At 38.1% G+C, this 288,358-nt stretch overlaps 1 protein-coding gene and 2 long non-coding RNA genes across 6 annotated transcripts; 1 reads left to right on the forward strand and 2 right to left on the reverse strand.

Annotated features, from left to right (window-relative positions):
* Positions 1–1,436: 1,436 nt before the first annotated feature.
* LOC123867299 lies at positions 1,437–35,195 on the reverse strand. Its single transcript, XR_006796379.1, has 4 exons — positions 35,186–35,195; positions 30,826–30,830; positions 16,480–16,548; positions 1,437–1,447 (listed from the first exon to the last, which is right to left on the reverse strand). It is a non-coding gene; the product is annotated as an uncharacterized LOC123867299 (long non-coding RNA).
* Positions 35,196–86,065: 50,870 nt separating this feature from the next.
* Positions 86,066–183,527, forward strand: LOC123867319. Of its 4 annotated transcripts, none has more exons than XM_045909304.1 (11): positions 86,066–86,162; positions 102,189–102,269; positions 137,014–137,091; positions 137,636–137,788; positions 161,141–161,221; positions 178,254–178,339; positions 178,722–178,988; positions 179,550–179,702; positions 180,034–180,181; positions 180,784–180,951; positions 181,541–183,527. In XM_045909304.1, the coding sequence occupies exons 1-11, from the start codon at positions 86,139–86,141 to the stop codon at positions 181,748–181,750; spliced, it is 1,449 nt and encodes a 482-aa protein (XP_045765260.1). In that variant the 5' UTR covers positions 86,066–86,138; the 3' UTR covers positions 181,751–183,527. The 4 variants fall into 4 exon arrangements, with proteins under 4 accessions (XP_045765260.1, XP_045765259.1, XP_045765262.1 ...); XM_045909303.1 differs by having other exon boundaries at positions 86,072–86,162; positions 102,170–102,269; positions 137,017–137,091; XM_045909306.1 differs by lacking the exons at positions 86,066–86,162; positions 102,189–102,269 and adding an exon at positions 118,558–118,631 and having other exon boundaries at positions 137,017–137,103.
* On the reverse strand, positions 160,234–175,496 carry LOC123867320. Its single transcript, XR_006796386.1, has 3 exons — positions 175,402–175,496; positions 162,716–162,728; positions 160,234–160,244 (listed from the first exon to the last, which is right to left on the reverse strand). It is a non-coding gene; the product is annotated as an uncharacterized LOC123867320 (long non-coding RNA).
* Positions 183,528–288,358: the final 104,831 nt, after the last annotated feature.

A 288,358-nucleotide genomic window follows, 5' to 3' on the forward strand; every position in this document is an offset into this window, starting at 1 on the left:
ACAAAATTTTCACAATAATTCTGCGAACATTTAGATATTGAGGCTAATTCTGTTTGCAAACTGTGAACTAAACCTAATTAGTCAATTTAGCTCGGCTTAGAGATTGTGTGTAGTAAACAAAATTAGCCATTGACTTTGTGTCGTGTGAGTTAATTAGGCCGGTACAATAATTATTATCTAGGACTATAATATTCCTTATTTCAACACACGTTGTCTAGATGTAACAACACTGAAATTGAAACTATAATCTAACTCAATTTGTAATGTAACCGGCGCGGCGTACAATTCACCGTTTGCACTAAACACGTTTGTCTACACTGGAACCTATTGTTACTGCGTTTTTGTTTCTACAAAAGATGTCTACGATTTTTCAATAAAAACTAGACTGCTTTATAAACGGCTAAACGGTTAACACTCACGTGAATTATTGGAGTATGCCTATTGAGTGATTTATGAGAGACACTATAATAGTCTCTAATAGTCTATAATAGTCTTGTATTATCTAAATCTGATGTTTTTTTTAATTCTGAGTAATTCAGTCTATCTAGGTACTATAATACCTGTGGCCGTAACTCCCCGAAATCCCAGTCATAAAGTGAAATTATTTTTAAAATATACCTATTATATTAATATTAGGTATTTTTTTTGCATATTTTGCAAATATACTAAAAAAAACAATTACCTAATTTACATATTCTAACTGAAATGGATGCAAGATTTTGAAGAAACACTAGAAATGAAAAACGGAGAATTGTTTAGAACTATCGCAAAGAATAATGATATAGGCATCTCCAGACCACTGCACGGCGCCCACGGAATGAAATGTTCGTGTAAATAAACGATATGCGGCGCGCAGCCGGCGCGGCGGCGGCGGTCCTAGGTGAGCTGGAATGTGCTGGAATGTGCTGGAATGTGCTGGAATGTGCTGGAATGTGCTGGAATGTGCTGGAATGTGCTGGAATGTGCTGGAATGTGCTGGAATGTGCTGGAATGTGCTGGAATGTGCTGGAATGGCTGACATGATAAGAAGCATCGCCGCACGGGCGCTGGCTTCTGCGTTTTTCACAAAAATCGAACTTACCTAGATTTCAATTCATTTCAAAAGATGTACAGCAAACTAATGTGCTCCATTTTTCTTTACGAGAACTATAGAGTTAGTTTCCAATTCTAATTTTTACGTGATTGAAATAAACTTTGATTAGGAACATGTAGTGAAGCGGTGATAGCCTAGTGAGTAAGACGTCGGCCTGCAGTCGGGGGTCCGGGGTTCCATTCCGGGCACGCACCTCTAACTTGTTGGAGTTATCATACTAGCAATGTGCGTTTTATACGATTAACTGGCGATTGAGTAAACTATGATGATACAAATAGAAATTATCCCGAGAGTCTAATAGGTAGTGTACCTACGAACTATAGATGTGTAATGAGTATAATAATTATGCTTGTACTATTATCTGCTGAACACTATAATTAGTGATTAATATATGAAATGGCTGCAATAAAGCATTACTTGAACGATAAATCGGTGGAATTCGTGTGTCACTGAGTGCTCATGATGGCGGCGGAATGAAACATTACACATTTGGCCCAATATTGCGTTTGCATGTCGGTGATACGCGGAGGCGCGCGGTTCGCGTTATATTGCTTTTGGAGTGGAACCCGCGGCATTTGGTGGAATCATCAGCTCAGAACGTTGTTAACATTTCAATGGTGACAGAACTAAATACAATACGTTTAGATGTTCTGTATCTGTAATATTTTAGATGACCACCTTTGGCACAGTGGTGAGCGCTGAAGTGTTATAAGTGGGAAGTGTCGGATTCAATTCCAGGGACAATTTGGGCATTTTGTCTGGTCTGGGTGGCAGTTATGACCGCGCCTTTGGGCCTGAAAACTTCATGTGTGTCTTTTCTAAAACGTACCTACACTACTCTCCACTAAGAAATGTTTTCAGAAATTTCCGATTTCTATCCGAACAAAGAGGGAGGGGCCAATTAGTTTTTATACATTGGTGCTTTTAGTTTTTTAAAAACTTAATTATAAAAACTACTTGGTACCTTTCTAAAATCTTTAACTTTTTAAAATACAAACTCTAGTAAGACATATTTATGTCCAAACTTTACTAAGTAATAAAATACGTAATTACAATTTATTATGCTTAATTTGAATTTCACCCACAAACCTGCTTCAAATATAAATTCTCTGGCGACATTAAGTCTTTACGCTCATTATTCAAGTTAACTCCGCGACAGGCAACGCTGCGCTGTTATATTGTTTGTGACTACTTATTATAACGGACGAGTAAGCGATGGCTACTGTTGGAAGTCAGTCAGTCTGTCACTCGTTCCATACAAACGTAGTTTGGTTCTTGATTGTATATTAACCGATCAAACTCGATATAATTTTGCAGATATGTTGTAAAAACATAATATCCATGTCAGTGGCTTGTCGAACCGAAATTTTTTTAAAGGTAGGTACTTGGGCTTAAAAATTTGTGTGTAAATTCTTGAGACCTCGTAACTTCTAAACTGAACATTTTTTTTTCCAAAAATTAGCGAGCAGGCTTGTAACCTGATTTTAAGTGATTAAGTAAGGGAAATCTGAAAAACAACAGACATAGATACCATTTTCTAAAACGTATCTAATCTACATTTGATCGAGTTTAATTGGTTAGTGTTCAAATGAAAGCCAAACTATGTTTGTATGGAGCGCACTACGAATAAATCCGTCTTACAGGCACGTGCGGGGGATGACATACGAGTAGGTTAGCAGCGTACGAGTATTCATCGCAGCTTATCGCCGAAAGAGTTAGCGATGAAAATTAAACGATGCTTCGTTGGGTCTTACCTCACATATTATTACATCCCTCGCTGTGCATTTTCGCAAACATCCGGTGGAAATGCAGCCTTATGGCAGCTAGAGATACTTTTATGAGTTTACATTAATCGCGCTGGTTGCAGCATGCAGTTAGCAAGATCACGTTGTTTGAGTTGCTTGTTCGCCATTTCGCTCCAGGTTTGCGTTTGTTTTGCGAACAAACCTCCATAAATTACGTGCATACTTAAGACAAACTATTTTTCCTTCGCTGATTAAAAAGGTAAACTAGTGACTCGTACACGAAGAATTTCGTGCCATCGTACAAGATTATGAACTTTTGTTTTTTCATAAATAACATAATGAAATTTTCATTTTTTGTAGCGGCAAAAGAAATACACACTCTGTGGGAATTTGAACTTTCTGCCTTTTACCATGAACCATGAGATACAGCCCACTGACAGACAGACAGACAGGTAGACACACAGGCTGAGGGACGAACAGCGGAGTTTTGGTAATAACATCCCGTTGGCACCCTTCGGGTATGGACCCCTAGAAAAGATTATATACAACGCCGCCCGCCGCCGCGCCGTGTATACAACGCCGCCCGCCGCCACGCAGCGCCGCGCCACGCCGTGCCGGAATTGTAGAATTTACCAAAGATATTTTAATTATTTTCGGAAGCATGTAAATTTTTTTTTGCCCATTCAAAACTAAGCTTCTGAGTTAAGTCAGCTTTTAATTGAGTCTTTTGAAATTGTACTGTTTTTTCCTTTCTCGTAAAGTACGTAATAATTGAATACGTGGGAGTATTATTATTACGCCATAATTCGCTTCCGCAGTGGGTACTCGGTGGAGGTAGCTCTCAATAGATTTATAGTGCGGGTTCACGAGATGTCGGCATTACGGCAAAGCTAAGGGAAATAGATGGCGTCGTTTAGTCTCTCGTAGTTATTTCACGGGCGGAAGAAAGAGATTTTGAAATACCACTTTACGGAGCAATTACATATTCAATATACGTTCTTTAAAAGGCGGTGATAGCCGAGTGGTTGTGACTCGGGCTTCTCAGTCGGGAGATCCGGGGTTCGATTCCCGGCACGCATCTTAAAACTTTATTTAACGGTGAAGGAAAACATCGCGAGAAAAGCTGCATGCCTGAGAGTTCTTCTAAATGTTCTCATAGGTGTGTAATCTGCCGATACGAATATGACTCGCGTGGTAGAATGCGACCAAATCCTTCTCATTCTGAGATCTCTGATGGCTCTCAGGCATGCAAGGTTCCTCACGATATTTTCTTTCACAGATATATCGAGTGCTTAATTTCTTAAAACGCACATACCTTTGATTAGATGTGCGCGTCCGGAATCAAACCCCTGACTCTCCGAACAGGAGGCCAACTACTTGACTACTGTAGCCTATCACAAGCGCTTACTACTTTAGTCAAACTGTTTTTTATTTGAGCGTCCCATTAGAAGGCGCCATAAGTTTGCTCGCGTATAGTGCAATAGTTTGGCTCTAGTCCGAGATCAAAGATTCCTCTGTGAAAACTAACAAGTTAGTAAGTTTATTGTCCAATCTCACAAGTGGCTGCACTCCGTAGGTAGGTGGGTAGCTGTGAGAGCAGTAACTTGTTCGATCTTTAATTCCAACAAGCTGCAACTGTGTCGAGTATTTTTAATTAAATATCGAGAGCAATAAAATATTTAGGTCGTGAGTTTTATTAACTTCGGACTGTCTTAGTATCTAGCTCAAGGCGGCGACTTGGTCCGCGTGGGTTTACATTTTCAAAAATTCCTTAGGAACACTTTGATTTCATAAAAATCGGTTTAACGGATGGGCCGAGAAAAACTAGAAACATACCTAAGGAGGAATTTCCAGTGAGGACTGAACGAAGCTGGGTCGGGTCAGTTAATTACCACTATCCATAATAATTATTATTTAATGTGGAAGCGTGTGTTTGTTTGCTGGCTTGTCCTCTAATCACTTCACTAGTGTTATAGATAAAGGCCTCGAGAGTGACATGGGCTACTTTTAATCTCGGAAAATCAAAGAGTTCCCACGGGACTTTAAAAATCCTAAATCCATGCGGACGAAGTCGCGGGCATCAGCTAGGAACAATATAATGTAATATATCAATTATTACGTAAGCTGTGAGCAATCCGTACAAAAATATATTACGAGCTTTTAGCAATTTAAGCAGCTTTTATCATAATGCACTTTTTAGTTTAATCCGATATAGAAGAGATTAATCCTATAGTGCCTATTTGAAACGATGCCAAAATAATTTCACAAATTTCAAAAACAATAAACGTATCGCACTTAGCTGTTGTATCGCCGTTCGATTAATTGGTTTATATAATACTAGCTGATGCCCGCAGCTTCGCCCGCGTGGATTTAGGGTCTGAAATCCCGTGGGAAAGTTGTCACAAAGTTCCTCTATCGATTAAAAAAAAAATTACGCAAATCGGTTCAGAAATCTCGGAGATTTCGGTGTACATAGGAAGAAAAACACAACTTCCTTTTTGAAAGTCGGTTAAAAAAGTAGCCTATTTTACTCCCTGATCAATCCTCTACTTGTCTGTGAAAACCCCGTCAAAATCGGTCCAGCCGTTCCGAAGATTAGCCTTTTCAAACAGACAGACAGACAGACAGACAGACAGACAGACAGACAGACAGACAAAAATTTTAAAAACGTGTGATTCAGTGTTGGTATCGTTCAAATAACCATTTGAGCTTAATATGAGGTAGTTATTTCGAAATTACAGACAGACACTCCAATTTTATTTATTAGTATAGATTATGGATGCTACTATTTAGTGGTTATATCCTTTCTATCTACGATATCTCGTATAAATAAAAAAAAACTGACTGACATCAATGTCTAATTGCTGGCTCTGAAAACTTGAGATTTTAATGAGTATAGTTAGGTTTTCTCTGTAACATAGACTCTCATTATGGTATCAAAAATTCCAACCGAATGAAGGCAGAACGGGCCAGCTGGCCTCCACTGTGTGTGTGTGTGTGTGTGTGTGTGCTCCACTGTGCGTGGTGGAGGAGGGGCATAACGTTTCACTGACGTCATCGTTTTTCATCGGGGTATTTGTCGGGCAGACGCACAAACGGATTATCGCACTCACCGCCTCGCTCTGTTCACATCCACTGAATTAAATTGCAAATTATTATGGTTGATATAAATAGCTTTGATTAGACCTCCCTCTTTAGACCTTTGGTGCTCGAAAGCAACCAGAAAAAGAAACAATAAAAAGATGTAGACATTTTTTAAATATCGGTTATTTAGTCTGTAAATATTGATGTACAAATAGTTCTTAATTCTTCGTTCTTAGTTCTTAGTTAATGTTCTTAGTTATCCCAACAAAACGCCTCAAGTGGCATTAATCTGCCCCGGCTCAACAGAGGGTCAAATATTTTCATATAACGTTTAATTGAGTGCTCTGCAAGTGGTTCTGTATAACTGGTCCCTGAAGTAGCGGGGAGCGCCCTCGAGACTTTGTAACTATGTTTGTTTGTAAACAATTTCACTCCGCCGGAGTTCGCGCAACTATGAGCCGAGCGAATGCTTCTAAAACCTAAACACGGGTTAACTTATTCTAGATTTTAGTGAATTAAGTTTATTGTATCCTAAATAATTTAGCTCCCGACTTCACCCGCGGTAAATAACCTTATATTTGTCTTTATAATACCAGCTCATACATATAAAGATAGAAATATATAAGGTTCAATTTAGCGGTTTAGTTGTGAAATGGTAATAAAACAGTAGGCAAGTCAGTCTCGGAGCGGTCAGTTTGGAAAAACTATAATACAGTGTATAGTATATAATATAATATATAATATAATATATAATATAGTGGACAGTTATAACCTTTCGTGGCACTATGCAAACGCTGTCATGTTAGATTAGGTAGTAGAAAAAGTTAGCGCAATAATATCTTGTAGACCTATATCGTCATATCATAGACAAACACGCCTATAGACATCCAATGAATAATACACTAGTGTTGTCGCTTTGACAGCTGCAGCGTCACCAGACATTTACTTATTTGCGATACAGAGGAGCTGTGCAGTATTGCGTTATGATGCAACCTTGTTATGTATAGTGAGTCCTCTTTATTGCTGCTCGCACGGCTTTTTGCATCCTATTTGCGCCGTAATTGTGAAATAATGCTATTATTAAAACAGTCTTTAAAACTGGGACCGTGATTCCAGCCCTGCGCTCCGGGGAAATCAGACGAGCCGCCGCCGGGGCAAAGCGAGCCGGGGCAAAATGGGTCGGGGCGACTTGACAGCTTAACTTGTAAGCTGCTTAGAGGGCCTCCCTTCACTTTTACGAGTCTTAGTTTCATTAACTTGATTGTAATGAGCGGCCTTAGTTATTGTTTAAATATTTTGATTTACTCCCAAGCAAAATATTATTATAATTATTAAAGACTGTAATATTTACGATCGAGATTGAGAAAAATGGCCATCACTACCCATATTATAAAAGTGTGTTTGTTTGTTTGTTGCTGTTATTGTTTCATGCCGCACCGGAGTTACCTTTTATTAGGTAAAATCATAGAGTTCCCACGGGATTCCTAAAAACCTAAATAATAAAATAGTCACTCGGTGAGCTACTATTTTTTTTTATTTTGTTAGGAGTTTTCCTGAGAGAAGGGATCCGTAGGAGAACCAAGGTCTGCACTGACATAGCCCAAACTAACTAGTAGCCAAAAGATAAATTGTTTAGAGAATGGTCAGATATGCGAAGATCCTTGCTTGAAATCCCACCTGTTGAATTATTGTAGTGCCTGATGTCCTGAATATGCTTTACCCTTATTCAAAGGAGAATTATATGTAATTATTTGAGTTGAAATGAAATGAAATTTATTTATTTGCTGAATATCAGTTGTTGAGTTCAAAATTATAACTATATAGCGACCTCCATATTCTACTTCATAAGCATGCAAATATTTAATACTCATCAGGAATAATCCGCACAAATAATCCTGATTAGACCAAGAAGTGAATTAATGTCTATTGTAACAGGTCTCTTAATTAAATGTCAATATTAATATTATTTATTCTTATAACTGAAAAAGTCGGAAATTGAATAAAATGAGTTGTCACACAGCCAACGAAAGAGATTTTTTTAAAGCCCCCTGTTGGTTGTTATGCTTACATCGAGTTAGTTATATATTTTTATGCACATAGCGTGTGGAGATTTACATGTTTGTTTTAGTTTATATTTTATGGTGCATAGTCGATTCTCTCGTCTCTTGGTCTTATGCTATACTGACTGACGTCCAAATGAGTTATTTAAAGATTGTCAATTTTTTTAAACATAACATTATTTATGCTCATAGATATAAAACAATTTAAACCACTGGACCTGAACCACACCTGAACTTAGGAATTTGAGATTTTGTATGGTCTTTCAAACGTAGAACCTCACTAAGAAAAGATTTTTGAAAATTCCATCTGAGCAAAGCCAAGGCGGGGCAGCTAGCCCCTATAGCTATACATATAAATAGCTCCCGAGTAGGTCAACATTTTCTGGTCTCATTCTCTGAAGCAACTGTAATTAGAAACATGTTCTTTAGATTCCAACATGTTTTACATTTCCTTACATGCCTTTTCAAACGCTCCCTTTTTAATTTTCATCGCTCACCTTTATAAGTTGTTGACCCATATTCCTGGCCTTCATTAATGTTTATGTAATTATATAATAAGTAGACCTACTTACAATATTTACATTATATGTATTTTTTTATAGAAATTCAGCGATGTATATATGACAGTTTGAAAATATTAAAAACTTACGGTCCAATACATTTATTATGCGAGTCATTGTCGTCACCCGATAGACGGCTATAGCTGGGCATAGATCTCTCGTAAGGAATTCCACAGGCCCATGTATAAATAAATAAAAGCTATGAATGTGTGAAGTAAGTTTTCTAGACTCATCTAAAGTTCAGCAGCGCCTAACGACTGATGGCCGCGTTGTATAGTAGTAAAGTAGTCGTGATTTGTCACAGCGGCGCGGCGATGTCGGCGAGAACGCGGCGATATGCCTATAACGTTTACGACGATAATAAACCGCACATTTGTCGCTCGTTACATCCTGTGCCGGATTGTTATAGCCACTTATATCCGTTACCGTCGCTCAGGGCGTCACTTGACGCGATTTGACTTGCCGACTTAAATTAACCAAACGGATTTTAACTATGAATAGCTAACTTAGAAGGCACATAGTTCGCAAAAAAACGATTAAATGGAAACGTTGGGGTCCAGAGGTGCTAGAATGGCAACCTCGCAGCTGAAAATAGAAGACTACTCGGTGGACAGACTTTTTTATTCAAATACATGTTAGCCCTTCATTGCAATCTCACCTGGTGGTAAGTCATGATGCAGTCTAAGATGGAAGCGGGCTAACCTGGAAGGGTTGATAGTTTTATTAAACCCATACCCCTTTGGTTTCTACAAGGCATCGTGCCGGAACGCTAAATTGCTTGGTGGCTATGCCGGTTGGGTGGTTAACTAACCACGGTCGAAGTCTCCCACCAAATCTCTACTGGGAATCGAACCCGGGACCTCTCTGTGATGAGTCTACAGCGCCTAGCACTGCGCCAGGGAGACGTCAAACGAGTCGTAGAGAATCACTGGATGACGGCGGCGCAAAGCCGTGTGTGAGGTAGAAGCTGCAACAGACCAACATATATGTCGAGCAGGAGCAAAGTGGCTAAAAGTAAGGCAACTTCAAAGTCTTAAATGTTGATTAATAATTTAACTTAATGTTTAATTTGCGATGCATTAGAGATCGCAGCTCCGGGTCCACTTCTGAATTTTATTAATAACTGGTGCCGCGGAAGTTTTAATGAAATTCTAACTTGCTTCGTTATGAAGCAGCGCTTCTGTAGTGAGTGTCGTGCAACCTTTGTCGCGGCGGCACTCATTATGTTATGAGAATATACCTACTTACGTACTGAGTTTACACAGAATTTATGAAAAAAAAAACAATTAAGGCTACACATTGCGTCGGCATAATTAATGTACGAAAGAAAGAACATAATTAATTGTAATATATTTTTATAACTTCTAAATTTCTGATCTGGTCTGGTGGGAGGCTTCGGCCGTGGTTAGTTACCACCCTATTTGCAAAGTCATACCGCCAAGCGATTTAGCGTTTCGGTACGATGCCGTGTAGAAACCAAAGGAGTATGGGTTTAATGAAAACTGCCATACCTCTTCTAAGTTAACCCCTTTCCATCTTAGACTGCATTATCGCTTACCACCAGGTGAGATTGCAGTCAAGGGCGTACTCGTATTTGAATAAAAAAATGGCAACTTTTACAAAAGAGTAGGAAAGGAACAAAGGTGTAGAAAAAAAATATAAATAGTCAAGGTACAATTACCTTCATTATTCGAAAATTCACGCCAGTTTCATTACAAAAAAGCTCCGCGTATTTTATAATAAGAAAAAAATATAACAAACGGTTTTCGTGCTATTAATGTCATTCTTGGTACGAAAAATCAAGATTTGTGTCTGGTTTTAATCAGCGGACGTTTCACTTATTGTGAGTTGTATTATTTGCGAAGGACGGGACCAAAACAATAAATAATATGAGGTATTTGAGCTGACGCTGCGTGGGCCGGCCCCGCGACCCGTGGCTGGGGCATACCGGGGGATACCGGGGGACACCGGGGGACACACCGGGGGACACACCGGGGCACACACCGGGGCACACACCGGGGGACACACCGGGGGACATACCGGAGCACACACCGGGGGACACGTGGGGGACACGCTGAGGGCCGTTAGCGAGCGTAATAGAATTTGATGGGTATCGCCGCTCGGGGCCCGCTCTACAACAGACAACAACATTTATCGTCGTTGTATACCCTCCATATGTGAAGGGTCGCCGATGAGCTGCTTCCTGGGATTTAATAAGGTTCTCTGAATACACAGATTTTTCGATTGCATGCTCGATAGCAAAATTATTTTATGTGAAATATGTGAAAAGTCAATAAAAAGTATATTAATGTGGTATTATCCTTAAAAAGTTTATCCTTAAAAGTAAATCCTTGCTAACTTCGCACGGTTCGTTTCCATGTTGTAAGACGGACCTTAAGAGGGCTCTCTCCGTCACTCGTTTCATACAATCGTAGTTCCAATTTCATTTGAATATTAAGCAACCAAAGTCCATGAAATTTTGCAGACATATTCTAGACACTAATATCTATGTCTGTGGTTTTCCAGATTTGTTAAAATATTCGGTTTCAAAGTCACGCGGTCTTAAAAATTTTCATACAAACCTTTGACCCCCTGTAATTTTAAAACTACATATTTTTAGAAAAATCTAAAACACCATAGACACAGATATTAGTTTCTAGAATATGTCTGCATGGACTTTGGTTGCTTAATATTCAAATGAAATTGGAACTACGATTATATGAAACGAGTGACGGAGAGAGCCCTGTTAACATCTCTCAGTACAATTTGTGGTAGATAGGTAGAGCTGCTCCATTTACTGAGATACGCGCTTTTAAATAGTCATACAGTAGGTGCCATAATAAAAGAAGCTACCACGTCGTATTTAATTACAGGGTTCCCCATAAAAAGTTTAATATTTTTAAAAACCAGTTTTTTTTCTTTTATAAGTATTAAGTATTGTAGTTATGCAGTTCAGTATGTCAACGCGATCGGGATTCAAAAGTATGTTGATGCGTTTACAATGTGCACTAGCAATCGCTAATGCGCTTACTTTTCAAATATATTTTATGACGTCATCAAGTCACAAAAGTATTTTGGCAAAATCCTCGGTCGTAATAAAATACGGATTCTGTTTTTATGAAGTTACAGCCTGAAAAGCGGAAACACACAAAAAGTTAGTTCACGCGTTAAATTAAAACATTGTTTAAACAAAAACACCGAACTCTACCGCTGGGTTCATTTAGATGTTTGACATTATATTGCGCGTGGCGCTGAGCGGCTGATTTCCCACGAGGCTTTGATAAAATACCCGCCAACATTTAACTATATTTTAACAATATCGAAAAATATGTGATATAGTAGGTATATATTAAAAACAAAAGAATATTAGCTATGTTAGCTATGTTAACTAAGGAGAGTCATTATTAATAATGACTCTCCTTTCCCTAAGCGTAAAGCTTGTGCTAAAAATACTTAGGTGAGACAATAGTGCAACTGGTGAGGTTTGAATCGACGACCTTTCGGATTTCAGTCCGCTTTTAAGCATTGAGCAATTGAGGATATAAACTGTGAGAGATATTATTATTATTATTACACAAGTTTGTGCTCAGATGAACTTTCTATTTTCTCACTCTTATAGTACGATGGGCCAGCAATGCGACGTGACCGGAAAGAGATCAGGCGCACGACTGATGGCCTTATGTGTTTCTATACGGCACGGGGGTGTAATACCGCCGACCTTTCAACTCCAGTTTTACAAAAACCTCAATTATTTTTTGACCTCAGGTCCTTATTATCTAGTAACCGATTATTGCATATCTGTATAAACTACTATGCGAATTTTACATAGTTTTACAGAGTGTACGCTACGCACTACGAGCTACGCTTCATGTTACGTCACAGACTTGTCCCATTTTACATGCCATTTTTTCAAAATTGTTTTTAGTCATTACTCATAACGGATACAGCCTGTTAGATATTTAATTAACTAAATAATTTACCTGAACTAAATAAAAACTGTCAAAAATGAAAAAGTTGTAATATTCTCCAGATTATAAAATATTACGGCGGTTGAAAAATGTATAAAAGCAAACCAGATTTAGAACAAAGTATCAATATGAACAATTACAATTATTCTGTCAGCTAAGTTGCGGACGGTGACACTCCGAGTGATTATTATGATTTATTCCAATTTGCCAAGTTTGGGCGCGCGCCGCTGCACCACGCTGCACTGCAGCGTAGCTGGAGAGCCGGCGGCTATGCTGAGTGGGAACTTGACAGTTTATTATGATTATAATGTACAGTCAAAGGCCGTAAGTCATTTAGCACCTTAATAATCATATTCGCGTGGCACGGTTATGCGCTCACTGTGTGGGCGCTGTTTCAACGCACACAATGTGTGAGGCGTGTTTATAGAAAGAGGCCATAAGTGCGACTGGTTTTTGCTGCAATAGTTACGCGGAATTGCTACTGGAATCCTGAGACCGACTGTACATCAACCTGTGTGAGTATTAAAGTAACCTCATAGTAGGTTCTTCCTTACTTTTTTATTTGATATTAATCGATCATATACCTTAAACTAGCTTACGCCCGCGACTTCTCATGGAGTACATAATATTTCAAATCCCTATTATACCTTTTTAGGGGTTGAATTTTAAATAATCCTTTCTTAGTGGATGTCTACGTTATAAAAGCTATCTACATGCATGTTAGCCCGATCCGTCTTGTAGTTTGAGCTGTGCGTTGATAGGTCAGTCTGTCAGTCAGTCAGTCAGCTTAGCCTTTTATGTATTTAGATATATTTTTTCTTAACATACTATGAAATGGATGCTTTAACTTTTATTAAATATGTTTTGTAGCACGTATTTATCCACTTGCTTAGACAGCTAGCTAGAAAGTGGAGTTTTGTATACTCAAGTAATGTAACAGCTTGGCTCTGAGCGCCGGCTCTGGGTGCACGCGCGGCTGCGTACTGGAACGCCGCTGGAGCCCGACACAAATTATACGGCTCGCTGAACGAACTCAACCTAATATTCGCGTCGCTCCCAACGAATTATTGCGCTTTTGAGTTATTTATGTTGCGGGAATTCAGTTAAAAACAGCGTTCAAAAGGATTATTTGTTGAATGAAAAGAATAATTTTAATTTAATAACGCGTTTTATGTTGAATGAAAGTGTGAAAACTATAAAAAGCCTAAAAAATGTCTGAAATGTGTGTTCGGAATACCTATTCTATCAGCAGTGTGCTCTTTGCCTGTATACATCTCAATACCCCACTACAAAGAATTCTTAAAGAGAAGCAAATAGTAACAGCTAGAAGTGGGATTATAGGATGTGTGTGTAAATGGTGTGTAATGTACCGCGTGGTGCCGCGCGAAACGAATCACACGACTGTGTTCACTCTGTGAATGCGCCAATATTCGCCTCGTGTTCACACTGATTGCTCCTTTGACGCGTCCACGCGCGTCGCTGCGTCACTCTACACGCTTAGCTTTGATTGCATCCCTAGCTCACGACAAAACGCGCTCACGAAACACCAACTAATTCATTTGAACTTCATGACGCAACCATCATCATCATGATCAACCCTTTGCCGGCCCACTACTGAGCATGGACCTCTCGGAATGAGAAGGGTTTGGCTATAGCCACGCTGCTGGTCTCACACACCTTTGAGAACGTCGTGGAGAACTCTCAGGCATGCAGATTTCCTCACAATGTTTTTCTTCACGGTTAAAGTAAATGATATTCAATTGACGATATATTTTGCATAAAACGCAAATAGCTCCGAAAAGTTAGAACTGCATGCCTGCGATCAAACCCCCGATCTCTCGAACAGGAGGCCGACGTTTAACGACGTTTAACCACTAGGCTGTGATAGGCTTTTTCATGACACAACACTGTGTGAAAATAATTATTACAATGTTGATTTTTGAAACAAAAAAATAAAACCGACTTCAAAAACCAAAAACACTAAAAAGTAGAAAATAATTTTTGTTTAGCTACACATGTAATGTACCTAGGTATGAAGTCGAGCGAGCATATTAAAACAAAATTAGAAATCCAAGAGTGAAGCTCGCCCGACTTCATACCTAGGTACATTACATGTGTAGCTAAACAAAAATTATTTTCTACTTTTTAGTGTTTTTGGTTTTTGAAGTCGGTTTTATTTTTCTTTTGAAAATTTTTTATTTCACAATTTTTAGTGGCCCCACTGTACTATAATATGCTATGCCCAGTTAAAACCCTACTGTTTACTAAGCTATTACACTGATCGCGAGCAATTTGCTCTTATCCATTGAGGAGTTCTGTTCTCCATCTCCGAAGATATTCATCAGATCTTCACCAAATTTATATGGGACCACCTGCACAGTATACCCTTTCAAACAAAAAAAAAATTTTTCCAAATCGGTCCAGGGGTCTTTGAGTAATCGGGGAACATACATAAAAAAAAAAAAAAAAAAAAAAAAAGATCCCGACGAATTGAGAACCTCCTCCTTTTTTGGAAGTCGGTCAAAAAGCGGTCACACAAGTTTGTTACATTATTTGGCATTTGATGACCTCCCCCGGCACAGTCGTGAGCGCTGTGATGTTATAAGACCAAGATTCTAATCCCAGCAGAAGCAATTTGAAAATTTATAATTTCTAAATTGTCTGTGTTTTGATCGTGTGGGAGGGTACCGACTGAGGCTACGCTGCACTATCACTCACCACCAGGTGAGATAAAAATGCAGACCTAACTTTTTATCGAATAAAAAAAGTTGCAAGTTCCTATTCGTTACTTTTTTTTTAGCCAGCAAAAAATGTTGGAAAAGCTCTTGTTAGGTTTCTACAACAAAACATCTTATCTTCAAGGGTCGGGATAGCTGACACAGAGACCCCTACTAACACTATCCCTTTATAGGAATGAACCAAATACACAAGATTATATTCAAGTGAAGGTACAATTGGATAGTGTTGAAAACAAGTGAGGCGTGCGAAGGGCAGGTCGGAGGCGCTGACGAGGGTGCCACGTGGGACAGAAGAATTTAATCACATCCCTTACTACGAGTACCATCCCTCTGCCCACACCGCTCGCGCTCTACGATTATGCCTGCTCTACATTATTCTAGTCATTGGATCCACCAAGTTTTGACTGTCTATATTTATCCATACTATATTTATCCAAATATAATATGAAAGGAAAAGACGACTAACTGAGTGACAGATTTATCAACGCACAGCTCAAACTACTTGATCGAATTTCCAAAAAATAAAATCCAATTAGATTTACGTGAGTAATTTCAAACCCACCTGGAGTCCATTTTGAACCAATTTTAGTCATATTTTTCAAAATTAGATAGCTACTTTATCCAAAAGTAACATAGGCTATGTAAAATTCCACGCGAGCGACGCTGTTATAAGTGCACATAACAGAAATAATAATAATTGTAATACAGAGAAACCAGTGCAATCAAAAACAAAACTATCAGTAAAACTGTATAAGTGCAACACTGCACTGTTGTATGCTCATCTGTTGAGCAAAGTACGGTATTTATCTTTTACTACTGATTATATTGATGAGTTGTCCAACTACTGCATGCAAGAAATCAATTCGATTCATTGTTCCGTTGCGGCGTGAGTCCAGCACTGGACTAGATCATTGCCCAATCCTGCCCCTGGAGCAATGAGAACCGGCCTTTTTATTGTATTGCACTGCAATGCATAATATTATGTCCACTCATTGATATAGCTACGTGTAAGTGAAAGTATTCTTCTATGACAATAAGTGAATTCGGATTGTTGCAAGATTAAATGTATAAAATTTCTGTCTTAAATTTCGTTACTAAGGGCATCAGTTGCAGAGGTCGGCGATGATGTCTCCTCTACTCACGTATTTGTCCAGCAGGCGCAGTTCTACTAACTCTTCTTATTACACGACTGCCCAAAAAAGGAGTGTAATGTTTTCAGAGCGCGTGCAACATATTATGTGAGTTTCTTTAGTCCACCATAACTACTGAACGCCTGTACAGATTTGGATCCATGAGGTATCTTTAAAATCCTCACATCATCCCAACAGACACTGGCTGTCGTTTTTAATTTTTTTTAATTACTATTTACCGCCTTTACACCGTCTTCTGTAGGTAATGCTGTTGTGTGCGATTTCTGATAATAATAATTAGTGAATGTATAGGTACTTGAATGTAAAGAATCGATTGTGCGGGGTGTCGTGTAAGGGTGTATCAGGATCGCAGTACATCGCGGCGGGCGGCGGCGGCGCCGATATGCCACGCGTGCAGATGCTGCTCGCTACAGATAAACTTGTTGCCTAACTACACTCTTAACCGACACTGCACGTCCTTTGTGAGAGTCTCCGTTAGCTATATTGATTGTATCACGGAATATTGCCTCTACTAGCTCTGAGCACGTGCATATTTCTTGTATTTAAATTCTTTCTCTGAACGTCTAGTCACACCCGCTTTTAGCGTTGAAATTTTAGTTCGAGGAAAGAGGTGAATTAGTCACGTTTAAACACAAAGCCCAACAAAACTGTATAGTAATGTAAAGTATTTATTTGAAAGAAAATGAAATTGAGATAATGGTGATGGTGGTATAGTTATGGTGAACTATGTCAGGTGGAAACTAAAGCTAATGCGGTCTGAGAAGAGTCGTCAACAAACCAATACGTAGTTTTTTTAAGTATAAAGCTTGAAATAAAACGTTTTTCTCCTCTGCTTGTCGGGTAGAGATAACATCATCATTGCATTAAACAGTACATTGAACAAAGGATAGCACTTGAACCGGTATCTAACAGAATATTAGCGAGACTTTTGTCTCTTTTCTAATAGCAGCTAAAATGATCTTGCGCCTGCTGTTCCGCGCAGCCCGGGGGAAATCACCGCCGCGCGATGTAGGCCGGGTACAGCTGCTGTAAGCCGCTTACAACATTCACTTTGCCGCCGCTTTGTGACATTATCATAATTGTTGGGAATTAAGAAGGCTCGGGAAAATGTTTCATTCAACAGTTTCAACTAAACTTTCACTTGTGTTTTGACTCTTTTTAATTAAAAATAGCGATCAAACAAGCAGGTGGATCACCTGATGTCAAGTGATTACTGCCGCTCATAATCATTTGCAACATTAGAGAAACTGTTGCCGTTCTTTAAGGAATTTGTGGATCCGCCCTTTAAATAGCCATAAGTTGAAACTCGAAATCTAGTGGGAACACCGCCGAAGGGAGTTTGTAAATACATACAAGGTACATATATCAAAAATTGCTAAAACGATGGGATTCGGACTATACTCTCTCCGGCTAACGCGCCCTGAATACATCGGCTTTCAAATTTAAATACTTAAACTACTAACTAACTATATTATAATATACCATAAATATGTAAAAACGTGTTTGAACTACGTGTAGGTTGTGTCAAGTTAGGAAATATTTTACTTGAATTCGGTTCGTCTACTACAACAATATATTATATCATTTAGCCCCGTGTAGTCATCTCGTCTCACACGTACTTGTACTACACTGTACACTGTACGTACCTACATATCTATTTGTAGTTTAAAAGTTAATCGATTTATGTAGAACTTGACTTCATTATAGATTTATTACAAAGTCAACAAGCAGTATATCTTTCGATCCATTCCTGATAAAAATCAGAAAGCCCGGACAAAAACCTGTCAGTCGTGAGGCGAAGTGATGTCAGTTAAGTGCGGGATCAAAGGCTCCTCCCGAAGTCGACGCGTCAGGCGAGAGGAATGAGCCCTCTCGACGGGACTCGCTACTTTTTGCGCTAAACAGACTTTCTAGAGAACTCAGGCATAATTTAAATTTCAAATATACATAATATATTATGATTCGAGCATCACTTCAGGGTTATAGTTAAGCTGGCCGTAAACTAAAACTACCAAAAAATATTAAAACCTTTTCAACCTAACGTGGGCACGCACTTATAACTTTATGGAGTTATGTGCATTTTAAGCAATTTCCAAACATTTACTTGCTTTAATGGTGATGAAACACATCGCGAGGGAACCTGCATGCGACAATTTTTAATATTATAATGTTGTCAGTGGTGCGCGAAGTTAGCCAATCCGCACTTAGGCTGCGTGGTAGACACACTCTTCTCATTCTGAAAGGAGGCCCGTGCTCAGTAGTAAGCAAGCGACAGGTTGATGATGATGATGAGCGAGCATAGCAGGAGCGTCGCGCGGCACGTAGCAGGAGCTACGCGCGGCACGTAGCAGGAGCTACGCGCGGCACGTAGCAGGAGCTACGCGCGGCACGTAGCGGTCGCTACGGCGTTCCAAGTATCCGACGAGCGATAAATATACGACGTAATAACATAAATCCCCGACGCGCTTTGAATATGTAACGCGGATCGCTCACGTTGTACCTGCTGCTGTTCCGGCGCTATTGTTGCAGTAATTAATAGCTACGTACTGCGATGCGCATAACTAATGCTGCTCACGACAAATCAGTGCCAAAACCATCATCGTGATCAACCCATCGCCGCCCCACTACTGAGCACAAGTCTCTCAGAATGGGAAAGGTCGAGGACATAGTCCGCCACGCTGGGCGTGCGGAGGCAGACAATCACACATCATTGAGAATATTATAGGGAATTTCAGGCATCAGCTATTTCTGCACAGTTCAGACCCATTTGGTAGTTTGTCACAGATTGCAATGATACAAGTACAACTGACTTATCTATCTATACTAACATTATAAAGAGGTAAAGTTTGTAAGTTGGTTTGTAGCGGGTAATCTCTAGAACTATGGAACCGACTTCGAAAATTCTTTCACTAGTAGTAAGCCCCATTATCCCTGAGCGACAAAGGCTATATTTTATTCAAAAAAATTAGAGATTCTTACGAAAATTGTACGCGTGCGAAGCCGGGGCGAGTCGCTAGTCTTTCTTCTTTTCTTTAAATCTGGCTTTACTCTGATTAGCCAATGTCAAGTTTGTGATATTTTCAAGTTATTGAATTTATACAAGTATGGACTCCGTCTGCGTCGGCGCCCGCCGACATACGCGCGGCGCCCCTTTAGAGCGCTTCCCAGTCAGTTCCACCACCAAAAAATACCAACTAACACAAAAACCAGCCACTCTTAACAAAAAAAAAACACTCCAAACAAGCACAGCACGCGCGCCAGCAAACGCCATCACAGACGAAGTCCAGTCTTAACTAAACTTGAAAAAAAAAAAAAAAAAAAAAAAAAAACAGTACTTTGCACACTAAACGCCATGCGTACGTACCACACTTCAATTCATGCAATCAACTATAATTAATGTACAAGTAAAATTTTTGCGACATTCTCTAAAGCCTATAAGTAGAAGTTTTTTATGAGTAAATAGATGAAAGTTTTCCTAAATTTGTCATTTAAATTGAGAAAATCGCGGTGTTACAGCGTATCCTGCACAACATTTATGTTGTGGTGCAACTTCGACGCAAGTTTAATTAAAACTTGTGGGCGCAACAGCGCTCCCCGGCGAGGGCGCGGCGCGGAGTGCAGTGCGGAGTGCGGTGCGGACGGTATCTATTCAGTCTTTAATTCACACAGAGCTCCTAATGCCTCTTTTGAGGAAAATTAGTTTAATATGCGCCTTTGCTTATTCATCTGCCAAGTGTCACAACTCCATATTAGCCTGATCATCATCACGATTAGCTCATTGCCGACCCACTACTGCTGAACCAAGTCTCCTCTCAGAATAAGAAGCGTGTAGGCCATAGACCGCTACGCTGGCCAAGTAAGGATTGGCCAACTGTGAACATTTTTGAGAACATTAAAAAGAACTCACTTAAGCATGCTGATTTCCAAACGATGTTTTCCTTCACCGTTAAAACTAGAGATATTTGATTACTTAATAAAACGTTAACAAACGTAAAAACATAAATCCGAAAAGTTAGAGATGCGTACCCGGGACCGAACCCCGGGAGAAGGTGACGTTCTAACCACTAGACTATCTCCGCATTTGTATGCGCACTTGAATATATTGTGCGGTAGTTATCAGGAAGGCGTGCGTAAAGCGGCCTACTCGCTCCGGAGCGGAGTTTATCGGGATTTAGCCGTCGCATCTATCCTACTTCGGAGGATATTCCCGGAATGTCGAGCATTTTTAATGCTTTCCTCTCTACTATGTTGCTTGTTTTCAAATATAATATATTCGCACACAACAATTCAGCCCGGGAGAATTTAGGCAGAACCGCGCAAGCTTGGCATATTTACCAAGACTGAGTAGTGCCAGAGACATGCTGGGAAAAAATACACGCATTGTATGACACGTGAAATTTGAAAAAGAACTCGCTTTTCTCTGTGTCAACTGTTATGTCAAAAGTTCGATTTTAGTCGTCACTCGAAGGGTCCTGATGGTTTACTTTACTCACCGATTCAAGTAAAGTGATTATAATGTAACAAATTGTATATGCGACTATTTCGCAAACTTTCTCTATTGAGCAAAAAGAAGTATTTCTGATTGGTTCAGTAATCGCGGAGAAATCAGTGTGCATATCACAAGTATTGGTGACGCATGCCTACAATTACTCGTATTAAGCTTCCTGGAAGGATGTAAATTACGAAGTGAAAACTTATAAAAATCGGTTCATTGATCTTTGAGATAATCGCGGACATATAATATGCATACATATGGATCGAACACATCCTTTTAAGTCGGTTAAAAAGGCCGCAAACTTGGCACTACGTGGCCACTTCACCGAGTAGAGAGTCGTATGACCTTTCAATAGGTTAGCAGGAGCAGTGACATGATGTAAACACACAAAGAGGGTCCCGGCGGTCGCGTCGCGCCGCGCGGGGCTGCTCTGTGCGCTCGTCGCTCAGAGCTCTACAGAGAGATTGCGCTTTGTATGTCGGATTCAACCGTACGAGCACTTTACTATGATATCTTTTATGAAACTAGTAGATGATACTCGTGATAACATCCGTGTAGGTTTATAAAAATCCCATGGAAATTCTGTATATTCCCGGGATAAAAGTGACTTATGTCCGTCTCCAGAATGCAAGCTATTTTTGTATCAAATATCAAAATCCTCCATTCGGACCGCGCGTTGTACCTACATTATTGTACATTCTGTGTTCTGATGAGCGATTCTTATAGTTGATATTAGATTACATGTCGATGATAGTAATTATTGACTAACTAAATTCAATTTAGTCTATATTTTATTTGAAAGACTGCTAAAATCATAATCCTCCCATTCGGCTTTGCCGTAGTCGGTTTTTTTTTTTTTTTTAAAAAGAATATTAGCCATGTTAAATGACTAATATTCCCCTTTCCTCTCCAACTAAGCGTCAGGCTTGTGCTAGGAGTAGGTACGACAATAGTGCAACGGGCGGGGTTTGAACCGTCGACCTTTCGGTTTTCAGTCCACTTCTTTACCGGTTGAGCTATTGAGGCTCTTTGAGGATGAATGGCTCAGTCGGGATGCTCAGGATCTTTTTATTCGGTTTTTTGTGGATACCTCGATTTAAAACCAATTTCCGAACAGTGTGCGGTGTGACTTTACAGCGGTATTACAAAAGAAATCATATTAGGTAATAATATGTGAAATTACATATTTTTAGGGTTCCTTACCCAAAGGTTGCCAACGGGACTCTATTACCTACTAAGCCTTCGCTGTCCGTCTGTCTGTCTGTATAGTAATATATAAAATAAATCATTTACTGCCTCAAAACGAATACATCCTAAAATAAGGTTGAGCCACTAATGCAGATAATAAGACAGTAATGACAATACCTGTCTGCTAATTCGAACTTGGCCAGGAAGCCGGCGAAGGGCTGATATATAACAAAAAATTTCAAAATAGGCGCGATAAATTAAAAGTACCTACATAATCTTGTACAATGGTACAGATGTGTTCGTGTGCGAGTGCAACTCGCACTTGACCGGTTTGTATTCAAGCGGCGCGGCGGCGAGTTGAACGCGCGCTTGTCTCAGTAATATATTTTTCTGTAAAAAAAAGTAGCGAGTACATTCTGAATTCCAACGCTTGCGGTATGTCGCTTGAATATGAATAAAACAGAAAGTGTGCGGAGATTGTGCAACTATTTCGCGGTTTCCGCGGGCTTCGTGCGCGGCCGCCAGCGGGCGCTGCTGACTTCAGCTTTATTTTACGAGTATAAACGTAATCCTTTGCGAGCGTAGGTACTAACGTTTTTATATCCACTTGCATATTTTTAGTAACTTTCATACCTATAATATTTTTTAACTTTTTGATTCGCCTCAAATTTCGTAGTTAGCGTTTCAATATAATTATACAAAAGTATATTTATTTACTAGTGAAGTTAGCTACTCGCGATTTCATCAACGATTTCATTAAAAATATTCAAAAAAATAATTCTGACTGCCAATTATCCTAGTTGACTTTTCTAATTTTTTTAACTAACCTCTTCTAGTATTAGGCTACGTAAATTTTTAACTTAAGAACCTGTGAGCGTTGTTTGCAAAGTATCTTTACCTACATACGAGTACATTACCTATGTGTGTAAATTTTTCATGTAAGCTCTCTTTATCTTAGATCTTCACTGAGAAAGGATTTTCAGAATTTCCCCATCAGCTTGTTGGTATACGAGTTCCCGCTCTTCATACTTCAAGTAAAATGTTTAGTTCAGTAACAAGTTCCAAACTCTATCTAATCACAATTTTAATGGCTATCCGTCGTTGAGCTGCACTCCACAGTTGCGCAGCGCGGCGCAGATATCACAAGTCTAGTTTAAAAGTTCCAACGTTGGTTTAAAAGTTAGCGAAGCTGGTTACTGAGTGCGCGGAGCTAAGAACGGCATCATAGTCGGAAAAAACCTGTAAGTTAAAATACAGTAACGCAATATATTATAACTAGCTGATGCCCGCGACTTCGTAGCCGTGGATTTAGGTTTTTCGATATCCCGTGGGAACTCTTTGATTTTCCGGGATAAAAAGTAGCCTTTGTGCTAACCTATCTTACCTATATCTATTTCAAATTTCAGCCAAATCCGTATAGCAGTTTTTGCGTAAAGGAGTAACAAACATACACACACACATACACACAAACTTTCGCCTTTATAATATTAGTGTGAAGTGTGATAATTTTATAGTTTATAGTTAGCTATGAAAATACAACTTGTAAGATTTAAAACAAAAAACGGGTGCACGCAATATATAAAAATTTATAGATTTATGATTGACCTAAGCCACAAACAATTTTATTCCTCTCCAAATGATTATGGTTGTGAGAGTTTTCACAACGACAGCTGTACACTCCACCGTTTATTGCATGGGCCCCACGATTTTTAATCCCTGTCTCAAAAAGAGGGGTGTCATAAGACGTTTGACGTGTGTATCTGTGTATCTGTCTGTGGCATCGAAGGGCCTAAACTAATGAACCGATTTTAATTTAGTTATTTTGTTTGAAAGGTGGCTTGATTGAGAGTGTTCTTAGCTATAATCCAAGAAAATCGGTTCAACCGTTAGAAAGTTATCAGCTCTTTTCTAGTTACTGTAACCTTCACTTGTCGGGGGTGTTATAAAATTTCAATTTACACTTGTTGTTTTAAATCTTAAGGTGAGAAACTTTACTCTCACACATCTTACTCTCTTACCTAACTATAATTATTTCATACTTTTTAATCCGTTTAAAAAAGTAAGTTAATACTTTCCGTATTTAAAAAAAAAAAAAAATTTCTTTATTCCTTTTTTTATTTATTAGCTATGTCTAAAACTTCAAGTGTCTAGCTACTCGGGAAATTAGGGTAAAATTGATTTTAAAATTGGCACTTGGATCTAGAAAGCTGAAATTTTGCGCAGAGGTTCACCATGTAGACATTTTCTCGAAATTCTCAGGAGCGAGACCGCGAGCGGTCGCGAATTTAGAATAAACAAGACACACCCCAAGTAAGTAAGTCTAAGTATATTTTTAAATCATTAATTCATCAGTTTAAACTACTATGAGGGAGCACTTTTCTAAAACACTAAGAACATAGTATTCTTCCAAAATGCGAAGAAGCTTAACAGTAGGGGTTTTATCCCGACACGGTCGGATGCGTTCACACAAATCCCACTGGATAATACTGAACATGTAACACACAACAACATAAATGTTAACAACACAAAGGATAAGCTTTAGTATTAAACACGTTAACGTCGTCTGCGGGCCGGTTGCACGTCAGGCGGTTAACATTAACTTACTGTTAAACTTATCTAGCGAAAAACCACGGTTAAGGCTGCAGGTCAAATTTTGGCAAAAACTTAAAGAATGCTGATTTTTGAAACGCAAAGTGGCTTTGGCTTGCCCGGCAAAAAAGTGAATAAACATAATAATACATACTCACAGGTCAGTATTCGCAGGTGCCTCCACGGTTAAGACTAGAGGTCTAGTAAAAAGTTAAAAAAGTAGTTTTTGGGGATTAAAAACTTTACCAATGTACTGCTAGTCCATACACGGTTTGACCTTGTAACTGAATGTCATCATTATCATCATCAATTATTCTTTTCCGATACGCTACTGAGCATGGATCTCCACTTAGAATGAGAAGGGCTTAGGCCGTAGTCTGGCACGCTGGCCTCGTGCAGATTGGCAGACTTTACACACCTTTGAGACCATTATAGAAAACTCTCAGGTATGCAGGTTTCCTCACGATGTTTTCCTTCACTGTTAAAGCAGGCTATATTCGATTGCTTAAAATGCACGTAACTCCGAAAAGTTAGAGGTATATGGCCAGGATCGGAACCCCGAGCTGCCGAACAGGAGGCGGACGTCTCTGGGCTACTGGGAACCTACAGTCAAAGGAGTAAATAGTTAATCCCACTGAATCGCAGCAAGTCGTTATAATTTAACGACATCTTATAAAAGCTTAATTAAATGTTAAACATCACATCGGTACAGACAGACAGTCGGGGTAAAGTTCAGACGGCTCGTTAGGAGTTGTCGCGGTGAAGGACAAGGTCGCGCGGGACGTTGACATGATCGATTTTAGAAACTTTTGTTTCATTGGTATTCTTCTGTTATTCCATAGTCTTTATATTTATCGTTTTCTTCTTTACAAAGCAAATACTTTGAATAATATAGAAACAATGATTAATATTAATATTTTTTGATACATAATAAAGCAAAGGTTTTTTAAGTATGAATTTTTTTTTTTTATCCTTGCGATTGGTTCTGAGGCACGAGCTCTGAACAATCTCTTAAGTGCATCAGTCTGCGTCTTTCTTTATTATGAGAGAGGAATGTCAGAAAACACACTTTGGCTTTAAAAATAATACTTAAAGGAGATACAGATTATTTTGTATTAACTATTATTCGCATTGACTTCGTCCGCGTTTTCATTGTTTCTTTTGAGAGCCGGCAACGCATTGGCGGTTCTTCTGGTGTTGACAATGTTCTTGGGCGACGGTAACCACTTAACATCAGGTGACCCGCCAGCTTGTTTGCTCGCTATTTTTATTTTAAAAAGACGCTTTTTGTCTTAAACCGATTTTATCCCAAAAAGATGGTGGGAATACTTGCAGGTGTCTGATTTTACGCTGACTCAACGCATTCTGCCGGATTTTCGGCTTACCTATATTTGTTTTCACAACAGAATCTATGTTTGTACCAAACAATGTTCACGACGCTGCTGCTACGGAAAGTTAACAAACAGTTTTTGCTAATAATAATAATTTGTACTTTGAAGAACGGATGCAAAATAAAGAATCATTTCATTTCATTTCAAGTGTCTTGGTTATAAAGGTGATAAAGATTATTTTGATATAATATTTTTGCGAAGGCTTTAATCAAGACGAATGATAGTAGGTCTGTAACATAATATGTATGGGGCCTCTTTCATTCTTTAATTTAATATTTATAGAAGATGTAATCCCAAGTCTCACTTATATATTCATGACGATATCAATCTTATGTACGGGATTATTACCCTGGTTGCTGGAGTGGGAATGTGAACAAGTGCTCGGCTCGTAGCTCGCTCCCCGGAGGCTTCGAGCAGTGAAACGAAGTGCGGGGCCACGTGCTCGACTACAGTGCGCGACAGTTCGAGATGGCAACCGGGGTGCGGACGCCCCGCACACCCGCACAGCCCCCGCGGTAACCCGCTGCGGGTAAGCGCAGGTGACGTGCGGGTATGCGGGGCGTCCCCTCGCCTCATACCCCGATTGCCATAATATGAACCTGTCCTTCTTTTTCTTTCTTTATACTTAGTCGTATTCCCCCATTCTTAGACCCCTTCCCGATAATCACATAATGGCAGGAGTTCTCTTGGAATAATAATGCAGTGGGTTCCCAGATCCTTCCGCGTGCAACTTGACTGATCGAGATTTCGACTCTTAGGTTAATTTACAGTTATCATCAGATGTTAGTGGTAAGAACTGGGTGCGACGGCTCCGAAAACGCCAAATTCAGGCCTCCAAAGTCAGTTACTCATCCAGTTACCGGCTTGGGTCAACGTTGCTTAGCAATCGCAATCGATTGATATGCGCTGTCACAAATAAGTCACACGTCCCTCTATGTATACACGGACGAAACAAAATGTACATTTTGTTTCGTCCGTGTATACATAGGGGGAATAGTACTATTGAGAGAATAGGTATGAATATAATATTTAGTATAGGGCTTATTAGAACATAAAAGTTTTTATAAAAATCGCTCCTCGACATCGCTCAGGTGGAATTTCGGAAAATCGTTATAAATAAAATCTCGATACAACAATCCCACTGGACCCAGCGCAGCGTGTTGAACTTTAGCAGTCAGTCAGGTTTCCCCTTCCCATACTCGTAATAGATCGCTCGTTCGCTAGTGTAAGTAAATCAACTCAAACAAAGAGCTATACTATGTACTTATACAATCAATGCAATCATTAAATAACTGAACGCAAAAACATTCGACTTCACTCATGAAGATAATTATTTCAAATACATAATTATTATGGAAAGTATGTTCGTTGGAGATGAAACTACGTGTAGGTGAAACTGGTTCGAATGATCCTTTTACCGTTTGATAGTGAATAAATTAATGAACTTGCATAATAATCTCAAATAATATTGATAACAATCTTTAATTTACTTTTCCAGAATTTTTCTTTCATTTTCATTTTTCGTTCATATAACCTCCCTGACGCTGAGTGCTGTGGCTTTACAAGTGAAAGGTCTCGGATTCGATTCCCGGCAGGGGCAATTTGGGGATTCTTGATTTCTAAAAATATGTCTGGTCTGGTCGGGCTGTGGCTAGTTAAGTACCACCCTGCCGGCAAAGCCGTGCCGTACGATACCTTGAGTAACTGATAAGGGGTATAACAGATTAATAAAACTGCCATACCTTTTCCAAGTTAGCACGCTGTCATCTTCGACTTCACCATCACGTACCACCTGGTGAGATCGCAGCCAAGGGCTAACTTGTAAAGGAATGTATAAAGTCAAACAGCACGAGAACCCGACTACTACCCGCGAACTGCCGATACATAGCGATAGATATAGTCAAATTGATTTTCTGTCACTCGGTGTATTTAAACAATGTACTTATAATATTTATATTTTTATGAAATCAGAATAGCAAAAAAAAATTTTGGAGACCCCACTTTTTTGGATGTAACATCCGTCAGGTCAACTGTATTGGTATAAAATGTCGTCTATGTCACCCGGACCATAATAACGAATCGATCGACACCGCGCATTCATCAAAATCGGCTCAGTAGTTAAGGCGCTATGGTGGTGGAGCACACATAAATACAAACCTACATACATGCATATTACATACATACATAGACTGCTAAAACTTTGCCGCAATCGGGTAAAATAAAATTTTAGTGTTTTCCCTGGAACCATGACTGTTCAGTGTGGTTAGTCGCTCGCTAGGTTTAGGTGCGGCTGATTGCAGTTGGATAAGTTTTGTATTATCTAGCGAGCTGGCTCACGAGCGAGCGGGCAATGCAGCAGGTTTCATCAGGACAAATCTCCGAGATGCATCGTGGCTACAATGCCACAAGTATTGAGGAAAATGACGTGCTTTTACAACAGAATATTTTCTTGCTGAAATTGGAAGATTCTGCTCTGTGGCATGGAATATCTCATCTTAATCAGCATACTTCTTTTTGCTGTTTTGCAGCAGACGACGTGAAGCTTCAAATTGATTAAGTTCGCTGGAATGCTGAGTTTTTTGCCGAGTTTTCTCAGTACAATCTATTTTTCGAATTTGCAAGAGTCCGTGGGTGGATATAAACATATGTGAATTAGAGTTTTGTTCGACTTTGGACGCGGTTCACATTACTTTGAAACTAAACGCGTCCCGTCATTTTAATGATACGGTGTGGCTTGAGCTTTAGCGGAAGTCTGTCCGTCGCTCGCTCCATACAAATGAAGTTTGCTCATTTGAATAGTAACCAATCTAACTCGATGTAATTTTGTAGATAGATTCGTTTTAGAAACTAATATTGGTGTGTCGTTTGCCAGGCGTTCCTTAAAATAACCGTTTTAATGTAACATGGGTTTAAAGATTAGGGGATCGTGTAACTTTGAAACTGAATATTTTAAACATAAACCTGGAAAACCACTGACTTAGATATTAGTTCCTAGATCGTATCTACATAATTTCATTGAGTTTGATTAGATTATTCTAATGAGATTAAACTTTATTTGTATGGAGCGTACTACGAACAAACCCCTCTTAAATAGATAAATAAATAAAGTAAACAAATAGGTAGTGAACAAAAGAAAACAGGAATGCAATTTCCCGTCAGTTGAAATGTTCAACGGAGCGAATGCAATAAATGCCAGCACAGAGAAGCTCCACCCTATGTACGGATAGCTTCATGACACAAACAATAGTAGGTAGTGTTTTTTGACACAAAGCGTTTTGAATGGGGTTGATTCCTGGCTCCTCCTCTGGTGGGAGGTCTCGGTTGCGGTTAGTTAAATAGCGGTAAGTAGCGTTGAAACCAAGTTTTAAGCTCCGAGTAAGCTTTGCTCCAAACTCAAACTTAAAATCATTTATTCAAAGTTGGTACATGCCTACGTAAAAACGATAAGTAGGTAGGTAAGGTAGTACACCTTTTTATGGTCTGAATTGTTTGATTTGTAAGATGATAATATAGTAGTGATAAACTAAAGCTACGAGGGGGTTCCAATCGATCTTAGACTGTCACAGGTGACAATTTCATTCGGGTGAAATGGGATCGACACTTTCAGTTGATCAGCCCATTTGCGTCCACTGCTGGACGTAGGGCTATCCGAGAGCGCGTCACCACCTATTTCCCGCTACGTTCTTAAAGACGTCAATCCAGCGGAGTGGAAGTCGTCCACCACTGTGCTTGCCGGCGCGCGGTCTCCACTCCGTCACACGTCTGCCCCAGCGGCCAATGCTTTTGCGAAAGACATGGCCTGCCCAAGCCACTTCAGCTTACTTATTCACTGGTCTATATTTCATCAATTAATAAAAGATAGAAAGAAGAGAAAGAAGGTTTTTGTTGAAGGTGGTGCCGGGGTTTACGAGTGGGCAGGCTTGGGTTCGATTTCGGCAGGCTCGCCGGAACAATACCGCGTAGAAACCGCTTTGAGGCATCGGTAAAAGCTTTACTTCTTTTAAACTAGCCCGTTTTCATTTGAGATTGCTTTGTCACTTACAACCAGGTGAGGTTGCAGTCAAAGGCGTTTGTCTTGTTTTCACAAATGGCCGACCCCCGGGCTCTGGGCGATAAGATCTGCCATCTGTTGTCTTCGCTTGTGGAGTTACTGCTAATAGGCCTGTGATTACATCGCGTCTGCGGGGAAACAAATATTGAGGGTTCCGTACAATTAATGTAACTTTTCCTGCTTTGTAATGTTAAACAAAATAAAATGTTCCAAATGAAACAAAAATATTTTAAGAAATAAATAAGCCTCAGATGTAAAACCTTTTAATTATATGCCCACGTGAATAGGGGTTTTTAAAGATTCTGTTCTGAGTGTCTAAAATATGAAAAAACATACAGTCTCAAGTTTCTAGATCATTATTAGTTCAGTATTTATTTTATTATTAAAGATGTTTGAGCAGGTGTGCCTACTGTAATGGAGGCCACGAAGACGTATCGCCGGCGCGGCCATCGCTCAGCGCGGTTCGATCTCGAATATTTCACATCTATATCTATACTAATAAATAAAATTGGAGTGTCTGTCTGTAATTTCGAAATAACTACCACATATTAAAGTCATATGGTTATTTGAACGATACCATAACTGAATCACACGTTTTTAAAATTTTTGTCTGTCTGTCTGTCTGTCTGTTTGAAAAGGCTAATCTTCGGAACGGCTGAACTGATTTTAACGGGATTTTTACATACAAGTAGAGGATTGACCAGGGTGTAACATAGGCTACTTTTTTAACCGACTTTCAAGAAGGGAGTTGTGTTTTTCTACCTATGTACACCGAAATCTCCGAGATTTCTGAACCGATTTGCGTCATTTCTTATTTAATCGATAGAGGAACTTTGCGACATTGTTTCATAAAAAATTTGGATTCCAACTCCTCAATCCTGATGCTGCAGGGGATCTGACCAATCCACGCGGGCGAAGCTGCGGGCATCAGCTAGTTCAAAATATATATGACGCACGTGTTTGTGTACTTTATTTCTGTTCGCGAGTAATGTTCAGAACATGATTTAATTGGAACGTTTAAGTGCCCGTCCGGAACACGCCAAACAAAGCTCTTTGAGAAAACATAATTTATTTTATCATTTGCGACCGCATAATTTCGCCATTCGACGTTTATTTAGGAACAAGTAAAACTGTATCTGGACTATTTTTGTACATTAAATATATTTTGAAAATTTTAATTAGAGGAATCATGATTATCGATATAGACCACAAAACAATTTTTTTTTGGAATTTTTGTCTGTCTGTCTGTATGTGCGCGCATCGCGCAAAATCTACGGAACTGATTTAAATAAAATTTGGTACAGTGGTTGCTGACACTCCAGGTAAACATATAGGGTAGTTTTTATCCCGAAAAAATTAGGGATTCTTCGGGATACGGGATAAAATTTTTTGTCGATTTTACTCCATAATTCCGTCAAATTTGAACTGATTTTCACAATTCTTTTTTCGTCATAAAGGTCAAAATAAATAGATCTTCATAAATATCAAATTTGTAACATGTAAATTTGGTGAAGATTTGATGAACAGTTTTGGAAATAGAAGATGGAACTCCTCAACGGGTAACAGCAAATCGATCGCGATCAGTATAATAGCTTAGTAGAGAGTGGACCTTTAGCCATAATACATAGCATACAATACATTTTCATTTTTTCCCCGCGCGAAGCCGGGGCGGGCCAACTAGTTTAAGAATAAAGTCGGTCCATGATTTAGAAAAAATTTAAAAGAATAAAAATCTCATTTGCAATCTCATTGCAATAAAAAATTAAGTGTCATCATCAATTGTATTCTTATTTTGAAAATCTGTGGAAATAAGCCAAGGCCCGATCAGCAATACCTACTAGTGTAAATCTGTACAGTACATTTTTATCATACTGTTTTTATGTTTACTGTTTACTGTTCTATGTATCTAGTGCACAATTCAATAACATACATGTCGTATTTTGTCAGTTGTTCTCAATTAGTATTAGCCTCTGTTATTTATAAACTAAGTACAATTCAAAGTAGACTGTGTTAATAATTTCGTAAAATTGCAAATCGAAAATATTATAGTGGAGCGCAGAGCATGATTGATATAATTATAATTATAATGATATAAAATGATGGAAATTTTCATTCCAACGGAAATTTAATTGATCCAATTAATAAAATTGATGCATACGAAGATAATGTGAAATAGTAATTCATGCATTTGTAATACTTACTGATTCAATTACAATATAAATGAATGTGGAAGATAAATTCAATTATTTTTTGAATAATGTTTTCCCTCCAGGACTCTTTGCATAGGCAGAGTAGTCGTCTTGTCAGGTGTCAACTTTGCATACACTAATGTTTCATAAGAAAAGTTCTTCATCAAACCATGGCCGGCTCACTACTGAGCACGGGTCTCCTCTCAGAATGAGAAAGGTTTGGCCATAGTCTAGCACGCTAGGCCAAGTGCAGATTGGCAGACTGCACATACCTTTGAGAACATTTTTAAACAACTGTTAAGTGTGCACAATAATAATATGTTCCTTTCGCGTTAAAGCAAGGTGATATGTAACTGGTTACAACGCACACGCTCCGAAAAGTTAGAGGTGCGTGCCCGGAATCGAACCCAGGAGCTCCTCTTAGAAGTCGAATACCGCTTACAAGAGAAGTCATCTATATTTATTTAGTTATAACACATTAATTAGAGCATTTTTTACCGTAAACGAATATATTGTATTTAAACCAAAGGAAACCTAATTCAAAGCAATTTAGGAATGAACGTTCCAACGATTCAGTCTATATTTTACGGTGTGAGCACTTCATGCGGTCGAGGAAGTAGTTCGGCGCCTTTTAGTCGCTCATATTATTATCTCTATTCTAGCTATAATATCTTTGGCTATTCTATCTATAATATTTGATATCTCTAGCTTTCGGCTACGGGGACGCTAATCTAAAAGTTGTTATGACAAATATATTGGGCATAACTCATAACTCATGTCGTAGCGTCAATATAGGAGGGCATTTTAGGTGTGAATTTATGTGGTAGGCATAAAGGGAACAAATCCAATGGAACCTGCCTCAACTTCAGGCACTATAAAGTACAAACAAAATAACTTCAGTTCGTCTCTAAGGTAGTTCTTCCGTCATCTATCCTGACATCTGATCCGTGTTCAGTCTCAATCGCAAAAACAAAACAATCTATCCGAAGTTGTAAGGTCTTCTTTGACAAATTAACGTTGCTAAGTAACTAATCGAAAGATTACAGAAAGATTGATATTATTAGGTAATTAATCTATATATATCTACATATTTGCCTGTTCTGTATAATGTGTTTTAAATTTAAATTTAATTTTATTTTATTATTATAAGTGGTTATATTATATTGTGCTGTACACTGTATTATGGGAAGACACTGCCTCCTGAAACACAGTTTTCACTTCATCAGGAGGCAGGGCCTCACACCAAAGTCTGTAAATAATGTTCTGCCATTCATGTTCATGTCTGTAAATAATGGTAATAAAGATTTATTATTATTATTATTATATACAATCCGCATAATTTTAGGAAGCAGTTCAGCAATACTCGCACAATAGTTTGGTTTATATTGTAAGTATTATCAAGGTAGCTGGAAGTTGGAACCTCAGCGGACGAAACTTGGAACTCAATAATATTTACATAAACTGTAGCGAGCTCCCAGCGGAGATGTGTGCTTAGTGCGAGATTTTACATCACACTGACGTCGATACAATTCCAGCTTTGAAACACTTCACGTTAAATGTGTAGATGAACTTGAGCCTCATCTACACATTTACAGCCAAATTCTATTCTCTTCGGTACAATAGGCTTGGCATAAGATTTTACATCTCACAAACATTGACAGAATTTGGGCATTTGAACATATTTTGAGCGTAGATGTTCTTAACCGCCTTGTTTTAAGGCTCAAGTTTGTTCATGCACCTACAGCCCAGCGCTCCAAGCAGAAACCTTGCAGAGTTCAAATCGGTGATATTGAATTTTCGACTTTAAGCTAAGATTGTTAAGGATTAAATCAAAATTGTTGATTTCAGTCTGATATTATTGTGTTTTCACGTTCGAATTCTACCAACGTCGGTAAGATGTAGAATCTCATACTAAGCATTCTGCTTGCGGACTATGTTACCGCACTCAAGTTATATACTCGTATGACGTCTATTGCGTCCAACATCAACTTGCTAAATTCTATTTACAGTTTTCAATCGTGATAACTTTCACCTAGTATATTTTGTTGGAATTTAAAATATGTTGTAAAAATAAGCATTTTTGAAAAATGCAAGATCTTTTAGAATGAGAAGGGTCCAAAAAGCGAGCATTTAAAGATTTTAATATCACTTAAATATGCTTCTGTTTATTTCCGCGTTATAACTTAATTAACCTAATTATTATGTTAAGCAAAGAATTGCGCCTCTCCCGAGATTAGCGCCAGCAGCTTCCTCTACGCTAATTATTTAAGTAGCTGGCTGCGGATTGAGGCCGCGACATAAAAAGAAGGCGAAACCCTTTCTAAATGCCATTAATAACATTAGAGTCCTGAGCCTTGAGTACGTTAGGTAAACAAACGAGAAATGACGTTGCCGTAACATTCCTATTTTGTAAGGAAGACCAAAGGCCGTGATTTTCAGTTCCATTATACTAATTTGTCTAAGTAATTAACACAACTCCGGTTTCATATCGCATCAGATCAGATTTCAACACAAAAACCTTGCCCTTTGCCCTTTGATACAAGTAGTTTCATTTGGTTAGTTTTTAGTTAGTTTAGTAAATAGATATATTATAATTTGTTAGTGCGTTACTGGGATGGATCACAACTAATGACTCAGTCAGTTAGAGTCATACAGAAAGAGAGATCGTGACGGTATTACTACTGAATATCTATCAAAGTCAAAGTCAAATCATTTATTCAAAATAGATAACAACTTACTCTTATTGATGGTCGCAATTGTTAGATTTGTAAGATGATATGGTGGTGATAATTAACTACGTAAACTTAAAACTACAGCTACGAGGGTTCCAAACGCGCCCAGGTCTGAGAAGAGCTCACAACAGACTCAGCATCAGTATAATACTTAGCATTAGCTAAAATATAACAATCTCTCTCTGTATGCTACTCTCAACTCTACTGAGAAAAGTTCATATTCATGGAATGATAAGACAAATCAACGTAAGAGGTCATTGTAGGTACACCATGAGAATAAAATTTCAACTTTACAGGAGAGCGAAAAAATTTGCTTTTTCCTGTTAGTGATTTCTGTAGGAACTTATCTTGTTTTTAACCCCCGTTTGACGTGTGTATCTGTCTGTGGCATCGTAGATCCTAAACTAATGAACTGATTTTAATTTAGTTTTTTTGTTTGAAAGGTGGCTTGATCGACAGTGTTCTTAGCTATAATTCAAGAAAATCGGTTGAGCCGTTTCAAAGTTATCAGCTCTTTTCTAGTTACTGTAACCTTCACTTGTCGGGGGTGTTTTATATTTTTAATTTACACTTGTTGACTGACTGAAAGGATGTACTTAGTAGTAAATAGCTTCGAAATGTTAAAATCGCCAAAAAGTGATGTACGCGGTGTTCGAACTTAAGCGACGTTATCTCAATACAAGTAGCTGTAAGAAGTAGTTAATAGGAATAAAAAGCGAAGATTGCCCACTCGACTGCTGAAAAGGAATAATGCTGCAATTAGCCGCGCGGCGGCGCTGGGTGCTGCTCGGCGAATGGCGGCCGCTGCAGTGCCTTTACTGCTGCTTGCGTTCATTTAATGGTACACTTATCAAAGAAAAATCACTAAAAATACTCTTGCATTATAGATGCATCTTTAAACTTTTTTATATTTACTTTTAAGTATTCTTTTGCTGAGCGGTTATAGCGTAGTGGTGAACACGTCGGCCTTCCAGTCGGGGTCCAAGGTTCACCACTATCTTTTCGAAGTCATGTGTGTTTTAAGCAATTAAATATCACTTGCTTTAACGGTAAAGAAAAACATCGAAAGGAAACCTACATGCCTGAGAGCTCTACATAATGTTCTCAAAGGTGTTTGAAGTCTGCTAATTCCGCACTTGTTCAGCTTGGTAGAGTATGGTCAAACCCTCATTCTGACAGGAGACCCGTACTCAGTAGTGACCCGGCGATGAGTTGATCATGATGATTATGATGACTCTTTTAATGGACTGTTTTAATGTAAATAGTGTACAACTCATTAAATAAAGTACTTCATTCATTAATCATACCAAGTCGTAATCAAGATTTTTATCTGTGGCGCCTACCTGTGGTGTGGTGACTGGTGGCGCTCCTAATTTCTAAGCGGTTTTCAATGCGGGTTTACCTTCATTTAGAACATTTCGCGAGGCAGTTTCATGCGTATAAATAAGTAACACATTCACATTAAATTCAACTGGGACAAAATTGTGGACAACAGACTAGGGAAACTGATAAAATAAGTTTAACAAAAAATGCACGAATTTAACACAAGTAAGTTATAATACAACAGTACAATTTGACGATCACTTTCAGGCAGTCAAAAATGATTTGGTGGATTGTATTTTTAACTAACAAATTGTGTACGTCAATAATAAAATAAGTGAATATTTCTTTTAAATTGCTTTAAGTAGTGGTTAAATAATAGAGTTAAGTATTTCATGTAACAGCTTTAACAACATCAAAGTTTATGACACGAGCGGGTTTCGATGAGAGTTCAGCCAACATCAAGAATAACGCTTTTGTGCTATCTCCGGCCAATCCAATTTGTCTGGTGTTGTGTTGTATTGTATTGGCAGAGTGTTGCGCCGTATCTTTGTTCCGGGAATCCAAAAATGTTTGCATTCTGAAGTGACATGTTCCAATTTATTTCCGAATTCGATATCGGAATTGCAATACAATTTATTGATATACTAGCTGTGAGGATCGGCTTTCCATGAAAAGGATTAGAACGATTAAATCACAGAAACAGACACACTTTCACATTTATAATACAAAAGTAGTGATAGTCCAAGGACTAATCGCAAACAAAAGAAGGAAGAAAGCAAAGAGGAAGTGCGGTAGTTTTGAACAATACTAGTACAATACTCGTAAATGATGGAAAGGGATGTAGGGCATCTCTATCGATGCAGGAGATGGATGCCGGAAGGACATTCCACACATTAGCGGCGCGGAAGGAGCGGGGACGCGAAGGGCTTGCCGCGGCCGGGGAACGTCATTATGTGAGAGGGTAGAATAAAGGCTGGGACACACACGCGACGGCGACGCGGCGCGGAAACTGCGCGGTCGGACGTCTCACCCCGCGTGTATATGCGTCATAATCATCATCATCAACATTGATGTAGAAGGAATCTAGTGATCACCCTTTGACGGTCCACTACTAAACATACTAGGTCGCTTCACACAATGACAAGGGCTTAGGCCATTATAGTCAACCTTAAAATAGCTTATCTGCGTCGAATTTAGAGGATATTTTTTTTAATTGGTTATCACCATTATTATCATCAACGATCATCGTTGCACTACTGAGTATGTCTTCTCCCATAATGTGAAGGGTTCGGCCAAAGTCCGTCTACTGCGCAAGTGCGGGTTGGCAGACTTTACACACCTTTGAGAGCATTATAGAGAACTCTTAGCTATGCAGATTTCTTCACGATGTTTTCCTTTACCGTTAAAGCGAGTGATATTTAATCGCCTAGAACGCACATAGCCCGAAAAGTTAGAGATGCGTGCTCAGGATCGAACCCCAGATCTTTCGAAAGCAGGCGGGTCTCTACGTACGGTATCGTATCGAAACGTTAAGTGACGTGCCTGTAGCTACGACAGTGTTAACATGAACACTTTCAGTCATTGCATTTGCGTAAAGCTTGTGCCAGGAGTAGATACGATAATAATAATGCAACAGGTGGGGTTTGAACCGCCGACTTTTCGGAATTCAGTCCGCTCCTCAACTTGTTGAGCTATCGAGGCTATAGTGTGAACTATTTGTGCTGAAATTTGCAGCATGAATAACAAACACTAGTGGCTTAGCACGCGCTACTCACTGAGAGGTTCTCGTTTATATACAGTGAGACGTGTTAAGCTTATAAAGCAGTACAGCGAGGGCGCTGCTGTCAGCGGCACGGACTCTGCCTGTCGCCGCGTCGCCCGTCACGGGCAGCTTTGCCTTGTAATTAGTTCATTACTTACAAGTTACAACACTTTAAAGACTTGTTGTTTACTTGCATAGTGTTAAGCTGAAGAATAAAGCTCTATTACAGTATACAGATATTACATAGAGAGGCTCAACGAAGCCGTTTACACAGAGCGTGTAGGAAGTGCGGGACATATGTATTAGGTTAATATTGGGGTCTCTCCACGGAATCAAAAATCAGACTATAGTCTAAATAATCTATACTTACTAATACTATGTAAAGACGTAAAGTTTGTTTGTAAAGAGCAATCTCTGGAACTATTGAACAGATTTTGAAAATTCTTTCTCCAATATAAAGTTATATTCTTCCCGAGTGGCATAGGCTGTAATTTAATTTCAAGCACCCGTGCGAAGCCGGGGCAGGTTGCTAGTATATTATAAAAGGAAAAGTGACTGACTGACAGATCTTTCAACGCACAGTTTAACCTAGGACGGATCGGGATTTGGCATGCAGATAACTATTATGACGTAGACATCCGTTAAGAAAGTATTTTTGAAAATTCAACCCCTAAGAGGGGAAAGTAGGGGAAGAAAGTGTAGTCCACGCGGATAAAGTCGCGGGTATAGTGCTAGTCATCTAGTGGCTAGTGATGATTAAGTAATTGCTATACGAAAGCGGCATTCATTTGCGCTGTACTGATATAATGGGGTGAGTGGCACTGCGAGGTCCCGTGACGCTGATGTATACGGGGTCGCGATTGTTTGCGGACGGCTGTTGGCCTACTGGCTAGTTGTCGTTCAGCCCATTTGCCGCAATCTGTTTCATTTCACACCGTCGCCGCTTTAATTACAATGTTCAGAGCAGTGTGAATGGGGGAAAACCTTGACCATACTCGTGTTCGTATGAACCGTGACATCCTGGTGGTTAAAACGTCTGCCTCGTATTCGGGAGATCTGAGGTTCGATTACGGGCACGCGGCTCTAATTTTTCGGAGTTACATGCGTTTTAAGTAACTAAGTGCAATTTACTTTAACGGTGAAGGAAAACATCAAAGGTGTGTGAATCTGCCAATCCACGCTTGGCCAGCGCGGTAGACTATAGACAAATCCTTCTCATGTTCGGAGGATACTCGTGCTCAGTAGTGAACCGGTGATGGGTAGATGATGATGATGACGGATGGTGATGATGATGACCAATTTTCGAAGATTGCACTGAAGGGGATTTGAGTTGGATCAGCTAGTATGTAATATGAGTTTTCTCGAACTGCCATTGTAAAATAGCATCGAGAGGGTAATACAATCTGTTGAGCTCACACAGATTGAATGACAACGAACTGTCCCGAATTGCTCCCGTGTTGCGAATAATCAAAATCGAAGCGCGTTTTATATTTTGTGAAAGCCATTTCCTGTGGTCAGAAAAACTATAACTGTGAGAGCCTCAATAGCTCAACGGTTAAGGAGCGGACCGAAATTCCCAAAGGTTCAAATCCCATTTGTTGCACTACAGACATTCCTATTTCTAGCACAAGCTAAACGCTTAGATGGGGGGGTAAAGGGAATATTAGTCATCATAATGTATTGAAGTTTTGATGGATGGATGAATGCTACCTATAGGAATCGGAAATGAAAATCGATTTGTCTACTTAGATCTATCTAGAATCTACTTAGATTAGATCAGTTAACCTGCTGTCAAAAGGAGGTACCCCAAAAGTTAAGATTATGCGATTGTCAGTCAGTCAGTCAAGATAAGTCTATGATGTGTAGATGTATAGAGGGAGGCTCTGGGTATGACTTCCGGCAGCAAAGAAGGAGTTTATGATGTCTAAATTGTTTCTCGTCTGGCTTGGAGGGAGGTTGCAGACAAAGTCGTGTCTTCTCAGCGATTTAGCGTTCCGATACGATGCCGCATAGAAACCTCTTCCAAGTCAATCCGCTTTCATTTCAGAGTGCACTATCACTCACCACCAGGTGAGACCACAGTTCAGGACTCACTTATTATTCAAACAAATTGAAATTAAAAAACAAGTCAGCCCTGCAAAACAACGAGCGCATTTTAGTTACATACATTTATTTAATCATAAAAAAATTGTCAGTGCTAATAAAAACCTATATGATAGTAAAGTAGTGCAATAAAAAGTTTTCCCGTAGAAAGGTGTTCATAACATCTGACATCTCTCAGCGAGTCGCATCTGAGGCTGCAGCATGCCTCGCTTTGGGAATTTGCAAAAACTCGCACAAGCTCGTTTGCGCTGCGCTTTGATGTCGCCGCTAGAATTCTACATTGAATTTTTTATGTGTGACGTGATCTCGAATGTCACTGGTGTTTCTCTGATGGGAAATACTAAAATCTCTTACAATCTTTTAATAGAACAGCTACACTGATAGTATAAAAACATAACTAACCCTTTCAATTCAACGTCCACAGTTCCTGATTGCTGTACCGTGCAGCGTTAGCATTTAGGAGTTGGGAGTTCAATTATAGCACCGGATGTTCACTTGGTCACCAAACCCCTATACATGAATTTGATTCAAAAGGAAACCATCCAAAGTTCCTGAATCCCTACAGTACCCCTGCAGTACCTTTCAGGACTAGAAGTTTGAATCAGAAATTTTTATGGAACCATCTTGCATATATCAATTTAGTTACAATATTTTATTTAAATCGATCAAGATGTCTCAGAGAAATCGGTGTAATTTTTTACTGAACTCGAACCTGGGATATCCCAATAATAATTCTAAAACTACAGCGCTACTATTGCACCATAGCAGAAAGGCCTTCAAGGGTCATTTAAGGATATTTTTATTTTAGTCATGAGATAAAATATTTTATACATCTTCGAGTAAGTCGTATTCCTACATCAGGATTTTTATCAGGCACATAAAAAGGGTGAAGTCACCCAGTGTGATAGATCCCGCGTCGGCCGCGCTATTAACTTTTCTCGAGATAAGGGGCTCTCGGTGTCACTTGATTATGTGGAATTTATCTCGTGAATAAGGACCTCTTTTTTATCGTCCGATTGTTTTCTATTGCCTTTTGACTTGTCCCCAATCTATTAGATTTTTAATACTGATTTTTATTAACCTTTCAACTCAAATCCAAAAGCATTTTTACAAGTGTTTTTTAACTGTCACGTCCCGAGCTAAAGGGTGGGTGAGCGAGAACGCTCGCATCGCTGCATGAAAGAAAAAAACGTCTAGTTCAATTAATGTAACAAAGAATCGTTTGGTACGTTTCACGAAAAGCGCATTTTCCTACAAATCATATACACAAAATAAACTTTCCATGAAAACCAAAGAAATCAAATAGGGTACTTTCCATTCCATTCATCATGAAGCAATATCTTAAAGCACAAGTCAGAAAAAATTCGAAAACCGCGAATTTGTTGTTTCATTACAAAAAAAAAAGTTAGTGTACGGGGTCCAACTCGCACTTGACCGGTTTTTTCCCGGTAATGGTTTTAAAATATCAGAACCGGAAGACGTCCGCCCGCCCCCGCCCGCAGCCCTGGGGAAATTAAAGCGAGACGATCCGGGGCGGGCGGCGTAACCGATACTTACAAATTGATTCATGCCACGCTTCATTGCCTATCTATGAAGTTTTCTTAGTAATACTTAATAGCAAGTCTATGAGTGTCCATTATTTAACTCAAACATTTGAGTTCAGTTTTTTTTTTTAATTAAGTTTATTTTATAGAATCGTCAATTATTATTATACCTAATTCTGTATATTGATACTAAAATAAATTAAATGTTACCTATAATTATAGGTATTCATTAGTTTTAAAAGGGTTTGCATTACATTACTATATTATTAACTCTAACTATTAACGGATCTTACAACTTTGGACCAACGACTGTTCAATGACGCCTTCTCTTATTAAGAAAACACCAGTATTTTAGTGTTTAATATACATTACAAGTTACATGTACATAATGAAACCCTAGAACAGGCTGACGGACAACACACAGCCACCAGTAAGTTCCTCATACAATTTATAATGTAAGTGAGCACTAAGTGAGGATTTTAAGATCCTTGAACCGCGATGTTGAACCGTAAATTCATGCGAATGAAGCCACAGGTATCAGTTAGATTAGTAATAAAATACGAGTAGTTTGGTACGTCAATTGGAAAGTCAAAAGAGAGCAGCACTACAAAGCGAATAAATAAAAAGTGATCGACGTCGGAGTACAGCGCTTGTGGTTGACGTCGTCTTAACGCGGCCGCGCTTTATTAGCTTATCACAAGTTCTCATCACCGTCCACTCCACTCCGCCCCACTCCGCTTCACTCCGCCCCGGGCGCCGACACTTGCAAACAAGCTCTACGTTTATCTTGCAGTTTTTAGCAGAGTTATAAAGCTAATTTTCTGCGCGATACTAGTCTCTCAGTAGAATAGAAAATTACTGCGATGACAAGATCACACTTTTGTTAAAAGCAGCGATCTCTCGTTATGGTAAGGCATCATCATCATCATGACTAACCTATCGCATCACCGGCTCACTACTGAGCACGAGTACCCTCTCTGAGTATGAAAAGGTTTGGCCATATAGTCCACCAGCTGGTCAAAGGCGAAATAGCAGACTTCACTCACATTTGAAAACATTATGGAGAACACTCAGGTATAAATGTCATGATGTTTTCCTTCACTCATAAAGAATTAATATTTCCTAGCTCCGAAAAGTTAGAGATGCGTGTTGGGATTGATCCCTCGACCTTCCGAACAGAAAGCCAATGTTTTAATCACTAGGTTGTCATTTAGAAATTATTATTACATCGATCTATAATTACTATAGACCAATGAATTAGACATTAATTCCAAATTGACATAACCAGGATTCGATACGGATCCTGCCATTCAAACGTTAAAGTTGACTCCCTATTTAAATACCCGATTGAAATAGTAAATAACATTAGATATCGAACAAATTAGAAGGCATGGCATCAGTGGGAACATGGTGGGAACAGACCATTAACTGAATAGTTCCCGCGTCGATAACAATCCGAATCATAATGCATGATTATAGCACAATGAAACTGAGTGCACATTCTACTGTCTACACAATAGCTACCTACATTCAATAAAAATTGTGCTATACAACCAAAATAGTTTCGATGCATGAATTTTGATTTGTGTATAATTCGGGGATAGATTTTGGGGTCCCAAGTTGGAAAGTGCAGCGTTGGAAAGCCCCCACTAAGTGGACAAACGACATTACATGAGTTGCAGGGAGCCGCTGGATGGCGGCGGCGCAACACCGTGGCGAGTCCCTACAAAAGACATATGTCCACAAGTGGACGTCCATCGGTTGATAATGATGATGATAAAGGTTTTATGTTTGTTTTTTAATAAAAATAGCGAGCAACGAACATGTCCCCTGAATATTAAATGATTACCGCCCAAGATCATTTGCAGCACCAAAGGACCATCTTTTCAGAAATTTGTTGATCCGCCCCTTGAATAATCACATTTTAAAATCTAGAGGAAACACTTCTGAGGGGAGTTAGTTGTAAGGTAGGACGTATTGAACGAGTCGGTCAACTTTATAGTGCTCTTTCTAATGAGAGTACCTACCTACTTGTAATTCCTAGCCTCTCACTAGATAGAAGGTAAAGTTCGCTACATTGCATTTCTTTGCCACCAGCCTCTGGGAGTGTTTAAAGTTAAAACTAGATACCAACTTGGGTTTTATCTAGTTTGCGTGTCGAAGTTGTGTAGTTTTGGTTGAGTTTTTGCAACTTACAAGCAAATGTGTAGTTCCTTATAGAATCGTAACTTTTACTTAACTTTACACCATCTTAGAACAATATAATAAGCATATGATGTGAGCTTGACATACATCCTAAAGAGGGTCTAGACTCTAGACTCTCAAGTGACCTCTTTACGTATCAATCTGTATTTATTATGCAGATTAATTTACAGTACAACTTATCAGTTTTGTATATATATATAATTTTAAGAGGTAGTTAGTTTGTGGGATTAGGTGCATGCAGGGAGTAACCTTCAGAACAATGGTCTGATTTTGAACATTTTTTTTCTGTTATATAGCTACATTATCTTCGAGTGCCATTTATATAAATTGACGGAAAAGATGCACAGTTCTTGTAGCTAGCCGTGGGCAAAAGCTCGTTTACTGTAACCATGATTTTAACATCTCCATACTTAACGGTTGAATAATATACCTTAGGTTTCACATTTTTTATTTAAAATCTTACATTCAGATACTAGCTTGGATTGTATTTCAGCTCGGAAAACTTTTACTTACTAATTCGTCAGTTTTAATTACAAACTTCAGAAGAATTTCAACGGTAAGAAAATATTTAGCAACGTTGTTCCTGTATTGTACGTGGTGAATTATGTGTTTAACCGGATATTGTTATGTTCTCAACGTTCCGGCGCCCGCTCATAATAGCGTGACGTCACTGTTCCCGACACACAACTGCTCCGAACAGCTAAATTTTATTTGTTATTTTTAACTTCTTCAACTATTCATACTTAACTTGTTGACTTCCCATAAGTGACCTTAGGGGTCCGAGGGACGCACCTCTAACTTTGCGAAGTTATGTGCCTTCTGAAACAATAAAATATTACTTGTTTTAACGGTGAAGGAAAATATCGTGAGGAAACCTGCGTACCGGAGAGTTCTCCATAATGTTCTCAATTTGGTGTATGAAGTCTGCCAAACTGCATTTGGCCAAACCTTTCTTAGTCTGAAAGTAGACCCGTGCTCTGAAGTGAGCCGGTGATGATTTCATGATGATGATCGTAAAATATTTTAAGGTGTTGTTTACACAGAGGTGTAGCTAGCACCTCTATGTAGGCAACACCTTAAATCACGGCTAGGCAATCTTGAAGCGGCTTGCGGCTTTTATTGCGCCTTCAAACCAACTGACGAGATCACAGTTTACGTCTGAAGCGATGGCGTAAGGTAAAGGTGCTTTCTCACGGTGCGTGGTATCGTACTACTGTTTTTATAAAACTTGATATCTTCTAGTATAGACACTGTCGAGTTTGACGTTACGAATTGCAAAACAGACACCAGTATAATAGAGTTGAGTAGCCACAGTGATCACTCAACCAAAATGGTCAAGATAAATGGTTAAAAGGTAGAATCGACCACCCGCCATCTATTACCGTGTATGAACAAATCAGTATATTAGAACATGTACGCTAACCAACAAAGAACTTTTCAACCACACTGAATGATGGTTCACTTTGCGATTGTGGTAAGTTCAAAGATTTTTTATTCACATAAACTTCTACAAGTACTTCTGAATCGTCAAATGCACCTACAATGTCAGGTGAACCTGTGCACTTCTCGTGCTTAATACGACTCGTGTAATAGAGCGCCGTGAGAAGGTGCCTTATCAGTCTTAACCGAGCGCGTGATATGAGCGTGAAATAAGTGAGATTCATTGTCGTCCTAAGTATTATAAAGCCGAAAAAGTTGCCCTCTTCCCGTCCACCGCGCAAACAACTCATCATATTACAGACGAAATTACGCCGAAAGGTCCCCGGGGAAGTTTCATGATAAACGTCGTAAACTTTATATTATAAAGAGCTTGTTTTTGTACTACGCAATGTTGTTAATACGTGGCGTAGATTGGGTGGCCACAAAAAACCTCAACAACGAAAACAACAAAATTAAGCAAAAATCATTTTTTTTGTAAATAGATAGGTAAGTACTTATCTTCAATTTGAAACGAAATTGCTGAGACAGCCTCATGAATAAAAATAGGCCAAAAAGTAAAGGGTTAGTCAAAGTTAAAAAATAAAAATTGTACTAAAATAAGTTTGAAATGTAGAGACAAAACTTATCCCACCCACAAGTCCTTCAGGCGTCAACTATTCAAAAAATATCCCATTTCCACGGCTTCATATTTCGTCCGAAGGTCAAGTAACATATTATAGTGGAAATAAAAAATGGGACGCGACAAAGGACAAAAGTCTACTAGTCCAATTCCCATCGGCCCTCGACCGCCATCAATACGAGTCATGGGAGGCGAGAACAACGCGCTTATTTTAATATCGAGCCTTCCATATTGTCTCACATTATTTACGACAATTCACCATCCGACGCATACGTTTAAACTCCATAAACCACCCTTTCTTACCACAGCTAAAATGACCCCTACGTGTTAACGGATAGAACACAATTTACTTTGCGGATGATTGAAACATATTTTGATAACTCATGTTTTTTCTAGTGTCCCAAAGCGATACTCGTTGAGAGAAAAATTTTGCTTTCTCAGAGTGATAGCCTGCGCAAAAGATACTTTTTTTCTTCTTTAAAGATTTAGAGATTTCGTACTTATAGATATTTTCTTTTCCTATTACAAAAAATTACTACACCTACTTACCTATTTATCATTTAAGTAATGGTATTTTTTTTTGATGAGTAGTAATAGCCTAGTGATTAAAATATTACCCCTAACTTTTCGGGGATATGTGCGTTCAATTAAATATCACTCCCTTTAGCGACGAAATCAATTTTCATATAAACAAAGATTCGTTTTTAAGTATTCAACTTTATGGACTTACTTCTAAACATAAAATTCGCTTGGTAATAACCACAGCTTTACGAAAAACTCTAATATAACTAAGTATAGTATAATAGTTCACGGTTCGGAAGGAAGATTATACCGAGATGATCCCGAAGAACCCAGTAGCAATCGAAAAAGGTAAGAACTAATTGAAAATAATTTTAAACAAGATCGCCTAAGACTTTACTGCAGTAATTTGATCGTGTTAGTGTTGCTGAATAAAAGCAATATTACGGTCGTTTGGCGCGTAGCTCGTCCGGAACGTTACGACTATGGCGGATACGCCAATATGGCGGCCCATCCAACTGCGCGATGAACAATAATTATATTAAAGGTACTACCTAAGAAAGGGAGCTACCCAAATATTGATCCTAATTAGTCTAATAAGATTCAAGCTGAAACTTAATGAAAAAATATTGTCTTATAGATAGTCGTGGTAGTAAACTTTCCTACCTACATACAAACATCTTATAGACAGCTTAGTGCTTATCTTCTGCCTCTGATATTTCGGAGTTAAGTTGTAAGTAATTAAATATCACTTGCTTTAACAGGGCTCTCTCCGTCACTCGTTTCCACTAGTTTCATACAATCGTAGTTCCAATTTCATTTGAATATTAAGCAAGAAAAGTCCATGAAATTTTGCAGTCATATTCTAGAAACTAATATCTGTGTCTGTGGTGTTTTAGATTTTTTTTAAAATATGTAGTTTTAAAATTACAGAGGCTCCAAGATTTGTATGAAAATTTTAAGACCGCGTAACTTTGAAACCGAATATTTTAACAGAAATCTGGAAAACCACAGACATAGATATTAGTTTCTAGAATATGTCTGCAAAATTTCATGGACTTAGGTTGCTTAATATTCAAATGAAATTGGAACTACGATTGTATGAAACGAGTGGAAACGAGTGACGGAGAGAGCCCTCTTAACAGTTAAAAAACTTGCCTGCTTGAGAACCGTTTGTTCCCAGCGGCGGAAGTCTGCCTCCTCACTTGGTCAGTGTGGTAGACTATGGCCTAAACCCTAAGAGGAGATTCGTTCCCAGTACGATAGGTCGAGACGATGACGAGATGCGTTTTAAATTTTCATTGAAAATATTCACGATTTTGGAACCTAACATTATGTACTAGAGGTAAATTCTACTTACGGTATCTACGCGCGGTTTTAGAAACTAAGTCAAATCTACAAAGTTACAAATGAACCACTGTCCATTTAGAATAATTAGCCAGCTCACATATAAGCAACAATAGGTAGGTACTATCTGTAATATACTAAAACAAATAATTTTGAGAAAGTTTTAAAAACAGTTTATTTGCCAACTACGTGAAATAGGAAGCTACTTTTTAAAGTAGCTTCCTACTACTAACGGCGATAAAAAGCATTCTCGCTATCAGCTGAAACACAATTAGCTAGAATATTGCACAATTCATTACAATTACGCTAATTAACCAACAACTTTACAAATGAGACTTGTTCCGTGAAACAAAACAGTAATTTTCTAGTCAACAGTCTACTCTTGTTTTGCATCGATGTTGTTTTGTGTTAATGAAGCTATCTAACAACAAGCTGTTTTCCGTCACTTCATAAAACTCTGAACACAATATTTCTAGAAAGTAAACTGTTATGAATGTTTACAAAGATGTCTAGTTATACTGAATTTCCGTTTAAAAGGCAACAGACAGACCGATTGATACACTGACACAAGCTAAGTACTACGCGACATGCAAAAAGCCACAAGCTAAAGCTGATTTTGTAAAATAAAAAATATATAATAAATTGAAGACAGTTTGACGTCATCTTCATTTATAATTATGGTCAACCCACTTCAGCTCACTGCTAAGTACGGGTCACCGCAGAAGAAGAAGAATCTAAGCCTCTAATCTAATCTAATCTATAAAAATCTAACCTCCCACTAATAACACCACAGTGCTTACCACTGCGCCATTGAAGTGGAACATTAAAGGCCTCCCACCCCTTAATGGGTTCGATTTTGGCGCGAGATATATGCCGATAAAAATACGGCTTTCAGTTAAATCTGTTTGCTGTTACCCGTGCATTGTTCGCACGTGACCAATGCACGTTGGGTATTATAGATGTACGATTCTTTTTGTGCATTTTCAGCTTTGCTACGCCGCTTATGCTACGACGTAGACGCTACGAGTCGCAACCAAAGAGTTAAATTTTTTATTCCAATTTCTTTCTGGTTCTTCTCGGTGGGAAATTCATTCCGATCCAGTGGTAGATGCATTTGACAATTCAAAAATACTTGTAAAAGTCTAATTGAATAAGAAATATGTTTATTTTATTTATTTATCATTCAAAAGATTTAAACAACGATAAATATGATTTTATGTTAAACACAAGAAATGTACTTACATTTTATAAAATTATTATTAAAAATGTGAAAGTGTATCTGTCAATTTGTCTATGTGCTAGCTTTTCACAGTCCATCTGTTTAACAGGGCTCTCTCCGTCACTAACTCCATACAATCGTAGTTCCAATTTCATTTGAATATTAAGCAAGCAAAGTCCATGAAATTTTGCAGACATAATATTCTAGAAACTAATATTTGTGTCTGTGGTGTTTTAGATTTTTCTAAAAATATGTAGTTTTAAAATTACAGGGGCTCAAAGATTTGTATGAAAATTTATAAAACCGCGTAACTTTGAAACCGAATATTTTAACAGAAATCTGGAAAACCACAGACATAGATATTAGTTTCTAGAATATGTCTGCAAAATTTCATGAACTTTGGTTGCTTAGTATTCAAATGAAATTGGAACTCCGATTGTATGAAACGAGCGACGGAGAGAGCCCTCTTAACCGATTTTGACAAAATTTAGTGCAGAGCCGAGGACGAACATAGGCTACTTTAGTCCCGAATAATAATAATAATAATCGGAGAATTCCCACGAGCTTTTTAAAAATCTAAATTCACGCGAATGAAGTCGCAGGAATCATTTATCTATACTAATAAATAAAATTGGAGTGTCTGTCTGTAATTTCGAAATAACTACCTCATATTAAGCTCATATGGTTATTTGAACGATACCATAATTGAATCACACGTTTTTAAAATTTTTGTCTGTCTGTCTGTCTGTTTGAAAAGGCTAATCTTTGGAACGGCTGAACCGATTTTGACGGGACTTTCACAGGCAAGTAGAGGATTGACCAGGGCGTAACATAGGCTTCTTTTTAAACCGACTTTCAAAAAGGGAGTTGTGTTTTTCTACCTATGTACACCGAAATCTCCGAGATTTCTGAACCGATTTGCGTCATTTCTTTTTTAATCGATAGAGGAACTTTGCGACATTGTTTCATAAAAAATTTGGAGTCCAACTCCTCAATCCTGATGCTGCAGGGGATCTGACCAATCTACGCGGGTGAAGCTGCGGGCATCAGCTAGTTATGAATATAATCTAATTATTCTTCTTTTTAGATGTTTCAGCAAGTTTAAGTTATTTTCTGATTTGCATTCAATCTTCAAGAAGTTATTCTCACTATGTCACATCGCATCAAGATATATTATTCAAATGGTTGGAACAGAGTGAAGTAGACGCAAGAGTTGCGCAAAGTGAATAAACTACGGAATTCAGAATTGGTATAGAACTAGTCGCTACTCGCCGTGCAATGTCACTGACCTTGACCTACAGACTCGATTATGAAACAACTTGATTATCGTCATTTTGGTGCTGATAGCAGTAGTGAGCGTCATGAGAACGTCATCATCACCCGTCACCGGCTCACTACTAAGTACGGGTCTCCTCTCAGAATGAGAAGGGCCATAGTCTGCCACGCTGACCCAGTTTTACATTGACAGATTTCACACAGCTTTAAGAACATTATGGGGAACTCTCAGGCATGCAGGTTACCTCACGGTGTTTTCCTTCACCGTTAAAACAAGTGATATTTAATTCATTTTGCACACTTTTTTTTGCTTAAACGTGTATTTGCGTAGCGTTTCAGTTTAATATACCTTATTTTGCATACAAGGTATAGATTTGTGTGTTAATAGAATTTTTGCATATAATATGCTTGATTAGCCATAAATAGGCGATACCTGGTCCCGGTATAAATAGTGGATAGTATTTCTGTTACCTTGTTTGGGATTCTGTGAGACAAACATAGAACTGACGAGCTGTGCTGCGTCGCGCATCGGGAAACTCGTCTCATAATATAAAGTGAGCCCGAGTTCGTGACTGCAAATATCTGCGAGCTACTTGATTTGTAGAGTTTGCTCTATAATATATAGTAATATAGTTTCTTTATTATATTTCTATGGTCTGTGATATACATACATACATAGTGAGCTGGTGATGGGTTGATCTTGATGCTGTTATATTTGTTAGCTGGTTGGCGTGGATTTAAATTTTTCAAAACTCGAAGGAACTCTTTAATTTCCTGGGATACAAAGTAGCTTATATGTCACTCTCCAGGTCTTTAACTATATCCATGCAAAGATAATATGATTCGTTGCTGCATTGCGCCGTGATTGGTGATGAGTGATGACATTATGGGTTGTGACTCTTGACCGTGGTTTTTCCGTATCTTTTGACCGTATTTTGGATGTTTTTCACACAAGACCAGTTTCATTTATTTACCTGCAAGTCGTAAAATACTTCCTCTATCTGCAACGTCACTGCGAACGTAGAAAGTTATAAATTACCTACGATAATAACATGAATTTCATGTAAAAATACAAAATGTCCGGTCGAACGAACACCGTTAAACGTAGTATCGCGAGTCGTGAGCTCAGTGATACGATATGAGTAATGTGCGGGATGACTGCGGGGACGCATCGCTGCAAGCACTTTATGTGGAGATTAATCACCGCCAGCTATTGCAAGGCAGAGGATATTGCTCGTTATTTCAGAAATTACGACGACCTCCCGGGCGCAAGGGTGAACGCTATGGTCTTATGAGTGAGAGGTCCCGGGTTGATTCCCGGCGGGGACAACTTGGAAATTTATAATCTGGCCTGTTGGGAAGCTTCGGCCATACCTAGTTACCTACCACCTTACTAGCAAAGCCGTGCCGCCGAGTCAATACCTATTCATCATCGTCATTGCAGTCGACTGTACCTAGCTGTCAAGCAGCTCCACAACTAATAGTTTAATAATTAATTTGACACGAAATAATTAGCCGTATCTAACTGCTTACTCGATATAATGCTCCAAAACTTAATTATTAGGAAACAATCAACTACCTATATACGGCATAGCTTAATTTAGGAACTTACTAATTATATACGCACAGTAATTATGTACTCTAATTGTCGTGTTGAATCGCTATTAGTTTAATTAAGACTCGTCTCCTAAACAGGTTGTTAATGGCTAAAATTATCAATTATTCTATTTGTATTCTGCCGATAATCCGAAATTGCATGGTCTGTTTTGACAAATAACAACGTTGCTACTTATAACTTAACGCTCCGGCTACACGCTCCGTCTTGCCTGCGCAGTTAAACTGCACAGGCAACTGCAGACCAATAACTGCGCAGTCGAGTTTGACTGGTTAATATTCAAATGAGAGCCAAACTATACGTTTGTATGGAGCGAATGACGGATAGACCGCCGTTAAAAAGATGCCAGTTACAGAGATGAACAAAATTTTGTTAATTAAAGTGAAACGGATTTTACCGATAATTGGAATTCCTCGCTCGACCCACGTCCTTACTGCCCTAACCCTTACTGCCTTACTGCGCATTCCGCAAACTTACTGTAAGGTTATTGGTTCCACGATATAATCCTAATGAAATTCCTTTAACCTGAAGCCAGGGTTCTGCGAAGGAATAGTGTAGCCAAAGTCTAAAGGTCCCGATATTAAAATAGTTCGTGGTTAAATTTATGTTAAAAAGAAGGGAAGTTTGTGCTCTAGCGTCCTTTCTGAAGCAGCGACGTGGACGCTAGTATGCAAACCACTGAAATACGATAGCATGACAGCGACGCGCGCTTCGATTCCACGTCGAAGATTTATTGAAATGATTCTTTCTATTCGGCGACAGGTTAGCCAGTGACTGCGATCTCGAGACCTATAGGGTGCTCTTTGACTTTGCACAGACGTGAGATACTGTTCAAATCAGTCAGCATTATATTGGCATAAATCTATCTCGTTTTAACTGAAACTTAACTCAGAGTAAAGTCAAAGTACCTACGCTGTATAGATTTCAACCTAAGATGGTAGCAGGCAGGGCATGGTGTAGCAGTAGTACGCTAGTTTTGATTAACACCATACTAACACCGTATTGTATATATACCAGCGTGGAAAGACGTGCTTCAATCTGAAATTGCAGAAGTGCCCATAACGTTAGGTAAAGAATGTATAAGTAGGGAATAAAATAAAATATTGTTTACCGTTTAAACTGTATTGTTATCTGTGCGTGCGTGCGCGGAGTGCGTAGTCAACACACGAGTTTATCGCTCTCTTACCCCATTTGCGTTCGCTCGCGGGGGATTCTGGCTCAATGTGAGATTTTGTATTTTCATATTATGGCATCTCTATCATTGTGCCTTACTTTTTGTTGGTATGCTTTTAATAATTTTGACTATATTATGTGTATTATAGGGCGTCCCAGTTATAAAACATAACATATCAAATTTTTAAGTAATGCTTTACTTCAAGTCAAGATAGAATAAGCATCTTCTAGGCAATCGCGCTCCATCTTAGGCTAAATCATCACTTGCTAGCTGTCTAATTGCAGCCAAGCGCTAATCTATAAATTAAAAAACTTTTAATGACACTTTAAAAAAGAGAAACTTAATAGTACGTAAAAATATTTTATAATTTTTACAAATTTGTCATAAATGATATTATTTCATAATGGTTCCATTTACATTACCACTAGCCGACGTGTCAGAGAGTAATGAACACGAATAAGCCTCCACAACGTATTCTCTGGCACATGGGTACATGGTAGTGAGTGCCAGACGCATGTTGGCGGCTCGGCGGGCGACCGCAGCGCCGAACAACGCTCCTCGAGATGTTAATATCTCATAAATTAAGTACTATTATAGCGAACTAGAGGGTGCCCGCGACTTGGTCCGCGTGGATTTAGGTTGTTTAAGATCCCGTGGGAACTGTTTGATTTCCGGGATAAAAGTTGCCTATGGCAATTACAGGGACGCAAGCTACCTTGGTACCTTTCATACAAATCGGTTGAGCGGATGGGTTTTTGGGAATCCCGTGGGAACTCTTTGATTTTCCGGGATAAAAAGTAGTCCGTATTGTTATGTCCGTCCCCGGGATACAAGCTAACCATGTACCAAATTTCGTCAGAATTGATTTAACTTTTAGGCCGTGAAAAGGTAGCAGGCAGACAGACAGACAGACACACTTTCGCATTTATAATATTAGTATGGATAACATTTTTGTAATCACCATCATCAATCACCAGTAGCACACTACTGAGTAGGGGGTGTCCTCTCAGAATGAGAGTCATGATTTTATTTTTATCTTTAATGTTTCTCCAGAATATACAAAAGTGACAGTAAAAAGATGTTTGCGTTAAACAGATAAACACCTAAGTATTTTTAAAATATCAAGTATTAAGTTATTTAAACAGGTTTGAATAAATAATGATAGTCATGTTTTTTGCTACGATGTGGCATGGTCAAGGGACCCTACTTTACACACGTTCTGACCTCCGACCTGCATTTAACCAGTTTTTCATTGTAAAGTCTATAAAAGAGCTTTTGTGTATCAGAAATACAAATTAAAACTGAAAACTTGTGCAACTTTGACTCAAATCAATGGAGTGTCGGGCTCGTAAATTAAGATTATGACTTAATCCCGAGCTCCAGGAGTTCCAGGACAGCTGTAAGCGATGGTGGGTGTAACTGACAGTGACGCGTATGATTTACGAGGCGCGAGCGGCGCCGGCCGGCTACCGGTACACTTTGATTAATTTGTGGTGCCCATTCAATGTCGCTTCACCTGGCTGCTCTACTGACATTCATTTAACGGTTCCGTAGGAAAACAAGGAACTCTACAGTTTCCTCCAGCCTATTTGTCAATCCAACTTCCTGTGCCTCAGTTATTTTAAAAATTATAAGAGCTGTAAGATTAAAATTAAGTACAGGTATAGAAGTTATTATCGCTAGATCAATACCCATATTATAAACACGAAAGTGTGATTGTTTGTTTGTTGGTTTGTTGATTTATTGATTTGTCTTTTAGTCACGTAGCAACGGAGCAATAAATCGACAATTTTCTTCCACGGACATAGCTTAAGACCTGGAGAGTGACTCAGGCTACTTTTAATCCTAGGAAATGTAAGAATTCTCGCGGGATTTTTAAGAACTAAAATCTACATCACGGATGTAAACAAAGTAGAGGCATATTTTAATTTTGGAAAAAATAAATTCATCATTCGTCATCATTTTAGCCTGCAGACGTCCACTGCTCGACATAAGCCAGAAAATAGGTAACATGTAATAATTTATCTCAAATTATTAGGGTCAGACTGAAATTGGAATCGTTCTGAAGATCATCCGTCGATCGATACCCGCACATTAGTAATTAGATTTTATAAAAAGCTGGGGGTAACCATACTTGTTTTTCGTAGAAATTTTATAGCTATAAAATTTGATTCATATGGCTTAAAATGAAGCTGCTATAAACAAGTCAGACTTCGAGAGCATCTGTGTAAAATTTATAAGCTTTAAAGTTTCGCAAAGACAAGCAAACATTTTAATATAAGGTAGTATTTCACGATGCCGTCACAAACAATATGTTATTATTTGTTTGCTCGGCGTCTCGCGGGGCGGGCGGACAGGCCGGGGGGCGGGCAGTGTAATAATATCTGACTCGGGGACATGTTCGTTCTGCAGGAACAATAAGGCTTTTAGATACGTTTCAATTTTGAAGTAGGGTTCACCTCTATGTAGGACCCCCATTTATTTACATAGCTCTCTAAAAATGACATTTTCTCTGGTTTGGTGGGAGGCTACGGCCGTGGCTAGATACCACCCTACCGGTAAAGCTGTGCCGTCAAGCGATTTAGTATTTCGATACGATGTAGAAACCAAAGGAGTATGGGTTTAATAAAAACTACCATACCCCTTCTAGGTTAGTCCGCTTCCATCTTAGACTGCATCATCACTTACCACCAGGTGAGAGTACAACTAACTTCACCACGCGTTGAGCTGACAAGTTGAGCACAGCAACTGACAACTTGAGGACCTGAGCTACCCACAGCCGTGCCACAGTATAAACAGAGACACAGAAGTCCGACGTCTTTGATTTCATGGTAAATGACTACCCTTCAACATATGGCCCAAATTACATAGGCTCAGTTCGGGTCACTTGTTCGTCCCGTACTGACCCGTACGACTGCTCCATCTAGCTGGCTTTGTCGAACCTCTGTTAGTAATGTCATATCCTTACACTGTGAGCCGGCTGAAGGGCGGAGGCATTACCGCCAGCCGGCGCGATCGGCTCCCATCCTATCATCGTACAACATATTATATTGTATTATAGGATAATACTCGTGCGTCTTATATTAAACTTGGGAACAAGATGCTGCTTATTGCTTCACAGCAAACTTGCCCCTCAAAAAACTGCCAATTCAAGTTATTAATAGCTGATTGCTACGACGACTTTAAAAATCTAGCAAAAACTCACTGATTTTCCGGGATAAAAGTAGCCTTTGTTACTCTCCGTCCTTTTAACTGTCTCTATGCCAAAAATCAAATCGATTGGTTGCTTGGTTAGGACGTGAAGGAAGGACAAACGAACAAACACACTTTCGAAATTATAACATTATTATAAATTTTTATTAGTCAAAAGATATTATCTGGCTTTATTAAGTACAAAAACAAATTTATAAGGCCATATATATACTCGGTTCTTTTGCTTTTAATAAAAAACTTTATTTTACTTTAAGTTACTATGTATTATTATTGCGTTAAAACGAAAGGACATAGACAAGGACAACTTCTCTTCAAGAGATTTCTACCAGAAACCCTTCATATAATGTACCTATTTACTTTATTGCACATCACAAAAAACGGAAAAATACTTAAAACTGTGTTGCTTGACTCTGACCTCCCGTGAAGTCCTCATAGGTGCGAAGCGCGTCATACCACAGAGCAACTAAGCACGGCCGAAGTTGCAACAATGCCTCCTGAGTAACTTAACTAAATAGGCATAAACCAGGTATAGGCACAGAGTGGCTAAAATCAATAAACTTTAGTCTGCTAAGACATAAAAGATATTATAGCTAAAAAGTGTGTGTACTATTTTAAATATTTTTTATGTATTGGAAAATGAATGACTTTGTAGCACAATGTTTATCGACTCAAAGAAAATGAGTACCTATGTAAAACTCTGTAGGTAATGGCAATACGAGCAATACCGTGAATATTTGTAAGTAGGAACATTGTTTGTTTCCCGACTCCGCTCTGCCGAGGAGGAAAGTGAGGCGGTAAAGTACACAGTTTCGTAATTATGTGTTTCAGGCGGTTTGTTTCATTCTACTCCCGCTTTACTTCCAGAAACACACTAGCGACATTTTACTCCACAAAAACTTATTTATCAGTTACTGAAACCATGAAGTTATAAATACTCGGTTACTTTTAAAATAGACTAAACATGTTGACTTTTATAAAATAGACATTTTTAACCAAGCTCCGTCCGTACACAGAGCAACTCAGTGTTCGACTGGCTAACACTGAGTTAGCAAATCACCAAAATTATATGACTAATGGACGGTCAGCTGTTCAACTTATCTTTTTTAAAATATCTGTTTTTGTATTATTTAGACGATGATGCGCAGAAAGACACGATGAAAAGTCGGTAGTGTGAAGTGTCGTTTACTTTTCCAGACAATTTAGAAAGCTGTATAGATTAAAAAGTTAAGGAAAGCCAATGAGCTCCGTACGTTTGTTCAGTTTCCGTTGTTATTACTTTGTTTCTGTATCCACCGGCTTACAAACTTGCTTATACTTTTATTTACACTATTAAGCAACAGAAAAGCAAGTAGTGGGTCTGTATATCCTATGCTATTGGTTTATAAATAAGTTAATGCTTGCAGACCAATTAATAGTGTAATCTGTAAGTTGCATACGCATCGACGGAAGAAACGCGAATGGAACCAACATTTTCTACCAACCTACAAGAAATAATATTTCAATAGCACGACCGAAATAAACATAACATCACTCACAACCAACCGACCGAGGAAAATAATGCATCATCCAAAAATCATCTGCCAAAACTTAGTTTGTTATTTTAACTGGAATACGATACTGGGAAGAGGGGAGTTCATTTGATGAAATTATATTACGTTAACGACCGTGTAGCACGCGGGAGTGTATATAACTGCATAGTATCATGCGATCTCTCCGCTAGAGCTTCCAAATACTGAGTTACTGATTTTTGTCATTTTATCAATCATGTTAACAGCTCGTTCACACAGGCTACGTAAGCGTAAACGTAGCGCGTACCATTGCGTTGTAATGTATGGAACTGTATGAGACGTACGTAGGCATACCGCTTGCATGGCGTGCATGTTCGCGTAGAAGTACTCGTAATGCGTGCAGTTATGTCTACGGATTCACGCGCGTCACTACGCACGTGTCATGTATACGTGCTGCATACGCAATTGGTGTGAATCGGCCTTAAAACGGTCCCTTTTCATTTCAATATTTGCAACTTTGTCATACACAAACGACACCCGATTGAAAACGGAAAGAAAATAAAGTACAGGAAGCCGTAAAAGTGAAAACGGCGACTCAATCAAAACCGTTTCAAATCTCACGCGTGAAACGTAATTTGAATATCATTTCGAACGAGCGATGACTTCCGCCGAGACGTCCCATAGCCCCACTGGTCCGCCCCATCACCCCGCTGGTCCGCCCCAATCGAATTACACGCTACATTAAACACTCCTCTAAACACGATCGCACACTAGACGCGAGCCGACACAACCGCACGCGTCGAACTCAGTGTACTCTGGAACCTTATTTTCTAAAACTCGTATCTTAGATGTCCTTAAGCGACAGATTTTGCGGTAATTTTTGCCATAGGCAAATGCAAAACCCATCCTGTTAGGCGTACATTACAGATGACTACTTTAATACCACTATCTACCAATTTCCGCGCGAGTAAAATAACATCTCACCACTGCAAATCTGGTTATTAAATTCTATTCTATTCGAGTTGAATTTTGTAGGTTATCTGCTTTTGTTATTCCTTCTTGGATGAAAAGATGTTATTATTACCAATTATATAAGCAGTTGGTACGTCGAGTATAATAACCTATTAATTATTAGTTTATTACCTAATTGCTAGAGAATACATATACAATGTTACGTAATTATTTAAAAGCGTACAAATTATAATCAGCTTTGTAGCGAGAAAAAATTACAATACTATTAATTTACAACAAACGCAAGTGTCTTGCATTTAATCAATTATAACTTCGGACATTCCTTCAAGATTAACCCGCTTCCCTCTTAGACTGCATCATCACTTACCACCACGTGAGATTGCAGTCAAGGGCTAACTTGTATCTGAACAATTTAAAACAACATGCCAAAGACATGCAAGTGGTATTCTATAGCTCCCATTTTAATTTGCAGCGTAACAATAAATGCGTATTTTGCGGTTACCGCATACTACGCGATCAGTCTATACATACTGGAAGTACGTACAGCGAAGCGAGATCACGTTTTCCTCGTTCCCCGCTTTCAGCTGAAACTTGTCGGCAATTGAATACAGCAGTTTGGCAGTTTCGGTGTAAACGCAAACAACCCCAACTTTACTGTGCACTGTGCTAGCGAGTACTACTAGCGAGTAGCGACAATATCACGGTTGTGGCGGCGGTTATGGCTAGCTGGTTATTGACGTGACAACGTCTTGGTCTTATAATTCGATAGAGCCGGCTGCACGCACGAAAAAACATGACTCATGCGGCGTTACCTCGCTCTGAGGCGTTCCATGTAAGGCTTGAAGTGCAAGCGAGAGCGCGGAACGAGCGACAAAGAAGCACAATCGGCCTTTGTTGTCACGTTCAACTATCGTCAGTAAACCGACTTTACAGACAACCAATTTTTTGTTTAACCAGCAAAGCATACTTGCAAGTATGAACCTACTCGTACCTACCTATGAATTTAAACTCTAATACGATATTGTCGATACTTCTTAGGACGAGTAGTAATAACATAGTTTTAATCTTCTTAATTCTCGACTAGCTGTTACCCGCGACATCGTTCGCGTGGATTTCGGTTTTCCTGGAAAAATCACGTGTGAACTCTGAATTTTTCGTATAAAATATGGCCTATATCACTCTCCAGGTGTTGAAAGACAAAACAACAAACTAACCCAATAAATCAACAAACCAAGAAACAACACACTTTCACATTTGTAACATGGGAAGTGATTATATTTTGAACTTTTATTTTATCATTGTGGTACCTACTTGTTCTGCAACATTATGGATTTAGGTTTTTTAAGGACCCCACTAAACTTCAGCTTAATTCTTTCTTTTCAACAAGGTCCACCACCGCCAGCGTGAATGAACATTCACATGAAGTGTACTAATAAAAAGACAAAACATAACACTCCTTTTTCGGCTTCATCAGAGTCGGGTAATTAGAAGCTTGTTAAGTTTGGTAACAACGGCGCGTGCTCTAACCGCCGACACAGAATTGCACTTCGTCGAACTTACACTCTACACCTGCAAATACTTTGACACACTTGCGTCTTTGTCTACTTGATCTACGTAGCTATGCTGTGGTATAAACTTGTTTACCAACTCCTAGATGCTACTTCTATGCTCTGTTGTTGATCAATTTAATTTTTTCACGACGACTGGCCAAAAAAGGAATGTAATGTTTTCAGGGTCAATGTGTGTATGCCACAATTGTCGTCCGTCGCTGAACTTTATGGCATATTTTTATAGCTGTTATCATTTCGTACAAAATCATATCGTAATAAAACACCAACAACAAATAAATGCATTTTCTTTCTAATTCTGAACGAGATGGATTCTTGTGCGCTCTTCGTAAATATTAAAAATTAGTTTAAAGCTGAAGGAAACAAAGAACTCTGTGCGGTGATGTAGTCACGCGAGAGCAGGTACTTAGTAGGTAATATTATGTTTTCCAATCTCGCGGTAACGAGGTGCTTTGTCTCGCGTCGCCTCGGAGCACGAGATTAGCCGGGAAATTGACCTGCGGCCCAAGAACAATCGCCGCGACAACTCTACACTCGTGACGTTGTCATCCACAGATCGTTGTGAAAGCCGCGAAAGAAATGTATCACGCTAGTTGTGCTCGGGCTGCTGCGATGAGACAACTTACTTAATATTATAAAGGATACATTAACAATTTTTGAAAAAGTCATTTTCAATGCTAAGTAAGTAAAGTACCTATTACAATTTTTTTAATGCTTTTATATATTTTTGAAGTTATCGTGGTCAAATTACCTATCTACAGTGTTATGTCAAACAACGATGTACCTAACTTCCTACCTCCTTCACAAATGGGGCTGGAAGCCCTCTCCCTATGTGTGGGTGTGGTGAGGACGAGCAGACAATGGGGCACATCTTCCAGCGCTGCCCCATTCATGCCTACCAGGGTTCAAGGGTCCATCGACCTCCCTGCCCTGGCTGTCTCATGGTTAGGGAAACTTGACAAAACATTACAATATTAGAGACCAGCTGTGATGCAAGGAATGCCGAAATATCAGAAAACTTCAACAGTTTTCTGATATTCCGGCAACATTAACGGCCAACGACGCGATTTTCAACGGCGATTCCCGTTAAACGTATAGATGTAGCCACGATCAACGTGCACTGGCATTCACAATGCTGTTTGGCGTTGACGATTTTAATCCCAATACAATTGGCATTGGACGTTAACCGTTCAAGTGTGGCCGCTCTGTTTAACGTGTTGATTATCGCGATAATTATGGCATTGTTGGGCATTGACGTTAACCCCGCAACATGAAACGCGCGGCGACCATATTATGTAAAATGTATGGCTATTAAGATGCGCGATTTGAAACCGCGCGTTAGATTTATGTCATCTGAAGATAGTCTTAGTGGTTTTATATTTGCTATTGGCATAAGTATATACATTATACAATGAACTTATTTGAAATGAAAAAAAAAAACTATAGGTAGCTAAGTATATTATATTATAATTCCCGAAATAAGCTAAAGGGTAGTTTATTAATTGGGAGCCTCGACACAGCTCTCGGGTTCCGCCGCGCGGAGGTGCGCGAAATAGGCTCCGCTAATTCCGCGCTCATTTTCCGCGCCACCTCACTAATTACTGGCAGAGTATAACTAGGAAACGGTTTAACAAGTTATAAAAAATAGTCAGAAATTCTTTGGTGACACGTTGATCATCATACTAATATTATAAATGCGAAAGTGTATTTTGTTTTTTGTTTGTACTTAAATCGCGCCGCAACGGGTTGACGATTTTGTATGGATATAAGTAGTTAAAGATTTGAAAATAGACATAAGCTGTTTTTATCCCGGAAAATCAAAGAGTTCCCACGTCATTGTTAAAACCTCAATCCGCACGAACGAAGTCGCGGGCATCAGCTAGTAGACCAATAAAGTTTTCTTATTGAGTTCATTATAATGTTGACTAGTTTCTGATTTAAATATGAATCTTGTATCCCTCTTATAGTGAGTAATAAAAAATATTGTATCCTCCAACAGTAAGTAATTGAATTCACAGCGCGTCTTCCCAGTCGGATGATCCGGCGACGAGCTTCAAATATAATTAAAGCCGTTCATTACTCACTGTAGCACGCTAAATGATTATTACAATGCTGCTCGCACTGAATAAAGATTGGATTATTATCCAAAAACAACGAAAAATATTGAAGGGATACTCACATCTTAGGCTTATTTCTCTCTCTCAGCAATCACACAGGCAACTATAAATATAAAATCTATAAAATATATTAAGTAGCTTATGCATACGCAAATTTCGATTCCCTATTTGACACCTACCCCTATTTTATTGAGACCTGGGGTTTTAAACAATTAAATATCACTTGCGTTAACGGTGAATTAAAATATTGTGAGGAAAAGAAAGTGTTCTATAAAGTTCTCAAAGAAAAGAAAAAAGAATCCTGCTAACAAGCCTCCATACCTGCACTTGTGGAGACGTCAGTTGTCATCAGTTCACGCAACCACGACAACTGATCAATTTATCGTATCAAAAATCGGCAGGAAGTACTTATTCGTTTCTGACTCTTATTTTGCAATTGGATTTTTAATTTATTCCAGTCATTTTATCAGAAGGCATTGAAATGATAAGTAAAAGTTTGAATGCAGCATCCGTTACTTTGGGGATTCGCAAATACCGCCGAGCGCCGCTTGATCTCAGCTTTGATGTTCTATTTGAATTTCAAATTGGGGGTTTTTCCGTGACCCCCGGGTCTACAGATCTTTCTCCTGGTTATTTATTAATACATTTTTTGTGGAGGTTCCCAGATAGCGGGTTTGATCGTAAATGAAAGTAAACATTGCTGAGACGGTTTTGATTTTCGGAATAAAATAAAACAAGACTGATTATAATATTTATGAATCAAGATATTTGTATCCATCATTTATTCCGTATCATAAGCGAACTAACACCTCAGGGCTAGGGCACAGTACAGCTGAGTCTTACTGATTACTAGTTAAACTCTGTTTTAGTTATTCTGTCACAACTGAAAGTAAAACTTGAGACACAAAGGGCGCGTTAGATTGGTATCATTAAATAACTTTGAGTCTTTAGTCCACATTGTCTGTGTTCTACATAGAAATAAATGAATACCTATAAGAAGGCAATTTCAAACAAACACCGTGTTCTAAGTAGCTGTCATAGTAGCTATAGTAAGGACGTAGTAAGTCGTAAGTAAAAACGGAGCTCACAATTGTTTTGTTGGGATCATCATACGTAGAGGCCGTATCACGCACGAAGAGGTCGTTAGTATTCTATTCATTTATTACGATGGCGTGAGTCAGGGAGGGTCCGCAATTCATTGCCATCGATAGATATCGAAACTACATCAAAACTGTGAAAATGTAGTTCTAATTATTATTTTCAAATAGGTATACTTAACGTCGAATAGCCTACCGTAGCAATGGAAACTGTAAACAATCAATCGATGCCACGACCAACTATATCGAAACCAATTTTCTCTGGCGTGGCTTCGTGAAAAGCTATCAATTTTAATAGTTGCTCTATTTAATATTGCATTTAAGTATTTCTAAACAATTTCTTTATGAAGTTACTTTGTTAGATGAGTTATTAAAAACAGGGCTCTCTTCGTCACTCGTTTCCACTCGTTTCATACAATCGTAGTTCCAATTTCATTTGAATATTAAGCAACCAAAGTCCATGAAATTTTGCAGACATAGTCTAGAAACTAATATCTGTGCCTGCGGTGTTTTAGATTTTTCTAAAAATATGTAGTTTTAAAATTACAGGGGCTCAAAGATTTATATGTAAATTTTTAAGACCGCGTAACTTTGAAACCGAATATTTCAACAGAAATCTGGAAAACTACAGACATAGATATTAGTTTCTAAAATTTCATTGATTTTTGTTGCTTAATATTCAAATGAAATTGGAACTACGATTGTATGAAACGAGTGACGGAGAGAGCCCTCTTAAATGCTTTATCCAATGCCTACTAGTGTCAACCTTCCAATGCAAAACAGCTTTCCAGGTCCAAAGGTTTAGGCTGGGATGAGTCAGTCTCTGAGTCACATTTCTTAAAAATATTTAGATAAAAGATGCGAGAATAAATAACAACTAAGAGATACTTAGGTTATAAGCAGAAGTATTGTTAACTCAAATATCCAGTCAACAAAAGGATTTTGGTCAATGGACATTAGGATTTACTTCATACATTGTAGAAACAAACTCTATTTTTAACCCCCGACCAAAAAAGAGGGGTGTTATAAGTTTGACGTGTGTATCTGTGTATCTGTCTGTGGCATCATAGCGCCTAAACGAATGAACCGATTTTAATTTAGTTTTTTTTGTTTGAAAGGTGGCTTGATCGAGAGTGTTCTTAGCTATCATCCAAGAAAATCAGTTCAGCCGTTTGAAAGTTATCAGCTTTTTTCTAGTTGCTGTAACCTTCACTTGTCGGGAGTGTTATAAATTTGTGTAAAAAAATAAAATGCTATTTAAAATATAATACCTATAGAGTTTTATAAAAATAGTTTAACAATGAACAATATTATTGAGTTTCTCTTTTTGATTCCGACGGGTTTCGCCGAAATAATGCCGGTATTCTGTTCTAACAGAACAGCACCTATCTCCAGTAGCGGCTATGAGCACTCGCCATGCAATCGGACTCGAGTACCGAGCTGACAACTTCGCAACTTGCAAGTTGAGCTTGCAATAATGTTGTAACAAGCGCATCCACTCTACTTTTTTACTTATTTATCGCTAGTTTGTATTGTCTTCTTTGTTGAATTGGAAACTTTAATCATCATTGAAAGTTTTTCCCTCTACGAGTGTGCTACGAGAGGTGATACACGCTTTAATTAAAGTACTGACTTGCATTACTAGCTTATTTCTTCAGCTTTTCTTGGATGGATTGGATATTCAAGTCAAACTGTTTCAATCATGCGCAAAACAGACTAACGATAAGTTCCAGATTGGAGCGTGCTTGCCTACAAAATGCGTTAGAATGGAAGTACTTAATGGTTATCACATTACTACAATCACAGTTTTTGATTTTTCACAGCAATGATTGGTTCATGGATTTTTAAATTAATTTTAATAACAAATAAATTTATAATTTTCAAATTAAAGCCTTAGTTACGAGCAAGTTTGTCCCTCATTAGGTACATCTATTGGCACTCCGAGCACTTTGGCCGAGCACATGTCGGTGGCGCGAAAACCACCCAACGTCCCTAAAAAAGTTTTCATTTCAATAAAGTTTTCACTAAATGAAAATGATTTAAAAGTAGCAATAACGCTCACATCTGATATCGTGTGAGGCCACCAATCATGGACTAACAAATAATGTAAATAATAAGCATTATTTTAGCATATTAACTTGTTATCTGCAACGCGCGTGCTAATAGTGGAAGGGGCTAACGTTGTATCTGGCAGTTGCGCACCCCCATTACACGAGCGGCTGGCAATTTGTCGGCCGCCGCCGGAAACAGTTTCAAATGCCAGAATAATGCCAGATAATCCCGCCCGTTGGCCCGTTCCGTTCCCCGCGACCGAATTATCTGCTGTGTTACAAATAAACGGCCTAAAGTTTTGCGACCATTCAACTTAATTAGTACCTATAGCCGTGATAGCGCAGTGGTTGAGACGGCCGCCTACTATTCGGAAGATTGGGTGTTCGATTCTGGATATGCACCTCTAACTTTTCAGAGTTGTGTGCGTTTCAAGCAATTAAATATTGGTACGGCCTTGACACAGTATTACTTCCATACGAACCAAAAGTCAGCCTACATGTAATCTAATCTAAATTAGCCTGTACTGTCCCACGATTGGGCAAAGTCATTTCCACAATTCCCGCTTCTGTGCCTCTTCAGGCCAGCTACTAACCAGAAGTTGACCCAAATGAGATAGATTTACCTTTGAATTTGAATTTAATTTTCTTGTTGTAATTTAGTCAGTTTGTAATATAAAAAGTTCACCGTAGGTTTCTTTTGCGCATCTCGGTGAACGCGAATATAAAGGGCGCAGGACAAAGGGTTCCGGCGACTCCTTTGAGGAAAATCTTTACTTGTCTTGCCTTTGTCTCTGCTAGTTGCTGGGCTTTTTGGTAAGTACCTTCAAATGTACTACTTAAGCTTGCTTGAATATTTTTTTAATGAGATGTCAATATGATACCATTATTTTAGAGCACCCAACTAAATATTGTAACAATAGGAAACTGAAGAAATTGTAATCTGTGAAGTTAGGTTGAAGATACTACTTAGATACACCGTAAGCCACCGAGCAGTTTCCCCCTCATCATCAACATCGACTCATCGCCAGCTCACTACTGAGCACAGGTCTTCTTTCAGAATAAGAACGATTTTGCCACAGCCCATCAACATCAATGTAGTCCATCGTGCTGACCAAGTGCGGCCCCTTAATGGTAAAGGGGAAACATAGTGAAGAAACCTGTATGCCTGACAGTTCTCCATAATATTCTCAAAAGTGTTTAAAGTCCGCCACTTGGCAAGCGTGGTGGACTATGACCACGGTGGACATTCTGAGAGGAGACTCTTGTTCGGTAGTGTCCATGAGCTTGGGAATTACTGAAGAATGACCTACACTAGGTGAGTTAGACCAACATTTTACCATTCTGTGACGTGAAAGCGGAATTCCACAGCCACGTGCCCTCCATTCCCTCACTCCCACCTCTCGAGCCGAAACAAAGGCAGCGCGTAAATCCGCCAGAGCTTCTTATTGCAGCCAACTTTTAATTAAACTTACATCATTCGGGCATTACAATGCAAGCTCCGAGCTGAGAAATTGCTCTTAAAAGTATTCGTATGCAAGTACATAGTTCTTGTAGCACGTCGGCGTTCTGTCTACAAACTTGGATCTCATCTGTCTGGAGCCGTTCGATATTCTGTGACGCGCTGACGTGGCAGTAGTTGCATCCGTAACCAAAGTAGAAGAAATGAAAGAAGTAGAAGTAGAGTAGCATTCCTAACCTATCTATTGTAAATAGTAGAAATTGTACAGTCAGCAACAAAGCTAGGTTTGCACCCGCCATGCCAGTACAAGCGACTATGGACTTTGTTGCTGATTGTACAATTTTCTTACTGACCCGTCTCATATCAAGAATTATTATAGGTAGGTAGCGGTGATAACCTAGTGGATGAGAGACGTTGGCCTTCGGTAGGCCGATCCCGGGACATTCAAATTTTATGTGTTATATGCATTTTTAGGGTTCCATACCGTACATTTTAGTGTACATGATACAATAGCAAAAAAAATTTTGGAGACCCCCACTTTTTTGGATGTAACACCCGTCAGCTCAATTTTTTCGTAGAAAATGTAGTCTATGTCACCCGGACCATAACAACATTGATTGACATCTCATTCATCAAAATCGGCCCAGTAATTTAAGCGCTACATACATAGACTGTTAAAATCATAATCCTTCCCTTTGGCTTTGCCGTAGTCGGGTAATAAAGTACATCACGGACCCTAATTTCCATTAGTGCAAGCTCCTGACGTCACAGTCACACATTGCTGTGTAGTGTAATTCTCGGTAGTACTGCGACGCTCGTAGTACGTGTAATTAATTTAAGATCCAGATTTGTGATGACGTCACCGAGTCACGTACTGAGGTAATTATAGCGGAATAAACTAAATATTCCACATTGTAATACAGTCTACGTTTATTACAACCATATTACAAAAGCGAGTAGAAACCACAAATACATAAAGGTACCTATATGTTATGGAAACATTGTTTACCACGACTTTATTTGTTTTTCCAAGGTGATTTTGGTGCCCAGACGTTGGCATCAAAATCAGTTCAACGGTTTAACGGTTCAACGGATATCAAAATGGAATGGATTACGGTTAACATTATTGTATTAAATAATCCATACTATAAATGTAAAAGTGTGTCTGTCTGTCTGCTAGCTTTTCACGGCCCAACAGCTTAAACAATTTTGATGGGTACAGAGTTAGTTTACATCCCGGGGAAGGACACAGGCTACTTTTTATCCCGGAAAATCAAAGAATTCCCACGGTATTCTAAACAGGCCATCCGTTAAGCCGATTGATATGAAATTTGGTACAGAGATAGCCTGCGTCCCGAAAATTAATATACTTAGGTAACTTTTTATTCCGCAAAATCAAGAGTTCCCACGGGATTTTTAAAAAACCAAAACGTGGGCATCCTCTAGTAATAAATAAAATACGATTTAAATATCCAGGCCATCAGCTTACGAGTCGGGATACTGCCGTAAAGCTGTTGAGACCCATGACATTGTTGTCTAACAGGTGTGATTGTGAGAACTTGGGCTTACGAATTGTACCGAAAAAACTAATCCTTTTCCCTCCCAGTACGTAACAACAAAACGTGCCTCGGATTAGTTCGGAATCCTCTCGCTGAAGTGAATCAAATAGAAACTATTTTATACGGAAATCCAACGCGATCGTATTTTTAGCGGAAAATCCACTAACGACTATATATTGTTCGACAAAACTTGAAAATGGACACATTCCTGCTTTCTCTCTTTGGGCCGTATTCCTCATAGTTGAGGGTCGTGACCCGTTTCGACGTTTTTTCCTCGTTCCTTCTAATAAAATACTTTCATTACACTCCACTGTTCTCCATGAATGAAGAGAGTGAGCTCTGTATATCATTCTTCCAATTCAAGAAAAAGTTTTAATTGTTTGAGAGCATATTTTGTCTTTAAAAACTACAATTCGCACTTGGCCAGCGTGGTAGACTATGCTGAGAGAACACCCGTGCTCAGTAGTGGGCCGGAATGATAAGAGCATTGTATCAACTTCACTGGTCTACTCTCCTGTCCAACTCTTTATACTCTATTCCACTTCACTTCAATCTATGCTCGCTATACCTAGTTTTTTTTGTGTAGTCCATACTACTATTGTATTTAATTGCGTAAGTGTGTCTGTCTGTCCGACTTCTAGTTTTTAATGTATTTTAATGTTTGACGGATATTGGCTATTTTTAGTTCATCGGAAAATCAAAGCAGCCCCAGGGATTTTAAGAAACTTAGGTAATCCCAATTGGACGAAGTCGCGGCTATCATCCTTAGGTTGCTATACTTATACTATTTAATTAATTGGCACTGGTTAGTTAATTACTTAAATGTATTACAATTTACAACGCGTCGAAAATATGGCTCAGGAAGTTAGGAGTAAGTCTTCAAAGCGTGGAAGATTTTTCCTTTTAAGTTAATTATTATCTTTTTTAACCTTTGCTGAAAGCAATCGTTATGGATTAACTTTATCGTGAAACATAACCGTTGTCGATCGTCGAGGAAAATTAATTTTTAACTGGAGCGAAGCTGTTAAAAGTGCCGTTCGTTGAATTTTTACCGTTTTACGAGGCACCAAGAAGCGTAGCTTTATCGTCTGTAATAACATCTTTATGAGCCTTTATCATAATGCCGGCATCTCGTAGCACGCAGGAAGGACTTAAGTAATACTTCTCTACTAGTAAAAAGTTATTCTAATAGTTTATATGCGCGCACTTTATGCAAAAACTATAATATAATCTTTCAGGCTGGTTCACACAGGTTTAGGGCTTGGTTTATGAGGCTGCTACATTTTTTACAGAATATTTTACAATTAGTTTGATCAGACAATTCTGGCGTATTTTTCTGGTATTGTAATTAATTTGTTTACAATAACGAGGATCCGATCGAAGCTCAGCGAGCCGCGCTGAGTTGCAGCAGCTTTCAGTTTTGTACAAAATAATATTCGTGGCTGAGGGCTAGTTGCACAGCAGGTGGTTAAAGTAAGGTTAAAGTTAAATATGACAAACAAAAAATAATACACAAGTCAGGGTTCGCACACCTAAGACCAAAAGACTCTTAACCTTAACCATGGAGGTACTAATTACTGTAGTGCTCTCTAGTAGTTAGCTTATTTAGCTTCATATCATAAGATTCAAGTGTCGGATTTTAGGATGGATCAAAAAAGCTATTTGGATTTTCTTCAAGAAATTAGCAGCCCGGAATTGGTAATTGGCTGTGATGCATCCCAGCCAAACCAAATGTGATTGTTCCTGTGCCTGATCTCTTCTTTAGAGGATTGCCATCCGTACTATGTGAAGAGTGGAGAATAGAGCGTCCACATATTTGTGATTGCCCACTCTCTTCTTCACTGTAATATTATTTCCTGCGTAGTTAGCTAAGTAGCTAGTAGCTGGGATATAATAATATAATTATCTCCTGCGTAGTCTCAGTTGAGATTGGTTCTGTTGGGATAACGTACAATTTTCGCAGTCAAATTTAACTTTGACAGTAACCTTACTTTAACCGCCCGATGCGCAACTGGTCCATAAAGTACACTTATCGTCTCTCACAGCGACCTGTGTTTGTTGACCTCGATATCAATACTCGTACATAGTTATAAATCAAAAGTGGGCAAAATATTTTGTCATTTTTTAACTTCAATAGTTTATTCGACAAATAAGTACACGATTATTATCATGGTGGACACTTTCTGCTACAGTTCTGAAATGGAAAAATAAAATAATTCTTCACGAAAGAAATCTTTTTCACAACTATCTCGGAGAAAACGTCCCACTTATTTGTCCAACAATTCGTATGCTCATGATTCATGAAGTGCCTAGTAGGATTCACAGCCTATAGGCACGTCCTTGGCGTGATCACGACTTGCCTTTACATTGACCGATACGATATTAGGTGTGTCCATACGATATTGGTCGCTCGCGCGAGTTAGTATGGCATTATACATGTCGCCAACGTTGATAGACTTTGAGCATCGAAACACTTAAATTGCCTTATTTTAAAGCTCAAGTTCGTTCATTAGGCTAAATGTGAATAGTTAGAGTATTGAGCGCAAGGCTAGTTATTGTCTTCATCTTGGGCGCCCTGACACCCCGCGCTTCACTCAGGATTCTAAATGCAACACTCTCGCTAAGCTCGGGAGATACGTTACAATATTTCGTAAAGTTGATTTCAAACTACGGAATTTATATTATATTTCTGTAGTTTGAAGGCAACTTTACGGTTGGGATTTATCCAGACACGTATCAATGTACTATTACATATTATAGGCCATTTGCACAAAATAATATGAAATAGTAATAAATGATTGCATCAGTTCATAGCTAAATTACAGAACTGCAGTGTTTAGTTACTTTAGTTAGGTACTTAAAAAATACCATTGTATTTCTACTCATTTTTATGCGTAACAAATATCGGAGTAGCATTCGATCCGATATCGGATCGGACATGGAAGAGGCGCAGTAAAGTCGCACATAACTCATATAGCACGCCACTCATACAACATTCACGCGAGATTGACGCGGCATTACGCGCGGCGCTGAATTATTCATGCCCATAACCTTCGCTGATCGAGGGGATCTGATTATTTCACACATACGGGCCCACTTTGCCTCACCGCTGGGTTCGTAATGCAAGGTCTCAGGTTCGAGTCCCGGTTGAATCACACTCAGGCCCTTACTTTTGACGGTCACTCTGGCGCACTGGTGAGTGGTGAGTCAAAGTCAAGTCAAATCATTTTATTCAAAGTAGGTACAGTCAGCGACAAAGCTAAGTTTGCACCTGCCAGTACAAACAACTATGGACGGATGCAAAGCTAGCTTTGTTGCTGACTGCACTATTCTACTCTTTTTGATGTTCAAAATTGTTAGATTTGTAAGATTTTTTTATTTTAATTTCATCTAGAATCTAGATAAACGTGATAATACTAATATGAATTTTGTAACGACATAACGTAATGCAGTAATATCTACTCTTGCGTCTCGCCGAATGTAATGGAAAATGGAATGGAAGGAATATTTTAGCGCGCGCTCATTCACAAAGGATTTGTTATCTTCTTCAATATCAGCTCGCATTCTCTGGCGTCATTCTGCTATCTCTAATATAAATTCAATTTCCGTTAAAAATACAGGCTGAGGTGGATCAAAAGATCTCATTTATAATCTTTACATAGAATAAAACACAATCGCTTCCCTGTCACACTGTACGCTTAGATCTTTTAAACTTCGCAATGAATTTTAATGCGGCTTTCATCAATAGATATGTAGAGTGATTTAAGAGGAAGGTTTATTACTTATAATTTAATATTGTTTCATGTTAATTTGTTGAAATATAATGAGAGCTTTCATTGAAAATGCTGTTTTATTCTTTTGAAATACCTATAACAAAATAATAATATTAGTAATATTATTAATCATAGTGACACTGAGATAGTCATACCTATTCATCATAGATTTTTTTTATGGCCGTTACTTTAAGTCTTGCTCTTAGAAAGGAAACGGCTTGTAAAATTAAAATAAATCACTCTAAAAGGTCCAAAGAATGGTAGAACAAAAAAAAATAAAAATGAAATAAATTAAATACTGAGAAATACGTCTTGGAACTAAGTTTCTTTGAGTCCACCCATAAACAAACAAATAAATTAGTTTAAGTTCCTAAGTATTTAAAAAGAAATTGCTCTAAAGCTAAATTGCGTTAGGGTCGGTCATAAATTTGATAAAGCCGTCAATTTTAACTTAGAAATCTTTGTAAGTGTAATAAACAAAGCTATATTATTGCGACCAGATTGCGCGAAAGTAAAAAAAAAAGCATGGGAACAAAATAACGAGTGTGGAGCCAAAAATCGGACCATTCAGGGAAATCGAGGTGTGTCAAATGGCCGTCAATCCTTCTTTCAGCCAATAGGGAAATTCTGTGCGCAAGAGTGAACCAATCAGAAACCGAAATTTCGCTGGGTTTTTTTTTTGCATTTCAGATCATGGGCGTGGACAAACATATCCGTGTGGACGTTTTAAGTCTACACTGGGGGACGGAGAGGAACATTCGATTGAGGTCTGGCTCAACGTGCAGTAGAGCCTAACAGTGAATATTAAGTGTAGAAATATATTGAAATTGTGTAGTTTAATGATAGTAAATTATAAATAGAATAAAATAGTGTGTATCCGGACCAGCAGAAGCTGATATATGGTGATGTACTAATTTACATTTAATTTTAAACTAGATTATTTGAAAATCAGTTCCAAAAATCTTGAGTAAAGAATTATTTTACAAACTAAATTAGAGATGATATTATTATTTGGATATTAGGAGGTGTTACAATATTGTGTATAACTATTAGATTTGCATCCAAAATTATAGAAATGGGACATTTCTCTTTGTGGAACTAGGATTCAAATATATCTAGAATAAATAATGAATATATTATAATTTACGCATAATGTGTGTCCTTAAAATTTACTTTATTATAGAAGTAAGAATTATAGATAATATCTCTATTGATTATGTGGGCATGTGTGTATTTTAGATAAAATGATGTACATAATATTATATAAAGCCGAAAGGGTTTTTTTGTTTGAATATTTGCTTTTCCCTTTCAATAATTAGTATGGCTTAGGAAGCAAATATTCGGCCGGGAATTAATTAATGTAATAAAGTTACTTAATTTCCAGTCTAAATAATAAATTCAGTTTCTCTTCTATATTTGTTTTTAAACTGAGTGAGTAGTAGAAAATCTATTCACCAGTAATAAATTATATGAATATTATTTTCCTCTTTTATTGCTATATTTAATTATACCTATATGAAGTAGTGAATATTGAAAGGAGATTCAAGTTAAAGATTTATTAGTTATGGTTCATTTGATTTTTTGATATAGCTCAAACTTAAGTCACATGTGTGCATATTTAATTTGATAACCTTCAATATTGACTTTCTCTCTCTAATACCTACCTAAATAAAAGTACTTACTATGGAACTAAGAAATACAAATTTCTTCCATCTTACATTGAAATTAGTATTGAAATTGAGTAAATAAAATAACGTCCTTTAGTGGAAGTTGATCACAAAAGTTAGGACGAAGCATCATTATCATCATCATGATCAATCTTTTATATGGTTATGAATGAACTAGAACATTTGAGAGAACTCTAGGGATGTGAAATTCTCACGATGGTTTTCCCTTATACTTCTATTTTCACAAAACGATTAGTACCTAATTTACCAAGAATGCTCTACACTACTAAAGATAATAGAGTTGGCTGGGTTCGAATCTCAGGCTAAAGACAAAGGGACCTTTTTACTTTCGAGTCATAGCTAAATTTCATCTACTTACCCCGAACGAGACAATGGAGTACACGCTGCCTCCAGAGGGCAGATGGCGAGGCAGGTAGGTACCTTTTTTTTTATTGTGTACCGATCTTTCCCAAACAGCATTTTAGGTAACATTATCTGTTAAAACCGACGCCAGCTGAATTTGTGAATCACCGAGTTTTTGAATAGATAAAAATACTAGTTTTGCTGTACTTTGTAATTCCTTTGCTTGATATTATATGGTACATGGTTGATTGGTGACGTACCAGCAGCGAGATTCCGGCACAAAGCAAACACGTCATGTCTTTATACAGCTGGACTCTCCGAACTAATAAATTGGCCAATTTATTGACAATCAATCAAACAAATATATAAATATACAAAAATACCATGGTTTTGGGGCGAGCCCAGAGCTCATTGAAAAGAACCTAGGTTTCCGTACCTAGGCAAATTGAAAACGCTTCGCAGCGAAATAGGAGAGTCCAAGTGCTGTGCCCCGATAACAATGCTAAAAGACTGAGATTTCAGTGTAGGGCTCCCCCCGTGCTTAAGGAATGCCGGTTGGTCTCAAACCGATGGCCTAAATTAAGGCAAATACACGTATCAACTGATTTTCCACACTAACAGGACGTTCTAAATTAACAAATCCTTCCCCTCACTATATCTATTTTGAGGAGTTGAAATTTTACATTAATTTTTCATAATTCAATCCATGTAAACCTGTTAGCTGGTCGAGAAGTCTACGTGTTCACCCAACGTACTGTACCAATTAATTACTTGTAAATAACTCATGACTTAAATACCTAGGTGTCTCTAAAATTCAGCTGAGTTTATTTCTTATTTTATCTCTTCATAATGCCTAATCTTAACCACTAGTATAGACGATCACAGCGTACCATCACAGAAATATGATGCCGAGTGACCAGGGATCTATGTACGTATTCGAAATAACGATATGACTAGATTTACATTAACATAAAAATAACACAACGTAGAAATTGTGATTGGGTATTTGAGAGAGAAAAATTTATAAACTTACATTACTATTTATAAATTATAAGTTTTAAGGACACACTGCATGTTGTTTTATATATATATGTTGTACATTTACATTTATTTATGTATAGGGGGAGCAGGAGCAGAAATAAGCTATGTGTCTTATAAATGTACAATTTACAGGTTTTCAGAGAGGATATTACAAAGACCGAGTTATTTATCCCGTGCTTATTTCTTAGACTTAACAAATTTTGCTTAAAGTCTGGGAATTCATATAATCAAAGCACTTCGCGCATGTGGTTGCAAATTATAGCAGTATTGCACTATTATACTAATTACAACTTTGCATATTACTAAATTTTACACGAAAAGTAAAAAATTAAAAATATTTAAGATAGTACCAAAGTAGGTAAAAGGAATAGGGTAAAATTAAAAAAAAAAGGGATGTCTTCAGGTAGGAAAGGACGTAGAACAAAGCAAGTAGGTGCGGGGCAAAGCGATGTTAGTACCGTAGAATCGAGCGAGCAAACAACGACCTTAGGGAATGCTACATTAGAGTTGATTTTGAAAAAAATCACCGAATTCGAAGCAAAATTACATCAGTTAAATTCAAATACCGGTTCAAATGAAATCGCGAGCATTTCTTCACACGAGTCGAACGGGATTAATGAAAATGAAAAATCTGATAGGCAGGGGTCGAATCTTGAAACCGCGAGCACAAGTACATTATCTGAGACCCGGAATTTATATGTTGTACAGCCGTCAGTAACTAAACCAAATTTCGACGGAAAACCATTCACTAACCCCATCGTTTTTCTAAAACGATTAAAGAAATATATAAGGGCGGTAAATGGATTAGATCGCGAAATAGATATAGCGTTAGGTTGCATCTCGGGGCATGCTCGGAAGGTTATGGACTTGTATTCGAAGGGCTGGACTACGTTCGCTGACTTCGAGATTGATTTTAGACGAAATTATTGGACCGAACAAATTCAGGAATCTATAAGATATAAATTGATTAATGCGGTATATTCAAGCGATTCGGGAATGTCGATGTCCGAACATTTTGCTGAGCAAGCAGAATCAATGCAGTCATTAACTATTGCGTTTAGTGAGAGAGATTTGGTCAATTCTATTATGCGACATTATGCTATAGATATACAGCGATTATGGTTTACTAGAACAGAGGAAGTTAACATCATGAACGGAGCGAAATTTCTTCGAAACATAGAGCAAAATATTGTTGAAAAACCTAGGCAATTTACGAGAGGTACTGTTAGTAATAATTACAGAGGTAGACGATACAATGAGTCATCATCGAGACGACCTATTGTAGCAACAATGTCAACAAGAAGTTGGAGAGCTAGGGGAAATTCGACGAGGGGACGCGGCTATCGTGGTCGGTTAGGTTCTAGGGTTAACTTTAACAGGCCTACGGTATCCGAATCTAAACAAATTAGGCCGGCTATCACGTTCGTGAAAGAGGGCGAGAATCTTACTGTGTCTAAGAATGTGGGGGAGGGATCATCAAAAAAACTAGAATGCCCAACACAAACGAGGTCAAATCAGTTAGTCTTGTGTGGCACGGGCGTCAGAAAGACCTCAGATCACGAAAGGACAGGTGTAGTCTATAGGATCTTAATTAATAGTGGATGGAAGCCAGGACAGAGTTTGGGGACCGGAGATAAGGGACTTAAACGGTTATTAAGAGGCGGCGTTGATTATAACGAGTATAGTAGTCAATTTGAAATTAGGAGTATAGGAATCTTATTGGAAAACCAGTTTGAAAATGTAACAGAGTGTAATGAGTTAGGCGTGACTTGTGAAACTTGTATGAGGAGAGGTTTGAATGTGTACACAATGTATCATGAATTAGATGAACAAACCGATGTGAGTGTTGATTATTCTTTACCTAGGTTACCTGAAGTATGTGTTAGACTGTATGGAAGAAGTATGAGTGCACTCATAGATACGGGAAGTCAGATTAGTGGAATAACTAGGGAATTGTACGACTCTATTCTAAGAGAACATGGGACATTGCCAGAGATCGCTATTCCAGCAATTCAAATACAAGGCGCGTTTGGATCGCGAAGTGAAAGCACAAATCGGTTAGTGCTAATAGAGTTTCAGTTAGGTAGTACTTTAGTTGAAGCACCTGTACTAGTTATGCGACGTCTTCCTAGGTCATTGATTCTAGGATACGATTGGTTAGAGCGGGTAAAAGGAATAGTGAACTGTAATGGTGAACACACTTTGACTATTGAACATATGGGCGTTAGGTCTTGTGTTAGGCTGAATTCGGACTGCAAAATCGAAAGGTTAGGGGGAGAGACGAACGCAGCCACGATTAATTTAATATTAAATCAAAACTCTAGGCCAGTGGAACAAAGTGTATCAGACATGAATTTAGATAATGAGAAATTTAAGGGATTAAAATTAGATGACGCGAACTTAAGTAATGAACAAAAGGAATTATTACTACCTGTGTTAAACAAACACTGTAAGGTATTTACGGAAGGTTTAGGTTTGACAAACAAGTACGAACACGTTATTGAGCTATTAGACGAAACACCTTTTGTAAAACACAGTTATCCGGTACCTTTGGCGTATAGAGAACAGGTAAAAACCGAATTAGAAGAGTTAGAAAAACTAGGCGTGATCAGACAGGAAGCGACTCCTTACTGTAGTCCTCTCACTTTCACTAAGAAGCGAGATGGGTCAATAAGACTCTTATTGGACGCACGAGAGTTGAATAAGAAAATGGTAGGTGACGCGGGCGCGCCTCCACTCACATCTGAGATTTTACAATCCTTTCATGGAGTAAATTATATCAGTTTAATTGATTTGAATAATGCCTATTTTCAAATACCTTTGCATAAAGATTCTAGGAAGTATACTGGGTTCTCGTTCATGGGGAAGACGTATACTTATAATGTTTTACCTCAAGGTTTAAAAACTTCTGTAGCAGGGTTCTCGAGAGCAATGGATTATATCCTAGTAGGAGTACGAGAGTTTTGCGTAAACTATTTAGACGACATAGTCATATTCACTACGGGGGACATAAAGTTACACTTAGAACATTTAGATCGAGTGTTAGATAAATTAGAAACCGCAGGCTTAACTGGAAGATTAGAGAAGTGTCGGTTCTTATGTGTAGAGGTAAAGTTGTTAGGACACATAGTAAATACTAACGGGGTACGTATGGATCCTGAACGGGTTAAAGCTATATTAGACTTCCCTATACCTCGGACTATAAAACAATTACGAGGATTTCTGGGATTAATAAATTATTTCAGAAGATTTATCTCAAAATACAGCGAAGAGGTTAAACCACTGTGCGACCTATTAAAACAAAATACGAAATGGTCATGGACAGAGGAAATTAATGATTGTTTTGAAAGGGTCAAGAAATTGTTTATAGATACGATACTTCTTGTACACCCAGATCCTAAGGGAACTTATTATTTACAAACCGATAGCAGTAATTTGGGGGTTTCGGGTTATGTCTATCAATTGAATGAAGCAGGTGAAGAACAAATATTAGGGTTCTGTAGTAAAGCATTGACAGAGACAGAACGCAAATGGACAGTTACTGAACAAGAACTATGGGCCATCATTTTCAGTTTGTCAAAGTTTGAAACATATTTGAGAGGAGCGAGTTTAGTCATTAGGACTGATCATAAAAGCCTGATATTCTTGCAGACGTGCAAATTATTGAGCGCTAGGATGATACGTTGGGTACATTATATAGGGCGATTTAATTACACAGTCGAACATGTGAAAGGTAAACTAAACATTGTAGCAGACGTATTGTCTCGACATTTAAAGGGGACCACTGATGTATTAACTAACAAGGTCACGGGGCCTGAAATGAATCTATTTAAAACATCATTAGGACGATTAGTGCGGGAGCGATGGAGAGAGATAGGTAGTTATCAAAGTCGCGACAAGACTGCTAGTGAGATAATTAGACGCGTGCAAACAGCAGACGCTTCTGAATCAAAGTACTACGTGCTTAAAGAAGGGATTCTTTATAGAAGAGACATAAAAGGGGATATCTTAAGGTTATATGTTCCCGAGAACATACTAAGGGATTTGATAGTTAGCATACATGAAGAAGTAGGTCATTTCGGGCGATACAAGGTTTATGCTCTGATGAAACGTCAATATTATTTCCCAAATATGTCTCGTATAATAGGTCGTGTTGTAAGAGCTTGCGAGGCATGTCAAAAGTCAAAACATGCTTTGGAGACGCACACGGGGCCAATAAAAACTGTAATAGCGAAGGAAATAGGAGAGAGAGTTTTTTGCGATATTTTTGGACCTTTACCGGCAGGACGATTTGGGTTTAAATACATATTCGTAATGCAAGATGCTTATAGTAAGTTAATCAGACTATACCCACTACGCCAGGCTAGTGGGAAGGCTACTTTAACTTGTGTAAAAAAGTTTCATAAGCAGGTCACAATTAAGACATTATGTTCAGACAGAGGCGCGAACTTTACTTCAAAAGTTTTCGAGTTAGGTATTCGCCAACTAGGTATCGAATTAACGCACACATCTGTTAGAAATCCGCGGCCAAATTCGACAGAGAGGGTTAATAAAGAGTTAGGTAGATTATTCAGGACGTATTGCGACAAATCACATCGATCATGGGTAGATCTATTATCGGATATAGAAGATTGTTACAATCAGGTAATACATACTACAACTGGATATTCGCCAAACGAGATTATATATGGAAAACGTACTCTGCTATCGACTGATTTCAACACTGACTCATCGGTGAGGGCAGACTTACAAGGTGAACCGTTAGAACAGATTCGACAACAGGCACGACAAAACATAGATAAGGCGGCCGAAAGTAGGCAATTACATTATAACAAAAATCATAAGTTAATACAATTCGAAATTGGAGATTTAGTGAAACTTAAGACTTTTACGAAGTCAGATGCGGATAAAAAGTTGACAAAAAAATTCATGCGCTTATATGAAGGACCGTACATAATAGGGGCAGTTCCATATAATAATGTATATACATTAATAGACGTTCATACTGGTAAAGTTAAGGGTAACTACAATGCCATTCATTTGTTTAGGTACTATGTAGATAACTAGAAAGATAGGTAAAACTAGAGGATTGAAAGAAATAGAAAAACAGGTAGTTTGGGGTACACTAAACAAAGAGATACCTTATTTAAGTAGTTATGGTCATGCCCGAGGGTAAAATAGATAGGCGTGGGAGGTTTAATACTAGCGTTCTAATACAGATAAGGGGAAAAATAGATTTTGAAACGACTAGCACAGCTGCAGGGACAAAAGGAGCTACGTGTATTAAAAATCTATTTTGGGGGAGTGTGAGATAGTCATACCTATTCATCATAGATTTTTTTTATGGCCGTTACTTTAAGTCTTGCTCTTAGAAAGGAAACGGCTTGTAAAATTAAAATAAATCACTCTAAAAGGTCCAAAGAATGGTAGAACAAAAAAAAATAAAAATGAAATAAATTAAATACTGAGAAATACGTCTTGGAACTAAGTTTCTTTGAGTCCACCCATAAACAAACAAATAAATTAGTTTAAGTTCCTAAGTATTTAAAAAGAAATTGCTCTAAAGCTAAATTGCGTTAGGGTCGGTCATAAATTTGATAAAGCCGTCAATTTTAACTTAGAAATCTTTGTAAGTGTAATAAACAAAGCTATATTATTGCGACCAGATTGCGCGAAAGTAAAAAAAAAAGCATGGGAACAAAATAACGAGTGTGGAGCCAAAAATCGGACCATTCAGGGAAATCGAGGTGTGTCAAATGGCCGTCAATCCTTCTTTCAGCCAATAGGGAAATTCTGTGCGCAAGAGTGAACCAATCAGAAACCGAAATTTCGCTGGGTTTTTTTTTTGCATTTCAGATCATGGGCGTGGACAAACATATCCGTGTGGACGTTTTAAGTCTACACTGGGGGACGGAGAGGAACATTCGATTGAGGTCTGGCTCAACGTGCAGTAGAGCCTAACAGTGAATATTAAGTGTAGAAATATATTGAAATTGTGTAGTTTAATGATAGTAAATTATAAATAGAATAAAATAGTGTGTATCCGGACCAGCAGAAGCTGATATATGGTGATGTACTAATTTACATTTAATTTTAAACTAGATTATTTGAAAATCAGTTCCAAAAATCTTGAGTAAAGAATTATTTTACAAACTAAATTAGAGATGATATTATTATTTGGATATTAGGAGGTGTTACAATATTGTGTATAACTATTAGATTTGCATCCAAAATTATAGAAATGGGACATTTCTCTTTGTGGAACTAGGATTCAAATATATCTAGAATAAATAATGAATATATTATAATTTACGCATAATGTGTGTCCTTAAAATTTACTTTATTATAGAAGTAAGAATTATAGATAATATCTCTATTGATTATGTGGGCATGTGTGTATTTTAGATAAAATGATGTACATAATATTATATAAAGCCGAAAGGGTTTTTTTGTTTGAATATTTGCTTTTCCCTTTCAATAATTAGTATGGCTTAGGAAGCAAATATTCGGCCGGGAATTAATTAATGTAATAAAGTTACTTAATTTCCAGTCTAAATAATAAATTCAGTTTCTCTTCTATATTTGTTTTTAAACTGAGTGAGTAGTAGAAAATCTATTCACCAGTAATAAATTATATGAATATTATTTTCCTCTTTTATTGCTATATTTAATTATACCTATATGAAGTAGTGAATATTGAAAGGAGATTCAAGTTAAAGATTTATTAGTTATGGTTCATTTGATTTTTTGATATAGCTCAAACTTAAGTCACATGTGTGCATATTTAATTTGATAACCTTCAATATTGACTTTCTCTCTCTAATACCTACCTAAATAAAAGTACTTACTATGGAACTAAGAAATACAAATTTCTTCCATCTTACATTGAAATTAGTATTGAAATTGAGTAAATAAAATAACGTCCTTTAGTGGAAGTTGATCACAAAAGTTAGGACGAAGCATCATTATCATCATCATGATCAATCTTTTATATGGTTATGAATGAACTAGAACATTTGAGAGAACTCTAGGGATGTGAAATTCTCACGATGGTTTTCCCTTATACTTCTATTTTCACAAAACGATTAGTACCTAATTTACCAAGAATGCTCTACACTACTAAAGATAATAGAGTTGGCTGGGTTCGAATCTCAGGCTAAAGACAAAGGGACCTTTTTACTTTCGAGTCATAGCTAAATTTCATCTACTTACCCCGAACGAGACAATGGAGTACACGCTGCCTCCAGAGGGCAGATGGCGAGGCAGGTAGGTACCTTTTTTTTTATTGTGTACCGATCTTTCCCAAACAGCATTTTAGGTAACATTATCTGTTAAAACCGACGCCAGCTGAATTTGTGAATCACCGAGTTTTTGAATAGATAAAAATACTAGTTTTGCTGTACTTTGTAATTCCTTTGCTTGATATTATATGGTACATGGTTGATTGGTGACGTACCAGCAGCGAGATTCCGGCACAAAGCAAACACGTCATGTCTTTATACAGCTGGACTCTCCGAACTAATAAATTGGCCAATTTATTGACAATCAATCAAACAAATATATAAATATACAAAAATACCATGGTTTTGGGGCGAGCCCAGAGCTCATTGAAAAGAACCTAGGTTTCCGTACCTAGGCAAATTGAAAACGCTTCGCAGCGAAATAGGAGAGTCCAAGTGCTGTGCCCCGATAACAATGCTAAAAGACTGAGATTTCAGTGTAGGGCTCCCCCCGTGCTTAAGGAATGCCGGTTGGTCTCAAACCGATGGCCTAAATTAAGGCAAATACACGTATCAACTGATTTTCCACACTAACAGGACGTTCTAAATTAACAAATCCTTCCCCTCACTATATCTATTTTGAGGAGTTGAAATTTTACATTAATTTTTCATAATTCAATCCATGTAAACCTGTTAGCTGGTCGAGAAGTCTACGTGTTCACCCAACGTACTGTACCAATTAATTACTTGTAAATAACTCATGACTTAAATACCTAGGTGTCTCTAAAATTCAGCTGAGTTTATTTCTTATTTTATCTCTTCATAATGCCTAATCTTAACCACTAGTATAGACGATCACAGCGTACCATCACAACACCGCATTGTTATTGACATTGCACCCGTGCGAAGCCGGGATGGATCGCGAGTTCATGGATAAGTTTAAAGGGCTGTTTTAAAATATCCGGATAAACTTTATCTAACTCAACGTTATGACAGTTTTTGGAATCTGTCAAAATGACTTTATCCGTTAGACAAAGTTTGTCCGGCGGTGGTGAAACTGGCCCTTAGTTAATGTAATATTACCTGTTAGCTTTACTCGTAGGCCTAAGGCTAGATTGTAATGTTAATAGAGTGCCTACCATTGATATAAAAAATGAAGATAACAGTTTCATAGTCGTCTTCGTGAATTACCATTAGTATTTTGTGAAGTGGTCTTCCTAATTAGCAGTGGCGAAGTGCAAAGCCTATATAGTTGTGTAGGTACGCGCGGGTCGCTGAACCGAATTAATTGTGAAGGTGCAACAGCGTGGGTGTGGACTCGGCGCCGGAGAGATTCCTCGCGTCGGTAGAGCAGCTGTTGAGATTATTGTCTTACTAACATTTTAAACTCAGTTAAGTAAACTTTCATTTTTACAGGAGAAAATCCAGTAGTTTATGTTTGCAATGCAATATGAAATTGAACATTGAATCACTCATCCCATTTGCCATTTCTAATTAACGAACTACACAAATTCAAATATTTTTCCGAGTGTTTTTCAAATTATAGTCACAAAGGTGCTGTACGGCAAAGCATAAATGTAATAAAAGAGAGACGTTTTTGTTTGCCAAGTATTAATATAAGAACCAGACAAGGATTCCAACTCACGAACTTTGGTTTTCCACACGCTCTATAGACTAGGCTATCATAACGTAACCTACCACCACTAACTACTGAATTTCCAAAAACGATACAAATTTTTTTTATCGCTGTGGAATGCGTTGAGAAAAGTACTCATTGATAGTGTTCAAATCAGAAAAAAAGCAGCCAAATGGCTCCTTTTTTATCTTAAAACTTTCACCGCCTTGTCCTATCTGTAGGTGGTTTGAAGTGTAAATATCGTCGGGGACACAATTCGGGCACAGCGCGGCCCGTCCGACCGGTCGAGCCGCGGACCAGTTCTGCGACTTGCAAAAACCATCACTGGAATGGTGTTGCTACATTGGGGGTTATTCCTACACACTCGGCTAAATTTTTAGTATGGGTTTTGAGATAATACTATCCCAAGTGTCAGTAAGCTGTAAATTTAAAAAAAAAAACAATATGGTGGCTGTGTGGCACCATTTTCAAATGTGTTTTTTTTTTTATTTCTTCAATTATTATTTTTTCATCTGTAAAATGTATAATACGACAGACAGGAGACTGTAAATGCAAACAGCAGTTGGATTTTAAAGTACTTGCTGTCGTATTTTATGTGGACCAGTTCTTGGTAAAACATTTTCACATACCCATTTAATTTATGATAGTTTTAAGAGCTTTAACGGGAGGTGTACGTGAGTTTACTGATATCCACTCCGCCTTTAAACGTTGGGATTAGGCCGTTCCTAAAACAATTGTAAGTCCCATTAGAATGGAAGGACGGTAAAACGAACTGAAATTTAATTAGTGAATTTGAAACTGGCTGTAGGTACATTGAAAAGTTATCAAGCTCTTACAATAAAATAAGCAGATAGTCTGCTGACATATTTATAAAATATTTTGATACTGATTTTAAACAGCTCTTACAAACTACTAAGCAATCCGTGTAGATAATTTATCATCATCATCATCGCCAACCGATGGACGTCCACTGCAGGTAGGTTTTCTTTTTCACGCATATAAGAATAGAATAGAATATATTTTTATTCAAGTAAACTTCATTCATACTTTTGAATCGTCAAAATAATTTACCACGGGTTCGGAATACCGTTCCCACCGAGAAGAACCAGCAAGAAACTCGGCGGTTACTGTTTTCAAGTGTTCAATTTACAATAGGTAATATGCCATGCTATACAAGCAATTATTGCAGCCACGCGTATTGCTGTTTTAATCGATTAAATCGCTAATTAAATAAATTTATTTAGCGATTTAAATCCATGCTTTACATATACATATTGTACATAATACATTATAATCTTATAATTTACATATAATCTTATGCTTTTTCCAGGAGCATACTATTAATAAATTTTTTAAACTTGTGTAAAGGCAAGTCTAAAATTGACTGTGGAATTTTACTATAAAATATTACACTCATTCCCACAAATGACTTTTCAACTTTCCTGAGTTTCCTGGTTTGCGAGCCTTTTACGGTTTCTAGTTTGCTTATCGTGGAAAACACCGTAAGCAAAACCGGGACGGGTCTGCTAGCTTAAATATACTTTTTGAGTACAAAATAGTGTTCGGTGTGGCAACATCGCGGTGACACTGGCACTCGCCACTGCGGCGCAGCCAGCATAGTGCTGCTGAAGACGGGTCGAGCGTCGCGAGTGTGTCCGGTGTGTGTGTGTGTGCGGTGACAGTGTGTGTGCGGGGATGCGCCGGCGCCGGCCACCATGCTGGCCCTCCGCCACGCCAAGGTACCACCAGCCTACAGAATCCTCTGTCTTGGGAAAGAACTTGCGGAAAAGCGCCCGCGGAATTCCGCTCAAGTTTGTCGTTTAGGGGTGTTGTGGGTTGCCCTTAAATTAAACACTGGATACACGACAAATAGACAAACTGTATAATCAAAATATAATAATATAAAAAGTGACTGACTGACTGACCTATCAACGTGCAGCTCAAACTACTGGACGGATTCTGGCTGTTTAGCATGCAGATAGCCTATAATTATGATGTAGACAAGACATCCGCTAAAAAGGATTTGTGAAAATTCAAACCCTAAGGGTATAGAATAGGGGTACGAAATTTGTTTATTTCACGCCGATGAAGACACGGGCATAAGCTAGTCATTTGACTAAAGGTAGAGGAGTTAGACATAGGGACACAGTATAATTAATTATCATAGTTACAATGTGATGCGATGGAGTCGTACAGAGGTAGGTATATCCTGTGGAATATCGGAAACGGTCACAGCATGGAAGGCAACTGCGCTATGCAAACAAACTAAATACCACATCGTGAGGAAACCCGCATACCTGCGTGTCCTCCAATATAATATATTCTCAAAGGCGTGTGAAGTTTGCCAATCCGCACTAAACAGCGTGGTGGATTATGGCCTAAGCCCTTCTCAATTCTCAATCTGAAAGGAGACCCGTGCTCAGTAGTTGGCCGGCGATGGGTTGATCATAATGATGATGAGTGTCAAATAAAAAGAACATAACTTTTACGACTCTAGCAATATGTTTACTCTGATTCTATAGACACTTTAGAAGTAGTGTGAACTCGAGCGCGCCTGCTGTTAATGTGGATATCGTTCGAGTTTTCCAGTTTTCCTATTTTCCAGCCTCTAAGCCAATATGTGCGCCGTAAATCGTGCGACGTGACTCCGCGTACTTGCTTAACTGATGCAATCAGGGGGCGATTTTATATATCATGTGGACTCGGGTGAATTTAAAGCTTTTCATATCATTTGTGAAAATTTTACAAATTAGATGTACCTACGAAAATGCTTCACTAGTGTGTCACGCCCCATCCCTGATTTTAATGAAATTGATGATGGAACATAGGCTACTTTTTGTGTCGAAAAATCAAAGAGTGGGTATCGCGAATACGTAGGCAATACAATCATGTATTGCCTACGTATTGAAAAGCAGAAGCCGGCGAACAGTGGGCATCCGGCATCAGCCCACTCTTCACCCGCTACCGACTTCATCCTTTTTTTTACTACCCGACTGCGGCAAAGTCAAAAGGAAGGGTTACAATTTTAGCAGTCTATAATATATGTATGTATGTTCATATCACAATTCTGTGTGTTCCGCCGTAGTGCCTAAACTACTGGACCGATTTTGATGAATGAGGTGTTAATTGATTTATTGTAAAAATCCAGGTGACATAGGCTATGTTTCATACGAAAAAAAATACCTAACGCATGTTACATGAAAAAATGTGAAGGTATCTATCCAGTTTTTTTTTTGCTATTGTATCGAGTGGGATGTCAAATGAAAGAGGAGAAAATTCTGAGCTCATGAATAAATGTACAACAACATTAAAATATACCAAGCGACAGAATGACAATTTTTCGTTAATATTTCAGCGTTCATTAAGAGGATCGCAGTCGGGTTTTAGTTTTCAACTTTGTCTTGTTTAAACATGATTATCGTCAAGCGCAAGCAAATCACACAATAATAATATGTATGTAAGTATTTTTCACGTCACTACTGCATCTGTGCAAGGAGCTAGGTCCGCCTCGGAGGCCGACGCGCGGCCGCGGCTCGGGTGTCGGGTGTCGGGTGTCGGGTTACAAACTGGATTGAGCGTGAACAACTAACTATACAGGTGCCATCCTGTTCGCCTTCTAACCCTTCTATACCAACTTTGATATTTTAATTTCAAATATAGCAAGATTGTTATTTTTTTTTGACGTGACAACGTCTTATAATTCGATAAAGCCGGCTGCACGCACGAAAAAACATGACTCATGCGGCGTTACCTCGCTCTGAGGCGTTCCATGTAAGGCTTGAAGTGCAAGCGAGAGCGCGGAACGAGCGACAAAGAAGCACAATCGGCCTTTGTTGTCACGTTCAACTATCGTCAGTAAACCGACTTTACAGACAACCAATTTTTTTTATAATTTATTGCTCTGCGCTGCGACATTATATTTTAGGTAAGTATGTGGTATATTTTGATTTTTTTCTGTTTTCCAATTAGATAAAATATGAATGGCGAAAAGGCATGATTTTATTTAATCAAATATTTTTTTAAATTTTTAATCGTTTCTATCGTTTGGTGCAAAATGAACACGACGTCTTCTCCTATTTACCTGGAATAAAAAAAAAAATTTTTTGAGAGCTACTTACAATTTCACAAATTAAGATAGTCGTCTATTTCCAGCTTCAGCCTTCAAGCATGCTATATAGGATGTCAATGGTATACCTACTTGAATACACCAGAATCCTCATTGTGAAACGCAATTACATTGGGACAAGGCCGCATCCCCGCAAAAAGACAAAAATATCTTAACCACATTGATATTAAAACCAAAGATACGCATCTACCTAATTTCTTGAGACTTGAAAAATGTGTTGGAAGCAAAAGAAGATGAGAGATGACAAGCTCTGTGAACTCCGCTACAACAAACATTTTACTGAAAGCTGTGTTTAATTCATGCAAGACTGAAAGTGATGAACAGGCATGGCCACAATCTCTGTTTCCGTCAATTATTACTGGTTCGTCAGTGAATATTTCATTTTTCGCGCACTAAAAAAGTACACACAATATACAGGTCCATTATAGTCCAGAGCTCTTTTTATCTGACGTCAGTTATACGCGTGTAGGGTATGTGATAGAAAAAAAGAAAATTACTCGACCAATTTTCGTTTTTCTGGACGAAGGGCTCGCTAATATCGTACAAGAAATCACACTTTTTAATTATTTTCAAACTTCATGGCAACCATTTTTCAATTTTTATTGCTTGTTGTTATAGCGGCAATAGAAATACGCACTACTTAGGTGAAAATTTCGACTCTCTACCTATTATGGTTCACGAGATACAGCCAGCTAACGGACAGATGGACAGCGGAAGCTTAGCAATGGACCCTATTGGCATCTTTCGAGAAGCATGAAAACGACAAACGACAATAGAGCGACAATTTCACCGAGGTATATGTCCACGTCACCTGTGTACATCTGTGAGCGTGGTGTGTCAGTGGGCTAAGCACAACAAATGGCGACGCGCGACGGCGAGTAATGAGGCTGTGTAGAGTTTTTCTACTTCCAGCTGCGGTGCGTTAACATTATCATTTTTAATCATAATGCTATAATTTATACTAATTTCTTTATATAAATTCTGAAACTTTGGTAGATTTGGGGTTCAAAGTCAGACATAGGAGACCTTATGGTTTGTATGGGAGTCTGTATATATTTGGTTACGATTATCATATTCTGTAATCTCTTAATGGTATTACAGAGGGTATTACAATAGTGTTATAAAATTTATTGTAAAAAAGTTACTGCTGAGTTTCTTGCTGGCTCTTCTCAGTAGAATTTTCTTTTTGAATCAAAGGTAGAGTCGTTACGTTTCATAAGCGCCATGGGTTGCCCTACATGAAATAAATCTCTCATCTAAATTTTTCGTTTAATTTATAATATTGACTTCCAACAATCTCGGTAAATACTTCATATTTTACAGAAGAATCAAAGTCAAAGCCTTTTATTCAAATTAGGTATAATTTTTCACTTTGTGACTGACTCACACTAAGTTATTTTGGCTTAGCTTGTCCTCATTTCGTTAGTTAGGTTGCTCTCATATAACATTTAGGTTATTTACATTGTGTCGCTCTAGTTCTTTTGATTACATATTTACCAATTTTGTTTAATAGATTTAAGTATATATAATTGCTTATTGCCTCTAATAAATACAAATTATTTATTTCTAAAACACCCTCTTTGTAAAAAGGTACGTTACATTCTGACACCGGAGCATCCTAAGGAGATGTAAGACTACAATGCACGAATTGCGAAATTGTTCCGTACGGCCCCAGCGCCGTTCCCCAGGCGATGAACGTTCCTTACAATTCTGATTAGAATCTTGCTCATAAAATACTCGCTTTTTAAAAAGGCTCGTCCACTTAAAACTGTATTGGAACCCGCGACCGGCGCGCGGCCATCACGAGAGCAATGCAACAATGCACATAAATAAGCGCGCTGCAAGGCACAGCAGTTAAAGCTCGCCCTACACTTTAAACTCATAACTTTGGTTTATTTTTATTTTTTAAATGTTCAGGCGAGGTGAGGCCGTGACCCGTGGAAGTCCCTACGAGAGTCCTTTGCCCAGCCGTGGACGTCCGACGGTTGATAATGATCCTAATGACGATGACGGTGATGACCAATTATTCTTCTGAGTTCATCAGTTTGACGTGTCTGTCCATATTGCAAAAAGCGTATTATATTTTTTTTTTTTTCTGAAACTACATATAACTTTTTTTGTTCTTTAGCTAGTTTAATTTAACAACCACACATCCAGTTTCAAACCTGTCGTTTGGACATGCCTGTTGTTTTCTGCTTGAAATTTATTACCAGCAAAGCCGCGCCGCCAAGCGATTTAACGATCTGGTACGATGCCGTGTAAAACCAAAGGAGTATGGGTTGAATGAAAACTACCATCCCCTTTCCAGGTTAGCCCGCTTCCATCTTAGTCTGCATTATCACTTACCACCAGGTGAGATTGCAGTCAAGGGCTAACTCGTACTTTTCTGAATTTAAAAAAAAACAGCTTTGGTCACAGGGAATTGGCTCCCTGCAGTATGGGCTCAGCCTTACTTGTAGCATTATGTCGGTCGGGTGGAGGGCGGGGGGCGGGGGGCGGGGCACGTCCTGAAGTAATTAATGGCGGCCAAATTATGCCGATCGCATCTCGGAGGTGTCCCGCGCCGCAGCATCGTGCGCACGGGCCGGGGTCAACGACCTGCGGCACTCCAACCACAGCCACCTCCAACCTTCCAAATTGTGAATCGATAATCTGAACTAACGGTTACATTTGGAACAGCTGGTACAGCTCAGAAAACTTTATTCGTAAATTGTACGCCACGACTAAAAATGCGGTCAAGTGCGAGTCGCACTCGCACACGAAGGGTTCTGTATCACTTTCACTTTGCTCAGTCTTAAGACTGTTAAAACGAGACGGCGCTATACCGCTGGATAAGTCTGTCTTGTTTCAATTGGAACTTAAGTCTAAGCAAAGTCAAAGTAAATCTATAAATCTTACCCTTAGATCCATTGATATTGGAACCACCCCTTCTATGGTGAGAACAATCTTGGAACACCCTATACTCTATGGTTATCCGAGATTCATGCGGGGCAAACCTTGAATTTCATAAAAGTAAAATAAACCTCAGTGGCACTTTAAACTATAAAGCCATAAAACTTTGATTTAACTCAGAAAATGTCGCCTTATTTGAAAGCCATTACCACAGAGTAGCCGAGTGCAGACACGTTGATGCATTCAGAGAGTTCCACAGTTTCAAATCGCTTCCACTGTCATCATGGAGGCGAAGTGAGATTTTATTGTAAGTTATTGCTCAGTTGCGTGAAGAATGCGCCGATTACATTAGAGATATCGCCCGTGCCGGTTACAAATGTAATATCAGGTTACATAGCCCGGAATAAAATATTTTTGACTCAAAAACTTGTCACTTTCGTTGCAAGTCGTCCTTGTTGTCGAGTCCTGTTTCATTTTTTTTTAATTATTTAACAATTTTCCTCATTAATAGTTAAGCCTTCGCTGCGATCTCACCTGGTAGTGAGTGATGATTCATCTGTAGGTACCCATGACACAGGATTACCTAGTGTGGGTACCAATGGATAAAGAAAAAATTGCATATTTGGTTAATAAATATTTTTTCATGTTTTATTTTTATTTAAGATGGAAGCGGGCTAACTTGGAAGGGGTATGGCAGTTTTATCCCTTTTTGTTTCCACATAGCATTGTACTATCATCCATGTGATATCCAACCCGGGACCTTCCAGTTATAAGACCACAGCGCACACCACTGCAACAGGAGGCCGTCATACTGACGATGCAGTCTTAGTCAAAGTCTTATGTTCTACTTTAGCCGATTTTGTCGGACCAATTAATATCGTTCAGGCAAAGCTAGCGACATCTCATTAATTATCAAAATGTAGCGATAGTGGCATCCATTACCAGTAGGTACTTTATAGCCATTTATAGCTCGCCAGTAAAGTACGGTCGCGGAGTGCAAACAATGGATTCGGTAATTAAAACGGATAAGTGGCTGAATCGCTCTGTTCCCAACAAAGAAGCGCTTTATTGTAATGTATAGTAGTTTATTTCGTACTACTAACAGATTCCAGATACAGCTTGATAAATAGGCAAGATAAATTAGGTGATTCCAGGAAATAATGATTTTGAAATTGTTTATTGGGAACATTTTCCAAAGCAACAAAACTTAAAAAGCTAGGTACTAATATATACTACTCGTACCAATACTATTTGTACGCTCGCTCTAAACGATTATTTTTTTGCGAGCTGCAACTCGCTTTTGCTTATGACTTGATGCCAGTGTTATACATACTAATATATTTTTATAGTTTCATATAGTATGTTTTTATTGCGAAAGGCCCATCTCGTGCATATGAGTACATACATACACATCGCTGCTCAACGGTTAAGCCTGGATGCCGGTCGGTTATAATATACATAATACTTACTTACTTATATCAACGAACATCTTCTAAACTTGCATTATTCCTCAGTAAATTCCTACCACTTAAGAAAGGACTTTGATACCGCAGGACTGATGATATCGCCTAAAACCTAGTCATTGAAGACAATACATAAGTTAGGTCGCGCAACGTCACTACATTCCAAGTATTTCCGCATTTTCCTTGAGATAGATTGCAAAGTTGCAAGTGGAGCGAAGCGAACTCACCGACTGAATGCAACATTGTAGGTATACCAAGAGAAGGGCATTAGTGCTATTTTTGAAATGATTACTTTTCTATAGAGTGACTTCACAGGTAATTTTTCAAGGAAATTGATTTTTCAATATTCGCGGAAACACGAAATTTATTTTCACATGAAAGTAACTAGAAAAAATTGTCAAAAATTTGGCAAAAGAATATTTGCTACATTCATTTAACATTTCATATAAATATGCAATTGTTCTCGCTCACGCGCTGTTTGTTCGTGTCGATGACTTTTAAAAGCTACTTAGGTAAGGTAACAAGTGTTATATGAAAAGGCTTTTCACATGATTTTTCTCCTGCTACCTGTGAAATGGTCCACCTCTACTGAAGATACCGCGATGTTGACGGAAACACGAAAACTTGCCGACTCGCTGTTTTCACAACACAATGAATCAACTGGAGAACTATTTGAATAGCATTACTTATATAATAAAAGTTTCAGTTTTCGAAGTAGAAATTGTAGTTTTCTAACCGATTTCAAAAGACGGGGTGAAATTTCAATTCCACGTGGACTACACCGATTTCAAACCCCTATTTTACTCCTCTAGGGGTTGTAGTTTCAAAAATCCTTTCTTAGCGGATGTCTCGTTATGCCAAAGTTCAGCCCAAACCATCCAGTAGTTTTGCTGTGCGTTGATAGAATTGTCAGTCAGTCACCTTTTTTTTTATATATGTATTTATACTTATTTTTTTTTATATATGTATTTGACCAAAAATATTTGCAGACTGAAGAGACTACCTACTAACAGAAAATACACTAATTTAATATTCATTTTAGTATGTACTTGAAACACACATTGTACATAAGTACATTGTACCTACAGTGAAAGTTTTGAATAAATGAAGCCTAGTATCAGTGCTAGTATGTACTTATAGTAAAAGTTTGAAATAAATAAAGCCTATTCTGTTGAGTTGTCAAATTATTATTAAAAGTTACATTGAACGTCTTAAAACCATCAACTGAAACTCATTCAATATCACAAACAGCCTCCACAGAAAGCTCCCACAACGAAGCTCGTCAAACTCCTCGCAACTATTTAATACAATTGAAAGGAACCCGAAACTCTTGCAGATAAACTTTACGACACGAGTGCCGAAAACATTTGAACAATTGCACTCATTGGAGGCTCTTCACAAAATAGTTCGAGAGCTCGTGGAAAAATCGTGCCTTAAAACCGGACAAATGCGAGTTAAACTCGCACACGATAGGCTGTTACACATAATTTGTAAAAGATAATAATATAACACTACGATTTATATATTTCTTAAATTTGCATGGCAGCCATTTTAAAATCACCATCTGGGTTTTTTATTATTTATTGTTATAGTAGCAATAGAAATACACACTCTGTGATAATTTCAACTCTACCTATTATGGTTCACGAGATAGATATAGCCCGCTGATAGACGGAAGACGGACGGACAGACGGGCAGCGGACGCTCAATTAGTAATAGAGTCCCGGTGGCAGTCGAGTGTGGTACGCTAAAATAGTTCAAAAAACTCATTTTTTGTTTAAAACAAGCTTAAAGCATGTTTAAAACTGTAAAAAAAAATAAAAAACATGTTTAAAACACGTGTTAAATATTACTTTATCCTGGAATAATTATAATCCTGGAAGGCGGGGCTACGTTTGCATGCAATGCACGTTACAGGTAACAGGGCGCGTAGAAAGACCAAACTACAAACGTTGAACTTTTACCAGCAACTCCTTCACTTTTGCCACCAGCTCTCGCGCCAAAACGATAAGAGCGTCAAACTTCAATTAAACTTCCCGAATGAACAATCGAACAATCATCCACATCCGAACTAACTTTTAACAGAAAATAGTTCTTATTGTGGTCACTGAAGTCACAAAATAGAATGGAGTACTTAATTTGTAATGTTAAGTTGCTGAGGTACGCGAGTCTCCGAGAGACATCCTCGAGAGTTGTTTGATTAAAACTTATGCAGACGACTGTAGTCGCCTTCCTCTCTTAGCGTGATGAGATTAAAAACTACTCGGATAGTAGACGCTAGAGAAACACTTGAAAATAATAGTTATTTAGACTTATTAAAGTCAGCTAGTCCGTAGGTAAGCTTTTATCTCAAGAAGTTTTTAAAATTTAATTCAAGTTTTCAGCATTTATAATTCAGCAGTTTGGAGAAAGAATAGCTGGTTCATAGGATACACACGTGTTAAGTAAGGATTTAACTAAAATATCACCTCCCCGGTTTAAATCCTTCCTCCATACTTTAATTAAAATAGTATTACTTTGCCAAAGTATGTCTGCCAATTTGTATTTTGGCTCTACCGTTGAACCATTCTTTCAAAAAAAAAAAAAACCCGACCACCCAGTTATATTGAGTTTTTTTTTTAATTACAGCCAGTCATTCAGGATAGTATAAGGATTCTACATCCAAATCTGTTCAGGCATTTTGAAGTTATAGTGGAACTCCTTTTTTTGGGCAGTCGTTTCATGGAATCAGGAAGTACTAATTCTTATTGCAATCTTTGCAATCTTCTTATCTGCAAAACACATACGCGTAGCTTGCATCCTGAAGAAAGTAAACAAGATACTTTTTATTCCGGGACAATAAACTCGTTAAATTTTTTCAAAAACTTTATTTACGTGGACAAAGTTAAGATTACAGAGCCTAGTATTACATAAATTGTACGTCGTATCTAAAAATAAATTATCAATTAACGGCGGAAATCCAAGAACATTTATTTTACGTAGTAGATTATGAGAAAGCTTAGTAAAGGCCTTTATCTTTCCTAATTGGATTTATTTATATAATTAAGGCAACTTTACATTTCGGTTTACCTTATACTATTGTACCTACTTCCAAAAATACTGTTCACCCTCTGGGAGTTCTTCCAACGCTGCGCTTACCGGCGCTACTCGTAGGTCACCATTCCATCACCTTGGGACCCCGATGTCAATTGGTTTTTCGAACTATGTTATATGTCTAAAATTTTACTACCATATCCTCTTCAAAAGCTCTCAATTATTTTGAGATTAAAAAAACCGGCTTTAAATGTAATAATGAAACTTCACGTATTGATACAATAATTATATTTGCCAAGTCACAACATCCCTCGCAACTTTCATAATAATGTAATTTCGGAGTCGCAGCAGCGCGAGTCAATAAAATAAAATAAAATACCAATAAGAGAATTACCATCAGATCGGGAATTGACGATATTATTTCGGGATGTGCTGGATGGCTTATTTTTGGCATGGATTCGGAAACAATGACTGCGGCGGCCATTTTGGCAAAATAACAAGAATAACCTGCACGCTGCCGCTTTATTTCATTATTTACTGAATATTTTATTGGGCATGTGGAATTGAGGAAGTAAAATGTTGGGCTATTTTTACCCTGCGTTGATAAGATTCTGCGGTCAAGCTAGTAGTTTATCACCATGATTAGTATCAAGTTATCAACCAATTGACGTCCACCGCTGGACGTAGATCTCTTATAAGGACTTCCAACGGTCTTACGCCGCCTGAAGCCAGCGGCTCCCTGTGACTCGTTTGGCGTCGCCTGTCCACCTAGTGGGAGTCTTCTAACTCATACGCACGCCATTCTTCCCGATGTTGGGTGAACTTCCTCCAAGTTTCTCTGCAAATTAGCTGATGTCATCGGGCAACGAAATGGTTGTCTTTCAATTTTAGTATCTTATAATTTTTATAAGTGCTTTCGAATGATCAGAATAATTTATCTGCCAATCTGCACTTTGTCAGCGTGGTAGACTATGACCAAGACCTTCTCATTCTGAGATGAAAGTTAAAGCACTTTCTCCCGGGTTGATGATAATGACTTTTATGAACTTATGAAGTATCGAATAGTCCTAAAATAGTAAACGCAGAATCACGCCATTGCTGCGTGTTAATTAGAAGCAGAGCTTTAATTAAGCAAGCCTGCGGTTCGTGGCTGCGGTCACATGAACACACGAACACACGGCCACACGGACACATGGACATACAGACACACAAGTCTAACAATTCACATTCAGTGTTTAGATACAAATCCAACGCCAATCGAGCGCTGTTAGTTTAAGTGGTTAGGTACGCTTGTTTCGGACGTTTGGTGGAAACGTTTTTGATCAAAACTATTTCTGTTTTTTCGTCAATAAAATTCTATTCGTACATTGTGATATTTTTTTCGTTATTTTTACCACTGATCTGAACCAAACCGTATGATAAAAATCTTTTTTATACTTTTAGAGCAGATTACAATTTTTTATTGCGGAATAGGCTTGCACTTGACGACAATCATGCTTAATGGAATAGAATCAGTCAAGTGCGAGTCAGACCCGCAAACGAAGGGTTCCGTGCCATCATACAAGAAGTAAGTGGGCGGCCCAGGTGGGAGCGGGTACCTACTACCTACATCCTTCAGGGCGGGCAGCGGGCGCAATGCCACACTCTCCAATCTCCATGCCGCTTGATACCCGCTCTCGATGAGGGCAACGTGCTCGCGTCTTCCTTCCAATTTCTTGTAAATAGTAAAAGTTTTTTCTGAACGCTGCCCGCCCCGTAGGACGCACCCGCTCCCACTTGGACCGCTGACTAACACTTTTTTTATAATTTTCATGGCGGTAATTTAGATTTTTTTTTATTTGTTGTTCTAGCGGCAATAGAAATACAAACTCAGTGACAACTCTCTACCTATTACGGTTCAGGAGATACAGCCCGCTGACAGACAGACGGACGGACAGACAGCGGAGGTTTTTGTATTAAAATAGTCATTTGGTGCGTTACGTAATATTTGTGCTGAGTTTAAACTCTGTATGCGTTGTTAGCAGTAACATCGCTGTAACAAACTTTGAGCAGTCGTTTTACTGTCAAACTTCGTGGTCCTTTCAACTTCCTACATCGAAATTCAGGACTCGTATAAAGTTATGTAGGTCACAAATAAAGTTTCTATAGTGTTGGTAGGTGCCTATTGTGTTCTTTTCGTGAAAATTGAAAATGTGCACTGTGTTTTCGTGGAAATCAAAAAAAAATAAAAAGCACGGTATCCTGCCAAATACGAAACCCCACTCACATTCTTACGATAAACAGGTACATAGTCTACATAGAGATCTATGGAGGCATTTAGAAGCTATGATGGATTATGAAACTCACATTACACGCACAATGCACGCACAGCATTTACCCACTGAAAGTTACAATTAGTCATGAAATTAGAAAGTACCTACCGATTCCCATGTCCTTCTTCGATACCCAATGTAGAGGAGCTCAAGAAAAAATTCATTCGTTATTTGACATTTCCCTCTCAACATTAATATCTTTTGACAGATTTACATTTACGAAGAACACGAATAACAAAATTTTTTTTCGCGCTGTAAAAAAATGTTCTTCGTGAATGTGAAACAGTGCCATCTATGAAGTAAGACGAAAACTATGACAGTTTTCATGTTTACGAAGGGTTGTTTCGAGCCGTGGGGGCGGAACTCGACATCATGAACGCGTGTTACTTGCCAGTACTAGCACCACCCGATAGGTGGCGCTACTTTAAGGTTTTTTGAAATTATAGTACGGTCTAAGGTTTGTTTACCACCTTGTTCTTGCCCGTAGATTATTATAATAAAAATGCATGCCGGTTTGCATCAAACATTCTCAGTGCATTGTAATTGTTGATTAAATCTTAAAAATATAGGTAAATTACTAAAATAAAATATACCCATCGCCGACCCAATACTGAGCACGGATCTCGTCTTAGAAGAGAAGAGCTTAGGCCATAGTCTGCCACGCTGGCGCAGCTCGCAGTGTGGAATGGTTGACTTCACACACCATTGTAGAAAACTCTCAGACATGGAGGTTTTATCACCATGTTTCCCTTCGCCGTTAAAGCAAGTGATATCGCACAGGTCTTCGAAAAGTTAGAGGTGTGTGCCCGGAATCGAACCCCTGACCTCCGGCGTCTTATTCACTAGACTATCACCGTTTTAATACTATTAAACACACACACATAAATACTATAATTTGTATCTTCTTGCTACCCAAAGCTCTCTGTCTCGTTTCACAAATATCATTACTCGTAAACACAATGTTATTAGTTATTGTATTACTTAGTCTGTACAAAAATGCAACAGTAACCCGAGCCTGCGGTCAACTAGTACGTCTTCTATTGCAGTAGGTAGGTCTGTCTGTTCGCCGCACCCCTGCAGCCTGTGAGCTTTGATATTCTAACTCGCCATTTATAGGTTTTCGCAGTCTTGTGTAAGAGGCTTTCTTGAGGATTACGTCGAACAAATCACTGGCGGTTTCAAAATAACTACAGTTTACAACCAAAGGCTGTAGCCTACTGACTTCAAATATTTTTTTCATGGAAAACACCTATTTTCATTTTGAAGAAAATACTTAGGTGTTCCCGTAAAAAACTAATAATATTATACTATCCATTATTCATACGCTCGGTTTCACTGTATGCAGGTTAATTAAACCGTACAGTAAAATGTTAGCAATATCTCACTGCAAAGATAATTGAATAAACATAAGCTGGGTTCACACTGCCTTAAATATAGTAATTTACAATACACAAATTATTCTTTTTGCCCTTTGTTCACGTGATATTCACTCTATGTGATATGTTTCTCTGTAATCAACCTAATTTGGCCAAACTTAGTGCGTTATGTAATTTGAACTAAGTTTCGCAGATTATATTCCTAGTCAAGTTCATATAATTATGCGATAATATTGTGCAAACAAGGTGCGAACAAAGTTAGATCATGAAAGGAAAGTATGTATTACCTGACACCATGCTAACTTTCCTATACAATAAAACCTGGTCGGTTCACGCCTTTAGTCCAGAGAACTAACAACCAAAATGAAAATGGACAATCCTAATAATATATCTATTGATAACAACATAACCACTCCTTTGCGTTGCGCAGTAGAGTAAAATCACAAATCTGTTACACTAATCTAACACAGTGTACTCCAGCTGTAAGGAAGTGATCGTGGCTGCGCTACATCGCTGCACCACATGAGTAGCTGTACGATATGAGCTTGGACCAGGAATGCATGGGGTACAAGAGCGCGCCGGTTACTTACTTCAACGGTTTAATAACATCATAGTTAGGAGTTAGATTCTGAATAGCTTTCCATGTTTTGATACATAAAGTTTTGAGAACGATTTCTATGTAAGATTGAAATGTTTGAGGAATTTGAGTTGCTGACTTCTAAAAAGAAAAGATTGGAGGAGACTTTCACCGCTATAAACGGCCCTTTCAACAACACTTAGTATTTAAGTACTTTTTGCAGATTATTAATTAGTGATAAAGTAAGATAACATTTATGTAAAAAAAAAATTAGGATAAATATGTACTTATACTATAACTGGAAAGGGAAATAAAGCTATTTTATTTTTATTTTATTCTATTATTTTATTTAAGTAAAGTATGGTCACAGTTTTACGATATAATACATCGTAATAATAAATAAATAAATAAAATAAATAAAAATATTTTATTTCAGACAGTATAAATTGTCCATAATTTTATACAAATTAAAACTGTGGTATGGTATGAGCTAGTCCTGTGATATCACTGAGGAGTGCTCCTAGTCTACAAGCTACGGTGCATGCGGCATGCAGGATAGGAGCATGTGACGTGATCAGGAATTAATTGAACATCGCCTCCCACCACCAGCCACCAGGCACTGCCTACTGCAGGCTAGCCGATAAACGAAATACTTACATATTAAACCTACGTTACCTTACACCACAGAATTCACAAAAAAAAAGTAATAGAAATAGTATCTGTTGGTGCCTGGTACTGTCTTTATTACCGGGAGAGTTATTGCCGATAGAGTTTAGTCAAATAAAACAAAATATACAAAGATACCTTGGAAACTGATATTGGCTACTTTTATCCTGAAAAGTTAAAGAACGGTCAGGGGATTTTAAGAATCTAAATCCGCGCCGATGACGTCGCGGGACCATCGTCTAATCTCAGAATTAATTTGACGATTCAAAAGCACTTGTAAAACTTTAATAAAATAAAAATCTATTCTATTCTTTTCTATTCTAGAAAAAAATTTAAAGCAAATCCTACCTATATCTAGTTTTAAAGAAACGTAGGGAAATTAAAATAATGTAGATCCACGTTTCTGCACTATAACATGTCATACCGAGTTATTTGACCTGACCTAATTAAATTTTGCAAAGCTTTTACTTTTTGGCAAATACATAATCCCGTTGCTAAAAAGTGTCTTTATGCAACTGGTTTGAACAAAGTCAAAGTACTTTGTACATATTATATATCTCACTTAGACTTACACTTGTAGAACCATTTGTCCATTGATGCTGTTGGAACCCCAGCTATTGAATGTGCGCCGCAAATGTTCCGCAATCATCTCGTAATAGCTTCAATTACATTTCCCCCACACTCAGCATTGTGTAGCGTTGTGCTCACTCACCCAGCTGTGCTAATTGATGCGAAACGCTCACCCCCGGCTCGGCCCTCCACCCCGGTGTTGGCGTGACCGCAGACCTACAATACCAACCAATAATGAGTTTACAATACACATTTAGATTTCTTTTATCTGGGATTTAGAAATAGAAATAGAAAGATTTTTCTTTAAATAAACATTTACAAGTGATTTTGAATCGTCAAAAGATCTGCCACGGTTCGGAATGCCATTCGTACCGAGTAAACCCGGCAAGAAATTCGGTGGTTGCTCTTTTCAAATTAAGTAAATTACCCAAAACCAAAAGAAAACTTCGATCCCACGCTAAGCTAAGAATAGGTATAAGATAAATTTAGAAACGAACAAATAATTGCCAAAATCAAAGTAAGGCTGCTTTTCCAACAGATATGTGCTATGCTAAGTACCTACGTTGCTATGGATGTGTGTGATATCCACCAATCATTTTCATTGCTCCACATACCTCAGCATTGGTGGAAATGGTCACATAGTTTCGTCACAATGGACAGCACATCTCTGAAAAGCAGCCTAATAATAAAACTGCAATACTGCATTATTTATAAGATAACCAATAAGTAAGTGCTCTTCCTTGTCGACAGTACCTGGGTTCGTTCCCGGCGGGCGGCGGCGAGCACGAGGCGCGCGCCGAAACCGTCTCGAGGCGGCTGCACCTCATGAAGGTAAGTGTTATAACATTATACCCCGTTACAATGTTACCCTGACTGAGCTTCAGCCACGGCAGCTGATCTCGGCGCAGTTTAGTCCACTCCAACCAGCTTTGTACCTAGGGGACACCTGTGTGCGTAGACACTGCCGCATGCTGCACTCGTATAGTTCTATGGATCCAAAGCTACTCTAAATAAAATAGAATGTCCAAAGATCCATTAGCTTAGCAGGGAACCCGAGAGTGCCAAGTTTCTTACAATGGGCTATGCCAGAAAACTCGCTCATCGCCTCTTCATTCAGCTCATCTACTCGATCCTCCACCTTCTGAAGATCGCCGGCTCGCTTCGCTCGCCACCTCCTCAGCGTAAACCAGCTCCCTCCATTCAGGACCTCCTTCGTGAGCCTCTTAGCTTCGCATTTTACAAAAACACTCTAGGGATAGGGACAGACAGTACATTTAAAGGAAAGTTTAGTATGCATAAAAAGAAATGCAAGGTCTAGATAATGTTTGGCAACAAGCTAGGTCAAGTGGAGGAGTGGGTCGAGAGATGGCTCTCCGCTGCTGGCTCGGCCTAATGAGTGCATGTAGAGTCAGGGGGCTTCAAACTGTTACAGTGTAGATTATTTTGACTAATAAAACTTTGTCACGTATTTTTGGCTAATAAATTATGTATTATAGTTACGTAATATATCACTACCCCTAATATTATCGAAAGATCTGTCTGAGATATTTATATTCTTAGGGGTGGCTCTTTCAATGATATTCTTCGACTAAGTAATAATTATTTACTTAAGTAATATTTTTCTAACACTAATATGGATCTATCTAACATATTAAATACCTAACATACCTAAACCAGAAGTGAAGCCATCCAGTTTTCCATACTTTTAAAAGCTCCGAGATAGAATAATAAAGTTTATCATCTGCTATGAGATAGGTTATCTAACATCTCAGGCTTGAAACTCAGTATCTTTTTCGGAAACATAATTCACTAGAAAAACAGATTTCAGCTTGAAAGGAATGCCTCTGAATACGCTCACTCCAGCGAACGATGACAAATTGCCAAAGAAATTTCAACTCTGTCGTCTGTGACTTAAAAATTGGTTTCATACTTTGAAAAATATTCCATAGTAGGTGTCGTTCGTTGCATACTCTTCATGATTTGAAGGCCTGCAATATTGATCGTCAAATTGAATATGGACCGTGTAGCGATAAGATTTAGGTTTATTTTCGTTCGTCAATAGGCTAGTGCTTTAGATATGCCTAAAAATGAGACCAAACCCTCCAAGAGGAAACGGGGACGCGGTCAAGGGGCATGTGTCAATGGCTTTGAGAGAGGAATGACAAACAGCAAACTGTGACCTTTTGAATTGTGATCTAGACTATTATACAGAGCTCATGTTTTACACTTCTCAAATTCCAAAATGGAACGGAAGTGGTCCCTAGGTCGCCTTCGTTTACGGCCGACATGCAAAATTATTCGACGTTTGGAAACTTTTTTTGAAAACTGTAACTTCGAAATATGTCAATAATGAAGTGATAGGCATAGGTACGATTGAATACAATTTCATCAATAAAACAAAATTATGAAACTTCTCTAAATATCTAGATTTTTAAGACTTTTTTCGCTTTAATCGGAAATGACACTTAATTTTTCTGTAGTTTTTTTAAATTATGGATGATCACAATTACAGTCAAGTCAGATTTATGTTTTTGCTTCGCACCATAGTTTATTATACCGAGGCGGCCAACATTTTCGCTCTGTTCTGGCCAATTTAGGAAAGAATTTTTGTCCCTAAAATTTATAACAAAGTCAAATACAGTGCTGCGTCACATAAAACAATTTATCTTGTTTTAACAATTCAGTGTTTTATGGACAAGTATTATGAAGTCTTGTATTCAAGAGCTTTTAAACTCTTAACAAACTTCAGCGTTAAAATATTTTCCATTCCATCAAATCATTAAAATTGCTGAGCGTAATAAAATAATTTCTAAGACGTTTACTACTTACCTACTGGCAGCTTAAAATGTTTTCCACTTATAATGGGAACTCCTCCATGATATTATGAGTTAACTTTTGATTTTAAATTAACGATTTCAAATAGTAACTATTCCAAATGTTGTAGAGGCAGACGTTAGGTACTTTGTGGAAGTCCATGATATAGGAAACCACAAGAACAATTTGCTACAATCCGCTGAAACAGACAAATCTGTATGGTGCATGCAGCATGCGATATGCACCGCCCGCCCTCCCACTGCTAAACATGCAGTAAAAGCAAGCCACCAAGCAAGCAATATGCACCACCATTATCACGCAACACCACATAGATCCTTCAAAACACACTCGACGCATGTTTCACACTATACACGATCGTCACTTTGCAATAATTGTTCTTTGTAATGTAAAAAAATCTATTTAAACCTCAAGTCTACGGAATTAAAAGTTCTTTTGAAACATATTTTCACCATTTAGACGAAATTTAAAAGTGCCATTTCCGGGAGAGCTTTTAAAAGTTGTCTCCGCTAACACCCGCATCTTGCATCTTCGTCGCAATCTTATTGTTCGTCGGAAACTGGCTGCAAGTTTTACATTTAGACAAGTTTTACAGTTCTATTGGACAGTGCGGTGCCGGGAACAGCTGGACGTAGTCTACGGTGGTCTAGGCTTTATTCAATATACACTAAAACAGTCACATGTTCTATTTGATTGAATTTATTTAGGTATATATCCTTTTGTGGAACATGTAAAAAATCTCAAATATTCATCATTAATTATCATTATGATCATCCCATGACCGGGTCACTACTGAGGATAGGTACTACCGGAAAAAGCGTGCCGCCAAGTGATTCAGCGTTCCAGTACGATGCTGTATAGCTCCCAAAAGTTAAAGATGCGTGCCCGGGATCGAACCCAGACCCCCGACCAGAAGGCCGATATACAATCTTTCACACAGTGAATAGTTCATACATAGTTGTTACTAGCTGACGCCCGCGACTTCGTTCGCGTGGATTTAGGTTTTTCGAAATCCCGGGAGAACTCTTTGGTTTTCCGGGATAAAAAGTAGCCTATGTGCTAATCCAGGATATTATCTATCTCCATTCTGAATTTCAGCCAAATCCGTCCAGTGGTTTTTGCGTGAAGGAGTAACAAACATACACACATACACACACACACACACACACACACACACACACACACACACATACAAACTTTCGCCTTTATAATATTAGTGTGAAGTGTGATAGTGTGATTAGTGTGATTATTACCTATGCTATGTAGGTACAGCGTCCCTCGTCCAGGTATAGATCCAACTTAAGAAGACATAATTTCTCTGATAAATAACCTAATTTTATCAAAAAAGAGACAAAATGTAGCTCAATGACTTGATTGTAAAATGTAAGTATCTACTTAAAATATTTAATGGAAACATGAATTTCAAACATTTGAAACTTCAAAGCGTAACTTACTTACATTGAAAACATGAAACTTATAGCTTGTTGTACAGTTTGTGCAAGTACTCTGAGGAAGCACTCGTAGGTACCTAGGTACTAGGCAGCGATATAAAATGTCCCGTTAGATGCGGCGCTTCATAGTAACGACATGTTCCAACGAACATCGGTGTCCACACTCCTGCCAATCGTTATCTGCTTTGCAGTTTAATTTTTACAAACGGACTAGGTCTAAAGATAGTGTGGACGCAGAATAATATTATGTTCGTTGGAAACTTGTAAAGCCCGCCTCAAGCCTAAATAAAGTTAGCAATATATATTTATTCAAGAAACCAAAAGCTTAATTTGCTATAATCCGCCAAACCAACGAAATCCAAGGAAAAGCCAGCCACCAAGCAAGCCTCCACCACCACGCAGCACCACACAAATCCCAACACCACTCGACGCGGGCCCGTTTCGCCCCGACACCGGAGCATCCTCAGGAGATGTAGATTGTAGACCTTATAATGCCTAATTGCAAAGCAAAGTCAATTTTTGGTGTCCAATTTGAATAAATTATTTTGACTTTGACTTGGGCTTTGGAACATGTTGTTACTGTGAAACACTGCATCTAGTAGAACATTTTTATCGCCGGTGTGTACTAGGTAGGTAGTTATGTATGTAGGTAGGTAGGTAGGTAGGTAGGTGGGTAGGTAGGTAGGTAGGTAGGTAGGCGTGCAAGTTATGAGCAAGTGCGAGTACAAAGACAAACAAAGCCACAAAGGGAGGGATTTGTCTGCATACACGCTCGCCCTGCACTTATTGTGCCCTAGCATTTAATATTAGGGTTTCCACCGTTGATATGGGGACTCAAAGATTCCTATTAACTATAGATAATACTCTATGATTTAACTATAAAAATTGCCGCTCTTTTTTTACACTACTGCCTAAAAAAAGGAGTGTGTCTATAACTGATTTCAGGGTTTATATTTGTATCTATGTGAGTTTCTTTATTCCACCATAACTTCTAAATTCCTAATACAAATACAAATTTTGACGTATGGCGAATCGTTAAAATCCTCACATCGTCATCCCAAGTGACAATGGTTATAATTTTTTTGAAAAAACTTAATATGGTCGCTGTATAGCGCCATTTTCGAATGTGATGTATTTATTTTAGTAGATTTTTGGCAGGATAGTGGTGTATTTGTTATTACAACTTGTTGATAAAGTGATGCAATATTATCCTCATGTCACTCTAAATATGTAGCGGCTCGCTGTTGAGTCTTCTCTCAGAATGAAAGAGTAGAGGCTAAAGTTAGCATATGACGGAAAATAACATATGTTTATCAACGACTATTTGGAATCTTAGTGCTAAAGCCATAGTAGCTTCGTGCGGTTTCATACAAATTTTCGTTTTGCGAGCAAGGGGTAGAAGACCTTTCCACAATCTCTTATCTTAGTTCTTAGTTATAGAATCTTAGTTATAAAATATGTATGTGTAATCAACATTTTTTAAGTTAAATAGATGCTAGGCTTTAAAAACTGTGCTATTAATTTTTAATTTGTAACGAGTACAAGTAGAGTTCTTGAATTTAGTATATCAATGATTTCATCTCTAAAAACTGGCTAGCTTTGTTCAATATGAAAGTGGTAGGTACCTTCTCATTGCAGAGAAGATAAAAATGAACAGCGTGGCGGCCTCCACGCCAGCGGCAGCGGGACTATTGTAACATTGTTATTGCGACGCAATGAGCCGACAACTACTTGAATAGACCCTCTATTTATTTGTTTGTCAATTTATACCGAGCAAGACTGTTAGTTTTCTGAAACTTTCAGATTTCACATTATTTTATTACGACTTAGTCACCTGAAAATTCTGATTCTAAGGATTTTCCTACCTTGCGCAAATTAATGTTCCATACCCAAAGAGTTCCGACTCTATTACTAAGCCTCCGCAGTCCGTCCATCCCACAGGTCCATCCGTCCATCTGTCAGTGGGCTGAATTTTGTAGATGTTTGTGGAAGTGAGAAGAATGTGTAAGTAATTGTATTGCCGCTATAACAACAAATAATAAAAAACTAAAAAGCACTAGTTTTTGTACGATATTACAAATTTTTTGACCAATTTTTCATTTCATACTAGGACTTCCCAGTCTTCTTAAAAGGGTACTAATATAACATAGGTAATGCTGGAGGTTCCTATATCAGGGGCAGTTTCTTTCTGTTCAAATTTTTCGGTTAAGACGTCTGAAAATTCTGATTCTGAGGATTTTATACTCAGCAAATTTTTATAGCTACCTAATATAAGTTTACATAGATTTCTACTAAAGGCTGGAGCATTTCGTTAGATATACAAATTTTCGTAGTGCAATAGACTAAACACACACAGTAGGCATCGCAGCAACAGCCGCAATCTCCGGTGTGCGGTTGTGTCTCAATTCGCAGGCAGTAGCGACGTTGCGGCGGCCGCCAGCCCGCGATCCAATCTGCGTGATGTGCGCCGCCAGCACTCCCGGGAGACCACTGCCTTAGAACATCACTAGTGATGCGACATTGTTTATCAGTATCGATAACAGCGTAGGCGTCGGCATCAACAGCCGCAATCTCCGGCGGCGAAAGCATAGATTTGCAAAGTCTATTTGTTTGTTGGTTTATTGGTTTGTCTTTCAATCACGTCGCAAGTTGCAACAGCAATGTTCCCTGGCAGCAACCGGCTGAGCTTTATTGATGGCCCACAAGATGGTGTGTGAAGCAACTGCTTAGTTCTCGCTGGCTCTTCTCAGTAGAATCTACATTCGAACCGGTAAAAAGTAAAATGAAATAAAAGAGTCATAGACACAGCAATAGATAAGTTGTCCTACATGAAATAACTTTGAATTTAATTTGTCAATTCACAAACATACTTAGAATAAGTGTGAGTCTTCAACTACTACTCTGTGGGTCCTACTTTCCAACGTGTACTTTACCTAACTCCATCGATATCGAAGTCTTAATCGGAGCACCTTGTTTATTTGACCAAAGTTTATTTGAATAAAAATCTATTCTATTCTATTCTTGTGTAGTGGCGCCTTCTTGGGAAGGCCTATGTGAAAAAGTAGACGCACGTAGAGTGCTTCATTAATGTTCATCTATCGATATCGGTATCAGAGTGTTGCCAAGTCTACGGCTCGGGCACGCAAATTGCGAACGAGCGTTCCACGGCCGCATCTAGTCGCTCCCTGATGGCGCGCGGAATTAGGCTCCCGATGTACGTCGAAGGCGCGTACCGACCGACCAGGCTACAGATTAGATTAGGCATTGCTGAAGTTAGATAACAAAATGTTTAGGGAAACAACTGTTTGAAAATCTTTTGAAAATTACCCACTCTTACAGGCTGTTTTTCTTGGAATTGAGATCAAGTTTGTATTCAGTGACCGAGATCACGAATTTTGGGCTATATTTCAGCGCGGTTTTAGACCATATTGAGTGACAAACAAGTGAGTTAAGCCGGTCATACAGTACAAATTATAAGGATTATAAGTATATGTTTATAAAGTACGAAATAATTGATAAATATAAATTTTAGAAAAGTTATAGTCATTTCTCTGACCTAATAATGTTAGCTTGCAACCCAATAAGTTGTACGTTTGGATGAATTCCTATTATAAGTTTTCTTACCGTAGATGTTTTAATAACGTAGGCCGTAGTTCAATATACGATTCTTAGCAAATAAATCACCATACAATTTAGAATAATTAGATCAATTACAATGTACAAATTATAAATTCCTAAAATATCCTTGCCGGGAATCTACCCTGAGATGTCCCACTTGTAAGACCACAGCATCCACCTATCTTCTAATCATTTAGTGTACGCCGATAGTCTGCAGGAAAGATACGCGGGTAATCTCTTAGCTGCTACGGTATTCTATTTGGCGGAGTGTCGGCTCCGATACAGGTGTGTGATAGCGCCGGAGTCACTTCACCTAAATTGTTGGCTTGTTTAAACTAGTAGCTATTATAAATAGAATCAGGCATCCTTTGAAGTCTTTTGAAAAAGATTTTGCTGAAAACTTTTTAGCACTAAGGAAACGCTACCTACCAGACCTATATCCGGCTTTAGATGTATGGACGTCCACGACATATTAAGTCTCTTGTAAGGGCTACGTATACGCCACGGTCTTACTCTCTGGAACCCGGAGGGTCAACTCATTTGATATCGTCTGTCCACCTAGGGGGTCTTCCAGTGCTGCGTTTTGCAGTGCGAGGTCGCCATTCTAGCTAGCACTTTGGGCCCCCAACGTCTATCGGTTTTATGAACTATGCACCCTACCTATTGCCAAAAAGGTTTTGTCTGTTAAATTGTTTGCATTCTAAAATATGGGAAGGATTAAAGTAGAATGTTGTATAGCAGCTCATTATGTCCCAAACTCAATAAACTGCGATCTCCAATACAGCAAACTAATCAAACGTGACAGCGACACAACATAATATTACCCCATAACGGCTGTTCGCCGCCGCCCGTGAGCCTAGACACGTCGTTACCCCTCACCGACATCATTGAGTGTGTGTTTGCGGTGACGACGTTACTCCTAAACGAGGGTTTGATAGTAGATTAGCTGTAGGTATCATAGCCGTAGTGGCCTAGTGGTCACGGGCGTGCGGATTCTTCTCAATATATCTAGGGATCCCGGCATATGTTTTTAGTGCAAACCTAGTTTTGTTGATGACGTACTACTGCAGTATTATATTTGCATGCCAGAAATGGTTGAATACATTGGACTCATTTGAATGCTATTTGTACCACCTTTTGTACCTATACTCAGCAAATAAAGAATATGATTATGATTATGATTAATAATTTGCCTAAACCTACCATCCTATTATAAAAGTAAGAGTCGGTAGATTTGGCCACACAAGTCAGCCTAATTACCGCACGCTACGCTATGATTAATAATTCCTCTTTACAACGAGGGAAATTTTCACGCACCTCCGAGGAGGCTCCCTCTCGCCTAAAATGTTGATAAGGCCATGCATAAAACCTGCCACACACGATGAAAGTTTGATTACTTTTTTACGACCGCCCCCCCTCCCTCCCCCTCCAATGTTCCCCGCTCCCTGCGGCGGAGGAATTAATTATGACTGTCAACGCGGTAATCCCTTACACATACATAATACATGCTGCACTGTACGCTTCATGTTACATATGAACTATTTACGAAATTTAATCATTTTCAATGTCATGTGCTGGTGGTAGCTCTATTGAAACTTGACAAAATTAAAAGTGCATTTTTCTTTGCTTTACAGGCTGTATTTATGTGATGTACTAATGTAAGAATTTGACAGCTAGCATAATATGAAAAAAAATTAAAGAATAGTGTATCAGAAAACGCATTAAGGGTTCCGTAGCCAGCGAGCGTAGTTCCCAAAAACTTTGGCGGTCTTATTTCTTGAAAGGTAATTTTATTATTCAAAAACTGTCCACGAAAAATCATAATGTTTTAAAATATCTATTTAATGAGGTACCACTCGAGGGGCTTCCCCTTCACAAATACAAACATAATATACCTAAAAATATAAATATATAAACCAAAAATTTTTTTTTTGACTGTTCATATTTAGGAGGTAACGGTCTGAGTTTTTTTTCTAAAAAATGCTTGTATGTACTTTATACTGTTCTTATATCGTTTATTTTTAAAATCACAACCATTATAATACCTACTAAAAAGAAATCTCTGAGAAAATCAAAACTTCTTATCCCTTGAGACACCAAGAATAACTTCCTCGCCATTAAAACTAAGTTAATGTTAATCATAATTAGCGCAGTAAAAGCTGGTTGATTACCAAACTTAGCTGTTCGCCCGCCGGCGCCGGCGTCCTCACCCGTCGGCACTAATACTCGTTTTCATAACGCCACTTCCCTAATAGTTCTTGAAATGACTTCATCAAGCGGCCTACTTTGAATACACCTTGAGTTTCTGTCACAAGTGTGCGAGTCTGACTCGCACTTGACCGATATTTTTCTAGTGACGTTTTGCATTTGTAGGGTTCCATTTCTCAAAAGGAAAAACGGAACCCTTATTAGGATCACTGTGTTGTCCATCTGCCTGTCTGTCCGTCTGTCCATCTGTCGTGTCTGTCAAGAAAACTTCTAGGGTACTTCCCGTTGACCTAGAATCATAAAATTTGGTAGGTAGGTAGATCTTATAACACAAGTAAGGTGAAAAATTAGAAAACCGTGATATTGTGGTTACATCACAAAAAAAAATTAAAATGTGTTTCAATTTTTAAATTAAGATAACTATACCAAGTGGGGTATCATATGAAATTACATTCTAAAACAGTTTTTTATTTATTTTTAATGCAAAATGCAATTGCGTGCAAAATGTCGGAAAAATACCCGTGTACGGAACCCTCGGTGCGCGAGACTGGCCAACTAGCACTTGGCCGGTTTTTATCACAATGTTTGCTAATGTGTGTACGCGCTTTGCTGTCGCCGGTAAAGAAGTTGGCTTCAAAAAGACAACTTAAATTATATTTTATCATTAAATGTAAGTGCAACGTAATAATTTTTTAGTAGGTAGTTGTCGCGGTGAGTGTTGGTGGAGTGAGCGAAGTGGTCGCCAAAGTAAGTTCATTACGCGCGAGTGTCGGCGGACTGCTCACACGAGCGCAGGTACCGCCTCATTACGGGATAAGTAGGCGGAACTACTGCAACTTTGACGACCCTCCTGGCGCAGTGCTGAGCGCTGTGCTCTTACTGGGAGGCCCCAGGTTCGATCTCGATCAAATGAGATCGTTAGCTGATGCCACGTGGTCCGTAAGGATTTACTGTTTCAAAATCCCGCGGGAACTCTTTGATTTTCCAAAATAAAAAGTATGGTATGCACTTGATTGCAATCACCACTAATAATAGATGATAACGCCTAAGATGGAGCACGCTCGCCTAAAAGATGCTTATTCACTCTTCGTTTTAAGGTTTTATAGCTGGCAAGGAAAATAGAAGCCGGAAGGGAATTCCATATTCTAGCAGTGCGTATTGGAAATGAGGAAGCAAATCGCTTCGTACCCATTATTACGAACTAGAGGATGCCTGCGACTTCGTCCGCGTGGATTTAGGTTTTTTAAGATCCCGTGGGAACTGTTTGATTTCCGGGAAAAAATGCGTATGTCAATTACAGAGACGCAAGCTACCTCGGTACCAAGTTTCACACAAATTGGTTAAGCGGATGGGATTCCGTGGGAACTCTTTGATTTTCCGGGATAAAAAGTAGCCTATGTCTGTCCCCGGGATATAAGCTAACCCTGTACCAAATTTTGTCAGAATCGGTTAAACTGTTGGGCCGTGAAAAGGTAGCAGACAGACAGACAGACCGACGGACAGACACACTTTCGCATTTATAATATTAGTATGGATTAATCCGTATGCCAGTGCCTCTACGATATGTGAAAAGAACCACTTAGGAAGTTTCTTGGTTACCCATTCATTTTCCTCATTCGAGCCTGCGTCGTTTTACTAATGCAATACACGCCCTAAAACTAGACCACACGACGCTTTTAGGTACCTGATCTATTGTAAGTAATTATCTGTCCAGTTAACTTTCACGGCCAAACTTTCCCAAAGATTTTCATCGTTCCTACAAAACTCTACCTAATATTTTTTTATCAAAGAAATAATGACCTTAACCTCGTGAGGAATGATTTTTTTCCTTATACTGGAAGTTTCCTAATAAGTTAGCAAAGAACCGTATTTTATTAAAGCCTTTTCTGCTGGAAACTTTTAATAAGACGAAAATCTACGGCAAAAGATTTCGGTGCTTGGAAACAATAAAGAGGAACGTTGCCAACTAATCAAATCAGCAACTCTGGAGCAAACGTCAAAAGTCAAAACGTCGATGGAAGCTTGTATGAAATACTAGAATGTGACGTCATAAACATTTGAAGTACTTTTTGAAATGGTTATTAAACTTCTTAGAGGACGTGGATTAAACGTAGGTGCTTTGAAGACCCTCTATTTGATAATCACTTCTTCTTTATAGTCGTTTTCCTCATTGCTGAAGGTCATGACCCACTTCCATTAATCACATAATCGCACGCACGTCTAACTTTTCATAATTAGGTCTGTTTTAAGCAATTAAATATCACTTGCTTTTGCGGTGAAGATAAACATCGTGAGGAAAACTGTATGCCTGAGAGTTCTTCATAAAGTTCTCAAAGGAGTGTGAAGTTTGCCATTCCACACTGGGACAGCGTGGTGGACTATAGCATAACTCTTTTCATTCCAAGAGGAGACCTGTTCTGAATAGGGGGCCGGTAATTCAAATTCAAATTCAAAATATTTTAATTCAATTAGACTTTTACAAGTTCTTTTGAATAATGACTTCTTCGAATCTTAATGGATAATAATTAATGATGATCATACAAAAGCCTCAATAATGACACGTTTTGTTTATTACTTTAAAAAAAATCAAAAGCGATCGAAACTCAGGGCTACGTAGGTATTGGTGGATAAAGCAAATTGCCTAGGTATTCAATTACTCTAGGATAGACTCAGAGGCGCGATAAGATTGCGGACTTACCCCAAAGAGGACGCCGCCCTTCCTTATCGCCGGATACATAACGTTTATCTGCTCTACAACGCCGTTGATTCACAAAACCTAGATAGTCTTGCGTGAAAGAGTTTTTAGAAAACTTTCCTGCACTAAACTACTGTTTTGTTACCTATATTCTACTTTAATTTTAAGATAAAATCAAATAAATAATCGATATTATCTGTTGGGTTTCCTACGGAAATAAATTTTTGTAATATCAGCGTCAGCACCCGTAAGATTACGTTTTGTAAACGTTTACAGTTTAATGAAATGAAAATGAAATGTCAGCAAAAAATGTTAAAGTATTGAAAATTCAAGAAAGCTACTTATTATTATGTTGGCACAATTGAGGTGTACGCCGTTGAATTTTATAAAAACAGTCAATCCTTAGTCTTTGACCTGTTCAAACCACACTGTAGCAACTTCAGATTACACCAGTTGTTTTGCGTGCCATCTCTAAAGTACTAAGAGCATTTTTAAACACTACACTTCCAAACGAAACCTGTATCTTTGGCTCTTCATATCAACGTAGGCATACCTAAGGCAAACGTCGTTTTCCTTCAATAGGCGAAACTTGGCGCGCGCTCAGAAATTCAGGAAAATGGAGGCAAATTCAGGCACATCTCGTGAAACTGTGACGAACTTGTAGATAAAACGTCCCAGTACTTTGCCGTAAGAGCTTTAGATGGAGGCTGGAGCTCTGATTGCTGCTCCTTGTCGTTTTGAATTATTCAGATTTTAACAGACTTTTCTGTTAGTAATTTTTTCGTAGTTTTTGAATAACTTTGAAATGTGGCGTTAGGTTAGTATAATTGTTTCGTTATCTAAAAAAAATCTAGTAAACAAAATCTATTACTTACAAGCCGTGCCGCCGCCATTTAGCGTTCCAGTACTATGCCGTGTGGAATCTGGAGTATGGAAACTACCAACCTCTTTCAAGTTAGCCCATCTTTATGAATGCATCGTCACTTACCACCAGGCGAGATCGCAGTCAAGGGCTAACTTGTATCGAAATAAAAATATAACTTTCACAACTTGAAGTTATCAAAAAAATGATACTCGTATTTGAAGTAACGCTCTTTCCTTTTGTTGGTTAGCTTGAATCGTTATTGCACTTTGAAGTCGTGTCGCATCATTCAAATCATTTCCAAAAAAGAAAAATAATAATTAAATAACGTCGAGTGCAGGCCGTGCACCGTGCAATCAGGAAATAAAATCAACTCCCAACTGAATTTAACATACATAATTTATTAAAATCTTTTGTGCCATATCACATTGGATGGATGGCCAAAAGTAATTATACATATCGATTTTGGAGCGCCACATTTCTATGTATATACATTATACATATTATGCCCGCTTCTTCATGCGGCGTGAATTTCATCATCATCATCATCATCAGCCTGTGGACGTCCACTGTTGGACATAGGCCTTCACTATAGATCGCCACCACACCCGGTCCTCAGCCTTCCTCATCCAGCCACTTCCCGCCAGCCGCTTTATATCGTCGGTCCATCGTGCTGGAGGGCGTCCCACACTACGTTTGCTTAAACGCGGTCTCCACTCAAGGACTTTCCGGCTCCCGGCGTGAATTTAGGTACTTTAAAAATCGTATGTAAAAATATTATAATTATATACACTTCTTTTACGTTTTTGAAATTAAAATATTATTAGTTGAAGCTAAATTTTTCCTACCGATAAATAAAGACACGTTTTAAACCCAAGACGTTCTCTACGTGGTGTGAATTTTTGTGGAAAAATTTTCATGAAATTTTCGTGAGTTCGTGCAAGAATTATTATTGCATTGCACATGTCCCACTAACTGAAACTTATGTCGCCACGAAGATAACTAGACATTTGCTTACATACTTTTTAGCTAGTTTTTTGAAGTAATTTTTAACATTCCTATCTACTTATTGTACTTTTATAAATGCAAAATTAGTATAAGTGACCGTTTGTTTTCAGAAAACCTTTTAATCTGGGAAACTTAAATTCGAACAAATTTGATTTAGGGGTCTAGCAGTGAAAAAGCAGTTTCGATAAGATAATTTTGTACCTACTGACAATATTAGAAGTAACTAGTAAGGCATACTAAGGAAGGGTTAAGACCACTTAAAAATCTTTTAGTACCTTTATGTTTTTCATTGTTGTTTAATTAAAGCCATCGATTGTTTGCCACCCGGGGGTGAGGGGAGGGGGGCTGAATTATGCATGCGCCCCTCTGAGCCGTTATTCAGACCCTGAGGATAACTGCCAGCTTCCGACAAACATTCTAATATAATATGTTAATGTACCTACTAATTTACATTTGAAATTGTTTGAAACTTTTTTGTAGCTATTTACGATCTTAGAAACGGAACAAAATTGCTATTATCATCGTCATCCTGTCGCCAGCCCACTACTGAACACGGATCTCTTCTTAGAATAAGAAGAGGTTTGGCTATAAGTCTACCACGCTAGTCAAGTGCGGGTTAGCAGACTTCAGGCTTTGAGAATATTATGTAGAACTCTCAGGCACGCAAGTTTCCTCCCGATGTTTTTTTACCGTTAAAACAAATGATGTAAGTATTTAACGCACATAAGATTACCGTTTTTTAACTCGCGGTCTGTTTGTCGGTTTGTTTGTTTGTCTGTCCGGCACTAATTTTGTAATAGATTTTAAACTAACTTCCCAATGAGCTAGCTAGAGGCATAGGCAGGTGCAAAATTTATTTCCTACTTGCTTTTCATACTTATATGTTCATGTTTCTATGTAAGGTGAAAATGCCCAATGGCATTCTTCTCCAGGATATCGGTAAATACATTGCGGGTTGATTGTGTTTCCCTGGTTGGGGTTTCGGCAACGCACTGCGCTACGGCCTGCGAGCGGAGGCTGGAGGATTGGAGATGTTATGCGGATCACGTCGCTCGGACTCGATGCGATCGGTGCCAGCTGTTTGTACAATAAATATCTGTGCTATTCATACCCCGTTCACGGTTAACGAACTATTTCATAAATGTTATTTTTAGGGTTCCGTTAAACCAACAAAACCTAATAGTTTCATCCAGTCTCTCTATCCGTCTGTCTGTGTGTTACAGACATCTCAAAATAAACTATACTGAGTTGAATAGCACAGCTTACAGAAACTTGTTAAAGCTACCCAGACGCATTGGTATTAAAGTTTTGAAAAAAAAAAAACTATTCAAGGTAAGTTTTTAGCAACTAGCATTGCTATGTGATATTACCTTAATTGCTTATTCTAAATTTCTAACACGTAAGCACTTACTCGACGAGTTCTTTATTTTGTTGTGAGATTCATCTCAGTGAACGTTTGAAACTTTAAATCAGCGCAAACGTTGACCACTACCAGAGTGCCATTACCACAACAATAGATCCGCTAGGGTCTTTAGATGAATTTTTGAAATTCAAAGAATAATTTAAATATGAATCTCTAATATGAACATAACTTATGAATGACTTTGTACAAATTTTGCGTGCCTGATTATGTAAGGTGAAACATTTCTACTGGACAATATGTACTTAATAACATCTCACTGTGACAAATGTTTCTGCAAATAAAAATCTTGAATCTTTAATCTTGAATCTTTAATCTTGAATCTTTATTACTGACTGACGACTTACCTATACAGTACATAAAAACGTTGTTTGGTTTTGAATTCGTAATCCCTGCAGTAAAGCGGTTATGGTCTAGTGGTTAAGACTCGGTTCTAAGGTTCGCCTTCTATTCGAGAGATCGAGGGTTCGATTTCAGGAGTTCACCTCTAACTCTTTTGGAATTATGTGCGTTTTAAACAATTAAGTTCATATCACTTGCTCTATCGGTGGCGGAAAACGTCCTGAGAAAACCTGCATGCCTGACAGTTCACTATAATATTTTCAAAGGTGTGTGAAGTCTGCCAATCCGCACTAGGCCAGCATAGCATACTATGGCCTAATTCTAGTCTTCTGATTCTAAGAGAAGATCTATGCCCAGTAGTTGACCGGCGACGGGTTGATCAACATGATGATGAAAAGTTAACACCAAAAATTTCTTGGGGAAAATTAAGAAATTCATGAGAAAATTGTCGAAACTGGTAGAGATCTCTTATAGAGATAAGTGTTTCCCTGACCACTTTCTCTTTCTTTTTCTCTTTATTGTTACAACTTTCTGGTACAAAAAAATGGAAAAAAGAAGACTGAAGATAGAAGCATCATTCCCAAACATAACCCTACTTGCTGCTTGACAAAACCAACCCTAAGCCAAGGGGTGCAATCCACCCCGGGCGGCCGGCCGGCTGGCAGTCCTGTGTCGCGGCGTGGCGGTGGTGGCCGCGCGTGGCATTGCCTAGTGATAAGTTGTTACGTGACACGTGGATTTTGTCGCCTTCGCTGAGGTTAGTTGAATGTAATTAAGTTTTCTTATTGACTGATAAATGGACTTATACTTATACAGTTTTTAAGGTAAGATAAAAATATTCAAAACAGGTTTGGATGTTGTTGTTTTTTTTCTCTCTTTTAATCATGGACGTAAATCGCATAAAAGTTGAGTAAAATAAGTACAAAGACATACTGAGTGTAAGACATAATAATAGCATTTTTACTAATGTTTTTTTTTATAAATAAATTAATTGTTGCATACATTAATTTATTTTCTGTGCAATAGTATTAGAATTGCGAAGAAAACAAAAAAAAATAGACTATAATTTGACGTAAGATTTTTTACACCTTTGTTGTGTTTGGGTTATCTCCCAAAGCCACAATGATCCAAACTTCATAGTCGATGATCGTAATTCTACCTATGTTGTTGTAGTCCATACGCAGAGAAACTTTGAGCTTTTATAAAATAACGAAGGTCTGGCCCTCGCTGGCTCTCTCTATAAACACCCTACTGGTAAACTAATCGAATTCATGTGTTTAAGTCAGTAAATAGGTACATAAAAATGACTAAAAAACTGCTAAATTAGAAACTCTTTCGGTCAACCAACTAACGCAAACTAAAATAAGTACCTAAGTAAACATTTTGTTAAACGTTCGGCTTTAACGTAGTTATATGGTGTGCCAAAGCCTCACACTGTATAAATCGAATCAAAAAATACATAACTATGAGGTGTCATAGAAAAAATATCAAATTGTATTCAGCATTATCATTATCCTAATCATAATCAACCATCGCCAGCTCACTACTGAGCACGGGTCACCTCTCAGAATGGGAAAGGTTTGGGCATAGTCTACCACACTTGTCAAGTGCGGATGGGCAGTTTTCACACACCTTTGAGAACATTATGCAGAATCTTAGTCAAGCAGGTACCCTCACGATATTCGCCTTAACTATTAAAGCAAGTATACCATTATCGTATAAGGTTTTTTTTTAATATTCATGGTGCTCATTTTTTAATTTTATTTATTGTTATGGCGGTATTTCATAATTTGTGACAATTCCAACTCTCTACCTATCACGGTTCACGAGATATAGCCCGCAGATAGACAGACGGACGGATGGATGGACAGCGGTTGCTTGGTAATGGATTCCGTTGACATCCTTGGGGTACGAAATCCTGAAAATTGGGCCTTTAACTTTAATTTTGCACCTTATGAGGTCAAAAGGGTTAAGCCCTATTTCCTAAACAGTTCGTCGACGTGTTACGTAAGGACCTCGCGTGTCCAGGTCTTGGAGGAGGAAGTAATGAACCCTGCAGGGCGCGGCATAACTCACAGGCACTTACTTTTTGTAATTTATGTGAAACAAATTTTCCTACTTATTTCGAGCGACTGTTGCTTGACACAGAGGGGAAAGCGGAAAATTCCGTGAATTATGTGAAACGATTTTTCTTTCATGTTCACTTTTTTAGGGTTCCGTGTTATATTAAGGAATCAATTTTAGTTTTGTTCGGACCGTGTGTGTGTCACAAATTCACGAAACACACAAAGTTAACATTAGGTTAGTTGTACAAACTTGTTAATACTAAATTATTATCATCAACCTGTGGACATCCACCGTTGCACATAGGCCTTGAACTGTACTCAATACCCAGCTGTAACAATACCCAGTTAAGTTTGTTATGGGCTTTTCTGAGACCACGGCGTGTTTGGAACCCTCGTAGTTTAAAGTTTATCTAATTAACTACCACCATAGTATAATATGTATGTATGTATTATAATAATAATTATCTTATACATTTTACAATTGACATTCCAAAAGTGTACAATGCTACCTATATTCAATAAATGGCTTAGACTAAGAAATAATTCCCCAAAGTTTGTAGCAACTACCATGGTCACGGAACCCTACGTTACGTGTGTTCTCACACGCACTTGGTCTATAATCGCGCAGAATATTGAGTCTGTCTTCGTTGCCAGTTTTGTGGCAATTTAGAGATAGGTAAAAGATGTTGCGATTTTGGATGTTTCCCTTTGGTTGAGCTTATGACTTTGACTTCCTTCAGAGTCTTGTGAACCTTTGTGTCTTTCTAAATATTCTAAGGCAACTGGAAGTCCCCAATCATACTCATGACGGCGTCGCTCGTTGGTAATGTTCGATATAACTAGAAGGTTTCTAATAAATTGTGGCTATATTGTGGCATCAAAAGCTAGGAAGTTGCTTTAATATTACATTATATGGTTTCTATGAAGGCATAGATTTTTTAAATGCACAGGTTTGGACAAGAAATTAAATGCATTAAAAGCTTTTTACAAAAGCACCTTTTGAAGTACCTACTAAATACCGGTCAGGTGCGAATCGGACTCTCACAGCAAGGGTTCCTACCATCGTGCAAGGTGGATCACTATATACTTTTGCATGGTGGCCCTTTTGAAGTTCGCCATCTTGGTTTTTGTTAAATATTGTGTAAAAATTTCCAATAAAGGTTCATAAGATTCAAGCCGCTGACAGACAAACGAATGGACAGCGAGCCTTAGTAATAGGGTTCATTTGGCACCCTTCGGGTATATACGGATCCCTAAAAAGAATTGAAACTTACTCAAAGTGCTGAGGTTCTTGCTAGCTCTTCTCAGTAGAATCTACTTTAACCGATGGCAGAATCATACTCATAACATAATTATGTTTATGTGGCATATGATATTGTCCTGTATAAAATAAATACATTTAATTTAATTTCGAATATAACAGTCCATTTAAAGACCTGCCATCTTGATGCGTTGCAGGGAAATTGTTGCGAGAGAAGTGCACTCGAAAATCTCTACAAAAGTATTGAGTAACGTGTAAATAGAGGCTGTTATTGCGTGCAGCGATCAACACTTTTAATGGCAAAGTAAACACGATCGTATTGAGTTAACTGATTTTGCAAATACTCGCAATCTGCGTCGACACTTGAATTATTTCAGAGATCAATTTTATACATTAAAAGTGATGCCAGCAAAAAGCAAAAGAGCAATTGGATCGAAGCTTATTTCTACCTTCTTTACAATACAAATTATAAATTTTATTAAATAAGTTGAGGGCAAACAAATTAAAATAAAAAAGTTAAAATTTAAAATGTTTTAAAAGGATTGAAACTCAAAAGTCAAAGTTCTGAAATCTTAAATGTTGTAAAATGTTGTAGCATACAGAAAGAAAAACCATAGGCTAATAAATTACTTACTCTTTTCACATGAAATACATTTTACTTATTTTTAATTAGTATATTTAGGTACTGGTTAAGTAAATGCATCCTACATTTACGTCTACCCGGGTTGTATAATATAATTACATGCTATTATAATAAAATTACAAAACGTAATCCAATTTCCAGGTATATATCCTTCGTAATTAAAATCCTAATGTATGTAGAGCAGGAACATCCGGTGAAAACCCTAGGATTTCGAGGGTCTTGCGCTAGGTTCTTAATTAAGATGAATGTGGAAAGTTTCAAGGTGTCTCGCTGATGTAATGTTTTGTTTCGGCGGAATTAAAATAAATTAGAAATAGCGTTATAATTAAGAACCTAGGACTGAGGTTCTAATTTCAAAATATTTATTTCGTATTATTTGTTATTATTTGGTATTTTTGACTATCCCGGCTTTTTATAGGGTTCCGTGCCTCAAAAGGAAAAATGGAACCCTTATAGGATCACTTTGTTGTCTGTCTGGCTGTCCGTCTGTCGTGTCTGTCAAGTAAACCTATAGGGTACTTTCATTTGACCTAGAATCATGAAAGGCAGGTAGGTAGATCTTATTGCACAAGTAAAGGATAAATTACGAAAACCGTGAATTTGTGCTTACATCACAAAAAAATTAAAATTGCAATTTTCAATGTACGATAATCATACCAAGTGGGTAATCTTATGAAAGGGCTTTACCTGTACATTAAAACAGATTTTCATTTATTTTTATGCGTAACAGTTTTTGATTTATCGTGCAAAATGTCGGAAAAAATATCAGTGTGGCATGTACTGAACCCTCGGTGCGCGAGTCTGACTCACACTTGTTCGGTTTTCTTTGTAACGGAAACGGACGGTTGTGTACGGAAAGTTTGTAGTTACTAACAAACATTCCCAACTGCTAAACTGGCTGAAACCATAAGCTCTTTATGTGGTACAATACCTTTGTCCAGTGCAAGTGCAGTACAGTGGCCCATATAGCTGCAGTGCTGAACACACTCCCGCGCAACATTAGCAATACGCACTTGAACTAAATAGTGCCTTCACCCCCGACTCGAGCCGCGTACTAATGGACCCGCGCCTGTGCTGCAAGTCACAGCAGCAAGCGATCGAAGCACTATACTACCATCAACTCAGAGTAAGCACTATAGTATTTACTCTGAGATCTCCACTGATATATATAATGCACTTACGCACCATATTACACGTCCTGACCATTCACTATGTTCAACTTAAAAGTTCTGATTCAAGATATTTTGCGCTGCAGCGTACTTAAGCTTGATGTCAACCTTATAGAGCTTATAGTTTTATTTTAGAACTAGCTGAGAGCCCGCGACTTCGTTGGCATTGATATAGGTTTTTTAAAACCCATAGGAACTCTTTAAATTTCCGAGACAAAAAGTAGCGTATTTGTTAATCCATGGTATTATCTATCTCCATTCTAAATTTCAGCCAAATCCGTTCAGTAGTTTTTGCGAGAAAGCGTAACAAACATACACACAAATTTTCGCCTTTATATTATACTAGTGTGATGGCCGTGGCACCCAGGCAGATAGACAGACAGACAGACTGGTTGAAACTATGAGGGTTCTTTGTTTTACTACGCAACCCTAAAAATGAATTCAATAAAACAAAATTTAGCATCGCCCGCTCTAACTTAAGGCACAGTGTGACCCTGCTCTCCGCTCTCCGGTCGTGAAGGCAGGCGCGTCCCGGGGGAGCACACTCGCGCTGAAGCGCGCCCGGAGTGTCACTCCACTCTACCTCAGCTTCCGAAACGTGGAGTTATTCTGCCGAAAACATGCTTCCTGGGGCTTTTCTACATTTTATTTAGCTGCACCTAGTTCATGTTCTCCTGGTAGGTAGGTATATTATCATTACTAGCTACTTAAGTCCACCCTGACTTTGCTCGAGTGGAATTTTTGAAAATCAGTGAAGGGAATGAATTTCCGAAATTTCTAAAAATCGTAGGTACTTCTTTATTTTTGTCCCGATAGCCCAAATACTAATTTTCATTGATATAATTCAAAAAAATTACAATTTTTCATACAAACTTTCAACCCCCTAAAATTTCTTGAATTCCCGAAAGATATAACTTAAAAATTACGGATGTAAGACGTTCATACAGACTTTCATCGCCTATTTAACACCCTTAGGGTAAAATTTTCAATGGCTCACTGTTTAAGCGGGATAAGATCGAGTTTTGCTCGTTTTTATGGAAGAGTTTGTGAGTAACAACTAACAAAAAAACACCGATACGTGTGTTCAACTTGATGGTTTAATTGTCACTAAATGAGTAGCAGATACAAAAGTACCTACATAGAATTATATTTAGACATTCCGCCCGCCAAAGGACGCAGTCCTTTCACAATACAACACTAAATATAATATATCAATAACTCAGTAAACAACTTGAAACAAGAAGTAAGTATCTATGTGGACTGTATCAATGGTTTTTAAGGTAAGTAATATGGTAAGTACTAGATACCTATAAATTTTTACAATTTTCATTAGATTTAAGCTTTCTACAGTATTTAAGTTAAACAAACACTTTAAACTTAAGTATAAGTACCTACCTACACACATTGTTAGTTAGAAGTATACATAATTACACTGTATTAAGCAAATAATCAATTAGGCCATAATATAGTTTGTAAGTAGTACCTAAGTGATCATTTTACCTTCAAGATTATTTAGATATCAAATAGGCTTAAAGTTTAGTTCATAAGTACTCAAATGTATGTGATTCAGCTCTTAAGCATAATTGATACCTAGTATTTAGAGTAAATTAATTTAGCATAAGTTTTTAATCCTAAGAATTATAACACAGTGAAATAACCTTTATAGCCTTGTTTGGCAACAAGTTTGACTGATCACCATACCAATTATGTAAAAATCATGGTTGAATAACTGAAGTTTATACAGAATTAATAATTAATTAGTGTTAAGTTTTATAAGAAACATTGGTGTGCTGATCAAAGTTAGTCGAAGACAGTACTCATATGCTTAGCCTATGATTGCATCAATAATGTACAAAGTTATATAGTCTAGTTATAGAATCAATTCTTATAATGTAAAATAATCTCTGTTAAATATGTTTTTTAATAATAAAGAAGTTAAGAATCACCGTCTTGTTTAGTTATTCTACAAATTCTGTTGACAGGTCTTTTATAAACACCATTTTTACATTTAACTGTAACTACACGAGTAATATTGTCTGGCCCAACATGTTTTTGTATTATTCTACCTAGTAACCACTTGCAAGGTGGCATGTGATCCTCCTTTAAAATAACTATGTCATCGATTTCTGGATCAGGAGTTTTTGTATTCCATTTGTATCTGAGATTGAGATTGACAAGATATTCCTTATACCATCTGTTCCAGAAATCAGCAACCATCTTTTGTGTTAGTCTCCATCTGTCTAAATTTGATATTTTACATTGAGTATAATTTTCATCAGGTATATTTATCAGAGGTTCACCTATCAGAAAGTGGCCAGGTGTCAGCGGGAGGGGATCCTCTGGGTCATCACTTAACAAAGTTATGGGTCGTGAATTTAAACAGGCTTCTACTTGTGCTAATACAGTAGAAAGTTCTTCATACGTTAGTGTAGTGTCTCCTATTACTTTTAAAAGATGAGTTTTTGTGCTACGCACCCCCGCTTCCCAAAGTCCGCCAAAAATTTTTGCATACGGGGGATTGAAATGCCATGTAGTACGCTCTTGGGCTAACAACTCTGCTATCTCCCTTGGAAAAGTCGATTTAGCGTTATTGAACATTTCCTTGAGCTGTCTGCTAGCTCCCACCAGATTCGTCCCGTTGTCACTATGGAGATCCTGGCAATGACCTTTTCTGGCTGTAAAACGACGGAATGCCTGGAGGAAACCTTGTGTAGTCATATCTGTGACTGCTTCCAGGTGTATTGCTCGGGTAACGAAACAGACAAACAGACATATATACCCTTTATATGATTTCGAGCCTCTGCCTGGTGAAAATCTGATATTAATTGGCCCGGCATAGTCTACACCAGCTGACTTAAATGGTTTGCTGGGTTTTAATCTTGCTTCTGGTAACTGGCCCATTAATGGTGTGACGTTCCTTTTCGAATGTCTGATGCAGGTAACACACTCTCGGTAGGTTTTTTTTGCTTGAACCTTCGCACGTAGGATCCAGTATTTTGATCTCAAATAACTCATTATTAACTGAGGACCTCCATGCATAGTTCTCTGATGTGCATCTACAATTATCAACCTGCTAAGATGGCTCTTAGCTGGCAAAATTATAAGATGCCGTACATCATAATCCACTTGAGATTTTTGGATACGGCCACCAACTCTTAAAATTCCATTTTGATCCAAAATGGGACAAAGCTTGCGCAGCTGACTCCTCTTAGGCACGTACCCTTGAGATGTTAATTGCTTTATTTCTTCATTAAATGCAATAGCTTGAACTTGTTTGATACAATTATTTAAAGTCTCATTCATTTCCTTCGGTGTAACAACTGTACTAAAAGTTTTACGTTTATCTTTAGGTAATTTTAAATTTAGAAATCTTCTGCAGTATGACATTATCCTCAACATTCTTGATAGAGATGAATATTTATTCCAAATTAGATCTTCCTCAGTATGTGATAAAGCAATTAACAAACTCACCTTCTCCTCTTCATGTGTATCTTCAATTTCAGAAATGTTTCTGTTTGTATCCAGTGTAAGTAGCCAAGTTGGCCCGTTCCACCATAACTCATGACTCGACAAATCCATAGCATTGTATCCTCGTGAGGCGCAATCAGCTGGGTTGGTGTCTGTACTGACATGACCCCACTGTTCATAGTCTAGTATGTTTAATATATCTGAAACTCTGTTACTAACAAATGTATTCCATCTACTCGGACCAGCTTTCAACCAAGCTAGAACTATCATTGAATCTGACCATGCGTATAAGTTTTCTTTCGGTATCTTCATTACTTGAGATGTCTCTGAGATAAGTTTAGTTGCCAGCACTGCTCCACAAAGTTCAAGTCTTGGTATTGAAACTTCCTTCTCTATGGGAGCCACTTTTGTCTTCGCTGTCACTAAAGTTGTGTAGACTTGATCTTCATTAATGACTCGAACGTATATAGCTGCTCCATATGCAACTTTAGAAGCATCAGCGAAGGCATGTAGTTCAATTTTGGCTTTATGAACGTAGTGCAGCCATCTCGGTACAGAAATATTTTTGATATTATTTAGTTTTTCTCGATACTGCAACCATTCTGCTAACAATTCTCCAGTAATAAGTTCATCCCATTGTAGCCCTGTTTTCCACAACTTCTGTATCAAGATCTTTGCTAAAACTACAACTGGAGCCAACCAACCAAGCGGGTCGTAGAGCTTAGCTACTTCAGAAAGAATTTGTCTTTTGGTTACAGGTTGTGTAATGTCTGGTAAATTCAATGTGTACTCAAATGTATCTGTTGTTCGATTCCAATTCACTCCCAATATCTTGACTAGACTGTTGTTAGCCTTGATTGTGATCAAATCATCATCTCTTTTATTTTGTCCAATGTAGCTTAGTAGTGTGTCATCATTGCTGCACCATTTCTGTAGTTGGAATCCACCCAAAGTCATTAATTTATTCATTTCTTCATAAATTTGGAAAGCTTCTTCAACACTATCACAGCCGGTCAGTAGGTCGTCCATATAATAATCTCGTTTAGTAATCTCAGATGCGATAGGAAACTTTGTTTTTTCACCCTCAGCTAACCTTTGTAGAGTTTTTACTGCCAGATATGGCGCGCATGCAGTTCCAAATGTTAATCTCAATAGTCTAAAATGGGTTACAGGTTTATCAGGTGAGCATCTCCACAGCAATCTCTGAAAGTTTGTGTCTTCCTCAGCTACACGTATCATTCGATACATTTTGACAATGTCTGCAGCAAGACATACCTTATGTGTCCTCCATCTCATTAGTATGTGTCGCAAGTCCTGTTGCAGCTTAGGTCCCACAAGTAGGCAGTCATTCAGAGAGACACCATTGATGCCGTCCTTACACGAGGCATCATAAACCACCCGTACCTTAGACGTAGTCTTGTCTTCTCTCAAGACAGCGTGGTGAGGAAGGTAAACAGCCTTAGGATTACCTACCTCCTTAGCGTCAACTTCTGTCATATGATTTAAATTTATGTACTCATCCATCACCTTTGTATTTTCTTCTTTAAGTTTCTCATTCTTCTTTAACTTTCTTTCTAAAATCTCTAATCTCTTACTTGCTATTTCTCTTGAATTTCCATATTGACACTCTGGCTCTTCATTTTTAAATGGCAATTTCACAATGTATCTTCCGTCTTCATCTCTAACGGTTGTGGAATTGTAGTATTCTTCACATCTTTCTTCTTCCTTTGATAGGTTCTTCACTATACTATTTGGCTCATTTTCCATCTCCCAAAATTGTTTTAGTATCTCATCCTCCTTGACATTGATATGTAAACTTGTAATGTTTCTCCTCGCTGAAGTTGATTCCCGTGACATCTTCCCTGATAGTACCCAGCCAAGAATTGTTTTCTGAGCTAATAAGTTTTCTTGCGGGTGTTTTAAGATGCCATCTAGCAATATATCACTATATACTTCAGCTCCAAGAAGAATATCTATTCTTCCTGGTGTTGTGTATCCTGGGTCTGCTAACTCTAGATTCTCTAAGTCTGACCACTCAGGAGCGCTAAGGTTAGTAGTGGGTAACAGTGTTGTTAGTGAACGCAATACATATGCATTTACACGGACTGAAGCTCTGGGATTGTGGCGTGATTCCACGATGAGTGAAACCATGTGTTTGATTCTCATTTGCCCTTCTCCCACACCTGACACCCAACCACTCACTGGTTTACGCGTTAAATTAAGAAACTGTACAGTTGATTCAGATATGAAACTCGCTTGTGAACCTTGATCTAGCAAAACTCTCACTACTCGCTTACAACCATTTTTAGTTCTAACAAATACATTCGCAGTCGCTAATAATACATTGTTTGGTATATGCTTACTAGAAAAGTTACTCACTATATGTGAGTCGTTTAAGTTTGACAAAGCATTAGTCTTACCTTTTTGCACCTCGCTCATAGTACCTGTCGAAGTTGTTTCATCTTCTTTTGAATTCTCATCCTTCTGCTCTTTATCTTCTTTCTCGAAATGGATCAGCGAGTGGTGCCGTTTAAAGCACCGTCTACAGTTTGCTGTACTTTTGCACCTAGAGACAGAATGAGAGGAAGAAAGGCAGTTGAAACATAAACGACTCTTCTGTACAAAGTCCTGCCTCTCCTTGGTTGGCATTTCACAAAATCTCTTGCACTTAAAAATGTAGTGATCATTTATGTTACAGAATGCACACTTCACTTCACTTTTTACACCTTCTTTGTCAACACTAGTATGGAACGCTTTTGGTTTCGCAGGAGGTGTAAACCGTTTCGCTGCCTTGCTGCTTTCTATCATCTCCAAAGACCGGAACCTCGCCTCCAAGAAGTCCTTTAATTGCAACCAGGTTGGTAATTGGTCGTCCTCTTTGCTGAGATTTTGCTCCCATTGCTTGACACTTTCTGTGTCTAACTTTGAAACAACTACATAGTTTATGAAAAGATCCCAGCTCTCAGTCATTACTCCTGTGTTTTCTAGGGCTTTGATGCACATTGAAGTTGTGTCGACTAGGTTCTTGATGGCAGATGCAGACTCCATACTTATTGGTTTTTGTCCGAAAAGGATTTTAAGAATTGCATTACAATTATATCTTTTGTTATTATATCTTTTAACCAATTGACTCCATGCTTCTTGGTAGTTTGCGTCAGTTGTAGGTAAATTGCGCAACATTAACTCAGGTTCTCCTTTAAGGTTACTTTTCAGGTAGTGTAGTTTTTGTACAGGTGAAAGTCTTTTATTTTCGTGTATTAAAGAGCAGAATAAGTCGTAAAAGGTTTGCCACTCCTCGTACTTTCCATTAAAAATAGGTAATTGAATTACAGGTAACTTCACTTCGTTAATAGATTTTTCAGTAGTTGGCGGTAAGGTCTGCGTTGTATTTGTCTCCAAAATATACGATTGCAAGGTTTCCTTCAGAGTTGTTTTATATTGCAAATACAAATCTTCAAACAGTTCATACGTGTTGTCCTTTAGATAACTTACGGTTACAGTTTTGTCCAGGCCGCTCGCTTTGTAAATGATCTCCTTGTGACCTTCCGTGAACTCTTTCCATAATTGCTCTAAAATCTCTAGGCGTGACTCAAGATAAGCTCTCCTCAGCCTGTCTTTTGGTGATTTTCGAAAGTTTTTGTCCGAGCGTCTCAAGTTTTCTAATAACTCATTTTGGAATGCGACTAACTCTTCCATTGTGCTTTAAACTCGTGATAACAAAACTCAACTCAATCTCTGTTCTCTAGAAAACTCACTCGCGTATTCTTTTTTGGAAGAATTTTGACATGTGCTCAATTGCGTTCGGTTTCACGGAACACGCGGCCGGCGAACTTCATATTAAAAAAAAACTGCCAGCGAGTCACGTAGGCACTGTGCGCCGCGGTTCTGGAATCCGGTCGATTGGACCATATGTTTAAGCGGGATAAGATCGAGTTTTGCTCGTTTTTATGGAAGAGTTTGTGAGTAACAACTAACAAAAAAACACCGATACGTGTGTTCAACTTGATGGTTTAATTGTCACTAAATGAGTAGCAGATACAAAAGTACCTACATAGAATTATATTTAGACACTCACCCCTTTCTCATGCCACGGTAACTGCAGTTGAATTGTCAAATCAAACAACTGTTCTAGCAGTTGACAGCAGAGATCGCTCGCACAGTCGACTATTAACTGCTCGAGAAATCAATGCAATGTTATTTAAGTTCATTAATTCTCTGCTCGTTAATCGTACGAGTATGTAGATGCTCTTACTGAAACATTGAATTGACCCTTAATACTTTTAACGTAGGCACAGTTAAGCTAAAATTTTGGTTATTAGAAGTCCAAAACTGTTGACTAAAGTGTTTACTCGAGACACCTTTTAGCCTTTATTACAGTTGCAGACTGTTAGCAGATTCCTCTCAAGAGACGTATTAAATTTCCAGCAGCCTTCAAACTTTGAATGAGCTTCAAAAATTAAGAATATGAAATGCCTTAAAAGCTACGAACTTAAAAAAAAAAACTTAACTAAAAGCTCTGGAATATGTGTACAAAATTACAACTTTATTCATCCAGTAAATTGGCTGTGATAGGCGGATAGACAAACAGACACATAATGTATTATTAGGGGTCCGCACATCAAAAGGCAAAACGGAACCCTTATAGGATCATTTTGTGGTCTGTCTGTCTGTTTGTCTGTACGTCCGTCCTTCACCTGTACGTTTCAAAACAGATTTTTATTTTATTTTCATGCATAGTATTTCGATTTATCGTGCAAAGTGTCAGAGAAAATACCGGAGTACGGAACCCTCAGTGCTCGAGCCTGACTCGCACTTGGCCGGTTTAAAAGATTAAAAATTTAAAAAGCAAAAAGTTATCTAACTATATCTAAGTTTATAAAGAGGCGGAAGAAGGCGTACAATGGACGTTGGCCTACAATCCAGACTAAAGCCTTCATTGCGTATAAAATTATTTTTCTACGAGTATCGTTTGGTACAGAAGCACGTTAGCCACTTTTTGTTTTAAGACTGTCTTAACTGTCGTGATGACATGTCGGGACTTCGAGTGTAATTCCTTGAATGTCAATCTCGTCACTACGAGTGCATTCAGCATAAATTAGCCAATTTGTATGGATGATGGAATGAAATAATTTGTGGAATTAACTAAAATAGCCTCTTTTTGCACAAAATCATTCGAAACTCTGATTATTTTAAATGCATAGGGAAAATAGAGACAACAGTGTCAACAGGAAAGCTATTTTATCTAACATCTTGTCTGATCAATGTATGTCATGTTTATATGAATACAAATTATAAAACCCATTGCGATGATATACTATTATCCAGTGGGAAATGTTTCTGCATCGTATTTCCTATTGTTGAGGATCCATTAAACACAGTATAGTGTTAGGAAATTCTCCCAAATTCTTTTTCATAACGTAACGATCGCAATCACCTCCAATTGACTGAAATTCTCTCACTATTGGCTACAATGTAGGTATTGTTGCAATAAGAGATTGAAATAATTTTTGGTGCAGCATTAGCGAAATCAAGCGGCCGTGGCACAAGTTGACATACTTGATATTATAACCTACTGAGACAATCAGTTAAGAGCACAGAAACACTTCGTTAAGATAGTGCAACACTTTGTCGTTGGTGTGCTCATAACCTTGCAGTGTTCATTTTCCACATCTCTATTTTCTCATAGTCAAGCGCAAAAGTTGTTTGTATAACTCGTTTGAAGGCCTGAAATACTAAAAGCGTATAATGCCTTTGATTTAAATTATACGCCTCTTAAAATATTACATTGTGCTACATTGTAAATATTTGTTGTGAATATTTTTCGACAACTTCATCTCTCACTTTAGCGTAGCAAACTGTACTCAGTCACTGCTCCATATAAGCGTAGTTTGATTCGCATTTGCATAACAAAGACATTCAGCTGATACAGTAGACAAAGTAAAACCTGTCATTTAAAATAAATAACTAGGATGAAAAAAAGAAGCCAACTTATTGCCAAGTTAACTTTAATCACGACCGCTAATCGCGAGCAAAAACAACAGGCACCGCACAATCAAGCGAAGTGGACAAGAGTTGGGGGGGGGGGGGGGCACTCTCATTAGACATTTTAATTAAGCCAGATCTGTCAGCCGCGCGATAGCTGTCCGCAGCCCTTCGGGTGATAAAAATATACCGTTTACAGATATGCCGACTTACAACTCCAACTTACCACGCATCTGCACGTTGAAACTTACCAATTCCTTCCGATTAAATCTGAAATGATTTGTTATAACTTTGACCCAGGTTTATGACAAAATGTGTTCTCCAAAGTAGCCGTTGCCAAGAATAGAACAGATGCAAATGTTTTTGTATAAAAATTATCTAATAGATTAAGCAATTACTAAGCGAACTTTTGTAAGCTTAGGTAATTGACAAATGTGATAAGAAAACTAGTTGAGGAAATAGCTTAGCTCATGATTGCAATTGTATTTTTGTTCTAGTCAAAATCTGAACTTTAAAAAGCTCTTCTGTAAATTGACAAATGTATAGTTACTGCAGTTGTGAACTAAGCCATCGATATGTCGGCAGCCGACTAGTTGGCACGTCTATAGGAGCTTTAAGAGTAGGGCCAAAGCGCCATTGTTCCAGACAGACTTTACCTGTCTCCAGCCACTCTAATTACGAGTATTATGTTATAGATTGTTCAATATAATGGAATAGGCTGAAAGTCGTTTTGGCTCATTGTTGTCTGGCTGTGCTTATATTTCAAGAGTAATTAGTGGAATAAGTATCATCCAATTATTATATTCTGTAACTTGACTGTGCTGCATGGTTTGGATGAAAGAGATGTTTTTTAGTTTTTAAATTCCATAGCAAATTAGCCCTTGATTGCAATCTCACCAGGTGGTAACTTATAATGCAGTCTAAGATGAAACCGGGCTAACTTGAAAAGGGTATGGCAGTTTTTAATGTCTGATGCACTCGTCGGCGGTGGGACAGCTACCTAAAGACCAGAGTTTTCACCACTGCGCTTGGCAGATCGTCAAAAACACGCAGTTCTTAAACACCCTTATTACACTAATATTATATAGGCGAAAGTTTGTGTGTATGTTTGTTTCTGTTTCACGTAAAAAGTACTAGACGGATTTGGCTGAAATTTGGAATGGAAATAGATTATGCCTTGGATTAATACATAAGCTACTTTTTAGCCCGGAAAATCAACGAGTTCCCACGGGATTCTTAATAACCTATATCTACGTGAATGAAGTAGCGGGCAGCTAATAAAATATGTCTACTTTCTTTAATTTTCCTTATTTTGCTTAAAAGATAAATACATCGCAGAAACCTTCTCTAACAAACGCGTGTGATAGATTTTCCCGCCGCCGCCGCGCCGCCTGCCGTATGTATGTAGAATGTAGATTGTGGAGTTTTTAACCCCCGACCCAAAAAGAGGGGTGGATAAGTTTGACGTGTGTATCTGTGTATCTGTCTGTGGCATCGTAGCTCCTAAACTAACGAACCGATTTTAATTTAGTTTTTTTTTTGTCTGAAAGGGGGCTTGTTCGAGAGTGTTCTTAGCTATAATCCAAGAAAATCGGTTCAGCCGTTTGAAAGTTATCAGCACTTTTCTAGTTACTGTAACCTTCACTTGTCGGGGGTGTGATACATTTTTCACTCTTGTTATTCGCGGTATAGTGCACCTCTTGCGCATTTCAGTGAGAAGCTACTTGTTTACCGTTTAAGCCAATAAGAAAATCAGTCACGAAGGGTTCCGTACCATCGTACAAGAAATAACACTTCTTAATTTTTTTAATTGTCATGGCGACCATTTAGAACTTTTTTATATTTGTTGTTATAGCGGCAATAGAAATATCTACACATTCTGTGAAATTTTCAACACTCATCCTATTACGGTTCACGAGATACAGCACGCTGACAGACAGACGGATGCACGGACGGATAGCGGAGGCTTAGTAATAGGTTCCCGTTAGCATCCTTCGGGTCCCTAAAAACTAAAGTACTCGTAGATAGGTAGGTATAGACCTGACAGATCGCGCTTCAAGCTCAAGGTTGCTGTACTCAGATCCTCACCAAAGTGGCGATATTGCGCCAAACAACTGATATTAGCATGCAAACTGCCCAGCGCCGACCTACTCCAACCATAACTCCTTTCCTGGAAGCTGGAGACCTCTCGCCGCGGCCGAATTTGAATAATGCCGTTTTAAAACTGCCTCTCTGGCTCCGGAAATTAAAGTATATTTTGTGTGTCTGGCGTTCCGATTTTGGAAAGTAGGCTAGCTTAAACTCGTAATACATCATGGTCATCATTGCTGGCCCACTACCGGGCACGGGTAACCTCTCAGAATAAGACCGGTCTAAGGCTATCGTCCACCACACACTTCAAGTGTGGATTGGTAGACACACTTTGTAGAATATTATGGAGAATTCTCAGGCATACAGTTTTCCACACAAGGTTTTCCTTCTCTGTTTTTTACCCCCGACCCAAAAAGAGGGGTCTTATATTTTTGATATGTGTATCTGTGTATCTGTCTGTGGCATCGTAGCTCCTAAACTAATGAACCGATTTTAATTTAGTTTATTTTGTTTGAAAAGTGACTTGATCGAGAGTGTTCTTAGCTATAATCCAAAAAAATCGGTTCAGCCGTTTGAAAGTTATCAGCTCTTTTCTAGTTACTGTAACCTTCACTAGTCGGGGGTGTTATAAATTTTTAATTTTCACTTGTTTATTATAGTATTTATATCTAGATGTATTTTTCTTTTGATGTTTTGTTTGCTATTCGCAAATCCTCAAAATCGCCCGCACGCCTTGCAATAGGCATGATTAAACCCCGTGATTAAATCCGCCTTGAGCCATTCGATGAAAATTTACCCTCACAAAGGCTCGCTATAGAGGCTTTTGTTTGGATTTACACCACAGTAGTGCTTTTTAGCTTTCTAAGTCTCGGTCTATGGTAGTTATCTACTTGAAGTCTACAAACTTAAAATTAGAAGGGTAGGTCCCACCTTATTAGGGTTCCGTACCTGAAAAGGAAAAACGGAATCCTTATAGGATCACTTTCTTTTCTGTCTGTCTGTCTCTCCGTCTGTCGTGTCTGCCAAGAAAACCTATTATGGTACTTCCCATTGACCTAGAATCATGAAATTTGGCAGGTAGGTAGTTCTTATAGCACAAGTAAAGGAAATAATCTGAATTGTGGTTAAATCAAAATTAAACAACAAAAAAAATTAAATGTGTTCATAAACAAATAATAAATAGTATTTTCAATTTTCAAAGTAAGATAACTATTCCAAGTGGGGTATTAAAGGAATCCTCGGTGCGTTGATGATGAAGTAATTAAACGACACGAATTCCTTCGTAAAAATTAGTTTTTATTCTTATCACAACATGAAAAAAACAACATTAACAAAACAGTCTTGACGTATATATTGACTATTGAGTGAAGGTTTTTTTCTTTTTTCAAACTTTTATTTTTAAATAAGTATGTGTGTAACCTACAGGTATCATATGAAAGGGACCTGTACATTCTAAAACAGATTTTGATTTATTTTAATGCATAGAAATTTTTGATTTATCTTGCAAAATGTCTGAAAAAATACCCTAGTATAGAACCCTCGGTGCGCGAGTCTGACTCGCACTTGGCCGGTTTTCTTAACGTGTGTGCGAATGTGTATTATTTTCGAATTAAATCCTACCACTGATACTCGTATGTCGCACTGACAGTGCTCGGACTGGGATAATGTTCTTGTTTATAGCTCATCAAGCAGCGCAGCGTGAGGGAAGCATAATATAGGTACAACGATGCAGCGCGCACTAAGATCAGTAATGACTGTAGCAGACGGCAGTTAACTGTGGGATTTATTGATCGTATCTCGTCAGGGCGCTATTAAGAAAAATCGTTTAATGATTTTTCCAAGCGAAGAGCATGTATGTGGGAATAATAACAATGTTTGTGGGAATGAGAGCCAAACGACTTCGTTTGAAGCGTACTATACATATACCCCTCATAAAATTTATTTATTTAATTAGGTAGGTAGGTTAGGTAGGTTTCTTTATTATTCTAAGTACATGTCAGCCTCAATATAATTTAAGTAAATAGATGAAAATCCTTCATAGGGTTAAACGAGGCAGTTAAAAACGCTCGCTTGGCAAATAAAAAATTGTCCTTTACTTAATTAAAATAAATAACCGTTACAGCCTAGAAGTTTCAATGAAAAAACCTTTTAAATGTTTCTGCCTTTACGCCCATGAGCAAATAAATTTAAGCTCAGAGAAACAGTGGGTATTAATTAAGCTTAGGACAATTTATTTGTTGAGTTTTCTTATCTTCCTTTCATTCTACTTTTATGGTTTTAGAAAATATAATTTTTAAATTGATTCAAGACTTTGGGCTATTGATTTGTTCACTGTGAGACACCATGCGTATGTTGGTTTCAGTGGAACCATATTATGTCAAAGTATATAAAGCTGAGTTTAAGCTGTGGTTAAGTTTAGGCTTGGTCATTGAACTGTATTTTGTGTGTCTGCTTGTCAGCAGGAGAGCGCGCACGCGGTGCCGGTGCTGGTGGTGGTGGCGCTCACGGGGGTCAAGGTATGCGACCCCGACGACCAGGTAAATACATAGGTACATTGCTGTTATATCTCTTACTTTACCTATCATGTCGGTGCATAAGTTCCTTTGTTATCTTATCATCATCATCCAATAGCCGTCCACAGCTGGGCATAGGTCTTTTGTAAATGAAGGGATACACGCCACGCTCTTGCGGCGCCTGAACCCAGCGGCTCCCTACGACTCGTTTGATGTGGTCTGTCCATATAAACATCTCAATAAAAGTGAATGAACTTCTGAACCGACTTAGCCTTATTTTAACATGTAAATAAATGAATAATTACTCTTTCGTAACATTTACTTAGAAAATCGTAAAATTTGTAGTGACTATCTTTTTTAGACTGTAGATTCTTTAAAAGAAATCTTAAATACCATTTAAAGATGGCAGCGGTACTTTTTCGAAAATATGCATATCGATCTGAGATAATTTATAATGAAAATACTTCATGTCCATCAGAATTACATTTATGAAATCTCAGATTTCACCACCAGATACATCGTTCTTCTTTTACAATTTTATAAAGAGCGTGTCTGTCTGCATGTGCAGAGTGTGCGCATGTCGCACGCGCTGCGCCGGATCTCGTACGCGACGTGTGAGGCGGCGCGCGCGCTGTTCGCGTTCGTGGCGCGCGAGCCGCGAGCCGAGCCCGCCGCGCAGCTCTGCTACTGCCACGCCTTCGAGACTGACACCCCCGCTCAGGTGAGCTTCCATCTCTAGCGGTGGGCATGCTTGCTAACTTTAAACCCTTCTTCTTCCTTCATATCGAGAAACCGTGATCCTTATCCAATCTACTCGGACGAAACGTTTCTAATATGAATGATGATGATGAATATCGGTTAGCGACGATCGGTAGGCGGTGGAGTCCTAGCTAAATATGTATGGTAAATAAAGTTATGACCAAACTATGATCGTAGATACTGGTCTTGTCGGTGTAAACCATGAACGGAAACCAATTTTAAAACCCATATTCGATGCAAGTTTCGATAAACATGCCTTTTAGAATGGCGGCCAAACCGCGAGTGAGAGAAACAAGCAAGCAATAAATACATAGTAGTAGAAAGTTAGTAATGTACGTCGAAGGCTCGGCCGGTGTGGGCCGCGTCCGGCGCCGCCTTATTGGACTGCGGCCGATGTTGCAGCGCACACAGCATCTGTGAAATTGCAACAAGTTATAAGCTTTTGACGATTTTTATGTAAGTAATATTATATAATTTTATAATAAAACTTATTTGTAAACAAAATAAATAAGTTTTTGTCTGGTGGGAAGTTACCACCATATGTAAAATTATCATCTAAGTAAGTAAATAAAATCTATACTAATAAATAAAATTGGAGTGTCTGTCTGTAATTTCGAAATAACTACCTCATATTAAGCTCATATGGTTATTTGAACGATACCATAACTGAATCACACGTTTTTAAAATTTTTGTCTGTCTGTCTGTCTGTCTGTTTGAAAAGGCTAATCTTTGGAACGGCTGAACCGATTTTGACGAGACTTTCACAGGCAAGTAGAGGATTGACCAGGGCGTAACATAGGCTACTTTTTTAACCGACTTTCAAAAAGGGAGTTGTGTTTTTCTACCTATGTACACCGAAATCTCCGAGATTTCTGAACCGATTTGCGTCATTTCTTTTTTAATCGATAGAGGAACTTTGCGACATTGTTTCATAAAAAATTTGGTTTCCAACTCCTCAATCCTGATGCTGCAGGGGATCTGACCAATCCACGCGGGCGAAGCTGCGGGCATCAGCTAGTAAATAAATAAACATACTAGCTATGATCTATTTTTCCATAACTAATTTAAAAGACGAACAAGTAGCCTCTCCCTGAAATGCGTAAGAGGAGTACAATACGCGGTCCAAACGATCTAGTAATCGCAAACTGACAATCAAATCCTGATACGAGCAAGAAATCTAACACCAGAAGGTCTAAAGCGCCGCGAAAATGCCGTCGCTTACGCATATCTCCGAGATGGTTTATGCGATTCGTTTATCTTTTAAGTCACCTAAGGACAACGAAAATACAGGATGTAACCAGAACGCTAGCTAAAACGAAGATTACTGATAGGTAAGTGATAAGATACCATAATTTTTTTTAAATCCTGTATTTTTTAAAGTTTCAGAATAATTTGCAAATAAAACATCTGACTGACGCTAGAAGTCAATGAACATTCCGTAAATATGTTACTCGAAGTCAATGCCACGTTGCAGGTGGGGCATTGACCCGAGTTTTGCACGCTATACAATGCGGGTATGAAAAATACTAAATCACTAAAACTACAAGATAAGGCAAATGGTTATTAGCGTTGGATTGTGTTGAGGAATTATAATAATAATGATAAGTTTTTGCGTTCTGGTTACACCCTGTATAATATCTTGTCCTCCGTCTTGCACCAATCTCCATCGGTTAGCATTGCACTTGCGATTATTGCGCCCAAACTTGTACGTGAGTAGTGGTGCTTAGAGCTTAGGATACGGTCGTATCGAGAGCGATATGTAATTTATACAAGCTCTTCAAGCTGTTGCAGTGAAGCTTAGCCGTTTAATTTTCACTTGCAATCAGTTTAGTTGTGTGTTTTTTTTTCTTAAATTTTTATTCAGATACAAGTTGGCCCTTGACTGCCATCTCACCTGGTGGTAAGTGATGATGCAGTCGAAGATGGAAGCGGGCTAATTTGGAAGGGGGATAGCAGTATTTTTTTATCAACCTCTTTGGTTTGTACACGGCATCGTACCGGAAAGCTAAATCGCTTGGCGACACGGCTTTGCCGGTAGGTTTGTAACTAGCCACGACCAAAGCCTCCCACCAGACCAGACCAAAAATTTATTCTAAACCCCTGCCGGGAATTGAACCCGGAACCTCCCACTAATAAGACCACAGCACTTACCAATGCGCCGGGGGGGTCGTCAATGTGTGTGCTCCGAAAAGCTTGAGGTGCGTGCCTAGGAATAGATAATATTACCGTGCCTAGGATGAACCACTGACCTCCCAAATAGGAGGCGGACGGCTTAGCAACTAGGCTATCGCGGCTTTTACTTACATCATTTATTTTTATTACGTAGATAATAACAATCAGTGCGTGCGGGACACACATTAATTTATTTATCTTACGAATTCAACAACTGACAATCAAAGAGTATACTATGTATAAATAATACATTACTTACTTATTTTGATTTTGAAGTGACTTTGACTTACAAATACCACTGTGATCCTAATCCTAAATCACTTGACGGTACTACTTTGCTACTTACAAGTAAGGAGTTTGAAAGAATTTTAATATAGTTGGGCAAGTAAGTCTGCGTGTCGTTTTGTCACGGAACATAAGCTGCGTCCACCGAGGGGATTATCATAGCTAATTACAATGTCCACATCGTTCCCCTCAGCTAATCGGCTTATAATAATATTTGCTTATGCCCGCGACTTCGTCTGCATGGACTATACAAATTTCGAACCTCTATTTTGCCCCCTTAGCGGTCGAGTTTTCAGAAATATTTTCTTATAGCTTGTTCACACAGGCTGCGTCAGCGTAGACGTAGCGCGTACCATTGCGTTGTAATGTGTGGGGCTGTATAAAACATGGCAATTGGCACACCGCTTGCGTAAAGCGTGGACGTATGCGTAACCCGGTGTGTTAGGCGGTTACGCGCGTCACTATTCACGTGTCACGTGTACGCAATTGGTGTGAATTGGCTTTTAGCGGATATCTACGTCATAATAGCTATCTGCATGCATGCCTTTCAGCCCGAACCATCCAGTAGTTTGAGCTGTGCGTTGATAGTTCAGTCAGTCAGTCACGTTTTACTTTTATTCATATATTGAAATAGGCCAGTATTTCTTGTTGTGGTACCATTTATTATTCCATCTACGTAGTCACTTCATTCGCTGCGACATTTAATAATTGTTTGGTTCAAAGTCAGTCACGAAATCTATTTCTGGATTTTAATCGTTTGTAGTTATGTGGTACTCGTAGTATTATATTTTTCCCTTTTATGTTTAAATAATTCAGGGTTATCTTGGATAAAAATTGTCTGTAGAAGCTGCTTTTAGCTTTTTAACCCCCGACCCAAAAAGAGGGGTGTTATAAGTTTGACGTGTGTATCTGTGTATCTGTGTCTCTGTGTATCTGTCTGTGGCATCGTAGCGCCTAAATGAATGAACCGATTTTAATTTAGTTTTTTTTGTTTGAAAGGTGGCTTGATCGAGAGTGTTCTTAGCCATAATCCAAGAAAATCGGTTCAGCCGTTTGAAAGTTATCAGCTCTTTTCTAGTCACTTGTCGGGGGTGTTATAAATTTTTAATTTACACTTGTATTAACATGTCTCTATACTTTTTATCGATTCTTTATGCCTATTCAAGTTAAAATTCTAGCGTCCCCAGAAATTAATTTTGTATTAACGTAGTTATTAGAAGGTATAGCTTATTAGCCTTATAGCATTATAAAGTTTAGTTATATGGGTGCATCTGCGTGTATCTGAATTCTGAGCAGTTGGAATTTCTATGTTATTATTAAGTATATAAGTTTGAATATAATATACTTACTCTGTATTTGAAGTGTGCTTATAATTTAGACGGAGTTAGATTTCTATATGAATATTAAACAATTCAATGAAATTTTGTACACAGTTCTACTAATTAACATCTGTGTCTGTAGTTTATTAGATTTCCGTAAAAATGGTAAAATTTGAAAGTTACACGGTTTCAAATATTACGCTCACGATATTAATTTGTAGAACGAGTTTACAAAAATTCATTTAGTTTGATCTATCTGAATATGTATATGTACAAGTGTAAATTAAAAAATTATAACACCCCCGACAAGTGAAGGTTACAGTAACTAGAAAAGAGCTGATAACTTTCAAACGGCTAAACCGATTTTCTTGGATTATAGCTAAGAACAATCTCGATCAAGCCACCTTTCAAACAAAAAAAACTAAATTAAAATCGGTTCATTAGTTTAGGAGCTACGATGCCACAGACAGATACACAGATACACAAACTTATAACAGCCCTCTTTTTGGGTCGGGGGTTAATAAAAGAAAAAGATGACTGACTGATCTATCAAAGTATAGCTCAAATTACTGGATGGATTGAACTGAAATTTTGCATGCAGATAGCTATTTTATGACGTAGTCATACACAAAGGATAATTGAAAATTCAATCCTGAGGGGGTAAAATAGGGGTTTGAAATTTATGTAGTCCATGCGGAAAAGTCGAGTGCATAAGTTAGTTGGTTAATATTGCAATAGAGGTGAAATACCGTTTGTATGGAGAGTGTTCTAAATAAATCTTAAATAACATACTTCGGACTTTTCTTAAGAGGGCTCTCTCCGTCACTCGTTTCATACAATCGTAGTTCCAATTTCATTTGAATATTAAGCAACCAAAGTCCATGAAATTTTGCAGACAATATATTCTAGAAACTAATATCTATGTCTGTGGTTTTCCAGATTTCTGTTAAAATATTCGGTTTCAAAGTTACGCGGTCTTAAAAAATTTCATACAAATCTTTGAGCCCCTGTAATTTTAAAACTACATATTTTTAAAAAAATGTAAAACACCACAGACACAGATAGTAGTTTCTAGAATATGTCTGCAAAATTTCATGGACTTTGGTTGCTTAATATTCAAATGAAATTGGAACTACGATTGTATGAAACGAGTGACGGAGAGAGCCCTGTTAAAAATTGCTGAGCTATCACAAGCCTTGTCACAAGGTGAAGCATCCGAGCAAATCCATGACAGTAAAAATTATCAGCATCATTGTCATTTTTTCTCTTCATGGATATGGATTTACAGGACTTGCCAAAAAGGGGGTTATTAATTATTATGTTTTCAAGGTTCAGTATGCGCGTTTTTTCACTCCACCATTATTTCTCAATGTCAGAACAGATTTGGATTATGTAGTATCGTTAGAATCCTTAGATCATCCCGAGTGACACTGGCTATAATTTTTTTGAAAAAAAAATCAATTTGGCAGGTGGATGACGTAAAAATTTTAATTTTTGTTTAGCGCGACAGGATTTTTTTTAAATTACGATTTGTACTTAGTTATTATTGCTGGTGCCTAATTAACATAATCACAGTAACAATCGATACAGTCACTAATTCCACAATGATACGACTAGAAATGCCTGAGGCGGTCGCGCATTCCAGCACGCGACCTTGCTGCGGGGAAGGAGAGGTGGGGGCGAATTCCTTCGCAGCATTCACTTTGTTTCACTTAAAACACTTGATCTTGTACCTGTGCAGCAGACGATTATTTCTATTAAACGATAGACGTACACTGCTAAAAGTCTCTTGAAGGGACTTCCGCTGCTCCCTGCGACTCATAATAGGATGCCCACCTAACTCCTAGTGGGCTGTCAAAGTATACGTTTCAGTGCAAAGTCACCATTCCAGTACCTTTGGAGTTTTGAGTTCAACGTCCGAACGGTCGCTCATAGTTCTTCGAAATAACTATGTGTTCCGCTTATTGCAACTTGAGCATCGCAACTTGGGCTATGTCGGTTACTCTGGTTCTTCTATGGATCTCCTCATTTCTGATTTGATAATATAGACAAACTTCAAGCTTATCCGTAGCCCGCTGAGCGACTCTGATTTTTCTTATTAGTTCTCCTGCTTTGCGACCATGTCAGTACATCATTACTTGTCCTAATACATATTTAAAAACTTTGGTCTTCAGTAATGTTTGGTGATTATCAAAAATATGAATATATCCAAGCGTAACCATATCAGCACTGACATCACCAGCAGTCTTTTTAATGAATATTGTAGGTAGGTATGTATTCAGCATAGCTGCAAGTTAGCTTCGAGCAAGCACTTGCTGCAATAACTCTCGGCCAGCCATTGTAATGTCACTGAAACCAAATGAATGATGAAATCTTGATGAATTACCTCCAATCAGAACTGGAAAATGTGAACAATTATAGTTTTTTAACGTTGATATAGTAAAAACCAAGATCTTTATTTAAAAAAACGTCTTATTTGGGAGGTCGCAAAGTTTGTCACGGGCACGCACGTCTATTTTTTATAAGTTATCTCAGCGTTTTAAGTAATTAAAATATCACTTGCTTTAACGGTGAAGGAAAACGTCGTGATGAAGTCTGCATGCCTGAGAGTTTTCCATAATGTTCCTAAAGATATGTGAAGTCTGAGTCTGCCACGCTGGCCCAGTGTTGATTGCCAATCTACACTGGGCCAGCGTGGCAGACTATGGGCCTATACCTTTCTTATTCTGAGAGGAGACCCGCGCTCAGTAGTCTTGTGCTAGTTATTACTTCCCATTCTCGTTTATGAAACGATGTTAAAAGTCAAAATACTTAATAAAAAATAATTAAATTAAAAGTAAAATACTTGGATTAAGTAAAATACTTGGATTAAGTAAAATACTTATTCCAAGTTGCTCTTTTAAAGTCTAATCACAAAATGGTATCTTTCGCAATAATAAAACACAGTATTTTGTATTTACGGGCATAGGCTACTTTTTCATCCGGAAAATCAAAGCATTCCTACGGGATGTTTGGAAAACCTAAATCCACGCGGTTGAATTTGCAGGCATCTTCGATCTTAACTTTTTATATCAACGGTGTGGAATTAAAATTGTATTGAATGTAAATTCGTTTCTCATTAAGTAGGAGGCGGGTCATCAACCGATCGTCCTCGCAAGCTCGTCGCATGCGACGCGAGTCGCGGGCGAAAATAAAAAGCGATTTTACAACACAGGTGCGCGGGCGCAGCGCTCGCGTTTCCCATTCCATTGTACTTGCGCCACTTACCATGAAGGCTTTGCAAGTTCACTAGTGACGCGAAACCGCTCACTGGAACAAACTAATATAACTAACTGGCATAATATTATCACTATAGTCAACCAATACACGTCCACTGCTGGGCATAGGTCTCGTGTAAGGGACACACACGTCGCGGCCTTACCTCCTGAATCTAACGGTTCTCTGGGACTCGTTCGATGTCATGTATCCATCTAGTGGGAGGTCTCACAACACTACCCTTTCCAGCGCGAGGTCGCCATTGTAGCACCTTTGAACCCCAACTCTGTCAGACAGCATAAAGATAGCTAGCAGTTAGCTTCGTTTAACCGTTGGCGAAATTTGAAACAGAGACAGCTTGGATCCCGGAGAAGTATATAGGCTACATTTCATCCCAGAAAACCAAAGAGTTCCCACGGGATTTTAAAAAACCTAAGTGTACGTGGATAAAATCGCGGGCATCAGCTAGTTGTAAATTGGATAAAATTTAAACTCGTGTAATATCTTGACATAAACACGATGAGATCGTTATGTTCTCATCATATCTGTGGGTTTTTATTAGTCGGTGAGCCGTTTGAACGAAAGATAGATTTATAATAAATGATGCGGTTCATTTTTATGGTTCCTTCGCACTTCCCTTCAACTTTTACAAGTTTACTAGAAACAAGTTCTCGGCAACGACCAGTTTTCGTCTTTCAGTTGTCAGTTGGCATGCGTGGGGTGCGGACGGCTTGTGTTAAATCATACATGTGTTTTACGTGTATTTAGTGCAGTGATTGATTGTTTGCGTGTTATTGTGTAGTGCGTGTGACTGACCGGCGCGGCGCCGTGTCGTGGGAGCCTAGTTACCTGTGGTATGCAGTTTAAACTTTAAACACGCTATGTAAGAAAGTTCACTTATTAATATCATAATTGATAAACTTTTTGTCGTGGTGAACCAGTGTTTAGAATACGTGAATATCAAAAGTTGTGAGTTTGAGTCGCGGAAAACATCGTGCAAGCTTCCTCTGAAACCTTTGCAATATTTTTTGATTGATTATTACATATTGTATTGAGCTTTCGGAAAGATGAGGGATCCGTCACACACCTCTAATTTTTCGGAGTTATGTGCGTTTTGAACAATTAAATATCACTTGCTATAACGATGAAGAAAAACATCTGAGGTAATCTTCAGGCCTGAGAGCTCTGCATGATGTTCTCAAAAGTATATAAAGTCTGCAAAGCACTGGGCCAGCAGCGTGGCAAACTATGGCCTGAAACCTTCTCAATCAGAGAGGAAACTCGTGCTCATTAAGTGGGCCAGCGAGCGGTTATACATGATGATGACAATGATTGTGCTTTTAAATGGGAAATTCGCGTATCGTAGGAAAAACTATGTATATGATATATTCTGCACCTCGCTAACCTGCAGTGGAAACGTGGATTTTAGCTTTTTATACGTAACGGACCTGCCTACTCGTATTTCTCTTTGATTACTGTGTTTTTCTTCTCAAACCAGGGCGCGTTTGAAACCCCCGTAGCATTAGTTTTAAGTTTACGGAATTAATATTACCAACATAGCGTCAATTCATTTGTCAAATTCAACAATTGACAGTCAAAAAGTGAACAGTGCAGTGGTAGGTACTTTGACTTTGTTACTAAACTGCTTTTATAAGCTGTTATTGTTCTTTCTTCCATTTAAATGTAACCGCGGGAAAGTTATTAACGTTTGAAGTCTTATTTTCATATCTCGTTGAAACTTTGTGCAAGTTAGCTACTTATGTAGTCTGCCTCAGAAAGCTTCCGCGTAGAAATGTTTTATTATCTTTGGAACAAGCCTACGCTGTGCTTATTAAGCTCTTTCTTAGGCTGAGACTGAACAAGGGTAATGAAACTTTAGTTTTAAGAACTTACTAGACTTTAATTTTTAAACTAAATTTCTTCTTTAGAAGAGAAGCTGGGGTTAATATTTTTTATCTACTCGCAAATATTTTATGGGATTTACGTCTTGTATACTTACATTATAACATTTTTACTACAATAAGTGCCTTTGTAGGTATCTATTAGCAATTTAATCATGACTAACCACCATCTCTCTACCACCGTGGGATATGGGGGTACCATATCCCCATCGACGTTTATCCCACTGTGATAGAGTCCGGATCGAAATGGCACAAGTTGTCCTACATAAAATACCTAAATAGTTAGGTAGGTCTAGGTACATATTTCAATTTGAATGCATGCTCATCCTGCCTACTAGCTAGTTCACCTTGACTTCACTCGGGTGTAAACTCTGAAAATCCTAAATGCTAGAGTTGCGTTCTCGGGATCGAACTCCGATCGCCTGAATAGGAGGCGGGTGTCTTAACTACTCAGCTATCACGACTAAGTAGTAAAAGTACCTCTCACGGCATAAGTTTTTTATAAAAATGATTTTGTTTCGGCACCCCTAGTAGACCTCAGCCCGTCCCCGGGTGGCCGGTCCGCGACAAAGCACTACCTGATCTTTTTAATTACATATTATTGCCTTTGTTTGTCCAGCGCTGGCCCCTCGACAATACGTCCTGTCGGGTTGGCTTGGACTTTTGTTACTTGTGCTTTTGTTTCCTGCATTCATTTACTTTTGTTTCCTAAGTAAGCTTTTATATAACTGTTTACAATGTGTTTATTGGGTTAACAGCTGCAGCTTTTAATTATGGGTAGAGTGGGTAGTTATAGATATAATTACTTACTTACATAACACTATCACAATACAGGAACATAATTCAGCTGTATTACTTATTTTATACTACCTTTATAGATACTTTGTGATTTCAACAATCAGAAAAACCAACCAAGTGCGAGTCAGAATCGCGCACCGACGACGGTTCCGTACCTACTCGGTTATTTTTTCCCGACATTTTGTACGATAAGTCAAAAACTATTATGAATAAAAATAAATTAAAATCTGTTTTAGAATTTACAGGTAAAGCCCTTTCATATAATACCCCATTTGGTATAGTTATCTTACTTTGAAAATTGAAAATACTAATTATTCGTCAATTAACACATTTAATTTTTTTTTACACAAACTCACGGTTCGGATTTTTTACTTGTGCTATAAGACCTACATACCTGCAAAATTTCATGATTCTAGGTCAACCGGAAGTACCTTATAGGTTTTCTTGACAGACACACAACAAAGTGATCCTATAAGGGTTCCGTTTTTCCTTTTGAGGTACGGAGCTCTAAAAACTAAAAGCATAGTAACGTCCCAAGTCAGCAAAAAAACAAGCACGGTTGGACAGAGATCGAACAATAACCGTGATTAGCTGCACGAGCTACACAAGCCACACAAGCACACACAAGCCATCGCACAGATGCACAGCACAGAGCGCGCCGGATCGCTGCGGAGGGAAACAATGCACCCATCAAAGGGAATGAGCATTGCCGATAAAGCTGCCTACAGACTAAGAGAGGTTTTGTTTTGTCATCAGTGGCTCGTGGGCTATGAAAACTTGCAGCCTGTTACATAATGCGGTGCAACAAAAGAATTAACTTCTTAGATATCAGAATGGTAGATTCTATCAGAGTGTAAAATGCTTAGGTTGAGTTATCTTGTCTCTATTAACGATTTGAACATTTTATATAGGTACCAATTTTTTGACATATTTTTAAAAAGAACTAGAGGATGCCAGATACTTACTTTCAGGTTTATTGAAAATCCTATGCGAACTCTTTGATTTTCCGAGATAAAAGTATATCCTGTGTCCTCCCCGGGACGGAACCTATCGAGCTCTGTACGTACCAAATATCGTCAAATCAATTATACTTTACTATAAAAACAACCGTATTCTGCTTAACCGATAATAATAGACAGACGGACACACACATTTTCGCATTCATAATATTGACTGAATTTAATTGACTATGACTGACTGACAGACAACGTAGGTACAGCCTAAACTAAGAAATCAAATTTTATATAAGATTCTCTATATATTAACGTAGACTTCAAAAAAGATTTTAAAAATTATAACGGGATTTTAAAAACTTTAATCCACGCCGACCAAATCGCCAACATCAACACGTATAGCTCGATTTAAATTCCATAACTGTAAAAAGTTAAATCCCTATTCGAATTTTCCAACCTTTCCAATTTTGAAAAAAAAAAAAGGTTGCGATTTGGCGGCAAAAATCCTAGAGTGTACGCCTATCATAGGGCATTGGGCATCTGCCTGCAGGGGTAGAGCAGATAAGTAAACAGGCTTGCGAGTATCAGGGGACAGCGGGGCTTAGCCGGCGAGGGATTATGGGGACTGGCTTAGTTCCAAGATGGACATGTAAGCCTTCAATTTGGGGGCTCAGTCATATCGGTTGCTTTAAAAAATACTAAGCAAATAAGTGCATAATCTATTAGGTATGCGTAGGTATTTATGCTTGACTCCTTCAAAATAAATTCACTACTTGATATTATTAATTAACGACTATTGAAATTTTAAAGAAGGAAACAACGCAAACGAACATTATTTGGGGTTTTCTTTCGTGGTTTATTGAGATGTTCTAGCTCGGAAAATTAATATTTCCTACATCCAAAATATGGTGTTTATGTACGGAACCCTAAAAAAGCGATGTCCGACTCGTACTTGGCCGGTTTTTCCTTTTTGATACGGAACCTTAAAAATGTTGATGAATTTGTAAGCCAAGTCGCGAGTACATCTCAGTAGAAAATAAAAGTATATCTGCCTGTAAGAAGACGACAAAAAGGATAAGACTGCAGAGAGCTGCGCCTATCGCGCCGAGTCTAGACTGTAGACAGTGCATCAGGCAAACAGACCATCTGGAAGAGGCTTAGGCTGACGGATTACGGAACTGAGATCGGAGACAAGCTTGAGATATTGGACTCTACATAATGCAATCTATATTATTTGACTGGTACCCATATAATATAAGACTCCTTTTCACTCTAGTTTGTTCCCGGTATTAAACCAGGATCTTCTTATTATTCTAGACGCACATATTTAATATGCCATTAGGAATCAACACAGTATAATGCTGTAATGTAGTCGATATAATAGATATACATACCTATCTATCTACCACAGTAGATGTGGACACATGAAAGTTGGAACTAAGAATCCACCGAAAACAAGCTGTTTTCGGTTTTCTGTGCGTGGATACAATAATAATTATAGGCATTGATAAGGTACTTATATCAGCTTAAAGCTGGGTGGTTTTTACTTTTGACGACCTGTATAGTCCTCCTACAGACAAGAAATCTCAAGTTTATTTAGTCATTTTGGGCAGCGATTTTTTCAAAATCAGGGCGGTATGATCATTTCGATCGCTTCTTCTATAGCTTGTTACCACTCAACTTGTTATTTGCCTGTTAATTATTATTTAGAACTAGCTGATACCCGCGACTTCGTTCGCGTGGATATAGGTTTTTTAAAATTCCCGTGGGAACTCTTTGATTTTCCGGGATAAAAAGTAGCCTATGTGCTAATCCAAGGTATAATCTATCTCCATTCTAAATTTCAGCCCAATCCGTCTAGTAGTTTTTGCGTGAAAGAGTAACAAACATACACACACACACACATACAAACTTTCTCCTTTATAATATTAGTGTGATACATCCATGTTTAGAATCTATAATTTTATAGGGGAAAACTAATTAATTGATTGTGACAATTTTATCTCAAGTATCGAGACCCAGAGCTATACAGGGTGTAACCAGAACGCTAGCAAAAACTTAGCGTTATTAATGCCAATAACCATTTGCCTTATCTTGTAGTTTTAGTGATTTAGTATTTTTCAAACCCGCATTGTATAGCGTGCAAAACTCTGGTCAATGCCATACCTACAATATGTGGCATTGACTTCGAATGACCTATTTATGGAACGTTCGTTGACCTCTAGTGTCAATCAGGTGTTTTATTTGCAATAATATTGTGAGCTTTTATGAAATACAGGGAGTATGGTATCTTATCAGTAATCATCAATACCTGTCTTCGTTTTTGCTAACGTTTTGGTTACACCCTGTATTTAGTTTCTAGAAACTGAGTTTTTTATGTAGCTTTCTAATTCAGATCACCCCCTGTTTTACCTATAGTTAGTCTTCAGGTATATAAATATTCAGAGTCAGTCCTTGCCCCGGCTGGCGTCCATTTCTTTTGTTTTATAGCGCAGAACGTCCTTGGCAGCAGGCCTTCGTGTTTTATTGCTCTTATTTTTCTTTTATTGCGCTTTGAGGGCCTTAATAAAACGGATTTTTGCCAGTTATATAGTTATTATGTAACTACGATATGTCTTTGATAGAATCTCTTCAGCATATGTAATTCGGTTATTTTGACTGCAATTTTTTTATTGAAACTTTTTATTACAATAAATCTTCCAAAAGGAAGAGAAAATTCAAAATACAAATTGTTATATTTTGTTCGTCAACACATTTAAAAAATATTTTTGCGTTGTAATCACAAGGATTTTTTCCTTTACTTGAGCTATAAGACCTAATTTCATGATTCTAGGTAGGTAGGAAGTACCCTATAGGTTTCTTGACAGATAGGACAGACGGACAGACGGACAGACAGACAGACAGACTACAAAGTGATCCTATAAAGGTTCTGTTTTTCTGTTGAGGTACGGAACCCTAAAAAGGGTCACTACCCTCAGTAAGTACGATATGAAATACTCAAAAGCTCTGAATTAATATTATCAGGATGTATTAAGTCTAAATGTTTTGACCTCATCAAATTCTCGAAGTCTTGAGTCACTCTCAAAAGACTCTTATCTCTACTTGTATTTTTAATGTATACCTTCTAAAGAGTGAAGATAAAAGCAATTAAAAACAAAATATGTACAGCACGGGATGGATCGTAACACTCTTCTGATAATGCCCTCCGAAGATAAAACTTGAAAGTTAAATGATAAGTGTTTGATCGCTTCGTGTTACTTTTGATGGCTACCTAAGTAGGTACTCGAGAATCATTGCAAGACATGTTGTGATTTAAGTTAGGAAGTGACTGGATGAAGGACCGCCACAAGCGGTTATTTGCTTAGCCTACAAAAAAGAAGTGTTATGTTTCAGAGTTCATGAATGTGTGAATAATTTCTTTATTCCACCATAATTTCTAAATGCCTGTACAGATTTGGATGTATGGAATATTGTAAAAATACTTACATCATCCTGAGAGGCACTGGCTAAAAAGTTTTGGAAAAAGTTCATGATGGCGGCTGTAGAGCGCCACTTTCAAGTGTGAAAAAAATCACCTTTTAGTTCGTTTTTTGGAAAAAAAAATTAAAAACAGTGAATGCAAGGGCATTCACTGTTTTTCGTTTTTTTTAATACGACTTGTTTTATAATATTATAACTAGATCACGCCTGCGGGCTGCGATGTGCTGCAATTTCGTTCACGGTTATGTTTTTGAAACCCCATGGGAACTCTTTGAGTTTCTGGCCTAAACTGGGTCCGTTTCTGGGATGCAAGCTTTTGGATAGTAAACAAGAAAACAATTGTTTGATAATAATATATTGCTAGATAAAACATCTTTAAAGATAGGTACGACGAATAATTAAACTTTCTCATATAATTGAATAAAAAAGTACAGTACATTCGATTTTCTCGCTTAATGATTTAATTGATGTAAAAAGTAGAGAATTCCCCGCACGGCGCCGACTCAGCGAGTCTATTAAAGGCAAGTGTAACAAATGGGCATAATAACTTCATCGGGTTTGAATCTTGGACCGTTGCGGCTAATTGCTCACTACCGGCCTCGCGGCGCTTGTGCCAGATAGTCGACGTTGCATTTTCATTTTTATGTCAAGTGCTTTAAAAGCTATTATACTTTACTCTCATACTAGGTTTTTACATGGTTCGTATCATGGATTTCGCTTTAAAATAGACTTCATTTGTAGTTATAAAGAATTCAAATCAAATCATTTATTCTTTTTGGTGGGCAGAATTGTTGATTTGTAAGAATTGAAACGTTGGGATAATCAATTATTTATTATTATCTTTCCATTTTAGTGATAATTAATTTAATTATAGCCAGATGGGAAGGTACCTACCCTAGAGGTATGAAAAAACTTATAATAATATGAAGATGTCTCGTCACATAAGTTAGCCAACGGGACTACACGATTATTTTGTCCAAAACCTATTGAGTGTCGCTTCTGTCTGCTAAAATATTTTAATTCTTTCTTTTGGCTTTGACTTAGTCAGGTAAAACTTGCTTGTGGCGATTATTTCAACCACACATGAACAATTATTATTGATAATAATTTATAAACTCTTAGCCAATAGCAGCTCTCAGCCAACCAGTAGGCTCTACAGGTCTTATTTGGTATGCAAATCGAGTATTGAATAATTTTGATATTGCACCGCGCGCTGCATACAATGTGACACCCACGGCTGTCTGTGCGTTTCCTGTTACATGTTTACTCCGTAACTTTGGAGCTAGGATAGTATTACGTAGGGGCTTTTATAGGCAACAGTGCTTATTTGAGTATTTGTTAAGTAGGTACGTACATCCATACTAATACTTATTATAAATGCGAAAGTGTATCTGTCTGTCTGTCTGCTTGCTTTTTACGGCCCAACAGGTTTATTTTTATTTTTGTTACTAAAATAGCAAGCAAACGAGCAGATGGGTCACCTGATGTTAAGTGATTACCGCCGCCCATGAACATTCGCAACACCCGCTTGAATTTAATGTTTGGTACAAATTTAAGTACAGAGGTAACATGCATACCGGAAATTCATATAGGCTACTTTTCATCCCGGAAAAGCAATGAGTTCCTACAGAATTTTTCATAACAAGAAGAAAACCTAAATCCACGCGGATGTAGTCGCGGGCAACATCTAGTATAAAGTAGTTATAATGAAATGCATAATATGTATCATCCTCTCAGAATGCTAAAGGTTTAATCCATAGTTCGCCACGCTGGCCCAGAAGAGATTAGGCAGGCGTCACACACCTTAGAAAACATTATGGATAACTCTCAGGCATGCAGGTTTTTCACAATGTTTTCCTTCACCGTTAAAATAATAAGTTGCTTAAATCGCGTAACTTCGAAAAGTTACAGGTGTGTGTATCGAAGCCCCGACCTCCCGAATTGGAGACGGACGCCAACCACTAGGCTATCACGGCATAAACATCGACAGAATGCACTCCCACCCCGTGACACGTATCAACTGTGTGTATGCGTCTAAGCGGAAACTTGCCGGCAGTAAAATATATTTTTACGCTTTGATCCCGCTCACCGCCCGCGGCCCGGACTGTGTCTTCTGTTTTATTGATATCTTCCTCTGGCAGTCCTACGCAAACAAATCGTATTCCGTCAACGATTTGTTACTGTTTCATCTCGTTCAATCATTTTCAACCCCCAACCCAAAAAGAGGGGTGTTATAAGTTTGACGTATGTATCTGTGTATCTGTCTGTGGCATCGGAGCTCCTCAACTAATGAACCGATTTTAATTTAGTTTTTTGTTTGAAAGGTGGCTTGATCGAGAGTGTTCTTATAGCTATAATCCAAGAAAATCGGTTCAGCTGTTTGAAAGTTATCAGGTCTTTTCTAGTCACCACACAAAAATATTCCAGAACAGACAGTCTACATCTGAGGATGCTCCGGTGTCAGAGTGAAACCTACTCTGACACCGGAGCATCCTCAGATGTAGACTCTAAGGCTGGAACAATGTACCTACTTAATTTAAAATGTTCAATATTATCTATTCCGATTTTTCAGACCCTCAGGTACACCTACCTAGTGATAATTTTTAGAAAACTAAACTAGAATGATATCAGTATTAGTAAGTCTGATGAAAGCCATAACACTATAGGTTATAAATAGTATTATATGAGTTAGTGTTTCCGTAAAATTGAAAGAAATTTACAGTTAATGAAAGGCAAATCAATGAAATCTATACATTTTGAAAATTTTAAAATGGAACTAGATAACATAATGAGATGATTTAGGTGAAATGATAATAATATTATCTAAGTGTTCTCTTCTGCGGTTCGGCAGTATTTATTCAAGAACGTAGGTATTTATAGTGGCCAAACCTTTCGTGGCCCAGTTTTTAGTAAAGAAAGCGGAAACAGCATGCATGGAGTAAGGCCTTGGTCACACTATTCCTAGTTTAAATAGATTACTCTGTAATGCGTAAAACTTGAGAAAGGGCTCACGATATTTGCTTTATGTCAACTGTCATATTAATATTATTACAGTTTACCGTACCTACATAATATGATTACCTTTTGACATGACAGTTGATACATAGAGTAAATATGGCAAAAAAGAGCACTGCTAAGTTTCCGCTAGCCGGCTCTTCTCAGTAGAAATTGTTTTCCGAACCGGGTGGTAAGTCTTGGCATATTTTGTGGCACATGCTGTCCTACATTAAATAAATATGTTCATCTCATTTCAATCTAGGGCCTAGGGCATTCATGGCATAGAACTGGCATAGATCATCTAGTTTATTCTAAAATGTTCTGAATTTGTTATTTTTTACTGCAAAATAAAAAGAGGTTTTAAAGAAGTACAAATAAAAGTAGCTACAAAGCGTTTTGTCACGTGCTTTTACGCCCAAAAACCGCTAGTATGTAAAGGGCCTTACATTTTGTTCCTATTATAAGAAACATGAATTCCGATGTTTGTTTGTACTGCGCGTGTCGTGGGAGTGGAGTGGGGCCGGAAGCGACAGTTTACGGCGACCACCGCACCGGCGGGTTCGATTCCCGATAAACGCAAGCTACCCTCCAATTGGGACTATAACACTGTAGATACACCCCATACGATGTCTATATTTAGGCAACACATGCTCAATTTGTTAGGACTATGTTATGGAATTGGGACTGCTGATTTTTTTATTAAAGTTGTATAATACCAGGTTTATTTCGACAAAATATTTTTCCTCTTCATAACTCATCCGTAAAAAATGCTTGGGAATTATTTACTCACTAGCTGATGCCCGCGACTCCGATCACGAGATTTTTTTTAAATCTTTGGAACCTTGGGAACTCTTTGATTTTCCGAGATAATGAGTAAGTAGGCTACATCACTCTCCAAGTCTTTAACTATAACCTTGCAAAAATTACGTCGATTAATTTCTCTGTTGCGCCATGATTGAAGGACAAACACACTTTCCGATTGATAATAATATGGGTAGTGATTATACTAGTGCCCAAAAAAAGGAGTAATGTTTCACAGGATGTATTTATGTAACTTTCTTTACTCCATCATAACTTCTAAATACCTGAACAGATTTAGATGTATGGAATATCGTTGAAATCCTTATAACATCCCGAGTGACACTCGACATATATTTTTTTAAAAAAAAATGGATAATTTCGTGTTATAAAACAGATTTAAACTTTTACAAGAGTGTTATAATTAGTCATTTTCTGTTGATCTACCATGCTGACAGTTGACACCAACATAGTTGGAAAAGTGTTAATTTCAAAGCAGGGCTCCGCACCCCGCAGTGTACCGACAGCAGTGGTATGAAGTAACAAGATTCCGCAGAGTCTATTCTTCTATACAAATGTGAAATGCGAATCTATTTTGCAGGGCGATGCTATAACCCAAGCGATGCGATGAACTAAGCTTTGAAAATGCCGTAATATAAATTGTAATCCATAAAAATATAAAACACTGTTGATAGCCTAGTAGTTAAGATGTCTGCCTTCTATTTAGGAGGTCGGGGGTACGATCCTGGACACGCGCCTCTCAATTTTCGGAATTATGTACGTTTTATACAATTAAATATCACTTGGTTTAACGGCGAAGGAAAACATCGTGAGGAAATCTGTATGTCTGAGAGTACTCCACAAAATTATCTCTTTCACAACGCTACCTGCCGAAAGGGATAGCACTAGATAAATATACCTGTCAATTTATACTATGAGACTATGTAGGGACTATGAGACTACAATAGAATTAGTCACATAGAGATTTTTTAGTGCTGTTCCAAGCTGAGATAAAGTTTCATTAGACTATGGCATCGCTTTAAGTGGGAAATAGGTCTTTTGCGGTATCAATTCATAGGCCCCGCTCGCACACGATTGAATTACAGAGTGTTTGCGGCTTTCCCTGCCCGTCCTCCCTCCCCGCCCACCCTCGCCGCCGCCCGCCCAAATGTAAATGAAACGATCGCAATCCAGTTACCGGGACAATGCCGCAACTGTCTCTTATACTATGGGTGCTATAGGTACAGAAGGCTTAGTACTTTACTATTACTTTTATAATATTCACCGATGTACCTGCGCAGAAACCGCTTTATTGAATGGCGCGAAAATATTTCAGCCAATCATAGCGTGCGTCCATCTACTATTGGTTATTGCTTACGTGCCATTTTTTGTTCGCGTGAATTATGAGCGAGATAGCACGAGTACTAGGAATAACACACTCACAGGATAATACAGGAGGGTGGCACTAAATTTTTCACTTTTAATCAATGGTGTTTAGGGCCATTTCACTCTATATAACGTTATGGTAATCGAATTCTTTCAACGTTGGTGAAATGTAAAATCTCATACTAAGCTCACTGTAACGGCGAAATACCAATCTTATCGTACCGCCATTTTCTTTGCTTTCCTTTCTTTTCTTTGTTCGGTTTCCTATTTTCTAAAACTTTTTGTAAAACGCAAGTTAGACAGTTTTTTTGCTTATTTATACTTTGTTCTAATTATAAGCCAAGGCAAGCATGATGGCAAGCAAATACCTACTTAAATATCACTTGTTTACGGTGAAGGAAAACATACTGAAAAAGCCTAGATGCGTGAAAGTTCTTTATGTTTTCAAAAGTTTGTAAAGTCTGCCAATGCACACTGGCGAGCGTGGTGGACGTGGTCATTTCCCTTTTTAAGATATGACCCGTGCTCATCAGTGATCCAGCGATGGGTTGATGATGCTGATCATGAACCTAGCAATTTAAATTGTATTTTTGAAAAAAATAATTATGATTTTCACGCAAAACATCGGTTTAGTGCAAATCGGGCTCACACACGAAGGCTTCCGTACCATCTGACAAGAAATAACACTTTTTAATTTTTTAATTTTCATAGCCATTTTGAAATTTTTATTATTTTTTGTAATGTTAGCGGCATTCTGTAAAAATTTCCACTCTTTACCTATTACGGTTCCTAAGGTAGGGCCCGCTGACAGACGGACGGACGGATGAACGGACCGATGGACAGCGGAGGCTTTGTAATAGGGTTCCGGTGGCATTCTTCGAGAACGGAACCCTAAAAAGACTGCTGAACTTTTTCAAATGTCATTTTAATATAGATATATTATGCCTTATGTTTTCAAGCACATTCAATCATACATTGAGCCGAGAAACACAATCAAAGCAGACGATAAGAAAAATCTTACAAATCTTCATTGATAAGTTGTGAAAACCATAAAAACATTTCCGATAATTGGATTGCTTTAATGAAATAGCGCCTACCACGCTCCTAGCTTACACCCTGAACATCGTAAAACGCACACTAATAAAAACCCGGTCAAGTGCGAGTCCAACTCGCACACGAAGGGCTCCGTACCATCGTAAAAGAAAAACACTGTATTTTTTTCAAATTATTTTATTTTTCAAATTATCTAACGTTTTAATTTTTTTCCATACAATGTTGTTTGTTGCTGCTTGCTGCATCGTTGCTAGTTGCTACCTGCCAAATTTCGGGATTCTATTTCAACGGGAAGTATCCTATAGGTTTCAGATACGACAAACAGACAACGAAGTAATCCTATGAGGGTTCCTTTTCCTTTGGAGATACGAAACCCAAAATACCGGTCAAGTTTTGACATAGTTTTATATACTACTACCTATATGCAAAATCTCATAATAAATTCAGATAGATAGTAGCGGATGTATGGACGGGCAGACAGACGAACATAGCGAAACTATAAGGGTTCCTCGTTTACTACGGATCCCTAAAAAAGCTGCCCCAAACGGATCCTGTTTTATTCATTGACAAGTGTCTTTATATCGGGCGCCTTATACGAGCATACTCGTGCAAGCGACTGAAGCCAGTTTATCGAACGTAAAAAGCTTTGTGGAGGAATGTTAGGAATTGAATATACGCACCTGCCTATGCCTATCTTTAGATCTACAAGTATATTAATATCTACGCTGCGAGTGTGGATCTACTCGATTATAGGTACATATTTTTAACCCGCGACCCAAAAAGGGAGGTGTTATAAGTTTAACGTTTGTATCTGTCTGTGGCATCGTAGCTCCTAAACTAATGAACCGATTTTAATATTTTTTTTTTCGTTTGATAAGTGGCTTGATCGAAATTAAAAATTTATAACACCCCCGACAAGTGAAGGTTACAGTAACTAGAAAAGAGCTGATAACTTTCAAACGGCTGAACCGATTTTCTTGGATTATAGCTAAAAACACTCTCGATCAAACCACCTTTCAAACAAAAAAAACTAAATTAAAATCGGTTCATTAGTTTAGGAGCTATGATGCCACAGACAGATACACAGATACACACGTCAAACTTATAACATCCCTCTTTTTGAGTCGTGGGTTAAAAACCGATCAGATCAATAAATAGGTCCATAATTACCTATGCATGCTGACGTCATATCTATTCCGGACATCTGCCGATCCATTCATAACCATAAATATGTAGGTAGGCAGATGAGGTGAATATAGATCGTTCAATATATTCATCGAAGCTCAATGAGTCAATGACCTATGCTAATGAAACTATTAGGTTTTATGTGCGTTTTAAGAAATTGAATATGGTGCTTTTACGGTGAAGGAAAACATCGAGAGGAAACCTGCAGGCCTAAGATTTCTCTATAATTGTCTCAAAGATGCGTGTAGTGTATCCGCGCTGAGCTAGTCTAGTGGTTTATGGCCTAAGCCTAAGCCCATCTTATTCTGAGACGAGACCCATGCTCAGTAGTGGACCGGCGCAGCGATGGGTTGAGAAGATGATAACGACGAAGGGCACGTTCAGTGTGATTTCTTGCCTTTGCATCGTACGTGTACAACAAGGAATGCCCCCTTCCTCCTACATACAAATATTTGCATTGGAAAGCTCAATTCGATCGACCCGACTGGTTTTATTTCCAAAAAACAAATTCGACCCACGGACTTGTACCGTTATTTTACGACTCAGGTCCCAGGAACCAACGTACAATACAACGATTATTATCTTGGTGATTTATTCATTCAAATATCTTTACACTAGTTAATACCCGCGTTAGGTTTTTAAAAATTCTTTGATTTTGGAATCAAAAGCAGTCTACATCACTTTCCAGGTTTTTAATTCCCAATATCATTAATTCAAAAATCACGTTGATTACGATACTTCTCCTGAAGCAAACCAATAAACTAACAAACAAATCCATTTTCGCATTTGTAATATGGGTAGTGATATTCTATTATATTGCCACAAATTACATTTTCTGGTATTACCAAACCCTACATACATTACGACCACAGTAAGCATATTATGGTTCCACAAGGATGTGACAGCGTTTGATTAATAAATTAAACATTAATAGATCATCACGAATTCATAGCGGTTTAGCGTTCCCTATTTAGCATGACACATAGCGTGGGCCGTCATGTAACGTGGGGATCTTCATAACATAATGGCTCAATTATGACGACCCTCACCGCCTCTCTGTACATTTAACATCTCATCCCGTAGTGTTTTTGAATGTTGTTTAGAGTCTGAATACCTCAACGGTTATAGGAGCGGGCTGAAATCCGAAATGTTGCCGGTTGAAACCCCACCCGTTGCACTAATGTCGTATCTACTACACAAGCTTTACGCTTAGTTGGAGGGGAAAGAGGTATATGTCGTGATAAATTACATGGCTAATATTAAAAAAAGCATTATAGATACTTAAGCTTTTAATTAACTTGCTTCTCGTAAAAAATTTCACAGATGCGACAGACCAAAGGTTTATAGAGCATTTTGCCAATGGTCACATATTATTCTATGAATCCGAGACTTGCAGGTCCCGGTCCATGGGCCTCATAAGGAAGCCTAGAGCCACTTAGCGGGTGCTGAGGAATGCCTTGAGTGTCAAGAGTGAATGCTTGGAGTTTCTCTAAATCAGACGTTAACTATAGATATTTTTAGGTCTCCACGTATGAAGAGCCATGGTCGGAAGCACGTTGTTTGAACTTGAGTGTCCAAACGCAATAGAAGAACATATAGCTACCATCATCATGATCATCATCAACAATCGTTAGTCGTCCACTGCTGAACATAGATCTCTTGTAGGGGTTTCCTCAAGCCACGGTCTTACGCCCATACCAGATACCTATACCAATGATTTTTTTTTTTCAGGCGGAGGAACTGAACGCGCTGGTGGGAGATGCGTTCCGGATGGCGTTCGCGTCACAGCTCCAACCGACTGCTCCACTCTGGGTGAGTTGATGTTGTACCTTATCATCGTAGCCCATCGCCGCCGGCCCATTGCTTGAGTACTGGCACTCTTACTCACTTAGACCAAGTGCGGATTGGCGGACTTCACACACCACCGACCACATTATGGTGTAAAATAGAGTATATTTTTCTTCAAGTAAACTTTTACAAGTGCTTTTGAATCGACAAAATAATTTATCACTGGTTCGGAATGCCGTTCCTACCGAGAAGAAGAACAAGAAACGCGGAGAGCTCTCAAGCATGCAGGTTTCTTCACGAGTTTGCCAGTTATCTACCAGTAGTAAGCTACTATCCCAAACATCCATCGCTTTAAATAAGAAAAATAAAGTAAGTTCCAAAAACCGGTAGCGTCTATAGTGGAGCCAATAAGTATCTGGTTTTTATGACGGTAATAATAGCCGAGATTGATTTTAATTTGTTTGAAAAGGATGCCGTAATTTAGTTTTTTTGTGATCGTTATAATAGGTTTACTTTAGACCACAGTATTACGATTTTACCTTACTTTAGCAATTGATAACATGCCATGAAGAGATGGTTTATCTATTGAGAGAAAGACTATACAAACTATAGGATTAAGTTTTTTAATATTCCCGTGGAATTTCTTTGATTTTACGGTCAAAAATTAGCCTATGTCATCAGGAAGCAAGCTAAATTTTTACTAAATTTCGTCAAAATTGGTTCAATGGATAGGTCATGAAAAGCTAACAGACATACCTGTTAGTAGGTATATGTCTGTTAGCTTTTCATGACCTATCTATGAATTACAGATAGATGACAGATAGACTTTCAATTGAATTATTAGTAGAGTTATGAGTCAATCAAGAATCCAATGTGAGATCTATTGTCGCTTTTGTATTTGTTTATCATCATTGTTATCAACTCATTGCCACCTCACTACTGAGCATGGGTCTCCTCTCAGAATGAGAAGGGTTTGGCCATAGTCCACCACGCTGACCAAGTGCGGATTGTCAGACTTCACACACCCTTGAGAACTTTCAGGTATCCAGGTTTCCTCACGATTTTTTTTCCCCCATTACAGCAAGTGATGTGTTTTTGTTTAAAACGCACATAACTTTGAAACTGTTTACTATGATAAAACAGGTCAAAAAAATTTGATCACTTGCTTAGAAAAAAGTTATCTTCAATGATTATTATTTATTATCCATGAGTCACCTATTAGTTGATTCTATGTTTTTGACTTCAAATTGAGTACCTATAACAAGATGTTAAGTTAATAAAGTTGAGTAAAAAAACTAATAATACTATAATAATCTATGATCAGCTTATAATGTTAGAAATGCGGGCTTCGGAATCAATTTCCAACGATCGTAATATTATCTAATGCAGGGGTGACAAACCGTTTGTTATTATAAGCCCCATCATTATGATAGTTTAATTTATTGGGGCCCACGTATTATACAATTTATGTTACTTATCACTACAAATAAAAACTCTTCAAAAGGGCTACAGACTAACAAAACCAATCAATCTACTATGTAACTAATTAAGGAATGTGTGTTTTTATTTTTTATTTATTTTATAAATTAAAATTAAATAAATACTTTTCCACTTATAGTAAACAAAGGAAAGCTCAGTCATTCAGCGGGCGATGTAGAGAATAGAGATCTATTTGGAGTTTCTCTATGTGATCAAAACAGATTTGAGAAGATCCATAAAACTACCAGAGAAATAGACTGAAGTGGCAATGGGCAGGCCACGTAGTTCGAAAAACCCGAGAGACGGGGTCCCAAGATGCTAGAATGGTGACTTCCCAACCTCTCAACCGGAAAACTCAGCGTAGGAAGACCTCCACTAGGTGGACAGACAACATCAAAAGGGACACTTCTTACAAGGGACCTATGCCCAGCAGTGGACGTCTATCAGTAGATAAAGATGATGATTATTAATAATAATAATTATTTCGTTATAATAGCTAATGTCCGTCTCCCCTGGCGTATAATTTACGGAGGACAGATTTATTGCATCGATTCGTCTCGATCAATGTTGTAATCTGATTGGAACTGGTTCTGCGTGTTTTTGTGACCGCTCCACCGTTATCTTTGGAATCGCTCGCAGTTAACCGCGGTCGCATGACAATAGTGTACGAACTTCTTCTAATATTGATTTTAAGTTTTTGTGAAAGGGAACAAAATTGATTTGTAAATCGGTTGTTGGAAATCGATACCAAATGTTGATATTCCAGTTGCAGACTCTTAGATATATCTTACCTAATACTCAATGGTTAGGATTAGGAGTTTAGCAAGCAATGTGTTTGCTTATCGGCTCGTCAATTATTATCCCTATCCATATTATAAATGTGAGAGTGTTTGTTGGTTTGTCCTTCAATTACTTCGCAACAGTGCAACGGATCGACTTGATTTTTTGCATGGGTAAGTATAGCTTACAATCTGGAGAGTGACACAGGCTCCTTTTTATCCCAAAAAATTAAAGAGTTCCCACGGGGTTTTTACAAATCTAAATCTACCTGGACCAGCTATTCCCTTTTAATTTCCGAACCAGATTTGATTTAGCGTTTTAGCATTTGTTTTATATTAGCGTTTTATATTAGGCTATATTATAAGTTATAACGTTATGTCAAATTCAATATGGCCGATATAGATAAACGTATCCATATCGTATCGTATATTGGGTTTGTTATAACGATAACGAATCCAATATGGCCGATATAACAAAAACGCACAAAGCCGTACACGAAAACGTACGAAGCGAGTTGCCTCCTCGTTTCTAATTATTACAGTAGAAAAGGTTATACATATACAGACACATTTTTAACCCCCGACCCAAAAAGAGGGGTGTTATAAGTTTGACGTGTGTATCTGTGTATCTGTGTGTCTGTGTATCTGTGTATCTGTGTGTCTGTGTATCTGTGTATCTGTCTGTGGCATTATAGCGCCTAAACGAATGAACCGATTTTAATTTACTTTTTTTGTTTGAAAGGTGGCTTGATCGAGAGTGTTCTTAGCTATAATCCAAAAAAATTGGTTCAGCCGTTTAAAAGTTATCAGCTATTTTGTAGTTTTCTTGTAGAAAAGAAGGTTAGATAACCCTTAGGTTCATAATATTCAAGTGTCAATTGGCAAATGTCAAGCTGTCAAGACGTTGCGAAGATATACATAATTATTTATTTGAAAATGATTTGTCGGGGGTGTTGAAAATTTTCAATTTACACTTGTTACAGGTAGGTATTACATATATTATTTGTAAAGCTACTTACTACTTAGGTACCTACTGATAAATCGGGAATGAGCTTTTGAACGAAAGCTTAGTTACGAAAGAGAAACTTTTGAAAATCATTAAGTCGATAATAATTTCTCGACAAAGTAGTTAGTAGGTAATAAATACAGAGTTCTGTTTGAAGACGATCGCACCTAGTACACTGACATTTGACCCGTCTCCTCGCTAGGTAGGCAGTTGCTAACCGCGCGTACACCCGATACCGGTAAGCGAACTCATTTACTGCACTGACGAGGCAAATAAGTAAGAAACTTATTTGTCTCGTCTTTGATGTTACATTGATCTCACATTGATCTGCATCGAAGCTGTGAAATATATTACAAGACCTATATTAAATAATATTTGACGATGAGAATAATATTATGTAGTCTCATAATTGAATATCTCTTCTAGATATGCTCTTTGTGTACTTATAACGAAATAAAAAGAATTGAAGACAATACATAATTACACGAATTAACGGAGCATCCACAGTTTGATTTCCCAGCTGGAATGTTTATGTGGCATTGTCGAGGCAACAAATGAATTGGGAACATTAACTTTCTTTACCGCGGTCGCGTTCATTAAACTCTCACAAATGGGTATTTAAATCCTTCATTACGTATTTTACACACTGTACATACGAATTACGATACATTGCTAGGTAAATTATTGGGGGGTTTTTAATATGTGAGATACAATTAAATGAAGTACGATATAGTCTAATATCAAATATCAAAACGGTGGCACATAAGTTTGAAAAGTAAGTGCGTGCGTGAAATCGAATCCCGACCTACCAAATAGATTAGAAGGCTGACGTCTTAACCACTAGACATAGACCTCTGTATTCGTGTTATAATCGTAGGAATTTTCTTGGGATGATAGTATGGTGGGCTCCATTTCGTATCTCAGTTACCTACATAATAAGCAGTAATGACATAGTGGTTAAGACATCGCCCTCCTACTCGGAGGGGGTTCGATCCCGGGCACGCACCTTTCCGGAGTTACGTGCGTTTTAAGCAATTAAATACTACTTGCTGTAATGGTGAAGGAAAACGTCGTAAAGAAACCTGCATGCTTGAGAGTTTTCTATAATGTTCTCAAGGGTGTGTCAAGTTGCCAAACCGCACTTGGCCAACGTGGTGAACTATAGCCTTTTCATTCTGAGAGACCCATGATGAGATGATGAGAGCCAGTAATGGGTTGCGATGATGATGATTACCATAATAACCTACGAAACATATTCAATTAGTGTTGTATGAAGTATTTAAATGTGGTCTTTAAGGAAGCTATAAACTGTGTATTTAGCCCGTAATTAAAAACTCGAATCAAAGCAATAAAGTTTCGCCCGCAGTCGTTAAACCTTAGCGACTCGTTCTGTATAAATTAACTCGCGACTCCATTCCGGCCACGAACAACATTACAATTGCAATCTGATTGCAATCCCAATCTCATGGGATGTCAACTGAAAGGGGATTCTGTATGATGTTATTAAGCCTTCAACACACACACAACTGCTTCCGGGCAAATTAGACGACACTAGTAAGTCGGATCGTCAATATTTTTTTATCAGATTAAATAATATGAAATAGGAACAGTGCGTGTTGCCAGTGATGATATCCGAGATATGGTGGCTGTTTAGGCCTGATAATAAACCTCAGAGTTAATCAGTGGGTGATGGAGAGAGCTATGCTGCAGCTTGAAGTTTCTCTTCAATAATCAAATCAGAAATAAGAAAATCCGTAGGAGAACCAGAGGAACCTACATAACTCAGCGGGTTGCGAAGCTGAAGTGGTAACGGGTAAGGCACATAGTTCAAAGAACCGATAGATAGACGTTAGGGTCCCAGGGTGCTGTAATGGTAACTTAGCACCGGGAAGCGCAGCAATGGAAGACCCCCACCATAGACAGACGACAACAAACGAGTCGCAGGAGGTCGCTGGATTCAGGCGGTGCTCTTGCGCCATATATTGCGATGTTTTATGGAAAAGATCCAGCAGTGGACGTTTACCGGTTAATTAATAATGATGATCTACCAAATCTACTTGAAATTTACCAAAGTTATCGAGATTTGCAATTTCGTACTAAACCTTATACAGATACTTGTATGTATAGTTTGAGATGTATTACTATGTATACTATATAAAGATATGACACCACCGCAGGTTGTGTGTGTTGCAGGCTTAAGCTTGATATAAAAGTCTATATGCAAGAGTGTTCATACAACATGCAGGGTCAGGCTGTGGTCAGAAGAGTGTTTATTCATTTGTGACGTCAGAATTGTAAAAGGCATGGAGAGAAAGTGCGTAATTGTATTTTTGTTATCGAAAATACTGGTTTGTAAACAGTTTTGCAGAAAATTATCGTAATGAGCCTGGAGAAATTTTAAAAACGGGAAGAAATATTTGAAAAATTGATACAGCTACTAAATACCAAGACTGCTTAACTCTGTTGTTTAAATCAACTTTCTTCACTCTGCACATCAATAAATTAATAAATCAGCCTGTTTGCATCCACTGCTGAATACAAGCCATCCCGAGAGCAGGCCACCACACACGGTCCTCCGCCTTCCTTCTCATCCACTTCTAACAGATCTTCATCCACCCGCTTTCCACTAACTTCTAATAGATTGGAGGAGTTAGACTTGGTCTGACCACTACCACTTCAGCTTGCTAATGCGTCCAGTTACTATGTCGGTTACTTTGGTCCTCTTATGGGTTTCCTCGTTATTAATACATACGATGTTCCAAAGTATATAAGTAGTGATACAGGCGGAAACCTAACATTAAAAATTATCTCTTATTATTTTAACAAAACCGCATGCGCTTTACGAAACCACATCCTGTTTTTATTGAATTTGTTTCTTATTTAACTTATTCAAGCGTAAACATCGAGGCGTATCTACAAATAAACGATAAAACCGGTAGAAGTAGCAGCGAATCAGTTTTTATTTTTTCAAAAAAAATTTTTTTTTTTTTTTGAGGGGTTGCCTTATCATGCGATCAGTCGGTGGACTATGAGCAGATTGGTTGGAGGAAGTTGGCGTTCATTAGGAGAAAACTTCCCCAGCGGGAAAACTCCATAAGTCTCAGCTAAATGTCTAGTATATGCTTTCTCTTTAGTCGACGGATTGCCTGTGGCATTGTCAGCTGCACTGCCAGGCGATTTGGGTGGTTAGTAAGCCTTGTTTTGTAGTTGCAACTATAAGTTAGAATTTCTTCCTTTACTGTGTTAATGTTTAAGTGCTCATGAATTTCCGATATTTGTAGGAACCATGGCGCGTTGGACAGTTGTTTCAAAATATAATTTTGAGCTCTTTGTATAATTTGAATATTGGAGTTGCATGCTGATCCCCAAAGTTGTATGCCATATGACCATATTGACTTTATTATTGCTTTGTATATCAGTAACTTGTTGTCTAGAGAGAGTCTGGAGTTCCTTGAGAGCATCCAGTACAGTCCTCTATATCTATGATAGATCTCATCCCTCTTTATTTGGACATCTTTCTTCCAGGTTAGCCTTCTATCTAAGTGCATTCCCAGGTACCTAACGTTGTCGCTTTGTGGTAGCTGATTGTTACGCAGCGAGACCGGAGGACAGTTTCCTCGACGAAGAGTAAATGTTATATGGAAAAAATTTAAAAAAATAATCCTTATCTACTCTGTAACCATACGATGTGTTTCCTAAGCTTCCTTGCTCTCTTCTTCTCTTTCTGGTAGAAATCTTTTCAAGGGATAATTTGGCCTTATGTACTTTCGTCTTTTCAAAGTCTATATTAATATTCGTAGGTATGTATATTATCTATCGTAAATATTATTAATTAGATAGTGAATATTGCGTGAGTAAGGCCCCAAGCCGAGGGTGGGGCCACGTCTGGCTGGGTATCGTGCGGAGAGGCACTGCGCCAACAAAAGAACTAGTCGGAGCTATAAACGCACCCCGCTATTTGGGGTGTTCCTTCGATTTAGTGCCGCAAGTCATGAACTGGATACGGTTACATAGTTTTTAGTTCTCTTTAAGAACGGTGTCACTTGAAGCGGTATTTCCGAAACTTACAAATTATAAGTTTATCAAAATAGGCATCAAATTTCTTTACAAGAGCCAACTTTTTCTTCGAATATGCAACTGCGATAACTTGGAACGGAACTTAAACGGAAGAAATTATTTACTGTGCATTTGATAAGCAGTGATAAGTAACTAATCCTACTAGTCAGAACTGTACAATGACTGTCGAAAGAGTTTTCAGGGTGTGTATATTATATTATGTGAATGTCTTTATTCTACCATAACTTCTAAATGCTTGGAAACATTTGGATCTTTTGGGTGTCATTAGAATCATCTTCAGTCACCTCTAAATATAGTCAGCTATAAATTTTTCAAAAGATATGAAAATTTTTACTTTATAGTTCAGTTCTTATTTAGGCAGAGCAGTCGTGTTTTTTATTAAAATTATGACTTGTTACTTTAATTCGCAGATTCGACTGACCTCAGCCGATGCACACGAGGTCCGATTACGGCTACTTTTGCTCGCGCGATTAACCACAACTGGACAAGCGTGTAATCACCTGTCACCTTTCACCTCACAGCTTGAATATTCGTTGTATCGATTATTATTATTATAAGAATTAAAAGATTGTATCGAAAGACGATAACCAAAAAATTTATCAGATTGGTAGTCGATAAGAAGAAGCTTGGTGAATAAAGTTTAAAATAAAGTTTAATTGAATATTTTTTTTTGTTTTTTTATTTTGACTACTAAAAGGTTCTACTAAATTTTCTTATTTCGACGCTATAGACAGAATCCTGCGGGAACCATGCACTTGTATGAGATAACAAATAGCTTGTTTGTTAATCCATATAATATTCCAAATTTCAGTAGTTTTTGTGTGTAAACACACACACATACATACACATACACAAACTTTTGCCTTTATAATATTATTGTAGTGTGATAAAGGCGAGATGTGAGTGTGATGTAGTGACTTGTGCCACACGTGGTTTAAACACTCGAAGCCGAACCCGAAACGTTTAGGGAAATGGAAATCTCTCTCTCGGCTGATAGAAAACGTGCTCTGCGAGTGATGCGAGCGACGTCTGCTCTTTCAGACGAACTAATTATGTACTGCTGAGTGAAACTAATTTCTTTTTAATAAAGAAAAATTCCGTTCTTCGATTTTTAGAAAGAGTTTTATTGTATCTTTTTGGCCATTCGTCATCGTTTTTGCTGCCCTCTGCTGAGCACGGACGAGAAAAGCCATAGTCCAGCACGCTAGCGCCGGCCTATTCACAGACTTCACACACTTTTGGGAACATCATGGATGACTCTCACGCATGCCGGTTTCCTCACTATATTTTCATTCACCGTTAAAAAGCGATATTGGCTATTGGAATCACCCTAATTTTCTCTAATGCATAAATAATATATGCCCGTTAAGAAACAATACTTGCTCCTGTGAATCATCATCATCAACATCACATATCGCCGGCCCACTACTGATCACGGGTCTCTTCTCAAAACAAGAAGAGGTGTCTTAGTCATAATTTGCCACACTGACCATGAATTTTCGACAATAGGTACTTACGGCAGAAATCTCTATCTCTAGATTACAACATGGGGTTATTCATGGGTCGGACCAACAAATTTCTGAAAGGCCGGCAACGCACAGGTGGTACCTACAATTTATAAATTAAAAAAAAACTCACACTTTTGGGAACATTATGGCAACTCTCAGGCATGCAGGTTTCATCACGATATTTTCCTTCACCTTTAAACCGATATTGGCCATTGTAAACACCCTAATTTTCACTAATGCATAAATAATAACCCCGATAAGAAACAAAAATGCTTCGTTCCCGAGACAATAAGTTCCAGTCGATAGACATTGCGTGCTAAATACTTATAAGTTCAGTTTGAGGACGAATGACGATGCCTGTTGGTAGTTCAATGCGACGGTATTGTTTTATATTCGCCGCTGACACTGTCTGCAGCCATGTTTATGACCATTGCGTGTTCAGCAATTGTTGGAAATTATAACTACTGGGCTAGAATTTAAGCCTCAATGCCTTAAAGCCTTAAATAAGCCTTAAAGTTTTATTAAGCATTAAAATCGATTTCGCCAAAACGAGTTAGCGTTCCGGTACGAGGAGAAACCAAAGGAGTATGGGCTTAATTAAAACTGCCACACCCCTTCCAGGTTAGCCCGCTTCCATCTTAGACGGCATCAATTCATCACTTACCACCAGGTGACATAACTGTCAAAGGCTAACTTGTATCTAAAAAAGTTATGATAGTTTCAAACCACCGAAGCAAAATTCGCCTGTTTACATTTGTAAATCTTTGTTGCAAATATTTTCGCTAACTCGAGTGAGCTAATTTTCACGCACTCACTCAAAGCCTAGAACATTTTCAAAGTTTCGCATGGCTTACTCATACACAATAATGTTTGGGCTCTCTAACTTTGCCTAGCCTTGCCCCATTTCTCTTTGACTCGGCTGAAACTGGCACGAACTCACGACAGAATCCCAGATGAATTTAAAACTGGTCCAGCAATACATTTCATACGTAAGTGTTAACCTTATAATATTCGCATTATGAAAGTTCACAAAAGTTTCAACTCCAAAAGAGCGATTAATAATCCTACTGAGTGTGGAATATCATTCACAATGATTATAATATTATTCTGGAAATTCTCACGGAGGAAATTCATTTCAGTTTTCCCTATACAGTTTTCCGAATAGTTTTCCGTAACCCGTGGCAAAAAAATAATTTTCACAATATTACAAGTTACTCTTATTTTATGACACTGATGCAGTTAACCTATTTTCTGTGCATTTATTTTTTCCATATTATAATTTAGAATACCTTTCAAAAACGGTTAAACTATGCATTTTATTGTCAAAGCGTCGCAATCCTCCGCAGTTCATAGCTCATCCTGACTGCATTATACAATACATAAGGACTAGGTCTAGTTTTATTATTATGGCTTCACTGTGAATAGCTCTTTACTTTACTCTGGATATTCATGAGTTGTTGGTTCATTAATGCTCTTTTATTGTAGTAATAGTTTGCTTGTGTTTTTTATAATCATTGTCTCCACATGGGTTAACTTTAAAATACTCTCGATTATAATACATATTTACTTAGTAGGTATTCAATTTTGAAAAAACCGGCCAAGTGCGAGTCTGAGGGTTCCGTACTCGTGTATTTTTCCAACATTTTCCACGATAAATCAAAACTATTATACATAAAAATAAATAAAATTCTGTTTTAGAATGTACAGAAGCCCTTTCATATAATACCCCACTTGGTATAGTTATCTTACTATGAAAATTGTAACGCATTTTAATTTTTTTTTAAATGATGTGACCACAAATTCGCGGTTTTCACATTTATTCCTGTACTTGTGCTATAATACCTACCTACCTTCATAATTCTAGGTCTACGGGAAGTACCCTATAGGTTTTCTTGACAGACACGACGGACGGATGGACGGACGGACGGACAGAGAGACAGACAACAAAGTGATCCTATAAGGGTTAATTAAGTTCTCTCTTTTGATTCAAACCTATATTTTTCTACATAAATGAAAATCAAAAATATTTGTGATAATTCTAAATGCTAATTTCACCGAGAATTAAACTAAGCAAGAAATTGCTATAAATTAGCTTTTTTCTTGCTTAGATTCATTAAACATAACTTACAGCTTGGTGGTCTGTCGTTCTTGAAAATCATTTTGAAAGTCGACTAATTTCACAATATTTGCTGTTCATTTTCAACAAAAAAAAATGTTACACCGACTGCATCGATTTCGCATTTTTTGCGAGAGTACAGACAGACGCCCGGAGGCGAGCTGGACGCGATTAGTTTTTTGTCTTTCCTGATTGATGGGCCGACGGCGGCCATGCGCCTCTGCCAATATTTGTACAGATTTAGGTATAAGTACACTATATGATGCCCGCGGCTTCGTTCGCGTGGATTTAGGTTTTTCAAAACCCCGCGGGAACTCTTTGATTTTCCAGGTTAAAAAGTAGCCCATGTCCAGGGTAGTCTATCTCCGTTCCCTTCTGCCAAATCACTCCAGTAGTTTTTGCGTGAAAGAGTAAACATACACACACATACATACACACAAACTTTCGCCTTTATAATATTAGTGTGACGGGTACTTTGATATCTGCAACCTTAGTGGACTAGATATTTCCAAAATGGGTTTCGCGGTTTATAAGTAAAGATTCCGTGAGTTAGTGATATTTTGCAGAGCTTTTGTGATTAGTAATTACTTACCTAGTACCTACCTACTGGCCTACTGCCTAGTTATTATCTTGTTCAGGGAGTCAAGCTAATATAGGTAGAGCATTCTCTCTTGCACAAAAATGAAAAGTGGCTTGCCCTAGCGAGATAGCTGTGAATTTTTAATCTAAAATTTTTCTTCATAATGATATTATGGTACCATATTTTATTTACTGAAATAATGTTTATTACGTCGCTTTTCTGTTGTTTCTGGTTTTTTTTTGTATTTCTGTTATTTTATTTTGTATTTTATTTTAAATACATATTTAGGTATATAACATAGGTAATTATGACATAATACATAAATGAGAGAAAAAACATTATGGTAGCAATATGTACTACCTATGGTAAATGATAAGTAATTGTTGGTCGCAGGTCCGTTAGAACTTAGAAAGCCGGTAGTTATTTTCAAAAAGGCCTAGTATGGGCAGTAAACTGTAAACGGTAAACCCGCTTTATAATCTCACAACTGATCGACAATAAGCTAACTATAAACTTCGCATGTGAAACAGAATACGAATGGCAATTCATGCAAACAGCCATTGAACCAGCGATACAAATGTTCCACTAGATGAGACGCTTCATAGTAACTTAATGTTCTAACAAAAATCGGTATCCGCACTCCTGTCGATCGTAATCCACTTTATAGAGTCTAGACGCAGTTCCCAGCCCAGGAGTTTTGTGCGCAGTCCCTTTCTTCGAACATAGATACTAAACTAAAACAGACTGTAGGGACTCAAGCGATTCAAGCTACCTCATAGCTAAACCTAATAGATAAACCTAATAGCTTACCTACCTAAGCTATTAGGTTTATCGCTTTTTGTTGATTATCCAATAAAAGTCTAGAGTTATCGCGCAAGTTTAACTTTTACAAACGAACTGTGTCTAAAGCGAATTACGATTGACAGGAGTGCGGACATTAAATGTTCGTTGGAACATGTTACTATGAAGCGCCGCATCTAGTGAGTTGTAGTGGAACATATATTTTTATATCGCTGCATTGCACAGTCACACGTGAAAGTATTTAATAGCCGGATTGTGTTTTACAGAAATACTCGTGAAAAAACAAAAAAGTAAAAACTCGACGATTTGTCTACCATTGCCGCCGCCGGATATTATTTAAAATGGAGTTCTGTCACGCGACAACATCCGTTTGGAATGATGACTGAAATACACGCGATTTTAAACCCTAAGTTTTTCGATATAAAAGTGATTTTGGAATATCTATGGTGAATAAAAAAAGCTGTTGGTGCCCTAAAATAATGGTTTGGAAGCATTGGAAGTTTGAAATAAAAGAACATCGCTCGAAACGTTCAAACAAAGTAAAGAATTCACCGAACTATAAACTTGAGCTTTCGTTATTGTATAACCATAACGATATTATTGCAGCTTTTTAACTTTCACCCGAGCAAAAACTTTACAGTCCTTAAAGCCTGCACGTTAAGGATGATATTTCTGTAGCTATTAGTTTCTGAGTTGTGTTTAAGTTGGTTTGATTTAGTGATATTGTTCGTGGATAGGTCGTCGGTTCACATTCCGCGGCAGGAATGCGCGGGGACTGAATGACGTATAAACTCGGCGTAAATCTTACAAGAGACAACGGATTCGAGACGATTAATTAACTTATACTAGAAATGTTAAATTATTACTGTAAATTGCTTTGAAAACTGTCTGTGGTGAACTAATTTATATTTGTTGTTTGGTTTTGTAATATTTATAGTGGCTTTCAAAAATAGGCATACTGCATAGGTAGGTACCTAGTACTTTGTGAGTTCAATGAAAAAATGAAGTGAAAAAAATTATATGAACATAAGATCTCTAAAAAGTAAAATTATAATAACATACGTATTGGCCCTTTAAGTTTAATATAAGTAAGTAGTTAAGTACATATATACCTATTAGGTACCTACCTACTTAGTAATAATATGTGTTTTGATCCAAGCGTTGTCACTTTGTGAGGATCGATAAGTAAATAAAATATAGCGCGAGTACTATTATAATATGTTTACCTACCCATTTTAGGCTGGAATCCTTCAGGGGGATATTCAAAGACTAATTGAATTTTAAACTAAACTCACAAGTCATGACTGACTGAAACCGAATTATGCTTAGTACCTACTTATATACTTACTACTTAGAATTGGTACTCAGAAAAGCATTCCGAACCGTTTCAACTTTATGACGGGAAGCTTTGCTGTTGTAAAGTACACAGAACTACCAATTATTTTCTCTACTTAAATTCAGACTCTATTGTAAACAGTGAGGGCTATTATTTGAGTGGCAATCCGTCTATAATTAAAATAATGGTAAAGCCATTAAAAGCTTATTAATTTATTATAGGGGGAAGGAAATGTGTAAAAATTCTGTACTAACAGCTATAAGTGAAATCTTAATGAACCATCGTTTCACCATCAGCTGCTATTGAAATAATTGTAATTAAACTTCCGACTGGCCATCTAACGAATGGACTAACATCAACGTAAAACTCAAACTGCTGGGGTGTGGTAATATAATAAACCGGTCAAGTGCGAGTGGGTGAAGCCATGGTAAGGTCGGGGGTCAATCCCGGCGCACCTGTAATCCATAATGTTCTCAAAGGTGTGTGAAACCTGCTAATCCGTACTGGGCCAGCGTGGTGGACTATGGCCTAAACCAGGGATGGCGAACCAATGGCACGCGTGCCATTGCTGGCACGCGACGAAATAATTTCGGCACGTCACTGATTACGAGTTTAAAGAAAAAGTATAAATTATGATTATGATGTAGCATAATACCTATGAATCTTTAAAAAGCAAACGCGCGCGAGCGTTCGGGTCCGGTGCGCGGGGTGGAGGCGGGGCGTAGTTGCTATGCTAGCGCGGGGAATGCGGCGGTGGCGCGGGGCGCGGGAACGCAGCGCGGGGGCTTGATTTGAGTAAATACTAAATAATAACAAACGAGGCGCAGTGCCCGCGCAAATTGTTTGTTTACGCAAAAAATAGTTGAATTTCATTGTGAAAGTGAAATTTAAAGTTTATTTAAGTTATTATTTGCTGTAATTTAATATGGCTAGTTCAGCAAAGAAACTAAAAGTGCAAAATAGCAAGGATACTAGAGAATTTCAGACTTGGTGGACTGATAAATTCGGCGTGATTAATAAAGGTGACAAAGCAGTGTGTGTTTTATGTTCTGGCACCATGGTATGTAGAACATCTTCCGTTAAACGGCATTTTGAAACAAATCACAAATCAATTTGTCAAAAAAGCGAAGCAGAGCAAAAGGAATTAATTGCGAGTGCTTTGAAAGACAGAAACAAACAGTCAACATCAATAAATAAATTTGTTGGCAAAAATTGTCATACAAGTGCGGCAAGTTACACGGCTGCAAATGTCATTGCTCGGCATAGTAAACCCTTTCAAGAAGGCGAGTTTTTAAAGGAAGCCTGGTTAGCATGCGCGCCTTCTCTTTTTGCTGATTTCGAGAATAAAAATAAGATAATTCAGCGCATCAAAGATACTCCTTTGTCCAGAAACACAATAAAGGAAAGAATCTTAAAATTGGCTGAAAATGTTACAGAGCAACAAAAGCTTGACATTCACTCTGCTTCATTTATATCGCTATGCCTCGACGAAAGCACTGACGTCACAAAATCTGCACGTTTAGCTGTTTTTGCTCGATACTGCGTAGGAAACGTCATTAAGGAGGAATTAATTGCGATAAAATCGTTACCAACAACTACAAAGGGCGCAGATATTTGTACGGCAGTTAAAAATTCGATAGTTGAAAAAGAAATTGATATAAAAAAAGTTGTTTCTGTAACAACTGATGGTGCTCCGAGTATGGTGGGTAAAAAAATTGGTTTCATAAGTTTATTTCAAACTGAAGTAGGACATTCGATTCTTGAATTCCACTGCATCATTCACCAACAAGCCTTATGCGCTAAGAGCGGTTTAACATATCTTGATAATGTTATGGCAGTAGTTACGAAAATAGTCAACCTCATCTCTGCTCAGGCTTTAAACAAGCGAAAGTTCGACGCTTTGTTGGATGAAGTCAACTCCGTGTATAATGGCTTACTCATGTATAATAATGTTCGGTGGCTGAGTCGTGGGTCTGTACTTGAAAGATTTGTTGAATGCTTGGAAGAAATCAGACTGTTTCTGCAAAATGAGGGAAAAATTGAACAATACCCACAGCTTTTGGACGTCATGTGGCTTTCAAAATTGATGTTTTTTACAGACATATGCCAACACTTAAATACGTTAAATGTGAAGCTTCAAGGCACAAACAAAACAATAATCGTCATGATCGATCTCATTCGCGCCTTTGAGGCTAAACTGCAAGTTTTCAGAAACGATATTATCGCAAAAAACTACAAGTATTTTCCATACTTGAAAAAATATATCAATGAATCTGATATACATGAGACAACAAATGCAGAAAATATTACTGAGGAATTTATCTCTGTGATTGATTCTTCAATTGAGGAATTTTCAACAAGATTTTCTCAGTTCAAAGAATTATCAGAAACGGTCAAGTTTATTATGTACCCAGATGTAACGACCTTTCATACACTGAACTTCTCCCAGTTCGATTGGTTGGAAATTGAAGATTTTGAAATGCAGCTGATTGATTTCCAATCTAGTTCAATTTGGATACAAAAATTCATAGACATGAGAAAAGAATTAGAGTTAATTGAAACAGAAAGATTGACCAGTAATATAAGTAAAGATGCCAATAATAAAATTTTAGAAACCTGGAATGCGTTGCCAGAAACATTTAATTGTTTAAAGAAGCTGGCTCACGCTATTCTAACTGTATTTTCATCAACATATGCCTGCGAGTCATTGTTTTCAGAGATGAATAACATCAAAGACTCTGTTAGAAATAGACTGACTGATGAATCAAGTTCAGCATGCATTCTGCTAAAAGTAACATCGTACAACCCCAATATAAGTCAATTATCGTCCAATCTGCAACAACAGAAGTCGCACTAATTTTTAATTGCTCTTGTAATTGTATTTTTGGTAAATATAGAGCTTTGAGTTGATATTGTTTTTTTACATTATTTTTCCACTGATCACAAAGTCAAGAATATTTGATGGCACGGCTGCGACGTCATTAAATATTATTCCAGAAAATTGGCACGTATACGCATAAAGGTTCGCCATCCCTGGCCTAAACCCTTCATATTCTGAGGGGAGATCCGAATGCCCAGTAGTAGGCCGGCGATGGGTTGATCAATTCGGCATTGGACTCGCGCACGAAGGGTGCCGACCCGTACAAGAACTTTTTTTTTTGAGTTTCATGGCGGCATTAATTGTTATTGTAGCGGCATTTTGTGAAATGTTCAACTCTCTACTTAAGGTTCACAAGATACAGCCTGCTAAGAGACGGATGGACAGACAACGGAGGCTCGATCGCCCGTTAAAGCTCAAAAGCTGATTTAACACCGACACACCGATAATAAGTAACATAATATCTATACTAATAAGAGTTTTAATGTAATTCCAGAGCAAAGAGCTAAGTGGAGGAGCCTGCACGCGCGCTCCTGACTCTCTCCCGGGGCTGACGCATCACTACCCGCACTGCCTCGACAGGTACCTATTTGACCACTGACCTTAGAAATTATTGGGAACCTTGCCTAGCAAAGTAACTTAGTTTATTTAGAAGAATCGCTAACAAACAAGTAAGGTTTTTATTAATTTGGGCTTTAGGAATGATCAAATGCAACGAAGGAAACGAAACGTAGAATTTTTCATTCGGATACAAGTTAGCCCTTCATTGCAATATCACCCGGTGGTAAGTAATGTTGCAGAAGTTGGCAACTTGCCTCTCGGTATGGCAGTTTATTATTCCTATACCCCTAACCATTTTCTACGCGATCACAAATAGATAAATAATAATTAATTCGCAGCTGATTAAACTAGCAAAAGAGGCAGCTATCAAAAGTAATACCACACTCAAAACCAATTTTTCCAGATCCCCAACACAATGCGACATAATGGGTGGTTCGAAGCTAGACGCGTGCGAAGCGAGCGAGCCGAGCGAAGCCAGCGAGGCGAGCCCCAGCTCCTCCGAGGACTGGAACTCACCCACCGAGCTCAGCTGCTACCGGCGCCTGGGCGAGCGGCTGGAGCGCATGGAGCGGCCGCCGCTCATGAAGCGGCTGGCGCTCGGCCTCAGCGGCGCGCTGCTGCAGCCCTCCGACGACGACGCCACGCCGCTCGTCACCGACACTCCTACCACGTAAGAGCTATTTTGAACCGACTTCCTTATGGCAGGCTTGTACCGGAATGCGCTAGAAGAAAGAAGCAGCAAAAGAATCCACATTAGATGCACAGACATCGTAATCTTCTGGTGATTCAGTTTGCGGAAAATTCACAACTAGTTGTAGGAAATGCCTCACCACCTTGTTTAACATCTTGAGACTCTACCATGTTAAGGATGCGCGTCCGCCAAATTGAGGTGTTGAAAATACTCTGCAATAAGGATGTGAGACCTGCAGCAGCTAGGGACCAAGTAATCTATGTTCAGAACTCGACGTCTATCAGTTGACGATGATGACTAACTTCTCAACTTCATCCGTCACGTCCACATCACATACATCCTTTACGTTTACGTTTTATAAAAACTTTTATCTTGTTAAAAGGCACCTCCAATATGTTTTCTGGGAGCTTATTGTAAGTAATAACTAATGGGTGGTGGTGGGTTCCCAGATCATTAGACATCAACATCTTAAGTAAACCTTTGATAACCGTTAACCTTGGATGTGCTGCAGTTAGTCAAGTATGAAATCACACATTCCAGGCCCACCAATGTGCCTCTATGCCTGAATGGTGGCTACATCAACGAGGCATCCGAGGCGGAGGCGAGGACGCGGGAGAGCAACCGTACGCGTCTCGACACGCTGCCTTGTGACCTCGACAAGGAGTTTCGGAAGTGTAACAATATTAGCAACGGGTGAGTGACACGCATTCGTTCCACTTCCCGCCAGCTTCTTTATAGCGTTGGTCCATCGTTCTGGAGGGTGCCCCACACTGCACTTCCTTACACGCGGTACTCTCGGACTTGAACGACCATTGTTCTTTCGGCAGGCATGGTCTGCCCATTGCCACTTCAGGTTGCTAATGATTTGGACTATGTCACTCACCTTGGTTCTTCAGCGGATCTCCTCATTTCGGATCTTCAGGGAAACTCCTAATAATGTAGTCCTTTCTATAACTCACTGAGCGACTTTGAGTACCTAATATAACAAATAATTTATGTCAAATTTACCTCAAATGTATTCTAGCAGACCCAGTACGGGCAGCGGAGCCACATCGTCCTCTTCAGGAGAGTCGTCGTGTGGTGCGTCGCGCAACTCGGGCAACAACAACGCGAGGCCGCTGGAGCCCGAGCTGCGGCACGCGCCCTGGTTCCAGCAGGGCATCCCTCGAGAGGTGAGACCTCATCATCACAGCTACACGGGAAGGGACAGCTAGAGCCCATTGTACAGGCCAACTGTGTGGCAGACTTCGCACACCATTACATTACGAGGAATTCTCACCTACACTCAAGGTTTCTTCACGATGTTTCACTTCACCGTTAAAGCAAGTGATATTTAATTACATTAAAAAATATATAACTCAGAATAGTTGCAACTGCGTGCGATCGAACTCCGGACTCGCTGCCATAGTCTTAACCAATATGCTATTACCGCTTTTTATATTATGTATATAATAGAGGTTAGCAGCTGAATCCAACTCGGCTGGGTAGCGTTCGGAAAGCTTCAACATATCCTCTCATCCAGGATTCCTTTGTGCGTGTAGACCAAAGTCTTCGAATACTGCATATTGCCGTGATGATATATGGATCAAAGTCATGTAGTGTTGTAAGACGCCTCTCTAGGTGGACGGACGCTATCAAACGAGTCTCAGAGAGCCGCTGGATGTTGGCGGCGCAAGGATGTGACGTGTGGAAGTATCTAAAATACACCTATGTCCGGTAGTGGACATCTACCGGTTGTTGTGATGATGATGCGATACGTGTTACGTGTTTCCAGATCGCGCTGGAGGTGCTGGGCGCGCAGGCGCCGGGCGCGTTCCTGGTGCGCGGCAGCACGACGCAGCACGGCTGCCTGGCGCTGTCGCTGCGCGTGCCGCGCGACTTCGCGCCCGCCGGCATCGCGCACTACTTGATACTGCGCACGCCCAAGGGATATAAGATTAAGGTGAGAGTTTTGAAGAAGAACTACTGCAGATGCCAAGAATGACTCCGATCTTTTCTCGGAAGATTTAAATATCCACCAAACAGAACAGCTGTTTCAGACAAACAGAGTTTACCAGTTAGTTAAAGAAAAAGCTCTATGTTTTGCTAAGACTAGAAGAAAATTATTGTACGAGATGATGCATTGGGGTGATCCTCTTTAACTGCGACAAAACATAAGTTGGCTAACTTGTTTAGTTTAGTAAAACGTAGCTCCAGATACCCCCGCATCAGTTAAGCAGAAAATCAGTGATCAATCTTTCTATGCAAATAAGTTATACACACCATTGACATACCAGAGATCGTCATAAGCTAGCTAGAGTGTCCTATCGTCTATGCAAAGTGCAGAAATCTTTTGTGGTAACGCGTAGAGTACAAGCTCAGTTGCGATTGCATTATAGCTTGCGAGAAACTCAGCAAAAACTTTATTCTTTCCCAAAGGGTTACTGTGTATTTGTTGTCTGATGGGTATGAGTACTAAGTAGGTAACCTAAATTAAGAACGAAATCTTCCAAAACTTTTATATAGAGATATTATACATTTGTAATTTCCAGGGTTTCACGAAGGAGTTCACCTCGTTATCAGCTCTAGTCACCCACCACAGCGTGATGCCGGAGCTTCTGCCCGTGCCTCTGCGCTTGCCGCGGGCACCCATCCGCGCGCGGAACGATCTAGAGCCACTGGAGCGACTGGCGCCCCACCCCCCGCACCCGCCGCACCCGCCGCCGCCTCACAACGGGTATAGACCACAGTTGGATGTGTAAACAACTAACTAAAGAAAACGTCAGAGTTTGGACCTTTAAATACAGACGTTGTTATTACAAAACTACGAAATACGTTATAAAACTTTTAACACGTTACATGCACAATAAAAAACGTTATCATCAAACTGTTGTAGTAGTTAAAGTAATAACGATATAAACATCACTCCTCCATCAATGAGTTTCAACGTTTTTGCATATTAATTACTTCAACTGAGTGAAACATTTGAGTAGCGTAAATGCGGAAAGAAATTGTCGGACGCGGCTGACGGACGCGACTGACCGCTGTGACTTACCTATACGTATCGTATCTGAATAATGAAATACACACTGAACTGTGCAAACTCTCGGATGTAAGCAGCGGACGTTACCTTGCCGCTTGCAAGCTAACGGTTATTCTTGAGAAGAATTCTGGTCCGCTTTTTGTCAGCCGAAAACGTCCGGATGAATCCGCAAGCCGCGTTCCAAACAACTGTACACACGTATCCGTCGCAGCTGTCGGCCGCGGCTTACGGACACGTCCGATAGTAGTTTGCCTAGTTTGATAAGGCTTTTTCCATATCGGGAAATACTTAACAGAAATGAAAATACATAGAGGACTCGAAGAATGAATATTTTCAACATAATGATGAGACATTATGAAATGATAAAATCATTAAGTTTGAGTAAGTTACGAAAGTTAGAGAAGATGCAATTGATGTTTGCAATACTTTCTTAGTGATAACAATGGACATTAATAGAATATTGTATAAAATTATTGTAATTGCGATGGCGAGAATTTTGCTTATAACTTTAATAATAATAATTATTATGATGATTCTGTGCTGTATATTTACGGATTATTTGCGATAATAGAAAACAACACTCGACATTGATTTTGAAAATTAATGAATTAAATTTCACAATGTAAAAGTATCGAAAAGTATCGCCTAGAATCGCAATCTGCAAACAAATATCTAGATCTAAGTTTATTAAAAATGAAAATTGAATATCATTCGACAATTAAGTATATCGGATATTAAAAAATTAAATAGTCGTTGCGAAGTCACTAAATTATTGTACGTTGTCTATATCTAGTTAAAGTTTGCTAAGATAGTTTTTATAATAAACTAATGTGATAAATATTTACCTAGGGCGTGTAAAAATTATTGTAAATTAAATAAATGTGTATAATATGGATTTGTAATTATAGCGTTTTGTGTCATACTGCCTTTGCACACTCAGCCGATTACCGATTTTAACTAAAGTTGCGACCTAGTTTGTAATGTTTAATACTAAAGTCGACTAAGTGTGTAGAGGCTTTTAGTTTAAACGTAGAAGGAATTGCGCAAGAGTTGAAAGTGTTTCGTGCATTTGTTAATGACTTTATTTTAGATATTTCTAGTCGTAAAAAATGTTTTTGTATTCGTACTTTTGGAATAAAGCCATTCTTTAAAAATATGAATATGCAAATCATTCACATAAACAAAATGTAGAATATTGCAAAATTCACGAAAAAAATATGCTTTTTTTGCTTATAATAAAAATCAATCAGTACAGAATAGAGTAGAGAAGCAGATGCAGAGAAGAAATGGATTCATGGACTGAATTCACAAATACATAATCACGTACCTACGTGATTTGTGAATTACTCCAAAAATATCTGAGTTGAGCTTGCACAAAAATTAAGAAAAAGAGTGATTTGTAAAATTAATGTTCCAAATGCTAAACAAAAAAAACAACAACAGTTATCATATTAATTAACTTTTTATGTGATGTATGGTGCATTTATCGAAGGTATTAACACATAATAAATGAATATTATGTAGATGTTGCGAATAACAAAATTATAGTAGGTATCGTTTAAAAATGAAGTGCAGTTACTGGCGAAAGGTAACTTTTATAGAAAATTGTAAAACCTTTTTAGCTAGTGACTAAAATATTTTCGCTTCGCTAAAATCGTAGATTGACTACACAATACTATGGTTTCAATAATATTACAGAAGTTATTTAACGTACTCACGAGGCCCGGTATCCACCAAAATGGATATGGGCGAAGATATATTTAAAAGACCAATCACATTATAAATAAATGAGGTGAAATAAGGAGCTAGCGAATAAAACGGTGTACCTAATTACAGGTCTGATCAAAATATTTTTTATTCTTGCAAATCTTTCCAAAAACAACCATTTAGCTAGCAGCAATTGGCAGAGACGGAGAGAACACGCTCTCACTTCTCTCTCTTACGCTGAAACCTATAGAGCATACTTTGACTTTGTTTCAATTAAAACGAGACAGATTTATGCCAGTGATATAACGCTGTCTTGTTTTAAGTGTCTCTATAAATCTCAGCCTGAGTCCGCATGATTAATATTTACCCACACCCAATTACAGCTTTCTAGTAACAATAGTCTCTGAACTAAGCCCCGGACAGACAGACGGTCTGTCCGGGGCCGTGGTGAAACTGTAAAGGTTCCTTGTTTACTACGGAACCCTTAAAACAATATGGGAATCGATTTCAAAATTTTAAGTCGGATATAAGAATATTATAATTGCATGCGTAAAAAATTTAAAACGATATTGTCCGCCTAGTACTAGTCGCCCATCTCCGCTTTAGTGAATGTCGGGCCTTAATAACTTAACTACAATTATACTTGTAACTTGCAATGTATTGTGTATTTTTGGACTGAACTCTGTAAAACAATCATTTGAATTGTGCGTGTTTCCAGAATTGTTGAAACAATAACTGATGTTGATTTTGCAAGTTCAGCATTGCATTGCCCGTTACAATTGCAACAGTTATTATTGTGGGTCAATCTAAAGCACGTTGAACATAAACACTGCCTTAGTACGAAATACGTGTTATAATATAATATGATGTTGCGTTATCGTTAGATATAGCCTGTTGATGTTTGTACCTACTTATGTATTCAGGCTTTCACTTAATGTCCTTTACAACTTTTCCAAACAGATACGAAATCGCGATCGAAACTCTCCCAAATGTTTCTGATGGCAACTAAATTTAAGAGTATTCGCATCTTATTCTTAATGATGTAATACGAAAAGGACACACTTATTTTAATTTAATGAAAGTGTCAAACCTCGTGTCTTCAGTGTGGTATGGCGCTTAAAGTAGAATAGGTAGCACCAAAATTTTAAGTTGTTTCGTTTGTCATTTCAACTTTCAACAAAGTTTGATAGTTTTTAATTGAAATAAGTACGTCTGTAAAAAACATGCGAATAGTCTTTAATTTAGTCAGTCGATGAATTTGTGGAGACCTGACGTTCATTTGTATCTAATAATCGAAAACTCATCTGTATACAAGTCCCATTAATTTATTCATTAATAAATTTAATAAATAAAAAACCCATGATTACACAAAATGTTTCGTTTTCTTCAACACCATAAATATAAAGTAGATTGATAAAATTCTCCTTCTTCACAAAGTAGGTATTATTTCGCCTGTTTGCAACTATTTACAAAGTTCAAAGCTATTTTTACCCTATATAAAAAGATAAAACTTACATTCGATTCATGTTGTTTCTTAATCTATATCCAATATCATAGATTAAGAATCAATGAATCGCACAGAACATATCGGTATCGATATCATAATTTTCTGGTGTCCTAATAAGTAAATTAAAAAAAAAAAAAACACACCATCCTTCTAAACTCGATAGAAACTTATTTAAAGCCCTAGTCGCAAGCAGGCGGTTTCGTATTATTTCAGCTGGACGAAAGCCCCGGAATGAGATTTTAGGTCAACAGTTTTGATTGGTTTGTGAGTGTCAAAATAATAAGCGGTATAAAAGGACATAAATGGTCTTGATTTAAAACAGCTCCAATTTCTTGGAGATCTCGTAGATCCAAGTACCTATTTGGTGTTAATTTTAACTTGACACCTTCACGTGTTCCTGAGAAAAAGGGTCTTGACTGTCAGATAGACAGTGATCAAGCAATCAAATATACGTAGAGATACAGTCCCATAAGGAATCTTTTTCCCAAGGTTTTTCTTTTGATATACCTCAAAAGAAAAAACTTGGATAAAATGAAGGTATGGAACCCTAAAAATGTACGGCGACACCTAATGGCCATAACGATTACTGCTAACCCGGTAGTCCTGTTAGGTTCCTGTACAGATTACAAGTCCCGGAGGATGGCCGGACTTAGGGGAAGTTTTACAAAATATCGCAGAAGCTCTGTAATAGATGGCGTTGTATTATTGTGTAATATTATTATTTTTACTCCCCGACCAATAAACTAAATTAGGATTAGTAGATAGTTTCTTTCTAAACCTATAGACTAGCGCTTGGCTGCAATTAGACCTTCTAGCAAGTGATGATGCAGCCTAAGATGGAGCGCGCTTGCCTAGAAGTTGCCTATTCACTCTTGATTTGAAGGTACCCAAATAGTACCTACGTAGTACGAGTAGTAGGACGTTTAACGTTATACCTAAATAGTACGTAAAAGGTTGAGATAACAATCGGGATCCATGGGACCCACCGTACAGTCCCTGGTGCGGGACGCGCGGGTCTCGTGTGCGGGGCGCCTCCCCGCTTCATACCCCGATTGCCATCTCGCCCTGTCACTACTATACTTCTTTTAATTCCTCGGAAACTTCAGTGCTAGTAATCCCGGTTATATTGCATTAATTTTTTTAAATGGTAGGTACAATTATTATAATTTTCAACTAAACCGGATCTTTTTGTCCTATTCCCGGTTGTTAAGTACAACATTATGGCATTACCTATCTATACTAATTTATACTAATAAATAAAATTGGTGTGACTGGCTGTAATTTCGAAATAACTACCGCATATTAAGGTCATATAGTTATTTGAACGATACTATAACCGAATCACACGTTTTTAAAATTTTTGTCTGTCTGTCTGTCTGTCTGTCTGTTTGAAAAGGCTAATCTTGGGAACGGCTAAACCGATTTTGACGGGATTTTCACAGACAAGTAGAGAATTGACCAGGGAGTAACATAGGCTACTTTTTTAACCGACTTTCAAAAAGGGAGTTGTGTTTGTCTACCTATGTACACCGAAATCTCCGAGATTTCCGAACCGATTTGCGTCATTTCTTTTTTAATCGATAGAGGAACTTTGCGACATTGTTTCATAAAAAATTTGGAGTCCAACTCCTCAATCCTGAGCTGCAGGGGATCTGACCAATCCACGCGGGCGAAGCTGCGGGCATCAGCTAGTTCCAAATAAGATTAGGTAGGTACCTATTGTGAATTTTGATATTTCTGTTCATCCATAAGCTGTCTCATCAAATTAAAGTTATCATGAATTTGACAAAACTCGTTACAATTAGAACTACCCTTGCGAGATAATTTAATTTATAAATAGATTTTGGATTGATTTTAGACGCACCAAGTCACCGCATTACTAATGTATGAAGAAGTCGACAAGTACGGAGCAAGGAGCAAGTTTTAATTGCGAACGTCATTCCTTCTCGTGACAAGTGACAACAGCGTTTCTTAAAAGTTAATTCCAAGTTTATAACTCGAACTGTCCCGAATACGGGGAGCTTAAAAAGCTCTGAACCTATTATTTAAATGTTATAATAGTTTTATTTCACGATGTATTTGTAGTAGGTACATCATCACCATCATGATGAACCCATCACCGGCTCACTACAGAGCACGGGTATCTACTCAGAGAAGGGTTTTGGTCATAGTCTACCACGCTGGCCAAGTGCGAATCGGCAGACTTCATACACTTTGGAAAGCATTGTGGAGAACTCTCAGGCATGCAGGTTTCCTCACGATGTTTATTTAGTTACTTAAACGCACGTAACTCAGAAAATTCAGAAAGGATACCGAAGTCTTAATCCATTAGCTAGAGTCTAGACCATCACAACTTTGACCGTCAACGTCATCATATGCCAATATTTACTTACGTACCTGCACACCATAGCACTTTTCGGTGTTACGGCTCAGGAAAAGTAGGTGATCAAACTCTTTATACTCGTAATACTCAAAGGGGTGAACAGAACGTGTTCCGAAGAAATTACACGAACCGCTAACGTGTAACAACGGTTCGGGGGAAAAGATCAACTTAGGTAATTTAACATCAACTCTCAGAACTCGACGGATTTCGGTTTAACTTTCATGAGATGCACGGCGCTTGAGTCAAGAGAAAACTTTATTCATTCGGAAACTTTCGCGGTGTATTTTTCAGTCTTGCTTTATTTCTCTTTTATTAATGTCGGTATGCATTCGTGAATTGCTCTTGCATGCTGTAGGCGCATACGTTTATACAATACTAGCTCATGCCCGCGAATTTTTCCATGTAGATTTAGGTTTTAAAAAACCCCTGGGAGATCTTTAGTTTTCCGAGTTTTTTCTGTCGACTTGAAAGTTCTTCCAATGCTGCACTTTCCGGTACAAGTTCGCCATTCTAGTACCTTGGGAGTTGGGACCCCAACGTCTATCGCGTTTCCGTTATGTGCCGTGCCCATTGCCACTTTAGCTTCACTTACTTCTTCACTTAGCCTTAACCCTTTTAAGCTAAGTCGGTTTCTCTGGTAATCCTACGGATTTCCTCATTTCTGGTCTAATTAAAAAACTAATGATAAAAAACTATACCTAATTAATGGGATGGCTCCATGCGGATAGCAACAATTAATTCAAAATAATGCTCCATTATTTAGCTCGCAACAGCTCTGCGCCGAGGAGAACTGAATATTATATTATTTTCACTTTAACTTGCACTTGCAGTATTCCTACGAGAAAAATGAGAATTTATAATGTGAACACATTACTTCACATTTACGAGCTAAAGTGCTAACAATAAATGCGATGTTTTCTAGTATGAAATACTCAACACACTACTGTTTTAGTTAAATCGTAAATTAAGCATGATATAAACCATAATAAAATATAATTACATATATAATATTGCGGACTTTGTGCTAATGTAGAGACATAAGTACTTTTGAACTTCATGCATTTTCCGAAACCTAGCAAAGTGCAGATTGGTAAACTTAACACACCTTTGAGAACATTATGAAAAACCATCAGGCATACTTGGATGAATAAGGCATATAGGTTTCCTCAAGATAATTTCAGTTACCGTTAGAGCAACTGATATTTAATTGCCTAAAACCTAAATTAACTCAGAAGGATGTGAGCCCGGGTTGAACCCCAAACCCGCAGAGTAGGGGAACTTTACATAAGTATTTTTGGTCTATCTAACTTTGTATCATGAATATGAATATTCAATATTGAATATGAATAGGTATTTATTGATCAACAAGAATTTGTTACATAAGCTTACATGGAAGGGGCCAGGATTCCTAATCATGTTTATTTACTTCATGTACCTACCACCAATTTAAAGAAGAGCGGGCGAAACTCAGCAGTTACACTTTACACAAAATGTTAAAATATTGCAATACTATTATATTCTACTGAAACATCACTCCATTCCCCTCTATTCTTAGCAAGCGAACTGTATGCAATTGAACCTGTATTTCTTAAACCGAAGCGTTTTCGAAGGATATTACAAATTCAAACGATATTACAACCTCTGCGGCGCGGCGTAATGAAATTTCGACTCAAGTCCTTGGCCGTAAGATTTAATTAAAGTTGATATCAAAATTCGGCCACTCGAAATCTTTGCTTCGAAGGTGGCCCTGCTGAATTTATTATATCAAAGAAGAAGGCAACGAATATCCATTATGAAATAATAAGTGTATGACACAAGTCGTTATACATGGATGTCACGACTCAGTACTCACGGGCACATGCACAAGGACTCTCTTCTGTTCAAGTTGTGCGTGAGAAGAGAGCATGCTTTTCAATCTGCATTTACGGGCGGGGTGTTTTGGCAACGTAAATTTTGCGATTACGTTTGCTTTTGCGTTAATTTTTGCAAAACTCATCATTCTTTAGGGTTCCGTAGTTCAAGAAGAAAAACGGAGCCCTTATACGATCACTTTGTTGTCTGTCTGTCTGTCTGTCCATCTATCGTGTCAGTCAAAAACCTATAGGGTACTTCCCGTTGACCTAGAATCATTAAATTTGGCAGGTAAGTAGGTCAAGTAAAGGAAAAAATCCGAAAACCGTGAATTTGTGGTTACATCATAAATAAATACCTATTTAAAAATGTCATGAACATAATAATACCTACCTAGTATTTTCAATTTTTAAAGTGAGATAACTATATATCAAATGGGGTATCACATGAAAGGGCTTTACCTATACATTCTAAAACAGAATTTTATTTATTTTTATGCATAATAGTTTTTGATTTATCGAGCAAAATGTCTGAAAAATACCTGAGTACGGAACCCTCGGGCCTCGGTGCGCGAGTCTGACACGTACTTGGCCGGTTTTTTTATACAATCCTAACCTAGTGTTACTGAGTAACAAACCTAACTATAGGTAACCGTAACCTAGTGTTCAGGTCCTGAACAGAGTAAACTCGTTGATTTACGCCAAGTGTTTCCTCCCGGAGGAGAGTTATTGGCACATTAACCGCTCCCGAAGGAGTTCAGTTAATGAGTCCAGATGGTACACGGACGGTGATGTGTACCTACCTACCCACTTACTTGTACTAGATAGATATATCGATCTCAATACCTGCAGTTCACTAGTAACTATTTGGTTTCTTGTAGTTTGTCGTGGGCTCTTCTCAGACCTGGGCGCGTTTGGAACCCTCGTAGCTTTAGTTTTAAGTTTACGTAATGAATTATCACCACTATAATACCATCTTACAAACCTATCAATTCTGACCATCCAAATGTAGGGTATCTATTAAGAACATAAGATTGTTACTTAGCTCTTTAAAAATGTATGTGTGATTATTTTGACGTTAATAAATGGTTAATTTTTAATAGTTTTTTTTATTTTTGAAGCAAAAACAAAATGGTAGCCCATATTTGGTTACTCTCCTCTAATAGTACCTACCTATTGTGAATAAATGATTTTGAGTATGAGTTTTGTTTTCTGTTACGTTCATATTTAGGTACATGGCGTGTACAATTAGTGCTCAAATGAGTAAGACAGACGATGAAACGCATGAGAGTAGAAGAGATAAAGCTCTACAAAATGTTTTTACATCTTCTCTACGTTACATACCTACCTACCTACCTAGGTCTATTTCTTTTGGTAGTAGGTTAATTTACAATTTACTAAGATTTCAACTTGACAAAGATACTTCTACTTTGTCTTTGGAATTTAAACTTTATCCAATACGAAATGCTTCTAGAGGTGTTTAAGTTGCAATAGCCTGTTTCATACTTTGCTAACAGAAGTAGAGAAGGGTTCGTTTGTTCGTGGATAGAACCAAAACTTTCGATAGGTACCTATGTAGATTAATAAGGATTAACGAGTATTAAAAATCGGGCAAGTGCGAGTCAGACTCGCACACGGAGAGTTCCGTAATTACGGTAGAACAAGTTAAATGACACTTTTTTTTCAAATTTTCTTGGCGGCCATTTTGAAATTATTATTATTTGCTGTCATAGCGGCAATAGTAATACACATTTTGTGGTTACTCTATTACGGTTTATAAGAAACTGCCCACTGACAGACAGACGGATAGACGGACGTACGGGACTACGACGAACAGCAAGCTCAATAATAGGGTCCCGTTGCCACTCTTCGGTTACGGTACCATAAAACTAGATGAATGTTCGCAACTTCGTCGCATAATTTAGGAAATCATGTTAGAAGGCGAGGTGCAAAGTTAGGTCTCTGGCGCGGCGAGAAGCTCGCAGCAATTTCCCGGCGTGCAAGAACTTATGCATGTAGATGCCATTAGCGCAGTGGTCGCCAGACGCCAGGGGGCGCTGACGACGCCATTAGCGCCGCCACGCCGGAAGCACATTCATGTCTCCCGCTCTGTTCATATTTGATAACATTCTCCATTAGCATTATCAAAATTCAAGACATCTTGGTGGCGTGAAGTGGTTATGCAACTATGTAAGACAATTTTACTGTGGTTTGGTTTATTCATGTACTAAGTAATTCACCCTCACACTAGGTGGATGATATTAAACGAGTCGCAGGGAGCTGTTGGATTCAGGCGGCGCGTCTGGAAGTCCCTATGAGAGTCCTATGTGCAGTAGTGGACATCTATCAGTTGTTCGGTTGTTATTCGAACCCATGCCCATACCACTTCTATAATCACTATACATACGGACGGACATACAGCGGGATCTTAGCAATAGGGTCCCATTCTCACACTTCGGGTACTGAGCCCTAAAAACTATTCGTATGGAGAAACGAGTAAGAAGTGCAAGGCTTTTACTGCCTCATAGGTTTGTATCTAAATACATACAGATGTCTAAACACAGTTGCTTACATTGACAAGATTTGACCCAAGTATGTGGAGATACATTAGTATTGATTGGCTCACATTTGGACATACGCCAGCGGCTTACACGAGCACCAGTTAGATATGTTTGCCGGATTAGGTTCACACTCAGCTGTCTGGGTGATCTAGCGTTCATTACGGCGATTTGTGATCGAGTGGCTTAATGACTATCGCTTCATAGATGTCCACTGCTGAATATAATTCTCTTATAGAGACCTCTAGATTCTACAAACTTCCTAGTTGCTAGTTTGGTTTGGTGACCTTACCTAGGAAAGCGATAGGTTGTTGCTAGACACCCCACTTGATGAACAGACACTAAGCAAGTCGTAGGGGCAGCTGCGTTCATGCAGGCGCACGACCGTGGCATGACTGGCGTGTGGAAGTCTCTTCAAGAGACCTACGTCCAGAGTGGACATCTATAGAATTATAATAATGATGGTGATTAAGTTATATTACACAATCCATACTATTATATGCGAAAGTGTGTCTGTCGGTTTGTCTGCCTACCAGCTTTTCACGGTCCAATAGTTTAACCGATTTTGATGAAATATGGTACAGCGTTAGCTTACATCCCGGGGACGAACATAGGCTTTTATCCGGGAAAATACCCATCTGTTTAACCGATTATATGGGTACAGAGGTAGCTTGCATCCCGGAAATTGACATAGGCAACTTTTTATCCCGGAAAATCAAAGACTTCCCACGGGATTGTCAAAAAATCTGAATCCACACAGACGCGGGCATTATCTAGTGGCTCTATGATGACAATGGGCCATACACTCCCAAACCTCTTTCGAATAATTCAGCACCCATTACGCGCGAGTACGTCATAATCCGCGTTAGATGGCGCGCAGGTGCGAGGAGCGACGTGCTGCAGCCATCGTCTCCTGCTAATTAACGAACAATGGGAACAATCGCAGAGAGCAGGACTGCGCGCCCCCGCGTGCACCAAGCCACGAGAGACTAGCAGGCGTGACAATGACTTATTTCTGAAACTATGAAAAAAATTCAAAAGTAAATAAAAACCGACTTCAATAACCACAACACTGAAAAGTAAAAAATAATTTAATTTATGACCGAATAAATTAAATTATTACTATTAAAATAGGGCCGCTTTGGAAGTGTGACCTATCAAAAAAAAACAAAAAAGATATCAAAATCGGTTCATATTTGGCGGAGTAATCGCGTAACAAACATACAAAAAAAAAACACAGTTGAATAGAGAACCTCCTCCTTTTTTTGAAGTCGGTTGAAAATTGCTGGCAACATTTTCAAAGTCGCACGGTGCCAATGTATTTCAATTGTAGTCAGCCTACATGTCCGCCATTTCAGGATAGGATTGACACACTCTACATACTTGTTACGTCACTGGACCATATTTTTCGAAATTCTCTTGTTCTCGGGCTCCTTGTTTTAACACCCGTAATTATTGTTGATAATAGTGGAATCCAGCAGTATAACGGGACAATAATTATTATTAAAACAGTAACAGTGTAGATCCAGTTAATTTAGAGTATATATCTGTTTATTTGATTGTGGAATTGTGTGATTTGCGCCTAAGGCAGCGATGTGGCGTTCAGACATCTACAGGCATTGTATTGAATCTTCTTGAAGCCCGATCTCTCTCTCTTAAGTAAACATTACTAACATATACACAAAACAGAACACAACGTTACGTAGATCGGGCAAACTATATTATTGTGAAGGTCACCTGGTGAGTACAAGCTAGTTTACGTTTGTTTGATTGACACGGGGTCATTTCAAGGTACGCATGGCCCATTACAAGGGTGTTCTAATCAAACACTGTTAGATATCGATTCGCCTATTTCACTATTGGGACCCGAAATGGAAGGTTTCTCGCTGAGGGCGACGTGGTTGCGAAAACAGACCGCATGATTATAAATAGCGAGGTTTGTAGTTCTAAGCTTTGGATTCCGTAGCTTTGCGTCCAACGCTTTCGCTTGTATCTTGGGGCACAAATTTAATCTGTGCCGGTGCCGTCTGCTCATCCTTCCCCAATTCTCAGCCGATAATGGCTTTCCGATTCGTTAACCTACTTCACACTTTTAACAATCCGCGTTGTACAAAGATATTATGGAATTGTTTAGCTTCATTAAACCTTTTGTCTCATGGCTTCGGGCTCACGAAGCCTGGGTGGCTAGTACGAGATCTTAAATCTCACCATTCGAGCGTCAAAGCGAAATAAAGTTTTTTTTGTTTTTTTTTTCGTTACAAGGAAGCCCTACAATCTCACTCAGTGTTTAACACTGAATGCTATGGCAACGAGCTCATTTGAATATTGGATAGAATCAGGCGTTACTTTGCGGAAGTTCATGTTTAGCAAGAAACAGTTAAAATTATTTTGCTATAATCCGCCAACAGAAAAAATCTGTATGGTCAAACATGCAGTTACAAGCTAAGCACCGCTTACCTCCCCAACCAAGCAATAAAGCCAAGTTCCCAAGCAAGCACTGCCACCGCCACTCACATGCACCACCACACAAGACTTTTCCACTACTCTCGACGTACGTTTCGCCCAGACACCGGAGCATCCTCAAGAGATTTTGACTTTACAATGCTGTATTGTCTAGTGATATTGGTTGGTTCTACATTGCTGCTTCACTGAGTGATATCAAAATAGTTTTTCGTAGAAAACTTTCATTGGGTTAAAAATAAATGTCAAATGAACTTGGTGGCTATCATTCAGTAGGCTGGTGGTAAGTGACGAAGCAGTCTAAGAGGGAGATGGGCTAACTTGGAAGGGGTATGGCATTAAAAAAAGTATATATTAAACCCATACCCTTTACTTATCGGTTTCTACACTACATCGTACCGGAACGCTATCGCTTGGCGGCATGACTTTTCCGGTAGGGTGGTAACTAGCCACAATTGCTAGTAACCTTTTACCAGACCAGACCAGAGAGAGTTCAAAAATTATAAATTCCCAAATTGGTCCTGCCTGGGACCTCCAGGCAGGTCGTCTAAGTGGTACCTAAAAGTTAAGAGTTAAAGTAAAAAATTCAATGCCACCAATTTTAATTTCGCAATACTTCCTCTTGAAGTGCTGACTGTAGATGTATGGACAAAATTGAGCTTTAAAACAAGCCGATTTAGGTCCCTTTTACTTTAAGACTGAAGTTTCGATGCTCGAATTCTATGTACAAACGTTGTTGAGACGAAAAATCTTATACTAAACCTAGTGCTTTACTTTTTCTCATTTCACATTATTCGAAATGGCTTTTTGAGGAAGTCAAGCATTTTAATAGAAATAGGATATTACGAGTAAGTTAAGACTGTAGGTACTTGTTCGTGGAATTCGGTACTCTACGATTCCAATTGCCTCAAGCTTTATCTACAAAGAAATGGATTTATTTACTAGTGAGCGAGATGTTTTATTTATATTTTTTTTATTCAGAAACAAGTTAGCCTCTGACAGCAATCTGGTGGTAAGTAATGATGCAGTCTAAGTTAGAAATGGGCTAACCTTGTAAGGATATGGTAGTTTTGATTAAACCCATACTCATTTGGTTTCTACACGGCATCGTACTGGAACGCTGGGCGGTACAGCTTTGCCAGCAGGTTGGTAATTAACCACGGTCGAAGGCTTCCACCAGACCAGACCAGAAATTAAGAAATTGTAAAATTCCAAACCCCTGCCGGGAATCGAACCCGGGACCTCCTACTAATAAGACCACAGCGCTTACCACTGCCCCAGAGAGGCCGTCAAACGATCATGACGACCTTGTCGTAGTAGGTCGTACTTTAATCCATACTAATATTATAAATGCGAAAGTGTGTCTGTGTGCCTGCTACCTTTTCACGGCCCATCAGTTTAATTAACAGATTCTGACGAAATTTTGTACAGGGTCAGCTTTTATCCCGGGGACGGACATAGGCTACTTTTAATACCGGGAAATCAAAGAGTTCCCACGGGATTCCTAAAAACCCACCCGCTTAACCGATTTGTTTGAAATTTGGTACCGAGGTAGCTTGCGTCCCTGTAATTGGCATTTTTTTCCCGGAAAATCAAACAGTTCCCACGGGATCTTTAAAAAACCTAAATCCACGCGGACGAAGTCGTGGGCATCCACTAGTTTTAAAATAGTTGATAGGATTTTATAAAAGGGAGAACAAATCCTAATTGTGTTTTATAAGTAGAGAGAATGTAAGTTTGTTTGTAAATAAGTACAAGCGCCTCGCATTATTATGAAAGTTACAGCAGAGCTGCAGACAGCTGAAACTTTGTAAATTGGTAAAGGTGAAAACTATGTCGCGCGGGAGACAATTAGTTGTTCCGAACTAAAGGGAAGGCAGCTGAAATTTTAAGTAATAATAAATTATGTACTTACTCGTATTTTTCTGTTTTATAATGTTCGTGTTTAAACTATCGTAAGTGATTTCCATTGTAAATATAGATGCTCCCTATACTCACGTGGTCAGTTGACGCAGATCCCATTCGGGGTCCTTTTCCACAGGGACGCAGCTTGCAAGCCCTTGCGGTTGAGACAGCGCATCGTCCGCGGCGCGGCCCGCACGGACCGTGTGAGAGCGTAAGCGGCGTGCAGTCAGTTAGTCAGCTTTTGGTTTTATTTATATTATTTAGATAGAAGAAGACTTTTATATTCATCAAAAAAGTTCATTGAACTATTTCAGCATTGTAAATACAACCTACTTTGTGCACCACCCCGCGCTCTTGTCATTTCATTCTTTCACTTCTGCTTGTAAGAGATTACTTTAGCAATAAAGCCGCCTTTGTACTCTCATGTGTAGTTTCTTCTGTGTTTCTTGTATTAGATATTTATAATGCCAAGTCACCTCACCTGGTCCACCGTTAAGCTTATAATAGGGTAATCATTGTAAGGTCTCCATGATACAGGTTCCCGAGTGTGGAGGCCAAAGACAAAACGACTGTTAAACGTCATGTCAATAAAGATTTATTTATTTATTTTATTTAAGTAAATGTTTCTGTGTACAATAAAGACTTTTAAATAAATACAAGACGCTACGACAAACTGTAATAACAAACCACTCGTGTAAAGTAAAAAGGCTTCGATGGTGTGCAGCGAAGAGTCACGCCTTTGTTTGGCGGAGCAAAGCGAAATAGGTCAGTTTTCGCTGCGAGCACAAAGGTAACACAATCACTGCACAAATGACTGCTGCGAAAAGCAACACCGAGGGTTGACGCGGTGGAAATTGGACGAATTGGAGTACACTGTTAGGGTTCCGTATTTCCCATGAAAAAACGAACGCTTATTGGATTGTAATATGTATGAATTGTCAGTTTTAAGGTAACATATTCATATTAGCTGTAACATGAATTGCAACTTCTCAATATATCGAAGTAGGTTTCCTGCACATCGAATCGAAGAAAGGTGATGCAAAATCATGCACCAATAGGTTTCTTGACAGACACAACAGATGGACAGGTACATACACAGGCAACAAAGTCATCCTTTAAGGGTTCCGTTTTTCCTTTTGATCTACAGAACCCCAAAAACCAAGAATATAGTCGTACCTAATGCAAAATCAGAACCTTACAGAAATAAATCTCATCGCACTCACAGTAAAGAAGTTACCTCTTATCCAGGAGAGATTCCAATTTCTTCGGCACGTAGTATAAAATGTATGGCGGAAATTGTACAGCATAGTTTCAGCACCCCGTTACGCACGTAGCCCGGCTCCTACTCCCGGGTCTCGACACCTTGCGCTCTCCACAGGGGTCGACGAAAATCATTTTAATGAGTTGTCTGGTGATAAGCTACTGCATGCCGTGGCTAGTTACCACCCTACCGGCAATGCCATGCCCCCAAGCGGTTAAGCGTTCTGGTACGATGCCGCGTAGAAACCGATGAGTAGGTTTAATAAAATTGCCATATCCCTTTCAAGTTAGCTGCTCGCTTTCATCATACATTGCGTCATCACTTACTACCAGATCAAGTCAGTCAAGGACTAACCTGTAATGTAATAAAAGAAAAGCTAGTTATGAAGCTAGGGACATTCCTATTTCCTTGGCACGTAGCATAAAATATATGGCGGAAATTGTAAAGCATAGTTTCAGCGCTCCGCTATAAACTGCGGCACGTAGCCCGACTCCAACTGCCGAGTCTCGACACCTTGCGCTCGACAGGGGCGGAGGGAAATCATATTAAATAATTACATTTTCTAGTTCCCAGCCAACTTTATTACGGGCACATTAATTCTAATTTACATTGTAATTATTATGTTGAGTCAATTATTATTAACTAGCGGCTTCGCTCCCGTGGGAATTTCGAAAAATCCGTCATCATTCCTTGTCAACATTTTTGACTTTTAAATGATAAGAAAGCTTGAGATTGAGTTTCCTTATCAGCTTCTATAGTTCTTGGGAGCTTTAGTGAAATAGTGATAATAAAAAAAAACAAAATTAAAATCGGTTCATTCGTTTAGGCGCTACGAGGCCACAGACAGATACACAGATACACAGATACACAGATACACACGTCAAACTTATAACACCCCTCTTTTTAGGTCGGGGGTTAAAAAGAATACCTGGCTGAGTTCATTGTAAGCTTCTTCTTAGACCAGGGCACGTTTGTAACCCTCGTAGCTTTAGTTTTAAATTGACGTAAAAATTATCACCATTAAATCATTATCTTACAAATTCCACAATTGATAATCAAAAAGTGTAAATTGGTATCCAATTTGAATAATTTGAACATTATAAAATGACCCCTGTACAAAATTACAACTTTCTAGGTGCAAGAGAATTGGCGTTGATGAGACACTCAGTGGGTGAGTCAGGCTTGGTCGACACGGTGATTATAATATTTAGCTGACCCTCTTCATCCTTTCAACCAATCGCCGTACCGACCCACTACCGTGTATGGGTCTCCTCTCAGAATTTTAGTCTCAGAAGAGTTTAGCCCATAGCCTAACACGCTGGTCAAATGCAGACTGGCGGACTTCACAAACCTTTGCGTCTGCCAATCCGTACGTTTGTCTAGTGTGGCAGAGTATGGCCAAACTTCTCTCAATTTGTGAAGATCCATGCTCAGAAGTGAGTCGATGATGAGTTATAATAAATAATGATGATGAGTGCAATAATAATTGATAAATCCAAAAATTATTTCTTATTCATCAAATACTCAGCCCCACAAAAGATTTCTGTATTTTACGAAAATGTAGTAACGTTACAAGTTTATGACTGTTTGGTTTGGCGGCGCAAAGTGCCTCTATACGAGACATAGCTGTATAATAGCTTTAAACAAGCCTCTACAGTGTACAGGCATCTATCATCCTCGCTCGCGAAGGGATTCAACTTCACACGCAAGTCGGCGCGAAGCACACTTGGTAATCGCTTTATAACTCGCTCAAGTACCTGCATAAGTGCGAAAAGTTTACAAGCAGTTCTCACTAACTCACTTGGGATGTTTTGATGCCGCTTTTATGAGGGGTGTATTCTAATGGCGTTCCACTATTGACGTGGAAAACAATGTAGAAAGTTATAAGCTAGGCTGAGCCGTGATGGGGTACCAACCAGGTAAGCTCCTCGTGTGTCTGAGTGTTGCGGGTAACAGCAGCGCTTGAGCCGGTGTACCCTGGTAACATGGTTAACTTTCCCTTCATGGGATATTGTTGGCCATGGCTAATTGACCTGGCAAGGAGGGGGTGTTGTCCGCATATCCGTCTGAGTGTCCCGAGCAGAGGGCTCAGTAGACGCACCCGTGGGGCATAGTTCCAGGAGCGAAGGGTGTGGCTGTGTTGGTGGTTGATGATGAGTGTTTCATCAGTTCATCACCCATCCAATCACTGGCTGCTCCATCGGTTTCTCGCCTGTCCAGGTGGGTGACGGGCGAAGGAGATGTTGAGCCGGCATGCTGTGGTTCCGGTATGCCTCTAACAGTGTTTGGGGGCGCGTAGTGTCCCAGTGGTGGGTCTGCTTCGGCGGACATCCGCTAGCAGAGTGACAAGGCGTTGACGGTACCCTTGTCCTCCGTCATCAGCGATGGGATAGAACTTCAACTACTGGAACTGGAACTAATCCACACTTGGTCAGCGTGTTGGACTATGGGGAAACCTTTCTCATTCTGAGAGGAATTTCGTGCTTAGTAGTGAGCAGACGATGGGTGGATCATGATGATGATTTGACATGGTGTCAGTGCAAGAAAGAAAGAAAACGAATTTATTTATCATCTTGTGCATAAAGTGTAAACAAACTTAAAATTAGTGGTCAGTAGTAGTTATTAATAAAGTACTTAGTCATTACTAAAATAAGTTCTTGCACCCACATGGCACAAAATCATATCTTTATATTTTAAAGTGAGAAAATAGTGAACGTAGTAGGTAAAGCTTGCGCGATATACCAGTAGGTGTACTGTATGTGGCGCACGTATCGCTCAGCAATAATCCGCAACACCTTGCAGCCTCGCTGGCTGCAATTCCGCAAAATCATATCAGGCTATTACACTTCCAAGTTTTGAGCCAAACCGGCTATAAATCCACTGCGATCTTCCGCTACTCGAACACTGCACGGAATTTTAAGTAAGGACATGGAGATAAAATATTATTATATCGGTGGATGCACTTAGTTTCGAGTTTAGAATAAAGGAAGCCATAATTTTTACCGAGACGTAGAGTTTGTAGAGTCAGAGCAAGTAGAGTTATTTGTTATTTATTGTTATAAAATATTATGTGGATACCTTTCTTTGACTTGGGATAGGTCCCATGGGCAGCACAAATCGAAGCTCAGCTAAGGCTTTGATATACTAGAGGTCTCATATTTTTTAACAGTGAAACCATTATGAACTTGTGAGTCTTGGCAACCAAATTTACATGAAATATTTTGGTGGGATATTTATGGTCTTCACTGTGATTATATTGTTTAAAAGGCTAATAACTCCGAAAAGTTAGAGGTGCGTTAGATGCCAGCTGGATCGAACTTCCGATCTCTCGAGAAGCTACCACTAACCACTGAGCTATCAAGGCTATCACAGCCCAAAACTTACTTCGTCCCATAACGCTAGTGACTAGAGTGTATTACAATATCTCTTCACAATAATTTTGCTAGGGTTTTGTGACCCGGAGCCAAGTTTAACCTGACGCCAATAAATCCAAAACTTGAAGACATTTTCTGTCGGTTTTTCTTAAAAACTTCAGGATTTTCGTGACGCCCGAATAAAATACTCGTAATATTAAAAAGTTTTCGGAGTATAATAAAAGTGAAATGAGAGGGATAATAAGTTTTTTAATAAAACGCAATAAAATCCCTGAATATAAGCCGCGGAAAATTTAATTGAAAAGAATTATTCTTCGCCTTACAAAGAGATAAAAGGCCGTGCTGTTTTAAAAAATAATATTATGAATGAAAAAAAATATATGTATTTCCGTTAATTAGGAAAATATGTACTAGGCAAGTAGGTACCTACCTACTTATTTCAACTCTAGTGTTACGTTGAATTTTAAATTATCATTTGTCGACAATTTTTTGTGGTTTCAAGGTATATTTTTCTTTATTTTAACAAAAAAAAAAATAAAAAAAATTCAAAATTCTTTCTTAGCGGATGCCCACGTCATAATAAGCTATTTGTATGCCAAACAGCCCGATCAGTCCAGTAGTTTGAGCTGTGCGTTGATAGATAAGTCAGTCAGTCAGTCAGCTTTTACTTTTTTTTCTTACAGGTAGGTACGTGTACTTTTTTTGTTCCAAGACTTTGGTAGGTATTTGATAGTGGACTAGAGGAAGGGAACTCTCGGCTTGATCCTGAATCGACGATAGTCAAATATTGTGCTATGGGTGATAGAAATTAATGAAAAATAGGCAATATTCATAGTCTACCTAGCATCGAATGTAATGAATATATGATGCCTGTCAGTGACGTCGAAGATTATACGACTCGTCACAAGTTCCCTAAACTGTCGTGAACCGTGTTCGCACTTAGCTTATATTTTCCCCATAGTCTTATTCCTCGTCTCCAATTCGCAGGTTTTCTTCCAGTTATCAAATTGTGAGCCGCACTTTACGATGCGATCGATATTAAAGTCGCGCGCTATCGTCCAATCCGACGAAATGGGAAAACGATCCAACCTTCGAGTCCGTAAATTAAATTTTCTATGTATGAAGCTTATACCATTTTTATAGCTTTCGCGCTTGAAATGCGCGCAATTTTAAAGAAATACCTATATTATCTTCTCACGAGTAGGTAAGCGTCTATGATTGAAGAAAATCTAGAATTTGATCTTGTTTATTTTAACTAACAAATCATAATTTAAAAAATCATTCTTGCCCTACAAAAACGGACTAGAAAGTAACAATTTTCACACGAAAATGGAAAATGCATACGGAAAAAGTCACAAGTCTCATAATGAGTATAATATAAATAAATATTAATCATTTATATAAAAACACTAAATAGATGTATAAAGATTGGCCAAATATATTTGGTCACTTACACTAATTTAAAGGCATTCGGTACCTACCAAAAACCTATCAAACCAATAGTTTGATGAATGCTGATTCAATACCTACTTGTAAAAGTTTGGTACATTAAAGATATCTCCATTTCTACTTTTAACATATGTGAGATCTCTATGAAAAAGTGTGGTAACGTAAGCTGAAATGTGAAAGTTCACTGGTATATATTGGGTATATCGGGCATCACACACGGGTGCAATCAGTTTGAACTGGCATCGAGTCACTTTCGAGGCAGCACAGTTCCCTTCTTTGAGAGCGAACTGGGTCAGCCCAGGACAAAGGTAACAGTATATTCAGAACACCTCTGTTATACCAAGTCAAAATACCAAGTGCCAGAAAAAACTAAATGAGACTTGTATACCACTACTTAGTTAATTTTGTAAAGATGTTCAGAAATTCTTTAAATCTAGTATATTTTTTCCGGTCTCACCATATGACAGTTTTTATTTTATTTTATTTGATAACTTAACCCTTGATTGAAATTTCATCTTTTACATACTTACTTACAAATCTTTGAGCGGTGTAACTTTAAAACTACACAATTTCTTTCTTATTTATTTTTATTAGCATTGATGGTTAGTATTCAAATGAGCACCAAACTACGTTTGTATGGAATATATCCCGGAACATCCCTCGTATCTTCTCAAAGATTTGTGAAGTCTGCCAATTTTGCATTTGGCCAGCAGCGTGGTGGACTATATCCTGTTTATACTGAGAGGAGACCCGTAGGGTGCCAGCGATTGGTTGATCATGATACTCAGCCTCTGAAAGAACTTAGTAAGAAGAAAATTTTTATATTTTAACTATCGTGAGCTATTTTAAGTATAGAATGTATCGGCGCATGCGGCTCGCAGTCTCTCCGCGACGCGCAGCGAACCGGTCCTAATAAAATAAAGGTTCCGTTTTTCCCTTTGAGATACGGAACCCTAAAAAGATCCCGGATGGGTTCTTAACTAGTCGGGCTTACATCCACTAAAAACGCGAATATAGCTAGTATACATTCTTTACTTAAAAGATAAATTTTTCTATAAAAAAGACAAAACAAGTGTGACAGGTCGCTAACCACAACGAAGAGTTCAGAAAAAGGTTGAAAAATGGTTCTGGTTGAGAACCCATTACTTAGCTGTAAGCTTGACTAATTACTTCCACCGGTTCTCAAGAAGCGTGCTGAAGTTTTCAATTTAACTTGTACGAAGTTCGCATTGTTCCGAACCGCGAGATTTTCTTGGGGAATTTTGCGAGGAATAAAACTTGGGTATTTTGTTATGTTTGAATTAAATGGCACTGAATACTGATTTTGTGTAACTTCTCTTTTCTTGCTCTATCTGTCATTTTCATCTCTACTAGGGTCGTCTCTACTATCGTCTCGCATGAGCAGGATTTGACCATAATATTCTACCTGGCCAAGTGAGGATCGGTCGACTTTACAAATATTTGAGATCATTATGGAAAACTCTCAGGCATGCAGGTTTCCCCATGATTTATTTTAATTTTATTTTATTTTTATTTAAAGGTTTACTAGCGATTTAACATAAACTTAATAACTACTTATAATAAATACATTGGTTTTTCTATCATGCTCAACTATGTCAAATCATTTAAAAGTAAACACTGCATGCAAATGATGTTTTACTTGACATCTAAAGCAAGTGATATTTAACTGCTTATAACACAATTGCACATGAATTCGAAAAGTAAGAGTTACGTGCGCAGAATCAAACCCCAAATCGCCAAACACGAGGCCGACATCTTAACCATGACTTAACAATTTGTAGGTTGGTTCATTTTAGCATACCATTTGATTAATTGATCGTTATCTCACAGAAACACGTGGAAAAACAAGCAATAGATACAAATAAAGTAGGTTGAAAACGCAAGTCAAGTACAAGTCGGACTTGTACACGAAGGGTTCCAACTTACTTACCATCGTACAAGAAATAACACTTTTTTTTGTGATGTAGGTAACCACAAATTCACGGTTTTCTGATTTTTTCCTTTACTTGTGCTGTTACCTGGCAAATTTCATGATTCTAGGTAATGGACCTATAGGTTTTCCCTTGACGGGTCTAGACAGACAGACACACAGACATGATCCCGTAAGGGCTTTCTTTTGAGGTATGAAATCCTAAAAGGAAACACTGGTGCACGAAGCCTATAATATCGGTTTAAGATTTCTACAGGATTATACTATACCTACGCTTTAATTTCGCAAATCTTCGAAAGCTTTTAAATAAGAAGGCTGTAACTCCTCACTCCGTAACTCCCGCTAAGCCTCGTGCTAACAAACTCTTAATAAAACACTTCCTAATCCTCCCTACAGAGAAGCGAAAAGTTGCCGGCTTACCGAAGATACCTGCCGTGACGTCACATGCCGCTTTATTTTAGTTATCGTATCGTAAGTTATTTCATGGGGATATAGAGTTAAGTATCGTATTTTTATATGACTGTCCAAAAAAAGGAGAGTAATGTTTTCAGGCTTCCTGTATTATGTATGTTTGTGAGTTTCTTCATTCTACCATAACTTCTAAATGCCTGAACATGAAATTTGGATGTAAGGGGTATCGTTAGAATTCTTACTTCATCTCGTGTGATAATGGCCATAAATTTTTTGGGAAAAAAATTCAATATAGCGGCTGTATAGCACGAATTTTTTACTTTTTAGTGCATGTTTAGTAAGCATACATGTTTTTTTTAACTTTATTACTAGAATCTGATTAACCACAGACTAGTGCTCTAGGGCTTGTCTGCAAAATTTAATTGAGTTTGATTGGATAACTAATGTGTAGTATTTGTTGGTTAGTCCTCCAATCACGTTGCAACGGGTCGAATCGACGTAAGTTTTTGTCAAAGGCGTGGAAAGTTGCATATATGCTACTTTTTATCCTGACAAATCAAAGGGTTGCCATGAGAGTTTTAAACATCTAAAGACCGTTTCAAGTCATTTTTCAAGTGTTTGTGAATTTAAAATATAAGTTCAAATATTTATGAAAACTGGTGTGTGGTTTTTTGGGCAAAAATGAAAAAAGGTGTATGTTTCAGGAATTTCCAGAAATTTCACTCGAGCGAAGGTGCGCCGGTCAGTTAGCTTTTTGTAAAAAAACAACATAAATTGTAGTGGAGCGTTGTTGGCCAGGCATCCAGCCATCCAGTCATCCAGTACACACACAGATCATACAGCATCGCTGGCTGAACGTGAACGCATCGAGCCCGCGCGTGACTCAAATAACAACGACACACAAATATATTGTACGGACATGTCTATAAATGGCAACGGTTTTCTTTCTTTATTCATATTCAAAATTCAACATCGTAAGTGGCATTTAGGGTTTTTTTTAAAATTTCGTTGGAATATCATCATCATTATCAACTCATCGCCAAACCACTACTTGGCACGGGTTTCCTCTCAGAATGAGAACGGCAAAAGAGTTTGGCTTACTTCACACACCTTTAACAAAATTGTACCCCCATGATGGTTAAATAGGAAAACTTTATATGAAACTATTTAAGTTATATTATACGAGTATCTCTATGAAATTTAGTACATGCACTAACTTGGACTTTGGGTTAACAATGAAGTACAAGTTAATAATTAAAGACAGGTTTCAGGATTTCAGAAAGTCGGACGTTTTTTGGACTGTTGGGCAAAAATGTTCAGTTTCTCAGATAGTGTTTCAGATTTATGAAAATTCTATACTCTCACTGATTTCGGAAAATTCCACCCGAGCGAAGTTGGGGTAGTTCAGTTTGTAAGTAGCATTTATTTCTACAAAGACTTATTTTTAGCAATTCAGAGTTCATCAACCCTCATTTCTAGTATTTCTACCAATCAATTGTAAATTGCTTGAAGTTAAAAGGTATCCCTTTCACAATCAATTATTCTGCGTAGGACTTCTTAACTTACTCTGCAGAGTAAGTTTTCTTTTTGAACTCGGTAACGAAGTAAAAGTTAGGAGACGTCTCGGTAATAAGAATCAACCGATGCTCAATTTCAAATGCAAATGCAGGCTTCTTTTAATACGGGTTTAACCTTTGATAACATCAAAGTTCTTTTCAATTGATTAAAAAACTTTAGATTATAAAAGTGAGTTTTTCATGCTGAATTTCCCAAAATTTGAGTTGTTGAAAAAAAAATTGGGTAGTTCTTGTAAACTTTTAATGATATTCTGCATGAGATACATGCTATCCTAATATCCAAATATCTAAATAATTTTAGTATTTAAGATGGTTTATGTTTTACCTTATCTTAAAAAAATGTTTTATCTTATATAAAAAACTGGCCAAGTGCGAGTTAGATTTGGCAGGTAGGTAGGTCTTTTAGCACAAGTAAAGGAAAACATTCAAAAACCGTGAATTTGTGGTAACATCACTAAAAAAATGTGTTTATGAACAAATAATTAATTAGTATTTTCAATTTTTAAAGCAAGATAACTATACCTACCAAACTGGGGTATCATAATATGAAAGGGCTTGACCTGTACATTCTAAAACAGATTTTTATTTATTTTTATACATAGTGTTTTTTGATTTATCGTGCGTTTGCACAATAAATCAAAAACTTTTTTGTCGAAAAAAAAAAACTTGAGAACGGAACCTTCGGTGCGCGAGTCTAACTCACACTTAGCCGGTTTTTCGGAATTATATTGGCACCATAGGGAAGGAAAACCCAGTAAAATTATGGTTTTCTTCTTCCGCATGGTGTTTTAGTCGGGCAAACCAGAGGCTAAAAATGTGTTAACCTACCTGAATTATTGTTATAGCACAAAACATAGCGACAAATCATTATATCGACCGAGTAATTCTTCTTAATTTGTTAACCGTTCTTCAGTTAAATTAATTTAAAGACACTTAAGAATCAACCCAGGGCTGAGCTCCGCGAGAGGAAGCAACATTAGAAGCTAATTTGTTCCCGTTAGAGACAACAACGGGAAAGTTTCCCAGCATCCTCCGTGCTTCAACTGTTGATAGAGCCGACAACTGCTCTGTAATACCTGCTCTTTAACTTCTAGTTGAGATAAAAAAATGGTTTTCTTAGAAAGATATACAAATCGAGGATCGATGAAATAGAATTTTACAGGAGGAGAGAATTTTTTTATCAAAACTGTTGAAACTCTACTTGTAATTACAATAAATAACTCAAAATTTAAAAACCCCCTAAACAAAATCTCTATAAAAGGGCTTATAACTTTCAAACGGCTAAACCGATTTTCTTCGATTATAGCTAAGAACACTTTCGATCAAGCCACCTTTCAAACAAAAAAAAACTAAATTTAAATCGGTTCATTAGTTTAGGAGCTACGATGCCACAGACAGATACACAGATACACACGTCAAACTTATAAAACACGACGAAAAAATCACGAATTTGGACTCAACTTTAGTACAGTTTTAGGCCATTTTGCTTGGAAATGAGTTCAGGTTTATAATATCTAGTGATCGAATTAAACTAAGTAGTCTTTTCAGGATCCTGTACCCGAAGGGGCCACCGGCACTCTGATACTTAGCCTCCGCAGTCCGTCCGTCTGTCAGTCTATCAGCGAGCTGCATCTCATAAACCCTAATAGAGTAACTCAACGTTTTGGTCTTTCAGTAACCGTAGTGAGCTGAAATTTTTACAGAGTGTGTAGGTACTGCTATTGCTGCTACAACAACAAATAATAAAAAGTAAAAAGTACATCTATACTAATATAATAAATGCGAAAGTGTGTCTGCCTGTCTGTCTGTCTGCTACCTTTTCACGGCCCAATTTACCTATTTTGACGAAATTTGGTACGAGGTTAGCTTATATCCCGGGGACGGACATAGGCTACTTTTTATCCCGGAAAATCAGAGTTCCCACGGGATTCCTAAAGATTTGTATGGGTATAGAGGTAGCTTGCGTCCCTGTAATTGACATAAGCAACTTTTTATCCCGGAAAATCAAACAGTTCCCACGGGATCTTTAAAAACCTAAATCCACGCGGTCGAAGTCGCGGGCATCCTCTAGTAGTGTTATATTTTGTACGCTGGTATGGAATCGTGTGAGTACGACTTGCACTAGACCGATTTTTTATTTGGCTATTATATAGAGGAGATAGTAGGTATATGTAAAGATAAAGAAATTTTGTAGTAGTCAGTTGTAGTACGATAAAAGCTATATTTAAGAGTAAATTAACAGTAGCCGGCCTTGTTAAGCATTTTATCGCGTTTTATTAAAAAAGTTTTTTTATACTCTCACATTTCCTTCCAAACTTTTTATTACTTTTCACCGAGAGACGTCGGAAAATATCACAGTAATTAAGAAACGAAAAAGTAAAATAAAGCGTTAAAAAATTATTCACTGCGACGTTTTATTTCTATTAAATATTTTTTATATTTTAATTTTGTACTTGGCAATAAACTATTGGAAAGATTTTTTTAAAGAAATTAAGTCGACTGAACTATCATTAAAATGGAGTAATGTCGCTTGTTCAGTAAAACATTCATAGAAAATAACAAAATAACAAATTAAGTACCGAGTTAAACAGAAGATTAACGCCAAGCTATTGCATACGATATTTCTTTTAGGGTTTTAACCATTAGATACGACACGATTACACTTTTGTTAAATTCATTAACAACATAATGCTTTTGATACATAAATATGAATATTTTATAGGTGGTGCTAGAATGATAAAACATAATAATATGTCTCGGTGTACATTTCAACCATAAGGATGCTCGAGGGGTTTTCCGTCTGGTGAAAACTGATTCCGTCACGCCCCGCGCTGTGTATGGATGAAGCCTCAAGAGAATCGTATCGGATGCAGTGGAAAACTGTCAAATACCGTCATAAAGATAAATGTTTAATCGCAGCTGTTAGAAAAGGCGGGAAAAGAATCGCTCCGACAGTTTTATCGGTTTTGTTTGAGAATACATTAACGCGATGTTTACGGCACATGGGGCCCGATATAAATAATATTTAAACAATTTACCGCCATTTTTCAAACTTGGAACAAAAGCGCAACTTGCGGAATTTAATTCTGAGTTTTCTGACAGCTACGGGATTTGGGTTCGCGGAAGTTTGTTCTGGCACGTGGAAGTCCCTCCAAGAAACCTATATCCAGCAGTGGCCGTCTATCGGTCCGTGATGATGGTGATGAGTACTGGGCTTATAATCATACTCAACATTGCAGCAAAATCACGTTTTATATGAAAGCCAAAATAACGAACCTTAATGATTTAGAAGTTACGATAGTAAAGGATATTATATGTTTTTTTCAAGGTACAAGTTCACGAGGAATACAAAGAGCCACAGACTAAGGATGAATGCTAGAAAGATTCTCGAAAATAAACATTATCATGTTAGTAGATACATAATATAAGTACTTGGTGCTTTGCAGGTTGACACTAATTAGCTTCTTTTATTAATTAGCTTCTAGCTTCTTTATAAATTAGCTTCACCAAGCATGTTTTATTCTTTGACTTATCTGCCTGTATTGTCAAAGCGTTAATTTATCGGTCTGCAACTTACTAAATTAATATAACTATCTACTCTATTTATCTATGGCGGCTTATTTATAAACGCAAAAATACAGGTGTGAGTGAATTCAATTATTTTGGGTCCCGTCTATAAATAATTCAAAGCCAAAATAATTCAAGGTCTCTCCAGGGATTTCATCAATATATTGTCATTTTGAATTCACGATGTTCGTCCTCCCATTTTCAAAGTCTGTGGCATGTGGATGGATAAAGGAATACCTACTTTCGAAGTATCTTCCCACACATTGTCGGCATAATAGTGCCTTTTTCCACCACCATCATTTATCACTCGCTCTCGTAGAAAAACATCGTTAAGAAATCTACATAATGTACGCTTCAGCATTTCGGATTAAGATATTCGACATCACAAACTTGGAAGAAACTCAAATGGCAAAAAAATAACTAGGTGTACCCTAATGCCCATCCAATGACTAGCAAGTTACGAATATAAATCTTTAGCGCGAACTCATTAAATTATAAGCAGCTAAAAATGCTAAAGTAATTTCAAACGAAAAGTTTTGTATATTACTATTGTGTCATTGCCAGTCACTGACTCAAGCCGGGACTGATACTGAAAATTAAAAGTAAAAAAATGCTTTATCAGTCAGTTAAAGTATTTGCCTGAGAGAACTCCTAAACACTTTTCATTGTGAGAAGAGACTCGTGCGCAGTAGTAAGCCGACGATGGGTTGATAATGATGATGACGATGATAATGGTATGTGAATCCTGAATTAACTTGTACATATCTGAGAAAACTATATTATTGATAAACTAAGTATAATATTTGAAGCACGCTGTCGTCTTTTAGCGAAATTGTAACGAGGCATAGATAATATCCGGCAAGCGTCACGTCAGCTCTTTATGATCCAACCGATCCAACACAAAGATATTAAAACTTAATATTAGTTATAGACAGGACGACCTCTATGGTGCAGTGGTAAGCCCTGTGATTTGTTGATCAGTGAGAGGCCCCGTGTTCAATTCTCGGCAGGAGCAATTTGCGAATTTACAATGTCTAGATTGTCTGGCGGAAGGCTACGGCCGTGGCTAGTCGCCACCCGCCCGTCACCGTAACCTTTCCAAGCTAGCCCGTATCTATCATCATCACTTACTATCAGGTGAGATCGCAGTCAAGGGATAATTTGCGATCGATAAAAAAAGAACAGTTTTTCTCCATAGCTGTAACACTAGTGTCAATTTTCAGCATTGTTGCATTACGGACGAACAGTCGGACGGACAGCGGAGGCTTAGTAATAGGGTCCCTTTGGCACCTACTGGTACGGAGCCCTAAAAAGTCACACAAAGGCTGCTCTACTATTTATTAGCTAATCTCTCCGTCAAGGCATGATCCAACTATGTAGTATAAATTGTCGCGGTGACGAGTGGCAAGTTTAATGACAAGTCAGATGTACGTGACGGGATTACAGTGTGGAGTAATTACACTTGCAACGCTTGTTATCGTGTACAGGTACATCAAGACGAGACGGAAACGACAAACGATCGGTTTAACTTGTTCTATACTTAGTCCCATCGGTACACGACCAAAAAGTGCAAAATACGGCGTTTTCTAAACAAGTTATTTCCTTTGGTAGTGTTGATCCTTAGGACCCAGAGAAAAATTTAAGAAGAACCATGAACATTGGACATTAGACAGAGAACAATCATTTTACTGGTTTTATCACCCCATAAATAAAACTTTCACTTCTTAAACCCTTGTCTGAGTCTTAAGGATCAATCTTACCGTAGAAGCATTATTATAGTTCAATAAAAAACTTCTAAAGAGAACAGAAATATTTTACTATTGTTGTGTGAATTGAATGACTAGATAAACTACGTCTAGACAGACTAAGAAGCTTCAACTAATACACACTTTCAAAACCAGTGTGCTATAGCGTCTATGGTAATCTGTTGACCTCCCTGGGTGATGAGCGCTGTGGTCTTCTATTTGGGAGGTCCTCAGTTCAATACCAGGTTGGGACAATTTGAAAATATATAATTTCAGGTTGAAGTCTAGGAATGTGAGAGCTGTAAAGAGAGAACTTTTCCTTTGCCGATTCTACCGAATTGAAAATCTGCAAAATTGCTACGTAAATCGAGAAGTAAAAGTTCTCCGTTTTGAAAGAAAATATTTTTGGAAAAAGAAGATCAGAAGGTAATCTCTCTCAGGAAATATCTCTCAGTGTAAGAATTAATAAGTGGCCTTCATAACAGCATCTTCATATTTTTTTCAAAAACCGGTCAATAGCGAGTTGGAGTTACATACTAACGTATACCATAATATGATGTAGTTTTTTAAATTTGCATGGCGGCCATTTTGAAATTCGCCATCTTGGTTTTTTATTACTTGTTATTATAGCGGCAATCGAAATACACACTCTATAATAACTCTACAGATCATGAGTTACAGCCCGCTGACAGACAGATAGCTGGACGGACAGAATGGTAATAGGGTACCGTTGACACCCTTCGGGCACGGAACCTATGGTTTTTGGGTCATTTTCACATTTCACTAACTTGAAATTTGAGAAAAACTATTAACTTATCTGCTAGTAGCCTTGTTTTAGGCATTTTCATACAAAGTTGCTACACAAGGATAGTTGGCACAGCAGCCCGGATGCACATTAGCTTGTTATTTAAGTATTCCCACGACATAAGTTGGCAGCGACGCCTGCTCGGCCTACGTCCGCCATATTTCTTTTCATCCAAGAGCACACACTTCTTGCCAAGAGGCATTCGGTATTGAGTTTTGTTACTGAAAAAAAAAATATAAGTATGAGCAAATTTTTGTAAACTGGATGTTTTTTTAATTATGTTTTTTTAAAAAGATGAATTTAGCCGTACCGTACCGCTGAGACTAAGCTGAGATCTCGCCAGGGCCAACATTAGCAACTACTTACCTACTTAGATAATGCCCATGACTTTGTCCGCATTAGTCTATGTTTTTTAAAATTCCGATGGCTCTCAGCTGTTTTTGTGCCACGAACCATTGTATGCTCTTATGATAAATCAAGATAATAAATGATGATAAATCAAATCAATTCCACCTGTTTGGAAAACACATTCTTCTGAGAAGAGCCAGCAAGAAACTCAACAGTTATGTCTTCTCTACTTTCAAATAAACAATGTTTTTTCTGAAATAGCATAAAAGTTGACCCCAAATTTGCTTTATAGCAAATGGAATAAACCAGAAAGGACCGCAAAATGGGGAACAAATAATTTTTCGCGCTAAAAGTCCATCCCTATGTATGAGGGTCGGGATATAAATGAAGGTACGAGAATCGGTCTGTTTTTGCAGCGGCGGAAAATGGCGGTGTTTATGATAAACTATATTCTGACACCGACGACCGTTAATAGACTCGGAGGGTCGGCCATAATCTCATCCGGGAGACCGGAGAGTCAACCTAGCTGTAACTTACTTTGGGCTTGAGATTGGGCATTTGCATGAATAGTCAGTGCTTTGAGTGAGTTTTTGATTAGGTTTTTAACTCTGATATTTTTAAGGGGCTATTATAGGTTACCCATATGCCAGCCCCGTCGTTATATTTCGGTACATTACAATAAAAATTGAAATGAAACTGATCAAATCTAAAACTATAACAATTTGAGAGCATCACTAAATACACTTTCATAGCCGAAATGATCAAAAGTTTGCTAAAACACAGTTTAAAGTTCCAATATTCATAGCATCATTCAATCATTGGTGAACACATGCTCTTGGGAATCAAAGCATACAGCATTATCTTGAAACTGGAACCTTTTTTCGGATTGTGCCACTCATGACCTTCGATCATCTCATGATTGACTTTCGCAAGCGCTTTTATAAGTCTAAATCGAAGAATAAATAAATAAGTACAAATACAAATACAAGACATAGTTTGGACCTAAGAGTTGGTATAGCATGTGGTGTAGCACAATTTACAAAAGAAACGTTTTGCTTTCTTTCTTCTTCCTCTTTCTTTTACAGCGGAAATCTAAAAACGGCACATTTTTGCGTCGAGCGTTACTAAAAGAGCGGAAACCGCAGAAACAAACGCGAATGCCGTATCAACAACAAAGTTGATAACTATGGTAACTTTTCTCCTTGATGAGAGCGCTTCACGGGGAAAAGATTTAATTAAAAAAGAAGTTTGATGAAGCGTAGCTACCGGCGCGCAGCCGCAACTAATTCCCAACTTCCACCTCTCATAACTGAGGCTTCGCGGCTCCAAGGACTGTGATCCATGATCCTGCTATGCTATACTCCATAGTATAGCTTTTAACAAGCGGAAACTGAGTCGCAACTTTATCTGTGATAACCATTGCAGCTTTGTGGCTTGAAGGACTGTGATCCATGGACTCTACGCTATATTTCACACTAGCTGATGCCCGCAGCTTCGCCCACGTGGATTGGTCAGATCCCCTGCAGCATCAGGATTGAGGAGTTGGAAACCAAATTTTTTATGAAACAATGTCGCAAAGTTCCTCTATCGATTAAAAAAGAAATGACGCAAATCGGTTCAGAAATCTCGGAGATTTCGGTGTACATAGGTAGAAAAACACAACTCCTTTTTTGAAGGTCGGTTAAAAAAGTAGCCTATGTTACTCCCTGGTCAATTCTCTACTTGTCTGTGAAAATCCCATCTAAATCGGTTCAGCCGTTCCGAAGATTAGCCTTTTCAAACAGACAGACAGACAGACAAAAATTTTAAAAACATGTGATTCAGTTATAGTATCGTTCAAATAACCATATGACCGTAGTTATTTCGATAATACAGACAAACACTCCAATTTTATTTATTAGTATAGATTATGACCATTCATAAAAAGTATTTATATAAAACAATATTTTTTTAATACATATCGAAAATTGCGGAACTGGCTGGAATTGTAGCATCCCTCTGGCTATCGTGGCTTTAGTCCGCTTAGACCACGGCCTCTTCTCTGCTGATGACAAAATCTTCGATATGTATTTTTTAACCACCTAAGCGTCTGGTAGTGTTATCTATTAACGCATATTACAGTTAACGATCTATTTTTAAATGCCCTTGGTGCTATGGAATTCTTCATTCATTTCCTAAAAAGTTCAACTTCCAAGTTCCTAAAACGTTTTAATAAAATTATGAAATAGACAAACTTAGTCTGTTGTGAGTTCTAACTTACAAGCTATATTATTTACTAAGCAGAACAAAAGCTAGTAGCTGTATCGTTATGAAAAGAAGTTGTACGCAAAGTGTAACTCCGATAAACGAATTACGAATGCTGCATAGTTTCAAAATAATTTTATCATCGTTCTACTCATTTACTCGAACCTAAAATATAGTAGGTATAGCACTCACTGGAGTGCAATTCTAATATTAGGGCTATAGGAAATTAAAAAGTTGGGGGATTATTGTAGGAGCTAACAGAGTTATTTCGGCGGATCAATCAGAGCCCCGGATAGATTATCATGTTGCCCCGGAAGCCTCGGGACCAACTTTGTATGTAGGTAGCTACTTGCGTGAAACATGATGCGGAAAATAAAACCAATAGTATTATTATCTAGTATAGGTTTTAATGTGTATCCCAAGCAATAATGGTATGATATTACGTTTAATCCCAGGTATACATACGTCTACAATTTCGAGTGCAGAGCTCAATTATTACTGGGTGAAATGGAACATGGGCATTAAGGTCGTAGCTCATTAGAGCTACCCGGCACCTGACCAGCACTAACCCGATGTTCGGTGTCCATTCATTGTCGACAGATGATCCAAGGTGGACCCCGCGTTGTCAACGACCAATGAGTGGACATAGCGTGGTCCACAAAATTTCGATTGTCACTAAGTCAACGATTGGCACTAAGTATCCAATTACTAGTGGGTAGCATGCGGTCCACTCGGGAGCCGTGAGTCGGTAATGAGCAGTCAACGCAAGCGCCAGGCAAGTATGCGAAGTAGCCCTTATTAAGAATGCTAGCTGCTCGAGACGAGGCGGTACAGGTCGGGTGCCGGGTGGTTCTAATGAACTATGACCTTTAGGCATGATTTTCGTCTTAGGTACTCATGTTCAGTTTTAGGCCCACCTGTTGACAAACTCTGCTAAAGTCAAACCTAATCAATACAATGATTAAATTAACAGAGATTCCTATACATGATGTAAACCTTCTTGTTTTAAGTTATAGTTACGAATATAACACATGTAACAAAGGCGAAAACTACGAGAGGGCAGCGACGCGACGCGCGACGACGGATACAAGCTGAACGGAAAACATTCCGGAAGTCGGACCGGAACCGGACCGCCCCGGGCGCTGCGAACCCGGCACATGTTAGTGTGTTTATTAACTTACTTCAAAAGCAAGGTTTTCTCTGTTGTATATACCTAACTTACTGTTTTTTATACACCGACCGATTTTAATCAAAGTCAAACTTATTTATTCAAGATAGGTACACGTTTTAAAAGTCAATTATTGTTAAAGTAAGATAACTCATGTAATACCTACCTAGTACCTAGCCATTACGTAATAACTAATACGTAAAAATTACTAATCTTTTACATAACTTGTTTTTTAACTAATAAATTACGGAAAAAACCGAAGTTATGAGTGTTCCAACCAGACCCTGGTCTTAGCAGAGCCCACATAAACTCACCCGGGTATGCTATTTTTATTGAGAAATATCAAAGCTGTACGCAACTCATTCTCAAACTTTCCAATCATTTATATATTCCTATAATATTGTAATAGGATTTTTCAATAAGTTTGCGTTCAATAAGAAAACAATTTAGGGATTTTACCCGAGCGAAGTCAGTTCGGATCAGCTAGTAACATAAAATAGTCTGAGAGATTACCGCTATTGGTTTTGGCAGCGGGCGGCAAAATATCGGTCCTCCTTAAGGGACATGTGCGTACCCACATCATTTCGGCTAATGCCGCCATTATGTCGTGTGGTTAATGCCATGTCAATTTATTGAGGGTACCGGGGGCTGTTTAACAAGATAGTCAGAGAATAAATACCCTTACTTATGGAAAGTCGTGGACTTGACGTAATTAAATCTATACGTCGTCGACCACAGCTGGACGTAGGTCTCTTATAGAGACTTCCACATGCTTTACGCCGCCGCGCGCTGCCTGAATACAGCGGCTCCCTGCGACTTGATCGATATCGTTTGTCCACCTAGAGGAAGATCTTCCAACGTCACCATTCTAGCGTCTTGGCAGTCCAGCATGTGTTGGTTATTTGAACATGTGCCCTGCCCATTGCCACTTTAGCTTCGCAACCCGCTGATCTATGTCGGTTACTTTGGTTCTCTTATGGATCTCCTCATTTGATCACGTACATAAACTCTAAGCAAAGCTCTCTCCATTGCCTGCTGAGTGGCTCTGATTTTTTTTTTGTAGTAGTCCTAATAAAGAGGAATAATTCCATTATACATTAATTTGTTGTAACTATTTCAAAAGAATATGCGAGAATTTTCAATGAAAGCTCACAGTCGGCTTCATTTTTTGCGATATTTTGAACAATTTATCATCATATTTCAACAACTTACGACAAAACTGTGTTAAACTATAAGTATAAACCTTCCTCTTGAATGACATATTATGTAGGTATGTTTATGAAAACCGCATTCCAATCCGTTGCGTAGTTTGAAAGGTCTAAGCGTACTAAAGGACTGCGGGCGGGAAGCGGCTATGTTTTATACTATGTGGAGATTAATATCTCTTAGACTATAACTAATTCTACTAATTTCTCCTAATTAGCATCTAGCACTAGAGAGGCTTAATTACAGACCGCTTTCTAGTGATAATTACCGTAGCAGGAGACACAAGGTGGGTCTTTTGAAGTAAAACCTACTGTCTAGACTCTAGACTAATAGGCTCTTAGTACTTATCTATTTGAATTTGAAAGCAACGGCTTTTAGGTAGGTACTAATATAGTTCGCTATTTGAAAACGTTAAAAAGATAAATGAACAAGCCGTATTCTAGTCCTGAACGAAAAGTTAATGTGGATGAACCTTTGAAGATTTAAATTAATTTAAACTAGAGGATGCCCGCGACTTCGTCCGCGTGGATTTAGGTTTTTAGAGATCCCGTGGGAACTGTTTGATTTTCCGGGATAAAAAGTTGCCTATGTCAATAACAGGGACGCAAGCTACCTCGGTACCAAATTTCATACAAATCGATTAAGTGGATGTGTATTTAGGAATCCCGCGGGAACTGTTTGTTTTTCCGGGATAAAAAGTAGCCTATGTCCTTCCCCGGAATGTATCCTAAGTCTGTACAAAATTTCATTAAAATCGGATCAGCGGTTGAGCCGTGAAAGCGTAGCAGACAGACAGACAGACAGACACACTTTCGCATTTATAATATTAGTAAAGTATGGATTTTACTTTTAGCATACACTAACATTTTTTTAGTTTAATAGAAATAACCCAAAATAAATTATTTTACTATCGAAATAAATTTTAGTTTTTAATTATTATTATGTTTTCGAAACTATGTTTTTTAAATATACGAGTACAGGTAGAATGAACTTCAACACGTCGCAGTTCTAAGTTCCAAAAATTATAGTCAAAATATACACGTAAAGTAGTTTTGTGATATTCGAAAGGGTTAGAATAACAAGCAACCCCTTTGTTATCTGAAAAGGAAGTAGGCCGAAGACCAAGTATAACCTTTTTGTACAAAGTTCCGCATTTCCCGGGATGAAGTTATCGACGCCGGGGCACTTGAGTCCATTACCGCCTGCCCCGGTGTCAAACCGTAGTTTATCATAAATCATAGGCATTTCCTTGGAAAAGGCAAAAACAGACCGATTCCCGCGCCTCCATTTATATCCCAGTCCAGTGTGCTTAGTATGAGATTTTATGTCTCACCGACGTTTGATAGAATTCGAGTGTCGAAACACAAGTAGTACTGAAAGTAAAAAATTCAGTACTATTGATTTTAATTTTTATAGAGGAGTGTTTCAAATCGGGTTAGATCTTGTATGGATCCAAAAATGAGAAAAATCTTTATCTTACCTCCATACCTCGGAAAAAATAGAAATAATTGGTTCGAGTGTAGTTTTTACTAATACTTTAGTAGTACAAAACAATTTTAAATCAGTAATTTCATTGATTTTTGATATGGCGTCTTATGGGTTTAAGGTTTTATTTAATTACCTTTTTCAAACAATACCATTTCAAAGAAATATTATAAGTCTTATATTATAAGTATTATAGTTAAGCAAGCAATTATTATTATAGTACAAGACCTAGCTGAAGACCGATACGTTCTTGAATCGATTTTTTCCGCTTGGATGATGTATGGCGGAACTTGTGAATTAAAACTAGGCTGTTGCGCTCCATTTTACTTTAACGCTGAAGTGTTGTAACGCTCGAATTCTATCAACGTTGGTGAGATGTAAAATCTCATACTAAGTACACAGAGCCAGACCCTCATACATAAGGATGACCGGCCCCTTTAGTAAGAAAAATGATTTGTTCCCAGTTTTGCGGTCAATCCCGTTTTCTATTATACAAATTTCGGGACGGGATACAGGGATAAAATAATAATCCTTTATTTATTATGTACAAATCTAAATATTTACAAAAAGAAATGTCACTGACTGGATTATAAATTCCCAGATCAAATTTTTGAACCTAGAAAGAAATATTGGATTGTCATCCAGTTCCAGTTTAAAGTTACAAGCCTCTAGCTCATCGGCAACTTCACTTAGTTAGTTGCAAACTTTTTTCGACAGACAGATATAGCAAGGCAAAATAACAGACAAAAAGCGAAACACGTTTGGAGAGTAATCTTACTAAGAATAGTATATATTTTTTCTATGATTATAGTAATACTTGGTTTTAAAAGAGAAAATAAAGGTATAAAACAGCATCAGAAGAACATAATGCGAACCCTACGATGTTGTATTCACAATTCTTTTACACTGTAGAGTATTCCACAAAACTCACATTAGCTTGCTTAAGTAACGCCGCAATAAAATGATGATCACTTTTCAGAGTTAGCTACCCATGTGCTTTTTAAACTTGCTTTATATTGAAGGAAACCTGCATGAAATCTGCATGCCAGAGTTCTTCTTAATGTTCTCAAAACTCAAAAGCTTGTAAAGGCTCCCAATCCGCACTTGCCTAGCGTGGTAGACTATGACCGAACCCTTCTCATTTTTAAAGAAGGCTCAGTACTGAACCGGTGATGGGTTGAACATAATAATGGTGATGATTATAGATGGACAGATTTATTTATGGTCAAAGTAATCGGTTTTTGAAGAGGTACCAAAGTAAAAAGAAACTTCAGCGTCAAAAGATCATAAAGTGAACCTTACGATGTTGCATTCACTCTTCTATTATACTGTAGAGTATTTCACAGGACTCACATTAGGTTCGGAGGCTAACGCCGCAATAGCAATAACAATAAACATAAAATGATAACACAAAGCATCGCTTTCGCAAAGTGGCGTCGTTAGGTTTTATTTCTTTTATCTTTCCCCCGCATTAAACTTGCAAGTGCGACCTAATGAATTTTATTCAAGTTCATCATATAAAATACCGTGCCGGCTCACTACTGAGTACAAACCTCCTCCCAAAGTAAAAAAGGGCTTAGCCCATAGTCCACACTGTCTCACACGCTGTCAATGTATGGATTGACAGACTTCATACCTTTGAGAACATTTTGGAGATCGAACTGAATTTTATCTGTTATTTCCTCTAAACTAACACAAGACACCATTGCCTACTTAGTTTCATGAGACATTGGAAATTGTAGACAGACGAAGTCGCGGGCAATTGCTAGTAGGTAAAAATTCAGGCTTGTCAAAACAACCTGATTGATTTTACTATCCAATTTTCGCGTAGGCGTAAAAATTCAGACACAAAGGGGCAGGTTATTTTACATGCAAACGACTTAGGTATATGAATATGCGAAAACTTTTTGATTCTTTACTATAAGTACTAAAACTCGAAGCATTTATCAATATACCTATCGCCTAAAAATAGTTCAGCTTAGAGCATCGACGCAATGTCGCGGGTCGCCTCCTTACCAGTATTTTATTGGATAGGGATTATTCTTTGGAGAACGTATTCAGGAACTTCACGACCTTGTTCTTCTTCACCATTCTAACACAGAACAGTTAGAAACCGTGAACGTTGGCATCCTTATAATATAGTCGCCATTCATCCACGCTAACGAAATCTTCATGCTGAGATAAAAAAAGGGTGGATTTCCAAAAATGTAGTGTAGGATGCGATTGTTTAGTAAAACTGAAGTGTAAACCACCGAGCCGCTATCCCCTTTCATGTAAAGAAAGCTTAGATAGCGAAGAAAATGCCTAACGAGACCTCGCGACCTCATTCCCTATCCTATAGTCCGAGAGCTTGTGGCTAAATATGAAGAGCTACTTGATAAAAACTAAACATTGTGTGGGTACACCCACAAAACTACACGGATGCTGTTTGATAAACTCTGAATCCCTCTCTTTAAAGAGGGGAACTCTACGACCAGTAGGGGACATTAAGATGCTGATGGCTGGCTTGTCAACTTTATATATTTTATACTTCACTACTCTAACGGGCCTACCTCCTTAGTTTGATAGTTATAACATGATAAATTCATAAAACCTTACACTATTAATTAAAAAGCATTAATAAACATACCAAGAATATCATTTTAGCCAATCACAACAATTGAGATTGCCGCAATGTGATAATCACATACCTACTTCCGTATGTAAAGCGGGGTAATAAGGTAAGAAAACAGTAGGTAATCAAGCTTGTACTTCACATAATATTGTGTATCAAATCTTTGAAAAGAGCAACCACCGGGTTTCTTGCTGGTTCTTTTCGATAGAAAAGGCATTTCAAACTAGTGGTAAATGCATTTGACGCTTAAAAAGTACTTGTAAAAGTTTAATTGAATAAAAATAATTTGAATTTTGTAAAAGCACCCCTTTAAGTTTCCCACAAGCTTTCAGATTATACGCATTTGGCAGGCGTCGAGGAATTTTAAAACAAAGCTTAAATGAAACTAGGCCGCCTCAAAACCAAACAAGATTAAACTAAGTTAGAGGAAAATGTTGCCTAATACTTAGAACAAAAGATCTTAGTCACATGCAAACTGAATTCAAACCGCGTGTAAGTTTGTATTTCATGTAAAAAGTGGGCGATCGTAAAAATATAATGCATATTGGGCCTTCTCCAAATATGTAGCGTGATCTAGAATCCTAACAAATTATGTATATTTACAACTAAATGATTCACCCGCGTGGGCTCAGTTTTTTGAAAAGCCCGTGGAAACTTTTGATTCTCCAGGACAAAAGTAGCCTATCCGTAATAGCCGACAGTTTCTTAATCAGCTTTAATCCAAATTTTATATGGAACAATCTTGTAAAGTCTTCTATCGATTAAAAAAAATACGCAAATTCACGACTGGACACAGGTGTTCCACACGCCACGGCCTTGCTTTACTGGACCCAGCGTAACGGCACATTGCGATTCGTCTGATGTCGTATATCTAGCTAGTGGGGGTTTAGATAGACGTTGGGGTCCCAAGGTTCTAGAATGTTTTGGGCTCTATATCGATAAATAAAATATAATATTTCAACCGACTGAAATTTTCAATCCATAACATTTTAATGTGCAGAAAGCGTCCAGTTACAGATTCATTATAAGTTCAAGATGGACGCTTCCAGTAAACACCGCGAACTCGCTAGGACGAAGAAACGATTAACGCCCGACGTTTACAAAACAAAATAAAACAAAAGCGCCATGTTTTGAGTATTTATATTGTGTTTCTCAACCGCTGCAGCAACACACAAAACGTTCCTTGACAATAGTTTGAAGAGTTTCATTATTTTTATCGCAACAGGCGCGAACGCAACACAATGTCGCGGGAACAACTCTCGCTCGGGTTTAATTCACCGCGAGTGTATTTGAGTTATAACATAAACAGTTGCAAGGAACTCGACGCTCAAGCCTCGAGAACATTCCAGCGGGTGAAATGCATTGGTGCCTTTCCAAGGTGCGTAAAACCGCGAGCGTCACTTTTGGATTCAACTTGATGTGATGCTCGTAACTAGCGCTCACACACACAAACACACAGTCAAAAAATTCAGTATAAGAGTAATTGTCACTAAACAGCTGATGTGCAATGAAACATCAGTGCCTGTTATTTTAAAAATAGACCTATTTGTAAGTATAGAGTTACAGTTTAATTTATGTTACGTTTCCAATTTTTATTATTTTAATTTTAACAGCCACGAACGTAACACAATGTCGGGGGAACGACTCTCACTAGGCTTTAATTCACCGCGAGTGTATTTGAATTATAACATAAACAGTTGCAAGGAACGCTCAAGCTTCGAGAACATTCCAGTGGGTGAAATGCATTGGTGCCTTTCCATGGTGCGTAAAAGTTCGAGCGTCACTTCTTTACTGACTTGTGATGCACAAGGAACAACAAGTTTAGGACCTTAACCAAAAGAGTTTAATTTGTTATTAAGACTGTATAAGTTTTATTTTGTTTATATTATGAGAATTGTTAAAAATAGATTAGCAAGTATATAAAATATTTAATTTACAGTTAGATAGAATGTTTAGTAGTAGGTATGTAAAATTTGATTAATCTATGTTATAAGGTACGATATGACTGTCATTATACAGATTGTATAAAAGCTCTTAAAAGTAAAGGAAGGAACAACAAGCTTAATTCGTTATAATACACCAAATCTGACAACGACACAACGTGCAGCATGCGATACGCACCACCCACTTTATCATTACTAAAAAAGCAGGAAAAGCATACAATACACAGCACCACACAAATCTTTTGAAATTCATGATGCCATAGATAGACACACAGACACACATACACATGGATATACAATTCTGTTTGGGAAACGTGGTTTGCACTATCGCAAATCGTGGAACGCCATCTTTACAATTCCGAGTTCTGCACACTGACGTATTAATTTAAATTATGTTTTCAAAAATAAATGTGATAGCGCGGCTCTGTTGAAATCATACAATATTCTGATCGTGATTTTTTCCGGGTTACAGTTGGATCATCATTTCAGCAGCTCATGCACAGGATATGGACACGAGTCATGCGATATCTTTTATGATAACTATGGTGAAACTAGAATCTAGATGATGGCCGCAACTTCGTCCTCGAGGATTTAGGTTTTTAAAATTCCGTGGGAACTCTTTGATTTTTCCTGGATCAAAAGTTGTAGAGGTCAGTTTCCGGGATGCAAGCTAACTCTGTACCAAATTTCATCAAAATCGGTTTAGCTGTTGGGCCGTGAAAAGGTAGCAGACAGACAGACAGACGGACGGACAGATAGACAGACAGAGACACTTTCGCGTTTATAATATTAGTATGGAATTATGAATTATGGTGCTCAGACTTTTGACGAACTCTCAAAAGGCCGAGCCCCAGTGTAGCCCGAGTGATAGCTGCATTTGACGATTTAAACGTTTATTTGATTAAAAAAATATTTCAATCTATTCTTCAAATGGTTCTGAGAGCTTGCATCCTAGAAGAACTATACAGGAAAAAAAAACGTAAATAAAGGGAAGAAGTTACGAGTCCTCTAGTAAGATTCCTAAAAAGGGTTCATGTAAAAAATGTCGGCAGCACTGGCTTGTAAATTATAAAAACAACGCGGCCAAGTTAGGCGCTAGTTCCTACAGCCTTGTCATTCGCAGAAACCCCGAAGTCTCTGAACGAGCGAACTATGCTTTGCAATAACGTGTTTTTATGAAATTGGTTTATTTTCGCTATGAGTTTTAAATACCTATAGGTACATTTTTAATTAATCAAACATCACACACACACACACACACACACACGCTACACATAGCTCTTAGTATACTAACTATAAAAATCTATAAATATTAAGTAGGTACGTGATTTAAATTAAATTATAATAAGTGGTTATATGCAATATACTATGGGAAGACACTGCCTAGTGAAACACAGTTTTCACTTCCTCAGGAGGCAGGGCCTCACACTAAAGTTTGTAAACACTGTTTGTAAAGTTAATAAAGATTTATTTACTTATTTATTTATCTTCAACTCTCATTACAAACTTTAGATTCAGAGCGAATTTTTCTTCGTCTGCGTTTTCGGACCATGTATATAAAAATATAATGGCTGTCGACCTACGATAAATAGATTTTAAAGCTAAACAAAGTTTGAACACTATGAGTACCTACCTAGGTAGGCAGCACACTAGCAGCTTGTTATTAGGAAGGAGAAGTTCACGGCAAAGCAACTAGCAACTAGTTAGTTGCTGGCAGTCGTGCAGCCGCGTGAAGACAAACACGACAGCTAATTACAGGCACGCTCCAGTTTTTGCCAGCAATATCCGGGACTTTAGTTAACTACCACTCCGGTGAGGTGAATAATATGAACTCAGTATCAACGTTATATTTTATAGTCCTTTTTAGAGTTCCGAACCTCAAAGGAAAAATGGAATCCTTATAGGATCACTTTGTTGTCTGTCCGTCTGTCCGTCTGTCCGTCTGTCGTATCTGTCAAGATAACCTTTAGGATACTTCCCGTTGACCTAGAATCATGTGACAGGTAGGTAGGTCTTATAGCACAAGTAAAGAAAAAAATCCGAAAACCGTGAATTTGTGGTTATGTCCCACAAAAAAAAATTAAAACGTGTTCACGAAAAATTTAATTCACTAAATCACATATAGATGGCAAAGACCGTTATTAACTTGCAGAGTTCTGCAAGCATAAATGTGTTAGGTATATCTTGTACGATGGTACGGAACCCTTCGTGTGCGACTCCGACTTGCACTTGACAAGTTTTTTAGTTTTAATTTCACTGCATTGTTGAAAGGAACTTTCTGGAATCTGAATGCATTAAACCGGCTATTAAATGTGCTCCGGTTTTAACGTAGTTTTCCACATACCAATTATTTTATGTCAACACAATTTCAAGGCATGCGCACATTAGATTACTCTGTTGTCTGCCGGAAAATGTGAGAGCCTGTTGAAAGCCGTAAATAAAATTTTCCTGGAAAATGCCTAGAAACAATATTAAATCAGGCGCACTTTGCGTGAGGTTTTGATGGGATAAAATTTCAATTAGGTGTAGAGGTTTCAATCAGAGTAGCGCTTCCTTTATTATTAGGTGTTTTATTTACAGAAAAATATTATTTTCGAGATAATTTAATTTTTAAAAATAAACGTCGTCATAAAAATAATGACATAAATTAATCTAAGTTACTCTAAGTAACTCAATAAAGAAACGCTGATAACCTATAATAAGTGGTGTGTGATGTGAATTCTGCCTATATGTACTGGCTAATTTGGTGGGCAATAGCTTAAGTCCTGAGATTCTCAGTAGTGGGCCGGCCATGGATTGAAAATAATAGTAGTGGAAGAGTCTACAAGTGATTGCGCATACAATATACATATTTTGTGTTTTATACTTAGTTGGCAACAGTAGTTGTCTGGTCAGAAGGACATAATATTGTATTATTTATTATTCTCTGAATTTGAATCTGGACTTTTGGCTTCCATTATCCTTTCGATCAATAACGAGTATGGTCCAATCTCTCAAGCTACCATTCGTTTGCAAAAGGCGTCCTTTCGTTATGCCTCCAACGAAATCATACGGTTCTACCCAATTTATTCCGTTGTCTTCACCGACCGAATCATTTTCGGAAGACGTGGACAAATTACCATGGATCATTTCTGGACCCTTTCTTCTGACATAGGGATGAAGAATATTTCCATTCGCCCATTATAATAAGACTCGAGCACCTATATCCACATACTGTCTGTATATTGCTTAGCAATTTGTATCTGTCATTTTATTTATCTGCCATGTTCTAGCACGTGAGAAAAAGCCCTGATTTTTTTCTCTATTACCCTATTTGTCAATATGGACATCCACTGCTGGACATAGGTCCCATTGTACTTTAACATGTTGCAGTCTTGCACCATGGATCCCGCGGTTTCCTGCGACTCATTTGATTTCATTGGTCCATTTAGCATGGGGTCTACTAACGCTGCAATTTCCGGTATGAGTTCACCAGTTCAGAACTTTGGATCTCAATGTCTATCGGATCTTTGAACCATGTGCCCCAGCCATTGCGTCTTCAGCTTCGCAACCCGTTGGACTGTGTAGATTACTCTGGTCTTCTGGTTCTTCTACGGATCTCATTCTGTCACCATATTGTCTGTCACATAGTTTCCCTTCATATGTACGTATAAGTGTACTAGTTCTTATTTACCAGTTTATCCACGTGGAATTTGTTGAAATGATTTTCTAATGGGGTTTGCTACAAGTAAAATTTCAAGTTTTTAAAAACTCAGTGGTTCGAGCTGTATGTTGATATCTCAGTCAGTTAGTTTATTCTTTTACATGAAGTATAGAGAATACAGATAAGTATTCTCACAAACTATCACATATTTATACTGTATCCAGTGATGTTTATCCAGATTAAATTTGCTATGAAAAAAATATATAAATATATATGTTTGATCATTCCATATTATTGTTTTTCTTTTTGTGTTTAATTTGCACCAACTGCATTCAATTTAACAAAAAAGTGCTCTCCAAAATTGCAGACAGAATATTTTGATGAATAAAAAATTCATTATTTAATTCAGTATTCAAGTAAATTATGCAGGCTTTACGACAATAACTAAGGTATGTTCCATAATCCAGCACTCATTTTTACAGGCACCATAACACTTGCGCCATAAAATTATTTACTGGCGTCGAACACGGCGCGCAATAACAAGAACGCTTTAAAATTCAATTAGCGTGCGTCGTGTATTCGTTTAATATTCATCGCTGCTCGCGGTACTGCTCAATAAAACGTGTTTACGGCCAGCCGTCGATGTACGGTGAAACAAGGACATATTAATATTTAAGCGATGCGCGATCAATCGGTATTGCTGTAGTACAGTTTTCAATATAATGCACTACTCTAACATTACCTTTCCTTAGCTACAGGATAAACAAGTCGCAGAAACGGATAAGCGACTCGTATTATGATTTCATTGTCAGTTCGAGATAACAAGATTCTATGAGCCGCGTCCTAAAGTGTGCGGAGGTGGGACTGACTGACTCATCTATCAACACACAGTTTAAACCACTGGATGGATCGGGCTGAAATTTAACATGCAGATAGCTATTATGACGTAGATAGACATCCGATAGTTTTTTTTTAATTCAACCCCTAAGGGTAAAATAGGGGTTTGTGTGTAGTGTACGAGAATGAAGTCGCGGGTATACACTAGTCTAATATATAATAAACAGAGGTCTCGTTGTCACCGACAGTGCCGGCGGTGTAATAATAATATATTTACGGCTGTTACGGCAAAGTTCGCCGGAGCCATTCATTCCCTTTGTCGCGGGCGCCGTAACGTTCCGCTCCGGAATTTTTACAAATAAATCCCTTGAGATTCGTTACAAAGAGTTTCATTTGCATCTTGTCGGTGATGGAGATCCCTTAGCTCGACGCCACTAAACGAGCGTTCAATACTTAAACATTTTAGCGGAAATTTTGAATACTTACTAAACTTTATAGAAATTTCACACGCCATTCGCACGCACGTGATCTCCACGCACAAAATTAGAAAGAAAAAAAGAAGACAGAAAAATGATTTATTCAATGGTAGTCTCAAACACAATACAAATTGTACAATAATAATAGGTATGCTTGGCTTTGACACCACCCGAAATCTGTATCTTCTGCTCTTTTGCAACTGTAGCTGTATAAATTAGTGGGCTCAATATTAAATATTTAAAACATAGTATCTTATTTGTACCTATTTTTATTTTGTTTGTATCCGAAAACCAATGGCAAAGCCAAACTGAAAGTGATTATGTTGGTGCAGCTTTATCAGTACTCTAGATCCCTTCCTAGAATAGTAAAAATGTTACTGTTCAAAAATATAACGACATCCATAAATAAAAAAAAAGTAAAGCACACCTATCACGTGTACTTTGAATATCTTTAATGTTTCTTCAACGGAGTACCAACGCTATTTCTTTTTTTGAATTACTTTATTTCTTTCTTCATTCTTTAAATTCAAAGCTTTTATGAAAGAATTGTATCTTTTGTTGCACGAACTCAATAGCGAATGAGTTTAATGAGAACTGGTAGGTACGTTTAGCTTGTCATACAATAGTGATATCATTTGCGTCTTCGCTGTAATGAAAGAAAATTTAGATTCGAAACTGTATATTTTTACAGTCGTTAAGTATATTTGTATACGGTACGGGGGAGTATGGATTCAACAGTTATTTGTTTTCTCATGTAGAGTCCAACAATTTTGATATTGTGAAAATATGAACTGCTCACGTTGCATTTAGAAGGGTTCAGGTATTTTTAGAAGTTTTATTGTAACGCTGTTGACAAGCGGTCGTGGTCGTATGTTAGTGCTGTAGCATGCTTAGCAATGCCTCTCCATTCTTCTCTGTTGGCTGCCTTCCTAGTGCACTAACGCAATCGAACGGGGAAGAAGATGAGTAGATGGATTTTGAATTATTTTTGGTAAAGGAAATTTTTTCATTGTCATACTTTTTCTATGTCCGTCTATTTTATAGCGTGTTTTAATCTATATGCCTGTATGTACGCAACCTGCATGTAATAGTTTACTTGATAGTAATCAGCGTTATGCCTGTATGTATGTACTTGTACGTAATTATTGTATATTTGACAGACTACATTTGACGCTAACTATAATATGACTTTATATTTATTTAGAGTGTAGTTAGAACGCTAACCAAAACTTTGAACTATTATGATACTACCTAAATATATTTATTTTGCCTTACACTTGTAGTTTTAGTGATTTAGTATTCTTGAAACACGCAATGTATAGCCTAAAATCCTCAGGCTCAATGCTCGCCTACGACGCGGCATTGAAGCCGCTGCACCGAACGCCGCAACGTTTATTGACCTCCAGTGTTAGTCAAATGTTTTATATGTAGTATTTTCACGTTTGGTATCTTATTTGTGATATCTTATCAGTAATTATCAGCATCGTTTTTGTTAGCGTTCTAATAACACCCTGTATAATCGCTTACGCGTCTACTAAGTTCACAGGGAATGGCCCAACAAGTTCTTACACCAGATTTATTAAGGCAATTAAACTTGGCGCAAGTTGACAGTTTTTTCTTTGTTCCTGGCACTTTAATGAGCGTCCAGAGCCCGCCGAATTAAATTCCCGCACTCTAATAATTACCCGACCCGCCCACTTCACCTTCGACGAGACATTCCGAAATATTTACTTTGTACTTAAAAAAGACACTGTAATAGGGATGTTGCCAACTAACCAAATCAGCAGCTCTTTAAGATATTAAAATGTTATAACATCTTTATCAAACGAGAAAACGCGCATTTGAATAAGGAAATAGGGAAATGTGACGTCATAAACTTTTGAAGTGCTTTTTCAGTTTAATCGATAATTTAAAATTCATATCTGGACTGGACAGCCAGGCTGATCCGTTGCGCAAAAATTAGCCTGATACATTCTACATAATGTTCTCAGATACACATTAAGCAAGCGAGCGATCTTCAACTTTTTTGTCGTGCTCGTCTTTACTGCAACAAAAAAGCATGCCCTACTACCGCTTATTGAATTTCAACTAATTTAAAATACTGCAAGGCAGCGCCACCGTAAATTAAATCAAGCTCTGTTCAAAGAATGAATTCTTAAATTCAAATCGTGATCCTGACCTATCGGTCGCCCCACTTAGACTCCCGGGGGAAACTTGCGCCATTGACAACTCAGCGGCACCTCGTTAAGACTCCACCAGAATTCCATTTCTCTCTTTACAGTATTGGAAAATCATGGTTCTAAATGGTTCAATGTCTTAAAGTGTTTGCACACAGATAAAATTGGTCGTAGCGTTCATAGAAACGCTCTGTGTATGTACTTATTAGTTACATTACTTAATATAATTTCATAAGTTTAATTAAATTACTTTAAATTACCTCATATAACATACATTGAAATTAATTAATTTGGTTTTCATTTGTTCGTTTAAAAATAAACACATCGCAGAATCTTATATTTAGAAGCGTTTTGCTCGAATCATGATTTCACTGTCAGTAAATAAGTTGGCCTTGATTGCGATCTCACGTGATGGTAAGTGATGATGTAGTCTAAGATGGTAGCGGACTAACTTGGAAGGGCAGTGGCAGTTCGTCACAAGGTCGTATGGGCCGCGTAGGCATAGTGTGCTTTCACGCTTTTTAGTAAAGAAAACTAAAATATACGTATTATAGAACAGTTATTTCAAACAAAAATGGGAATAGGTTGTATGGAGAGATAAGTTGCAGCCAGTGATAAAAATGTTCCTACTAGATTTGTCTTAAAAAAAAAATTCTTGTAGAACATAGCGTAGTAACAACCTGTTTCAAAGAGTATCGGTTTACGCACGTCTGTCGCTATATCGAATCAGGAACCCTCGCAAATCAGACTGCAGTGAAGTTGCGATGAACGGTCGCGTTTATTAGATTAGTGTGAAGGTACCTTTAAACTTACGACCTTTAGACGCCGAAACAATCTCCTATAGACTTTGCTCTCTCTTGAGCTGGGAACCTTCGCAAATCAGACATAGTGAGGTAGTGATAAACGGTCGCGTTTAATAAAATCGTGTGAAGGCACCTTTCACCTCACGACCTTTAGACGCCAAAACAATCTCCAACAAACTTCGCTCTCTCTCGAGCCGGGAACCCTCACAAATCAAAAAGTTACGAGTATACGTAATCCGCTTATTTTACATAATCAACTCAATTATGCAGCTTCTTTCGACTTTAACTAGTACCCGTCCCAACCCCCTTGTTCCTAACAACTTTTATTGTGTTGAAGGTTCATAACAATTACCTATCTCCTGTTCGTTTTTATGTTCGCATCTCCATTTATAATGGTCTAAGATCCCGCTATACAACGACCTTCACCGAGCTGGTTAATGCATGTCAATAAATATATTGCATATGGGTTGCTTAAAAATTTCAGTCCAGGATATGACTAATTAATAATTTTTTTTTTAAACATTTCACTGGTTTGGTTAATAAACCATACCAATCGAAGGTATGAAGTCCATAGAACATGCAAACGTTAGGTTGCCTATTTTTTCCCGTTGATTTACCTGTTTATAGGTACCTGCCTATCCGAAAGTTGTGACGGGAAATAAATAGGCAACCTAATTCAAAACTTCAGAAGCTCTAGCGTAAGTTTTTGTTAATTGTGAAAGTGACGAAAAACGTCGTGATTTGACTTCGCCATACATTTTACAGTTAAAGTTAACAGCTTACAAGTTACATTACAGCCTCGGATTAATTTGCGCTTTCAAATGAACAACATAATGTGCATTCTTCCCGTTTGCAGCACGAAGTGTGTAGAGCAGCAGTTAATTGCTGCACGAGGCTGGCAACGAGCAGCTGCAGCTATTACCCGCCCATTACCCGCCAACCTTTCCTCTAACTAATACTCCTAACTTTCAGTATGGCTACTAATTCACATTTTGTTTGGTGTAAAAGTTTTTTATCTTATAACTAAATCATTAAGCAAGCTTAAGTGGAAGTGAGCTGGCAATGCTTATCGTAGAATCGTTGGCCATTTGAACCAAATGTCTTAGAGTGGAAGCTGCTTATTAATGAAAACTGGGCCAAGTGCAACTCAGATTCACGCACCGAGGGTTCCGTGCTCGGGTATTTTTTCCGACATTTACATAAAAACAAATAAAAAGTTTTCGAATTTACATGTAAAGTTCTTTCATATAATACTTCGCTTGCTATAGTTATCTTGCTTTGCAATTTGAAAATACTGATTATTTTTTCATGATTTTTTTTGCGATGTAACCAAAAATTCACGGTTTTCGAATTTTTTCCTATAGTTGGGCTAAAAAACCTACCTACCTATCTGCTAAATTTCATGATTCGAGCTCAACAGGAAGTACTCTACAGGTTTTCTTTACAGATACGAGAGACGGACAGACAGACAGACAACATAGTGATCCTACAAGTGTTCAGTTTTTCCTTGTAAGGTACGGAACCTTATAAAACTGGCAAGAAACTTATCCAATTAAAAAATACAATCATTGTTTAACAGCAAATATATAATGTAACAAAGTAAACAACGTCAGTTCAGTTATTTCTGCTTCATATTTACGAAGGTACGAGTAACTTGTATTTTCTGGTGCGGGCGGTGTATCGGGCGCAAAATTCGCGGAAGAACTTTTTCAATATCGCCATTATGAAAGGCGGTTGACAGCGAACTGTTGGCGTCCCGGAGCGATGAAAATATGGGAAAATAAGACATAAATTAAGTTCATAAATGTTTTATTACTCATTGTCGTTTACTAAATTATGTTATTTAAATGAAATGGGTGCTTATTTCAATCTCTTAACTGGATGAAATTGACAGGAAAGTTGCTTTTCTTTCTTTTTAGGGGTCCTTACCTCAAGAGGCAAAACGGAACCCTTATAGGATCACTTTGTTGTATGTCTGTCTGTCCGTCCGTCTTGTCTGTCAAGAAAACCTATAGCGTACTTCCCGTTGACATAGAGTTATGAAATTTGGAATTTGGCAGGTAAGTAGGTCTTACAGCACAGGTACAGGAAAAAAACCGAAAACCATGAATTTGTGGTAACATCACAAAAAAAATGGGTTTCAATTATCATAGTAAGATAACTATACCAAGTGGGGTATCATAATATGAAAGGGCTTTGCCTGGTCATTCTAAAACAGATTTTTATTTATATTTGTGCATAATAGTTCTTGATTTATCGTACAAAATGTTGGAAAACATACCCGAGTACGGAACCCTTGGTGCGCGAGTCTGACTCGCACTTTACCATTTTTTTTCCTTCAGAGCGGTGATGGCCTAGTGATTAACATCGGAATTCATAGTCAAGATAGGGCTTTCTTTAAAGGATGATTTAGACAACATGTGTCACACACAACCTTAATGATTATAGCATTAAACCCTTATGAAAGGAGACCCGTGCTTAGTAGTGGGCCGGCAATTACGATCATGAATATAAGTATTTGATTTTATTCGGCTGAATTCATTGGGGAAAGATCGGTACTCCGTTTTACTTGCTTTAACAGTTCTTTATTTCCATCGACATTTCTCTATATTAAATCTTGAAAGTAAATATCAGAAAACAATATTTTTATTTTCACGTAGGTAAGTATTTTCCTGTACAAAAGACAGTTTACCCATGAAATATTAAAAGCTGGAATCTGAGTTATAGATGCAAATGCAATTCCGTCGGGATCGCGTCCACGGTTTATCTTTAAGCGCTGGATATTTTGTGCTGGCGCTGTCAATGAACTGAATGGGGAACTTCGAGTGTTTGAATTAATATTAAATACTAGCTGATGCCTGCAACTTCATTCGTATGGATATAGGTTGTTTAAAAAGTTAATTTCCGGGACGTAAGCTAGCTCTGAACCTTTTCATCAAAATCGGTTAAAATGTTGGGCCCTAAAAAGCTAGCAGATGACAAACAGACACACTTTCGCATTTATAATAATTAGTATGGATATGTAGGGATTTTTCAGTAGGTACAGTTTAAAATAAAATCATCGGACTTTTAGTGTTCCAATAGTGGAAATTTAGTATTCCAATAGTTACCTACATTATTCTAAGCGGCGACCAGCGCGTCAGCAAACTAGCGGCAAAGCGGGAAATCGGCGAGCAGTAAATAATAATTTTCAATCGAAATTCAATCTATGCAATCAATTTCGCTCCCGCCGCATATTTACGTAGGACGGACGATCATTTTAGCTCAAAATAAATGGGATCCATTTTGTAGAACAATACCTACCAGTTTTTAAATTGGACTTCCCCGAATATATTAATTTTCATGTTTTATTCTACGTTTCGTTCCTATTTTGTGTTATTATAACTGATGTCCGCGACTTCTTCCGAGTGGATTTAGGTTTTTTGAAATCCCGTAACAACTCTTAGATTTTCTGGGATAAAAAAGGCCTATATGCTAATCCAGAATGCAGATCCAGGATATTATCTATCGCCATTCCGAATTTCAGCCAAATCCGTCAAGTAGTTTTTTGCGTGAAGGAGTATAACAAATATACATAGGTACACACATACACCCAAACTTTCGCCTTTATAATATTTAGTTAGATTTTAGGGCATAGATAATAGAGAGATCATTCCATATCTGTTTAAGTTTTATATGTAGACAATTAGGTAATAGAATAATAGATTACGTTTACGATACGTTTGTATGGAGAAGCGCGTTAGAAGAGCAACCTTAAAATCCCACCCGGCACAGAAGTGGGAAATTAACAGGCTGGCGTTCTTAAGCTTCTTGTGAAACATTTTATGTTCCAATTTTGTATTTAATTAACAATATCCTTAAATAAGCGGCGCCTTGTTGATGTTGGAACAGTATAATTAATCAGATCTTAATTAACCTCCCGTTTTTAATTAACGTCTATTTCTAGAAAGGGGAAACAGTCGAGTACCACGCCGTTCTTCACCGAAGACTGCGCCGGAATAAGTGTTTTGTTTTGCAAGGAACCAAAAGCTTAATCCATACTGATATAATAAATATGATAGTTTATCTGTCTGTATGCTAGGTTTTCACGGTCCATCTGTGGAACCAATTTTGATGTTTGGTACAGAAATACCTTGTATCCCAGGGCTACTTCCTATCCCGGTAAATAAAAGAGTTACCACGGGAATTTTAAGAAGCCTAACCCATGCCGAAGAAATTGCGGGCATCATCTGTCTAGTAGAGATGCCTGCATCCTCGACACAGACATACATATAGCCTACATTTTTTTATCCTGGGAAATGAAAGTATGTTGGTCCGGGCAGAATACCAGCGCTCAGGTTTTATTTTAAAACCTGCAGCATTACTGATGAGCTAGGGCCTTTTTCATCTGGTGCCATGTGGGTGCAATAAGTTATTATTAAGTACTTATTAACAACATGAATGAATTAAGCACAAGATGAATAAATTAATTTTCTTCCTTTCGATTACCATCTCGACCTGTCACGCACTATACCTGTTAGATATTATTAGTGACAATACCCACGGCGAGATGATAGATAGATATAGATAGACTTTACAGCACACGTAGCTGTGCTTAACTTGTGGTAATGGTTCTCGGATCTCTGCTGATGTTACAAAGTTACAAACACTAACCGGCTATAGACGGCTGGTGTTTGTAACTTTGTAACATTGTACTCCTATACACTACTTGTAGGTATTTGTTACAAAGCTTTGCCAACACCTCAATATAGAGCGAGCTTTACTTACATTTCATGTCATTGCTCCAATTTATGTGGCAATGTGTGTGGTGGGGCAATCAGAATAACAAGTGTAAATTAAAAATTTATAACACCACCGACAAGTGAAGGTTACAGTAACCAGAAAAGAGCTGATAACTTTAAAATCGCTGAACCGATTTTCTTCGATTGTAGCTAAGAACACTCTCGATCAAGCCACTTTTCAAACAAAATAAACTAAATTAAAATCGGTTCATTAGTTTGTGAGCTACGATGCCACAGACAGATACACACGTCAAACTTATAACACCCCTCTTTTCGGGTCGGGGGTTAGTAAAAAAGGGTTTATTTAGGTCATAATCCACCACGCTTGACAAGTTTGAGAACATTATGAACTCTCAGGCATCCAGGCACAAAAGTAGCCTGTATATACTCCGTGATGCCAGGTTTCTCACGATTATTTCATTGACTATTAATTAATCATTATTATCTCGGAAGAGTTAGAGTTCCTGGAATCGAACCCCAGACTCCCCGAATAAGATGCTGAAGTCTAGGCTATAACAACTTTTCAAAGAACTGTAGGCTCTATTTATCCCCTTTGAATTCGGTTAAGAGATGTAAAAAGTAGCTCAGGAGTGAGTGGCTCTGAGCGTGCAGCAATTTGCCTCTAATGGGCCGCGACGAGAGATGGAAATGCGCTCACTTGCAGAACAAGAGCACAATACAGCTTCTGCAACAAGAGACAGCTATACAGCTACTGTAGCATCGTCGTAGCACTGTCGTAGCACTTACAGTGCAAACAGCGTCGATTTAAACGATCTGGGATCACTATCTATTGCTACCAATATTATAAATGCGCAAGTGTGCTTCTTTGTTGGTTTATTGGTTTGTCTATCAATCACATCGCAACGGTGCAACTGGCAATGAATCAACGTGAATTATTTTCATGCCATGGTTCTTAGTTAAAGATGTGGTGAGTGACATAAGCTACTTTTTATCTCGAAAATCAAGAAGTTTCCACGGGATTATAAAAAACTAAATCCAGCGAATAAATTTGCGCTAGTTTATAATATTAAGTAGTAGCTTAAGCCCGCGACTTCATTCGCGTGGACTACACAAATATCAATCCCTATAATTTTTGCCCCCTTAGGGGTTGTATTTTAAAAAATCCTTTCCTAGCGCATGTTTACGCCATAACAGTAGTATGCGAGCTTTGATCTATCATTCAGTCAGTCATCAGGCACTTTTCCTTTTAGATATACATATATAATTTATATATTTATACTTGTGGGTTTAGGTATTTAAAATCCCGTGGGAACTCTTTATTTTGCGTATTGATTTAATTATGATAAAAATAGAACTATGACCGCTGAAATAAGTTGAATATCGAAGCCAAGTCGTAATGAGTTAACTGCATTATACTCATTACGTGGAGTTCAATGGAAAAGGAATCAATGGAGGCTTTCATTGAATGGCCGCCTGTCAACCTCAGAGCACGGTTAATTGGAAACTGGTTTTCTTTTAATCTACAAACTGAATTACTGTGTTTTCAGTACCGTGGTATAAAAGCCAAGTCTGTATTCTTTGCTAATAATAATTACTTATTTTAGTTGGACAAATCCATAGAGAAACAAAGAACAGTGATCTCTCTGGCGCAGTGGTGAGCGCTGTGGTCTTGTTAGTGGGAGGTAACCGGTTCGATTCTCAGCAGGGATTTGGAATTTTATAATTTCTAAATTTCTGCTCTGGTCTGTTAGGAGGCTTTGGTTTAATTAAGACTCCCATACCCTTACTGTTGGGATATTTTGAATTTATAGGAAAAATATCAGTAAAAAGAAAAGCTTGGACGTCCTGTTTGAGATATATATTTGAAGTGAGATAAAAAGTCATCGAACGTAAAAACAAAAGGATTTTAGAAAAAGAATAAGAATAAGAATATATTTAAATATAAACAATTTAGTTTACAGCCAGTTCCAACATCCCCCTTTAAACTAAATTGTCTTACAAAAAAAACTTAACATAACATATTAACACACAGAAAAAAAAAAACTAACTAAGACCTAAACTACCTATAATTCTACTAGTTGCGATAGGCCCAAGTGGTTTGGTAAGAATATCTGCGGGTGTATCACAACTTTTCATATAGTCTAAAATAATTGTATTATTACTAACTTTTTCTCGTATAAAATGAAAACGAGTGTCAATATGCTTCGTCCTGCTATGGTGCACAGGATTGTGAGCTAAGTTTAGTGCACTCTGACTATCTGACAATATCTTAACTGTAGATATCTTACCGGTAATATCCTCTATAAATTTACGTAAATAACAGGCTTCTTTAGTTGCTGCAGTAAGAGCCATGTACTCGGCTTCAGTGGATGACAGAGCAACAGTTGGTTGTTTCTTTGATTCCCAAGACACTGGTCCACCAGCTAATTTAAAGACATAGCCCGTGTAAGACTTTCTGTCAATTGGACAATTTGCCCAATCAGCATCTGCATACCCTGTTAACGGCTTTCCAGTTTTCCTATATATTAAGGAATACTCTAGTGTACCCTTCAAATATTGAAGAATCCTTTTTGCTGCTTTCCAATGTTCCGTTGAAAAACACGTATTGAATTGGCTTAAGTAGCTCGTTGCAAATGCTATATCAGGACGTGTATTGACTGCCAAGAACATAAGGCATCCTATTAGATTTCTGTAAGGCAGCAGCAATGACTCACCACTAACGTTTCGTTCTAATTTGTTGTGAGCTAAAGGACTACTAGCCGACTTGCATTCACTCATATTAAATTTGTCCAATATGGACAATATATAATTAGATTGACTAACTTTTATGTAATTTTGATTCCTTTCTATTTGTAAACCTAAATATGACTTCAAATTGCCAAGATCTTTCAAACTAAAATATCTTGACAAGTCATTTTTAACAATGTCAAACGTCACGTCAGAATTATAAAAGACAATTATGTCATCCACGTAGACACCCAAAATAACAAATTCATCACCAAAAAGTTTCGTAAATACACAAGGCTCCGAAGAAGTTCCTACAAAACCTATTTTTGAAAGGACTTCATTCAATTTTTTGTTCCAAGCACGAGGTGCCTGTTTGAGACCATATAGAGATTTTCGAAGCCGGCAAACCCTGTCTTCTTGGCCTTTCACACAAAAACCAAGAGGTTGTTCCATAAATACTTCTTCTTCCAAATCTCCATAAAGAAATGCTGTATCAACATCCAAATGTCTCATTTTAAGATTTTCTTCTGCTGCCAATGCAAACAAAGTACGCAGGGAAGAATGACGAATCACAGGCGCAAACGTCTCATGATAATCTATATCTCTTGTTTGATTAAAACCTTTGACCACTAGCCTTGCCTTATACTTGGTTATATTGCCATAAGCATCCTTCTTATGCTTATAAACCCATTTGCAGGGAATAACTTTTTTATTTGGTCTGTCTACTAACTCCCAGGTATTTAACTTCATTAGTGAATTGTATTCATCAGTCATTGCTAAATCCCATTTTTTACCATCTTCTGAATGTACAGCTTCAGAATAGTTTGTTGGTTCACCTGAATCAACATCAGTAGAGACGTGATAAGTTAAAAAATCAGGTGGCTTTCTATTTCTAGATGGGTATCTGGGTTCATTACTTACTTGCGTTTGTTCAATACAAAGAGACTCTTTATCCATGTTCACAGGAACAGATGATTCTCCTTCTGGACTACAACAATCAACACAATCATAAAATTGATCATCATCAGGTTCAGTATGTTCTTCGAATAGTAATACTGACTCCGTATTTTGAACTATAGGTTTTGATGCATTTTCCTTTAAATTTGTAAAACGATTCTCAAAAAAATTTGCATCTCTTGACTTAATAATACGTCTTGGATTTGCAGGATCCCGAAAAACATAAGTATTAGGATCTTCCGAGTAGCCAACGAAAATTGCTTCCTCTGCTTTTAAATCTAGTTTCCTTCTATTACATGAAGGTATATGTACTAGAGCTCGACATCCAAATACTCTTAAGTGACTTAGATCACTTTGTCGACCACTCCACTTATCATAAGGTATTTTGCCACTCAAAGCTCGATGAGGGGACCTATTTTTCAAATAAACAGCAACTTGGAAAGCATCTTGCCAGTATGCATTAGAGAGTGAGCTTTCGGCCAACATTGATTTTGCCTTTTCCGTTATTGTACGGTTCGTTCGTTCTGCAACTCCGTTTTGCTGCGGACTATAAGGTGTTGTTACTTGGTGCTCAATACCATTTGAAGAAAGATAATCAGAAAACTCTTTATTTACATATTCTTTTCCTCCATCGGTTCTAAGAGCCTTTATTTGAAAACCTAATTGTTTCTCAACTAGAGCTCGAAATAATAAAAATTTATTCTTTACCTCAGTTTTAGAAGATAAAAAATAAGCAAAAATCTTGCGAGTATAATCATCTATGAAAGTTAAAACATAAACGTTTCCTTGAAAAGATGTCGTGGACATTGGTCCGCATAAATCACTATGGATTAGTTCTAAAGGTGATGACGCCCTATTATACGCTACATTTTTAAAGGTTTTTCTGGCTTGTTTGCCTTTTACGCAAGCGATGCAACTATTTTTATCAACCTTAGTAAAATCTACTCCTACCTGATGATTCTTCAATTGATTCATGCCTATGCGACATAAGTGTCCTAACCGTTTATGCCAGAGCTGATACTTGCTCAGACAGTCAGTGTGCACCTCGTACGCAATATTTTCACTATTCATCTTAGGTGGAATATTAACAGTACCATCAATTATGTACAGTCCACCACAGGGCGAAGCATGAAGGACAGAATCACCTGAAACACAAAAAGTATCATTTTTATAAAAACTACATCCACTTTTGTCAAAAACACATACAAAACCTTTATCAATAACTTTCTGTACTGATAGTAAATTAGCCTTTAAATCTGGTACTAGGGCAACATCACTTATTGTTTTTAATACATCACCAGGCGTCTTAATAGAAATATTTCCTATTCCACAGCATTTAACGCTTTCACCATTTGCAACAGTTATATTTCCAGTATTCATTGACCTAATGTCCCGGAACCAATCTTTTCTGAAAGTCATATGTTTTGTAGCCCCAGAATCTACGTACCAAACATCCTTATTTGAAAAATTAGCAGTAAGTGCTGTGACCGAATCCGTGACTTCATTTGCTACACTTATTTTTTCTTTATTACGTCGCTGAGGGCAATCCGGGCGTTTATGCCCTGGCAAGTTACAGTCATAGCAAATAATCATTTTATTTGGTTTGGATTTCATTCCTTTGGCCTGGAAAACTGTATTTGTTGGTATGGTGTCATTTTTAGACATTTCATTTAATAGTTTTGTTTTGACCAAATCGGAAGTAATATCGATGTTGCAGTTTTCAAGTGCCATAATCAATGGCTCATATTTCGATGTGAGACCTCCTAGTAATATAGCTGCAATCGATTTATCTTCTATTACTTTGTCTATGTCAGCTAGGTCTTGTGCCGTTGACAGAACTGCATCTATATATTGTTCAATATTTTCAAAGTCTGAAAGACTTAATCTATAAAGCTTACGCTCTAATGCTAGCCTTCGGCCCATACCTTTATCCTCAAAAGCTGCCTTCAGGGCTTCCCATGCTTCGGCTGCAGTTTTTGCACATCTTACATGTGTAATCGCTACACCGTCTAATGTTAAGCATATTTTAGCCAGAGCCTTAGCGTCATTCCTTACCTTAATTGGTGCAGCGGTGGTATCTCCTTCTGGATAGCCATCTATAGGAAACCAAAGGTCCTCATGCAGTAAATAATTCCGCATTTTAAATTTCCAAGTTGGATATCCTTCTCTATTTTTAAGACTAAAAGGAGGAACTGACGACGAATGTAACATCTTGTTACCACTTATATCTCCGCTTGCTTGCGACATTTGGAAGGAAAAATATCTAAATATGATTTTCCTTGTTCGCAACAAATATAGCAACACTGGACAATTAACACCACTTTTCCACTTATGATTTTTCCCAAGAGCTTCGTGCTGATAACGTGTTGGGATATTTTGAATTTATAGGAAAAATATCAGTAAAAAGAAAAGCTTGGACGTCCTGTTTGAGATATATATTTGAAGTGAGATAAAAAGTCATCGAACGTAAAAACAAAAGGATTTTAGAAAAAGAATAAGAATAAGAATATATTTAAATATAAACAATTTAGTTTACAGCCAGTTCCAACACTTACCTTTACTATTACCCATAGCCTTTCCAGGTAGCCCGCTTCATCCCTTAATGCCAGGTGAAATTGCAGTCAAGGACTAACTTGTATCTGAATTTAAAAAAAATCTTTATTTTATAAACATAAACTCAATTTAGACTATCTGAGCGTTGATTACCTAAAGGATTTCTAGATAGTAATTTGATTTACACTATTTACGATAGAACCGTCAGTAAATTATTCGTTATTTAAACTAAAGCCGTGATAGCCCAGTGTGTAGAACGTCAATCTCCTCTCTCTATTGGGGGATGTCTTTTTACACATATAAGTTTTCAGAGCTATTAGCATTTTAAGCTAAGTATCACTTGCTTTAACAGTCAAGGAAAACATCATGAAAAAACCTGCATGCTTGAGACTTCTCCGCATTGTCCGCAAGAGTGTGTGAAGTCTGCCAATCCGCACTTGGCCAGTGTCGTGGACCATGGCCTAAAACCTTCTCTTGCCGGTGAGAAACCCCATCAGGCACATGGCTGGTCCAAAATGTACCCATCAACTACACCAGCTGCCTAATATGTTTTGTATCTCGGCTGTAACACTTAGTTAATGACGTGAATAGAAATAACGATAAAAACAGCGATTTTCCTCACAAGTGCCATTATTGGCTCACCTTGTCATTAACCGAATACCGACTTTGTTAATAGCCTTCTCCCTTTATAACTTCCATGTCATAAGATTTTGATTAAATTACCCTCCAAATGAATTGTAACTTTATAACCTTCTTTATAAAGTCCTAAATTGAAAGCGTGTGTCTCTAGTGTGTACCTTTTGGCGTCGAATGCTTTTGGAATGCTACCCAATACCTAAAATTCATTACGTCTAAGTACGTTTCAAATATATTGGAATATTTGCAGATTCCTTCAAGGGATGTTTGGCTTTCTTGTTACAGTTTAAAGAGTATTTTTTTAAAAAAGAGCTTCAGTAAATGTCATTTGCTTGTTTCATTTTTGAAATTGAAACGATCAGCTATTTAGGCCTTCGCAAGTCTGAATTGGTCTCTTACCTTACCTCCGTGCCTCGTAGAGTAAGGTCCCGGTTATTATCACTAAGTAGGTTTGTATGACCTGATATACAAAGTGTTAGAATGGCCGTAACATCCCGGCCAAGCTGAGGTTAGGTACTTACACACCAGTTTTATCATGTTATATGATTTATCAAACACGCTGTATTACCTTTTATTATATAGCCACACAGTTATCAGGCCATTCTTATTGTTCTGATTTCTGTAGTTTTACCTAAACGTATTTTCTTTCAGGCGAGCGTTTCTAATCTTTAATCTTCTGAGAAGTCACGGCCAAGTTCATAAAAAAGAAAAGCAAGCACACTAAGAACAGAAATGTACGTATAAAATATTATCAAAGAGAAAAGAAAATGTAGCACAATAAATATCATAATAAATGGGCTTTATAAATAGGAGTATTACCCGATTTCCATCGAGAGCCGCGGGCTCAGAGATCCAGCGGCCGGAGAAAAAACAAGTTATAATTAAAAGATAGCAAACTTTGTCTTTTGAGATTAATTCACCGTGAAATTCGCTTTTCAGACTCTCAGAAAATTTTCTTAATGAAAAATACGATGCATAAAGGATATTATTATGCTTTGTGATTGTGACTTATAATATAATAAATCTTTTCAAATAATAACTGCCACAGTTCAAAAAAAGATTAAAGGAATATTAAACTAAATCTAATAGCAATAAATTTTATAATATAAACAAATGTTTATAGCGCCTACATACATGAAATAGCAATGTTTTCATATTTCTATTCATTCATTGCCATGTTAACGTTGCAGGCGCTACAGTAAAAACCAATACAATACGAACTAAAATATAAACTGGAATACCAGTGCAGTGCATGTGTAATATTGGAAAACTAAAATATCGTGTTCAGTTATTTATTTTGTAGAAAAGCGCGTTATATCTGCATAATAGTTCGCCCGCAGTGATTCTGCCAGTGACATCGCTGTTTGAACTGGTGCCTAACTTCGCTGTAGTTTGTTTTTATAATTTAGCGCGTGCTTTTGACGGTTTTTATGATCGATTCGTTTAATAAATTCATTTTATTTGCTGACTACTAGCAGTTGGATCCGATTTCATTTTTTACACATTTTTATGACTCTCGTATGCAATTCTGAAGTTGTTAATGTTGACAAGGTTGCAACGTTTATGAAAAAATTGGAATATACGAGATAGAATGATGGCTAAACTACATATCAGGACCTTTGCATATCAAAGCACATAAAGCAAGACTAGCAGGTATGTTACCGCCTAATTAATGTATAGTAAAATAATAATAAGTACGCGTTTTGAAAATAGATGGCATCTGCGTAGTGCTTATACAAGTTTTGTATATGCACTACGCAGTATACGTGTAGTTTAATTTACGTTGCTTTTAATTAAATACATTAGGTACGTATTTTCAGATTTATTTATTGGAAACAACATTCGCATTTAAATAATAAGTAAGATATTTAGTAATAATTTACCTCAAACATTAATTTCCTCTTAGAAATACTTTAACGGTGCAAAGTCAGTAGTTAGAATACATCCCACTATTTACTAGCAAATATAAGCAATCCTATATTAATAAAGTTATGGTTCATTAAAGCGGACGTGTATTCTATGAACCTCTGTACTAAATAGTCGTTAAGCAAAGCTCCTCGCAAGTTCGGAGCAATGCGCTATAAAAGAGGCTTAGTTGCAACTATAAGTCGTAGCCACTCACTTGTATGGCCAAGAACTGTACAATATAGCCTAAGATCATGTAAATGGTTTTATTCAAGTGTTTCTGCCTGTCCAACAATGACTTAAATATACTAAACACGTAAAGTATAGCTTAAAACTCTCAGTGGGTTAACTGTTAAATAAGATTGAAACTCAAAGCTGACATCCCAAGATATTTGTAGTGATTAACTGCTGTCGGTGATCAATTGAATCCAACTCATCTGCTGGTATGCATCCATTGCTGGAAAGGCCTTTTCTAAAGCACGTTGTAACCAATTTTGAATCCCAAGATATTTGTAGTGATTAACTGCTGTCGGTGATCAATTGAATCCAACTCATCTGCTGGTATGCATCCATTGCTGGAAAGGCCTTTTCTAAAGCACGTTGTAACCAATTTTGAATCCCAAGATATTTGTAGTGATTAACTGCTGTCGGTGATCAATTGAATCCAACTCATCTGCTGGTATGCATCCATTGCTGGAAAGGCCTTTTCTAAAGCACGTTGTAACCAATTTTGAATCCCAAGATATTTGTAGTGATTAACTGCTGTCGGTGATCAATTGAATCCAACTCATCTGCTGGTATGCATCCATTGCTGGAAAGGCCTTTTCTAAAGCACGTTGTAACCAATTTTGAATCCCAAGATATTTGTAGTGATTAACTGCTGTCGGTGATCAATTGAATCCAACTCATCTGCTGGTATGCATCCATTGCTGGAAAGGCCTTTTCTAAAGCACGTTGTAACCAATTTTGAATCCCAAGATATTTGTAGTGATTAACTGCTGTCGGTGATCAATTGAATCCAACTCATCTGCTGGTATGCATCCATTGCTGGAAAGGCCTTTTCTAAAGCACGTTGTAACCAATTTTGAATCCCAAGATATTTGTAGTGATTAACTGCTGTCGGTGATCAATTGAATCCAACTCATCTGCTGGTATGCATCCATTGCTGGAAAGGCCTTTTCTAAAGCACGTTGTAACCAATTTTGAATCCCAAGATATTTGTAGTGATTAACTGCTGTCGGTGATCAATTGAATCCAACTCATCTGCTGGTATGCATCCATTGCTGGAAAGGCCTTTTCTAAAGCACGTTGTAACCAATTTTGAATCCCAAGATATTTGTAGTGATTAACTGCTGTCGGTGATCAATTGAATCCAACTCATCTGCTGGTATGCATCCATTGCTGGAAAGGCCTTTTCTAAAGCACGTTGTAACCAATTTTGAATCCCAAGATATTTGTAGTGATTAACTGCTGTCGGTGATCAATTGAATCCAACTCATCTGCTGGTATGCATCCATTGCTGGAAAGGCCTTTTCTAAAGCACGTTGTAACCAATTTTGAATCCCAAGATATTTGTAGTGATTAACTGCTGTCGGTGATCAATTGAATCCAACTCATCTGCTGGTATGCATCCATTGCTGGAAAGGCCTTTTCTAAAGCACGTTGTAACCAATTTTGAATCCCAAGATATTTGTAGTGATTAACTGCTGTCGGTGATCAATTGAATCCAACTCATCTGCTGGTATGCATCCATTGCTGGAAAGGCCTTTTCTAAAGCACGTTGTAACCAATTTTGAATCCCAAGATATTTGTAGTGATTAACTGCTGTCGGTGATCAATTGAATCCAACTCATCTGCTGGTATGCATCCATTGCTGGAAAGGCCTTTTCTAAAGCACGTTGTAACCAATTTTGAATCCCAAGATATTTGTAGTGATTAACTGCTGTCGGTGATCAATTGAATCCAACTCATCTGCTGGTATGCATCCATTGCTGGAAAGGCCTTTTCTAAAGCACGTTGTAACCAATTTTGAATCCCAAGATATTTGTAGTGATTAACTGCTGTCGGTGATCAATTGAATCCAACTCATCTGCTGGTATGCATCCATTGCTGGAAAGGCCTTTTCTAAAGCACGTTGTAACCAATTTTGAATCCCAAGATATTTGTAGTGATTAACTGCTGTCGGTGATCAATTGAATCCAACTCATCTGCTGGTATGCATCCATTGCTGGAAAGGCCTTTTCTAAAGCACGTTGTAACCAATTTTGAATCCCAAGATATTTGTAGTGATTAACTGCTGTCGGTGATCAATTGAATCCAACTCATCTGCTGGTATGCATCCATTGCTGGAAAGGCCTTTTCTAAAGCACGTTGTAACCAATTTTGAATCCCAAGATATTTGTAGTGATTAACTGCTGTCGGTGATCAATTGAATCCAACTCATCTGCTGGTATGCATCCATTGCTGGAAAGGCCTTTTCTAAAGCACGTTGTAACCAATTTTGAATCCCAAGATATTTGTAGTGATTAACTGCTGTCGGTGATCAATTGAATCCGACTCATCTGCTGGTACGCATCCATTGCTGGAAAGGCCTGTTCTAAAGCACGTTATAACCAATTTTGATCCCCACTTTTTACTACATTCTTCTAGTAAGTTTTTGTGGCAATAATAATTTTAGAGAGCACCGTATTGAAACGCATCTAATCACCAATATCTTGAAATTTTAGTATCACAGGGTTTGTATTTTGGGACCAGCAATTTGATATCCATTATTTAACCACTTACCGAATTTCACTTTAAATGTCATATTTCAGTCTTTACAGTATAGTTGATTTGAGCACTAGTAGATTTAAATGTAGGAAGAATGGGTTAAAATAGTTTAAAATTAGCGCCACTCTCTCTCAGTGTACACTATTGTTACAATAAACATTAAACACACACCTAACTTGTTTGTTGTGAGCCAGACTTGCGACTGCTTAAGTTTTTAAACTAACTTGACGAGCTACTTCAGAGCGTTCAAGTTTGTTTATAAGCTTGCTACTTATAGTTTTCGAACAAAGATTTGAAACAAAACCAACGTTTATTTTCTATTATTTGTTCTGTTAATGTTTTATTAACCCCCGACCCAAAAAGAGGGGTGTTATAAGTTTGAAGTGTGTATCTGTGTGTCTATGTATCTGTATCTGTGTATCTGTCTGTGGCATCGTAGCGCCTAAACGAATGAACCGATTTTAATTTAGTTTTTTTTTGTTTGAAAGGTGGCTTGATCGAGAGTGTTCTTAGCTATAATCCAAAAAAATTGGTTCAGCCGTTTAAAAGTTATGAGCTCTTTTCTAGTTTTCTTGTAGAAAAGAAGGTTAGATAACCCTTAGGTTCATAATATTCAAGTGTCAATTGACAAATGTCAAGCTGTCAAGATGGATGTTGCCTAGATAATTATTTATTTGAACAAGATTTGAAAATGATGTTTTGGAAAACTCTGATACTTTGGATTGTAGGCGCGGAATAGTCCAAGAAAATCGGTTCAGCCGTTTGAAAGTTATCAGCTCTTTTCTAGTTACAGTAACCTTCACTGGTCGGGGGTGTTGAAAATTTTTAATTTTCACTTGTTTTCCTAGTATATCTAAGTAGGTAAGCTCTACCTTCCCACAACAATGAAGAAAGAATATTAATCAAACTGGAAAAACGACAGAAATTTAAATAAGATTATTTATAGAAATGGTAGCTGATTTATTTAGCACAGGAATAGCATGTCACTCATTTTTAGCGTCTCCTAAGGGAATAATTGACGGGACAAAAATATTTAAAAATAACATACTTCTGCGTAAAAAAACGTAAATTAAAATGTAACGCTTTATAAATAGGTCTGTTTTTATAATAACGCGCACTGAGGTTTTTTAAACACTTGTGTAGTGACATTTTGTACGGTTATAAACTACTTATAATCTATTCTGAATTCTGCAATAAGACAGGATCAGATTGTTAGCTGTAAAAAATCTTACTTAAATTGAATAAGAAACTTTTAGGTTTCAATAATTTATCGATATCACAAAACGTTTTTTTGTAAGCGTTTTCTAATAAAAGATAAAAGTCATCAAAATGTGTATTTGATATTAATCCAGTTTTAGAACAATTCATATGAAATTAAGGAATTTGATTAAAGCTTTATTGTTTTAATATTAAAGCTGAATAGGTACATAGTTTAAATTTTACAGAATAGCATTATTATCTCAATAGGATTCTCTAGTCAGAAATATTTTAGAAAGCTCGGTTAGCATAATCCACGAAATAGTTCATTTGAACTCCAAACAAAACAGCGTAGCTTACGTTATCGAAGCAAAATATACCAGCTTTAATGCAACCCCAAACTAAAACAACCCTTGCTTTATGGAAGAGATAAATTCAGACGTCCTCTACAAGGCTCATAGATTTTAGAATATGCTTCCAACAGAGCAAAATGTAAATACCACATTGTTGTATACTAATAAACCGATTGCTGAACACGGTTTGAAACTTTTACAGACAATTTTGACCTCAAACTTTTCGGAACAAGGTTCATTTTGATAAAGCCGTTTAACCATGTAAGTGAATCAAAGCACGAGTGCGACATGAGCGATAGAAGAAATTTTCCGCAGATAAATATTTTGGATGATAGCCAAAAGCATGAAGCTGGAAATATGAAAGCTCATGTGAAATATATCCCTTTTAAAGTTCACAACATTTTGTCTGGATGTGTCTTATGGGCATCGATTCAGTGCACCCCGCTGACCTTATTTCGTATCACATTGAGCCGTATTGGAACGGAAAAGTGCAATTCTGTACTTTTCCACCATGACAACATTATTTATATCGAGTGAGACGTTATGACCATCTCTGATATTGAATTTTATATTAAGCTTTCCAGCTATTTGTTATTATTTTCTTAGAGGATCGGACAGGATATTTTTGGTGAATCATTGCACTTGTATTATATTTGTGGTGTGATTGTTATGACTACAATAATTAGGTATAGACATAGTAATATCAGTTACACTAGTAATTAGGCGAGACTAATAATGTATAGAAGCTGACCCATCCCAGCTTCCTAAGAATTACGTTATAAAAAGAAAACGTCTACACAAAATTTTAACTTTCACCTTAATGTTGAAAAATTAGTCAGTCTCAACAAGAAAAGAATTTGAGAAATTTTAACGGAAAAACAAAATCACGGGAAGTAACGCATATCACACTAATATTATAAAGGCGAAAGTTTGTATGTGAGTGTGTGTGTGTGTGTATGTTTGTTACTCCTTCACGCAAAAACTACTGGACGGATTTGGCTGAAAATCGGAATGGAGATAGATAATATCCTGGATTAGCACATAAGCTACTTTTTATCCCAAAAAACCAAAGAGTTCTCACGGGATTTCGAAAAACCTAAATCCACGCGCATGAAGTCGCGGGCGTCAGCTAGTTACCTATAAATCGAATAGAATAGAATTTATGCTATATTTGGGGAATAAACCACACAAGCTCTTTGAAAGGTTGCATGAAATCGGCTCGCGAATAGCATCACAGAATGGCTAGCGTGCATTATTCAGCCATCACAGTGGCAATAACCGACGTGCGAGGCGGTGACGATATTGCTGTGGAACACGCTGCGATTCTCACTTTGTGCGTAATAAAACTAGACTGAGAGCTAGAGTGTATTTTTTTGCCTAAAATAAGAACGTACCCTATGCGTTATTCCTCATCCTAACGGAAGAAGAGCTGTTGGTTGCTGAAATAATCTTGGCTGCGTAACATCCAGAGCGGATCGTACTGGTTAGGTACAGCAGAGTATTTTCCCAACAAAAAGCCTACATTGGCTCCTCAGAAACTTCACCCCTGTGGATTTAGATTTTTAAAAATCCCGCGAGAACTCAAATTTACTTATATAAGTAGTAATCTGTGTCACTCTCCAGTTTTTAAGAGTATTCATGGAAAAATTGTGTGCATCCATTACTCCGTTGTGGAGTGATTGAAATATAAAGTCAAACCAATAAACAAACACACTTTCGCATTAATAATATAGGCGATGGATGACTAATGATGTATGTAAGTATTCGCATAGCGCCCGTTACTTGAAAAATTCATGATGGTGATCGCATGTGTTGCTATTAAATTGCCACAGGCGCTATGAAATATTTTAGAAAAATTCTCGTAAAGTTTTTAGAGAGGTAGGTATATACCTATAATAGGTATGCTAGTTTTATAACAGCACGACTGAAAAAAAATTTTGGCAACCTCGCTAGGAAATATCACGCTCCAAAATGTATGCTCCAATTAGACAGTGTCGCGAAATGGCGAGTGGCCGTTACAATGGACATAACTGGACAGAGCTGGATCAAACTGGATATAACTGGACGAGACTGGGCATAACGGGCGGCGCGACGCCAATTTTGCCATAAAATATGCCCCGTATCCGCCTTCGCGCGCAATAAAAACACTTTTGTATTTTGTGCCAGGACTTACGAATAAAAGAACGAGATTTTATATTAAGACTAGATGATGCCCGTGGCTTCGCCCGCGTGGATATAGGTATTTGAATATCCCGTGGGAACTCTTTAATTTTCCGGGATAAATAGTAGAAGTCCATTCCTAGGAATCTGTACCAAATTTCAACAAAATTTGTTATAAGGATGAACCGTGAAAAGCTGGCAGACAGACAGACACACTAATTGCATTTCCAATATTAGTTTGTATAATAGCCGCGATAGCGTAGTGGTTAAGACGTCCGCCTCCTATTCCGGAGGTCGGGGGTACGATCTAATACACGCACCTAGCTTACTTTTTGAAGTTAAACGGCACAACAGCTTAAACGATTTTGATGAATGGTACCGATTTAACTTACATCTCCGGGACGAAAAAAGGCTACTTTGATCCCGGAAAATCAATAAGTTCCCACGGGATTCTGAAAGGCCCGTTTAACTGATTTATATGTTTAGTGCAGTGCAAGATAGCTTGCATCCCGTGAAAAATCAAAGAGTTCCCACGGGATTTAAAAAACCTAAATCCACGCGGACGAAGTTCCGGGCTTCATCTAGTTCATAATAATTCTGATTAAATTATTACCGCAACAAAACCAATCTGCTGATAAACTGATAATATTATTATAAGAGTTCAGTACAATGGGATTGGAAAGGATTAATCTTTTTGATGAATCCCACATAATAAGCTTCAATATATTATTATTATTAGCTGTGCGCAAAATAAACAGAAGTTTTCCGGGTATTTCTATTATTGTTATTGTTCGAATGGCCTCCCATTGCTATAATATTGAAATATCTGGGATATAAGATTCCCAGAGCAAGTATAACTGTAGGTGAAGTAGGACTGGTAATCAGATATACTATATGGAATTTGTGGTAGTCTGAATATATAAACTCAAAAAAAGGGAACTCAAAATTTAACAAACCCTGGACACAAAAACCTTTATGAGAAAACTAGAAAAGAGCTGATAACTTTCAAACGGCTAAACCGATTTTCTTCAATTATAGCTAAGAACACTTCGACCAAGCCACCTTTCAAACACAAAAAACTAAATTAAAATCGGTTCATTCGTTTAGGAGCTACGATGCCACAGACAGATGTACAGATACACAGATACACACGTCAAACTTATAACAAACCTCTTTTTGGGTCGGGGGTTACGTAAAGCTGACTGACTGATCTATCAACCCGCAGCTCAAACTATTCGACGGATCGGGCTGTAATTTGACATTCAGATTGCTAATAGGATGTAGACATCCGCTAAGAAAGGATTTTTCAAAGTACAATCCCTAAGGGTTTGGTAAAATATAGGGGTTTGTGTTTAGTCCAAGCGGACGAGGTCGTGGGCATTAACTAGTCATAGATATAAACATATTTAAGTATGTTGTAGGATGGATATATATCACATATGTCTATTTATCGTACAAAAGTATTTTAGTCTCACGAGAACAGAATTCCCCGGAAATGACTAAAAGTCAGTTAGTGTTCGAATGTAATTTTCCACGGTTAAAAGGCTTTGTTTGACGTAGGAAATTGAGTTAAAGTACACATTGCATACCAAAAAATAGCGAGAGTATAATTTGCAATGAAATAGAGCACAAATAAATAATAGAAACGGGTTACATATTATAGCCTAGTGGTTAAGTTAAAGGCCTCGTATTTGTTCCGTGGTTCGAACCCGGGCATGACACTCGAACTTATTGTGTGAAATCACTTGCTTCAACGATAAAGGAAAACATCGAGAGGAAACTTACATGCGTGTAACTTCTTCATAATGTTCTTCATCATTATCATGAACCGATAGACGTCCACTACTTGGCATATGTCTTTTGTAGGGGCTTTCACACGGCGCCGTCTTGCGCCGCCTAAATCCAGCGGCTCCCTCCGCCGCCGTTACACTTTCCAGTACAAGATTACCATTCCAGCACCTTGAGACCTCAACGTATATCGGGTTTTAAAACTATGCGCCCTAACCATTACCACTTCAGTTTCACAACCCGTGGTAAACTGTAGCCTAAAACCTTTTTATTTTGTGAGGAGACCCATGCCCAGTAGTTGGCCAGCGATGGGTTGATTGTGATGGATAAGTAACGTAAAAGACGGTAAAACTAAATAATGTGAACGTTAAAGTGTTAAAAGTGATTTCGAAGCTCTAAGACATGCAAAGACATAATATTGTTCCTACATTTTAAGTTTTCTTTTTTGTAACCTATCAATTCTGTTTTGTGGTCATTGATGTATGTGGTGCAAAAAGTATATATGTATATATGGATACAATGTATGTTTGTATGTATATATGTATATACATACAAACATACATTGTATCCATTGCCCGCTACAGCGCAGCGTCGTAAATAGGCACTGAACGGAAACATAGCTTAGTAGGTACTCACAACTTGTACCTAAGTTCCATTTTAGTGCCTTTGTGGGCTACAGAGGCACTTAAATGGACTAAAACTAAACGCTTCTGCAGTTTGTTTTAGAGACTGTAATTAGATCTGTCTGAATAATATTTTTTATGATGAAGACATGAATGCAAATAAAGAAAGAATAAAGAATAAAGAATTAAAAAAAAACAACCAAGTGCGAGCCAGACTCGCCCATTGAGGGTTCCGTAGCTTAGTAGACAGAAATATATAAAATACTAGGTGAGCCCGCGACTTCATTCGTGTAGATTTAGGTTTTTTAAAATCCCGTACGAATACTGATTTTCCATAGTAAATAATAGCCTATAGTCAGTAAAGCTCTAACAGTGCGTAAGTAATTTGGGTGGATTTTAACATTTTAGTGCCATTCGATGAACATAGTTGTTAGTAGTAGTTGTAGTAGAAAGGACATAGCTGACCAAAAATGCCGCATTTTTCAATAAAACTGACACTGCGTTCAAGGATTGCTAACGAATAGGTATTTTATACAGTTTTATTACTCTCTTGTAAAGTAGACTTTTTTGAGTAACCGCACTGTTAGAACTTCTCAGGTCATTCTCTAGGTCTTTATATATTATGTCCGTGTAAAAATCGCGTCGATCCGTTGCGAAGTGATTGAAGGACAATCCAATAATCCAACACCTACGTTATAGATAAAACCTAAAGTTTTTGGACCATTTAATTATCGCGAGTCGCAGGGAGCCGCTGGATGGCGGCGGCGCAAGACCATGGCGTGTGGAAGTCTCTACAAGAGACCTATGTCCAGCTGTGGACGTCCATCGGTTGATGATGATGGTCAACTGTCAGTCAGTTATTTCTATGAATATAATTTTTTTTTTATTTAATTTAATTTTGATTTTATTTATGAATGTTGTTGAAATTTTAGCTATAGATAGCTTATGTGAATTTTATATGTGTAACCTTACAGGGCCTTTTGTGTAATGCTATACCTGTGCTTACATGTGAAATGCGAACGTTATTTTCCAAGTTATAAATGCAAGTAGCCAAATTCAAACATTGCAACGTTGCAGTTTTAGATGAAATTGTCAACACCATGTAGCCGCTAGTAGCGGCTCACGCCACAGCCTCAAGATATTGCTTCACCTATTTCGCAACCAACTGAAAATCCCTCGCCAACGTGCAAATCCTGCAACGCTTGAGATGGCTCAGGGCTTAGGATTGCCGTTTAAAATTATTTGCTTTAGAAATTGAATCAGCCGGCTCACTACTGAGCCCGGGTCTCTCAGAAGTAGAAGTGGTTTGACCATAGTCTACCACGCTGGCTAAGTGCGGATTGGCAGACTTTTTACACCTTTGAGACGGTTAAAGCAAGTCATATAATTTAAGTAGCTGATGCCCGCGACTTCGCACGTGTAGATATAGGTTTTTTTTTTAAAATCCCGTAGGAACTCTTTAACTTTCCGGGATAAAAAGTAGCTTATGTATTAATCCAGGGTATAGTCTAACTCCATTCTTTTCAGTCAAATCCGTTCAGTAGTTTTTGCGTGAAAGAGTAACTAACATACACACATACACAAACTTTCACCTTTATAATATTAGTGTGATGTGCTTAAAACGCACAAAGCTCCCAAGAGTTAGGGGCGCGTGCCCGAGATCGCGCCCCCAGCCTCCCTAACAGGAGGCGGACGTCATAACCACTTGGCTATCACGGCTGGTAGAAATTGAATGGTTAGTGCGTATTGTATTAATTCAATATTTTTATTTATATTGAAGTCCGTTGGCAAGAGGAAGGTAAGTAGAAAATTAGTAAAAACTCTTCATAAAAATAAACTAAAAAGCGAAAAACAAAACAAGCCTTTTTAATTTTCAATATAAGTTCCCTAAAGTAACCTGTCTTTTCCTACGATGTTTTCCTTCATCGTTAAAGCAAGTGACATTTAATTGCTTAACTGACCTCCTGAGTAGGCTTCGGCTTTACCTAAATTCACAAACTCGGAGGTTATGCAGAGCAACGGAATCGAAACAATTAGTTACCACAAGGCCTGTATTCCTTCAAGTAATTAATAACTCCCGACTCGAGCTCGCAAAGATTGCTATCTCCATATAGCAACAGATGACGGCAAAGCAATCATACGCCACAAAGGCCGAAATTGCTCACATGCAGGCCATTGTATCAGTGTTGCCAGGACACGGCGCTGCAAATAGCTGCAAGTTTCAGAGCGAATTTATTTATATTGGATCTTCTATAACGGCGTCACGGATATATAAAAATTCATATTTGTTAACACTATAATATAGGTACATGTATAGCTTTGAATCCATTTAGAGGCAGCAACTATTTGAGTGGAGACGTGGTCTTGACCTATCTCAATCTAAAGCTCGTCGTGCTATGAGGAAAATTTAGCTGAGCCAGAGAAATATTGTCCGTTTTTATTGCATTCAAAGGAGCCTCAGTAATAATATAATAGTTAACACTCAATGAAGACGTATGTACATATGTACTTGCCTATCCATTTTAGCAGCCTCCGTTACCTTAAAGAGGCTGCTCAAATTGATATTATGAAGCTTGCGACGTGTTGTCTCGTCTTGTGTATACGTCATTTAGGTATTCGTCTAAAACTTGTTGTTTGCGCTGCATACATTTAAATAATTCTGTATTCTGGAATAAGATAAATTCACCTGTCCTTACTGCACGCGTTTTGCCTGTTGCAACACTTAGGTACAAAATGGAAGACATTAGATAAGATTTATTGCTCGACATTAAAAAGAGAAGCTAGCTCGTTTTGTTGTCCCATTTACACTTTATAGTTTATAGCTATTTTTATGTTAAAAAAATCCTAAATTGAATGATGTTCAACCCTCAAATGTGCAAAGGGGAGCTATAACTTTTTTTAAACATTTTATTTATTATTCCCTTTATTTGCTGAAGTATTGATGTAGGTACATATTTTTATGTATATTGTGGAGTATGATTATTTACTACGTAACACCGACCACGATAATGTTGATGCCTATGCATATTTTTCTTTAGAGAGTATACCTTTAACCCAGTGGCTATTCGGGTTGAATTTAGAAAACTCTTTCAGGAACTAAATGAACCGCTGAAACTCTCGAAGTCTTATCGATTGGAAAGTTTCTGTTCAAGTAAGTTTTTGACTCTTGGAAATTTTCTACGGTCTAAGACTTTTATTCTTTTGGGGGATAAATTATAAATAAATGTTTTTTTTTAAAGTTTTGTCAAACAGTGCTATCTAAAAATGTGGTGCTGATGGAGTAAAAAATTTTTGAACTTTGAGCCCTTCTGAGTCTATATCAATTGTTTAAATCTATTCTTCATGTTGTATTATTACTAACTCCCTGAGTTGCTTACAGGCCCTACGCTGTACAGACATATTTTTAAATAGCAAGGAATTGCTTTGACTTCTTAGACAAATGAGAAAACGAGCCTTGAGAACTTGGCAAGTTGATTCTAATCTCTTCCAGTATTGTATTGGCCGTACAATGGAAATATACCTACTGCTTTTAAAATCTTTGCCCCAGATACAATTCAGTATGTATTTATATGTAAAATAAATAAAATATGCGGACGGATATAGAAGGAACTATATCTGTGTCAGCATTATCCATACTAATCCATACTAATACCTATTATAGACGCGAAAGTGTGTCTGTCTGTAGTTCTGTCTGTCTGTCTGTCTGTCTGTCTATCTACTACCTTTTCACGGCCCAACAGCTTAACCGATTGTGACGAAATTTGGTACAGGGTTAACTTATATCCCGGGGATGGACATAGGCTATTTTTATCCCGGAAAATCAAAGGAGTTCCCACGGGATTCCTAAAAACCCATTCGCTTAACCGATTTGTGTGAAATTTGGTACCGAGGTAGCTTGCGTCCCTGTTATTGGCATAGGCAACTTTTTATCCCGGAAAATAAAACAGTTCCCACGGGATCTTCAAAGCCTAAATCCACGCGGACGAAGTCGCGGGCATTCTCTAGTTACCAATAAACATGGAGGTGTTGTGTGTTAACATGTGTTCCATTTATACTGTTGAATAAGGAACACTAAAAATATATGTCTCATTCAGTAACATTCCATTCATATAAGCTTAACACTTAAAGTTTCCAATAAGCAGCGTCGCCAAGTTCGCTAATAGCATTGAGAACTTGCAGTCACAAGTGTTTGCCGTCTATGCACCGACACTAACACTACACCAACACCAACACTACACCAACACCAACACTACACCAACTCTACACGAACACTAAAACTACACGAACTCTATACACTTGCATTCAGACTTGCACTAACTATTGCTGTTGCTTGCTTTGAATGCTGGCAAAGTTTATACGTGTTAATAAGTTACAAGTTTTCTATGTTTTCTTGTTATACCCTTGTGTTAAGGCGTACATGAGAAAACAGTTTATTTAGCTAGGAACGACTAAGGGATGATTTATGCTAGACCGGGCTGGGCCCGATTCTTCCGAGCCTTTTTATTTTTATTTATTTTTATGCATAATAGTTTGTGACATATAGTGCGAAATGTCGCAAAAAATACCTGAGTATGGAACCCTCGGTGCGCGAGTCTGACTCGCACTTGGCCGGTTTTTTGAGTATGGGATGCAGGGTTTAAAAAAATTTATGTACGGTAATATATGCGGCAAAGTTCTGTTTTTTTCTCCCAAATCGAGCAAAAAGGCCAAAATATGTGTAGGCTGTCATTTCCATAATCGCGCGTAGGGCGGGCGGGGCGGGCGGCGACGCGGAAACCTGACAAGCAGTTGTTGTGGAACCTGCCCTGATTTGCGAAATCGATGGAGCATTCATTTTTAGGCTGGCGCATTTTGATAGCACATGTTTTCACATGAGGAGATTTTCATACTTATCATAATATTGATGATTTTTTTCCATACTTTTTCTTCTGTATCATGTTATTCATTGTTCATGGTCTGACGCTTTTCGAATATTTTTTTTATTTTTTTTACAATTTGTATTTTTACAGAAAAACTTGACAATTTAGTTGTAATAAACATCATCTGTAACAAGGTGCACGGCATGTTTTGTCTAGTTTTCCCGTTATTATAATATTCTCTGCATAATGCAAAGTTTTTTCTCCCCGCTCTGTTTAGAAAAACAGCCATTTCCCGGCGTCTGCAAGAAGTTCGTAATAGTGTTGCGGCGGTCGCCGGTGGGTAATTAGAAATAGCGAAAGAGCCTGTGAGGGCCAGACCTTCGTTATTTTATAAAAGCAGAAAATTTACCTGTGCGTTGTCGCCAACTCCAGGACCGAAGACAATATGTTAAAGTTTAAGGGTGTCTGGTAAGGGGTTGCAACGATACTAAGGCTGAGATATTTATTGGAGACTTTGAATTTGCTCAGACTTAAGACACTGTTAAAACGAGACAACGTTATACCGTTGTCATAAATCTGTCTCGTTTTAACCGAAACTTAACTCTAAGCAAAGACAAAGTCCGCTCTACAGATTTCAACTTGTGTCTGACAATGCATGACGTGGTTTCTAATACTAAATAAGTCCGAAGAAAATATATATACTTTGACAAAACATTTTATACGTCTTTGTTACCTGTTATCTGCCAAAGCCATCATGATCCCATAGTCACTAATATTTCGTCCCGTGTTGGGGCAATGCGCATAGAAACTTTCGGCATTTATAAAATAACGAAGATCTGGCCCTCACGGGCTCTTAGTCCAAAAGGGACAGACTCTCGCCAAACACAATTTGCTCCGCCTTTGAACTACACATTTATTTGTGAAACACTTAAAGAGAGAGCCTGAAATTATATTACCGGAGCGGAGTTAAATTAGGTAAAGAAAACAAATAAAAACTTTGAAGAGAGAACCAACACAATGGTGCTAATTTGGGTCGCTGTTCTGTTCAAATAAACTACTGATTAGCAGTTCGGTAACGTTAAATTCCGGGCTCACTATAACATACACACATGAACACGGGCACATAGGAATAGCTTTAGTGATGAAGGTTAACAAAACCTCATGCAGGTTTTCTCCGAGATTTTCATTTAAAGAACGCGTCTCCTGCCAAAATGAGAAAGGTTTAGGCCGTAGTCCGCCAAGCTGGCCGTGGCAGGTTTCACACACTTTTGAGAACATAATGAAGAACTGGCGTGTTTTCTCACTACGTTTTCCTTCAGTGTTAAACCAAATTATACTTTAAGTAGTTCCGAAAAATTTGATGTCGGTACGTGCCCGGGATCAAACGATGTTTTAACCACTAGGCCATCACCGCTTGTTAGGTTGAGATATAGGTAGTGAATATTTGGTAGCACATAATAAGGTCTTGTTTATCTGTGTATTAGCAAGTACACCGCCGTTATGGCAACAGCGGGACAGAGCGACGTTAATATTCAGCGGGCATTTGCATACGAGCCAATATGTAAATTCCCTATCAATAGCGCCGACATGCCGTCGGGTCTCCTACACTCTCCCACGCGGGCTGCAGGCATTCAAAACCTTGTTTGGGAACAATTCGGTACAAAAATAGAGCGTGTAACCTTCATGCGCAGTTGAAATACAAATAGAAAGATTTTAACCACCGCAATCAAAATGGCTTCTATTCGGGAGGTTGGTGGTTTGATCCCGGCAATGCTAACTTTGCCAAGCTTAGTGCATTTTATGCAATTAAGGGATTAAGGTGAAGAAAAATACCGTAAGGATACCTACATGCTTGTGAGTTTTAAATAAATAACTAAATAAAAATATTTTGTGTTCAATTAGACTTTTACAAGTACCTAAAAACAAAAGACAAAGTAAAAAAAAACCTACAAGCTTTTATTAAAAAACTGAATTTCAATATCAGCTTTCGAGAAAATCTTATGAAGTCTCGCCGCTTTAAAAACCCGCTGACGTCACGAGCGGGTACTGTAGCGATAAGGTAGCAGATCAAGTTATAGGATTAGCTAACGAAGAGGAGTCGGGCAAGTAATAATGCTTTACATTCTCCGTAGCCCTAACCCTTGCACGCTTCATCGGGCCCCAATCAAATCACACGCCGCTGATTCTGTGGCCATTGCACTGGCGGTTTGGGTTCTAGCCCAGCTAGATTAGCAGGCTAACTTAGCTCCTTATAGCTGATTCAAAAGGTAGAAGATCAGGTTACAGGATAAGTTAACGAAGAACAGTCTAGCAAGTAGTAATGCTTTACATTCTCCGTAGCACTACAGTTCTGTGGCCACGGAACAGGCGGATTGGGTTCTAGCCTAGCTAGATAAACAGGCTGGATTAGCTGGAGTTTTTAATTAAATTTTCCAAAAACTTTTGAGTGCTTTTTCTTATTACAAGATTTGTTAATTATTTTAAAATAGTTCTATTTGATTCAATATTAATACTTTAATATAATACAACAAAGTAATATGAAATAAACTCGCTGATTTCGGGGATGGACAAATTTTCACTTGACTTGCCTTATTTGATATAATGAAAATAACGAAATTATTTCATTGTATGTATAAAGATGTGCTACTTTACTGAAGTTACTTATCAAATGGCGATTACAAAACAAACAATAACTTGAAAGAAAGCTTCAAGACTTCTACACAGTATTAATAAAGAAAGTTTTTTTTTTGTTAACATTGTCTCTTTAGTCTTGACACTTTAGACCCGATTTCAAATAATTCCAAACAAGGCGTTAGCTAATGACTCTGCGAGCAAACTTCGCATACCTTTGAGAATATTATGGAGACATGCATGCAGGTTTCCTCACGATGTTTTCGTTTACTGTTAAATCAAGTGCTATTAACTGCTTAAAACGGACAACTCAGAAAAATTTAGGTGCGTACCATGGATCCACTGAATAGGAGGCCAAAAAATTATATAAAAATCCTAATCCTAATATAATATTATTTTATTTTATTTTATTTTATTCCTTTATTTGTAAACAACAGCGGTACAATTATTATAATTTTACATTTTAAACTATATAAAAATAAGGCCAAATGGGTTTACAATATACGAGTATGATTACAGTTAGTATAAAAGTAATTATAAATTATAAATGTGAAAGTGTGGATGTTGGGATGTTGTTACTCAATCATGCAAAAACTACTTAGTAATGGATTTGGCTGGAGTTTGGAATGGAGATAGATTATACCCTGGATTAACACATAGGCTACTTTTTATCTCGGAAAATCAAAAAGTTCCCGCGGAATTTTGAATAACGTAAATCCACGCGGACGAAGTAGCGGGCATCAGCTAGTAAAAAATAAAGTAAGAAACAAAGTTTATTGAAAACTAATTTCATACAACGGAAAAGAATGAAAACTAAGGAATGAAATAGGAAAACAAATAACACAACTTCCACGCGGGGCCTGCGATAGCAAAAATATTGACAAAGTTCTGGTATTATCTTTACAGAGTTGACTGTCTACAAGGATAATTTTAACTTTGATATTATGTTATTGCAACTCTAATATTCTCGGCCTGTCACTTATGGTTTAGAAAATACGTTCCAGGAAATAAAAGTTTTTATTACACCAAAAAGCTGTGAAAAAAGATGGAATTCCTCAAAGTAGAAAGTACTCGGTTCTTCTCTAGTGCTGTAGGTGTTGGTCGAGGAAAACAATTACATTTGAACAATTGCAGACTTCACACACCTTTTGAGAACATGGAGAACTCTCAGGCATGCAGGTTTCCTCATGATGTTTTCCTTCACCATTAAAGCAAGTGACATTTAATTGCTTAAAACGCACATAACTGAAAAGTTATTGGTGCGTGCCCGGGATACAACCCCTGACCTCCGATTAGGAGGCAAACGTTCTAACCACTAGGCTATCACCGTTTTTTAATGTAAGGGGTAAAAAAATATAAAAACAAATAGGAGACACGGCAAATCCCGCGGGCGGCTGTCAGTGGTGAGGATATTGGCGAAGTTGTGATATGTTCGACGTCTGGGCTTTCGTTTTGTTTGTTTGTTGTATTGTCACTTATTTTTACGTGCTTGTTTTGTGTAAGTATTGGATAGGGTAAAATATAAGAACTTCTACTGAAAATTAGTTTCACTTACTACTAAACTTACTTATGTTTTTACTTTTAACAGTAAGTAGTAGTAACAGTTATTAAGTAACTTTTAATAAGTTTGTTGGGGACTTCTCATCAGCTAGGTGATTTGTTAACTCAGTGTCTTTTTTTTTTTTTTTTTTTTTCTTCGGGGGAGGAAAAAATCCCTACGGACTTCTACCGGCTGGCAGGGTGTGTCCGACTTGCACGGACTAAAATAACCTCCCCATGTCGTCCAAGGTGAGCACGGAACTGCGTGGCATTACTTCGTGCTGACCTCCCAAATCTCGGTCTTCCTCTTTTCTTCTTTTTCCCTCTCTTCTCTTCTAATCATTATAGCTCTCAGCATTTGGCTGTATCGCTGCCAGGCGTCTTCGCTCGACAGCATGCGCGGTATAAGGTTTCGGGCATTCACACCCTCCGCGTCGGTCGATCCTAGCGCATCTACTCTTAGGTCAGCACAACCCGGACATTCAAAAATTGCGTGTCTCGGGGTGTCTTCCTCTCCGCAGAAGTAGCACCCTTCGCTCGGTGCTTTCTTAATTGCGTAGAGGTAGGTGTTAAACACCCCGTGACCGCTCAGAGCCTGCGTTAGCCACCGATCTACTTCTCCATACTTTCTCTTGTGCCACTTTTTTAGGTCTGTAATCAGTTCCCTTGTCCAGGCCCCCTTCCCTAATCCTGTCCATTCGCTTTGCCATTCCGTCAGGGTACTCTCCCGGACTTCTGCAGGCGTCTGTTCCTTGCTCATAAATAGCTTCGCACGCTCCTTTACCAGCTTGGCTATAGGAACCAGCCCTGCTATTACCAGAACGGCGTCAGTGGAAACCGTTCTATATGCTCCGCAGATGCCTATTGCCAATCGCCTTTGAACAGCTTCCAGCTTTTTGCGGTAGAGTTCCACTTTCATAGCCCCTTCAAAGATTGGCGCCCCGTACAGTATGACGGAGTGTGCAACTGATGCCAGCACCCTCCTCTTGCTAGCTCTGGGACCTCCTTTTGTTGGCATTAGCCTGTATAGGGCTTCCGTGAGCTTCTGCGCTTTATTAGCTACCTCCTCAATGTGCTTCTTGAAGTTGAGGCTTTTGTCGAGCCATACTCCCAGATACTTCACGTGATCCTTCGGTGTTACTATCGCTCCTTTAATTTTGAATTCTATAGGATCTAGCCTCCGCCTTCCACTAAATACAGTCGCCTCCGTTTTCTCTGGTGCAAGCGCCAACTGCTTTCTTTGCATCCAGCAACTTATTCGTTCGAGCGCCCTGTTTGCCCTGATCATGAGGGAAGCCTCAGTTTTAGCCACCACTACGAGAGCTAAATCATCAGCAAAGCCCACCAGTTGGATGCCCTCCTCTTGTTTCAGCTCGAAGACGCCATCATACAAAATGTTCCAAAGAGTTGGGCCAAGTATTGATCCCTGTGGTACTCCGCTGCTGACTTTGATCATGTCTTCAACTCCATTACAGTCTCTAACTTTTATAAATCTGTCTTCTAGGTAGCTACTTATCAGGTTTTGGATGTAGCCTGGGAAACCTCTCTTGCGCATTTCCAAAAGGATCTCTCGCCAAGACGCGGAATTAAAAGCATTCCTCACATCTAGACAGATCAGGGCACAAAGATTTCTCGTTTTTAGCGTGCCCTGTCTTGCCGTCATGGCTGTATGGACCACTTTTTTTATAGCCATCAGTGTGGACCGGCCCTGCCTAAAACCATACTGATGGTCAGAGAGACCGCCGTGGTCTGGCAAAAGCTTTTCTATTCTGTGAAGCAGAAGTCTCTCCATAAGTTTGCCATAACTATCAAGCAAACAGACTGGTCTATATCCGGCCGGGTCTCCCGCTGGCTTATTTGCTTTCCTGAGTAAGACCAGGCTTGCTTTTTTCCAAGCTGCAGGAAATGTCCCAGATGTAAAAGCATCGTTGAAAACTGTTCTTACTTTCTCCGGTATAGCCTGCACTGCCATTTTGACCACCTCTGGCTCTATAAGATCGGGTCCTGGTGCCTTCTTTAGTTTAAGGCCTTCAACCGCCGTCCTTAGCTCTTCTTCCGTAATTTCTGGCATCTGAGAGGCATTTCCCATGATCCGGCCGAAATCTTCATGGAACGGGAACAATACTTTGACCACGGTTCTAATTAAGTCCATTTCTAAGCTGGGCGGACTTTGCCGTAATCTTTTGGTGACAATCCTATATCCCAGTCCCCAAGTATCCTGGTCCACTTCCTCACAGAGCTCTTTCCATTTTCCTGCCTTTGACTTGGTGATAGCTATTTGCAAGTCCTGTTTCGCTACCCTATATTTCTCTCTTAGCTCCTGTATTTCTTCTTCTTTGCTCTCATCTCTGGTTGAGTTTTCCCTACCCCTTTTCCTTCTCTCACGTGTGTAGTCTCTGCGACATCTTGTACAATGAGATCTTTTCGCGGCAATTAATTTATTCCACCAATACACTGGTGCTCTTCTGTATACTCCTTTTTTGGGCATCGCCCTATCGCAGGCTTTTGTGGTCTCCATCACCAATTCTTCTGGAGAGCCAATCACACTTTCTTTAAGGACGCATTCTAGGACCTTATGGTCAAGCTTATCTAATCTCCATCCTACCTGCGTATCAATTGGTAACTTCCTTTCATGTTGAAGTATATTAAACTTTATATACCGGTGTCCACTCAAGCTATCTTCCTCCAGGACTTGCCACTCAGTAACTCTCTGTGCCAGACTTGCGTTGGCAAATGTAATGTCTGGGGTGGAGTTTTTTTCACCTCTTTGAAACGTTGGGGCGACTCCTTCGTTCACTATAACCATGTCCATACTCGCGAGCATTTCCATGATTAGACGACCTCTGGCATTCTCAGTTTTGTTGGACCAGACTTTTGACGCTGCATTGAAGTCCCCAGCTACCAAAATGTCTCCACGCTGAACTTGATACTTTCAAAAAGCTCGTCTAGGTCTCGCTCAAAGTCCTCAAAACTATGGTTCGGCGAAAAGTAGCAACTAAAAATCGTGAGCCCAGAAATTGCTACCGCCACAAAACCGTTTCCTTGAGCCACTATTTTAACCTGGGCGCGTTTATTATAAATAATTACAGTTGCATCCCCTCTATGGTCTGTAACCCATTCACATACTTGCACTACTTTCCTGTTTGGCTCCGCCACGATAGCTAAGTCTATATCATTTTCTTTTGCCGTCACTTCGAGCAGGTCGTGGGCAGCTCGCGTTCTATCCAGGTTTATTTGCAGGACCTTTATTTGCGAGCCTATTGCACCATTTCCTGCTCCTAAACCCCGTTTTTTGACTCTTTGATCCTTCCGCCGGGCACCTTTTCTTTCCAAGACGGGCAACTTTTAGAGCCCATTCGATGTCTTGTGTTACTATGGCCTTTATCCAGACAGATAGCGCATGCCGTTTCCCTCTCACAGTTTATGGCCTTATGTCCCTCATTGCCACAGTTGTAACACTTTTTACTTCGGTCCTGGCCTGGGCACCCCACTGAAATATGCCCGTATTCGAGGCACCTGTAGCATCTTTTCCTTTCTACTGAGAGTCTGATTGGAACTCTCATCCATCCTATCTTTATCTTTTTCTGGTCTGCCAGTTTTTGAGCTTCCTCCTTCGGGAGCTCGACCAGGGCTGTCTTACTACCGTATCGGTTCTCCCAAAAACTCTTTATGTGGAACTCTTTCACCTTTTGTTTTAATGACTCTTCCACTTCTTCTTTTTCCACTGTGACATCTAGTCCCCTAATTATAACATCTGCAGACTCCTTTAATGCTCTAAGGGTTAAATTTGGGCACAGTTCCTCCACCTTCTCTTTTATTTGCAAAGCGCTTCCATCTTGAGCTTTCTCTAGCTCAAGCAGTATATCACCCTTTCTGGTCTTTCTTACCTTAGAGAATACTACATCTTCACTTGCTAGTCCCGACTTTACCTCTTTAAGTACACTGGCATAGTCACGATCTTTTACCTCGATTAGCAGTGCTTCGGGCTTTGCGGACGGCTTTCTACCCGTTGGCTTTTTCCCCACCTTATTTGTTCCTTTCTTCTTAGTTTTCTGATTTAGGGCATTTTCCTCTACCAGATTTTTCCCTGTCTTTGTCGGTATATCTTTCCTGAACTCATTCTCTTTTTCCTTATCCTGCTCCCGATTTATCCCCACAGGGTGTCTTCTTATTTCTTTCTGTCTCTCTTTTTGTCGTCGTCGTTTCCCTTTCGATTGTACTTTCTTCCAATCAGTTTCCGTACCCAGATCATCATCCCATTCTAATCCTTCCATCTCGCCTCCGGTCGATGTATTTGTACCCTTTTCTTCTACCACCACTGCACCTCTCTTTGCCCTTTTTGGGGTTCTCTCCGTCTCTTCGCCTTTTTCTTCTACTCTCATTCTTCTGACATCCATGACCCGTCCACACAGCTTTTGCAATTCTCGCAGTCTTGTCTTGATCTCGTTGGCTGTATTCTTGTATGGCCCTTGTCTGTCCACAAGGGAGTTTACAGCTACGATGTTGCCGAACAGTTCACCCAAAAGTCGGTCTTCCTTTTCTTCTAGACTTTCTGTCTCCTTATTACCCTTTGGTGACTTTTTCCTTTTCCCATCTCTATTCTTCGGCGTGCTTGCCATGGGTGAGAAAAATGTCAGGGGGCTTACGTAGGGTGGCCGTCTGCATTGCGCCCCTTCATCTCCTGTAGATATTCCGTCCTCCGTTTCCGTTTGTTCTGTATCAGTCCATGTCCGTGCCTGTGTCGTTGTTTTAGGTGGCGTGCGTTGTAGCAGGCCAGACCTTGCAAATGGTTTGTCCCACTTAAGCAAAACGTTGCCCTCCCCAGAATACGAGGGGCAGCCCCTGTCGGCCGAAACCGTCAGGGGGCGGGATTCCCCGGCACTAGTATCAGCGCCGGAACCCGCCTGGGGTAGTATCTTTTTTTGTTGTGCTTGCATGTTCAAAATTATCTCCCTTCTTTCCTTCTCTCTCCTACTCACATCTTCCGGAAAAACAGCCGCCCAATGTGGGACAGACGCTGACCAGACAGCCGCTCGCTCCGAGTACAGACGCTGCCTGGATTTTTTGTGCTTGCTTTTGGTCCGCGCTGAGTATTTTATTTCCCCAGTACCCGCCAGACAAGTCTGGTGAGGGAGATCCCCTATCCGCCAGCCGGGGACGCGCCCGATGGGAGAGCAGCCAACTCCACACGGGTAACTCAGTGTCTGACACTGAATGATAGCCACTGAAGTTGGTTGGTTCTACGTTGCTGCTCCACTGGGTAAAAACCTGTTTTGTAGAAAATCTTCAATGGATTAAAAAATGAGCTCGATGGCTATCATTCATTGTTAAATACTGGGTTAGTGAATCACCACCAGAGCGCGTTTGGAACTCTCGTAACCATTAGGTACCATTGAATCATTAACTTATAAATTCAACAATTGACAATCAAAAAGTTTTTAGTGGTAACCACACCATTAGGTGCCTATAACTACGGCTAATGTGGGGCGCCAGTTAAAAAAAAAACACTTGTTCTTATTTTAATTTTTTAAATTGCATAAATGCTACGTTTTATCTCGGAAAATTAATGAGTTCCCAAGGGATTTTTTATAACCTAAATCCACGTAGACGAAGTCGCAGGCATCAGCTAGTAAGTATATAAAAGGTTGCAAGTACGTGACATTTCGACGAGAACAAATCACGTACGCACAGCGGCGGGTAAAGCAATATGGGTGAATTGTTTTATTCCTTTGAGAGGTAAAATTGGAAAAACACTTGAGTGATTATGTATCTCTTACTGGTTTATTTTTATCTTAAGAGGGGTCTCTCCGCCACTCGCTCCATACAAACGTAGTTCCAATTTCATTTGAATGGAGATGGACTAGTTTTTGATAAAAAATGAATTTTTGAAAAAAAGTTTTGTTTTTTATATTGTCCGCACAATACATGTTATACCTACGTTTTGCACTTACAATCGCTTGTAACATTAATTTAATTAAATACATGTTTTTCTCTTTCTGGCAGCTATGCACGTGTTCTCGCTCGCGCGCTCTTACTCCGGTCGATGACCGTGCGCGCACGTTCAAACAATAATTCGAGATTAAACTTTGGGAAATTTTGTTGATGCTACTTTATTGGTATGATTATGATTTTTACATGCTATCTAGCAATTAGTGTTACATATGAAAAGGTCCTGTGATTTTTCACGTCATGCTACCTGTGAAATGGTCTACCTGGAATATTAATGTTATGCACGAAAAGTCAGTAAAGTCAGCAAAACGACCACCACGCAATACCACACAGATCCTCCAAAATACCCTTTACTCATGTGTATACCAAATATCAACTAACACAATACTTTCACTTTTGGAGTTGTCATGTTTTTATCAAGTTCGCCTTGTATTTCTTTACGTCGTTACGGCATTTGGGCATTCAGCACGCGTGTGAGAGATAAAACTTTGCTTAACTTTCGGGTCCGATCCTATTATTGTTAAACTGACTCTTGGAAAGATAACATGACAGTTTCTGAACCTAAAACAATGCCAATTTGCTCTGGGATATTTTTATGTAGGTACTTAGGCGGTTTTTGGACCGATTTTTGATATTTATGAAAACAACTCTAAAGGCTAGTTTGACAGCCTAGCAATGCCGTGTCCTATCGGTAACAATCCTAGTAATTGAGAGCGTAGACGTTTATTCGTGTAATAGATGATGCCCGCGAAAATTTCTAAAGGCACATAAAAACATTACATACCTACTTACTTAACTTAAAGTCTGAGTGATGATTTTTATGTATATTTCTTGAATAACATAATATAACTTAGATACTTAACTAAGTTAGATTATATAATATGAATTTTCTTCATCTGCTTATTTTGTATAGTAGCCGTCTGCTTATTTTGTATAGTGGCTTTTAGTAATACCACACCAGCACAATGATATATGATATGTTACTTTTTCGCGAGCTTTAAAGCGTCTGGTGGAAATAACCGCCGACGGAAAATGTCTGGCAGTATTGAATATTAAATTATTAACAATCTTCTTCAAAATATATTATAAAAATCTACAAGTGGCTAATATTTTTAATATAACCTTTGTCCTTTAGCAGCTAATACCTAGGTACCTATAAATTGGCCTACGGCACAAATTGGCAGATAAGCGCACGTTAATAGTAGGTACATACTAACATTAAACACTACTCTGTACCACACATTTTGTTTCTCAGAAAATAATTAAGATCTGGTGGTTCCAGACGTAAGTGAGTCATCTATGATTCCGGAATCTTGCTCTATAAGGTTCGCGATAATGCAAACTTTAGCAAACTAGCAGACTAGCCACGGAATTAGCTGTTGTTCTTGTACGTGAAGACATTTGGCAGCTATTAAGGGTAGTAGATGACTAAAGACAGTTAGGGGTAATCACTAGGAGAGTATGGCACGGTCGGGGATTACTGTAGATTAAGACGGACGCCAACTGAAGCGATTAAAGCGTTTGCAGTAGCTTTGCTAACGCTTCTGTTTATTTGTTATCAATGATTAATTGTGAATAGTAGCCAGATGAACTAGATACATTATCAGGGTTATCACTTGAGATGGGTCGTCAGAAACACAACATTTTGACACCTTGTGAATGACAAAAATGTTACGATAAAAAAACTAATTCACCTACTGAGTTTTGTCGTATGGGAACATTTTGAGCTCAATCACACAATATTATGTCAGCTGATGCTCGCGACTTCGTTCGCGTGGATATAGGTTTTTTTTTAATCCCGTGGGAACTTATTGATTATTTGGGATAATAGTAGCCTATGTGTTGATCCAGGGTATAATCTATCTTTCTTCCAAATTTCGGCCAAAGTCGAGTAGTTTTAGCTTGAGAGAGTAACAAACATACACACATACACACAAACTTTCGCCTTTATAATATTAGTGTGATGTGAAGTCTGTTGAGGTCTAGATTGGAACACTCTTGCAACTTGATGTCCACTATACTAGCTTGGTAGAACACGATTTTTGTTCAGAAATTCTTTCATATTCTTTATTTTGCATTTCACATGTAGGTACATTACCGAATAATATCGAAGGTAGGAATATCCGTTACATAAATTAAATTCAGTTGAATTATATTGAATAGTACGTAGCAGGCGTGACTTTACGTGAGTCCATGATACACAAGGAATAAATTCCAATCGATGGTAGGTATTAAAAATGCAAATAAAATGGCAGTGCCTTGTTTTTATCGGGCGATAAGGTTGGAATAAAAGGCTCTGCTGCGAAGGCTTTATAATATTCATGGGCTCATCGCGGCTAGTGTCGTCAACGTGGTATAATCAGGCCGGGCTCCCTTGGACACGCAACCCAAGAAATATATATGAATGGGATTTTTGAAAACTGGTGGGGGGTGGAATTTCCAAAACTCCTGAAACACCTTCTTCATTTTTGCCCGAAACCCTAATTAATACGATTTTCATAGATATAACTTAACGGACTTTCATCCTTCGGAATATAATTTCTGAAAATCATTTCTTAGTAGGCGCTTACGTCATAAAAGAAACCTACTAACAAAATTTCAAGTTTCTAACCCCAGCGTTTAGGCTGTGCCTTGATAGATCAGTCAGTCAGTTTTTAACACGTTTAGATGAGTTTAAGCGATAGAAGTAAGAGCTCAAATCTTTTAAATGAGCAAACCAGTGGTAGATGCTCTTGACGATTCAAAAGTACTTGTAAAAGTCTAATTGAATATAAATATTTTGAATTTGAATTTGAGTTTGAAATCTACAGTCCAAGTAAGCAGTTAGCTGCTTAGTTGCCCGTTAACCCAACTGCTATAAAGTTCAGTAGGATCACGTGTTCAGTTAGCGGCCCCGCCCCGGCTTTGGCTCTCGCATGACCCGCAAACTGCCTCCCGCCGTGTTCTACACGAGACTACACCAATAATGTCTATACCTTCGATTTATGGGACATGGCTTTACGCCAAATACTCCATGAACCATTCTCATTAATGGTTTAAAATTTGCTAACATGTTGATAATAATCTTGTTAGAAACCCTTAAAAACTTAAACCCTTTTGATTTAGGGCTCTGATGTGACCCCTTTTTTGGAGCGCATTTGAGATGTTTGCAGGCGATTACCGTCGCCCAATGTACTTTTGCAACACCAGAGGAGCTGCCCCTTGAATAATGCAATGTTGTAATCTAGCGGGAATACCGCCGATGGGAGTTGATTCCACAGTTTGCATCTACGTAGAAAAACCCCAGGATTTCGAAATTAATCGGGCTTAGTGATTATAGCACAACAATCAACACTCAACAATCTTTATTAACTAGGTAACAAAGATAACAATAGTATAATAGATACCTTTACAGCTTTAAGGGATGCTGATGGTACTTCACAATCGTCGCGAGGCTACACAGTACAGACGTAAATCAATTCGAGATGAAATCTCCATCAAGTGGCGCGCTGAGATAACAATACGAGCCTGAAGACGCTCACTTCGGCGCGAGGAGTCTGTGAAATTGAAATAAGGATTTAAGAGCTCTCGTAGTCGTAGGTAACTGGAAATATAACATTATTTCCATTTATTCCCTGAAACTCTTTGCTTTTGGAGAGAATGATAAATGAAAATCTCTTTCGATCCAGTGCACTAAGAGCCAGCGCGTGCCATAGATCTTCGTTATTTTATCAAAGCTGAAAGTTTATCTGCGTATTGTCCCCAGCACAGCGAGGAACGATCAGCGACTATGTAGTCAGGATCATGGTGGCTTTGAGAGATAACAGGCAAGAAATGAAGGTGTAAAAAATCGTATGTTAAAGTATAAAGTATAATTTTTTCACAATTTCTTCGAAATAGTAATAGAAATCACATCATGCATTGCCAATTGCCAGACACTTGGCATCCTGGCAGGCACCATTAAATTTTTACACTATTAAACTTTGAGGGTTTCTGGCAGGGGGTCGTCGCCACAACACTAAGCATCTGGCAATGCATGACGTGATTTCTAATACTATTCCCTTACCTTTATTACCTGTTATTTCCCAAAAAAACCACCATGATCCAATTTTCGTAGTCGCTGATCGTTCCTCCATGTGTTGGGGATACTACGCAAAGAAACTTTCAGTTTTTATAAAATAACAAAGGTCTAGCACGCGCTGGCATTTTATCTACCTATCTCATACCAGTCATTTGTTCCCACACGGTCTAGTCGTAAGTCAAAAGTAGTCAGTGTCACTCTCTACATACCTATTTAACTCTAAAATACTTCAATTACTGCAAATGTTGCATTAGTATATTATTATTATTTAAGTACGCTCACAGATGCTATCCGAGCCCCAAATTTGTGTTATTGAATTATTGTGTCGAAATTGTTTGGCTCATGAATACGTACGACATACGTGCTTGTAGTTCATATTCTCTTCTTGTATTGAGTACTATAACAGAATTTGGTATTCAACTCAGTTTTAAGGGTTCCGTTCCAGAGAATAAAAAATAAACCTTTAAAGGATCACTTCGTTGTCTGTCCATCTGACTGTGTGTATTGTCTTTCAAGACCCGTCAAGGTAATCAAACTCTTAGGTCGGTAATCTTTTGGTCGGTCTTATGCAATAATTCCATTGATTTAAGTAAAAATCAACCTAAATTATATGAAACTAGATTAGGTTGGTTGGTGTCCGGGTATGTTTACCGCCTTAAAACACCGTCTTTGACTCTTATTTGTCACTTCGTAAATGAGGAACCTAATTTAGACTTAACTCGTTTCTGGGAATTAGATACGATAGCAGCTGAGCACTCGCTATCTCCAGAGGAGCGAGCTTGTGAACAGAGCTTTTTAGAAAACACAGTGCGTAAAAAGGACGGTTGCTTTGTCGTCACAATGCTGCTGAAGGAAGACCCAGTCACCAGGCAAAGTGTCGTTTCTTATCTTTAGAACGCAGATTTCTAAAGGATCCTACATTTAAAGACATGTATACAGCCTTCATGCGAACCTTCACGCCGAGCATCGAACAAGTACTCTATTAAATTAGGAAAAGATAGGCTAGTTTGTGTTTGTTTGGTCACTCAAAATGGTTAACGTCTAAGTACTGACTTTTTGTCTTTGTCATTTACCTATATGGAATTACATAACAAAGAGAACTGTAGATATATCCCCTATATTATATTCTCACTACATACCCCCTATATTATATTCTTCACATATATTATATTTATTCTTACTACATATTATATTCTCTCCATATGGAGTATTTTCGCATCATACGTTTTTTACCATTTTGATACGGAAATCTAAAAATATAACCCGCTAAAATAATTATACCTGTTCGACAAATAATCTTTAAGCCTTGATGATAGTATTTATGAATGTCGGAACCACAATTGGATAAGTTTGTGGGATTAATCCGGAATCGAATGGAATCCAGTTAGCAGAGCTGTTCATTACCTGAAAGTGGGAACTCCCGGACTCGATAAGCGAGTCGAACATTAATTACCTACAGTGGAATTGTTAGCCTCTTCCATCAACATTGGTAATTAACTAGACGGGGTAAGTAATGAAAATAAATAAATAATTATTGAATGGTTGGGCTAATAAATTTAGAAAGATTTTTACTGAAATAAACTTTAACAATTGCTTAATTAATCTACCACTAAGGTCGAAACATTGAAATCAATCCAATATTTAGGCTTAATTAATGTTTTCAAATCAATCAGTTAAAAATTGAGTTTAGAAAATTCTAGATTAATAGCTCTACAGCAGAATAGAACGGATCACGCCGTCTCAACCGCGACGCATTTGCGAGCTGAGTCCCTGTGAATAAAAACCCGACCAAGTGCGAGTCAGATTCACGCGCCGAGGATTCCGTACTCGGTTGTTTTTTTCGACATTTTGCACGCTATATCAAAAACTAATATTATGCATAAAAATGAATGAAAATCTGCTTTAGAAGTTTGGCAGGTAGGTAACTCTTACAGCATAAACTTGTGCTGTAAGAGCTACCTACCTACCAATTTTCATGATTCTAGGTCAACGGGAAGTACTCTATAGATTTTCTTGACAGACAAGACAGATGGGCAGACAGACAGACAACGAAGCGATCCTATAAGGGTTCCTTTTGCCTTTTGAGGAACGGAACCCTAAAAACAAGTCGACTTTTGTTAAAATAGCTGATATTATGAGCAGAGAGGAAAGTAAATTCCTGCATTGGTATTATAAATCTGCAAGTTGGAGTCTGTAGAGAAAACACAGCATTTTAAAGTGCACGTCTCTCCGCTCCGTTCGACCGAACACAGAGCGTGAATAAGAAAATATATACTCGAGGTTTATTCTTAAACTAGCTGTGCCCGCGACTTCGTTCGCGTGGAATAGTGACTTTTCGCGCTTTATATAGCCACGGACGCTCAGGTGCGAGGCGCCGTGATTCTTTAAATTGACATAACTTTTTTATTTATGAACCGATTGACATGAAATAAACACTAAATCCTAAGTGAAGCTTACTACAATATATTAGTGAAAACCGTATCTAAATCGAATGAGCCGTTTCTGAGATTAGCGTGCACAAACACACAGACAAACAGACAAACAGACAAACAGACAAAAAAAAAATTAATTACAATTTCGGGTTCGGCATCGATATAATAACAACCCCTGCTACTTTTTTTTTATTTATTTCCATTGTACAGACACCACTTTTCTACAATTTTATTATATGTAAATAGATGAAATAGCCATTCCGATGCTGAATCTATAGATGGTATGAGAAAATAATGGTAGCTTGCGTCCCGTAAACTGAAAGGGGCAACTTTTTATCTAGGAAAATTACACAGTTCCAACGGGAATCAAAAAATCTAAACCCACGCGGACGAAGACGTGGGCATCATTCAGTTATTAATATAACACTTCACCCTTCACATCACATCACACTAATATTGTAAAGGCGAAAGTTTGTGTGTATGTGTATGTTTGTTAAGCCTTCACGCAAACTACTACATGGATTGGGCTGAAATTTAAAATGGAGATAGATTATACCCTGGATTAACACATAGGCTACATTTATCCCGGAAAATCAAAGAGTTCCCACGGGATTTTTAAAAACCTACATCCACGCGAATGACGTCGCAGGCGTCAGCTAGTGATAAATATTACCTATCTTAAAAACAAAGCTTGCATTTTCACCAAATTTCTATGTCACCTTTAAAGGGTTTCCAGCAAATCGCCTTAAACGGCACGCTAAAGTAATTCAAGCAAAATGTACTTAGTGTAATTAATTGAGGCAGCTGAATGGTCGCCGGCAAATTATGCGCATAAATTACACACAATCGCGCTCCTGTATCACGTAGTTAATGTATTGAAAACATTTTGCTTCTGACTTGAAATAATAAGTAAACGCGGGGATTTAATTTTACATCCCCCTTTTTTTACTAACCCCCGACCCAAAAAGAGGGGTGTTATAAGTTTGACCTTTGTATCTGTGTATGAGTGTATCTGAGTGTCAGTGTATCTGTGTATCTGTGTATCTGTCTGTGGCATCGTAGCTCCTAAACTAATGAACCGATTTTAATTTAGTTTGTTTTGTTTGAAAGGTGGCTTGATTGAGAGTGTTCTTAGCTATAATCCAAGAAAATCGGTTCAGCCGTTTGAAAGTTATCAGCTCTTTTCTAGTTACTGTAACCTTCACTTGACGGGGGTTTTATAATTTTTTTCACACCACTCGCTCCAGAATGCCTTATTACTGACCTGTTATTCTAAAGGTAATCTAAGTCATAACATTCCTATGAATTAGCCGGGCAATAATGTTGTATGGAAAGCCCATGGGGCGCAATGTAGCGTCCAAAAAGTTTTTAGTTATCAACTATCTCGCTTCGACGTATGATGGTGTCCCTCTCACACGTTCCTAATTCGGCCCGTAATTTTTTTTAATGTATGTACTTACACCGATTTCTCCATGTTTTCCCAATTTTCAAAACTTTTTCTTTAATTTTTTTTCTCGTTGAGTCACAGTGTCACTCATAGGAGTGTGACTCAACGGGAACAACCCTTAGAACACCCTCAACATTTGTTTGGTGCTGTGTTGGTGGTGTTATTGCTTGCTTTTTTTTGCATCTATAATATTATAGTGATGGAGGAGACAAGCAGTGCACGTTGTAGTTACCATACAGATATTTCGTCTATTTTGTCGCGTTATGGTTCCTTGTTGTAAAATTGTTTCTTATAGGAAATATATTTATTCTTTATTCTTTATTTATTTGCATTCATGTTTTACATCATAATAGAAAATAATTATAATATTACAACATGAAGCCCCGTCAGGGCGCTGCAAAGTGTTTACATATAAATAAAATGTCACGTCTATAAAAATTAAAAAATTAAAAATTAAAAAATTAAAATTAAAAATTAAAAAATGTTATGGCAATTCCTAACTAATTATGTCCTATTAAATTAATTATATTATTAGTCAATCTTTAAAAAAATAGCAATAATTTTTTTTTTTTTTTATAACTATATCGTGTTATTGAGGTCTATTCGTTCAAAAATTCTTTCACGCTGTAGAAACATTTTTGTACTAGCCATTTCTTTAGCCTTCTTCTAAATATTGTATCCTTAGTTTCGTCTGTTATAATTCTTGGCAGTTTATTATATATTATTACAGAATTATAGTAAGGGCTGGTTCGGGCTATAGTTTTAAGGTTATAATATGGTATTACTAGTTTATTTATTTTCCGAGTATCTCTTTGATTTGTATTTATTTCTGTTTTTTATATAGATATATTTTTTATATAGATATATTTAAACGCTGTGTTGAGATTATCTGCTATCGGAGTCAGCGAGGGTTCCGCAGCTATTATATTTCATATCTAATACTAAAGCAAAGTGCCGATAACTTACGCTTGCAACGGAATAAGCAGATTAGAGCTGCGATGCCGATAAGTGGTATTTATGCTGTAGCAGTTCGAGCGGTAGAAATATCTTGCTAATAAATATTTGTTAACAGCTATGAAAATACATAGTTTACTGAAATTCTAATACAAATAACACCACTTATAAGTTAAACGCCTTGAAACTTTCAAGGCAAGAGTAAATAGGCATCTTTTTGGCAAGCAAGCTTCAACTTTTCAAGGGCGGCAACGCATTGGCGGTACCTCTGGTGCTCCAAATGTTCATGGGCGGTGGTAATCACTTAACATAAGGTGAACCGCCTGCTTGTTTGCTCGCAATTTTTTACTAAAAAAAAACTTATAAGTACTGATCTTCCCACAAAGAAGAATAAATCTTGGGTCCCGTTGGCACCCTTCGGAAACGGAACCCTAAAAATATTCATTATTATTTCGGTACCAAAATTGCTTCTGTCATGAATTTTGGGATATCTTTATGTATGTACTTATAAGTAAGGACGAACTTAAAACAAGCTCGTACCTTTAAAATGAGGAAGTTAAGGTAAAGTATTTCGACGCTCGGATTCTATCAGCGTTTGCTGAGACTTAAAATCTAAATTAAAAGAAAAGCTGACTGACTGACTGACTGATCTAACAACACACAGCTCAAACTACTGGACGGATCAGGCTGAAATTTGGCACGCAGATAGCTGTTATGGCGTCGATCTTTTTTAAGAAAATATTTTTAAAAATTCAACACTTACGGGGGTAAAATAAGGCATTTGCAATTTATTTAATCTACGCAGATGAAGTCGCGGGCAGTCAGTAAAACCACAGGTGTATAGGTAGATAGAAATAAAGAAAGATTTAGAGAAAAGGGCTTTTCCGCATTAATTAATTAAACTAACACATACAGCCTGAGCCGGGGAAAACACCCAAGCAGAGTTTCTATTATGCAGGAGTTTCCAATGTAACGGGAATTTCGGTGTGGATTGATGGGGTATTTGCATACTGGTTCAAATGCAAATACCTACTGCTAACGTTGGCGTTCCTGTATTGTTACTGTTTCCGTTGAAAAAGCGTACATCACTAAACTACTGAGCTTCAAGCTCACTTCTAAGTAGAATCACATCGCACCTTTAGAGTTATAGAAACCTAATTTAAAATGTAAGGGTTTCGAGTTTGAGTGAAAAGTGACTTTGGATGACCATTTCCATGGACTCGTATAAGATGTAGCGCAGAAAGAGACCACGTTCCCACGGGAATTTTAAAGAATCTAAATCCATGTAGACAACATCGTGGCAATCGTCTTAATTGGTACAGAACTTGTATCCTGGACATGCGCTGTTTTTATCCCGGCAAATCAAAGAGTTCGCACAGGATTCAAAAAAACTAAATCCACGCGAAGTCACGGACGTATTAATCTAGTGCAATAATAATAATTAATAAAAGTGGGCACAAACTATAATATTGAGATTTTTATAAATGTAATATAAGTTAGCACATGATACCACCTGGTGGTAAGTGATGATGTAGTTTAAGATGGAAACGGGCTAACTTGGAAGAGGCATGGTAGTTTTATCAAAGCCAGTGTGGCTTAAGGGATTCTACGCGGCATGCTAAATCGCTTGGTGGCATGGCTTTGCCGGTAAGTTGGTATCCAGCCACGGCTGAAGACCAGACCTGAAGAAACAGGTTCCTCAATGATGTTTCCAAAGTAGGTCCAATGTCTAATTAAACTAAACATGAGGTACAAGCATTGGTGGATGTATGCAGATGCACCCTTGTTAACGGTTATTGCCCGGTGTAGCCGTGCTCTGTACCGCAGATTATAACCGGCTGGGGAAATTCCGGCGATGTTCTAAGCGCTAACACGATACCTCTAGCTTTACCCCTAAACTGTGTTTCTGATAGGAAGATTGCTGGCGTAATTATTATTGGGAACTAATAACATTTTCGTTTTTACCCGACTATGGCACAGCTAAAAGGAAGGGTTATGATTTTAGCAGTCTATATTAGATTATTTATTAATTACAAAATTGTATGTACAATAGTTCTTAAAATTATATATGTCTAATTACAATCTGCGATCTGTGTATGTTTGTAGGTTAGTATTTATGTGTGTTCTGCCGTAGCGCCTAAGCTGCTGTCGACTTGTTGAATGAGGTGTCAATTGATTTATTATTGTTATGGTCCGGGTGATATATTCTCCATTTTATACGAAAAAAGTTGACCTGACGGATTTTACACCCAAAACAGTGGGGGGAGCTTCTAAAAGTTTTTTACTATTGTATCGAAAGGGATGTCAAATGAAAGAAGAAAAAATTCTGAGTTCATAAAGAATACATATATTCTTAGTATAATGTTAAAATACACCGAGCGACAGAAAAACTATTTCATACTATATCTATCGCTATGTATAGGCAGTTCGCGGCTAGAAGCTGGGATTTAGAGCTGTTTAACTTTATGAAATGAAATCAAAATACAGATAATGCAAAAAACTAAATGAATACAAAGTCAAACTCAAAATTGAATTTCCCGTGTGGATTCGTTTTTATTATATTTGGAACATCGATGTGTATTTTTTTTAACATTATATTCCTAACACGTGTCGGTGATAAAACTTTGCTTAACTTTAGGGTCCAAACTCCGAAGCTATTGTTGCGTTCCGATTCTTTGGGAAAGGTGACAGGCCAATTCGCTCAACTAAAACATTGTTAGTTTTTGAGACAACTCTATATATTTTTCATGACACGACAGATAAGGTCTTGGGCATAAAGCGTGAAAACTGTGAATCTGGAGTTTAAATAACTTGATTAGGTATATTTTATTAACCCCCGACCCAAAAAGAGGGGTGTTATAAGTTTGACGTGTGTATCTGTGTATCTGTGTGTCTGTGTATCTGTGTATCTGTGTATCTGTCTGTGGCACCGTAGCGCCTAAACGAATGAACCGATTTTAATTTAGTTTTTTTTGTTTGAAAGGTGGCTTGATCGAGAGTGTTCTTAGCTATAATCTAAAAAAATTGGTTCAGCCGTTTAAGAGTTATCAGCTCTTTTCTAGTTTTCTTGTAGAAAAGAAGGTTAGATAACCGTTAGGTTCATAATATTATGTCAATAGACAAATGTCAAGCTGTCAAGATGGACGTTGCCTAAATACATAATTATTTATTTGAAAATGATGTTTTGGAAAACTCAAATACATTTTATCGTCGGGGGTGTTATAAATTTTTAATTTACACTTGTTTATTATGTGTTCGCGCATTTATTTATGTCACGCTTTAAAAGTTTTGATATTTTTGCCTTATTTTCGACCTGTTGATCCTTGCTGATTTTGTTGTCTCAACCTAACCTCTTTAAAGTTGGCGTAGAATTTGGCAACAACATGATCATTTTAAAAAGCAGTCATAGCTTAGTGGTATAGAACTTCGGTCTCCTATTCGATCTAGGCACGGATCTCTAACTTTTCGGAGTTATGTGCGTTTTAAACAATAAAATTATGTGTAAAGAAATTCGTGTGGAAACCTGCATGCCTAAAGTGACCAAAATGCTCTCAAAGGTGTGTGAAGTCTACAAATTCCTAATTGACACAAGAAGGTTTTTCTCAGAAGAATCTGTGGTTGAAGACTAGCTCCATATCCATACCTAATTCAAGAGCCTTGGCTTACATGAGATAAACATTTTTGAATTCTGAATTTCTTAAAAAATTCTAACCAACCAATTAGCATTATTATTTTGTTGCTTTTCACCGCCTTTTATATCCAACTAGCTAACGCCCGCGACTTCGTCCGCGTGGATTTAAATTTTTCGAAATCCCGTGGGAACTCTTTGGTTTTCCGGGATAAAAAGTAGCCTATGTGCTAATCCAGGATATTATCTATCTCCATTCCGAATTTCAGCCAAATCCGTCCAGTAGTTTTTGCGTGAAAGAGTAACAAACATACACACTCACACACACACACACACACACACACACACACACACACATACAAACTTTCGCCTTTATAATATTAGTGTGATAAAATTTCGCGACCAAATCATTAAGTGGAGGCCATTTTGAATATTCAATTTTCTTCACCCCTTTGTGCGGAACTGGCGAAACTCCAAGTTTCTTCCACTGGGAGGAGTTCGGCGGTTTAGCCTCGAAACTTTTGAATATCTTGAGGTTATCTGCGGACATTTCTCAAACTTATTGAGTCGTCTTTAACATTTTTATATCATACTTTGTATAATTTCACACAGTTTAGTTCTATTAAAAAAGGTCAGAACTTTACCAATAAATTGAAAGATGGGATAAGAAACTTAGAAGATAATGTGGATTTGTGTGAGCTCCAGGTTTCTGGTGAGGTTCTACTCGTTTGATACCGTAAAATTTACTACGATGACTTTTAACATGAAAACGTAGATCCGAAATCACGTTAGATAATTAATAATAAAATTATTGGTATATGTTGGTCATCTTGAAGAGACGTTTTTTGGAACAAATTTAATTCGCCTCATGAGCATTCACCCATTCTCTTTTGCTAGCATACACCTTAGTGCACTCATACAAGAGACCATGTACTGCAAATTTATTTGGTCGGTCCATCGCGCATTGCATGGACGACTTTCCATGTCCTTTAGTTCCTTCTACTTTATCTTGTACGTCAGGGCCATAGATGGAATTATTTTCACACCAGGAACCGTCATAAAAACTTATAAGACAGTATCAAATGAAAATTATAAAATACGGGCGAAAGAAAATCTATTTTCCCTTCTGTTCACAGTATTTTTAATGATTCAAAATTATTTGATTTTTTATTATGTGATATTGACTGAAGGTGTATTGCAGATTTGGCGCCGGGCCACAGCATCAATAGGACATTTGTGATGTTATCGGCTGCAAGGCTGTTACTGGTACTGTTATGTCTGTAGTACGCGATAAACGGAATTTGCATTTATCATCATCATTATCAACCGATAGACGTCCACAGCTGGGCTTAGGTCTCTTGTGGGGTACTACCACTCGCGACGGTCTTGCGCCGCCTGAATCCAGCGGCTCCCTGCGAATCCTTTGATGACGTGTGTCCTCCTAATGGGGGACTTCCAACAGTACGCTTACTAGTGCGAGGGAAAAATAAACAATCTTTTATCAACAATGTTTTTTCAACGTTTAAACTACCCTGAGTGATTTACAGTGATTTTCTTAGAGCTATACTTACCTACGTATTTAGTCGATGTAAGCCCGACTACTTTCGAACCTTTTTCATGGGGAGTCGGCTCGCTGTGTGTCGAGGTTGAGACTGGGAGCTGCACGTGCATAAAAAAAACCGGCCAAGTGTGAGTAAAACTCGCGCACCGAGGGTTCCGTACTCGGGTATTTTTTCCGACATTTTGCACGATAAATCAAAAACTATTATGCATAAAAATAAATCCAAATCAGTTTTAGAATGTACAAGTAGGTAAAGCCCTTTCATATGATGCCCCACTTGGTATAGTTATCTTACTTTGAAAATTAAAACACATTTTAATTTTTTTTCTGTGATGTAACCACAAATTCACGGTTTTCAGATTTATTCCTTTACTTGTGCTATAAGACCTACCTACCTGCCCATGATTCTAGATCAATAGGAAGTACCCTATAAGTTTTCTTGACAGACGACGCGGGACGGACGGACGGACAGACAGACAACAAAGTGATCCTATAAGGGTTCCGTTTTTCCTTTTGAGGTACGGAACCATAAAAAGGACCCCAGATGGGTTTGAATTTCGAAACTAGTCGGGCTTACGTCGACTGAATACGTGAGTATAACCGGAACAAGCAATACTTTTTATTTCAATGGAAATATACTTACTATAAGTGGAAACTAGTATTTGGATTTCTGTGGTGGAAACAGATTGAAACAATATGACGACACACATGAGCTAACTCTAATCGAGGATATGAGATTCAAGACTATTTTATTGCCGAAAAATGTTATAAGCTAGTTGAAAGTTGGCACAGCTACAGCCTCGTAATACTCGATACTACAGACGATATCTGTAAGCAGTATTTCTGCCAAATCGCGTTCCGACTATGTTTATTTAACATGGATTCCTTTGTTTACTACAATTACCATAATATAAGTATATATGATTTTTTTCCAGCAAGCTTGTTTTGATTTTTATACCTTACGAGATAAGTAAAAGCATTTATTAAATTACTATGTAATGCTGAGTTTGTTTTGGGCTCTTCTCAGACATAGGCGCGTTTGGAACCCTCGAAGCTTTAGTTTTAAGTTTACGTAATTATTTATCACATAATTATTATCATCTTACAAATCTAACAATACTGATCATCAAAAGGAGTACAATAAATAGTAGGTACCTACTTTGAATGAATGAGTTTGAGTAGGTATGCCCAAGGTTTTAAAAGAGAACTCTTCAATTTTCCGAGATTAAAGTAGCCTATGTCATTTCCCAGATCTTTAACTATGCAAAATATACTCTGTGCAAAAAGTCACTTCAGTCCGTTGCACCATTGCAATGTGATTGAATGACAACTCAACAAACACTTTTTTGTATAATTTTTATTTTGTTTAACTGAATACATCCAATTGTTTTGATTTATCGAACACGCCTACGCGCGCGTTTTGGGCCTGTCATTTATCTGCCATCGTACTTTACGTTTATACAAACTTTAAGTATCCTTCAATCTATTTTATCTTTATCTTAGTCTGCATCAATTACCAACAGTGCATCAGCGAAATCATGATAAATTGTGATAAATCTGCTTCACTATTCATTAAACTTGCCAAGAAGTTAAACTATAGTTAGAACTTTATCAAGAGAATTGAAAATCAAAAACGCTCCCGACTTAATGATTCTGTCGTGTAATCTTATTAGTGTTATAACTTTACAAAAAGGAGTAGAAGTTAATTGGTTCGGCGAAAGAGCTTCCGGAATTTCCGTTAAAGTGCTGACCAAAATGGACTGGAGAAAATTGGCTCCTTATTAACTGAACAAGGAGTTGCTCAATACTTTGGTGTACTAAGTTCTTATTAGGTTCTGCAAAATTCATTTTAAAGGCTTAGTGGCATAAATGCTATTAAATAAGGATTTGCTCCATTTCAAATTGTCTAAGTTAGTGATCAGACCAGATCGAATATTCCACGTACTCTTGAAGACATGGAAGGAAAGCAAAAATCAAAATCTCCAAAGCGGTCACCCAACCAATTAGCTAAAAATATCAACCACTACGTAAAGAAGCCAAACACACTCCACTAACGTAAGGGTACTTCTAGTTATATTATGTCAAGCGTTGTCCTTGTCCCGCTCAATATAGTGCTTAGATATATTAGTGTTTATATAGTGCTGTCCTTTTCAATCATCATGATCATCATGATCAACCTATTTCCGCCCCACTACTGAGTACGGGTCTCCTCTCAGAATGAGAAGGGTTTAGGCCATAGTCTGCCACGCTGGCCCAATGCGGATTGGCAGACTTCACACACCTTTCCTCACGATGTTTTCCTTTACCGTTAAAGCAAGTGATATTTAATTGCTTAAAACGCACATAACTGAAAAGTTAGTGGTGCGTGCCCGGGATCGAACCTCTGACCTCCGATTTAAAGGCGGACGTTCTAACCACTAGGCTATCACAGCTTTTTGTTCAGCTTTTTTTCAATAGTAGATGATAAAATCTGTTCGCTTGTGTGCTCAGTCGCTGGCTGGCTATGGGTTACGATAATTCTTACATTACAACCTCATGGCTCGTACTCACAAACATATAGAAACAAATGCCTACCAACTATAACTGAACTAGCTTCCCCGTTATGCCTCGTTTGCACTTTAATGTTCAATATGTTTTCTTTGCACTTCGCTAAGTGAAATTCCCGGGCGAGTTGCACCCTGAATAAGTTCTTAATAGCGTTGCGGCGAGTCACGGGCCACTGGTAATTACATGACGCGTCCTCGAGCTAGGAGGGCCTCCTTTAGAACGAATGCTTCGGTTATACATATACAAATAAGTAGTAATAGTAGTTTATGGAACAGTTGCATAGTAGGAATTATTAATATCTAATGATGTAGAGTTTTATGTTTTTAATTACCATACCTATTATTTGCGGTTTTTATTAATACTTTTAAAATGACAGTTGACACTTAGAGCATGGCAAATCCTTTCTGAGATTGTACCTGTCTTATATTCACGGTTAGATTTAGGGATAGAGAGCACTCTGACTATGCTTAAACTTAAGACAGAGTTAAAACGATGCAGATGTATATCTCTCATATAAATCGATCTCGTTTAACTATTCGTAAATTATTCATCATCATTATCATCAATATCAACATGATCCATACATCGCAGCCCACTTCTGAGCAAGGGTCTCCTCTAAGAATCAAAAGGGTTTTGCCATAGACCGCCATACTGGCCAAGTGCTGATTGGCCGATCTCACACACCTTTGAAGGAGAATTCTCAGGCATGCAGAATTTATTTAAACTTACCAAAATTTGAATTTGAATATTATTATTAACTGCTGGTTAAATATACTAACAAATTTTCACGTAGAAGAGGATTCATGTACCCAAAACGTAGTGCAATTTAACCACATGCCTGCGTGTTGCCGCGAATTATCATGGCGGAATTTCAAGCTCAACCGACATCCCAGAGAGACTCTAGTGCGGTAGCGGTGTGGACGATTTCGGTTTAATGCTACTACATAACACACTACATACACTCGGTAAATGTAACTACGTAGTACCTACTTATTACCAGACTAATATGCTGACCAAGGTAACTGCCAGACCTCCGGTCACCCGTGGACTCCACAAGCCGGGATGTCTGGCCATTCAACGAGGTAACGCAGCCAGCGTTCTGGGCACCATGCCTCGTTACAGTGATTTCGATGACATGATCGTTTTATGATTTATTATATTTAAGTACTTTTAGTATTTGTTACATAAAATAAAATATTTTCTTATTACCTGCTGTTTTTAGTACTATTTTGTATCGGCTATAAAATAGCTCATCCTTTAAAAAGGAGTGTAACGTTTACAGGCTGTTTTGTACCTATGTGAGTTTCTTTAAAACTTCATAACTTCTAAATGCCTGAATAGTGTGTGGTTGTGTGGTTCATTTTCAGAGAATGCCAACGGGGCCCTAATACTAAACCTCCGCTGTCCAACCGTCCGTCTGTATGTCTGAGTTTTGAAATTTTTACAGAGTGTGTATTTCTAATGAAGTATAATAGTATTGTAAGTATAACAAAAAATAAAAGTTTCAAAAAGGCCACCATGCAAAATAAAAGTTCGTAGTACATAAGCATCGTATATCTTGTACGATAGTACGGAATCCTTTTTTCTAAGTTATTTCATGAATATTGGTGAGTATTGATCCACCCCTTCGCCGATTTTCAAAAATTCCACCCGAGAAAAGCTGGAGCGGGTCAACTAGTACAGTTTAAATGTTTATTTCGCCGATATCAATATAACACTCACAATCACACGTTTGTTAATATTTGAAACCAAACACTTGGTAGTGAAAATAGAAAATGCTTTCCGAAGGAAAAGTTTAGATGGCACGTAAACTAGTTGGTGTGAATATCGAATGAAAATAGGAAAAACATTCCGAAGCTAGTTTACAAACTTTGTGTTTCTATTTTTTTTAAACGAAACTACTGCTGCAAAACTATGTACGAGAATACAACAAATATAAAATAGATTTATTTGAAAACTTTACATAATTATTAATTAGAAAGCAGTGCCGCCAAACTACGAGTATTTAGCGTTCTGGTATGATGTCGTGCAGAAACCAAAGGGGTATGGGTTTAATAAAAACTGCCATACCCCTTTCAGGTTAACCCACTTCTATCTTAGACTCCATCATCACTTATCACCAGATGAGATTGCAGTCAAGGGCTAACTTATATCTGAACAAAAAACCATCTGACCCATCCCAGCTTCATTTAGATCATCATCAATCAATAGACATCCACAGTAGGGACTTCATCCGTCAACGTACTATCTATACCTACTACCCCTTTTACACACATATCCTCTTTTACGCAATCCATCTTCCTTTTCTTTGGTCGCCTTCTCCTCTTTTTTCCTTCCACATGCATATTTTGAACTAAGAAGGTACAACCATTTAAAAAATACTTGATTCGCATACATTCATACTCCGTCGTCCAAACTGCAAATATTTTCACACTATTTGCTAATCTCAGCAAGTAAAATACAATTTAAAACAATAAGCAGTCTACTTATTTTAAAACTGCGAAGGACACAAAAGTGTCCTATTCAAACAGAAAGCCTTTAATTGTGAGTACGCAGATGTTTTGCGTGAGTTCACCCCGTGCGTAATAATCCCCACAAATAGCCTAATGTAAACATGTTCCACTCATAAGCTTTTGTTTGTTATTTTGTTCGCACTTGTTATTGGGAACATTTAGTCCTGTTTGTTTTGTTATTTATATAAAATTTGTTCAGGCTTGTGGCTTTAAATGAGTTTTTTAACAGTCCGCTATGTATGCTGTTTAAACATACAAAAATATTTAATGTTTATTTTAAATGTTGTTGTTATAAATAATGTTAATTGTTGGAATATCACACTAATATTATAAAGCCGAAAGT

The sequence above is a fragment of the Maniola jurtina genome, chromosome 8 (genome assembly GCF_905333055.1).
Source record: "Maniola jurtina chromosome 8, ilManJurt1.1, whole genome shotgun sequence".
NCBI classification, from domain to species: Eukaryota; Metazoa; Arthropoda; class Insecta; order Lepidoptera; family Nymphalidae; genus Maniola; species Maniola jurtina.

Coding starts and splice junctions, on each gene's coding strand:
- LOC123867319 (XM_045909303.1), top strand. CDS start 86,119: ATGCGCCGGCGCCGGCCACCATGCTGGCCCTCCGCCACGCCAAG. Junction 86,163..102,169: donor TGGCCCTCCGCCACGCCAAG/GTACCACCAGCC, acceptor CCAATAAGTAAG/TGCTCTTCCTTGTCGACAGT. Junction 102,270..137,016: donor GGCGGCTGCACCTCATGAAG/GTAAGTGTTATA, acceptor GCTTGTCAGCAG/GAGAGCGCGCACGCGGTGCC.